Raw genomic sequence first — 288,358 nt, forward strand, 5'->3', positions numbered from 1 at the left:
AAATATTACAGCTATATTTAACTAGTTTGCTTCCACATTCCCAAGTAAATAGTGAAACTAGAAGATTTCTCCTAAGGGGTTGGATGAAATTCTATCAAAAATTTTATTTGTTTCTGACACTATGCACTTAAGTTAGTTGTACAAAAGAATATGAAAAATTTAACACTTTTCTACATTTTGTAGTCTTATGAATGACATCTTAATTCGATTTGTCTCTTGTTAATTAACAAAATGTCCTATCATTCATTCTAAAATTATAACAGGAATTTGATCATTTATTTCAACTAGTTATTAGTTACGTGGTAAAATTTATGTTAAAGATTAGTGGGTTGTGTGTGCTATCAATTGCATCTCGTGCTTGACCCGCCAGGTGATTATTCACCTTTATGTTTGTACTGCTAGGGCATTGTACAATTTTGTGATGGTAAAATAGTCACTTGAATAAAGTCTAAGCATTTGTACTATTTAAAATGTCCAACCCAAAAGAATGTATCTTTCTTTGGTTGAAGGGTTAGAAGTTATCTATTTATATAATGGTGATACCAATTTGTGAGAGGATTATGGTAGAATGTGACTAACACATTAAGGTACATGACAAGCAAGTCTAAAAGTAATTTGCATATTAAACTTCTGGCATGAAGTAGAACTAGGCTATATTCTATGTTATTATGGTGAAGAATGTAGCTTGTAGATATGACTGTGAGATTATAGAATCTCATTAAACTGATAGTACAAATTCTACTTCAAAATTGGTGGAGCCGGTGTACAGAATTATTTACAAACATTTAGGTGTGAATCACCAAAATGACAACTCTGAGATGTTTTTATTAATATATTGAGTATGTGGACAATATTGATAAAACCAATTGATCAAATATTGAACCAAAGGTGAGTTGTAAGCCTCTGGTAATGTTACTTACTTTTACTGCATTTCCTATCCTTTAATATTTCAACGTTAGAATCCAAACTTTGCCATTCTCAATAAACTGAATGCATTTCTTATAAATATCCCACTACGAGTTATTTATTTTCTCCAAGTATATCTAATTTGAATGAGTTGTTGAGATAGTAGTAATGTGTGGTTTTCAAGGCACATATGTTGATGATTATCTAACAAATATATGTAGATAGGCAAGGATTGATGAAAACAATAATTCATGTCTTTCAACAATTCATGTCATGACATTCACAATAGGGAAAAAAAAATCTCAATGTTACTTGCCTAGATGACTCTTAAATGAGATTGTCACTGAAATTTGGTGCTCATACAAAATACCTAATACATTGTTATGTATGGATTTTGGAAAAACCTACTGTAGTTAGCTGATAATCAATAGATGTTCAAAGTATGATTAACTGCATTATGTTGATATATCATTATCTTGTTGCTTTACCTTGTCCAAAATGTTTCAAATTTCAAACTCAATAACTCATTCTTCCTTCTACAATGTCAAGGATGTCATGAAGCCAAGGAAGACAATTTTATTATAATATAAATCAAAATCCTAAGTGGGAAAATAATATTTGATTTCATGCTATGAAATTGTCTAAAATCATCATCCATGGTCAATATGAATGTTTGGAAATTCTATGTGCGTGAATTCAATAAAACATTGCCTTGTGGGGCTGAATAAAAAGATAACCCTACTACTAGATTATATTAAAATGATTACACTTACTATAAAATGTAGTTAGATCCTCTTCTTGATGCAATGAGGATGTCCTAATTGTTGATTTGTGTAGCTTAGGAGGTACTCTAAGCCCTAGGTTTTAGGGTTTGGAGAAGCGCCATAAGGGAAACTTGTGGGCTTGGAACCCAAGTATGGGGTGTTGTCACCCATCGAGGTTTGGGACAAAACATTGATGGATTTATGACATGTGATGGATGAGGATGATAGTGCTTGTAAAGACGATTCTAATGCATCGAGAATCATCCAAATTCGAGTTGTCGTTAGAGAGAAATGAATTTTTGAAAATGACTAGGTAATTATTGGTTACCAAGTCATGTAGGCTTGGTGTAAAAGTGAGCCAATAGATTTGTCACTTTGAGAAAATTCATGGAGCCTTAATTTCTATAAATTAAGGTTGCATTGAGGTAATTTAAGCATCCATTTGTGAGCAATAAATCTCCAAGTAAGATCTGAAATTTTGGTGGAGAAAAGGATCCAAAAGGAGAGCATGGAAGAGCCTAGGAACAACGTGGAAGATTTCAGGTTGTTGTAGGTGACAACGTGGAATTCTAGGGTTGTTTGGGTGTGATTTGGTGCATTTGCAGGGGGAAAGCCGAAGTTTGAAGGAGCAAAGGTTATTGTTGTTTAAGGGTTGTGTGGTGGAGTTTTGAGGGGGTCGTAAGCTACAACAACTGTTGTGATAGGCCGCAGGCCTTAGCCAACAACTAGGGCTCTTTTAAGAGTTGTGTTTGGGGTCAAACAAAGCTAGAAGGAGCAACGTAGGAGTGGAGGATCCTCTCTAGAGAAAACCACAATCTTTTGAAGGGCTAGTTGCTGAGTTGTGTGGAGGAATAGGGTTGTAGGTGATGCCCTAACCAAAGAGCTGTAATTGAGCATGGTGCCAACAACAAGTTTGTGAGGTGTATTGGGTCAAGGTGTGACCGGTTTGGATCATGTTTTGAGCAGCTTGCTGAAGTAAAGTGTATGACCTTCCAAGGTGGCGAAGCATCATACTACGAGTATCTTCAGCAGTGGCGAGATTGGGTGTCATAGAGCTGGTTGGAGGGCAGCGAGTTGGCTACCCAAAGTAGCCTTAGAGTAGCTGACAAGAAGGACGTTGTTGATGCATGGTTGGGTAATGTATTATAGCCTTATGTACAACACTTTGACGGACGAAAGTGACTACTATATTGGCATATTGGAGCTCGGGAATTAGGCTAACCTAGATAGCAGTTTGATGAGCCCGTGTTCATTGTAGTAGATGTGACTTGCAACAGTGATAGGAGGCAGCCCTCTTGGAGTCTCGATGCATAGATTCCTTGATGGACTAAGGCACTAGTAGTGAGAAGAACAGGAGAAAAGGATTGACATGACAAGATACAGCATAAAAGCTGCAACGACATTTTTCATTGTATCTTGTATACCATAGACTGTTGTATTATTCAGATTTGGCTTAACACAACGAAGATTGGGATTGTACAATATTGTATAATTTTGTTTAAAACTGTGTATATTGTGCATGTGTGATTTACTGCATTATATTTCCGTTGTGCAAAGTAGTTTATGGTCGAAATTCTTGGTTTGGTAGTGTCGATGATTTTAAGACTCTAACCTAGACCTAAGGTTGTGGAAATCCAACACTAATAATAAATATTTTAAATTTATTAGTTACTATCAACAAATAACACCACTTGAGGAGGGGACTTCTCATTTTCTCAACTTTTATTGTTCAAAAATCAAGCTTTAGATGGCACGTGATGTATCGTGCAATTGCTTGCAATTAGAAGACATGTTACAACATTTTAAAAACCTTAAAATCATGTTATGATGAACTGTTAACTCTTAGCCCAAGGGCTCTACACCACAAAGAATTTAGAGTCCTAGTTTTACATTAGAAAATTCTCCTAGTCTCCTTCAACCAAGCAACATAAGGATTGCTGATGAAATATCTAGTAGAGATTGATAAACTTAAACTTATTGTACAATGTACAAGCATTTTATGGTTTATAGAGAACACACTCAATCTCGTATTTACCGGACCTTCAGAAGTAATTGAAATAGTGGCATCCATACTTCTTACTTGTAGACCACATATTTCTTGTTTAGATTTCAACACTAGGTAGATGGTGCAACTTGATTAGGTACCACAATCTAGACAGAAAGTCATTCAGTACCGGAGGGGTAAGAGTTCAAACCTTGTTCTGATGCGATTTCTTGCGCAACATCGCATCAACGTTATGTCAACATGGTTAATGCATTGCAAGGTTGATTGAAAACTAGAACATGAAAAATGAAATTGCACTTAGCCCCGTCTTAACGAAGCAACTCAAATAACCACTACCATGCCTCTCTCCTTGAAATATTAGGCTATCCTAAGTTGAATGGTGAGTGATTGGTTAACTATAATTTCACCAAGGAGGTCTAGGCAATTTTCTAAAGAATATACAAAAGCCCGCAACAATGGATATGGGACAACACAACTGAAGCATTAGAACATTGCATGGAAAATGTAGTGGCAAAGGACAAATGCTTGGCATTTGAGATCCAATGGTCCATTTGGTTAGCAAGAAACTCAAATATATTTTAAAGCAAGGATTTGAATGTTTACAAGATATTTTACAAGTCGAAGGTTAATAGAAACACTACAACTCCTTCCAAGGAATACAAACCTCCTTGTAGTCTTGTCCCTCCCATTTTTGACCCTTATATCACTAAAAATATTTCAATAGGGCATCACAAGGTAATTTAGGACTCAACAGAGTTGGAATATCATTCTTCATGCCCACAATAGCGAAACTAGCCTTCAAAATAGGAAATATAAGAGCAACTAACAATAATCAACAATAAGAAGGCTCTATCGACGACTCTGCTCTGCAATCTGAACTAGGGTTTTGGCGTTAGGGTTTTGTCACTGGTCACCATGGAAGGGCATGGAGGAGGGAGTTCAGTTCCCTCCTACAATCAAGTGGTTGCGGACAAAAGCAAGGGAGTTAGATCGCATCGCTTCAAGAAACCAACGGAGGTGGGAATAGAGGCTATGAACACAAAAAAATCGGAAACTATCAAACCTCAAGGACAGGAAGAGAATCATGAGGAAGCTAGTAAGGAGAAGAGGACACAGATTAGCAGTCAGAAAGTTGCTCCTATGAGTACAACAGGGGTCTGTAAACCCAAGTCGACCACTATTCCTCAGGTCGTTTTAAGTGACCCAGCGCTACAGGTGCACAGAGACCACATGGCAGAATATGCTATTATCTGTAAATTTATGGGGATTTGGCCGATGGAGAAAGCTTTGCAAGCATGGATAAGGAACCACTAGAAACCAAAGGGGGAAATTAACCTTCACCTTGGGTCCAATGGCTTCTTCACGGTGGTGTTCACAAGCTTAGAGGATAAAGACATAGTGTTCGAGGGATGACCCTATTTTTACGCTTCTGCAGGCCTTTATATGCGACCATGGGTAATGAACTTTGTCCAAGAACAAGAAACTTTTACATTGGTATCGGTATGGATAAGACTCTACTCCCTTCCTTTAGATTATTGGTTGCCGAAGTCTCTAAAGGCTATTGGCAACAAGCTAGGGCATTTTATAAAGATCTCAAATGCTACTCTAAGAGGCAAATACACTTCCTTCGCTCAGATATGTGTGGAAATGGACTTATCTAGGGCACTTCCAAATGTAATCATTTTAGAAGTGTATGACGAGGAATGGGTGAAGGCGGTGGACTATGAACATGTCCCATTTAGGTACCGTAAGTGCCATGAACACGGGCACCTATACAGGGACTGCCCATTGAATAAGCTGGAGAGCAATACAAAAGCCACTGCAGGCAAAGATCTTGAGGGTTTTACTAAGGTTGGGGATAAAGGGAAAGGAGGCAAGCGGTACCAAAAGAAAATTCATGAAGACGGACAACCGAGCCACATTAGTTTCAAGATCTTAGAAGAAGAATTCGAAAACAACAGGACAAACTAGGAATCAAAGAATATTCCCACTAAGAAGGAAAGGGATGATAATATGGAGCATATACCAAAAAACAACAAACAAAAGGATGATATGCCGAGCATTATGGAGCTCAGTAGGGACCATGAGATGACCCCAAGTGAGGCTGGAATGAAAGACCATGAACTGCAGGAGATTCTAGAGAGGGAGAATTTAGATCTAGAAAAGTTTATGGAGCAGGGTATCACCAAAGGGGTAGACTCTCTGCCAAGAGGAGTTTGATAGGGTTCAACAGCTCTTCTTATGGAGATCACAAATGAAGTGTTCTGGAGTCAAAAGAAACCATGATAGCTAGGAGAATAGAGGAGTGAAAATGATGGAGGATACATCGATGCATTCTTCCAAGAACCTAGGTAGGAAAAGAGGAAGAAAAAAACAGAATGAGCTACTGACCAAATGTGGGAAACTCATGATTAACTCAGGTAAGATGAGGGATCTTACCAGTTACTCCTTTACAAACCTTTCTTAATGAAGCTTACAACCTAAAACATTAGGGGCCTAGGAAGTAAAAGGAAACAAAGAAATCTTAGTAGTATAATAAAAGAAGAAAAACCAGATATGGTTTTTATTCAGGAAACAAAATGTTCGTTGGACAAGGTCATAGAGATACACAACAAATGGTTAATCAAGTATGAGTATCTAGAGGTTAAAGCAGATAACTCGACGGGGGGAATTCTTACTCTATGGGATCCTCAAAAGCTTGGAATCCTAGATGTTGAAGCCTCTAGGAACTATCTATCGTTGGTGATTCAACCTTTGGGTGATAAGGAGATCTACATGATCACTAACGTCTACGGTCCTCAAAAACTAGAAGACAAACTTAAGCTTCTCACCTCCCTTGAGGAGTTGAGAGAGAGATATCCTGATATGCCTTGGATTCTGGCAGGGGATTTCAATATGATCAGATCTCTTACAGAGAAAAAAGGCGGTACCAGAAAACTAGGCAAAGACTCCATTGCCTTCCAGAACTTCATGAATAACATGGGGCTAGTGGACACCGAAATAGTAAATGGAACTTTTACTTGGAATAATAAGAGGGGAGGGGCTTCTCAAGTCGCCTCTAAACTAGATAGATTCATAATCTCAGAGGACCTCCTTCTCACAGGCCTTGATATGTCAGCTTTAATCCTTCCCTTTGGAGGCTCAGACCACTGGCTTGTCCAACTTGAAGCTACTTTTATGGGTACACCGAGGAACAAACCTTTTAGGTTTGAAAATGTCTGGCTCTCTCACCCTGACTTCACTAGAAATATTGACAAATGTTGGACAAAAGATATGCCTATTCAAGGCACTAAAATGTTCATGTTGCAGTAGAGACTTAAACACATCAAATCTAGGCTTAAAGATTGGAACAAAAAAGAGTTTGGTAATATTTTTAAAGACAAAAAAGAAGTTGATTAGAAACTCTAGGGGATTAATCAGATCATCATCTCAGAAGGTTTTACCGAGGAACATAAAATTTAGGCTGACTCGCTTCAAAATGAATGGGATGATCGGTGCATACAAGAGGAGATTTTCTGGAGACAGAAATCAAGGGTGCTGTGGATTAGAGAAGGAGAAAGAAACACGAAGTTTTTTCATAGATCAACCTTGGATCACAGATCTCATAACAGAATTTAAAAACTTAAATATTCTCAAGGGAAAGAGCTCGTCTCTCACAAAAAAATGGAATCTGTCCTAGTTCAACTCTTCCTTAGCATAGCAGAGGAGCCTCTCGTCAACAGATCTCAGTTCATTAACAAATTCACAAAGTTCATTCCTAAGCTTGTAACCAGGGAAGACAACCACAATCTTAATAGGCCAGTGTATGAAGAGGAGGTTAGTGAAGTTATCAATGGGATGCAAAATGGGAAAGCTCCTGGCCCTGATGGTTTCAATGTGGAATTCTTCAAAGCTTGCTGGAAAACAATCAAACAAGATATCCTTGATGTTGTGGAAGACTCTAGAAGATCCAAAACTATTTTGAAGGCTCTTAATGCCTCTTTCATAGCTTTGATTCCAAAGCAGGAAAAAGCTATGACACCAGACAGATTCAGACCCATAGCCTTATGTAATGTGTTGTACAAAATTATTTCCAAAGTGATCGCTAACAGACTCAAGCCCCTTCTTCTTGCTCTCGTCTCAGAGGAGCAAACTGGATTTGTGGAAGGAAGACATACAAGCTCACGAGGTGGTACACTCTCTTAAGAGCAATAAGCAAGCTGGTATGATCATGCAACTTGACCTAGTGAAAGCTTATGATAAGCTAAGTTGTTCTTACATCAGGGTAGTGCTAATAGCTTATGGCTTTGACCACAACTGGATAAGATGGGTTATGGTCCTTGTATCGATGACTAGCTTCTCCATTCTGCTTAATGGCTCTCCCTCTAGAACCTTTATGCCTTCTAGGGGTCTCGGACAAGGGGATCCACTCTCCCCCTTCCTCTTTGTTCTCATGATGGAAGGGTTAGGCAGAGCGATCAAAATGGCAAATGCTGAAGGAAGAATCCAAGGTTTGAAACTTACCCCAGATGGTGCTGCTTCTACTCATCAACAATTTGTTGATGACACAATGCTGCATGGAATTCCTACGGTCAAGGAAGCCAGAGCTTTTAAACAAATCTTGAACGACTTTTCTTTGGCCGTTGGTACAGAGGTAAGCCTTGACAAATCAAAGGTGTTATTTTTTAACACTGACATTGCTATTCAGAGGAACCTCACCAGAATTCTCAGGGTTCAAAGGGATTAGTTACCTTCCAAGTACCTTAGAATGCCTCTTACTGACAAACCTCTGAGCAAGGGAGTGTGGGAGACGGTAGCTAATAAACTTCAGGACAAAGTTAGGAAATGGACCTGCAGGTCTTTGAATTTGGCAGGGCGTCTTGTGCTTACAAAGGCTGTCCTGCAGGCTATACCCATTTTCATGTTTTCAGCTCTTCCTACTCCTAAAGGAGTTATGCAACAAATCAAGAGTATTCAATGAGATTTTCTTTGGGGCAAAGAGGAAGAGAAAAAGAAGTGGGCTTTGGTAGCTTGGGACAAGCTCTGCAAACCTAAGGTCCATGGTGGTTTGGGACTTCATGACCCTGAAACCCTCAGCAGAGTTTCAGGAGCCAAACTTTGGTGGAGGTGGCTCAAGGAATCGGCAACCCCTTGGGCCAAGCTTTAGAAGTAGAAATATGCAAATAATTGGCAAGAGAGGGATCATATCTGAATATCTGGGCTCATCAAGGGCTCCCACATTTGGAACCTTGCTTGGGAGAATAGAGCCATTGTCCAGCAGCATAGTTTCTGGGAGGAGTGGGGAACCTTGCACAAATTTGGGAGGATAACTGGCAGCATGAAACAAATTTGTTTAGAGAAGAACTAACCGCTCTAAAAAATGACAGTAACAACAAAGGTTTACTTATGGTAAGTGACTTTTGGGATCAGGTAAGGGACAATGGTAACTGGAGAATGTGGAAGGATCTTAGTTATAGTGAAGAGAGTCCTGTGAAGGCTCAGGCAGATTCTCTTGCTCTTGACTTGGAACAAAGGAAGATTTTGGTGTCATCCTCATTTGACCAACTGAGATGGGGTCGAAACACCGAAGGCACCTTTAACCTCAAAGAAGCTAAATGAGTGGCCCTAGGTTTTGATTATCCAAACCCTGATCAGGTTTGGAATGACCTTTGGTAGAACTCGCAATGGATGAAATCAAGTTGTTTATGTGGTTGGTTCACCAAAAGAAAATTCTCACATGGGAGAATCTTCTGAAAAGGGGATTTTTTGGCCCATCCAAATGCCATCTATGTGGCTTACAGGAGGAGACGATGGAAAATTTACTAAACCTCTGCCCCTTCACCTCTACCTTGTGGGATTGGGCGGCCTCAGTCTTCAGGCAAACTGACAGGGACAAACTCAGCATCACCAACACTTTGAAGAATTGGAGGAAATACTTCTCAGATAATGAAATCATTAACAAGGCTTGGACTCTGGTTCCAGGGTTTATTATATGGGATGTCTGGAAAGAACGCAATGGCAAGATTTTCAAGAGCAAAATAGGTTTGACCCAGAACATCATTGTCCAAATTTTACGGCAGCTCAAAGATATAGTAGGAGCCCTTATGTGGAAAATTCTTGAGAACCCTCCTTCACCCCAGGATGCTCGCATACTACTGCAGTTGGGTCTCCATTTTATGGTTTCCCAAGGCACTGACAAGGTTGTGAGAAAAACAACTGCTGGTAAAGATATCTGGTAGCCTTCTCCTCATGGTTTTTTGAAAATCAATATAGACAGGGTCTCTAAGGGCAACCCAGGGATGGCTGGATTTGGCGGTGTCATAAGAGATGAGCAGGGGTGCATAAAGAATATCTTTCACAGTCATTTGGGGATTGCCACTAATAACATGGCGGAGGTCATGGCCTTAGAGTAGTGCCTGGAAATCCTGATCGAGTCAAATTTACACAACGCCATCATTGAAGCTGACTCTAAATTGGTCATTAATGCGGCCAAGAAAATGTGTAATGGAACAACACCTGGAAAGTGTCGAAACATTGGAGGCTATCATGGGTCTTTCAGCGTATTCATTGCCACTTGCAAACCCTAAGAACCGTTAGCTTCGTTCATGTGCGAAGAAAAGCCAATAAGTTATTTGATCGTCTGGCGAATGAAGGAGTGTTATGTAAGGAAAGCTATATTCGGTACAATTGGGATTTTATACCCTCTGGTAAACTACGTGATGATTGTTAACAATAGGCAGCCAAAGATATGGAGTACTTCTAGACCATGAATAATGAGCAGGAGGAAGACTAGCGGAAGTAGGAGAGAGCGGAAGAAGGAGAGTGCCACAGTAAATCCTAACCGTCGATCCCACAGTCAATGCTTAAGTCATAGGTACCTACGGGGGATGAGTATTTGGTAAACACCGTGCTAGTTGAAGGGATGCAGACCATAGGTTTTGATGGCCTTCGTTATCGAATGGTTATCGGGTTTGAAAATGGTTGGAGGTTAAGTATACGAGCGGACCCGAAGATTTATAGATCATTGGTTTACAATCTTTATCGGCTTTGTAAAGCAGGTAAATGTCGTGCAAGTTTCCGATCCGATATCATTGAGGACCATCGAATCAAAAGGCACTTGATCAAATGGATATCAGGTTTTAAAATGATCGGAGGTTAAGTCTAAGAGCGAACCCGAATTTTTATAGTCCAATGGCGTATACTCTTTATCGGATCCATGAAGCGGGTAAGTGTCGCGCAAGTTTCTAGTGCGATATCATTGAGGACCGTCGGATCATTTGAGTTCTTGATCGAAAGGATATCGGGTTTTTAGATGGTCGGAGGTTAAGTCCAAGAGCGGACTCGAAGTTTTATATACCATTGGTTTATTTTCTTTGTTGGCTCCATGAAGCGGGTAAGGGTCGTGCAAGTTTCTGATGTGATTTCTTTGAGGACCGTTGGATCATTGGGGTTCGTATCGAATGGCTATCGGGTTGTAAAATGGTTAGAGGTTTTATGTGTAAGGTTTTGGGTTTTGTTGACCCTGTTGACTGTTAATCATCAACGGGTTTGTCTTTTGTTGGTCTTTACACTTGTAAAGACATGTACCCTATGTAATCTTTTTATCGGTTAATTGAAGGCTCCACTCTTACTTGACCAAAAAAACAATAATCAACAATAACATATATTATAACATAATGGATCAAATTAACTCTTTATTAACACAAATGCTAAATACTTGGTTCTCCCAAAATAAAACCAAAAAAATAGATATGTTTGGGGATAGGTCATTCGACCCGTGTGCATAGAGGATGGTAGTTAGAAAGAAGGAAAAAGAACTAGTCAAGCCTTTGAGGTATCAATCTGTGGTTCTTGAAATTCTAAAATGTCGAACACTCAAGATTATGCAAAAAATAGAGTGTGTTATAGGTGGAGGGTTTGGTCTTATCCTATTCGATCATCAACCCTTGGAGTTTTCATGGTCCTTGAAAGTTAAATGTGATAAATGCTCAGGTTCCCAATAGAGAAATGGGCATGGTGGCAAGGTTCTCGGAATCAGTGAAACCCATTGTGTCATTGATGACCAATCTCATGTCTATGTTAATTCATCACTGGCCAAAGGGAGTGTCTTGCTAGGAAAGAGTGGCAGGTTCCATCTAGGTAGAACAGAGAAGGAGGGAGCAAGGTTTCCAGGTGATGTTGGAAGGTGGTGGATGCATAATCGAGATTCACTTGGCAGTTTATGAAGATAGGAAAGCTAACAATGATATTGGCCTATAGGTATACCTAGGGCCTTGCAATTTGAAGTGTATAATTTAAATATCCTCTAGAATAATAATCTAAGAGGCAAAAGCATAACCTTAAACGTTAATGAGAGAGATAGAGTTACAAAAGACATTTCACAAACATATATAAACTATCCAATTAAGAAAACATGATTTTTATCTATACAACAACATTTTACAAAGTCTCAAATTTGGCATGTATTGCCCTTAATAGTTTAATGCAAAGGGCAAGGAAATTACAATTTACACTCAAATACATGAAGCTAGCATGGGCATGGAGAGTAAGAAAATATTTTACATCAAGCAAAAAATACACACTAGTTTGTAAGAGATATTTTTCAAGATCTACGTACCTACGAAACAATAAACATATAGAAAACAATAATACATTCCCATAGCAGAAAAATCCCTTTAAGTAAAAATGATCTCTGGCATTGATTAAGAAATGTTCCAAAAACATTTTACAAAAACAATATTCATCAAGAATTAACATCATTTGGGCCATACATAAACTATGATTGATTGTATGCTACAAACCCTTTTTACTTGAGATGAATATTGCATCATCAAAATTCATCAAAGACATAAGAATAACTACTAATTGTAGCTCAAGATTGGTTAGCCAATGCCCCACAAGGGAAGAAAATAAAAGAGTACAAGCCATACATGGCCTGATTAGTTTGCCATCTTCTGCAAAATCAACTAGATAGCTAAACAAAAATAAATCACATAGATCATCATTTCCTGGTCAATATCAATCATTACTTTGTAGCACAAAATATCTTAGGTAACATAAAATACACAATAGAAAGGTTTAATATGTTTTAACATTTAACTTATAAATGAAAAACCCTATCAGATTATTGAAACTTTGGGAACATTAACAAGGAATTGATCAATGCCTTTGGATCCATGGGTTCTTCTCACAACTCGAGTTGATAATCCTCAAACAATAGGGAAAATTTGATAGCGTTAGACACTCTAATAGTCTTTGCATGGGAAGCAAGAAATAGAGAAATAGGCTCTCAAGTAGCTCTAAATTGGGTAAAGGGAGTCTCCTCAGAGGCTGACATTACACATCAAGCACAAAACAAGAATGTAAAAGATAACAACTTGAAGTTTCAAATTATCGCATGCATGCATATATACATGGATTTCAATATTGAATTAGATCAACTAGCAAAGAGAGTATGACTACCATGATAATGAAAATTTATGGAGAGCAAGAAATGTGAAAAATTATAGTAAGAACAAAAGTGAATCAGGGTTTTACCTGGTAAATGCACTTGAGATGTCTTCTCAAAATTCACAGAGCTCAGAACCTATGAAAGAGGAGATACTGAAGGTCATAAGTAGGGTTAGGGTTCACGTTAAATGTAATGGTTCCCCTAATGTAGAAGGAAGAGGGTCGAGCAAGTGAGTTGCGCCTGATGCAGGAGGAAGAGGGTTGACAAAGTGGGTTGCACAACAGGTAGAGAGTGGAGTAAGTGAGGATTTGATGAGGAACAATATTATTCAGGAAGAGCCCCAACCATAAGAGAGAGGGACGTGCATATCCATGGGGAGAAATGTAATGACTTCTTGGTATAGAAGGCAAAGATGATTGAGGAAGAAGTTGATGCTAGCCCTTGACACAAAAGGAAAAAGGTTGAGGAAGAGGGTCCAACTGATATGTGGTGAGCATGGATCTGTGAGGAAGGATGTAGGTCATGCTTCTTGACCTAGGTGAAACAATATCGACTCAATTGACAACATGCTCATGCGTCAACAATTCATTTGAAAAACAAATTTAAATTAATTACACAATTAATTCATGTAGATTCCACTTACATGAATTAATTGTGTAATTAATTTTAAATTGTTTTTCAAATGAATTGTTGACACATCAACACTTTGTTAGTTAAGTTGACATTGTTTCACCTAGGTCAAAGAGCATGACTTGCATATATATATATATATATTATATAGTTTAACTTATAAACAAAATAGTCTTTTTTCACGAGAATTTGACAATACAATTTCAAGCAATTTTGTGATTTCTTGTTGTTTAAAATACATTTTTGAATGCATACATGGATTCAACACCATGAAAAACCCATAGGGCCCTCAAATTCTATAGATTAAACAACTTAAAATCAAGCTTTTAAAAATCTTTGCCAGATATTCGTTAAAATTAACCCAAAAAATGCCCTTAAAATATCATTTCGTCTATAAGTTAAGACTACTCCTTTCCACACACGCACACACATGTGTGTGTGTGTATCTTGCTTGAAATTGTAGTGAAAAAGGTTATTTCGTCTATAAGTCAGGTTACGCTTACACACACAGATATATACATACATATGTGTGCATGTGTGTGTGTGTGTACACACACACACACATGTATGTATATATGTGTGTATGTGAGCATAACCTAACTTATAGATGAAATAACCTTTTTTCACCAGGATCAGACAATACAATTTCAAGCAAGATTGTGATTTTTTTGTTGTTTAAAATATATTTTTGAATGCATAAATGGATTCAACACCCTGAAAACCCCTGAAACACTCAAATTCTATAGATTAAACAACTTAACTAAAGTTTTTAAAAATATCTATGCGATTTTGGTTAGAATTAACTAGAAAAATGCCTTAAAAAATGTCATTTCCATATATATATATATATATATATATAGGATAATCAATAGACTTATCACGTTACTAAAGAAACTTGGGATTGAGTCAATGGCACTGCGATCATATTTATGAACTTAGTGCAACATCCCACAAACCTTAAACTAAATTTCAAATCTAATTAAGATCCTTATATTGATCGAGGAATACTTTTGAGACATCTACCATTCAACGTAACTTAGTGTACTTAAAAGATTATATAAATCAATAATTAAGTATTATTAAGAATAGACAATGGCTAGCAATGACTAATAATAATAACATCTATTGCTAACCACAACTAATTATAATATAACAATTTCCCTTCCCTTAACTTAGTTGAAGTCTGAATTTTCACTCCATAAGCCCATCACTCTATGAGAAAGAATCAGAGGTGGAGCCTCCCTCGAGGATCAAAACAACTACAAAGCTCTTCACGTTACATGAGGTGGAGATTGGAATTAAGAAGCTGAAAACAAGAAAGACAAAGGACTTTATTGAACTTCAAGTAGAGTATCTAAAATGGGGAATGAACACTTTTGCACCACACATCATGGAAATATTCAACAACATCATTCAGCAAGGATTCCCAAGAGATTAGACAACTAGCCTAACAATACCCCTTTTTAAAAGTGGAGACGTTAATAATCCTTTCAATTATATAATCATTATGATCAATCCTTTGTTTGCAAAGCTTTTTGGCAACATGGTAGAAAATAGAATCGGTGAGTGGGCAGAAGTAAAAGAAAAGAGAGCAAAAGGATAAGTGGGTTTTAGGTTGAAGCATTCTACAATTGATCATGGTATCACGTTGAGACTGTAACAACCTTGGTAAAAATCCATGTAAATATAAAAATAAGACCATAGTCATGGGACACGTATTCCCAACTGAATGTTGGGCAAGACATCCTAGTGTGGGTGTTCATTAGTTTATTATGGCTAAGGAAATTGGCAAAGGCAATGACAAAGGCTTTGGAAAGACAAAATTGCATTTTTGGCACATTTATTTATGAAAATAATGGAAATGAGGAGAAAAGGAAGGTGAAATGTCACAGGTTGCATGTGAGGAGGAAACTGAAGAAAAATAATGGAAATTGAAGAAAATAGAGACCTCATTGATAAAAAGGCTTCTAAGGATCAATTCATGGACTTTTGTCAGTTCGGTTTTGGAGCTCCCTCATTATTCTCTCTCTCTCACTCTTGGACAGTTAGAGTTTTCTTGGAGCACTTTGGTGTTAGATTAAGAAAGACAAAGAAGGCAAGAGGAAGGAAGGAGCAAGCAAGGAAGAGCAGGATCACGCAACTACAACATGATTCTTTGCAGGTATCGATTTGCATGTGTGTTTTCCTTGCTAGATTTGGCATGCATGTTATTGCATGTGGTTCTTTGTTGTCATGGCATGGGTTTTTCCAGGTGTGACAATGTTTTTAGCCTAGCTTTACCATTTTCGGATAACCATGGTGTGATGGGGTTCTCATATTTTGGTTGAGTTGGATTGCGAATGGATTCGAAGCAGAGCGAGGTGGATCTTCGAAAGAAAAAACACATGGCCCAGTGATCCCTGAACCAGACCGTGGATTGCTGTAAATCCATTGGCCTAGTGACCCCTGAACCAGAATGTGGGTTGCAGTAAAGGCAGGTATTGTGTGCCTTGGTGGGCCTAAGAATTCTCGACCGGTTAATGGTGGGATATACGGTAAAGCCTAGAGGTGGTTGCCCTTGATCAGGCATAGGAATCCTTGTTGGCGAATGGTGGGATATACGATAAAGCCTAGAGGGTGGAGTCTCAGTTTAGGGCCTTGTGATCCGGTGTCGATTGCGGTAAAGCCTGAGAGACTAGGGGGACAAGAAAATTCCTCACCGTGTAGGTGAAGAAATCCGGTGGCATCCATGCTTGTTTTGGCTTAATGCTCTGGTGGAGATCATGGTAAAGCCTGTTATCACATGTTTATTATGTTAGCCCAGTGATCCGATGGGGATTGTGGTAAAGCCCTATTTCTATTAACGAGTGTGAGGTGGTTTAGCCTCAGGATACCCTGGTTGGTTCTTTTGGTTTGAGTCCCACATTCATGCTTCGAATATGACATGGGGGTGATTGATTGAAGAGAGATTTGTCTCAGCCAAATGGTCAGATGGAACATCGTAGTCCCATACCGGGTTGGCTTTTGCATTCATTAATAAGAGGTTCTTTCCTTGGTATCTTATGTGTAAATGTATTGGTTTATATGTGGATTCTATGCTTGATGTACCCTTGATATTTATGTTGTTATTGTGCTAGTTGTAAACATGTATTATGGCAATGATGATATATGGCTCTTGTTAGCCTCACTCTCTTAAAAGCAATTATAAATCCAAATAAAATAATTAATTAAATTAAATCATGAGAGTTAGTTTCTCAAACTAAGGAGTTCAGTTAGGAGGAGAGATTCTCTCCAACTAGTTCTCCTAAATTAGTGTGTAAGTTGAGAAATTGTCTCAACCAAGTGAGTCTAATATAGATGCACTATCTTAAGACCACTTGCTCATGTATTTAACTGTATTATTAAATTATTTGAATAAGAGAGATTTACATGAGTATGAGAGACCACATGATGGCTCTCTGCCTTTTCCGTCAGTTTGTCTTTTGTGTGTTGCTAGTTTGATATTATTGTGTGTTAGTTTGTTGTGAGTGTTTAATATGGTGTGAGTTTCCTTCAACTCTCCTCATGTTTTGATTTGTAAATGAATGAACAATGTATCAATGACCTAATAGATGCTACTGTAGCTAATGATATAAGGGAACAATGCTTCTTATTGATTCTCAGAGTGTGAGACCCCTATCCTCAGATTTGTTGTTTAAACCTGTAGATTACATATTTGTAACATGTTTGACGAAATGCCTATCATGGTTAGTAGGGGTCCAGTCTAGTCCTAGTTGGTGTTTTTGCAAATGTATCGTTGTTTTGTTGTGTAAATTCATTAATGAGCCTGTCATTGAGTTCTGGCAGTGACCTAGGCTATGGGCCTGAAAAAGTGGCACAAATCCCAAAGTCGCAGGCACAGGTCTGAGGAGAAAAGTCCCTAGATGCATGCATACCCATGGTGTGGGAGCTTCTAGAGCCTCTTGGACGCATGCTTGTCCATATCAAGGGAGTGTCTGGGGGTTTAATGGTCTAAAAACTCAGTGGGACCCAAGGGCTAGTTACCTGAGAGGTTGGGATGACTCCTGAGAGTTTTGTTGTTGATGTGGAAGGTTTGTATGTTGTGTTTCCATCGGTTTCGCTTCTTTAACTAACACATAGGGAGTCGAATCATATCACAGTAACTTCTCGTCACATGTTTACCCCGGTTGGCTGGTTACTTGGGTAGATGTGGGAGGAGGGTGTTACAAAGACACATTATTGAAAAGGTTTGGGAGGACAAAGAAGAAGTATTTTGTTGCTTTGCTGACATCTAAAAGGCAGTTGACACAATCCCTGGAGATAAGTTGTGGTGTAGAATGGAAGAACTTGAAATTCCTTTGCATTATAGAGCCATTGTCCATAGACTTTATGAAGAGGTGAAAGTTAAAATTAGAACCTCAACGGGTATTTCAAAAAGCTTTAGAAGTGACATTGGAGTCAAGCAAAATTGCCCTCTATCCCCTACTCTTTTTGGTTTATATAATTATAAACTGGAAGAGTTGTTAAATCTACAAGGTGGAGATGGCGTTCGGTTGGAGGAGTTTGTGATAAAGCTTATTTTATATGTTGATGATCTTGTATTCATTTCTAAATCGGCCCTGGATTACAGATGCACCTATATGCCCTTGAGCATTTTTGTAGAATAGTGGGGATGCAAGTCAATACTAGCAAGAATAAAATAATGATTTTCTCTAATAAAAGGAAGCATATCCAACATACATTCTTCTTTGAAGGCGACATTCTTGAAGAATTAAATGAGTACAAGTACCTCAGAATTGATTTCAACAACAAACTTAATTGGGAGGACTACAGAAAGAAGATAATTTTAGGAGGGTGGAAAGCATTATATGCTCTTTAAAACAAATGTAAAGAGGCAATGTTATGGGATTGGAAAACGATTAAAGTGCTTTTTGGACTCCTAGTTTGTTCAATGATGCTATATGGGTGTGAATTGTGGGCTAGCAGTACCCCCGTCTCAAAATGGAAACAAATTGAGAAATCCCAAAAACACTTGATCATGAGCAAGTTCAAAAAAAAAATGTTCGGTACCTTATGAGATAACGTTGAGTGAAACAGGAGCAACTCCCATCAAAGCAATTGCTATGGTGTAGCTCAAAAGATATCTAAAAAGAATTGAGCAAATGGGAGTAGGTAGATGACTTAAAGTTATCTTCAATGAAGGCACAAGTGAAAGAAAGAAAACATGGACGAGACAAAACTACACATCGATGTAAAAATGAAATATCTACCTCAATGCCTGTCCCACAAATAGCAAGGAGCTAAAGGATTTTGTTATGGAGAAGTTTCGTAAACGAGTATGGGGCAAAGGGTTGGGTAGAAAGAAAAGTACTACATTGAGGTATTCAACCCGTACGTGTGATCTACAACAAAAAGAGTTCATTTGAGCTAGCATTCCGCGAAGGGCAAAGATTTTTATTGCTCAATTAAGAACCAACTCGCATCAACTTCAGTGTGAAATAGGACGGTGGAAAAGGCCTAATAAACTTGGGAAGAACGAGTGTGTACATTTTGCACGTTTGGGGCAGTGGAATCGAAAACTACATTTCATTTTCGAATGTGATGCGTTCAAAGACATTCATGAAAGTTATCGAAATATGTTAGCATTGATTTCTTGACATTGTCTTTTCAACGAGGAGATGGTTGGAAGGTTGAGCTAACTCATCATCAATTTAAATAAAAAAATGAATAAATTACAAAAAACGAAAAACTAATAATCCCATAAACTATTTTTAATCTTGTGAAAGTTAAAATATCATTTCATTTTAATTAATATCTTCCAAACCCATTATTCAATTTACTTCCAACACTGAGTTTTCCTATATATTTTCTCCGAGGCAAAATCCAATTTCAGAGGCCATCGCAGGGGCTACAAAATCATTTCATTTTATTTTAATTAATATCCTCAAAACCCATTGTCATTGTCATTTCATTTTAATTAATAGCGTCAAAACCCATTGTCATTGTCATTTCATTTTAATTAATTCGTCAAAACCCATTGGTCAATTTACTCCCAACACCAAGTTTTCCTATATACTCTCTCCCGGGCAAAATCCAATTTCACAGGTGATTGCGGGGGCTACTGATCATCAGCCAAAGCAAGCAGGGAAAAACAAAGAATCTCATTGAAATCCCACTATAAAATGGCGTAGGATTCTAGATCTCAGCAATCAGTCATGGCGAACTCAAAACACTGGGTGTTGTTGCTGGCTCTCGTAACAATATGCGCAGGAATAGGCAGGGTAAGCTCTTGGAAAAGTGAAGAATTTCGAAACTGTCACCATACTCCGTTCTGCAAGCAAGGACGAGCAAGAAAGCCCGGAACATCGAACCTCAGAGCTATTGATGTTGCTCTGCAAGATGGGCAGCTCACTGCAAAACTCGTTCCCAAAATCCTAAACCCTGAGACCGAGGCCGAAAATGCATTAATTCTCCGCATGTCAGTTTACCCAGATGGCATCCTGAGATTCAAGGTGGATGAGGACGAGGGGAAAGACGGGAAGAGAAAGAGGTTCGAGGTACCTGACGTCTTGGCCGAAGATCTGGACGACAGGCGCCTCTGGCTGCAGAGAATCGAGCATGAGCAGGATGGGGTCTCGTCCGTTTATCTCACCACTGGCTACGAGGCCGTGCTGCAGCACGATCCGCTGGAAATCTATGTTAGAAGAGGTAAGCATGAACGTCTTGTCTCGTTTAATAGCAAAGGGCTTTTTCATTTTGAGCAACTTAGAGATAAGGACGAGGAAGAGAATTGGGACGAGCATTTTCGCAGCCATACCGATTCCAGACCCCATGGTCCCCAATCTATTAGCCTGGATGTTTCTTTTCATGGGGCCAAACATGTGTATGGGATACCCGAACATGCCACTGGCCTTGCCCTCAAGCCAACTAGAGGTCCTGATGTCGATTCCGAGCCCTACCGCTTATTCAATCTTGACGTCTTTGAATACATTAGCGAATCGCCCTTTGGACTTTACGGTTCCATTCCTTTCATGCTGTCTCACAGCAAGGAATACACAACTGGTTTTTTCTGGCTAAATGCGGCTGAAATGCAAATAGATGTTCTGGCTCCCGGGTGGGATGGAAACTCTGCTTCTGACTCCGATGCCAATGCTGATGGAATCCATACCATGTGGATGGCCGAGAGTGGTATTGTGGATGGATTTTTTTTCATCGGTCCCGGCCCCAAGGATGTTATTAGGCAATACGCCAGTCTTACAGGAACTTCTGCCATGCCACAGCTTTTCGCTACTGCTTATCACCAGTGTCGCTGGAATTACAGAGACGAAGAAGATGTATCCAATGTGGATGCCAAGTTTGATGAGTTTGATATACCGTATGATGTTCTCTGGCTTGACATTGAACACACTGATGGGAAGAGATACTTTACATGGGACAATTTGCTCTTTCCGAATCCAGAAGAGATGCAGAATAAGCTCATGGCAAAAGGCCGGCATATGGTGACCATTGTTGATCCTCATATTAAGAGGGATGATGGTTTTCCGCTGCACAAGGAAGCGACTCAAAAGGGGTATTATGTTAAAAATGCCCATGGTAACGACTTCGATGGCTGGTGTTGGCCAGGTGCATCGTCTTATTTGGATATGCTGAATCCAGAAATCAGGTCATGGTGGGCTGACAAATTTTCTCTTAGCAGCTATAAGGGTTCAACACCATCGTTGTACATATGGAATGATATGAATGAACCTTCTGTATTCAATGGTCCAGAGGTACGTTATTGTTCTCACAGGCCCCCATATTATGTGGGCTTTGCAAAATTTTAGTTAAGACACACGCTCATGAGCTTTGAAATTTTTAGATGAAATTCATTGTAAGGATAGGGTGATCAATATTTGGAGTTTTGATTTGTTGTCTGTGTGATGCTTCCTTTTATGCTGCAGCTAACGATGCCCAGAGATGCTCTTCACTTTGGAGATGTTGAGCATCGCGAAGTTCATAATGCTTATGGATATTTCTTTCATATGGGCTCTGCTGATGGTCTCTTGAAACGAGGAGGTGGGAATGACAGGCCATTTGTTTTATCACGAGCATTTTTTGCTGGGAGCCAGAGGGTGGGCCCAGTTTGGACGGGAGACAATACAGCCGATTGGGACCAGCTGAGGGTTTCTGTTCCAATGCTGTTAACTCTTGGTCTCACTGGAATGGCATTTTCTGGTATATAATTGTTTTTATATATTGCTTTATCCAATCCCACAGCATTTTATAGAAGGAACCTGATATCTGCTACAATTTTCCTCCAGGTGCCGATGTTGGTGGTTTTTTTGGAAATCCTGAGCCTGAATTACTAGTTCGATGGTATCAGTTAGGTGCATATTACCCTTTTTTTAGAGGTCACGCACATCATGACACCAAGAGGAGAGAGCCCTGGCTATTTGGGTAAAATTTATTTACCTTACTCATTTTTGTTGTCTTTCTCACGACCTGCTACACACCATAATAATTTCTGCAGTTTTGGCTATCTTCTTATTAGGTGTTCTTTTTGTGGCACATTATATCTGTGATTCTATAGTAAGTTCTTCAATGGGTCATGCTTTGACTTCCGTTTTTAGAAGAAATGAAGGATTGGGACTGTTTTTCACATTTTCAATCTGCCCATCTTTGTATATTTTAGTTTCTTGTGTAAAATTTATCACAAAACAATACCTATTGATACTTACCCGGTGTTGATTTTTTTTCCTTATTAATGGTTCTTGCAACTGTTTGCTGTTCACTTGCAACCTCTTAGAAGTGAACGAACCTTTTTCCCAAAGCAATTGAATGAACTTGTTGCTACATCGTCCTGATTCTAACTAGTTTCCTAATTAATATGAAATTATCTGGTTTGTATCATGTAGTTGGATGTACTGATTGAAAAAAAATTGCATCCTTATCAATACCGATATTTTTTTCTAGGAAAAAATCATAAACTTATATTTCAGTATAAAACAATTATATTTAGAACGAGCATAGAGCTCGCTGATGTTCATCATGAGCAACAAGCTAGAGTAAAACCCAATTGTCAAAATATCAACAAAAATAAAAAGCCTATAATCATAAGCTGCTCTTATATACTGTTATCCACATATTTAAAAAAACAGGGCTTTGAGCCCATTGATCATCAAAGTCAAATTTTGAAAACATGTTATCCAATAAAGATGGATTGATCACAATTCACAATGGAAAGAGAGAAATGCAAGTATATCAGGTATACAGGGATCTCAAAGAAACTGGGAGAGATACCCCAGCTTCCTCTTCATTAATCTTCTATGTTCCCTCTATAATTTCCAAAACTTTTTTGGAATGCTTGTCTACTTCCATGTTAAGCTCTTTGTAGATGTGTGAAAATGAAGTGGCTGAGAAAGAAGCTTTTAGTGCCTTTACTTGGTTGAACAATGATCTCAGGATAAGGTCCTGCATCACAATGGACTACGCAATCAGTGACTAACTTGAGCCCTCCATTACCTGGATGTAGTAAATCTCAACTGTATCGCCAATGCCTTCCATTCTGCAATGTTATTTGTGCCTTGCCCTAGACCTTCTCGGAAAGCCACATTGTGTGAATCTGAAAGGTGGATCACTCGTTCAGCTCCACATAAACCATGCCTGTCTTGGCATGCACCATCAAAAAAGGCCGAGGGTCATGTCTTGTTTATCTCCAGTGCTCTTATTGTATAAAATCCTTGAAAATTCTGATCTGATGATAAGAACAATCTGAAAAACACTTTCTTTTCTTACAAATGCAGAATTTCTCTACTCGATTTGCAGCGGAATTAGGAACAAAAATAAAAGGACAATCACACAATTGAACAGCACAATTTTTATAGGGAACCTAACTGGGAAAACCCTCTCCTTGATTATTGAGAATTTATTGAATAAAATTGAGCATTAGATCTCTTACAATACAACTGTTTCAATCTGAAAGACACACTTGTCTTTCCTACTTAATCCAAGCTTGAAACCTATGCAAGGATTCTGATCGCTGCTTCCTTACCCAAGGAATTTGTCTTTCTCCAATTCCAACAAGCCTTTCCCAGGCTTGTTCACCTTCTCTCGCAAGCTCCACGCACAACCTTGTGCTTCCTATCCTTTGGTCTCACCAACTCGTGCTCACCAAAACAATGATTAAACTTGTGCCTTTGTTCCCTCTTTTAAAGGCAATTCAAATGGCTAAAATTAGTGAATTTCTAATCAAGGAATTGAATTGAACTGGAATTTTTCTAGTTAACAAAAGTCAACAAAACTTGTTAAGTGGATCCTCCTAAAATTTAGGAGGCTAACCCCACCCAAGCTTTCACTTCCCAATTTAATTCACACTAGAAAATCAAGAACTTGACTTTCAATTTCAAGTTTCAACACATCAGTTAATTGCCTCATGCACTCCTAATTTATAGGGAAGCTCCTAAATTTTAGGAACTTGACCATTGCACAAAAGAGGAACTCGACTTTGACTTCTCGAATTAAGGCACAAATCAAGGAATGATTTTTCTCTCTAATTTCAACACTTATCATTCTCAGTCTTTTGATTTTAGGGACCCTTTTGATTCCTTGAAAAACAAAATTGATTTGATGCTGCACTCGAATAGGAGGGGAATTCTTACCTTCAAAAATACTTGCATTTCTAGCTAATCATATGGCCCATGACACTAATTTTTTTTAACCACATGGTGAATCGATAACTGCCAGTCCTAATCTATGGGAGACCTAGGATCAATCCTCGTAGCTGCCACTATAACACCAAGAGTACATCCAACTACCTGCAAGTCGATATACTAAGATCCTATGGTTTTAGCAAAGCAAGACTCTCGTGCCGCCAAGGCAGGGGTGGGGAATTTGCTTCTCGAGCATCCACCACAGCAGGCCAGTGTACTCAATGAGATTTGAACTACGGTCTCCCAGGCTTCGCCCAAGTAGACTTACCGTCAAACCACACATCACTGTACATGGCCCATGACACTGTTAATGATACATTTCTGTACTTCTGGAGGGCTTTTTCATCAAACCATTTCTTCATGTATTGAAATAGTGAACCTTATGCCACTTGCCCTTTTCATTTGTCAAACCTAGGATAGATTCCATTAACTCATTGTGTACTCACAATGAACCAACAAGTGATATGTTGAGAAATGTAGCTTGAGTAGGAACTTCTTGCATAGGTTTAATGTGAACGTGAGAGGAGGGTGAATCAATATTATCAGATCAATAATTTAATTTTCAAAACTGATTTGTATACGCTATTTCAGTTCAGTGCATTGGTGTGTATACGCAATTGTACTTAATGAAACCAACGTATATGCAGAGATCTATTCATTTACCCAAAATATCATGTATTGAACCTTAATCAGTATATCTAGAATTCATAGTGCAGTAAAAGCAAAATAAAACATCACATATAAGCAACACACAGGAACACCAAGATATAAGGTGGAAACCCAATGTGGGTGAAAACCACCTGCTGCTGTCGTCTCTGTCTTCTTTTAATAATAAAAAAATTCTGTTTACAATTTTTGTATTGGTGCAGTGTTATACTAGTACCCATGCTTCTACTTCCAGAAGGCTACAACCTTCTCTCGTTCTCCAGCTTCTACTAGAAGGGAGCTACAACCCCCTAGATCTTGTACTAGCTGATATGTTTGCTAGTACGTAGGCGCGGACCTACAGAAGGCTACGACCTTCTTTCTTCCTTCAGGGACCTCGTTTCATAAATTTTCAGATTGGATCCATGAACAACATCATTTAATGATCAAATATATCTGCATCAACCAATCTCCTATGAACCAACCACAACCGAATCAATCAATTACTTTGACAACCCATCAATCTAATCATTTAGAACGCTGTCACTAGAATACACTAACCAGAACCCAAACCAGAAACCAGAACTCTGCAACAGTAAAGAGACACAATTGAAATATATTTTATAAGGTATACGCTACTTCCATGTGTCGAACCTGCGTGTACATGCGCTTTGCTCAAAGCCAACCAACGTATACATCTGCAAATATAAATTCAGAGTTCTGCAGCTATTCAAGAATTTAGTTATACCCAGATCATATCATTTACAGAATAATATATGCGTCAGTATTTAGATCTAGAATATACATGAGCAAAAACACATACTGAATCCTAATAGTTCATTTTACGCCTTAAGTTCCCGATCCTTCATTAGATCTGATCTCTCATCATCAACTAAGGTTCATCCTTGGTTCAAATCCTGTAATGCACCATAACCCAATAACCCGCATACTAGATCTCACACTTCATCAGATATTTGATACTTGCCTCCTTGGCCTAATGATCTTCTCCTCCTTTTATAGTTTTAGGCCTTTCTCAATACCATGGACCAAAACCACTTAGGACCAATACATTGGACCAAATACCTAGGGTCAATACCTCGGACCAGATACCTTGGACCAATACCATGGATCAAAATACCATGGACCAAATACTTCGAACCAAAAATTTAGTTTTCTAAGGTATACGCGCTTTTCCTTTTGTGAAAGTGCGTGTGTACGTATACACAACTTGTATACAGTGAACCTGCTTGTATACGCAGCTTGGTCAATGGTGAACCTGTGTATACCTCTCTTTCTTTATTCTGTGAATACTGATATGTAATTCTTTGCTGTTTACCTGCTATACTGTGATCTTTTATCTGAGTGATTTGCCTTCTGCACTGATTCCTTGAAGCTACCCTGCATTTCATCACATCTATAAACACTACTATCATGCATTCTGTCACATTTGATATCTCTTTTGTAGATTCATTTAGTTACCATATACAAGTGAGTTGTTTTGCTACAAGTGGGTTGCCATCAAGTACAACACATGCATCATAATGCCAACAACCCATTGGATGCAGAATCGAATTCCGTATCCAATGAGTGTACACACTTGAAATTTGAGTAAACCTACAAGAGTAGTTTTCTTTTTTTCTATCCAAAAATATCTCCCTCGGGGATGACATCATCATCTTGAATCCTATTGGTTCTTTTAAAGTTGATTTTGTTAGTACATTTTTCATTTTGAGGCCCATTTTTGACCTGAAAATTCCCTAAATGTTGTAACTCCAAACTTGGATGATATTCCATTAATGTGTATGCACATTTAGTACAATGAGATGACTCTTGGTTTCATCTTCCAAGATGTTCTCTAACCTCTCATATTCACCCATCTATTCATATTTCTCTTGTTATTTACAATGAGACATAAATCTCGAAGGATATGTTGTCAACATGACCTCCCTTAAGCCAAAGGCCAAGCATTTTTTTCTTTCTTTATATGTGTGGTTCACGTACACCAGAGATTGGTGACTGCTACATCCACGAAAACTATCTGGGTAGATCCACCCGAAGGGATCACTTCTCATTGGCTCATTAGCAAAGCCTAACCTTGAGGGCGTCGAGGAGAATTGACCCCGTGACCAATGTTGCACGAAGCGGGAGCGAAGCGGAAGCGTCATTTTCCAAAAATCTAGGAAGCGAAGCGTCTGCTATATATATATATTTTTTTATATTTTTTGCATTTATACTCAAAACAAACATCCCAAATACCAAATTAATTGTAGAAGACATGAAAACATGCATATTTTTGCATAAATCAAGATAGATATGGCATCCATGATTCCATTGTAGTTACTTACTAGTACAACAATCATCTATATTCTAGCTATTACAAACATACATCAAATTTTTAAGCATATTATAAAACATAAAACATTTAAGCATATTATAAAACATAAAACATAGAGCATATTATGATTTATCTAGCAAGTGAGCAACTGTCAACATTTGTCATGTCCAAAATTCAAATAATAATGTTTACAAAATATGTCACTTGGTCACCGCCAAGCCAAAAAGGTTCAAAATTCAAATTCACAAGTCTACAAGTCTAATGAGTAATCTATGACAAAAAGAAGTAGATTGTGAATATATCTACTAATCTCTCCTCCTTCCACCACGAATAGAACGTGATGGCGGGCCTCCACGTGGTGGCAATGAAGAAGATGGTCCCTGTGTAAGTCGTGGCACTGGAACTGATGAAGAAGAACCCCCTGCTGTTGGTGTTGAACCATGGAACCTAGGAACCAAGGGACCAGATGGGGGTGGGGGTGGTGGCATATCAACACGGTCATCATCATCCTAGAATCGCTCAAAAAATTCATGCAAAAAAAAAAAAAACACTAGTTAACAAAAAAATTAAAAACATGAATTAGAGAAATGCTTTATAAGGGAAAATTGGAAAATTCATACCACAATGGACATACCTGGATAAGAGCATCCTCTAATTGCTCTAGTCGCAACACTCCATCCTCCAAATTGGGCTCCTCTGGATTCTTGTCCCAAGTCAACAAGTCTTTATTAGACTTTGCATCTTCACAGTAATGGGACAACAATCGCAAGTTGTAATGAACATAAACCAAGCTCTCTGCCCGGTCTAAATTCAACCTGTTCCTTTTAACACTGTGGATGAAAGAATAAGAGCTCCAACACCTCTCTGCAGAAGAAGTGTTTACCACCTGTGATAGCACCCGCAATGCCAAACTCTGTAGAAGTGGAGTAGCCCCTCCATGCATGTTCCACCACTCAAGAGCAGAAAAATGCTCTCGATCTTGAATTGCATGCTTGCTCCCAAATGGACCAGTGTTGAGCGTATAGTTGCTCACCTGTCTCCGTACCAATGCAGCCTCCTCATTATCAGGGATTAATCTACTCAATGCAGCCATATATTTTTCGTGAACCTCTCTATCTTGGTGTGGTTTTTTCCTGCTTCCCCCCCCAGGTGCTGGTGTTGAAAGCCATGATGGATGATAGTATTTAGGTGTCAAAACATATGCTAATGCATGCAATGGAATATTTAGCATTTCCCATCGGTTTTGCACCTCTACACGAATATAATTGTACAAGGTGGTATCTCTAGGCTCAACAATGTCTTTAATCTGCACCAACATGCTATCCATTTGCTCATACACCTCCCCAATTACTGGTCGATCTGAATCTGCAAACTTGATCATGTAATAAATTGGTTTGGTGAATTGCAAAACATATTTAACCTGTGACCAAAAGTAACTGTCAAGAACAGTGTCCTTGACTACATTAGCGCCATCTGTGTCAGTGTTAATTTCATCCCATGTTTCAGCACACACCAGATTAGTTAAAGCTTGTCTCACCCTCACTAGCCGCCTAAAGGTGAGGTAATAACTAGCAAATCTTGTCTTTGCAATTTTAAGCAATTGCAACTTGGAGTAAGTGCCATAGAAGTAGTTTACCCTTGTATGCCCTGTGATGAATTTAATGAGCTGCTTCCCTTTCCTGTAAACCTCAGCAATCCACCCACAATATTTGTGTTTCACAATATCATGCATCAAAAGGTTCAATGTGTGAACCAGGCACCCAGACCAAAAGATGTGTGGATGAATACGCTCAATAATTTTTCCTGCTGCCTTACAATTTGCTGCATTATCTGTGATCACTTGAACCACATTATTCGGACCAACATCTTTGATTGATTTCAATAGGAGATCTGCAATGTTTTGTGCAGTTGCACTGATGGAGGAGGAGTCATGACATGCAATAAATACTGCACCACTAGAAGAAACACCAAGAACATTTATCAAATGTTGGTTTCTAATATTTGTCCACCCATCTGATACAATGGATACCCCAGAATCCACCCACTCATGTGTAAAACGTGTCAAAGCTCTTTGAACCTTAGCTTTTTCTCTTTCTAATAACATTGTTCTAGCTTTCTCATAGTTGGGGGCCTTGTATCCTTTTGGGGCTTCATTGATGGCCTTTACCATGTCATGCCAATAGGGAGAGCGAAGCACATTGAATGGTACACCGCAAGCACAAAGAAAACGGACTATCTTTCCATCCACATCATCCCTCCCAGAAACATTAAGGAAATCCCCTATTGTTTTTCTACCTCCAGAGGTTGCAGAAGTACCATGAGGAGATGGGCAACTACCAAATTTAGAGGTTGCACTTGATTTAGAATGAGTTTTTTGTTTCTTGTTTTTTCGTTGTGCAGCCATCTCTATTTGGATGTATTTTCTTCTTTCTTCAGTTGAAATGTTTGGGCAAATTTGTACCCCCACAGAACCCTTTTTTTCATCACTGTCCAGCACCCCACAAAGATGCCTCCTCAGACGGGTATATGAACCCGTATATGGTTTTCCTCCATGACAACCATGAGGGCACACAAATTTGTAAGATCCACCACCCTTTCCCCCATCAAGTTTGGTCACATAGTTCCACAAGGGATTTGATGTACCTTTCCCATCTTGTGCTTCAGTGTCCCCTTCAAGTTCATCCCCTTCCTCTTCAAACCCTTCCTCCTCATCATACATTGGGTCACTACTATTAGGACCAAGTTCATCCCCTTCCTCTTCCCCTCTATTCCTCACCCTTGCCATCATTAAAACCAAGAGTGGAATGATACATAGAAGCCAAAAGAACACCATCTTGGAATATGGATATAGGTGGTGGACAACCTGTAAATAAAGGAGCAAGTAGAAACAATGGGAAAGAGTAGGAGAGGGAGGAGAAAAATACAATTTTTTTTTCAAAAAAACAAGGGAGTTTGGGGTTTGAACTTACCTCTTTAGCTCTTGTAGATGAAGTCCTCCAAGCTCTTGCTCCAAGCTCCTCCTCCTTCTCCTAGCTCCTCCTTCTTCACTCCTCCAAGCTCTCCTCTCTTCTCCTCTCCTTTCCTCTCTTCTCTTCTCCTCTCCTCTCTTCTCTTCTCCAACTCTCATAAACTCAAAGTGAGAAAATGAGAAGAGAATGGGGGCTTTATTCTTTTCTAAACTCACCCTAACCCACCCCCTCATGCTAAGTTAAGTTAACTTTTAAAAGAAATTAAAAAAAATTTAAGTTAATTTTTGCTGCCCGCGGGTTGCGTCCGGGTTGCGTGCGCTTCCGGGCGGGTTGCGTGGCGCAACCGGATGCCCGAATCGCCCTCCGAAGCGCGGATCCGGGGCAATGCCACCTAAAAACCAGGAATCGTTTTTAAAAAACGGAATCGCGCAACCTAAAATTTGGAATCGCGCTTCGCCTGGAGATTCCGGAACGATTCCGTACGGGTCGCGATTCCGGCTTAGGATCCGGGGGGGGGGGGCGATTCCTGCAACTATGCCCGTGACCTCCCATTAGCAAGGTGCTTTTAGTGATGGGAACTCAACCAATTGAGCTAACCCTCGGGGCTTGCCGAAGGCCAAGCATTGTTTTGAACTTTTCAAACTTTTCTCTTTCAAGTGATTTAGTGAAGATGTCCTCAATTTTTTCATTTACGGAACAATGTCTTAAATGAATAATCTTGGCTTTTACATGATATTGAATCAAATGATATTTTGTGATGATGTGCTTTGTTCGATCGTGCAATATGGGACTCTTAGCTAACTTCATTGTAAAAATATTGTCAACTAGAAGAGGAGTAGAATATGCTAGTTTCTCTTGCAAATTTGCAAGTATTTTCCTGAGCCACACAATTTCCTTGGTTTCTTTTGTAGTTGTCATGTATTCTGCCTTTGTTGTGGAATTTGTTGGAATTGATTGTTTGTGTGACCTCAGAGAGAATTGTTGATATAAGACTTATGAAATAGCCTAAAGTCGATTCTACATTTTCTTTATCCCCATCAAAGTTTGAATTAGAATATCCAGTCAAGTTGAAGTCATCCACTTAGGAATATTTGAGTCCAAAGTCTAGAGTTCCCTTAAGTATTGTAGAACTCTTTTTGTAGAAGACCGATATCCTTACAAGGTTTTTGCATAAATCTAGAAAGGTTCCCAGCAATAAATGAAATATTTGGTCTAGTGGTGGTAAGGTACATAAGACTTCCTAGAAGTTGTCTGTACTTGGTTGCCTTGTCAAATTAATTCTCTTCTTTTGATGTGAGCTTCAAATTTTGTTCCATTGGAGTAGAAAGAGGGTTACATCCAGCCATGCCAAAATTGTTCAATAATTCTCCATTGTACTTATTTTGGGTGATGAATATGCACTTTTGATGTTGAATCATTTCAATGGCGAAGTAGTAGTGAAGATGTCCCAAATTTGTCATCTCAAAGCCCTTCTTTGTTATTTTTCAAGTGCTAGCCTCATATTTAGTGTCTCATGCAGTTATTTTACCCTCAAATTATTTTACCTAGTAAATGAATTTTTTCGTAGTAAATAAAATCTGAAAATTATAAACAAAAAATTCTCTGGCACTTTAACTTGACAAATAGTAGTAGAAAATATTTCAAAAAAATAACCCCAAAAAATAAGACAAGAACAACAATTATTTGAGCCCTTCAATCTCTCTTCATTAAATTTTCTTAGAGAAATTACGGCTCCTGAAAATGGCCCTTTGAAAATACACAGAAAAATACAACTAATGGAACTAGCAAAATCGGCCCCTAGAAATTCGTCTTGCACTTTGCTGGTTGTATTTCACAAGTTTGGCCCTCTTGAAGTTGCTCGACCCCTCCACTAGTGCAACCTCAATACTCCTGACGTCCCCACACGTGACACCACTTCACAAACTTGGCCTTGATGCTCTCAGCCTCCCCAAGCTTGTGACACACCCCAGCTTCATCTTCAAGCGATTCTTGGCCCTCCTCTTATGCTCTCCAGGTAAAAAATTGTGCTCACTTGAACTCCCATTTGCACATTTTTATGATTTCTTGAGCCTGTGAATATCTCTCTCACCAAATCTGCACTATGACTTACGCATTTTTTTATAGAAAATCTCTCATGTGTTGTGTCTTCATCCTCTACCTTAGGTTGCTTTCATACTTCTCCATAAGCCAATACCATAATCTCCAAAGTGATTGAGGGCTAGGATAAATCCTAACTTCTTTCATCAACGGTGGAGATTAGATCTAAGTCACTTAAATAATTAATTATTTATCTTTAGTTTAACCCAAAGTCTACATCAATCAAATAGTTAATCAATGTACTTTTCTTATGTTAAAACTTAGGAAGGAGACCATATTAGTTGCTCCTCTCAAACAACAACCTTCTTCTTTAACATGTAAGACACTAGCCTATCCAAAAGACCTTCCAAAGCTACAAAAATCAACACTCCCTCCTAGCAAGGAAGAGATTCTCCACCACCTCCAACTTGTCTCTGTAGAAAACAAACTTCCCCTTCACTAGGGGCTTGGTGAGAATATCTGCCACTTGCTCTTGCGTGGATAGGTACTGCAATCTCACAACACCTCTTTGGACCCTGTCTTTGATGAAGTGATAGTTGATCTCTATGTGCTTGGACTTGTCATGAAACATTGGATTCTCCAAAAGCTTGATGTAACTTTGATCGTCACAGGGAATCATCGTAGGCCCCATCTTAAGACCAAACAACTGTGAGGGCATCCTGTGAAGCCATACGGCCTCACAACTCACTAGACTTGTCGCCATTTACTGAGTCTCTGTTGAGGAAAGTGCCATCGAGTGCTTTTTCGTACTAAACCATGACATCACTTCTGATCCCAAGTTGAAACAACATCCTAAAGTACTTTTCTTATCCACTGCACTCCCAGCCCAACACAAATCTGTATAGCCCTGCAACTGCACTCCACCAACTTTGATATTCTCGAGTCCATACTCCATTGCACCTCGAGGATAACTAAGCACATGTTGCATTGCTACCCAATGAACCCTCCTCAAATCCACCATATACTGGATGAGTGTGCACTCAACAAAACAAATATTGGGCTTGGTATTGACTATATACATCAAGGATTCGATCAGCTACTTGCACAAAGTGGGATCCACCAACTAGCTCTTAGAAGCATTAAATTTAAGCTTCCTTAGTGATCATGGGTGTCGACATTGGCCTATAATCCTCCATCTTGAGTCTCTTCAAGATCTCAACTGCATACTTGTCTTGCCTAGGGAATATCTCTCTTGGTTGTTGCCACACTTCTAGTCCCAAAAAGTAGCGTATCAATCTAGTATGCTTCATCTCGAACTTCGAATGAAGGACCTCCTTACACATCCCTATGAGCCTCTTCGATCTCGTTAGGAAGAGATCATCAAAATAAAGTGTAGAATTTCCTTGAAATTCTACAACTGCTCTAATGAACAATATGAATATTAATTTCTTTTCATTAAGACACAAAATTTCTCTATTTATTTGCAGTGGAATAGGAACAGAAATAAACACAGTCACACAATAGCAAAAACACAATATTTTTCTAGGGAACCTAGCTGGGAAAACCCTTTGCTTTTGTAGAATTTTATTGATAGAAATTTGAGCAATAGATCTCTTACAATACAACTGTTTCAATTAGAAAACAATCTTGTTCTCCCTGCTTGTCCTAAGTTTGAAACACTTTGCAAGAATCCTGATCCTGCTTCCCTATTTCCTTGCGCACTTCTGGAGCCCCTATTTTCTAGCACATTCCTCCTAAATCCTTGTGCATAGGGAGCTCCTATTATTTAGGAATTAATTCCTAAATCCTAGAGCAAATCCCAAGGAAATTCCTTCTACCAATTTGCGCACAAGCTTCAACTTAGCATGCTCTTCCTCTCACAAGCTCCTTCACAAAAACTCGTGCTCAATAATAATGTGCAATGATGTGCCTTCGTTCTCCTAATAAGCAATTCGAATTAGCTAAATCTGGCAAGTTTTATTTTTGGAAGTTAAACTTGTGATTGATGAGTTAAGTAAGTCTAACTGACTCATGTAACTCATCTAGTCGCAATTTATAACTTGAGACTCTTCACTTGTCTTTTTCCCAATTATAACTTGCACTAGGAGGCAACAAACTAAGCCTCTCGCTCCTGTGCATAAGTCAAATTGCTTCATGAATTTGTCCTAATTTGTTGGGAATCTTGCGTGCGAAAGAACAACTCGTGGTCTTTCTTGACTAAAGCACAAGTCAAGAAGGATTTCACTCGCTACTTTTCAACACTCCCTCTTAGCGAGGAAGGGATTCTGTACAACTTCCAACTTATCTTTGAAATGAACAAAATTGCTTCTTGCCAATGCCTTGGTCAAGATATCATCTGTCTGCTTCTCTGTTGGAATGTGCATAGCTTCACTGTATCTTTCTGCACAATATTTGAGATGATGATACCTGATCTCGATATGCTTTGAGTGATCATGAAACATTGGGTTCTCAAAGAGCTTGATGCAACTTTGGTTATCACAGTGTATCATAATAGGCTTCATTCTCTGTCTAAAAGGTCCCACAAGTAACTTCCTCAAGGAAATAGCCTCACATGTTGCCAAACTGGCAACCATGTACTCAACCTTTGCTGAACCGAGTGCAGCCGATCTCTGCTTCTTGTTGTACTATGAAATAATTGCTAACCCAATGCTGAAGACACCACTTGAAGTGCTCTTCCTGTTTGTGGAGCTCCCTACCCAATTTGCGTTTGTGAAGCCTTGGAGCCTCACATCATCAACCTGCCTGTACCATAATCCATAATCCTCTATGCCTCTGAGATATGTCAACAAATGCTTTGCAACAACCAAGTTAACTTTAGCCGGTTCCATCATGAACTGACTCAGTTGGTTGATTGCAAAACAAATATCAGGTTGTGTGTTGACCGAGTAGCTGCTTATATACTATAACATCCACTCACTCTACTCTACTAGCATCCATCTTCCTCCAATTTGTGGCTAGAGGTGTGGCCATGGGTTTGCAATCTCCAGAGAATCTTTGTAGTGTGCTTCCCCTGTCCCACGAAGATCTCACCATCACCTTTCCAAACCTCTAGGCCAAGGAAATAGTGCATAAGCCCCATATCCTTCATCTCAAACTCCCTTGCAAGGTCCTCCTTGCAATCTTGGATCAAGCTGTCTGCTGTAGTCAATATAAGATCGTCAACGTAGAGCACTAGAATGAGTGGAAGCCCTCCAACCATGATGTAATACAGGTTGGCATCCCCCTCACTCTTGATGAAGCCCAATCCTCAATGTAGATGTCAATATGAGTGTACCATGCTCTCAGAGCCTGCTTGAGCCCATAAAGAGCTCCCTTGAGCCCATAAAGAGCTCTCTTGAGCCTGCACAGATGTGTGTCTCTGCTGAACTGCTTAAATTCATTTGGCTGCTCCATACAAATCTCCTCTTCAACCACTCCGTTGTGGAATGCTGTCTTCATGTCCATTTGGTGTATCTTCCACCCCATCTGTGTTGCAAGTGCCAGAATTGTCCTAATGTGAATATTGTGCTACCGAGGCAAAGGTGTCAACATAGTCTATGCCTTCGATATGTGAGAAGCCCTTGGCCACGAACTTGGCCTTGTACTTCTCCACACTTCCATCTGCTCCATGCTTCACCTTGTACACCTAACGTGAGCCAACTATTGATTTGCCCTGAGGTTGTGGCATAATCTCCCAAACATCGTTCTTCATGATGGAGGAATATTCCTCCACCATGGCATCCTGCCAAACCTGTTGAGAAGATGCCCCCTTATAACTAGAAGGCTCACTGTCCACCACCTTTGTCATTAGTGCCATATAACCTATGTACCTCTTTTGTTGCTTGCTCTGCCTGAACATGGTGCTAGGAGCTTCAACCTGCTCCCCGATCTCCTGTATCAACCTATTAGCTCACTTGGCTCTCTTTCTCCTTGTGCTAGGAGTCTTTAACTGAGTAGCTGCTTGCTCTCATCCTAGTTTCTCCTCCTCATCAACCTGCTTTGTATCCTGCTGTGCGGCCCTCTTGCCACCTGGCTGAGACTCTGTTTGTGATCCTGGCTGAGGCTCCTCCATCTCAGGTACTGCAATCTGCTCTCGTTCTAAGGACTGGCTCAGAGATCTGCCCCCCTGAAACCTCACATCTCACCTGAGAAACGTTTTCTTGAGTCCTGGTAGATACACCTTGTATGCCTGAGCTGTCTCACTGTATCCCATAAAAATACCCTTCTCTGTTGTGGGCTCCAACCTGCTATCTTTGGAAACATGGTAGTAAACTTTTCTGCCAAAGATACGGAAGTGTGAAACATCAGGGTTCTTGCCTGTGAAAGCCTCCTCTGGTGTATCCTGTAACTCATCCAAGAACTTTGTGTGGATTCATATTATGCAAAAATACTGTAGTGTTGCATGCTTCTACCCATATGAACATTGACAGTCTTTGATCATGCAACATGGCCTTGGCCACCCCAACAATACTGTGGTTCTTCCTCTCAGCCACCCCATTTTGCTGAGGATTGTGGGGTGCTATCAATTCTCTCCTAATGCCCTCCTTCGCACACAACTCCTTGAAGGCATTGGTGACATATTCTTCACCATTGTCACTCCTCACTGCCTTGATCTTCTTCCCGGTCTGGTTTTCTACCAAGGCCTTAAACTCCATGAATTTGGTTAAGACCTTATCTTTGTTCTTCATAAAATATATCCAAGTTTTCCAAGAACAATCGTAAATGAAAGTAACATAATATTTGTGTCTCATAAGAGATGGAGAAGAGGAGGGTCCACACACATCTGAATGCACCAGCTCCAAAATACCTTTGGCTTCGTTGTCTTGGCCCTGAAAAGAAATCTTGGCATACTTGCCAAACATGCATCCCTTGTACACTCCGTTCTTGTCAAAGCTGCATGTTGGTAATCCCGTGGATATCTGCTGAAGAATCTTTAGTGCCCCATGATGCAAGTGTCCCATGCGCCTGTGCTAAAGTTCTCCAATATCTCTCCTTTGCTCATCACTTGCCTTGTTGCTCAAGGTTGCACAAGTCTCAACCTGCAACTTGTAAAGGTTCTTCACCCTCACACCTATTTGCTTCACTGTTCCAGAAGCTAAGTGCTTGAGGTATGCCTTACCTTTGCTGAAGATGACATCATATCCCTTGTCCTCAAGGGTTGCTACTGAAACAAGGTTCTTCTTCAAGCCTGGAAAATAAAGAACATCATTGAGATGGAGAGGGTTCCTACACTCCCTCTCAAAGCTGACAATATCAACTACCTTATGTGCGTACTTGCCATCATCTCCTAGCTCAATCTGAAACTGCATGCTCTTCTCCTTCATCTGGGTGAAGTACTCCTTGATCTCGGTCATATGAAAGGATTCCCTAGAATCAATATAACACGTGCTGTTGCCTACTGAGCTTGCCATGCAAGCTATCAATGAGAAGCCTTTCTCAAGCTGAGAAGCAAACCCATCTACCTCAATTGATGCAGCAACATGATCCTTACCAAAACCTTTCTTTTGCTTGGGACATTGAGTAGCATAGTACCCAAACTCATGGAAATGTAAGCACTTGATCTTACTTAGATCCTTCTTCTTCTTCTCGCCCTTTTGACTAGACTCAACCTTCCCTTTGGTTTTCTTGCCCTTGGCTTTGCATGCAAGAGAAAAATTCTCCCTGTCCTCGGTCTTGGCTGATCTCCCTTCTCTGGTCCCTCTCTGGACCTCTTCCTGTATGCAGTTTGTCCATAACCTTTCCCAACAAGGTAAGTTTTCCCTCCCACTGACAGCATCTTGGAAGCCATACCAAGACTTGTGAAGTCTAAGTAAGGCAAAACTCTCAAGGTCATTGATCAAATACAGTGACAACCACAACACCTAGCTCACCTCGAACCTGAGTGAACCTCGTAAGTTATCTAGCGATGGCCTCTCCTTGCTTCATCCAGATACTCCTTAGCTTCTACTTAAGAGCAAGCTTCCTGACATCATTGGTACTTGGATATGATTATAAGATGGCTTGAAACATCTCATATGCTGTCATCTTCTCATGGATGTGAGGAACTATACGATCTTTGAGCCCTTCTAGAATAATCCTCCTTGCCTTGATATCATTCTTAATATGTCGGGCCAATTTTGGGGATGTTGAGGTGGTGCTATCACCTACATGATAAATTCTCCCACCCCATTATCTTCCAACACTATCGTGATCCTCCCTTTCCAAGAGATGAAGTTCGATGCTCCCTCTAAACAATGATCCACTCTTAGTCCTTTGCACACCATTCTCCTTGTCCAAGGAACTGCTCTTCACAATTCGAATCTCTGTTCTAAAAAAAAACTAATCTCCTTAGTGCTGGTATTTATTTTGTTCACAACTTTGAAACCATGTAGAATTTCCTTGAAATTTTGCAATTGCGCTAATGAACAATCTGAAAACTAGTTTCTTTTCATTAAGACACTGAATTTCTCTACTTATTTGCAGTGGAATAGGAACAAAAATAAACACAATTACACAATAGAAAAAACACAATATTTTTCTAGGGAACCCAATTGGGAAAACCCTTTGCTTTTGTAAAATTTTGTTGATATAAATTTGAGCAATAGATCTCTTACAATACCACTGTTTCAATTAGAAAACAATCTTGTTCTCCTTGCTTGTCTTAAACTTGAAACACTTTGCAAGAATCTCGATCCCACTTCCCTATTTCCTTGCGCACATCTGGAGCCCCTATTTTCTAGTGCATTCCTCCTAAATCCTTGCGCATAGGGAGCTCCTATTATCTAGGAATTAATTCCTAAATCCTAATGAAAATCCCAAGGAAATTCCTTCTACCAATCTGAGCGCAAGCTTCTCCTTAGCACGCTTTTCCTCTCACAAGCTCCTTCACACAAACTCGTGCTCAATAATAATGTGTAATGATATGCCTTCGTCCTCCTTATATGCAATTCAAATTAGTTAAATTTGGCAAGTTTTATTTTTGGAAGACGAACTTGTGATTAATGAGTTAACTAAGTCTAACTAACTCATGTAACTCATCTAGTCTCATTGTAGAACTTGAGGCTCTTCACTTGTCCTTTTCCCAATTATAGCTCGCACTTGGAAACAACAAACTGAGCCTCTCACTCTTGCGCATAAGTCAAATTGCTTTATGAACTCCTAATATATAAGGACTTGTGCATGCTAAAGAAGAACAACTCGTGGTCTTTCTTGACTAAGGCACATGTCAAGAAGACCTTCACTCGCTACTTTTCCAGATACCAAGATGAGTGGCTTACCATCAATAGTTACATAGTACAAGTTGGTGTCCGCTTCACTCTTTGGGAAGCCCAACCCAAGTAGGTATCCATCAATCTAGAGTACCATGCATGAGGTGCCTGCTTAAATCTGTACATGGATTTCTTCAATCTACATAGATGGGACTCCATTCCATGCACCTCAAATCCCTGAGGTTGCTCAATATACACCTCTTCCTCAATTACCCCATTGAGGAATGCAATCTTCACATTTTTTTGATGTATCCTCCACCCCATCTCCGAAGTAATAGATATGACTGCCTTGATAGATGCATATTTATTGACATGTGCAAAAGTCTCTTCGTAATCTACTCCCTCCTTTTGGGAGAACCCTCTTGCCACTAATTTTGCCTTATACTTCTCGACACTGCAAATGATTGCATGTTTGATTGATAAGTGACCACTGACTTCCCTTTAGGCCTCGGGGATTATCTCCTAAACATCGTTCTTCATGATGGAGCTGTACTCCACCATGGCATCCCTATAAACTTGGTGGTTTATTGCCTCCTTAGAGGCAGAAGGCTCAGACTCACTAATGTTGCTCATAAAGGCAAATAACTAGAAAATTTGGCAGGTGGTCTACTCTTCGTGGAAGTGCTACTAGGAGGCTCTACATTTTCCTCAACATCCCCCAAGGTCTGCTTGGCCCATAATGGTCTCCTCCTAGTAGAGCTCAAAAGAACATCTCGCTCGTCCTCTTGATCAGAAGGCTGTGTCCCTATTGTTGGTCGTTACTCAACCTTCAGAGCTCTCGCTCTCGATCCTTTGCCACTGCTGAATCTGACCCATGTGACCTTCTAAAGGTCCTACCCTCCTCAAATTTGACATCCCGATTGCTCACTAACTTCCTTCGCCATAGAATGTATACCTTGTAGGCCTTTGAGGTCTCATTGTTTCCAACAGAATGCCCTTCTCTAATGAGGGCTCCAGTGTAGTCCTCTTATCCGAAGGAATATAGATGTAAATTGGATTACAAAAGATATGAAGATGGCTCACCTTTGTTCTCACTTCTGTAAAAGCCTCCTCAGGAGTCTTGTCCTCCATTGCTTTGTGAGGATTCCTATTCTCAAATATACAATAGTGTTAGACGATTCCTCCCATAAGAACATAGGGAGATCTGTTGAAAAGTGTAACTAGGTTTGGTCTTCTTAATGACATGTAATATTGATTTTATGTGAAGAGATGTAAAGAAGAAAAATAAAATATTGTAATGCTTGCATCATGGGTTTCATGAGCAAGAGATTTTATTTTTGAGTCAAGGATTCCATTGAGAGCCTTTAGGAATTTTGTCATCTAGTCATAAAAGAATAAAAGAGTCATTGTCATGTAATGAAGTCATGTTACACATTGTAGAGTCAAACTTGTCTATGTAAAGTAATCCTCCAAGACCTTATCACTAGCCCTCTCTAAGTCGGCCTACAATGAATGAAGGAACCTAGAAGATGATGTCGGCTCTCCTCCTTATGATCATGTCGGCCTAAAGGACATGAGGCAATGTGTATATATGGCCACACTCGACCTCACTTGGAGAAAAGCAATTCGGTGAAGAAGAGCATACAAGCATAAGTGCGAAGAAAGGACTAGAAGAGAAGAGAGAAGAACAAAGAAAGGATAGCGAAGGAAGAGATTCTTCTGGGGTTTTTGATTTGGGGTCATATACTCTCCCACGTGCGAAGGAAGCAGGTCCGAAGGCATAGAGAGAAGGTCGAAGAATTTGCTACTGCATTGAGGTGACCTTGTTTGGGTATAAGATCTCGCAAGAAGCTGAGGAGAAATAGGTCTCTCTCTCTTGAAGACACTAATCAAGGAGCATAGATTATTCTAGGGTTTTTGAAGTAGGGTTAACCTAAGAGACTGAAATTCTTGAGGGAAGTCGAGAAGAGCAGTGTTGAAGAGTAGAGACCGAGATTCTCTAGAAGAAGCCGAGGAGAGCAGTTTGAGATCTAGAAGAAGCTGAGAAAGGGAAGAGGCAAAGCATCAAGGCTAGTGACAAGAGTCTTGGGAGGACACTAGAGTCAAGGGTCTTTGTCATGGTCTTGGTATTCGTCAATTGAAGATCTATAAGAAGAATTTCTGATTGGGTTTTCCTCTCAAAGAGTGAGAGGTTTTGGCCCTGGCTGACAAGCCTACATACTGTGTCTCTTGTCTTCTATTGTTTATTTGGTAATTGTCTTGATGAAAAGAACACATTAATAATATAACGAAGAGAAGATCATAATCCAAGAAGTAAAAGTATATCACAAGCAATTATCAAGAAGAGAAATCTCCTAATCATCGATGCCCTAGATTTCTCAACATGGGATCAAAGCTTAGGTGCTGAAGTCAAGAAGGGGCATTCAAGCAAGAAGACACACAAGAATCGAGCTTTAAAGAAGGATCAAAAGCAAGTCAAAGAACACAAAGCAAGAGATCAAGATCTATATCATGCCAAAACCCTAGAAGCATTTCCTAGATCATCAATGAAAGAAGCCCTCTCTCATCAATTCTTGAAGGAGTAATCTTCAAGCAATCTCAAGATTAAGGAGGAAGAAAGCAAGTAAGTTTATGACTTCATTCGATACTCTCAAAATGTCTTTTTGAAAAGAAAGCAACAAATTGGTTGGGGCTTCAAACTTCCTTGCATGGAAGAAAAGAAATGACCTAAATCTCATTGAGAATGAGGTCATGGATCACATCAAGGGGTCAATAACCCAACCTACCAAAGAAGATACTCAAGCACATGCTTGATTCATGAAGGGGGAAGTGAGGGCCCAGAGGATTCTCATAAAATCCATCAAAGACTCTCTTATTCCATATGTATCAAAATTAGACACTGCGAAAGCTATATATGACAAATTGGTAGAGTTGTTTTCCATAAGCACTGCAGGAGAAGTAATCTCATTAAGGCAAGAACTCTACAAGCTAAAGATGACAAAGAAAGATGGAATAGCCTCATACTTTATGAGGATTTTAGAGATAAGAGATCAATTGCAAGATCTGGGAGAAGTCATGTCTGATAGAGAAATGATAACAGTGGTATTAAATGCACTACCGGAAGAATGGGGTAACTTTACTTCAAGTATTTATGGAAAGAAAGAAGCTACTCCATTCCAAGATCTATGGTCTCTATGTAAGATCGAAGAAACTAGACTGAAAGCAAAAACTGATGTAGGATCAAATGAGCAGAATCAAGCATATGCTGCTATGTCAAGAAGAAAAGGAAAGTTTGGAAAATTTGGTCCTCAAAAGAAGAAGAAGAACATGGCTAAGGTACAATGCTATGAATGTCAAGAATATGGGCACTATCCCAGCTTAAAAGGGACAATAACAAGAGAAATAAGGAAGAAGCCCATATTACCGAAGAAGTAGAAGAGCTTGAGACAAAGAAACCTAAGAAGGAGGAAGTGAAAGATCTCTACTATGACTAAGAGAATCTCCTTCACTAAAAAGGTACTCTTCTGTTGTGTAAATTATAGATAGGAAGCATTGAAAACAAGATAGGATGCATTATAGTAGAGAATGCCATCATAAGTAAGAGCTCACGACATATGTAATATGATGGATGTCTGGAACAAAACCTATGGAAGTCAACTATGTAGGGTATAGCTCTTGGAAACCTCATTGAAAGCTAAAGTGATATTTATAGGAGTCATCTGGAGAAAGAGGTTATCATACATTTGTCAAAAGGGAAACATCTATAGGGTAGGATATGCAAGATCCTCAAAATTCTCTGTAGATTCTTCAATGTAAGATTCACTGATCACAAGGAAAAGTAAGTGTTTCTTCAAGAATTCCAATCTTGTGGAATTCATAGAATGATGATATGATAACATGACAGTGAAGTAGATCAAGGGAATGAAATTCCTTCATTCAAAGGAAGCTGCTGCAGGAAGTATGGATGGCCCAAAGGAAAGATGAGGTATGTATGCCACAAATTTAATATTGTGGAAGTCATGTCATATAGTTGCAGACACCATGGATCATTGCTCTTAACATACATGATCAAAGAAGGAATCTCCCCCCTCAAAAGGATGCTATAATGCATGAGACACATATTTATTAGATGAAATCAACATAATATGTCCTCATGTGAGGTGTTTGATTACAACTAAGGAATTGTGAAGCTCCTGGGAAGGAAATGTGTGAAGGAAGGAAGTAATCATGAAGCCATGCAACCATGGTAAAGGAAGTCAACATCTGAAGAACCAAGAAGGTTTGACTATGATATCCCCCTGAAAGATATGAAGACTCTAATGAAAGTCTGAAAAAAGATGGAGAGACCCTTGACAAGACATATCTTTAGGAGATGTGTCAACATATATGCAGGATCTTGATGCCTACAAGAAGATATCATGATGAAAGACCATCACAAAGGTAACTATGATTTAAGTATTCATTATTGATAAACTAGTATCTGGATGGGTTTATGCAGGGCTACCAAAAAGAAGAATTATGAATGTCTTCCATAAAGAACCATGTAGAAGGATGCAAGAACCTTTCGGAAAAGAAAGCATGATGAAGGTAGCATAACATGAAGCAATACTAGATGAAGACTGATGGATCACTTTTCGATGAAAAGAATGATGACTTGACTGATGGATGAAAGTGATGGATGATTTGTGCCCTATGAAGAAGTCCCAATAGATGAAGACTCCACAACAGAGAAGAAATTCATGACATCGAAGAAATGAGTTCTTCAAGCAACTGATTGCCCCATTATCTCCACTTGAGGAGCTGCTGAAGGTCCCTATTTTAAGAGGGAACTTGCAAATTTTCTAGATCTAAAAGAAGCCGAGAAAGGGAAGAGGTAGAGCATCAAGGCTAGTGACAAGAGTCTTGGGAGGACACTAGAGTGAAGGGTCTTTGTCATGGTCTTGGTATTCGTCAGTTGAAGATCTATAAGAAGAATTTCTGATTGGGTTTTCCTCTCAAAGAGTGAGGGGATTTGGCCCTCGTTGACGAGCCTACATACTGTCTCTTGTCTTCTATTGTTTATTTGGTAATTGCCTTGATGAAATGAACACATTAATAATATAACGAAGAGAAGATCATAATCCAAGAAGTAAAAGTATATCACAAACAATTATCAAGAAGAGAAATCTCCTAATCATTAATGCCCTAGATTTCTTAACAAGATCTTGATCATGGATCATGGCCTTGGTTGCTCTAACTATAGTTTTGCTCTTCCTCTTTTCCACTCCATTCTTTTGCGGATTGTATGGCACTATCAATTCTTTCTTGATTCTCACCTCCCTGTAAAAATTCTTGAACTCATTAGAGGTGTACTCACTCCCATTGTTTGATCTAAGGACCTTGATCTTCTTCCCAACCTATTTCTCCAAAAGCGCTGTGAGTGAGAATTCAACCGGTGGTTCACGTGCATCTGCGAAATTCGATTGATCTGACAAAGACTTAGTTTCACATTATTTTGTCCACGTATTGGTCAATTTTTTTTATATATATCCGCCATTTCGCAGCACTTCAAAAATGATCAAAAAGGACCCACAGTCTCTTGTTTCTTGGCCGAGTGGATTCAATTAAAACTGCTGCAAAATCAGACATCCGAGTTTCGATTCGACTGGAGAGTTAGTCTCAGGGATTCGTTACTACACGGAAATTTTGCTGTTCCAAAATATAGAATTCATGAAATTTTTTTTCTCGAATAAATTATCTTTGTCGCAAACAAACAATTTTTTTTGAATACTACTGAACGTCTGTGGAAGCTCTATATATTTTCTTGAACCTGCTTCGCAGAACGATTTCTGTTTATTTATTTTTGCACCAGCACTTGTCAGATTTTGTCCAGGATCAGCCGACATCTACATTGAAATTCGTGCCAGACTTCTTTATTGTCTTGGGAAACGCACAAATGGCCTCGCTAACCAATCTTATGTTAAGGCAGTGAACGCTTTAATGACACCAATTATAACATTTGGAAACAGAGAATGTTGAGCATTTTTGAATATAGGCGTCTTGACCAGCCTGTTTTGGCCAAAGAGCTCTGTCCTAGTACAGCTGGTACCGATCAAGATAAGTTTGATGATCGAAATCGAGAGGCTGTTATGCTTCTCAAACTTTCTGTGATTGATGATCAGTTACCGCAGATTCCTTCCGGAAAAAACAACTGTTGAAATTTGGCAACATCTGAAGGAATTGCACGAGACATCCGACAAGAGCAGAGTTTTCTTTCTCAAGAATCAGTGGTTCTCCATCATGATGGACGAACATATGTCTTTACAGGAACATCTTAACAAGATTAATGACATTCGAGATCAACTCGAAGCTATTGGTCGGACCATGGAGGAAGAAGATATGGTAGTCATCACTCTGCAAAGTCTACCAAAATCTTATGAACACTTCATAGAAACACTCAACATTACTACCACAAATGTTGATCTGAAGTTTCCAGAGTTATGCACCAAACCACTGTAGCAGGATCGTTGGAAACAACAGTTTGGTAGTGGTGCTTCATCAACTTCCTCAAAAAATGCTTTTGCTGCTAAATATCAGTCCTCTCAGCCTTTTGATCCTGCTAGGAAGAAAAGTGTGTAGTGTAATTACTGTCACAAGTTCGGCCACATAAAGAAAGATTGTCAACAGAGGATTGCTTCTGAACAGAAGAAACAGGGAGGGCCCTATCAGACAACGAATGTTGCAGAACATTTCGAGCAGACAGAATTTGCCTTTTACGCCGTTATGGCTAAAAGGTCTTCAGATCAGGTCCCGTCTTTTGCCTGGTACATTGACTCTGGTGCATCACGCTATTTCTCTCACAGGCGCGACTGGTTTATTGACTTCTCACCTTTCAGTGATTCTGTGGTATTTGGCGGAGGTGAAAAGTACACAATGGTTGGCAGAGGTACAGTTCAGATCCAGTCTGGTGGGTGCACACTCATCTTCCTGAATGTGTACTATGTTCATGGTATGGAAATTAATCTGCTGTCTATCAGCCAGATTATGAGGAACTCTCCTCAGCTTGATGTAGTGTTCAGTGCGAACAAGTGCTCCATTATCGATAGGGAGACTAGTCTTACAGTTGTTGTTGACCTAGAGGATCATGGTCTATACAGGCTTCTTGACACTGGTGATTCTCCAGAAGTGGCTCTAGTAGCTCGTGTTTCTCCCATCAACACTCTGTGGCATCAGCAATATGGGCATCTAAACATGCAGTATCTCTCTCAGCTCTCTTGGGAGGGACTTGTGTCAGGGTTACCTGATATTAATACTCAGCAGTTGGGAGTATGTGGCGCCTGTCAAGCTGGCAAGCAACATCGGTCTTCATTCAAGGATGGAGAATCTTGGCGTGCATCTAAGGTACTCCAGTTAATTCATGCTGATATTTGTGGTCCTATGAATACATCTTCTATTACTGGTTGCAAATATTTTTTGCTTATTGTAGATGATTTCTGTAGAAAGATGTGGGTGTATTTTCTAAAATATAAATCTGATGCATTTAGTACCTTTCAGAAGTTTAAAACCTTAGTTGAAAAAGAGTTTGGCTGTAATATCATGACTCTTAGGACAGATAATGGGGTATGCGGCGCCTGTCAAGCTGGCAATCAACATCGGTCTTCATTCAAGGATGGAGAATCTTGGCGCGCATCTAAGGTACTCCAGTTAATTCATGCTGATATTTGTGGTCCTATGAATACATCTTCTATTACTGGTTGCAAATATTTTTTGCTTATTGTAGATGATTTCAGTAGAAAGATGTGGGTGTATTTTCTAAAATATAAATCTGATGCATTTAGTACCTTTTAGAAGTTTAAAACCTTAGTTGAAAAAGAGTCTGGCTATAATATCGTGACTCTTAGGACAGATAACGGGGGGGAATTTTGTTCTTCTGCTTTTTCCAACTTTTGTGATACTCATGGCATTAAACACCAGTGAACTACACCCTACACTCCTCAGCAAAACAGCGTTGTCGAACGCGGCGATCGTACGGTTGTTGAAATGGCTCGTTCCATGTTACAACACATGAGTGTTCCGAACAAATTCTGGGCTGAAGCAATATTTACTGTTGTCTATCTTCTTAATCGATCACCTACTCAGGCTGTTAAGGGGAAGACTCCCGAAGAGGTTTGGTCTGGCTGTAAGCCCAAGATCAGTCACCTCAAAGTATTTGGCTCAGTTGCATATGTTTGGATTCTAGCTACTAAGCGCTCTAAGTTGGATTCCAAAAGCCATAAACTCATGATGACAGGTTACAGTGATCATCACAAGGCCTATAGGCTGATAGATATAGCCACTGGTCGTCTTAGCTTCAGTGGGGATGTAGTATTTGATGAAGACAGAGGATTCTTTCAGTCTTCTCCTTCTGAGCAGTGTTCTGAGGATCAGCCTCACAGTGTTCTTCTTCCGGTAGGTCCACCTGATGGGAGGGATGATGCAGCATCAGTGTTTGATAATACACTACCTGAGCTTCCTCCGGAAAATAACCCTCCTCTTGCTGCTCCTATTGTTCTTGAGCCTTCTCCACCTCCTCCTGATATTGGTTCCTCTACTCTTCGGCCTAAATGGTGGGCTAAAACCATTGGTGATCTCCGGGATAATGAGCTCCTTGAAGGTAGAACTTCCAGACATAAGAGCAAACAACAGTCTACAGTAAATTTTGCTCTTATGGCTAACCTACACAGTATTTTTGAGCCTCAAACCTATTCAGAGGCTAAGGGTACATCTGAGTGGGAACAGGCTATGCAAGCTGAATTCCAGAGTCTTCAGAAGAATCACACGTGGACCCTTTCTGATCTTCCTGCAGGGAAAAAGCCCATCAGCTGCAAATGGGTGTATAAAGTGAAATACAAAGCTGACGGAACCCTAGACAAGTATAAAGCTCGTCTTGTGGCTCGAGGGTTCTCACAGAAGGAAGGCATCGACTATGAGGAGACCTTTGCTCCTACAACCAAGATGAGTACCATACGGCTTGTCCTTGCAAGTATAAAGCTCGTCTTGTGGCTCGAGGGTTCTCACAGAAGGAAGGCATCGACTATGAGGAGACCTTTGCTCCTACAGCCAAGATGAGTACCATACGGCTTGTCCTTGCCCTAGCAGCTCAGTTCAATTGGAAAGTTCATTAGATGGATGTAAAGAGTGCTTTCTTAAATGGTGACTTACAAGAAGAAGTATACATGACGTAGCCTCCAGGATTCAAGGTTGCCGGTCAAGAACATAAAGTGTGTAGATTAGTTAAAGCTCCTCGGGCTTGGTACATGAAAATTGATCAGTACCTGACAGATCATGGCTTTCAGCAGAGCCCATCTGATGCAAACCTGTATATCAAGCATGCTGGTGATGATATTTTGTTTGTGGTTGTCTATGTGGATGACCTTATCATTACTGGCAGCTCTGCACATTTGATCCATGGGATCAAACAAGACTTATGCAACACCTTTGATATGACAGACTTGGGACTTCTTCATTACTGTCTGGGGGTTGAATTCTGGCAGACTGAGAACCAATGTTACCAGACTCGGAATTGGCAATAAATCGGCGAGGCAAAAGAGCGAAGAGTTTTAATCGGATCGGGAAAAATCGGGAAAAAATCGGCAAATTCATTAAATAAAAATATACACATATATTGAATTAAAAAAACCATTTTTCATTAATATTGGGTAAAGGTATGTCCAAACAATGCATAATATCAATAGATGTCCAAAATATCATGAATAAATAAGTATCTCATATATGTTATGAGTCCACACATGATCCAAAGCACTGAGTCTTGAGTCCTTAGAAGCATATGCTTCTAAAAGTTTACAAAAAAGATAAAAACTGCATACTAATCAGAAAAAAATCAGCAACTAAGAGTCTAAGACTCTTAAGAGTGAGAACTAGAAGTGATTCCTTCCACTCCTTCGCTTGCTTGACGCTCAAAGTTCTCCAAGTCATGAAGGCTGAAAAGAGGAGGCTCATCTAATTGAACCCATTCTGCCGCATTTGTAGCTTGCAAATCTATCTCTTCAAGGTCGATTGGTGAATGATCCATACTTGTCATTATCATGAGACATTGAAATGTGAATTAAAATTTCACTTTGAAGTTTGAACTTTAAACTTTTAAAGTACGAACTAGATTATGAAACCTTCAAATTCAAGCTCTCGAATCTCACCTTGTATTTGTTTGTTGCGAAGTCGTAGATTGTAATGGACAAATACAAGGTCATTCAAGCGTTTTTGTGTCAATCGGTTGCGCTTCTTAGAATGTATTTTCTCAAACATGCTGCAGTTGCGTTCACAACCTGAAGCACTGCATGCTTGGTTTAAGATTCGAATGGCAAATCTCTTCAAATCTGGCGTATCACTACCAAAGTTTTGCCACCAAAGACCTAGCAATTGGTAAGGGTTTGTGAGTAGAAGACTAGAAGTACCAAATTAGTAAATAGTAAAAACTTAAAAAGAAAAGAAAATTTAATAAAACATTTAACATACAAAATAAAGTTTAAACAAATTTAATGAATTGATGAAGCCTTCAAGCTGGGTACTTGGCAACATCTTTGACCTTTGTCTTATAGCACTGGTATAGGCAAACAATTTAGATGGTGCCCTATAATCTTGTAGTTGGGAAAAGACACGACTTTGTTGTTCTGGATCAGGGAAGCACCTTTCCATGCATGTCATAAGTCCTCTGCCAACCTCCCCATCCTCATTAAATTTGCTCTTATCATAAAAATATTGTGGGTTTAAGAAGTACCCAGCAACATGTAAGGGGGAATGCAATTGCCTATCCCAACGTGCATCTATAATGTCCTAAAGAGGCATATACTTTGTCTCATCATCCCCATATCTTCTTTTGATGGCCTCCTTTGCGAGATCCATCGACTCATAAATGTAACCCATAGCGGGTTTGTCACCATCAACCATCCTGAAAGTTCAAGCATTCAAATTTAAAGAAATATGAAACATTGTAAATAAAAAGAAGCTTGAAATGAAATTTAAAAAATGAAAAAGTTAAAAGACTAAAAGTACCTGAGAACTCTAACAAGGGACTCCGTCACAGCAATAATCTCTTTGGCATCTTTCCAGAAGCCATCATTAAACACAAGTGCAGCAATTTCGATGCCTTCAGGGGTCTTGGAATATTTAGATCCCATCCACTCAGGTCCCAAGAACATCCTCTTCAGATTTATCTTTTGCTCAACCACAGTTTGCAAAGATATGAAATTTGTTGCAAATCTAGTCACTGCAGGTCGAACAATTTCTTTACCTTCAGTGTATATTCTCATAGTGTTTAGGACAATAGTGTGGTTGTATAGGTATTTGGTTATGGATTTTGCCTTCTCCACAACCTCATGTATCCAATGAAGCTTACCAATGTCCTCAAGCATTAAATCTATGCAATGAGCAGCACAAGAGGTCCAAAAAATAGTGGGGTGCCTCATCTCAAAAAGTCTACCAGCAGCCATATAATTCGCTGCATTATCGGTGACAATTTGTACAACATTTTCTTCTCCCACTTCTTGAACGACTTCCTCCATCATTTCACAGATAAGTTGGGCAGTCTTAACCTTATTTGAAGCATCCACTGACTTGAGAAACATTGTGCCTGCGGGACAAGATACAAGGAAATTTATTAAAGTTTTATTCCTCTGATCTGTCCATCCATCACTCATGATGGTGCACCCTGTTTCTACCCATGATGAACGAAACTCAGCTAGCACAAGCATGACATCTTCAACACTCTCTAACAACATATCTGTCCTAAGGCTCTCTGATGTAGGGGCTTTGAACCTTGGACCTGCAGCAGCAATTGCATCAATCATAGCTTGCCAATAAGGACTTCTGGCACAGTGGAAAGGTATGTCAGAATAGTACCAAAAGTTAGCAATGGCCTTCCTTGCCTGACTATAGATATTTTTTTCCAACCAGTGCCATCCAAGGTAGGTTGGGAACCGGGTTTTGTGCGGGGAGCAAAAAAGGTGTTTATGTTTCCACCTCCAGTGTTGAAGGAAGGAGTTGAAGGACTGGCATGGCTTTGAGTTTGACTTGGCCTTGGAGGCATGTGTGGAAAACTTGGGAACGACATTGAGGATTCAACGGATTGAGGTGACATGGGGCTAGTGGCAGAAAAAGTATCAACTCCAACATTTCCTATTTCAGCATTTTGCTTTGCTTTCTTGGCATTATGCTGCTCTAACATATCAAGGGCCAAGGCTGCTTGGTATTGGACATTGTCGTCAACCTTGCCGCAAATACCTATATCATGGCCAGGTATTTTTGCAAGGTGGAACTTGAATCTATAAATGTCTCCACTGCATTCCTTTTTGCAAAATTTACAAAGGAGCAAGGATTTTCTGGGAATCTTGTCACAATAAGCCCAAGCAAAGTCATGCTCTCTCGGCATTGTTGTTGCTTTGAACTTGTGTTTAATTTGTGGCTTCTGTTAAGATTTGGAGTCTGGCTTCTATTTAATTTGTGGCTCCTGTGAAAGACAACAAAAAATCAAATTTAAAAATGATCCAAAAATTTAAAATATACTAGAAATTTAAAAAATTAAATGAACAGTCAAGACAGATGTCAGTGAACATATAGAAATGTTGAGAGACCTCTTTCCTCCTTCCTGGAGAGCTGAAAACCTTCAGATCTGAAGCAATATTTTTAAAGGTTTTTCTTTTTTTTTTAGTTTAATTTTGTGACTGATCTAATGAATTTTTGGCTGTAGCCTGTGATACCGAATTTTTTTGAGGAAGGTTCTATAAATGTCCTTGCCATTGTTTTGGCCCTCGGGACAGATTCAAGACCTAAGCCTTAATTAAAGTTTCCTCACAAATCTAAATAAAACTTAATTAAAATTTTAATTGATTTTAAAGGTTGGTCATGACTCATAAGCTTTCAAAAGGGCCTAACACCCCAGATCTGAAACTATTATTCTAAGGATTATCACATCTGAAATTTAATAACAAAGGGCCTGAAATAAATATTTTTTCTTGTCTGGTCGTGGGCTTTAAAAGATTGATGATGATCTATCTTGGCAGTGAGGGTTTTTAAAGTCTGGTGCAAGTCTTAAAGGATACCCTTCAGCTCAGGTACCTAATCCTCCAGCTGCATCCACATGTGCTTCTTGGACCAACTTCCAATTAGTCAATCACTTTTATTTTCTTATTTTTAATGGCACTCCCTTCTACTAGGGGCATTAGGAGGCATTGGGATAGATATACTATTTCCAACCCTATATTAGTGTAAACTTGGAGGACCACCTCCACTTCTCCACCACCCCAATAGCATTGGTTGTCTTGGTTCCATACTAGCAGTCAGATGATATCATACCAATCAGAGTCACAGCGACACATTATTTTGTCTAAGTCTTCTAGTTCTTCCTTTATAGAGTTCTATTTTGAGTTTCTTCCAGTTGGCTTCAAATGTTAGGAGAGATGGTGGTGGACTATGACAATACTACATTATGATTCAATAATACAGTCTTGGTCTCTGCAGATTTCATTTTTCATCTCTTGATCTAGCTGGTCCAGTACGTTCCCCTGGGAACCTATTAAATACTTGTAATCAGACATTGAGGACAAAACAGGTGAGTGGACCATCTTTTCTAATTGAAGTGGTGGGAAGAAAATGTATCAAGGGTTCTATATGTGCCCAGTGCATACTCACACGATCCCTTGTCACCTTGTCAGCACTGGGAGAATGAAGAAATGGTTCATGAACGTATGGGTTCTGTTCCAACATTTCAGTCGTTGAAGATCAGTGCCAAGGATATAGAGGCTGAGAGAATGAGGCTTAAACATCATGCAAACTGAGCAAAAATCTGTATTAGTTAATGGAGAAAAGAAAAGAGAAGTCGAAGATGATTTGAATCAGGTAGATGATATAGGAACTAGGCTTATCCCATGTGTATTACAAATCCATTTTGGAATTCGTTAGTGATTGGCTATTACCATTTTTGTGATTCCGTCTTTTCATTGGTTTGAAACTAAATGTATCTTGATTCGCTGAACAAAAGATAAGTGCTACCTCTTTGTTACGTCAAGGCTGGCCGCTGAAGGCTCACGCAGGCTCTGCGGCGTCGAATGCAGCTCTGCGGCTCTACAGCGGTGTCCACTGTCAACTGAGGACTCTGCGGCGGTGTCCACTGTCGACTGAAGACTCTGCGGACTCGGGACTATGAATCACTGCTACGGTGCTACCAGAATATCCTTGCCGCTATCTGCTCTGGTCTTCCGCTGCCAATCTTTGATCTTCACGTTGAAATGCTTCACCACTTACACAAGCTCACTGAAACAGCGCTATCACCGTTCACTCTGCCTCCTTTCAATGAAACAGCGCTATCACCGTTCACGACGCACGTTATAAACGCGTCACTGTCACAAACCGGAACCCAAAACCCGACGCAAAATTGGCGGGACTCGCCAAAAAAACGCAGAGTCGCGTAAATCGCCAGAATCGCGAGTCAAACTCGCGTTGACCACGAGTCAAACTCGGTCAACGCGAGTTGCCTTTTTTCCGCCGAGCCGAGTCATACTCGCGATTAATCGCCAGAATCGGCGATTCCTGTTTCATTGCTGAGAACAACATCTTTCTCTCTCAGCCCAAGTATGCCAAAAATCTTGTGGATAGGTTCAGAATGCAGGATTGCAAACCAGCCACGACTCCTATGGAACCAGGGCTCAAACTTTCAGCTCAATCATCCTCCCCCCTTGTGGATGAAACTTTATTCAGGCAATTAGTGGGCAACCTCATCTACCTTACTGCCACTAGACCTGACATCAGTTTTGCAGTGAGCTACATTTCCCACTTCATGTCAGCTCCTAAGGCTGATCATTGGATAGCAGCAAAGCGTGTGCTACGATATGTGCGTAGCACTCCTGATTATGGACTCCTATACACTCGAAGTTCCGATCTTATACTCAGTGGTTACACAGATTCTGACTGGGCCGGTTCAGTTGATGATCGTAAATCTACAACTGGGTATGTGTTTAGTCTAGGATCTGGTGCTGTCACCTGGACTAGTAAGAAGCAACAGGGAGTGGCTCTCTCCTCAATAGAAGCAGAGTATTAGGGAGCAATTAAGGCATCTTGTGAGGCAGTTTGGCTTCGACGTATGCTTGCGGATATGCATGTTTCCCAGACAGGTCCCACTCCCTTGTTTTGTGATAATCAGGGAGTGCTCAAACTTGCCAAGAATCCAGTCTTTCATGAACGAACAAAGCATGTGGAAACCCATTGCCACTACATTTGCCAACTTGTTGAAGACGGATCCATTCAGTTGCGATATGTTCCCACAACAGAGCAGCCCGTAGACATCTTCACCAAGCCTCTTGGTCTTGATAAGTTTGTAAAATTCAGAGGGTCTATTGGTGTTGTAAATAGATTGAGCATTAAGGGAGGGTATTAGAATAATACTATTTAGTGTTTAATGCTCATTCTTATTAGCTGTTGCTATTTTTATCTTTTTAGTAGTTTCTTAGATGAAACTGGTTGTTTCTATTTCTTAATAGAAACTTGATGTTTCTATTACTGTAAATATCTCTGTATTACTTATTGAGCTTCATTTTGCTCATGTAAATTAATTCATTCATTGATTATAAGTTACTTTCTTTGCTGCCTATAACTCGCCTCACTCTAGAATTAGCTCCTTTCGGCATGACAAGTACTTGTCCTCTTGTGAAATTGACCTCAAGTCCCTTGCCCTCTATAGTCGAAACAAAGACTAAGTTCTTCTCCAACCCATGTACATATAGAATTTCCTTCATCTTCATATGACTTTGAGCCCAGCTAGAACTCTATGCTAACAACACCCTCCACTACATACCTGACATTATCACCAAGCTCCTCATGAAGATTGCGATTCTCTTTGGCCATACTGGTGAAGAGGTCATGAGATCTCGTCATATGACGAGAAGCTCCGTTGCCCACAAACCATACGCCACGTGTCATGGTGCCTGAAAGATAAGACACCAATGCAAATTCCTTCCCGGCTAGCTCATCCATCCGTGCCGATGTAGCCGTTGATGTCTTCGCCTTGCCTTTCTTCTTGTTTGAGCAATGTTTTGCATAATGACCATACTTATGACATGCAAAGCACTTAACTTTTGTCATTTCCTTCTTTTTCTCTCTTGGTGAAGATGCTTTTCCATCCTAGTTTTGCTTGGCTTTACCCATGCCCTTCTTTGCTTGCCCAACAAGAGCAAGATCCTCTTCATCTCCACCTCTACATTATCCACTAGATACTGAATTCTCCTAAATCTACTTTTGGGTGAAGTCAACTCACCACCTAGCCTAATCAAGAAGCTTGTCTCTAGCAAGGATACCTGTTACAAGGTAGCCCATTGCTTGGTACAACAACTCAGGGTTATCTTAACAAGTTCCATCTCATTCGTCGCGTCCAGATCAGCTGATAGTTCATCACAAACTTGCTGAATTCTTGTGAAGTATGAGGCTATAGTTTCGAATTTGTTCATTCTAATATTCCTTATCTTTTCTCTTAGCACCATCTTTATGTTTTGGTTGTCACTTTGGTACAACTTTATAAGGTTGTCCACATTTGATATGCTGTTTACTTCCTTGTCATGTGAGGGATTATGTGATCTTTCACAATGCCCCCCTAGATTTCACTTCTTTTAGATTGTGTTCAGCTGCTTGTGTAGGATCTGAAGGGACTTGGATCTTTTTTTCAACAAATTCCCACAGGCTAATGCCCATCAAAACTAGTCTGATCCCATCCTTCCATGGGCTTAAGTTTGTAGCCCCTTCCAACTTTTCTTCAAATCTCAGACTTGATGATACCATCTTTACTAGATTGATTCAGGCACAAAACCTTTGATAAAAAATCTGCTGTAAAAAATGTTGTTGTTTGAAACGCTTGTCCCTTGATCTCTCTCATAGAGCTTGCTCTTGCTCTCATACCATCTTATTTTGAAGTGACAGTTTTAGATTTAATGTCTCATGCAATTATTTTACCCTCCTAAATTATTTTACCTACTCAATGAATTTTTCTGCAGTAAATAAAATCTGAAAACTACCAACAAAAGTCTCTCAGGTGCTTTAACTTAGCAAATAGCAGTGGGAAATATTTCAGAAAAATAAACCAGAAAAATCAGACAAACAACAATTATTTTGCCATTCTCTCTTTATTATTGTTTTTAGAGAAATTATGGTCTCCCTTATCAGGGAAAATGGCCCTCTGAAAATACACATAAAATGCCGCTAATGGAACCTGGCAAAATCGACCCCCAGAAATTTGTCCTGCATTTTGTTGGATGTCTTTTTGTAATGTCCTCTATGGATTAATTGCCAAGGGAGGACATAATAGCCTATCCAACCCTGATAAAGGGAGAAACCCATTATCCACTGTTTTGGGGCAACATTGGGTAAATCTTGGGGTAGCTGGGCAAAAAGCCCAAATTGGGGGTTGCACATAAACTCATCACATTTCATTAATGAAGAGAAATCCCCATGAGGAAATCTATAAATAAAGGAGATTTGAAACTAATTTATCATTATCGATTTGGATTGAATATCTCTGTTTTCTTGTGTTGAGGCTCTGAGGGTTTTAAGACCCCTTCTTGATTAGTTTTGGCAGAGGTGATCCCACCCTAGCTAGACACCCCTTTTTCTCTGTCTTCTACAACTTAATATTCTTGGACAACTCTGGTCTGATCTGGCACATAGGGACATGGTTCGTTGCATGGTAATTCGTTTGGTTAAGACAGGCTCCGACTAAGCACAATGAAGGTCACTCCTACGGTTCATTTGGCCCTAAAGATTCAACTAAAGAAGTGAGGATTTGCGGAGGAATCTCCTGAGGCACCACAATGATTCTAGGGCAGCGAGATAGTAATTGTGGCAGTAGATCCTTGAGGCTATGTCTGGTCAGAAGGTAGATGGGAGCATATAAAGCTGGGCCAAACTTGGCGGGGAAGGTTTGTTTGGACAGAGGCATCTATTGTAGCGAAATTGAGGCAACATCTTCCCTGCCTGCGGCAGATTGTAAGAGTTATTTACGGCTAAGCGAAAGGCATAATTTGCAGTGCCCTAACCCATATTCGCAACAATAAAGGTGAACACCTGTCATACCATGCGAGGGTCTTCACAGGTGGAAATTCGGGGCAAGGGTAATAGAACAGATAGACAGTAGTTAGACATTAGTCTAGTAACCGCAATATTAAGCTAGTTACAGTTAGAAGATTGGATTATTGAATCTTGACATTGCACTCAAAGACTAAAGTATACTGGTGGTTTTGTGAGGGGAATCGATTTACTGTTTTGTGGGCAGTCAACTGTAACTTCTGTGGATTTGCTGTAGAATCATCTTACTGTCAACAATATAGAACATGACTGTTAAAACTACTCTGTGCCTCATTGGTTGAATCTATTGCACATTGGGTGCCCTAGTTTATTGATGATTGGTTGGAGAACTATATTACTGTTGAAGGTCTTTATATTTGTGCATTACATAGATGGATGCCCACTGTTACATGAATGAATAAACGTGTTCTGTTGTTGAATTATTAGAAACCCTAGGGCAAAAAATCCCCTTGGGATATTACACTTTCACAAGTTTGGCCCTCCTCAAGCTGCTCGTCCCCTCTACTCGTGTGGCCTCAATCCTCTTGGCTTCCCCACACTTTGTGGCACCACTTCACAAACTCAGCCTTGACTCCTGGCATCTCCAAGCTCGTGGCGCACCTCAACCTCACCCTTAAGCAAATCTCAACCCTCTTGTGCGCTCCACCTGCAAAATTGTGCTCACTTGAACTCCCAACTGCACACATTTATGATTTCTTGAGCTTGTGAATCTCTCTCACCAAATTTGCACTATGACTTATACGAATTCTTTAGAAAATATCTCTCTAAATCTCTCTGGTGTGTTGTCTTCATTCTCTCACTTAGGTTGGTTTTATAATTCTCCATAGGCCGAATCCCTAATCTTTAAAGTGATTGAGGGCTAGGATTAAATCCTAGCTTAACGATGGAGATTAGATCTAAGTCACTTAAATAATTAATTATTTATCTTTAGAAAAATTTTAACCCAAATCCTGCATTAATCGAATAATTAATCTTAAGTTAAAACTTAGGAAGAGACCATATTAATTGTCCTCTCGATCAAGCATCTAAAGACCACTTCTTTTCCTGCATGCAAGACACTAGCCTATGCAAAATGACCTTCCGAAGCTACAAAAGTCAACATTCTTCAACTCTTTCTTTATATATCCATTACAACTTTCATTGTTCCATATTATCAACAAATCATCTAGACACACTACAAGATATACAACAATTTTGTCTACTTTCTTGACAAAATGTGCTGCATCATCAAGATTAAAGTGTTTGAAATCCAATTTCAGAAGATGCTTAGTTAACTTTTCATACCATTCTCACAGTGCTTGCTTCAAGCCATATAAGGATTTGATGAGTTTACGTACATTATGTTCTTGTACTTTCACAACAAAACTTTCTAGTTGAGACATGAAGACATTCTCTTTCAAGTCTCCATTCAAGAAAGCAGTCCTTATCCGTTTGATGGAATTTCCATCCATTTTGTGTTGCCAAGGCAAAGAGAGTGTGGATGGTAGCCCATTTTGCTGTGAGGGCAAAAGTCTTCTCGTAATTAATTCCCTTTTTTAACATTTAAATCTATTTTATAAGAAATGTCATGATAGGGGCTGTCTTGATACTTGAAACAGGCCAAAACTCTTGTTGTCGCCTAAGATGTACACCTAAGTGCGGGTAAAGTTTCTAACCGCGCAAGGTATAATTTTTAAGGCACAACTCTCAGAGTAGGGGCTGTCACCTAATCCCCACTGACTTCGTTTAAGCACTCTCCTAGATAAGCTAAGAGGGTTAGTCCCTAAAGATAGTTAGAAAGGGAAAACTTGTTGCAACAACAAGTCTAGGAGACTAAGGGCAAGACAATTATTTATCTAAGCAACATGATTAAAATTATTTATCAAGCTTGATTACTAAAAGAACAATGTAAATAATTAAGAGGACACTCTCAACAAGATAAATAAGACATTGGTTAGATTAACAATGATAAACCAATGTCTTATAACAATGCTTAATAGAGATTCAACACTTGCAAAATATAATAATATTTCAAATCACAAGATAAATAATGTTGTAAGACAGGTATTAGTATAGGAAATGGCACAATATTAAAAGATGAGCAGAAAATATAACTTGCAAGAATGAAATAAACTTGTACTTTGCTTTTAAAGAGATGCTCAAATAAATATGACAATATCAATGGACAATGAGCAAGGAAATTAAATGACAATACAAGAACAGTGATATAGTATTGCAACTAAAGATAGAGTGCTCACATAATAACAATATGCCAAGTTAGAGACAGCCATATAGATGAATGCAAACTAAGCTAGGTGAAATGCAAAATCTTGGTTGATTTTAATTAAAATGCCTAATCTAAATGAATCCCTTGATCTTTATCTATATTGAGCCTAAACTCTACAGTAAGTGGCAGAGAGAAGTCAAGGTGAAGCACACGAAAGTGTGATTAACGATCCCTCTCCTTGAAATCTAACGCACCCGGTGCCTTCGGCGCTACAGAGATTGTGGCTTTGACAACTGCAAGGTCACTGTTTTAAATACTAGTAAGGCTAGACTTCTCAAGCAAAGATGAAAGGGTTTTCCTCTCTCTCTCTATCAACCAAGCTAGGCTTGGAGGTAAATTTTAAGATGCAAATGCAAGATTATGACCAAGTAAGATAGCTTCAATGACAATATGCTTCTATGTAAAGTTGCAAACCACTTATAACCAAGCTTATTGAGATACCAACTTAGATCACAAGGCTACAAGATTTCCAATAGCAACTCAATGAAGCAAACTTAAGATCTCCTATTGATAACAATTTCAAAAGTCTTTAGTTATTAGAGTGTTCTTCACTTATGAGATATAGAGAATAGGAGCAAGTGAAACTTAATAATATCAACACAATTAACTAAAAGACAAAGAGATTGCTAACAATGTTTTCAAAATGATACAACAAAGAGATAAACTATGCAATGCAAATGAAATTCGAAGGTAAATGCAAGTTAGTGTGCAGAAATGAGTTAGTATGTTAGTTCTCCTTTTAAAATGAGGAGATGGTGGATGCCAAGGGATCTAAGTCCCAAGATCCTCGAGAAAAAATTATCTTTTATTAATGAGAGTTACAAAGATGAAGAAGCCTTTTAACAGAGAAAGAGCTCTTTTTCAAGGAATCTTACAACAAGAATGAGCTTTAATAACCCAAAGACTTATAGACAAAAATCTTCCTGAGATCTCCTCAGAAACTTCCTTAATGATTAGGCCTCAAAGCTTTGGCTCTCCAATGACAATGATAATAGTGAGAAAGGTTCTCTGCCCAAGTAGATGATGAAGGGTTATTCTTTGATGATATGGCTCACAAGAAGATAAATTTTAGACTTTTATGAAGACCTGATCACTGCTCCTCTCAGACAAATTGTTAGACCCAAAGCCTTATAACCAGAGATTTTCAAATAAAAAGATGCAACAGTCTACAAGATACCACAATCAATGAAAGATCAAACCACTGTAAAGACTTTTCAGAGCAATTACCAAATTTAAGGAACATGACCAGACTTTGATGCTAAAACAATGCACCAGACTTCAAAAATATCACTGTTCAGTCAAAATATCAGTCCACTGTAGCTCAAAAAACAGTGAGCTGAATATGCAAGGAATGCGAGCTAAAAACTTATGATTATTCTTGAAAATCATTATGTCTTATTTTAGAATGCCTTTAGGCTTATTGTGTTGTTCTTTAAATGTGATTAGGTTCTGTACGTAGATGCTTCAGGTCTGGTCACTTTGACAGTCCACAATAAGGTGAGAGAAGAGGAGAAATTAGGTTCCAAAGGCCCTGTGGCTTTGCTTCAAACACTGATATGCCAAGTGTGGTGAAAAAATAACAGTGCTTTGCCTCAAACAAGAAGTTACAACCCTCTCAAAGGACAATGCTGCTCCTACAATAAAAAATATTAGCTCTAAAAATGACAAGAAACACAAATCAGACTTCAAAGATGTCACTGGTAAGAAATATTAGTGCAAGGAACACTACCAATGCTGAATAAACCAGTCTAGTGCTAGAGATAACGTAAAAATGTCAGTGCAATCACAAGTGGACCCAATTTGAAATCTAAAATGAGGAAGATTAGTCACCAAGATTGCAAGGAAATATGCCAAATTTAATTGAACAAACCTTGTCACTTTTTATGTAAATTCTCTGCAAAATAAATCACTGAATACTCAAGCAACAAATGTACTCTTATGAAGAGAGAGAGAGGAGCCTTTCTTGCTCTTGACCTAACATGAATGAGGCCCAAAATTTATTTATGATAAATTCCCTTGAAAATGAAGGCCCTAAATTCACACTAGAATATCAAATTGCCTCTCAGATCTGAAATTTAAGAACAGAGATGATGTTTCCTTCCAATCTTTCTTTGATACCCTTATGTAAAATGACTTCAAAACTCCAGCTGAAATTTTCTCAACTTCAAGCTCCAAATAGCATTAAAATCCCTTCCCAAGTTGATAAAAACGCTGCAACACAAATGTCAATCCAATGATCCAATAGTTCATATATTAAAATGATGACAGACCCTAAAACATTTTGCTCAAACCTCAAAAATTATTCAAACCACACATTAGATTCTCAAAAGACTCAATTGTGAAGTAAAGAGGAGTTTCAATACTCCTGCGACTAAAGAAAATAAGCCCAGAAAGGTAACCAAATATGTGCGGCTCACTTAAAAATATTACCTCAAATAAATTTTATATGAATGGGTAATTGGGTTTGAAAGATTGAAAAGGCTTGCAGTCTTTTCAGAATAAGCTTCCCCCCAAAAAATAAAAATTTGGGTCACAAATAGTGTTCATATAGGGGTTTAAAATTAAAAATAAATTAAAAAAATTAAAATTAAAAATTAGAAAATTAATAAAATTATGCACAAATCGAGATCTAAGCACAAGGATTTACTTACAAAATATACAATAGCTACTTCATGGAATATGAGTACAACTTGGTTACATGACTAGCAAATAATAACTCTAATTTAGCAAATTTATTCTATTAAGCACAATAATTTAAAGAAATTTTAAGGTAAATGAAAATTTTCTCTCTAGCTAAAGTCCAAAACCCTGCAACAAATTCGATAGATAAAGCCTTCAAGTAAAATAAAATGGACTCTCCTACTTAATCTCTCAAGAGTTGGTTAACTTAAGCAAAACCATCCCCTCACACTTGAGATCTGTGTCAGTTAAATGTTTTGTACACAACTCAATTTTTTTTTGTTAGTTTCAGATGAGACAAAAAAATATAATGGAAGGAAATTCTAGCAACTTAAACAAAAGCACACTAGCCACTTCCAATCCTAAAATATTTTCCACATCAAATTATTGGTGTAAGATAGCTATACACTAATAATTCTATGTAAGCAAATGAAGTAACAAATAAAATCACCAATAGAAAATTAAGCTCAAGAATTCATTACCATATCCATAAGAGAAGAGCCACAATATTTCGCCCCAAAGACTTGTGTATTATTATTTCAAAGTAGAGAAAGCTTCGTGACCAAAAATCCAGGGCACAACATCAAAAGATGTTACAATGATGAGCATACGCTGCCTTATATAGAAAAAATGAGAGCTCTAGAGGCCCTTCCAAGTGAAAGCGGTTAGTTCCATGAAGGTGCACAAATTTGACTTGATCTTGGCTAATCAAATGCTTGATCCATGTCAAAATAATTGCCACCATTGATTGCTCGAGAAAAAATTCAAATTCCTTGATGATGCCCTTTTTCTTGGTCCAAGAAATATTTTTTTTCCGACTTTTTCTCTTCGAAAAATCCCCATTTACTTAACTAACTTGGACAATAAATTCAATTTTCATTGAAAATTGATTTTTTGGGGAATTAATTCCTTTTTCTAGGGCAAAAATATTTTCTTGCTTGATTTGTGGAGATTCACTTCTTGGAAAGTGCACATTCCCTTTTTTAATATTTTTCACTTAGAGAATTTATTTTTATTTTCTGACCAAATTCTGGCTAATTATTTAACCACTTTTTTGTCGAAAAACGAAAATTAAAAATTAATTAATTTTTTGTCTTAAGATTTTAATTTATTTTGGCTAGAAAAATTAATTAATTGATACTAAAGGGTATTAATAATTTTTTCCACCCTTAAATATTTAGGCCATGGTGTCTAAATATGAAGGACCATGCACCAAAATATTTTTACACCGAGATATTATAATTAATTCAACCCTTGTGAGGGGAAAACACCTTTAGACATAGACCCTTAATAATTTACCCAATTCAACGACCAATATGATCTAGTAGACCAAGTAACTTGTAATAAAATAATTTAGCCAATTAGCTTAAATTATTCCCAAATCACTTTTACAAGAGACTCTACTAAGAACACTAGGACTCAGCTAATACCTTGATGATAAATCCTACCCTAGCGTTGGGGTGAGGCTGGAGGAAAAAATCTCCCGATCATCCGTGTTTAGAAACACAAATAATCTTTGAGATGAAAAAACCTCTTAGGATGAAATTTGTCACCAAAATAATAGGTTTACCTAGGTTGTTACCTAATTAAATGGTCATGCTAGTCATTTACAATAAACTTGCAGAATTTGGGTTTACAATTCTAATGAACTGACGAATGATGATGAGGAATCCTGGATATTTGATTGCTCAAACATGATGGAATTCCTTTGCAAAAATGTGTACTGCTATAGGGTAGTTGACATGATGTGGTCAACAACTCTGAAATGACCCTAAATCACCGCCGAACATCCTAGACGACATTTCGTGATTTCAAACGCTATCTGGGACGACCGACGATGTTTCAGGGCTATTCCGACCGCTACAGGCCATGTTTTCAGGCAATTTTTTTTTAATAATTTTCTAGCTATCTCAAGGGGCTAACCCAAGTTGGCTTGGAGTGTCTTAGGTCTCTGAATCCCATGCTTTGGTCCTTTGAACTTTTTGGGAATTGTTCTCAGGTTTAATATCGTTGGTTGTGAGCTAAGTCACATGACACGAGACACAGAGGATACGTAAATACGAGTATTCAATACGAAACGCAGCGACTTGGAAACAGGACACGAGGGACACGTTTTATATATATATATATATATATATATATACCGAAATATAGTTTTTTATCCATATTAAATTGCAGGCTGCAGCTTATCTAATCAAATTAAAATATAATTACTTCAAAGTTCATAGTTCATTTTAAAAAAATAAATAGAATCAGAATTTACTATTTAGAAATTAGAATGTGATATTGAATGATTGTTGCCCGAATTCTTTGCATCCTTATTTTATTTTATTGTTATTGTTATTTTATTGCATGGTAGTTTACGAATGGAGAGAAAAATGCCAAATGTAATAATAATTACACAGTTAAGTTTTGTTAAGAGTAAAATATGGTTTAGATAGTCAAAATGACAAGTAACGTCCAACTGAAGCACGGGATGTGTTTTTAGATTCCATTTACATGTGTTTCTAGATTCCAAATATGATAGAAAGTTGTGTGATAAAACATAAAACCAATTAGAAAATCGGAAGACCGAGAAATAGGAGATAAGCCATAAGCTAAATACAAAATCTATAGTATCAGTATGACGAAATATATTTAGATTAAAAATGAAAAGTCAATAACATCAAGTAAAAAGTAAATAAGATTGAGTCTCGTCTAATTTTGGTTTTTTGGCGATAATAGTTTGATAGTGTAGTTTTATGAAATTAAAAATAACGCTAAGCTAAATCATTTTCCATCCAACATTAAGATTAACGCCGAAAAAACCAATGCGAAGAGCCACAACGTGAGTGATTTAGGGCGTAATTAATAGCAACTAAAACAGAAAACAGAAGTTGCGTTGAAAACCATAACACGTAAGCTGCAAACACATCTTCCAGTGTTCAAAACCATAAAAGAGTATTTAGATATTTTTAATTTTAAATCATTTGAATAAAATATATGTCATGAACTGCAAATGAAACGTTAAAAGAGGTCAAAACATTTGAATAAAATATATGTCATGAACTGCAAATGAAACGTGAAAAAGTTGCGGAAAGTGCCAAGTTTCCAAACATCACATGCTGCACACAACGACTCCACAGGACAAAGATACAGCGACGGCGAAGGAAAACGGCGAAGGAAAATAGGAAAAGAACCCTGAAAAAATAATTGCGTGGGCTTTAAACTAGTGATTTCATGGGGTACGTATTCAACCGGAGGAAAAAACGTTAGGGCAACGTTTTCTATAAACCGAATACTCGTTTTCCAGGAGCAGGACACGACTAAAACGCCCAAATACGTTTTACGTTTTAGAGGACACGACAAAAAACGTTTTCGACATGTTTTAGGGCCGTTTTCGTGTCTGACACGTTAAATACAGGACATGGGACCTTGGAGGACGTGTCTTGTGACTTAGGTTGTGAGGTTATAAAAGCCATGGATAGTGGAGATAATAGAGAAATTCAATGGCTTGGCCACTGAAATGAGGAAAATGTACAAGCTAACAACATTGCTCTGTTAGTAATTTCTTCCAAATTTTTGGATCTGGAGTGGGCTTATACCACCCATAACACCAATGTTATGAGTATCTTGTTGCTTTAGAAGCAGAGATTGGATGCTCTGAAAATGGAATGCAATAAACTTCACGATTTGTTTCTTTCTCAGGGAGTTGGAAATCTTTTAATGACCTCTAGCAATTAGGGAACTAGAAAATTCATTTCAAACAACTCTAAAGGAAGATGCACCAACTCCGTGATCCTAAGGAATTGAAAGTCTCAACTCCTCTCAATCCATTGGGGGAAAGAAGACAAAAGAAGTGTTCAATGTCATCTTTAGCTTGTATTATTGGGTTGTATGTGTTTCGGTTGCATATGCTAGAGTGGCCACCTGTAGGCCAACATGGAACCCCTATTTAGTTAAGATTTATAATTTCAAATGCCTATTCTATAAAGGCTAATTTTGGATTTTTGCATCATGTAATCATCTATGAGAGTTAATATATTCTTGGTTTTCCTTCTAAAACGTAATGTATGTGTCTCATTCTTTCTTTTTTGCAAGATAGTGTGTTGACATTTCCATTTTCTAGGGGTATATATATATATATATATATATATATGGCGTTTCCGCCAATGTTTCCATTTTCTAGGGGTATATATATGGCGTTTCCGTTGACGTTTCCATTTTCTAGGGGTATATATATGTATATGGCGTTTTGGCTGACGTTTCCATTTTCCAGGAGTCGTGTTTCAATATGTACCCTTGCCACGAACCTTGCTTTGTGCTTGTCAAGTGAGCCATGTGATTTGTACTTGTTCTTGTAGACCCACTTGAGGCCAGTTGGTTTGGTTCAGAATGGAGGGTCCACCAACTTTCATGTCCCATTCTTGTTGAGAGCATCATACTCTTGCATTGCTTCTCTCCACTCATCACGAGGAGAAACTTCTTGAAAGTAAGTTGGTTTAAAATTAGTAATTAATTTCAATTCACAATCATATGAAATATCTATATCATCTACATCACTTGTACTAGAATTGTCTGCGTCACATTCGTCTTGTCTGGTGGAACCTCTGGTTCTTGTTTTTTCAACCTCATAAGGATGAACACTTTCAAGTGTTTTGATGGTCCACTTTGGTGGACCTTTTTGGATGGTCCAATTCGCTCCACTGTTTGAGATGTTGCTGCATCAAGGTTTAGTCATTCATCCTCTCAATCACATCATTTAAAATATCTTTCTGATCTGATGAAGTGGTTGGAACTTCATGACGAGGAGATGGTGCCCCAAAAGGACATTCTAGAGATTGATCCAAGATAAGGACCCCCCTTGAAGATTGTGGAATCTTGTCACCAAATTCATGACATGTCTTTACATGAGTGAATCTATCTAGATGATTAAGTTGTCACTGAACAAGTTATTCATTCTTGGAAGATTAAAGAAAAAAATACATTTTTGGAAAGAATAAACTTCTTGTCCCATCATCGTAAAAACGATATGCCTTGGTGGTATTGAATACCCCAATAAGATGCAGTTGCGAGTCCTTGCATCAAGTTTGTTTCTTTGCTCTTTAGGAATTAGGGCATAACAAGTGAAGTCAAAGACCCTGGGATGCCTCACCGAAGGACTGCAACCATATGATATTTCATTAGGAGTCTTATTTCTAAGAGCATGACACATACACTTGTTTTTCGCATATATTGCAGATAGAACTGCATCGACGCAACAGTTCAACTTTACAATTTTGAAAAACATCATGGAATGAACCATATTCAAGATAGTTCTGTTCATTACTTCAACACATCATTTGGTTGAGGATTGTATGGAATTGTGGTTTGACGTTGAATTTCGTGTTGGCAATGATAGTTTTCAAATTCATTAGATGCATATTTTGCCTCAATATAAATATAAAGAGAGCTAATGTTTGATTGTGCTTCATTTTGAATTCATACACGGAAATTTTTAAAAGTTTTAAAAGCTTGATATTTACCCTTCAACAAGAACACTTGACACATCTTGTTGTAAGCGTTAGTAAACACGTCACATTTTTATTGTCTTTAGCAGATGGAACACACATAGGGTGGCGGGCCACACAAATTATAATGTATCAGTCTACTTGCTTTGGAAGTGGAATCATGCAAGGGTTGTTTATATGTTTTCCAAGGATACAAGCATCACATAGCTTCAATTTCCTAGGAATAGTAGGCAAACCTGAAACACCATTCTTTTGTAGTAAATGAAGGCTGTCATAATTAATATGCCCAAATATAGCATGACATAGAAGACTAGATGACAATGTACCTTCATTGTGATGAGAGAGGTATGCAGAAGTTTGCAGATGTCCCTTTTAGCTTTTGATAGTCTTTCATCCTCCATTCTAGTCATGTCAACTATGCTGTTGGAAGCCTTCCTTATTTCTACTTTTCCATTAAAGATATGAATGAAGTGGCCTTGTTCTTGAATGTGCACAAGGTGAAATGAGTTCCTTGGTAGCTCTGGAAGATAGAGCACATTATTTAGAAGAATCCAGACAATTTATTCTTGATGGTGCTAGTTCTTGAAGGTTTGAGACTTGATCTATTTGCAAAATTCACTATGCCATCTACATTGTCATTAAAATCTTTAAAGTCTCTCTAGAAGGTCATGTGGCATGTTGCAACTGTGTTGTATAACCAATCGTCTCTTCAAGGAGCAAATGAAATATGAAACAAATCTTCAGTTACTCCATCATTTCAATGGGTAATGTAATGAGTAGATTCAGGTGCTTTACGTTTCGCTGGATTTGATGTTTTACCTCTGTCTTCTTTTTGATTTTGTTTGTTTTTGATCTTCTCCTTGGAAATTTTGCATGTTGTTGCATTACTTGATTGTGTCTAACACCAATTCCCTTGGAATTCTTTCTTCTACATTCCTCTTCCACTGCCACTTCCTCTCGAAGAATTGTGTGATTGATTTTTCCATTTTAGAGCAAGGCACATGGTCTCTCCTGTTGGTTGGGTTGCTGTCTTCCTCTTTCCAAAGGCTTTCTCACGTTCTGCAACTTTTCTCCACCAAAGAGTCAAATGTAATAGACTTCAGTTGGTCACCAGCTTGCAGGGATTCAAGATAATGAGAGTATGTAGGGTAGTGGGCCTGGATGAAGGTTATAAGAGGAAGATCCTGTCTTCACTCCATTGGCATTTATGTTGTGCATGATATCTTTGATCTCAGAAGCTCTGCCCATGGGATCATGATCCTTCAACTCGAGCTTGGAAAAGCTTGACCAATAGTTGTACAACTAGTTCTGAGTGTGAGACATACAAGTCCCTTAACTTTCTTAAAGCACCATAAGCATTTGTAATGGAAACAATACGATGGCTCCCCTCTCCACTTACCAATGCAACAATTGGGGCATAAGCTTTATTATCTTTGTTCTTCCATATGGCTAGCTCCTTATCCGATGTAGGCTTCTTTGTTCACCGCGCTTCTCTCCTAAATAGATCCATCCTAGAAACCATTGAAAATGAGTGTGTGTTTGATCTTTTTGAACCACTCACGGTACTTCTCCTTTCCAGTCAACACTATGTCGACAATGGCGATGAGGGAATGCATTTTCATTAGAGATATGCTATTATCCTTCAATCCGTGATAGTTGTGTCTCCAATAGATGCAAATCCAAATCCCCTACATACTGCCAAGAAGAATAACTAGACTCCACCAAACATTGTGGCCTTGTACTTAGCAGGCGCTTTTTGCTCACTCTCCAAAATCTTTAGGGATAGCTCCAATGCCCTCCCTCCCCTAGCCCCAAGTTAGCAAATGACACCTCTTTTCTCTTTGACCTATCCCTCAAACCTTCCCTCAAGATGACTATGATAGGAAATGCATCCATGGCAATAAACTCAGGATATCAAAGCATATTTACATTGCATAAGATGCCATGATATTTACCACCACAATATGTATTACCATGACCTAGTAAAATCAATGGTGTATTAAAGGACCCTCTAAATGATATCCTCAAATGTCTGTTTGCATAATACAAAATCGACCTACACCCATAAGACAATTAATAGTACATTTTCCAAAATTCAAGTCCCAGAAGGGTGAATTGTAGCAATAAAGGACCATAGACAAGGAGTAAGAAAGGACATGGGAATCATAACATCGCGGGAGGTGGAGAATCCCCAAATATGTTGGAAGAATGGGTAGGTCTCTTCTTCTTCAAAAAAACATCATTCTCTGCATATCAATATTTTACCAGAAGAGTGATAGATCATCGTTTAGGGTTGTTCAACAACCCGCGACTTTAGGAAGTGGAGATTTGTCGACTTAATCCAACTGAAAAGGCCTCAAAACTGAAAGGAGAGGTGAGTATGAATAAAACATTGGAGGAGTGATTTAGACAAGCGATTACAATAGATGGGTTGGCACACCAAGAGAATTCTTTACTCTTCAAGCTTGAATCTCCACCTCGACTAGTTCCGTGAAGCTCGAATGCTGTAGGAATCTTATGCATTATTACAAGCTAAATAAGTGTTGAGTAGAGAGGGTTGACAGATACCAAAGAATGATCTTTGTGTGGAGTTACAACACAATAGAATAGATGGGCAAAGAATGGTAGATTGGTAGATATAAAGTGGGAATCATGGAATTATCAGAACCATCAGAGCTTTACAATACCATGTTAGACAGAGTTGTAACTTCAAACTTTGATGATATTCCATTAATGTGAATTCACATCTCTAATATAAATAGATGACTCTTGGTTTCATCTTTCAAGAGGTTCGCTAATATTTGATATTCACCTTTGCTAGATTTTTTGAACCCAGATAAGATTTTATGCCCAATAAAATTATACTCGAAGCAAAAATAAAAATTTACTTTGAGATTTGAATTTTGTGACACATACACTGGGTTCCTAACGTAGCATGCATAACAGAAATAAAATAACCACAAAACCAAGCACATAAAAATATTTTGACACAATTTTATTCTGGAAACACCAATGTGGGGAAAACTAGCAAAGTCTTGGCTTCTATTCAGCTTGGAAATTTTGATTACAACAAGTGTACATTTAAGAAAATTACAACAGCAAAAATACTTAGCAATTTCCCTATCATGGCCTGCCCTGTGCGGCCTATTCGACCCAGAAAATATTATTGTATGACTTCAGGAGATACGACCTGTATGACCCAATTATTTCAACTTGTACGACCTTGAGAATTTCAGCCTGTCTGACCTTAAGAATTTCAGCCTGTCCGACCTAGATAAACTCAGTCTGCTTGTTGTCCAAACTTGGCCTGTTTGTTACCCTTGAAACTTGACCTGTTTGCTATGTTCTCTTGCTGTCAGTTCGACCTCCTGTTTCTCAGCTGAAAGCCCAGTCACTTGTGCCAAATTGATCTGCTTCTCAAACAACATATTTCCCTCTTTATAATTTCTGACCTAATCTCCAAAGTGATAGATGGCTGAGATTTTATATCCACACTTGTGATCTACGGTCACGATATGGTATTATAATCTTTTGTTGAACCTTTTGAACGTTATAAAAGTTGGCCAATAAAATCAACAACTTAATTAGTGACTTTATGCCGAGGGTCCAAACTTAGGAAATAATTAAATAATTTTGCTGTGAGAGAATTTCGGTGATTCATTATGTCACGGCGCTTGACCAATGCAGAATCATCTACCAAGCTATAGTTTCAACACTCCCTCTTAGTGAGGAAGGTGGTTTGCACGACCCGCAACTTGTCTTTGAAGTACACAAGTTTGCCCTTCAGCAAAGCCTTGGTCAGGATGTCTGCTACCTGCTCATCTGTAGGTACATGCAACTTTTTTGCCCCCTTTTGCACACATTCTCGAATGAAGTGGTCCCTAATATGAATGTGTTTTGATTTGTCATGAAACACCAGATTCTTCGAGAGCTTGATACAACTTTGATTATCATCTATGTTGCCAGGAAACGTGGGTTTGGGCACGGGGACAGGGACGGGCACGGGGACAAGTGCGTCATTTTTTGAAATAGGGTGCGTGGGTTCGTCTGGGGTATATTATAATTTATATATATAACATATAAATATTATATTTTATAAATGATAATATATATGAATTTGTATATTTTTCAACTTTAAACAATAAAACTAAAATATTTGTGATTTAAACTTTAAATATTTAAACATGCACATCATTGAACATTCAACGTTCACAATGAAATTTCAAAATTTCTAGCTTGATATCAAGTGTAAATTGGAGTTTACATATTAATAAGAATCATGATATATTTCCATTGTCATCTTGAGGCTCCTGCTCATCCATAGCAACTTGAGGTAGCTCAATAAGGCCATATGGTTGTATCTCCTCGTCTAGACATATATCATCATTTGTGTATTGGTCCCATCTCTTGAAAGGACCCTCCTTGTACCCAGGGTCTTTTCGAGATATGAGACGAAGTGTGCTATGAATGTACACTAAGTTCTATGCCTTCTTTGAGCCCAACCTATATCTCTTTTCTGAATGGATAAAGGCATAAATACTCTAAATCCTCTCGCAAGATGAAGAACTAGCTACCTGGAATATTAGGGGAAGCCCATTAAATTAATTAAAAATTAAAAAATAGAAACTAAAATGAACCCCAAAAAACTCGATTTTAGGGTTCCAAGTACCCATCATCAGGGTTCTCCGTACCTGTCAAGACAAAAGAACCCATTTTTTTAATGGAGAACCCAGTTCTTCATAGAAGAACCCAGTTCTTAAGGGTTCTTCTTAGAAGAACCCGTACCCGAATCCAGTACTTGGGGACAAGAATCCGGGATGGGTTTAAGAACCCCACCCCCAGGTTCGCAAACCCGTGCAACATATTGAATGATAGTTGGCTCCATCCTCTGATCAAATAGTCCCATGAGAAGCTTTTGAAGCCAAATTGCCTCACAAGTTGCCAAGCTGGTAATCGTGCACTCGGCCTCAGGAAAACTCAAAGCAACTAACTTTTGCTTCCTTGCTAAACCAAGAAACTGCTCCTGATCCCAAGTTGAAACAACACATAGAAGTGCTTTTTTTGTCAGCTGTACTGCCTGCCCAATCAACATCGATGTACCCCTCCAACTTCATTGCATCCATCAAAGTATATCTCAATCCATACTCAACTGTGTCTTGAAGGTATCTCAGCACATGTTTTGTAGCCACCTAGTGAACTTGTTTTGTCTCTACCATGAACTAATTATTTGTTAACTGCAAAACAAATATTTGGTCTGGTGTTGACCAAACACATGAGAGAGCCAATCAACTGTCTATATAATGTAGGGTCCATTGTTTTTGACTTGGAAGCATCAATATTCTTCCAGTTGGTCACTAGAGGTGTAGACATGGGTCTGCAGTCCAACATTCTAAATCACTCAAGATCTCAACAATGTACTTACCTTGTCTTAGGAAGATATCTCCATCTCTCTCCCACATCTCCAAACCCAAAAAATTAGTGCATCAACCCCAAATATTTCATCTCGAACTCTGCTGCTAGGTCCCTTTTGCATTATATTATGAGATTCTCACAACCCGTGATAAACAGGTCACCCACATAAAGCACCAAAATGAGAGGCTCTCCCTTGACCCGAATGTAGTACAGGTTTGAGTTTGCTTCACTTTTGGCGAAGCCTATGCTTATAAGTAATTGTCAATCTTGGCATACCATGCCTTGGGAGCTTGCTTGAGTTCAAACAATGTTCTCTTCAATCTACACACATGGGAATCCCTCCCATGCATCTCAAAGCCCTCCGATTCCTCAATGTAAATCTCTTCCTCAACCACACCATTGAGGAAGGTTGTCTTCTTGTCCATTTGATGAATCCTCCAACCCATCTGTCTGCAATAGAAATCACTGCCCTGATGGATGAGTATCTGGCTATTGTGGTGAAGGTCTCATCCTAGTCAATCCCCTCCTTATGAGAAAACCTCTTAGCCCCAAATTTGGCTTTAAAATTATCCACACTACGATCAGTAATGTGCTTAATCTTGTAAATCCATCTAGAGCCAACCACAGATTTTCCCTCTGGTTGTGGTGCAACCTCCTAGACACTCTTCTTCACGATGGAAGAGTACACTTCCACCATAGCATCCCATCCACACCTGATGCTCGGATGCTTCCTGAAAGTTGGAAGGCTCAACCTCAATCAACTCACTTATCAATGCCATATAGCTGGAATATTGCTGTGGGGTCATGCTTTGTCTGACTAAATATCTAGGAGTACTTGCGTACTACTAAGCATCTGCCAATGTCTGCTTTGACCACTTGGCCCTACTCCTCCTTGTGCTGGGAGTCTGAGCTTGAATGAGAGGAGCCCTCTGCCCTTCATCTTGTTCCTTTTGATTGGCTTGCTCATGAGGTGTTTGAACTGCTTCTATCTTTGGTGTTTCCCGCTCTTGAACCTCCACATATTTAAGTATATGTGCTACAAGACCTCCTAAGAGCCCTCTACTCCTCAAATCTCACATCCTTGCATATCATTGTTTTTTGAGTGCAAGAATGTAAATTTTTTAGGTTTTTGAGGTCTCACTATACCCCACAAGCATACCCTTCTCCGTAATAGGTTCTAGCTTTGTCTTCTTTTTTGATGGAACATGGCAGTATGCCAAACACCCAAAGATGCAAATGTGTGCCAAATCTAGTTTCTTTCTCATGTAAACTTCCTCAAGTGTTAATCTACACGACACATTATGTGGACGTCTATTATGCAAATAAACAACAATGTTGAAAGCCTCTACCCATAAAAACATAGGCAACTCCTGGTCGTGTAGCATAGCCTTGGCCGCTCCAATAATGGCCCTGTTCTTTCGTTCGATAACACCATTCCGTTGAGGGTTGTTAGGAATCGTCAACTCTTTTCTGATACCCTCACTTGCACAAAAGTCCTTGAAGGCATTCAAGGTGTACTCGCCTCTATTGTCGGACTTAAGTCTCTTGATCTTTCTCCTAGTCTAGTTTTCTACGGGGGCTTTGAGATCCTTATATCAACAAAAAACCTCATTCTTATTCTTCATGAAGCATATCTAGGTCTTCTTGGAGAATTCATATATGAAGGTCACATAATAATGGTATCCAGTTAAGAACACTGCTAATATGGGCCCACCCACATTTGAATGAATTATGTCCAAAATGTCCTTGGCCCTAGTATCACTACTTAGAAAGGTGGTCTTGATATACTTGCCTAGTGCGCAACCCTTGCACATGTCATGCTGCTTGACCTTGAACTTTGGCAGTCCCGTCACATAGCTCCCCCAACTCTTGGCTGCAACTCACCGGTGCTTGCGCTTGCTCAAACTGAAATCTGAATAAATTACCGTTTTTGATTCATATCACCTTGGCTGCCGAGGAATCTTTAGGCTGAATGTACACCTTGCATCCTCGAAGGTCGCAATGTAACCCTTGTCTTCCAAGTTTGCAAGAAAAAATAGATTTTTGGTCATTCCAGGAACATACAACACAACTTGCATTAGCAAGGGTTTACAAGTGACACTGCTTGGTAAAGTGTCCTAGCTGGTGACAAGCAAAAGATTTTATTTTGCTACGATCTTTCTTTTTCATTCCTTTAGAAGTCGATCCATCACTTTTCACGTTCTTTGCTGTCAGTGTGCCCTTTTTGGCTAGGGCAAGATATCATTCCCCCACAAAATTTTTCTTCTTGTCACCACGCTGAGCCCGTTCTCTAATCTCTTCTTGTATGAATTCCTCCCACATTCTTTCCCATGTGGTAAGGTACTCTTGATCCATGGTGCATTTCACAAATACATCCCATTGTTTCGTATAGCCATTCAAGGCTGTACACAACAATTTTGGTTTAGGAATTATCTCCCCTACAACCGCCATCTCATCCCATAGCTGAGTGATCTTGGTCATGTAGGAAGTTATGCCCTCACCCCTGGACATTCTTATGCTATGTAGCTGGTCCCTTAATACCATTTTTCAACTCTGGTAGTCGTTTAAATACAACTTGGTGTTAATTTGGCAGCCCAGGGACAAATTCCCTCATTTGGACAACCTTCCTCAACAAGAAAGCCCCTCCTAGCCCTTGGAAGAATTTAATCTGGTCAAAGTAAAATTTAATTTTTAAGGTGAAACCCACATGCACAAAGGTCAAGTCGGCCTGGGTAAGTTAATTCAAATTCCTAAGACTCATATAAGTAGACCTCGTGTAACATCACTTTCGAGCAGTGAAACATGAATCTCCGATCACTCACGATTAATCGCGAGTCAAACTCTACTCTTCCCTCAAACAATTTGATTCAACTCTGGGTGAGTCAAACTTGCGTTGACCGAGTTTGACTTGTGGTCAACATAATTTTGACTTGCAACTCATTGATTAATTGTGATTTAAGCGACTGAGGCGATTTTCAGCCCTCAACTCGACGAGCAAGGGTTTTAACTTTTAGGGTTCCCGCATTTTTAGTTGCATGGTTTAGTTAGGTTAAAAATTAAACGTCAGTCCATAACTCTCTTCTCACTGCTTAGGCCCGCAACTCATACACTGAGAAGGTAATAGAGGCATGGTTTTAGTTTCAGTTTACGCTGCGTAATATAGTCGTAGTGTAATAGAGGCGTAGTGTGCAATGTGCTCCAGTGTTAGCTTCAGCATGTGCTTTGTCAGATATTTCAATACCAAACCATTATCGTATCATTTCAGCAGCAATCAAGAGATTTTAGTTACTGCTTTTTAACTGATTAGTATGCAGTATTTTATAAACTTTTAGAGGCAGATGCTTCTGGTTCTATGTAGTCATTGGTTAGGAGTCAGGACTCAGTGCTTTGGATCATGTTTGGACTCATAACATATATGAGATACTTATTCATTCATGATATTTTGGACATCTATTGATATTATGCATTGTTTGGAGTCTTGGACATGACTTTATTGAATATCAATGAAAAATGATTTTTTTAATTCGATATATGTGCATATCTTTATTTATTGAATTCACCGATTTTTTCCCGATGTGATTAAAACTCTTCCCTCTTTTGCCTCGCCGATTTATTGCCGATTCCGAGTCTGGTAACATTGCTTTCGAGCATCATCACATCGTCCCACCTCTCTCTTCTCTTGTTTGGTTCGTACAGGTCTGCAATCGGAGGTCCGAGCCCACATGTGCAAAGGGAAGGAGGCTATTTCTGATTTCTGCATTGACTTTTCTGTTTGGGACAGTTTGACCAGCTGTTGACCAGATTTGACTTGTGGTTTTGACTTGGTTTGACTTGGAAAATTTCGATTTTGGGAGGCCGAATTCTTTGGGCAAAGGACCAAACTTTTCTGGGCAGTTTGGCTTGGGTTGACTGCAGCCCTTGACTGAAGTTGACCACAGATTTTGACCGCAGATTTTCTCTCCTTTGACTGAACTTTTGAGGACTGTTTTGCTGTGGTTTGACCAGCAAAGAAGGCAGAGATGTTTGACTACTGACCGAGCTCAATTGGACGACTGTTGACCATTGACTTGTGGACTGTTTAGGGCATCATTTGCTGCTGTTGACTTTGATGGAATTTTCAGATTTGACTTGTTGACCAGATTTGACTTTGGGGCTTATCTTTTTTACATTGGTTGGTTGGTCTTTGGGATATTATCTCTCTTTTGTTGAAGAATTGGAACATTGTATTTCTTTGTTGAACATTGTTTGAGAATCTAATAGAAGAAGAATTTGAAAGGGTTTTATCAGCGATCAAATCGCGATTTTTATACGAAAAAATCACCTACTTTTTTTTGGCCGATTTTTATTGAAAAAATCGTGCGGGGTCGGGGCAGCACGATTTTATAAACTTTTTTTTGGTTTTTCAGTTGCTCATTTGGACAGTGGTGCGCGCGGAGGGAAGAGGAGCTCTTGGAGAAGATGGTTTTTACTATTTAGCCAAATCTAAGTGCTTAGAGGAGAAAATCCATGGTCTACGTCTACTACAATCTTCGATTGTGGGTGAGGCAACTTGAGAGGACACCTGATGTGGATGCCATCTCATTGGATGGGATTGACACCACTGCTGCATGGAGGGTTGAGGCTGAGAGGCCTCTCATGGATTCTACTGATGATTGGTTAGTGCAGGATGTAGTGGATGGGGAGGAGGAGGAGGAGCAGGGGGAGGAGGAGGAGGAGGAGGAACAGGAGGAGGAGGTGACACCGCCTGCCCGGGCTACCGCTACCACCAATAGAGGACGTGGTCTACCTCCTATAGCTCCTACTTCTAGTTCTTCAGCTTCTAGAGCACATCAGACTCCACTGCCATTTCCACCAGCACGGGCACTAGCATCTACATCTAGAGGGAAAGGGAAAGCTGTGGCATTTTCTCGCAAGAGGGGCAGAGGAAATCAATAGGATTAGACTTTCATTTTATTGTATATGACATTATGACATGATGAGATACATTATCATACTTTTTGTTGATATTTTGAGGCTGAGTTGGGACTCAGGAGTCAGGACTTACTATTCAGGACATGATTCAATGTTATGTGTGATTTTAGCGCTAGAAATGATATTAAACATCTTATATATATATTTTTTTATCATATTTATGTGTCAATGTATTTATTTTATGTTGTAGATGGTTTAGATATTAAAAAAATTGAAAAAAAATGAAAAAAATGAATATTTTTGTACCAAACAATTTTTTCCCGATTTTTTCCCGATTTTCCGATTTTTTTCCGATTCGTTCCCTGCACCGATTTAATCCCGATCGCGCTTTTCACAACACTGGGTTTTACCCTTTGTGGGTTTTTCCTTGGACTTTGACCAAATCTTGTGTATCTTGTTATTGCTCTTCGCTGTCTTCTCTTGTGCATTGAATTTACTCTTCTATCTACAATTGCTTATTGTTATTGGAAGATTGAATTGATTGGATGATTGCTAACTGAAGAAGAATTGGAATAACTGATTGTGTTAAGCATAGAACACTGGAAAATTAACAGTTAGTGAGTGCATCCCACATTTCTTTAGCTGTCTACTTCTCGGACAAATGTGGAATCAAGTGGTCTTGAACCCCATCCAAAATAATCCTCTCTGCACTTGCTTCTTTTACCTCATGAAGGTTTAAGGCAATTGGATCAAAATTGGTGGAACTATTATGGTGTTGACGAAGATTCACAGTTTGTACTCCTTGAGAACGACTGTGATTCAAGCCCTCCACTGAAGATAGTTCGAGAGCCTTCCAGTCTGTGTTCATATCGAACGTTGGTAGCTATGGTAGATTAAAATGTTGAATCACATGTTTGCGGAAAGCTTGAACTCCTTTACTTGTGTCAAACACATTTAGTTTCTTACTCATTGACTACTGCTCTGATACCATGTTAGATTTCTTGAACCCAGAATAAATCTATACTAAGAACATAAATAAAAATTAACTTTCAGATTTGAATTTTATGATACCAAATAAACTGGGTTCCTAACTCAGTATGCACAACATAAATAAAATAATTAGAAAACCAAGCACATAAAAATATTTTGACACAGTTTTTCCCTGGAAACCCCAATGTGGGGAAATCCAGCAAGTTTGGGCTTCTATTTAGTTTGGAAATTTTGATTACAGCAAGTGTACAGTTCAGAAATTACAGCAGCAAAAATACTTAGCAATTTCCCAGTCACGGCTTGCTCTGTGCGGCTTATTCAAGCCAGATACTGCTGTAGCTTAAGGAAATACGGCCTGTACGGACCAGCTATTTCAGCTTGTACGGCCCTGGTAATTTCATCGTGTATGTCCCTGAGAATTTCAGCGTGTATGGCCTAGATGAACTCAGGCTGCTTGCTGTCCGAACTAGGCTTGTTTGCTGACCCTAAACCTGTTTGCTGTGTTCTCTTGCTGTCAGTTCGATCTCCTGTTTCTCAGCTGAAAGCCCAGCCACTTGTGCCAAATTGATTTGCCTCTCCAACAACCTATTTCCCTCTTTATAATTTCTGACCTAATCTCCAAAGTGATGGAGGGCTGAGATTGCATCTTCACACTTGAGATCTATGCTCTTGGTATAATCTTTTGTTGACTTTTTTAATTTTATAAAAGTTGGCCAATAAAGTTAAAAATTTAATTTGTAACTTTATGCCTATGGTCCAAATTTAGAAAATAATCAAATAATTTTGCTGCGAGAGAATTCTGGTGATTCACTGCATGTCATGGCACTTGACCAGTGCAGAATCACCTACCAAGCTAGAGTTTCAACAAGCTTTCTATTCATATTTCTCCTATTATTTACAATTGACAAGAAAATCCTGAAGGATTGTGTCCAACACTAGAACATTAGTGACTTTGATTAAGATTTAATCTTAATTGTACATCCCATGATGTAGATAGGTGGTAGCTAGGATTGAGGATATTAGTTGCTAAGATTGAGGAGATAAATTATCTTCCCTTGAAGCATAAATATGTTCCTAGAGACATTTTCAAGAACAATGTTAAAATCAGCAGTAAATTCTATGAAAGATGAAAGATACTTTGAATCCTTACAAGAGCGCTCGAAAATTATGGTACTCGTTCTCTCCAAATTTCAAAATGGTGTTTATGTGAATATCTAGGAATGGATGAAAAATCCAAAGGACTAAGCAATTTGTCGGAAAACCCGCCACATGGATTTGAACTAGTTGTGCCATACTTCTTGTTTGAAATTTGAAATATAAATAGCTGATATAAAATCTAAAATAAAACACAACCTTCATACTTCATACGGATTATGTGGGGTTGCCAAGGTGAGCCTTCAAATGCCTTCAGATCCTCACCTTTATAAACAACATCTTCAATGATCTTTAAGGAACAAGGGCTTCATTCCTTCATGGAGTCGCTAGGTGAGAAAGAGATCTTCAAATATGATTCACCATATCAAATGTAGTATCACGATTGGATCTGCTGGAAATGGACTTTATCCATGGCAAAGTCACCAAAATTTTACCTCCCCACCTAAAACGCAGTATCCTAGGGGTACTTAAAAAGGTTGCCCACTGTTGCCACTGCAGCTCTTCCCCTCACTTTAAGTTGGCTCTTCTCTAGCATAAAGGAGACTGCCTAAATTATGATTACAGAGTCTATGACACAAAGGCTCAAGGTGAAGATGAAGAGTTATCTTTAGCAAAAGAATACATTGTAACGTAGTAAAATAAAATGAGGTGATGGTGGACTAGGACCAGTGCCAGTCCAATATTGGGCCAATGGAGAAGAGATAAAATGAAGAGAGCAGTTTTATAGATGGTTAAGACATATAGGTCTGTTATACATGCCATTACAAGCATTAACATCTTGTGAAATAATGCATAAATGTATTTGGAGGACTCAAAATGTCTCACCTGTGTCCTACATTGATGTGTTGAACAAACAACAACTTTTTGTTAGAAGCAAGCTAATACATTCAACCATAAAACAAAAAAGGGAAGAAGAGGGAAAATTCCTCACATAAATCCCTTCCAACGTGGTAAAGATAGCCCTTATGGCCTCTCAAGCATGATCTTTGCAAGTACTTCCTAGCATACATCAACAACATTTAGAATCAAGAATATGAGCTTCAAATATAGTTTAAATAACCTAAGGCACTTCATAAAACCATGTGCAACTTCATATAACCTTGTGCATACCATAACCAAGTGGCCAAAACCATGGGTGCACGAGTGGAGCAACCTAGAAAACTGTGCTAAAGTTCTCCATGCCTTCAAAGATGTTCAAAAGATGCCCAATAAATGGAGCGCTTTACTACTTCAAACAACCAACCATCGAAAGGATGGCATATAACCACTAGATAGCCAATATCTTCAAGGACATTCACACCATTAGGAGATATATGCTAAGATTATCATAAAATATGCGCCAGAGAGAAATACTCCATGATAATATGCATGAACCATAGTGAATATGCCAATATTTAAATGACCACATCCAGGAGCAATAATTAACCAATAATACTCAGGGAAACCCTTAGTTGATGGGTATCTCTCTCCACAATTGTGCTAATGTTCGATCAAATGTGTGAGCAATGTTATGCAAGACCAGCAAAGTTCAAACACCCCTCAAGCATCACACATGCTATAGATGAAAACCTCCATACAACACAGACGATGATGCTAACCAGGAAGACAATGCACATCATCTAAACATGATATAACAGTACATAAATCATTCAAAATAGTCCGACCATGGTGATGTGCTCTACAGGGCTCAACATGACAACCAAATACCATGGTAGATAATAAAAAAATGAAAACAATGCATATCGTCATCTAACATACCTCCATATAAACCACTGAAATTCATGATATGCACTAGGGGCACAAACATAATAAGCGTTCAAAAAGCAGCTCTCCTCTATACACTGCGTACCCACTGTTGGCAGTGCTCAGACATGCCATTGGGGAAGTGTTGAGGAGTGCATCTATATTTGTGAAGTTATCCATCTGTGCCATCCTGTAAGTTTCTGACACGTGTGATGAAAATCACACGTCAGGTTTCATACAGTATGTATGGGGCAACCAGGGGCTAATGACAAGGTAAAGCTTTGTCCCATTGAAAGTTAATGTAGTCCATTGTTAGACATCAGTCAAGGAACTTTGATAACTATACACATAGTTACCATAAATGGTGGGTCAACTTGGTGAAGAAAAGTGGGCGATTATCTTTAATGAATGCCTCTTTACCTGAATCTCTTTACTGATGACACTGAACTAAAAAGCTTTAGAAAAGTTAATTGAAATATCTGTGTTGATTTCAGTAGGGCCTCTACCACTCATGGTTCATGAGAGTTTTTCTTCTTCTTTTAGTGTTGCATAAAAGCAAAACTTTTAGTGCTGCATTTTGAATCATCAAAGGACATTTTCATCTAAATCGAGGTCCAGTTGCTCATTATGAAGTGTTCATTATTATTTATTTATTGAGTGATTATTATTATTATTTTGCTGCAAGTTCCATTTTTCTTCATTATTATTGCAAAATTCCCAGTTGACTTTCTCGGACTTGGGACTGAAGTTTCTAGCTTCTGTAGTGGTTCTTTGCATCTCTATTATAATATTAATGCCAAGATTTGCCCACAAAATATATTGTTGACATATAAGAAATCTGTAATGGATTTCAAGTCTGGCTGGCTGCATTGATGAAAATAAAGTAGTTACAACCTCAGTTTGTGTAGGGATTACATTATAAGGTCATTGTTGTTTGTGCTGCTATGGGGTAGCTAGGATTGAGGATATTACTGTTATTGGGTGATTGAAAATAAATTGGAAAAGTGAATGCTATTGAAAGAAGAAATTGTTTAAGGGATTGTTACAGCATAGAACATTGTGAAAATTAACAATGGGGACAATCTAAAACAAGGTTATTTATTTTAGCATCTGTTAACCCTGCAACCAGTGGATTTGAACACTGAGACCTTGATCTAGAAGAAATCAAAAGTTAGCCAACATCCCATAACAGGGATGCCCTCACACTCGGTACATCCAAATAGGATGGGAGATCTCTAGCTGCTAGCATGCCTTATGGTGTCCACAGATATCTTGCAATGTACCATCACCAAAAACAATTTAGAATTTCATTAAGAAAAGAAAGAAACAAAAGAGTGAAAACCAAGGGGAACTTATCACGATAATCTCAGCTGATAATATCGCCTTCAGAAATTTAGTACGATGTATCACAACAATGCTGTTCAATAGCCAATAAGTGTAACAGTGGTTCATCTGGATTTCTATCATAATTCAGTAATTGCTTGCAGTTTAAAAGATAAGAAAGCCCTTTCCTTGATAAGAATATCAATATTCAATTTCTCATAAGAGGATGTTTGTACCTTTTCAAAAATTTGCAATGGTGTTCACCTTATCTTCTTCTACTTTTCTGTTACATTACAAAAGGCAATTGTAGATAGAACAATAAACAATATGCAGAATGGAAGACAGCCAAGATCAATGAGACATGCAGATTTAGGTCAGAGACCAGGGAAAATCCCAAGGGGGAAAACCCAACCGGATTCTTCTTTTATTAGATCAAATGTTCAGCAGAGATACATAGTCCAAGTACATCCATCAAAGCCTTGACTATCCAAGTCAACAATCCAATAACCAATCATTGATGAGACATACAATCAAATATGGTCAAAGTATCAGTCCTGTAATTTTCGGCCATGTCAAAGTGCAGCCAATAGCAGTCAATGGCAGCCCTAACCAGTCAAACTCAATGGTCAAAATAGCTCAGAAAAGTTTGGTCTAATCAGTAGTGAATTTGGCCTTGCTTCGTTTGTCAAAATCAGTCAAAACAGTCCACAAATCTGCCAGCAGTTTGGTCAAACTTCAGGGTCAACCTGTGGTCAAACCCTAGCTTCAGACCTGTGGTCAAAGATGATCAACGTGCCCAGAAGAGTTCGGTCAACCCCTCAGTCAATGTGGCTTTCCAAAACAGATCAGAATTTGGTCAAACCAAGTCCATGTTAAGCGAAATCAAAGCTGGTCAAAGATGCCCAAAACAGAAAGTAAATGGTAGTCAAACAAAAGTCCTACTCCTTTCGCACGTGTGAAGTCAACCAGCAATTTTCAGAAGTGTACGAACCACATGATGAAGAAAAGATGTGTGATGTGATGCCTCCAAGTGAAGTCAATGATAGTCAATTTATATGTGATGGAGGAGGGTCAATTTCTCTCTCTAGGCTGACTTGTACTTTTCATGCTAACTTGGACCAGCATAAAAAAAATAATATTTTTCGATGTGCAAATTTGATTTTTCCCAAGTGGAAGAGGGGTCTCTCTAGGGTTTTCTGGGCTTCCCCAATGGGAAAATTGTTCCCCCAGTTCCCAATTTTCAACACTCCCACTCAATTAGGGAGGAATTTCCATATGTAAAATAAGTCTCATCTCGGACGTACATGTCTCATCATCGCTACATCTTATCTCATCTCGTCTCTGCTCATCTCGGCTCATTATAATGATGTCTGGATCTTGAGAAGAAGAATCATCATAGGGGAGATCAATTTACCACTAGGGTAAAGATCCTCCAAACCCTATGTCCACTGGTTGATCCTCATCGACCATAGGGGAGATCAATTTACCACAAGTGGTAAAGATCCTCCAAACCCTATGTCATATCCAACATGATCCTTAGTGATCAAGTGGTTGAACACCATGCATCTTGGACTTAGGGAGATCAATTTACTAGACGTGTTTGCCATAGGTAAAGATCCTCCAAACCTAAGTCTCCTCACTCATTGGCCAGATGAGTGGCAATCCAACAAGCTCAACTTGTGGGTAGGATGCATGTTGGGGTATGTACTCCATCAAGTCTCAGACTTGACTAGGGGAGATCAACTTATCAAAATGACAAGGATCCTATAGCCCTATAGCTCCATCCCAGGGCTCGATGGTCGTGATCACTCGTGACCCTTGCCCAGAAGGGTCACATCCACTAGTCCAAGCTGCTCTTTGAAGACCAAGGGCTTCCCTTTCGGCAAAGGCTTGGTAAGAATATCAACTATCTGCTCCTCAGTCGAAATGTGATGAAGCGCTCAGTGTTCGTGATCGGCCATGACCCCTTCCTAGAAGGGTGACATCCACCAGTCCAAGCTGCTCTTTGAAAACCAAGAGCTTCCCTTTCGGCAAAGCCTTGCTAAGAATATCAACTATCTGCTCATCAGTCGAATGTGATGGAGTCTTACTGCTCCTCTCTGTACTACATCTCAAATATAGTGATATTTAATCTCAATGTGCTTGGACCTATCATGGAACACAAGATTCTCTGAAAGTCGGATCCCACTCTTATTGTCGCAATATATCACAATCGTGTTCAGTACCTGCTCAAACAACTCTCCAAAGAGCTTTCTCGGGCTTCAACCACATTGCCTCTCAGCTAGCCATGTTAGCAGCAATGTACTCAGCCTCAACCATACTAATGGTAACAAACTTCTACTTCCTCGTCATCCAAGATATCACGACAGACCCCAAGCTAAAGCAACACCCAAATGTGCTATTTTTGTCAACAACATTTCCAGCGCAATCAACATCGGTGTATGAAGTTCAAATCTTTGACAATGTATCTCAGTCCATGATTAATAGTCCCATGCAGGTATGTTAGCACATGCTTAGCAATAAGCCAACGTGCATGCAATGGCTCCACCATAAATTGACTCAAGGTGTTGACAACAAAACATATGTTTGGCCTAGTGTTCACTAAGAACATCAATGGCCCAATCAGCTGCTAGTACTCATAAGGATTTTCCAAGTCAGGTAACTTCACTACATAACTTCTTGAAATTCATTTCCATTGGTGTGGACATGGACTTACATTCCACCATTCCAATCTTTCCAACAACTTGGCAACATATTTTCCTTGAGAAAGGAAAATCTTACTAGGTCTTTGCCACACCTCTAGTCCCAGGAAGTAGTGCATTAAACCAAGGTCTTTCATCTCAAATTCAGAGGCCAACTTCCTCTTACATTGGAGAATAAGAGGCTCTCCACCTGTCAAGAATAAATCATCAACATATAATACCAGAATCAAAGGCATACCTTGGTCAAATTTGTAATATAGGTTCATATCAACATTGCTTTTAGTAAATCCAAGCTTCATCAGATAGCTATCAATGTGGGCATACCAAGCCCTAGGGGCTTGATTCAATCCATAAAGAGATTTCTTCAGCCTGCACACATGAGTCTCCCCCTTATGCTTCTCAAAGCCTTGTGGTTGCTCCAAGTATACCTCTTCCTTGAGAATGCCATGAAGAAAGGTAATCTTCACATCCATCTGGTGAAGTGTCCATCCTTGGTTAGCAACAAGAGCAATGATAGATTAGATGGTAGTATATTGGGCAACTGGTGCAAAAATCTCATCATAGTCCTCTCCCTCTTTCTGGGAGAATCCTCTAGCTATGAACCTCACCTTATACTTTTCAACACTTCCATCAACACCATGCTTAATTTTGTAGATCCACTTTGAAGTCACAACAGATTTACCTTCCGGTCTCAGAACCACTTCCCATACATCATTCTTCATGATGGACTCATATTCTTCAGCCATAACATCCTTCCAAACTTGTTCTTTCACAACTTCTTCAAAAGTGCATGGTTCAGCCTGTATAATGTTGCTCATAGCTACAACATATCCCTAGTATCGACATGGCTTCTTACTTTCTCTGAAGGTTCCTCTTGTGGCAGCATGTCTCTCAGCATCTTGTAAAGTGTCATGAAGCCATAATGGTCTCTTTCTAGTAGAGGGAGGATCACATGGAGGGGGATCCAAAGGATCCATGGGTGCCATGGGATCATCAATAAGATCAGGCTCGGGTTCAAGCATATACTCTTCTTGTACATCCATGGCATCATCCCTTCTTTCAACATTGGTGGGGGGAGGAGTGTCCCTTGCTTTCCCAATAGAAACATCTTCATCAAATGGCACATTCCTACTAAAATCTATGTTCCTTTGACGAGGTACGTATATTCTACAGGCTTTAGAATTTTCACAATACCCAACAAAGGTACCTTTCTTTCTTGAAGCTTCTAGCTTGGTCCTCTTCTCCTTTGGCACATGAAAGTAAACGGGGCAACCAAAGATCCTCAAGTGTCCAACCTCGGGCTTCGTACCTGTGAAGGCTTCTTCGAGAGTCTTGTCACCTAAGGCTTGGCATGGAGTTCTATTTTGAACACAAACAACAGTGTTAGTAGCTTCTCCCCATAGAAAAATTTTGGCAGCTTTTGATCGTGCAACATAGCTCTGGCTGCTTCAATGACAATCCTGTTCTTCTTTTCAGCGACACCATTTGTTTAGGATTATAAGGTACGATAGTGTCCTTCATTCCAACTTCCTTGCAAAAGTCAATGAATTTAGTTGAAGTGAATTCTCCTCCATTGTCAGTCCTCAAAATTTTGATCTTTTTGGTTTGATTTTCCACCAGTGCCTTGAAGTCTCTGAACATGTCAAATGCTTGGTCCTTGTTTTTTAAGAAGAAAATCCATGTCTTGCAGGAAAAGTCATCCACAAAGATTATATAGTACAAATAGCCACCAAGAGAGGTCACAGGCATGGGTCCACAAAGATCAGAATGTATAAGTTGAAGTATTCCATTAGTCCTGCTCTTACTAGAAGGGAATGGTCCCTTCACATGTTTTCCACTGGCACATCCTTGACAAACTCCATCATGATCTAGTCGTATATCAGGCATCCCAGAAACCATCTTTCTCACATTAGGCAAAGCTCTGTAGTGAAGGTGGGCGAATCTTTGATGCCACAACTCACATTGATGATTACTATCATGGACCAATGCTTGGATTGGTCTTCCATTGACTTTGTAAAGGCCTTCAATTCTAGACCCCAAAGTGAAGGCATCCTTCAAGCTAGACCTTCTTGGCCAAGCATGAAATTTTCCATCTATGAAAGCAACTTTGAATCCTTTGTCCTCTAGGGCAGATATAGATACAAGATTCTTTTTCAATCCTAGCACATATAGAACCTCTTGTAGATGTATAGTTTGACCAAAATCCAAATGAAAAGAAACAAACCTGGCCCCCCTTATAGATGTATAGTTTGACCAAAATCCAAATGAAAGGAAACAAACCCGGTCCCCCTTATAGGATATGTAGCATTATCTCCTAGAATAATCTCCAAATTGGACTCTCTCTCAACCAGGTTTGAGAGGACTTCATGATAACTAGTGAAGTGTCTAGAGGCCCCACTATCTACTAACCAGCTATCAAAAGAATTCGGAGGAGAGGAACTAGAAAGAGAAGAAATAAAAAAGTATTCAGATTGAGTTTCAGCTGCATTATTATCATACCTTGAATTCCTTGATCTCTTGGGAGGATGACGAGTCTCTTCTCGAGCAGTGGTTCCTCCTCTCTTCCTTCTATGATTAGAGTTTTTCTTGGGAGCACTTCTTCCATCCGGACAATCTCGGGCATAGTGACCATGCTTGTGACAATTGTAGCATTGGATCTTGGACATGTCCTTCTTGAATCCTCTATTGTTGTTCTTGAATCCTTGATTGTCGTTCATGAATCCTTGACTTGGCTTTCTTGACTTCCAATTTGAGGGCCTTCCTTTCTCTTTCTTCTTTTGGGCTTGGGAAAAAATGTAGTAGGTTCTCCTGCAGGGTTTTTAATTCTTCCTGTAGATATCATCCTGGACTCCTCCTCTTGAGTGGACTTGCTTAACAGCTCATCAAATGTGGGGAGCTTGTCATTGTTGCTAATGGTTGTGATAAATGTTTCCCAATACATAGGGAGGCCTCCAAGTGTAACCAACACCAACTCTCTATCAAGTATAATTTCACCAATAGACAAAAGTTGATCTTTGACTTTAGATATCCTCATGAAGTATGCTTGAATGGTCTCACCTTTGTTCATCTTGATGTCCTTGAGTTGATTCTTCAAAGTGATGATATGGCTCAAGTTGTTGACTTCATGCATCCCAATCAGCTTATCATACATTTCCTTGGAATTCTTCATCTTGGATACATATGTGATCAAATGATCTTTCAAAGAGTCAATAATGATTTTCTTAGCTTTGATCTCACCTTTCTTGTACTTGGACTTGACAGCAACAGTAGCATTTTCCAGAGGCTCAGGTACCTTGCCTTCAACATATTCCATAACATCATTCTCTTCCAAAGTCAAACTAACCGAGCCCTCCAAGCAACAAAGTTGGAGTCATTCAGGTTCTCCTCAATCTTGAAGTATGAGGTAGACATCTTGATTTAATCAAAATGACCTTCCACAGCAAATCATATATCTTCAAGGGGTGATAGCTTTGTGGTCTCCTTGGGCTTGTCTTCACCTTGGCTCTGATACCATGTTAATTTTCACAATGTTCTATGCTGTAACAATCACTTAAACAATCTCTTCTTTCAATAGCATTCATTTTTCCAATTTATTTTCAATCACCCAATAACAGTAAGCAATTGTAGATCGAACAGTAAACAATATACACAATGGAATACAACCAAGATCAACGAAACACTGAGATTTAGGTCAAAGACCAGGAAAAAATCCCCAAGGGGGAAATCTCACCCAGATTCTTCTTCTATTAGGTCAAATGTTCAGCAGAGATACATAGTCAAAGTGCATCCATCAACAAGTCAAAGGTCAAAGCCTTGATTATCCAAGTCAACAATCCAATAATGAATCAATGATGAGACATACTGTCAAATCTGGTCAAAGTACCAGTCCTGCAATTTTTGGCCCTGTCAAAGTGCTGTCAACGGCATCTCTAACCAGTAAAAGTCAACAGTAAAAATAGTGCAGCAAAGTTTGGTCTGATCAGCAGTGAATTCGTCCTTGCTTCCTTAGTCAAACCTGGTCAAAACAGTCCACAAATCTGCCAGCAGTTCGGTCAAACTTCAGGGTCAACCTGTGGTCAAACCCTAGCTTCAGACCTGCAGTCAAAGATGGTCAAAGTGCCCAGAAGAGTTTGGTCAACCCCTCAGTCAATGCTGCTTTCCAAAACAGATCAGAATTTGGTCAAACCAATCCCAAGTCAAGCGAAGTCAAAGCTGGTAAAAATGCCCAAAACAGATAGTCAACGGTAGTCAAGCAGAAGTCCTACTTTCGCACTTGTGAAGTCACCCAACAATTTTCAGAAGTGTACGAACCAAATGATGAAGAAGAGGTGTGATGTGATGCCTCCATGTGAAGCCAATGATAGTCAATTTATATGTGATGGAGGGTCAATTTCTCTTTCTAGGCTCACTTGCACTTTTCATGTTGACTTGGACCAGCATAAAAAATATTATTTTTCCATGTGAAAATTTGATTTTTCCCAAGTGGAAGAGGGGCCTCTTTAGGGTTTTGTTAGATGATCCAAAAATACTTTTTTATCATAGGTTATAAAATTAGAATAAAATAATTATTAATTTAAGATATTAAATTAATAATTATTATTCTAGAATGTTTAATTATTTAATGGAGACTTTTAGAATTAGCATATTGTTGTAACTAGATATGACTCTCCAAATGTGTCGTATCTTAGGCTCTATTATAGGATATTAGTTAGCTAGTTGGTTCGAATAGCATTTATTGTAAATGGACACTTGTTATTTAATAAGTGATCCATAATTAGAGGTAGTTAGGACATGGAGCTTATAAATAGCTCATTGCAAGAGTGTTTGTGTTGTTCGGGTGTAAGCTCTTGCAAATCAATTATGTAATTGTTTTTTTTCTGATTAATAAAATTATGTGTCTGAGGACACTTCTGCCATTAGGTTTGCTGGGCTTCCCAAATGGGGAAATTGCTCCTTCAGCTGCCAACTTTCAACACCCATTTGGTTCCGGGGTCAGAGGCCACAAGATCAGATGTTAGATATGCTTTGTTTAGATATGGTCATGTATGTATGTATAGTGAGTTAGCAAATATAGGGCTGTCGATAATGGGTAATAATTTTTAGGGACCGAGCTAATTCTATAAAGCAAAATTCAATTATAGACTATATAGATTAGAGCATCACCGAAGGTGGTTAATATGAACCATGGAATTCAAACCACTACTGATGATGAAATAAATTAATAATTAATCACTGATAGAAATTCATAACATTATTGTTGATTTTTTGCAACTTCAGAGACTGTTCAATTCCTAGAATTGGACCTGAAATTACAGAAACTAATTTCTAGCTATGTTGTCATTTTGAATCACTTTCAAAGTTTACACAGGCAATATAGTAATGCATAAAACATCTCATCATTACTCTCAGGGAGCGGAACACTGCCTTGATTCGGGAGGCCATCCATATTCGTTATGCACTGCTTCCATACTATTACACTTTATTTAGAGAGGCTAATGTCAGAGGAGTTCCAGTCATGCGTCCACTGTGGATGGAATTCCCTGGTGACGAATCAGTATTTTCCAATGATGAGGCATTCATGGTTGGAGGCAGTTTGTTGGTCCATGGTATTTACAGTGAGGTAATGCAATTTTTTTTTAAAACTGGTTTGACATTGTTTATAATTGAAAATTTTGTTATTTGGGTTGGAAACTAGGAGTTCCTTCCCTAACAAAAGTCTGTTATATTCTGGTATTTCAGGGCGCTACTTCAGTGTCTGTCTACTTGCCAGGATCCCAATATTGGTATGACATCAGAACTGGAGCTGTTTATACTGGAGGTAACCACTATAAGTTGGATGTCTCAGATGAAAGCATACCTGCTTTTCAGCAAGGTGGCACAATTATTCCTCGTAAGGATAGGTTTCGCCGCAGCTCCACTCAGATGGCTAGTGACCCATACACCCTAGTATGTGCTTTAAACTATTCTTATATTTTTTGGTTTGTCGAACAACTGTTAACCTGCATTTAGTTCTACATTATTACAATAGTGGAAACATTTTCTGGTTCAGTTTCTTTGAGAGCATGTTCTGTAGCAAAGGATTGTGATAATTATTCAGGTACTTAATATGCTAAAAAAGCCTGCGTGGCTCCTAACTGTATATCAAATGTTTTCTTCACAATTTTTGAAGCATTATTTGAAAATTGTCACTCTTTATGATAACTGCTAGTTATTAAAATATGAAAATTATGCCCAAATTAAAAATAATGATTTCAGAGTCTTTCGGGAGGTTGGGCTTTACCTCTCACCTTACTTTTTATAGGAAACATAAATCTATATGATGACTTGAATATAAAATGAATTTCCCACTATTAACCTACTCTGCAAGTTGAAACCTGTCTAGGTCCTTTGTTTTGATCTTATACCCTACTTTCAGGGATGGTATTATTTTTTGGATCATCCACATTTTGTATGAGTAGCCTATATGTTTATGCAGTGTGTTCAGAAATGTTTGGATTTATGAGTTGTCACGTTCTTATGTTCTGTAGCAAAGGATTGTGATAATTATTCAGGTACTTAATATGCTAAAAAAGCCTGCGTGGCTCCTAACTGTATATCAAATGTTTTCTTCACAATTTTTGAAGCATTATTTGAAAATTGTCACTCTTTATGATAACTGCTAGTTATTAAAATATGAAAATTATGCCCAAATTAAAAATAATGATTTCAGAGTCTTTCGGGAGGTTGGGCTTTACTCTCACCTTACTTTTTATAGGAAACATAAATCTATATGATGACTTGAATATAAAATGAATTTCCCACTATTAACCTACTCTGCAAGTTGAAACCTGTCTAGGTCCTTTGTTTTGATCTTATACCCTACTTTCAGGGATGGTATTATTTTTTGGATCATCCACATTTTGTATGAGTAGCCTATATGTTTATGCAGTGTGTTCAGAAATGTTTGGATTTATGAGTTGTCACGTTCTTATGTTCTGTAATATATTGGAGGGCATGCTATCTTGGACCCAATATAGTTTATTGGAGAAGGTAGTGGTGGTCTCAAGTCTGTCCCATTATAATGGTCTGAGGGTTTAGGCTTTAGATATGCATGTAATACTTCATCTACATGCTTTAGATATGCATGCTATCTTGGACCTAACATGGTTTGTGGGTGACGGTAGTGGTTGTCTTAAGCATCTTACATTTATTTTAAGCATCTTAACTTTGATTGGAAAATACCTTAAATACTTTTGTGTGCCAAGGAATCTGTCTAACATTTTACCATTTTTCCTTAAATGAGGTTTTCTACTATATTTTGTAACTAATACAAGTACTTATCAATTATGCCAACATGCAATTTCTTATATACTTTGCAAGTTTGTTAATATTACAAGATCAACAGACTAGGAAGAATTGAAAACTTATGTGATATTAATCAATGTTGCTGATATCATGTTGGCAGAAATATTGCCAAGGATCCGGAAAAGCAAAATATTGTAAATATCCGGAAAATATTGCCAAATATCAGTTAAATTAAAAAAAAATGAACCACCCCCCTCCCCCCAAAAAAAACAACTTAAAGAGCCACAATCTGCCAGCAGGCGATATTTTCAATCGCCGCGGGATATTATTGTGATATTTATGATATTATCGTGATAATATTGCCATCTGAAAATGTCACGACATTTACCAGCTATAGTATTGGCTAGTGAAAAAATCTAGAATTTCATGATATTATCACAACACTGATGTTAATAACCTGGAGGTTCTTGCATCTCCAAAAGCTGAACTACTGAAAAATATTTTTGCTTTGCCCTAATACGTAGAAAGCCTCTAAAGGAACTGGATATATAAATAATTAATGTTAATACAACTAGCTTCTATGCTTCTTGGTATTTCTTTATGGACAAGAAAAACAGTGCACACTATGAACTTGTTTTAATAAGAATCATATTGTACTGGTTGATTTCTTCAAGTAAATTTATCTAAAATTTTATAGAATAAATTGTGGGCTTAACCCTTAAAATAGGCTTTCATGTGCTTTAAGAAGTCCAAAATTTCAAATAAATTATTTTTCTAGTTAACTTTATCCTTAATAGACTAGGGCACATCCATTTATGATGCTGATATAGTAAGAGCTTGGCTGTTATATCTAGCCCCTGCTCCTTTTATTTCTTCCTTCTAACATTAGATGCTCATGCTCATTCATACTCTTCATGTATCAGTATAGTTTACTTATGCTTTCAGAGTAGCCCTAGGGGCTCCTGCATGTTTTTGTTGTTCGTTGTACTTTCATCAGTCCCATTTACCTACCTTTTTGGTCATACATAGGACATAAACATATTTTATATTTACCTTTATCTTATCCTAGCAGATCCTGTGCGTAATGAAAACAGGTGCATTCAAAGCTTTTGCAGATCATGTCCAAAGTGACTCTAATGCAAGTGGTAGTGTTCAGGAAGAGCACATTCTTCCTCGTGGGTTTCTTGTGTGTGTGAGCTTGATACTTTATTTGAGGTTGGGGTTTCTTCACAAAATGTCTTTTCAACCCAACTATTTGCTCTATTTGCATTTTATTGCGTTGGGTCTTGAAGAATTATGATGCTGATATAGTAAGAGCTTGGCTGTTATATCTAGCCCCTGCTCCTTTTATTTCTTCCTTCTAACATTAGATGCTCATGCTCATTCATACTCTTCATGTATCAGTATAGTTTACTTATGCTTTCAGAGTAGCCCTAGGGACTCCTGCATGTTTTTGTTGTTGGTTGTACTTTCATCAGTCCCATTTACCTACCTTTTTGGTCATACATAGGACAAACATATTTTATATTTACCTTTATCTTATCCTAGCAGATCCTGTGCGTAATGAAAACAGGTGCATTCAAAGCTTTTGCAGATCATGTCCAAAGTGACTCTAATGCAAGTGGTAGTGTTCAGGAAGAGCACATTCTTCCTCGTGGGTTTCTTGTGTGTGTGAGCTTGATACTTTATTTGAGGTTGGGGTTTCTTCACAAAATGTCTTTTCAACCCAACTATTTGCTCTATTTGCATTTTATTGCGTTGGGTCTTGAAGAAGGGGGTTTGATTCCTTGCATTTTAATGCTTTCTGAGAGAATCCATCCGGTTGAAGATATGCCATCTCCACTTATAAGTAATTTCGTTTTTCTCGATGCTTTTCAGCTTTTGCTTTTGATTTATTCGAGGATATCTCTTCTGCTGTATGTTTGATCTATTTGGTTGACAATCAGATCTGGACCACAACATTCAGTTTAGCCTATAGGTATGATATTGGATGTGCCATTTCCATGCTGTATATCAGGAATGGATTACATTGATGATGGTTTTAGATTTGGAAACCATTGCTTAATCATATATTCAGCTATTTAGTATTGATAAATCATATCTGAAAATCCAGTAAGGTCACACTTTGTTATAAATTTTGTAATCATCTATTTGGCTCTCATAACATCCTCTACCCCCATGATATATGTATGCTGTCATAGCATTCAGTCTGAAATGCTTTTAACCGCTGGGGGTTTCTGGCTTCTTTTCAGAAGTACATGTCTATTTTCTGATATTCATAAAACATTTAACCCATGAGTGGTTCTCATATATGGTAGGGATGTTCAATTTATAATATGTACCTAATGATAGGAATTGTAACTGCTCCTTTTTTACGATGAATGCTTCCCTGTCAATGCTGTAGCAGATTGTCAATTGACATTCTTGGCTGAGAACTGTCTTCAACCCATATAGCCTCTATTGATGTGGCTCACAAGGGACAAACATATCTCTCGGGGGAAACTGAATCCTGGTGGGGGAAATATCACCACCCCTGCATTACCAATCAGCCATGTCCCTGCTTACATATGTACCTAGAAGTCTGTATTTTGGTACTCCTATAACATTTAATCCCATGTTGGTTCTTGTATAGGGCAGGTAATGTATAGTATGTACCTAATAATAGTAATTATAACAATTACTTTTTACCATGAATGCTGCCCTGTCAACACTGTAGCAGACCATCAATTGGCATTCTTGGCTGAGAACTGTCTTCCACCTGTATAGCCTCTGTTTGGTGTGGCCAACAAGGGGCAAGCAAGTCTCTTGGGGGAATTGAACCTGCTGATTTTGGGTAGCATCGAATGTGCTCTAGCTCCGAAATTTGGTGGAGGGGCTAGAACACATAAGATCTCAAGAACCCAGAAATCGTTTGGAGAAAACCCACCCAGATGAGGAGTTATTAAAATAATTAATATTTTTAACGGGTTCCTAAGTCTAAACTTAGGAAAATAAAAAATATGAATGTGTATTAATAAAAATATGGGTGAGAAGGTTCTAAGTGACAAGGATCAAGCCTGTTTTAATCTTAGCCGTTGATTAGAGATTAGATCACGACCGTTGATTCATCAACAAGAAAAGTATAAGAGGAGGCTTGAGGGTCAGTTGGAGATACACCGAATTGATCAAAGAGTTCGATTTTTCTAGGGCGAGGTTTGCTGAGAAAATTGAGCTAGTGATCTGAGTTGCAGTGAGGGGCAGTTCGGGAAGGGAACTTTAGTCCGAGGCTGAAGAATACATATCAGAGTGGCAGAGCAACACTGAGGGAGACAACATAGTCCCAGAGAGGGTGACGCAGAGGCCCTAGGGGTTGACACAGGTGACACAAAAGCCGTAGGGGTTGACACTGGTGCTTAGAGGTAGTGTTGGGGAGATTCTTGGGGTAGAGAGGGAGCAGTTCAACAAATCGACATTCTGAGCAAGGGAGGCTCATTGTGGTGGTGACACTGCTCCTAGAGGAGGTGACGCAGTTCTAGCGCAGAGCTTGGAGCAGCCATCGTTGCCCAGCACTGGGAACAACCGAGTCATCTGTGGGGTTTGATCATCCAGTTGTTGAATTTATTGGAATATCTATCTTCGGATAGAGATTCAAAATTTCCCACATGGTATTAGAGGATTGCAGATCATAAGAGATTGAAGACACCAACCAAGAAATTCGGAGAATTTACTGCGGAGAAGCAACTGTCCTGAGTGACAACGCTGTTCCAGAGCCAGAGACGCAGAAGGAGTGACGCAGTGCAGAAAAGGTGACACAGAGGCTCACACAGTGCCTATGTTAGCACTCTATGCTAGGTTAGAGTGACGCAGTAGTTGGGAGAAGCCAACATAGTAGCTGCGCTAGTTGTCTAGGTCGGTGCAAAAGCAGAGGGGGGCAGATCAGGGTCACGCAGTGCCATGTCATCTTTTTTGGGCCAGAAAGGATTGACACAGTGGCCAGGAGTAGCTGATCTAGCTCACGCAGTGATTGCGCAGAGCCAGAAGGGCTCAAATTCTTCAGTTGCTAGGGCTAAGGGAGTAGAGCAAATTTCGATTGAGGAGCTGGTGGGACACTGCTTTTGTTGGTGCAAAACAATGTCTAAGGAGACTGAACCAAGGTAGAGGGAATCACTGCCTTGACAAATTTCTAGCCAAGAAATCTAGATCTGCGTTATAGCAGCAAAGGAGGATTGGAGAGGAGCGATTCGACAGTTGGCCGGAGGATTTATGTGAGGGAAATCAGGACTTAGAGGGGGTCGAGAAGAGCTTGTTCCTTAGAGGGTTCCTTACACCTAAGGAATCTAGATCCAAGTCTTGCCAGATTGATGGCAGGAGAGGGAGAATAGAACCAGTCGTATTTTTTGAGCAGAGAGGGCAATGAATGGGTTGCAGGATCAGGACAGATTGGATGGAGCATCCAATTTTTTCATTTGGAAGGCCAGGATCCTTGGAATCCTGGACAAACATCGCATCAAGGACTATGCCTTAAAGGTAGTTGTTGTGCTGGTCGATGCTGATCCGATGAAGAAGTACGAGGAAGCCCAAGCTAAGGCCAAGTGTATGATCCTAGACAGGGTCAAAGATCACGTAGTATCGCACATTGCTGAGAAGGACACAACAAGGGAGATGTGGGAGGCGCTAACCACCTTATATCAGGGCTCTTCCGTCCAATTGAAGATGCTATTAGAAAATCAACTAAGACTGTACCAGATGCAGAAGGGAGAAGAGATCGATCCCTTCTTTCTCAGGTTGCAAGGGATTCATGACCAGTTGACTTTCGTGGGGTCTACACTAGATCCTGAGTTCATCGTTAGGACTGCCTTGAATGCAGTCACTGAGGACTGAGAGAATTTTGTCCAAAGTATCTTGGGCAGAGCGACTCTCCCTAGTTTGGAGGAGATGTGGGCAGCTCTTCGACAAGAAGAGCTCAGGAGGTTGACCAAGGTAGGGAGTAGCGACAAGGGAATCCGGGTCAAGAAGTAGGAGGAGGATGCAACTCTTGCATCAGTGGGACGACATGGGCAGCATAAGAGGACGAAGAAGGACATTACCAAGGTCAAATGCTTCAATTGTGGGGAATTGGGACATTATGCCACTCAGTGCCCCAGGAAGAAAGGCAAGGGGAGTCTTCTGACTCAAAGGCTACTCCAGCAAAGGTAGACAAGGATGCCGAGGATGAAGATTGTGCCATGAGTGCTCATGTGCCTCTTGGACTTGGAGTTGTAGTTGAGAGGACTACAGGAGGGGCAGAGTCCTTGAGGTGCCTAAACTCTTGGATCACATACGACTATGGGAGTCCTTAACGACAATAGCAAAATGACGGGTGTCGGTTGGAGCGAGGTGTGATGGAGCGATAGTGGCAGAGCTAGAGTGCCAAAGTCTAAGGCAACGCAGTGGATGTTGTAGTAGTGCGAGAGGCACAAAGCAGTTTGCAACAACGCAGTGGCAGCAGAGGGTTAGCACAGATTAGCAACAGAGGTAGCTTCAGGATCACAAGGCATCCATACTGACCAGGATGTCAGTTTTTGGGTGAAGTTTCAGTTACTTACTTCTCAGTAACTGAGTTGCAGTGCAACAGTTAGCAGTGGTAGTGCTATGGGCAGCATGATGCAACATTTTGAGAGGGAGCTGCAATACAAATGTAGCAGTGGCAGTGGCGGAGTCATGGGCAACAATACAGGAAGCAACGATGCAGTGGATGAAGGGCAACAGGCCAAGCATCAACAACATAGAGGACCGATGCAATGGATTAGTGTAATGCTTCTATGGGGAAGTATTGCTAGAGCACATTCCTTGCTAAGAGGGAGTGTTGATTTTGGGTAGCATCGGATGTGCTCTAGCTCCGAAATTTGGTGGAGGGGCTAGAACACATAAGATCTCCAGAACTCAGAAATCATTTGGAAAAATTCCACCCGGATGAGGAGTTATTAAAATAATTAATATTTTTAATGGGTTCCTAAGTCTAAACTTAGGAAAATAAAAATATTAATGTGTATTAATAAAAATATGGGTGAGAAGGTTCTAAGTGATGAGGATCAAGCCTGTTTTAATCTTCGCCGTTGATTAGAGGTTAGATCACGACTGTTGATTCATCAATCGGAAAAGTATAAGAGGAGGCTTGAGGGTCAGTTGGAGCTACAACAAATTAATCAGAGAGTTCGATTTTTCTGGGGTGAGGTTTGCTGAGAAAATCGAGTTAGTGATCTGAGTTGCAGTGAGGGGCAGTTCGGGAAGGGAACTTTAGTCCGAGGCTGATGAATACATATCAAAGAGGCAGAGCAACACCGGGAGAGACAACGCAGTCCTAGAGAGGGTGACACAGAGGCCATAAGGGCTGACGTAGAAGCCGTAGGGGCTGACGCAAGCCCTTAGAGGCAGCGCTGGGGAGACTTTGTGGGGCAGAGAGGGAGCAGTTCAGTAAATCGACTTTTTGAGCAAGGGAGGCTCACTGTGGGGGTGACACAGCTCCTGGAGGAGGTGACGCAGTTTCAGCGCAGAGCTTGGAGCAGCCATCACTGTCCAACACTGGGAACAGCCGGGTCATCTGTGGGGTTTGATCATCTAGTTGCTGAATTTGCCGGAATATCTGTCTACAGATACAGATTCAGAAATTTTCATAGAACCCTGGTGGGGGTTATCACCATCCCTGCTTTACCAACCATACAAGTCCCTGCTCACATATATACCTAGTGGGGCCTTAGTGCAGTTTCTGCTGTTATTGTATCTGTTATCTCAAAATGTTTGCCTATGCACTGAACCTCTTTGGCGTGTTGAGAGGATATGAGGTTTCTGAGTTCTTAATCCTTTGCCATGTGTGAAGTTACTAACTTTGCAGTAACAAGAAAATCTGGAACTGGAGAGTACAAGAATGAAAAATTTGGATCTCATAATTTGTCTTCCAATTTTTGTTGCATTCCTCAACCACTACCTCTTCATTGAATTATGATGTTTTTCATGTGTGAATCTGTTTATGATGTCAAATTCTTTGTGCAAATACAGCTATCACATCCGCATCCATTTCCATGGAGGGACGGAAACTGACAGGTTGGAGAAAGAGTGCTTATTGTTTTGAATCCCTGAGATTTTTATGGTGTGGTATTCATGCGAAATAAATCCTTGGAAAGGAAGCCAAAAATAACTCACTAGAGTTAATGCTTACATTTTTCGATTATCTGCTGCTTGCGGATTTCTCCTTTAATGTGTACAGTGTCCTATTGAGTTTCTTTAGTGCTTCTAAGGAATTGTCTGAGAAATAAAAGAAATAAAATTCAACCCACCAAAGGCTTATTGGGCAAAGACTTCAAAAATGCATAAAGCACTGGTGTTTCCTCTGTTGTGTTTTTTTTTTTCGTTTTTTCTTTGTTGAGTGCCTGTTTTGGCTTAGAACACACAAGTATCAGATGAGCAGTGTGCAGTTGGGGGAAAGATTTACCGGAGGATTTTTCTTGTATTGGTTGGGGTTTGCTAGTTGAGTGCTTTGAATTAGCTGGGTCATGATTTTCTATGTTTTTTTTTTAACTCAAGCTTGAAGATGGTCGAGGATTATAGTTTGGGCAAGAAATTCTTCATATATTAGTGCAAACAAGCGAGGAGTTGATCAAGATATTTTGGAAAACTAATTCTATTTTTGGAAATATTTTGTAATTCACTTTAGTAAAAAAGGTGAAAGTATCATATTTGGCAGTTGACCCTAAAATTATATTGCATACATGACTTAGACTAGGAGAAATCTTAAAAATAGATTCCTTGCTAATAGTATAAACACAGGGCAAGGTAGAGGCTTTCAATGCACATGACCAGCTGAGTAGTTGAACAGAGAGAGAGAGAGAGAGAGAGAGAGAGAGAGAGAGGATTCAGGCAGAGGTGAATCTGGGCAGCAGGCAACAGTTAGTACAGGCACCACCAAACAGTTCTGTACATTCGTTTGAAACAGTTCCATACAGCCGTATGGATAGGCTGTACAATAGTTTTATGTTGTTCCTTGTTTTTCCTAGCAAGCTGTACTTTCTCAGTCAAGGTGTAGAAGCTTAGTTCAGGGTGCTTTTTGGGAATTTGTATAGAGCCGTTTTTTTGGGCGGTGTGTGGATGTTTCCTAATGAGCTATTTAAAGGAATGAAAAGTTGATTTGAAGGAGTGATTAGATGTCCATATGTATGTGAAGCTAATTTTGATGCTTCTGCTCTTTAATTTCTAGCTATTGTGTGATTGATGTTATGGTCTGACATTTAATTTCTGCTTTAATTAAATTCCGCTGCCTACTTGTTTGATTGAGATCATAAGAACATTTGTCACCCAGGGATTGAAATTTTCACATGGTATTAGAGTTTGATCTCTCATTGAAATTCTGAGGGATTTTCAGCAATAAATCTATTGCAGGGAAGAAGGATCAATGGTAAGAGACTGCTCTGTAAACTGCCGTGGATATTCCATTGGACAGTTTGTCACAACAGATCTGTTAAAACTATATTTAAAAAATCCGAAATCTACACTATTAGGGTTTTTTTTTCTCTTTAGATTTCTGGCTTTTGCCCAAGTTTTAGTTTCTTCATATTATGTAGCATCAGCTGTTTCACACTACACAGTGTCACAATTTACCAGGTGATTTCATTGAAGATATATTGGCATGGCTGCTAGCAAAATATCTATATAGATTTGCTACTGTGTGCAAACAATGGAACGCACTCTTTTCGTCAAGCAGTTTTTTCAGGAGACAATGGGCAGAGGCGCCTCCAAACAAAAATCCATGGCTTGTTGTGGGAGTTGTGGAGGAGAACAATCGAGATTGTTGGACATACTGCTCCTTCGCACCCAATTGGACGAACTCTTGTTTATCCCTTGGCTCTTTAGTTCCAAAAAGCCGCCTAAGATGGTGGGAGGAACCTACACCTTTTAAATATCAGGGATCAGGCGCAGGCCTCTTCTTGATGCAACCCAACTATTCTGCCTCCATCTATGTCTGCAATCCTCTCATAGTCAAGTGGTTCATACTCCCACCAGTGGCAAGCACGAGAATTTTTTGGATAGGGGAGATGGGCATCGTTGAAAAAGGGGAATACTGGTACAAATTGTTGGCGCTGTCTTCGCTCAGGGAAACGATGCGCGCTTTCGTTGAGCTGGACAACAACGACAGGGATTTCACCTTAGCGTTGCTGTCACCCTATCCTCAAGTACAACTTTCTGTTCTTAAACTTATTAGGGTTTTGGCATCACGGGTTGAGGATTACAGGGATAGGATTGGCAACGATGCCCTCGTTTGTCAACTCACGACCCTGCTCTCTTCAGAGCATATCAAAATCCAGAGAGGAAGCTGCTGATGCCATCCTGGGCATGTTCAGAATGTTCGGAAGCGGGGAGAGTGATGTGCTGAGAACCGCCATACTGCACAATGGGTGTATAAAGGTGGCATGTAATCTGCTCTACCAGATTGGCGGGGCACTACAATATATCCACATATGTGGAATAATCCAAATGGTTGTGGTGCCTCATAAAAGTTACGGATTACGTGCATTACAAGTTTTTTGGTGTTTCTGTCATGTTATATGCAGGGATATCCCTGTCGATCAAAATGACACAACTGTTTCTGCTGTCGACCCCTCCACCAAGCTCGTCGGCCTGCGAGAACATAGTAGGTCACACGCCATACGTCGGCATTGCTCAACGCCATTGAATCTTGTCGACGTAGTCACGGGCTGTTTAAGCGGGCCTTCACAAGTTTTTCAAAGCCGGTCAAATGACGATTCAATTCAACGCAACGCTATAATCACTTTGTTATAAATTAATTATATAATTAAATCAATTTAATTATTATATATATAAAATTAATTTAATTATCATTTAAAAAAATTAATAATAATAATATTATTATTATTAAAAAAAATTAGTGTTATTTAAAATAAAAATAAAAAATACAGTTATAAAAAAAATTGAAAAAAATTTAGACTTATTAAAAAATATTATTATTATTAGATATATATATATATATAACATAATAAAAATAAAAATAAAAATAAAAAAATAATAAGGGAATATTATTGATGAGCTATAAGACGAGAGGATGGCCAGATTAGATACATCGAGATAGATGACAGACACTAAGCAAAGAAAATCGACAGTATTAAAGCTTTGAGGACAAAGCTTCCGAAGGAAAGGGCTATGTTATGAATATAATTCATAACAAGTGACATAAATAAAATAAATGTAAATATTAAATAATCAAATATTAATTCGGTTAAATAGTCATTAAGTTAAGTGAAAAGGCATGTCTAAAAGACATGCCCATTCACGAAAGGACACCTGCTTAGGTATATAAATGCGGGTCCTCATTGTAACATTTATCACATATACATTATATATATATTAATAAATTATTATTTACAAATACTTGTGTGTATTTTTACATTCAAGTTTCCAAGCTATTAGTTTCTTGCTTCAGCCATAGTTTTTATGCTTCAAGGAAGAGCATTGAGAAGGACCTCATCTAGATCTATTTGCTTGTCTATGACTATGGGTAACTATATGAAGGCAAAAATCAAATTGGAAGGAGCTATAAACTTCAGGGCTTGGAAAACAAGGTTTGATCTCCTACTTGCAAAGAATGATATTTTAGGCATTGTGAAAGGAAAGGTTACTAAACCCGAAAAGGATGACGAAAGATTAAAATTTGAGAAATATAATATTATAGCTAGAATTATCATTATAGATTTTGTCAGAGATCATTTGATCCCATATATTGCAAATCTTGACCCTTAATGTATGATGCCCTAATTGGATTGTACACTATCAACAATATTGGTCAAGCAATAAGTTTGAAGAATGAGCTTTGTGAAGTTAGAATGACAAGGAATGATACTATATCCTCATACTTTATGAGGATTTCTCAATTGAGAGATCAACTTCAAGCGATTGATGAAATCATTCTTGAAAAGGAATTAATGACTACAACACTTAATGGTTTACCTGAATCACGAGACTCATTTGCAACATGAATATGTGCCAGAAAAGAAGCTCCAAAGTTTGATGAACTATTTACTACATGTACTCAAGAAGAATTTAGGCTCATGTCAAGAGGGAAGACTCAAAGATCCGAAGAAGGTGACTCTCAAGCTTATGCAACACGTTTCAAAGAGGGTGGAGGAAAAGATGGAGGAAGAAGAAATGAATGATGAAGACCTGAGAAATAAGATTTCCTCCTCAAGGAAAGAGAGCTATGCCAAAGGTTCAATGCTATCATTGTCGCAAATTTGGTCACTATAGAATCGATTGCCCGGAAAGATCAAATGATAAAAAGAGAAAGCGAAACCAACATGCTACCACGACAGACTTGGATGAACTTCCAAAGAAGTCTAAGAATGAAAATCTAGGTAATAAAGAGTTCTTCTATTTTTCTACTCTTATTTGTTCTACTATTAAACAGTGGTGCCTTAAGGCACGTGACGGGAGATCGAGACACCCTCACAAGTCTAATGGAAAGGAGACTTTCACAACATGTGGTACTTGGAGACAACGACAATCATGTAGTCAAAGGCATTGGGAAAACATCCATTGAGCTAGAATTAGGTGATAATTTTCATCTTAGCAACATATTATATGTTCCAGGTTTGAAAAAGAATTTGGTTTCTATTTCATGCTTGGAAGATAAAGGAGATAGAGTAGCATTTGTTGATGGCAAAGTTCTTGTTTGGCCCAAAGGCTCTAGTATAGATTTTGCTAGAATAATTGGAGTTCGTGAAGGAAGGTTGTATAGACTTTTGAAACAACCTACTCAAGCACTTGTACATAATGACATTAATCCATGTGAGCTTTGGCATAGGAGATATGCACATCTCCACTATAGAGCTTTGCTTGCCTTAAATAAATGGTTTCAGTTGTTCTAGATTTGCAGGAAGAACATGAAGGAGTATGTAAAGGATGAACAGTTGGGAAGAACAATAAGAAGCCTTTCTAAGCAACGAAAGTAGATCCAGGGAAATCCTATATCTAGTCCATTTTGATGTATGTGGTCCAATGCCAGTAAAGTCTCTTGGAGGATCTTTATACTATGTAACCTTTATTGATGATTTCTCTCGCAAGACGTGGATTTACTTCATGAAGACAAAAGATGAATTCTTTGACAAGTTCTAGGAATTCAAGGCTGAAGTAGAAAATTTGAAGGGAAAGAAGATAACGACCTTGAGATTTGATAATGGAGGAGAATATACCTCCAAGGAGCTCATTGCATTTCGTAAAGAAGTTGGGATTAAGAGGGAGTTGATAGTTCCCTACAATTCACAACAAAATGGAGTTGCAGAAAGAAGGAACAAAACTATTGAAGAATTTGTTAAGCCAATGATGCACGATCGAGACTTGCCTATATTTCTTTGGGGCGAAGCATCTATGACAACCATCTACATTCAAAATAGAATTCCTCATAGAATTTTGGAAGACAAGACTCCTAAAGAAGTGTTCATTGGACATAAACCTCAGGTTGGTCATTTGAGAATATTTGGTTGTCTTGTTTATATTCATGTACCTAAAGATAAGAGAAGGAAGTTAGAGCCTTCAGGAAAGAAAGGAATATTCGTTGGATATAGTGAGTCATCAAAGGCCTATAGAATATATGTTCCAAGACAAAAACAAGTTGAAGTTAGTAGGGATGTGACCTTTGATGAGAATGTGGCCTATTGGAAATCTAAAGAAGTCCTTATGGACTCTGATGAGGATGAAGAACATGAAGCTCCCAAGAAAGAAGGTTTTAATCTATCAAATCCTTCAAAACATTGTGGTGATCATCAAGAAGAGCCAATAGGGCTTAGCAATCCAGTGGATCTAATTATTGTTCTTGAAATTAGGAAGAGACCAACATGGCTTAGATCCACTTTGCAAGAAGTAGAAGGACATGCGACTCCACGCGGCTCCTTCAGGGAAAGTAAGAGACGAAAGAGGTATTCTAGTTATGCAACTTTGATGACTAATCTGATTGATTCTTAACCTTTCACCTATGAAGAAGTAGTCAGGTAGCAAGTTTGGAAGGATGCAATGTTGGAGGAATACAAATCGATTACGAAGAATGATGTTTGGGAGATTGTGCCTAGACCTAAAGGAAAATCAATGGTGACCTCCAAATGGGTATAGAAGATCAAGCATGCAGTGGGTGGTAGTGTTGACAAATACAAGGCAAGATTTTTGGCTAGAGGGTTCTCCTTGAAAGAGGGAGAGGACTACGATGAGACCGTTGCTTCAGTTGCCAGGTACACTACCATTAGATATATTATTTCTATTGCTTCTTCTATGGGTTGGAATTTACATCAGATGGATGTAAAGACAACGGAGGGCAAAGGGACTCAGAATGTTTTGATTGTTTTGGGCAGCTTGTACCCTGTACCTTCCAGCCCCAGGCGCATATTTTCAACAATCTCATGAGCCCACTGGAATCAGCCATCATTCCTTAGAATCCTTGTGCTGCATGCTTTTCTGAATGGCGTAGTTGAGGAAGAAGTTTACATTGAACAACTTCAAGGTTTTGAGTTCATGGAAGAGAGTCTCACATCTGTAGATTGAAGAAAGCCTTGTATGGACTTAAGCAAGCACTTAGAGCTTGGTACACTATAATTGACAATTATCTGACAAGACTTGGCTTCTCCAAAAGTGATGCTGATCCAAACTTGTACTTCAAGGTTGAGAAGAATGAACCTGTGATTCTACTATTATATGTTGATGACTTATTTTTGACAGGTGTGGAGCATCTAATTATTTAGTGTAAGAGGGAGCTGGCTTTTGACTTTATCTAGATGTTGTAAGTGCTCCTTCCAAGTTTTACTGTAAATTAAAATATCATCAAAGAATACTAATACAAACTTCCTAAGATATGGACGGAATAACTTGTTCATAGTGGCTTGGAATGTTGCTGGTGCATTGGTTAACCCAAATGGCATTACTTTAAATTCATAGTGACCTTCGTGTGTTCGGAATGCCGTTTTGGGTATGTCTTCCAACCTGATTTTGATTTGGTAATACCCTGACCTTCAGTCCAATTTTGAGAAGTATTTTGCGCCATGTAGTTCATCCAACATTTCATCGATAAAGGGAATTGGGAATTTGTTTTTAATCGTTATTTTGTTTAATCCTCTATAATCAAATGCATAGTCTGAATGATCCATCCTTCTTCCTTACCAATACCAATGGGGCAGCATACAAAGTCTTACTTTTTGAGATGATCCCACATTTTAAAAGGTTTTGGATTAATCTCTCAATTTCGGTCTTTTGGTGATGTGGATATTGATACGGCTTGATGTTGACGGGGTCTGATCCTGCTTTGACTTCTATTGTATGCTCGATTTCCTTGTTAGGAGGCATTTTCATGAGCGGGTCTTGGAATACCTTTTCATGCTTCTGAATTAGCTCTTGGACTTCTGGTGACTCTTCGCTGATCATGTTTGTAGATAACATTTCTAATTGTTGACATTGTACTACATAAGCTGGTGCTCCTTTTCGAATCATCTTCATCATTTGGGATGATGACATGATTTGATTTTCTAGTGCTTGGAATCCGTATAATTTGTACCTATGCCCTTCCTAGTTAAAGCTTATGAACTGCTCTTGATGGTTGGCGGAGTACGTGCCTAAGTTTCGTAGCCATTGGATACCTAAGACCACATCTACTCCTAATGGTACAGTGATGAATGGGGATTCTAAATTAAAGTCTTGAATCTGCAATTTGACCTTATGACATTTCCCTACCTTTTCAATCTTCTTACCGTCGGCTACCATCACCTTCATATTGGGCAAGTGGAATGAGAAAATGTTGAGTCTCTTTGCCATGGTTACATCTAAAAAATTGTGGGTGCTACCAGAGTCGATGAGAACCACTAAGTTGTTCTTCTTTATATATCCCTTCAACTTTAGAGTCTAGGGTTGTGATATACCTGTCGTAGCTGATAGTGACACTTGCGGAATACTTTCATCATCTAATTTTGGAGTGAATTTTGGGGCATCTTCTATTCCTTCTATATCTGATTCATCACTGTTTGAATCATTAGTTGCTTTGTAGTTATATAGGTTCTTTGATTTTTTTCCTTTAGCACACCTATGTTTAGGGTCCCACTTCTTGCCACATCGTTTGCATTTGCCTTCTTTTATCCTTTGCATTTCCACGTTAGATTTTTCGCCTTCACGAAGATGTGATGGAACATATATTGTTTTATCCTTATTCATAGACCAGGGCATTTTTTGTCTCGAATATACTTTTTCCAGTTTTGACCACAGTATCTATTCAAGTTTCTTTTCAACAACTTTTGCTTTTTGTTTTGCTGCTTCTATTGATGTAATGTCATGAAGCTCAAGTTCTACTCGTAGATGAGTTTTAAGTCCGAAGATGTATGATTGAATTAGACGAGATTTTGATAACCCAGGTACTCGTGTTGCTAAGGTCTCCCATTCTCGAGTGTACTTATCCACATTTTCTTTTTGTTGCAATCTGATGAGTGCTGCAAATAACTCTTCTTCCTTTACACCTTGGAATCTTTTAAAGAATGCATCCTTAAAGTTTCTCCAACTAATGGGGATTGTCGTCTTCTTCCACCACATATACTAATTATATTCTTCGTCTTCCATTTTCATGGAAGCATGTCTAATCTTTTCATCATCATTGTCAATATCGTAAATCTCGAAATATTTTTTTGCTTTATTCAGCGATGCAACGCTGCATTTTTTGTTACCATCGAATTTGGGTAGGTCGATTTTTGATCTTTGTTGATACGTCACTAATGGTGGAGCGAAAAGAGGGTATTGATTGGTGAATGTATTCCAGAGCTGCTTATTTGAAAAAGTCGCATTACTATTTCCTTGATGGTGCGTGGATGATTTTTTTGGAGACTCCGCTTTTTCATGAGAATCTGCTGAATTTGTTGAATCTGATGAATTGTGCTGTTGATTACCTCCATCATCTTGGAGTAGTTGTTCGGGTGTAACCTTCATCCTGTCACACAAAGTGTTCAACAATGACATTGTCTGATTATGATTTATTTCAGATTTGATATAGTTCTGCCCGAGCTATTGTTCTATTCGATTTGTCGTATCCTGTAGCTTCTTGATATCGTCAGAATGTCCGATAACCTTACTCTCGAGATCGACTAATTTTTGGTTGAAATCATCGGAGTGGCTAGTAATCCTATTCTCCAAATCAATCAATTTTTTGCTGAAATCGGTCATTGTCATCGATGACATTGAATGGGTTTGTGGGGGTGTATTTTTGTTCGCCAACTTAACTTTCTTCCTTAATTTTACTGATTTTTATTTATTATTTATTATTATTATTTTTTAAGTTATTTTTTTAAAATAAAATAATACCTTTTTTAAAAATAATTATAATTATAATTATATATTTTAGTTTTATAAATATATAATAATTTATTTAAATATCACTTTTTATAGCTATATAATATAGTTATAGAGTGACTCGTGTAAATAGTAAAAAGGCCGATGGTGGATGGAAGATGGCGATGGTGGACGGAAGATGATGGACGACGTGGAGAAGGAAGAGGGAGGACGACGGAGAAGACAAGGACAGTGGAAGAAATCGGGGATGACAGAGAAGGCAAAGGCAGCCAGTGGTCATAATAGTTGTTGACAAGATGCGGCTCAAACCCACAGCACGATGAAACGACAGAAGGAAAAAACAAGTGAATGGTCCGGAGGGGTCGACGGACAGAGAGCACAGAAGAGGACGATCCTATGGCAAAGGTTGTTGGGGATGATGGCCAGATGGTGTGAATGTTGGGAAGTGACCAGTGGAACGGACGACGGACAGTGATAGGACGGCGGACGGGGGCTACGGTTGGTTGGGGGCGGCAATGATTTATGACGTGCAGAAGAATTGGTGGTGATGACACAGTCAGACGACGGAATAGAACGCAGGTGTGGGCGGCTGTGTGTTCACTGTGGAGCAGCGACGAACAGGCACAACAATAGTACCTGATGGCCCAATAACAACATCCTGGGGGCAACTGCATTGATACCAAATGGCACAAACACATTCAAATACTCAACACATTCATATTTATTATTATTAAAAGATAGAAGATGATCATAATTTGTGGGAGGCCCCTGGCTTTATACTGCCCTGGGTGCCTCTTGGTGAATGGGCATGATCTTTGATCACACCTTTTGCCTAGTAACTACTTTAACTAACTAATTTTTATATAACAGATGCATTACTTATTGGGTTTGGAGGTTTGATATAGACTAGGGGAGATTTTCCTTAGGGTTGGAGGTTTGGTAAATATGTAATTTAGTTCCAAAAAGGTTTCAGATGGAGGACTGCAAACCCATGGCCACACCCATGATCATAAAGTGGAAGAAGGTGACAACTTCAGATTCAAATTTGGTGGATCCCACAATGTACAAGCAATTGATAGGTTCCTTGATGTATTTGGTCAACACTAGGCCAGATATATGTTTTGAAGTGAACACCTTGAGCCAATTCATGGTGGAGTCAAGGTAGGAGAACATCGGGTAGCAACAAAACATGTTCCTAGGTATTTGAGGGGCACAATGGAGTATGGTTTGAGATATGTTAGAGATGTCAATGAGAAGTTGTAGAGTGATTCAAACTTAGATTGGTCTAGTAGTGTAGTATTCAGGAAGAGCACCTTAGGGTTCTGCTTTAGCTTGGGATCAATAATGATATTGTGGTTTAGCAAAAAGTAGACTTCCATGGCAATTAGGTTAGCAGAGATAGAATACATGGTAGCTAGTACTGCTAGTTTTGAGGTCACTTGGCTTTGCAAGTTACTTGTAGGACTGCTTGATTAGGGATTGGAGCCCACAATAATTTTATGTGATAATCAAAGTTGTATCAAGATCTTTGAGAGATCAAATATCACATCATCTGAGATAGGGTTTGGAAGGGAGTAGTGAAACTCCAACATGTTCCCATGGATCAATGGGTAGCTGACATTCTAAGCAAGCCCTTCGGAAAACAGAAGTTTGAGGCATTCAAAGGCAAAGTTGGATTGGCGCAAAATTCCTTCCTCGCTAAGAGGGAGTGTTGAGAATTATATCTTAGATAGGAACTTCTCCACATTTTTAGTGTGAATATGTGAGAAGTAGTTTGAGATATTTTCAAAAACTGATTCCATTTTAAAAAAAATAATTTTATTTTGTAATTCAATTCAATAAAAAGAATTGAAAGTCTTATATTTAGTGGTTGAATTTAAGTTGTATCTCATTCATGACTTAGACTAGGATGAATGCTAAAAATAGATTATTCGCTAAAAGTATAAAGACAAGGCGACATAGAGGCTTTCAACACAATGAGCAATTGAGTAACTGAGAGAGAGAGAGAGAGAGTGAGTGAGAGAGTACAGGGATTTATTCAAAGGTGAAACCTGCTAAATTCTTTTAAAGCAGATCTGATTTTCTTTATTTCAACAATTTATTAAAAACCCAGAAAATATTTATTATCTCAAATTTCTGAAATTGCTGATAAAGTAAATCCAGTGGTATATTAACTCAGAAAATAAAATGCATCGGAAATAAAATAAGGAAGTCAATCACGCTACAACAGAAACTTTCTTCCCAACACAATCTTCGTTCATATTAAATTTCTTAGTAAAATTTGGGCCTAGACCCACAAAGAATACACAGGAAAAATACAATTGCTGAGAACCTGGAACTTGGCCCCATTGGGAAAAATTGGCCTCGATGAAATCGACCTCGGAAACTGGCACTAATAAAGCAACTCAACTTTTGGAAATTTAGCCTCCCTCACCAGCAATTTGGCTTCCCTCTTTTCCCTTGTACGACCCTTGAGCACTTGAGAGATTCAGCCTCTAGATATTTTGGCCCTCGTTTTCAGCTGACTCAGCCTCTCTCTTTACTAGCGGGCTTCTCTGAAATTTCTATGGAAATTCTCTGTTGCAATTTTCCTCACTTCTCTTAGTCTACTCGAGCCTCTCACTCTTGAGAAAATTGTTTTCTCAACAATAGTGTGTCTTCACCTCTTCCTTAGGCTTATTTTGTAATTTCATTAAGCCAAAATCCCTAACTTTAATCTACTAAATGATCAATGGCTAGGATTAAATCCTAAGCCTCACTTGAGATCAACGGTTGAGATTATATTCAAGTTAACCTCTGTGCAGAACTTGCACCAAGTCTGCTTTGCAACTGCTTCTGGAAAACTCTGAAATCCTTAGCTCTGTCTTTGTTTGGCTCTGGAACTAACTCCCTGGCTCATCTGACCAAAATCCTGACCTCCAATTGTTCAATCACTAGCTCCTCTAGCTAGATTGCACTGGTCTGCTTCTATGCCTGCGTAGTCCTTGTGCAGACCCTCTGGGAATTTCGCACTTCCTCTCACTGCCTCTTTTGGAACTGGAAGACTTCCTCTGGAAATGCCATTGACTTCCTTTGCCACTTGCTACTCACCCTCTAGAGCAATCTTCTTTGCTGGATCTCTGCTACTGAGAAAATCGAACTGCCTGGGTAACTGAGTATCTACATTGGTGTGTTCTCCACTACCCATCGACTTCTTATAATCTTTTGTTGGACCTCCAACAACCAAGATTAAAACTTAATAAAGAGCTAAAGATTATTTCTCAGTCGATCCATGTGAGTTTCTAGATGATTCACACCTTTCTCAATTAATACTTGATTAATTAACCCTTTTTCCTAAGTTAGACTTCGGTAAAATAGGCTAATAATCTAATTGAGACGCTTCTAGGTGGAATTTCCAGAAACGATTTATGGGTTATGGAAAACCCTGTGTTTTAGCCTCTCTACAAAGTTTTGAGACTAGAACACTTCCTATGCTACAAAAACTAACACTCCCTCTGAGCGAGGAAGGTGTTCTAGCGCTGCACTGTTGCTACAACACCCTTTCTCTGTATCACCCTCAGTCACGCTGTTAATGTCTAGCCACTGTGATTCACTGCCACTGTTCACCAACCACTGCGCAACTTTGATGTTGCATCTGTGCTGCTTCTGACAACTATACTGCTGCGAATTTTACATCTGCATTGCAACTCCCTCTCATATGTTGCTGCTGTAATTGCAACTACTGCAACTGAGAAACATCCAAAATATTGTCCTTGCTATTGAAATGAGTTCTCCACCATACCCATATGTTCTCTGAAATAGACGAACTTAGCTCTCCCTAGAGCTTTTGTGAGTATATCTGCAACATGCTCATCTGTGGGAACATACTGTATGAGGAACGTTCCACGCTGCACACAATCTCTGATGAAATGACATCAAATATGTATATGTTTCAACTTGTCATGAAACACTGGATTCTCAAAGAGCTTGATGCAACTTTGATTATCACAGTAAACACTAGTCGCCTCCATCCTTTGCCTGAACAAGTTTACTAGTAACTTCCAAAGCCATATAGCTTCGCATGTCGCTGTGCTTGCTGCCATGTACTTTGCTTCTCTAGAGCTCAATGCTACTGACTTTTGTTTCCTACTACACCAAGAAACCATCCCTGATCCAACGTTGAAGCAGTACCTAAAGATACTTTTCCTATCTACTGAACTACTTGCCCAATCAACATTTGTGAACCCACATAGTCTGACGTCATCCCCTCGGGTATATCTCAACCCATACTCGATTATGCCACACACATACTTCAAAATGTGCCTCGCTGCAGTCCAATGTACCCTCTTTGGTTCCACCGTAAACCGATTGAGGGTACTAACTGCGAAACAAATATCTGGCCTGGTGTTGACCAGATACATGAGAGAACCGATGAGCTATCTATACGAGGTGAGAGAATCGATGACCTTGTCAGGAAGAGATCATCCACATACAATACTAGGATGACTGGCTCCCCCTCTACCATCAAATAGGAAAAGTTGGGGTCTGCGTCACTCATGACGAATCCCATCCGTTGCAACTTGCAAGTAGTTGTCAATCCAACTATACCATGCCTTGGGAGGTTGTTTGAGCTTGTATAAAGCATTCTTCAATCTGAACACATGAGTGCACCTCTCATGAGTCTCGAAGCCCTCTCGCTGTTCTATGTACACTTCTTCTTTTATCACCCCGTTTAAGAATGTTGTCTTGACGTCCACCTGGTGAATTTTCCACCCCATCTGAGTTGCTGGGGATATTATTGATTGGATAGAAGTGTATCTGGCAACTGGGTCGAAGGTCTCCTCATAATGATTCCCTTATTCCTGTGCATACCCCTTTTCCACGAATCTCGCCTTGTACTTCTCCACACTATTGTTTGTAGCATACTTGATGTTGTAGATCCAACGAGAACCTACAACTGACCTATCCTTAGGTCTCGGTACTACCTCCCAAACATCATCCGTCATGATAGAGCTATACTCCTCTACCATGGCATCTACCCACACTTGATGCTATGCGACCTCCTGAAAGCTGGAAGGTTCTGCAACCCAAGCCACCAATTCTTGGTATCTGTCAGGGTGTCTGTGATGTCTCTTGTTCATCCTAGGAGCTCCAATAAACTCCTCTGCATCTTTCAATGTTAGGAAACCCACTCACAAAAAGATAGAAAAGATAGATCAACGCCTTAGAATTCAACCTCTTTGAGGGGGCAACCTCATTTACATTACACAAATGAACAATTCTTAGATGATACAAATGACTAAACCTCCCTTCTATATATAGGAGTCTAAGGGGTCACAATATAATAAGCCGACATAACAGCAATAACATAAGGGCACAAAAATAACAATAGTGGGTTTCTATGGGGCATATTAATAACAATATGGGGACAATAAGGGCACAATAATAACAATAAGGGATACAATGACAATAGTAATGGGGGAATCACTAGTATTATAGGGGCCTAACATGCCCCTCTTCTTTCGAAAAGCGTTGTCCTCAACACTTGAGTAGTTCTGGATGTTTCTGTATAAAATTCTCATCCTCCCATGTGGAATCTTCAGCGGATAAGTTCTTCCACTTGATGAGATACTCCGAAATTGATCGATTTCTTCGCTGTCGAGTTCTTGTTTCTGTGACTGCTTTCGGTTCCAATATGATTTTTCTTTCCTTGTCAAGTTCTGGCAATATTGTTTGAACTGGGAGCTTGTCACCTACAACCTTCTTTAAACATGAAACATCGAAAACTGGGTGCACTCGGCAAGCTGCAGGAAGCTCCAATTTGTATGCCATAGTACCAATATTTTGCAACACCTTGTACGAACCATAATACTTTGGTGATAGTTTATTATCCTTCTTAGCTTGCTTGAGGGACATTTGTTTATATGGTTGTAGCCGTAGGAATACCCAGTCACCTACATCAAAACTTCTTTCGCTGCGATGTTGATCTGCTTGTTGTTTCATTCTATTTTGCACCAATGTGAGTTTATCCTTTAAGAGTTGGAGGACTTGTTGTTGATGCTCAATGTGATGTTCCACTGCTTGAACCTTAGAATTTTCTCTTAAATATGATGTGATGGATGGTGGATGATATCCATAAAGTGCCATAAATGGGGTCATTTTTGCTACAATATGGAAGGAAGTGTTATACCACCATTCAACCAAAGGCAACCATTTGACCCATTGTGTTTGTTTATCAGATACAAAGCAATGAAGATATCCTTCCAAACATTTGTTTACTATCTCAGTTTGCCCATTAGATTGAGGATGATAAGATGAGCTATGAGCTAACTGAGTACCGAGACAAGAAAATAATTCTGTCCAAAAATTTCCAGTGAAAATGGGATCTCTGTTGCTTACAATAATATTTGGGTTTCCATGTAGCTTTTGAATTGTTTCCATAAATGCAGTAGAAACTGTATTGGCTTTAAATGGATGTGATAATGCACAAAAGTGTGCATACTTGGTATGTCTGTCAACTACCACCATGATGACACTCTTTCCTTCGGACTTGGGTAAACCTGTGATAAAACTATAGGTCGTCATCTTTTTGAAACTTCTTACGAAATTTCAATCTAATGCTCAAAACAAATGTTATGACGATTTTCCCCAGGTCACCTGTTTGGAATGTAATTCGGGAGGCTGCAAAAACCCTAACTTCCTCAGATCATATCTCCGCAAATATAGCGAGACAAGCTCTAAAATTTGGACCCGAAGTTCAGAACGATTTCGGCTCAAATGGTTTTTTTTTGTATATTTGAAACATCGCAGAATAAAGTTAAAGCGAAAATGCCACGATGCCCTGTTTGGAGTAGCGAAACCCTAGAATCCAAGGCTCTGATACCAAATGTTAGGAAACTAGCTCACAAAAAGATAGAAAAGATAGATCAACACCTTAGAATTCCGCCTCTTCGAGGGGGTAACCTCCTTTACATTACACAAATGAACAATTCTTGGATGATACAAATGACTAAACCTCCCTTCTATAGATAAGAGACTAAGGGGTCACATATAATCAAGCCGACATAACAGTGATAACATAAGGGCACAAAAATAACAATAGTGGGTTTCTATGGGGCATACTAATAACAATATGGGGACAATAGGGGCACAATAATAACAATAAGGGATACAATGACAATAGATAGGGGCCTAACACGCAATGTATGATGAACCTCTCTGCTGGCTCAACCACTAATGGTGGGAGGTTCAACCAGCTCCTCTGACTAAAATCCTGACCTCCAATTGCTGAATCACTAGCTCCTCTAGCTAGATCGAACTGGTCTGTTGCTATGCCTGCGCAGTCTTTGCCCAGATCGTCTGGGAATTTTGCACACCCTCTCACTGCCTCTTTTGGAACTGGAAGACCTCATTTGGAAATGTTGTTGACCTCCTTTGCCACCTGCTACTCACCCTCTGGCGCAATCTTCTCTATTGGATCTCTGCTACTGAGAAAATCGAACTGCTTGGGTAACTGAGTATCTGCACTGGTGTGCTCTCCATCTACCCATCGACTTCTTATAATCTTCTTTTGGACCTCCAACAACCAAGTTTAAAACTTAATCAAGGGCTAAGATTATTTCCGAGTCGATCCGTGTGAGTTTCTAGATGATTCACATCTTTCTCAATTAATACTGATTAATTAACCCCTTTTCCTGAGTTTAGACTGCGGAAATATTTAAAATAAGCTAATAATTTAATTGAGAATACAAGAATGCACAATATACGGGTGAGTTGTTAATCAAAGTTATTGAAGATGTAGGTGTTGATTGTTGTGTGCAAATCATTACAGATAATGCACCTATTTGCAAGGCTGCTGGCATGGTTGTGGAAGCTTTTGGACACCTTGCATTGTCCATTCATTGAACTTAGCACTGAAATCCATTGCTTCTGATGTGCTTTGGATTGGTAACATTATTGAGGATGCACGACATATCCTTAACTTTGTACAAAACCATACAAATGCCCTCACTATCTACAAGGAGTTCAACAATCTATCATTGTTGAAGATTGCGGATACATGGTTTGCCTCTTCATTCATTGTGTTGAAGAGGTTGAGGGAGGTCAAGACCGCTCTTGGGACCATGGTTATTTTAGAGTTTTGGTCTTTTTGGAGAAAGACAGATCAAGTAGCCTCTAAAAGAGTGAAGGACACAGTGTTAGATGATGCTTGGTGGGAGAGGGTAGATCTAATTATTTAGATCATGGACCCTATCATTTCTTTGCTTTGATTTGCAGATACAAACAAACCCATCCTAGGAGAGGTTTATGAGGGATGGGATTCCATGATTGAGTCTGTGAGGAGCATTATTCTACAGAGTGAGTGCCTCTTGAGTATGAGACATCACCATAGGCCTTCTGTGGTATTATACAGGATATTCTTGTTAGCAGATGGAACAAGAATTGCACACCTTTACATTGTTTGGCTCACTCATTGAACCCAAAATACTACAACCATGAGTGGCTGAATGGTGGACCTTCCCACAGATTCCCTCCTCACATGGATGGTGAAATCTCACAGGGGAGGAAATATGCATTCAAGCGGGTTTTTCAGGATAGAACATTGCTTGATGAGGTAGAGGATGCCTTTGTAGAGTTTTCCATTGGCACTGGTTGATTTGCAGGATATGATGTGATTAGAGATAGGGGGCTAAGAAGCCCTATTCTTGGTGGACAAATCATGGGGCAACAATCCCTCCTCTACAACAGTTAGCCATGAGGCTCCTCTCTCAGGTGACTTCATCCTCTTGTTGTGAGAGGAATTGGAGCACATATGGGAATTTGTAGTGTTAAGAAGAGCAGGCTCGAGCAGTGCAGGGCAGAGACAATGGTGTATGTGCACACTAACCTTCGTCTTATTTACAGGCAGAGGGAAAAATGGTTGAAGGGAAAGACAAAGATGTGGGATATCTTTCCTGATGATATGGGTCCGGACAACAGTGTTGAGTTGGCATTGGCCAACATGGATCTCAATGATCTAGTGCTAGAGCTTGTTAGATTTGATGATGGTGATACTGTAGAGGGGTCATCCTCGACACCAATAGATGCAGAGGCAACTTTGGATACATGGGAGGGGGATGCAGTAGAGGAGAGCAGTGGTGACCATGATGATGAGGACAATGATGCTGATTTTGATGATGACTATGAGGATTGATGACTCATGAGTCGTGAGCTACCTACTGCCTTGAGGCTTGTATACTTGTAGTTTTGTATTTTTTATTTCTATTCGCCATTGGCATTGCACTATCTATGTAACACATTTTGATTTTGATGACTTAATGAGAAAACTACAACTGTCAATGTCTTTATCTTACTATCTTGTCTTTCTCCTATTGGATCATTGATGAATTGAATATGTATTATGATTTATCATTTATGAATTTAGAATTTATGATTCATTGATTTATCATTTATGTGACATGTATTTGAATTTTGTATGTACTATGCATGCTATAATGTTACTAACTTTCTTTGTAAACAGTAAAACTTACATCTAGATGAAGATCTATGTTTGAAATCAATGAATTTGTATCATTAATGAGAATTTGTGTAAGAAATATCTAATTTTTATATATATATATATATATATATATATATATATAACGTATCCGAACGTGTCCTGTTCCGGGGGGTCAACGTGTCTGAATGTGACACTTGAATCCCCGTATCCGACAAATCCCGAATCCATGTGTTAGGTTACTTAGCTATTTTCCTTTGTATCCAAAAGGCCAACAACCTCCCAAACTATTTCTAGAACAATTCCCCAAGAATCATTTAACATTTCAATTTTTTTTTTTTTTTTTTTTTTTTTTTTTTTTTTCAGAACTGGAGTAGGTCATCTTCATGGCGGACATGTGGTACCCTATGATGTGCCCTTTAGTGGACTTTAGTCTTCTACCAAAGACTTTGTTCATAGGTCGATTTCTATTGTGTGCAGAGGGTAGAGCTTAAGTAACCGAGCCTCGAGCTTTTTATTGCCTCTGCACTTTGCATTAGTTGAAACATGGATTGTGGACCTCTCTAAGTCCCTTGCTTCTTGCTTTGTATTTTGAGCTGCTTCCTAGCTCTGCATTAACACTTGCTTTTTCTTGGATTTTGTGCCTTAACCTTTGCCTTTAATACAAAATATGGAGTGAGGAGGTAAGAGCTCCCCTTGCCTTGTCGAAGTCCTCTGCATGGCCGAAGATCTACATTCCTTCATTTTCTTAACATTCCAAGTTTGTTTTCCTTATCCTTATGTGGAGCACAGAGGTAATATCTCTCTCTAACTCGTTCCACGAACGCTTTGATCATCCATGTGACAAGCTCCACGCATGCTTTACCTTAGTCTATTAAAGTCTTCCACGGGGATGCGTCACCCAGGGTGGTGTGCACACACCCTACACTTCCCACGCACTTGGGACGGGGGGAGACACAAAGGGAAACATTTCCCCATTGTAGGGAACATGTCTCCCCAAAAGGGGTGCTTCTGGGCGCACCCCCCCAAAGGGGGGGACACCTAGAAGCACCCCTTTTGAGTTTCAAATTTTTTTGTGGGGAAGCCTAATATTCAAGCCTATGACGCTATTATTGCTATGCAATTCATGGTAATGTTAAATTCCTTTATTTTTCATTTTCATCCTTTTACTTAAATTTTTAACATTACTATGTAATGGCTCAGGATGTTTGAGAGTGGTTCCAACCTCATTGGATTTCATATGGAGAAAGTAGAATTTTAGATCTCACTCAAAATCCAGCAGATCTAACATTTTTTCAAGATTTCAGGATTGGGGGGATTGCAATGTTTCCATTGGATTTTTTCATGTACGAGGGTATGGAACTAGTATTTAATTGAGAGCACAAAACCCTCTATGTACCATGATGTTAATGGTATTGTTTGTCGAACTCCTCTATCATGACCCTACTAAAATTGTGCCCATCATTCAAACAAAATCTTGACTTGAAATGCTATGTTTTTTTATATCTTATTTTAATGCTTAGAGGGTTGATGATGAAGATCTGAATATAGGTAATGATTTGGATGATATGTAGGTATTTTTTGTTGCATGATTTCTTTTGGATGCGAGAGGCCATCTAGAGCATGTTGATGTATTTTTGGTTCACATTTGGATTGCACTCGGTGCTATTTTAGTTATGTGCACCCTAACATGCTATATAAATGAGAACTTTTTCTTATTTGTGTATAAATGGTTTGGATTCATCAATGTTGTGAACATCGACATCGAGATAAAATTGGCAACGGTTTGGAAAACCAAAAAATCTAAAAAATCAGAAAATATCGGTAAAAATCTTCAAAACATCAGCGAAATCAAGATACCATCAAAATAATGGTAAAAATAGGCAAACATCGGCTAGGCCAAAAAAGCGTGATTTGGAGATAAAATCGGGATGTTCACAACACTGGGATTCATATGGATGCACATGAATATATTTGTTTTTCTTTAACTTTTCAATATTTTAAGTGTTTTCGGTCAACTGGTTTTTTGGTCCAGTTTTTTACCGGTTCCGGTCCAATTCCAACTGGTTCTCGGTTCAGAGGGTTTTCTGATTTGATCACCGGTTCGGTTCCGATAGAATTGATATCTACTATTGTCTATTTTGCTTAGTACTAGTAAAGATTCTAGAATGATGAATGATAAATTTAAATTTTAAATCAATTTACATTCTAGAATGATGAATGATACATTTAATTTCCAAATTAATGGAGATTCTAGAATGATGGATATGGATCAATGTATTTCATTATTTAATCTCATGGTGTATGGATGAGTGATGCGTATGAATGATGTATGTACCAGTATGAACCATGAATATGGATAATTCAGTTATGTATGTATCAATATATTTATGCTTTCATTATTGAATTTGATATATATATATATATATATACCCTGACGTCTCTCCAGCCCCCCTAAATTTCCCTAAAATTTGAGGGTACTCCCACATGTCCCCCCGTCTCGTATTCTTGGTGGAACGTTGACGCAAAGCATGGGCAAAAGGTTTGAAATAGAGTCTTGTGCGTCTCCCTGCACCCGTGCCTCCCCAACCCGAAGTCTTGGTGGAACGTTGACACAAAGCATGGGCAAAAGGATTGAAATAGAGTCTATATTAAGTCTTTTGCCCATGCTTTGCATGGTTTGTGGAGCTAAGACCTTTGCTTTGATGATTCCATTCCTCTGCATAATGAAAACTACACATTCTCTTTGCCTTGGTCATTTCGAAGGCATTGCCAGACTTCTGCAGGTATTGACTTTAGGCTGGCTTCTGCCAAGGTTTGGTGCTGGAACAAGCAGAAAAGCAGGCTCAAATTTAAAAAATGGCTTCAACCATGGAAATTAACAAGTGTTCTTAAGTGCAAGCATATAGCCAGAAAAATAACTTAGTTATTTTGATTCTTAAATGATCCATTTGGATCATCTATATTCCTAGATTTCGTTGTAAACAATATTATGTTTTAATTTCATTTTAGCGGTATATTACTATTTTTTTAGCATCCGTCTTTGGATGTCATTGTTCCTTCTATGTTCATACAGATTATTGTAATTCTTGGATTCAATTGGACACGATATGTAGCCGTGCATCTAAAGTTTCAGTCTAGTTACAATTATGACAGTTTTTGACATTGTTATTTGGGGTCCCTTGCATGTTTAGTTAACGGGTTGTTATGAAAATATAAGCAAATGAAGTTTATTAGATTAAATGCACTGATAAATTAAGGGTTACTTCAAGTCAATACTACTATAAAAATTCTCTTATAGTTGAAATTTTCTCATATGCCTATGCAAATCTCAACATGTTTTAGGATGGTTTCAAGAAATATTTTGAGAAAGTTTATTGGGCAGTCAAGCTGAACATTGAACTTGCAGGTTGTCTATTACAAAGTCTAGAAATGTTTGCTAAAAATACAGATGACGTTAAAACTATGTGCATATTTTTTATTCTGCTGAAAAAAATATAGGAGCTCAAGTTCGTGGGTCTCAATGTAGAAAGTATAATACAAATGCATGATTTCTGCTGGCAGTATGCATGTGGGATATAGCAACCAGTCTGGGTCTTTTAAACTAATCTCTGCCTTTTGTTTCATGTTCTTCAGGTCATAGCATTAAATCATACACTGGAGGCTGAAGGCGAGCTCTATGTGGATGATGGGAGAAGTTATGATTATAAAAAAGGGGCTTACATCCATCGGCGATTTGTGTTCTCAAATGGTAGACTTACATCAGTGAACCTTGCGCCTGATAAGTCAGACAAGAAACTGTTCCCTTCCAACTGTGTCATAGAGAGAATTATACTATTGGGATTAAAGTCACAAATCTCAAAGGGAGGAAAAACTGCTATTGTCGAACCGTCAAATCAGAGAGTTGACATAGAATCTGGCCCACTAATGCTGCGAAAAGGATCATATCCTAGTGCTGTGAATGTCCGGAAACCAAATGTACGGATTGATGAGGATTGGTCGATAAAAATTTTCTAGAGCATTTTCACAGGCATTTAAATGATTTCAATTATTTTGAGATCAACTAAATTAGTGCTGTTTTCCAATGATGGGAGTGCCAGCAAGTTCTTTTTATGCCAAAATTGTTTCCTTAACTTTTTGACATGCTACCTTTCTTCTGGTTAAGGAGAGCAGTGCAGGTCTGTTTATGTTATTCATGTGTTCAAAATGCACCTGCCATGCATGGGCAGGGTCAGAACTCCAACCTTCTCATTTTCATCTCTCTATAATTGTAGTGTTGGTAGGTATTTGAAACTTAGCACTACAAATAGGATCCAATCCCAAATATGAAATCAGCCTCAATGTGAAATAATTAACATGATCTGATCTGGTAATTCAAGATCTGATACACTTCCATAACTTGAATTAGATACGGAAATTAAGATGACAGTAAATGTGATGTGTACCTTTTAATTAAAAATTGTAGATTTACAGAGTTGCTCCTGCTTTTTTGTATGATTTTCAGGAAAAACTGCACGTAATTTCAAAGTTCTGATGCAGACTTGTTAATTTATTGAAGTGGTTGATGCTTAATTACTTGATTGGTTCTTTCTTCTGACTCTTGCGAGTCTAATTGTAAACCAAATTCAGAATAAACTACCTTGCATATTAGACCGTTTGAACACTTATTTTTCATTCTTACAGGCTTCGCCTTAGGGCACCTTGCACCCACTCCCATTTCTATGAATCTTGGGATTTTGGATCTGTATTGGATTCTTTGATATTTTCATTTTTATTTATTCTAAAATGTAGTTTGGATCAGATCTGTTCTGGTAAAGTGTCTGGATCCCATTGCGAGAATTGTGGCAGATTTATCCCCTAGCTGCATATTTTGAACAATTTTTAATATCATCATCTCCAGGAACAGTGAGCACACCATTTACATAATTATTCGTTAACTTGCTCAAGATTTGAGCGATTTGTTTCCAAGTGCCCCAGCTGAGCATTTTAAAGTTAGCATTAGATTAGTTGTGATCATCATGTTTATATCAATATTGCATTTTCGTAGTTTTATCCAGTGAGTTATATTTAGTGTAATCTGTGTTGTAGAGAACTATAGCTCTCATCATAAAGGTTAAAGTTCACATGGAATGTCTTTCTGTATCTAATGGGTCTCTATATGTATTTAGTCATCTCCACTTATGTATTATCGTAGTTTGGTAATCTGAAGTTAAAGTGCTCGCACAGCACAGTTTTTTTCTGGTAAGTTTTGTCGCTCGTCTTGAAATCTTCTCACAGCTCTCTATCATGGCCAATATTATTTTGGTGTTATGCCCTAAATATTTGATGATGCAGTCTGCAAGCAATTGCAATGATTAATTCTTCAACTAACTTGGTGGTTTTGTGTCATTCTGCAATTGGCAATATGAGTGAGCTAAGTAGTTGATATCTTTTATTTCAGGTTTCTTTCACTTTTCTTTTCAATATAGAATTGTTCTAAATACATATTTATATAAAAAAAACATTAGGGTTAGCATCCTGATTCTCTGATTCTTAATCTAGGGATGAGTGTGGAATCCAAAATGGATTCCTCTGACAGATCACGTAAACTTGCATATATATATATATATATATACTTTTTTTTTTCTTTTTCTTTTTCTTGTCCATATATATATTATATATTATTGACAGCATTTTGGTATCTAATTTCAGTGACTGGGCTGACAAACGAAACTGGCACTAAAGTGTTATGGGTGACTTGTTGCTCTCTTTGCCATATTCTGGACATTTGGCAAAAGTGTCCAGCATAAAAACAGTTAGCAATTTTGTTAAAATTTGAAAAGAGTTTAAATTTCTCTGCGGAACTGATCGGATATTAACTGGATGCACTACAGAGCAACTTATTTTCTTTACGCAGGAATATTGCAATATAAGAAGTTGCTGCTTCTGTGGTCATTTTTGGGATCTGTCGGGCATAGAGAGTGTGAATCTGCATATGGTTGTAATTGAAAATTCAAAATGCACAGGGAAACTGACAGTTTGTCTAGCTAATTCACTTTCTTGGCCATTTAGCCCCTCATTCAAGAAATGAGTATACTATTTTCCTAGATTTATCATGATGTTTGTAATGGATGTGACGACATTGTTTTCATTTCTAGTTTTTATTCGATTTCACTTGTATGCATATATCGAGGAGTCACTACCAAGCTTGTTTCTGTTTATTGTGGCCAAGAGGAACAAAGGCCCGGTGAAACAGTAGCTCAGCATTGTATCTGGACCTTGATATGCAATGCATTTGGGACTAATCTGGAATTAATATCACCGTTTGGTTTTTCTTGTAAGGCTCAAAGTATTCCATTTAATGTTGCAAATACCATTTCACAGAATATATTGCAAAAAATATTACTGGAAACTATTGGCCTGAAAAACTTGGAAGAATCAGCAAACATGAAAAGCTTGGAAAAAACAAGAGATTTCAGCACTGCTGTCTTATTTTGTTTTCTATCTTTCCTTTAGGGGAAAATAAATTTAGTTTTGGTGAAATTGAGGTATTCTTTTCATGCTTACATAGGAAAATGGAAAATACTGGGTGCCTAAACCTTCAGAGATAATTTTTGTTAATATTGGTGTTCTAGGTGTACGATTGCAGTGATGTTTTATGAATGGTAGTGCTGATAGGCTCCATATATGCAGTTTGGATACTTGCCCAAAACAGAGAATGGCCGTATCCTTGTGCAAAATTACCAATTGTTTCTTTATGGTACATATCCTAAAAAACATTTAAATCAGTGTTGAGCATGGCGATTAACAACATCCTCCAAACATGTACTAGTTTTTTTGTGTCCCTAGCGCAGGTTCCATTTCCTCATCGAATTGATGCATTGTTCCTCTCTTAGCCTTGCTCTATATGAATTCCTTGAGGTTCTTGTGAAAATTCTTTGAAATGCAGCAACTGGAATTTATTATTCCCGTATCCTTGTGCAAAATTACCCATTGTTTCTTTATGGTACATATCCTAAAAAACATTTAAATCAGTGTTGAGCATGGCGATTAACAACATCCTCCAAACATGTACTAGTTTTTTTGTGTCCCTAGCGCAGGTTCCATTTCCTCATCGAATTGATGCATTCTTCCTCTCTTAGCCTTGCTCTATATGAATTCCTTAAGGTTCTTGTGAAAATTCCTTGAAATGCAGCAACTGGAATTTATTATTCTAATTGATTAATTATGCAGTTTATTTGTTACGGAAAATAACGAATAAATCACATTGCAAGTTTTCACAATAAAATTATGCTGCGGAAAATAAAGTGCACACAAAAAAATGACACCAATGTTTTGGACAAGCATCTTCAGAAAAACCCAACTGGGAAAATTGGTGCAACAAATGAGGATTTATTTTATTATATGCAACAACAAAATCTAAGTACAATATTTGGATGCCCAAATTGGAAATCTTCAACAAAATAATCTAGCCAAAATATTAGTGAAACAATTTGTCTCACCCGACAATTGATCTCAGCGTCGAAATTGACTCTTAATTGCGTTGCTCGAACCCCTGCATCAGCGTTTGTGCAGAGTCTACTTGCATTCATTGTGGCGCTGCTTTGTTTCTGTTCTTCTGTCTAACTCAACCTCAGAAGATGACTTGCTTGGCCTCGTGGAACTTCTTTCAGCGACTAGCACTTGAATCAACCTCCTCTCCAGCTAAATCGAACTATCCTTTGAAGGTGCTTGTGCAGGCTGGTGGATTTCTAGTGCCGAAGAGTCAATAGTAGGGGGGATGAGTTATTCCTCAGTGAGTCTGTGCAATTGAGGAATAACTCGACCGTCCTGTTGTTGACTCTCCGACATTGGAAATCCACCAGAGCTTGTTGCCTTTGCGTCCCTTCTGGCTTGAACTCTTCTTTCCTGCTCGACTTTTGCCGCTGGATAGCTCGATTTGCCAAGGAACTCACTCTCTTGATGTGTCTATCTCCCAACTCCATCGACTTGCTCTTATAATCTCTTGTTGGTGAACCAATGATCATGATTAGATCTCCATCAAAGACTTGAGAGCATCTCAAACTCAATTTGTGTGAGTTTTTAGAGCATTTTTAACATTCCTTAATTAATTCCTATTAATTAACTAGTGTTTCTGAGTTAGACTAAGGACAAATTTAAATGATGGTTAATTAATTTAATTAAGATGTTTTGCAAGCTTATCTCATGATTTTTTATTTTTTATTTTGGGTTTTGAAGATCTCGTGTTCTTAGCCTCTCTGACACAAATCGAGACTAGAACACCTGTCCAATGTTATAAAAACTAACACTTCCTCCAAGGGAAAGGTGTTCTTCTGTCTTTCTCCCATAACATTTTCCCTCACACTATTGATGTCTGACATCTGTAACAATTTGTTACTATCCATCAAGCAATTGTGGATATTCTAATTCATCTGCTAGCCCTATAGTTGAGCTGTCTCGCGTCGATGCTGTTGTTGACGTTGCATTGTGCTATCCTGCACTGTTACCAACGCTGCAATGTGCCATCCTGCACTGTTGTCAATGCTGCTATGCGTTGCAATTGATCTCATGCTTCTGTTGCTGCAACTATTGCAATTGAGAACTAAATCCCAACAACTAACTCTGCAATTGTCCATTGAGTCTCTGCTTGTAACTAACACTGTTTTTTCTACTGAATAACTGTCTGCGTTGCGCTATCATTGCGCCCCACGGTAACCAACTGCTATTAAGTTTGCAACTGTCCCTCTGAATTTGATTGTGCTTGCTGAATAATACGATCCAACTGCTACCGAAAATTGTGGGCCTTTGTAGCAGGTCCTTGTAGCAAGGGTACTGATCCATGAGGAAACACATGTTCGATTCTATCCTCCTTGGACCCTCCCCAAATCTCTGCAACACTAGGGACTAGAGTTCAAGGTCTCTCCACCTCCCTTGGAGGTCTTGCTACATATATGGCAAATTTGTCCTCCAATTTAGTGACAAATCATCTATGTCTGCCCAAGCTGTTGTTCGCTGCTCCCCCTTCTTATCCTTATTCTTTGGACACTAGATACTCTAGTGACCAAACTCACCACACTTGAAGTATTTGATTTTTGGCAGATATTTCTTCTTCTTTTCTCCTCCCTTGAGCCTTGTCCCTGATTGAGACTTTTCTTCGCCTTCCCTTTAAATGCAAGGTGTACATTCTCCTCATCTTTCACACTCTTTAGTCATTTGCTACTGTTGTCATTGATATTACTCTCGACAAGAGCAAGCCTTATCTTTGCCTTTCCTTTAAATGCAAGGTGTACATTCTCCTCATCTTTCACACTCTTTAGTCATTTGCTACTGTTGTCATTGATATTACTCTTGACAAGAGCAAGCCTTATCTCCTCCCAAGTGAAATCACTCCACAATCGATTCCAACCAGGTAGCTAATCTCGTCTAATAATACCTTGAATGAACATTGTCCACTTGATGAAACCGTTGAGAGTTGTACGCACTAGCTCATTATTGGGTGATGTCTCTCCAATTGTTGCAAGCTCATATCGAAGATTATGAATTGTGGTGAGATAAGGAGTCACTCCCTCACCCTTTTGCATCCTAGTAGTCCTCAACTTCTCCTTCAAAAACATCTTCCGGTTCTCGGAAGGATTCTGGAAAAGCTTTGCAATGACATCCCACATCTCTTTGGCAGTTTTCTTGCTAGATAGATGTAGAACTATATGATCTCGAACTCCATTGAGGATCATCCTTTTCGCCTTAGCCATCTCTTTATTGCAGTCCTCTAGCTGCTACTAATCTGTAGGTACGGCTAGAACATTCTTTGCATACCTCTTCAGATGATACTAACCTAGAAGGAAAACCATTATGGCTTTCTAGATGTTAGCACTTAGAAAGTTTCTCTTGGCGATTGGAGAAATTTCCCAAGGTAACATTTTCATTCAAACTTGTAGATTGAAGGCTAGCCCCTTCCATCCAGAGAGGGCTCTCTCTGACCTTTAGACTATGGCTAGATATTTAGATAGGTTGTGTTGATGTAGGGTTTGGTTGGGCCTGAAATCAATAGCTCATTGGGTGGATTTATATAGCTAGGGTTTAGATAGGTTTACCAAGATAATTTGTTGTCTAATCAACATTGATAAAGGCAAGGTAGATAATAGATCCTAGACCTTTTCCATTTGCTGTAGATGGATGAAGAAAAATAAGAACATTCTTCCACTATAGGCATGCACAATAAATCCTATGGTGGCTTTAGAAGATCAGGTTGAGAACCTTGAAAATTTAATTCAGAGCATCAAAACAAAATGAATTTTGAATCAATTTATCTTTTCCAAACGTTCAGAAGGAATGCATTCATGGGATTATTAAAGGAGAAAATGAAAAAACACAAAGATAGATACTAAAGGCAACTATCCGATGGAACTTTATATCTCTGGTTAGAATCTATTGACCTTGGCAAATGAAATCATTAAAGCATTCAAACACACACAGACAATGACTACAATAATTACAAAATATTTACAAAATCTTTTGAGAGTTTAGTTGACAAAAATCACCTAAACCCTATCATCTTAGCTACTCGGATCCATAATTCGATACATAATCCCTGGTCAAAACATAGCACAAGGTTGCCATACACTCCTGTTGCTAGTATCTTGGAACAATAACGAAGTGTACGCTGCAAAATAGGATATGGAACGGTCTGCTGCTTTACAAGCTTGATCTCTGAAGCTAAACTCGTATTCCCTCCTTGTAGCCAACTGATGCATGAACTTGGAAATGATGCCAAAACTGTGTAATTGTCTGCCTTCTTTGTTGCTTGCTTTCCTCATGTTGACTCGTACTCCTTAGGCCACAAAAATATCTGATATCTTACCATAATATACTCAAAATAATTACTACTTGATGATTAACCATGGGTAAACCAAAATGTTAAATATATATTAGGGTTTTGGTGCAACAAAATTAGGGTTTATTGTAACAAAAATTAGGATTTATACTCTCCTTTGCTTATGGAGTCAACTGATCACTTCCCTATGTCCTCTGCAACTTGAGCAAGGATGTCCAACTTATCTTGAATCCTGGGCACCCTTCTAGTAAGTTTTTGTGGGCTTTTATTAGCTTTTAGGTTTTCGCCTTTGCCCTTCTCAACATACTCTCTTTTTCTCTATTTCTTTCTACTCTTTGTAGTCTACTCTATTTTTTCTTCTTCGTTAAGGATGACAGTGGTTTCTTTAAACTTAGGATTCATTCTAGCTTTGAAGTTCAACCTCAATTTGTTAGTAGGACGAGTGTGAGGTCTTTTACCTTGAACCCTAACCTCTGTCTAAGCTTCCTCATCCTCTATTTCAACTTCTGTTTACCCTTTTTGCTTTTTGATATTTTCCATTTTGTTTCTTCCTTCTCTACCATACTTCTCTGTTGGTGTCTTTGGCTTCTAGTCCTCCCTTCATAAACTTCAACCTATGGCATCTTCACAGGGACCTCATGTTTTTCAACCCGGGGTTCACTAGATTCTCCTTTGGTCTCATGAGCTAAAGTTTGAGAAGGAACTTTGTTTTGGCATCTTTTTGATCTTCTAGGTACATGTGGGTTTGGGTTCCTTTGCCTCATTTGCCTTAACTGTTCTACTTGCTTATTCAACTCGTGGGTATATAAAATCTTAATGAGACTGTGATGACAAATATCATGAGCTTGTTATTCATTTCTCTTCCTCGCCTTAGTGCACATTTTCAATAAATTATGATGTAGGAAATATGGAAAATTCATTTTCCTAAAACCTGCTAAGTGACAAAGAAACCTCATGTGGTATAGGTAAGCTTTGGAATACCTACCTTCACAAGTGAAGAAAAGCTGGACAATTCTAAGTGTAGTAGCCCATTGAGGTTTTAGTTTTCTTTGGAAGACCTCTGCATCCCAATCTTGATTTTGGCAGTCTTCTTTCAGGAAGAAATTTAAATCCACATTCAACAACCTTTGCTTCTTGAACCACCTTTCACCTTCTGCTGGAAAACCTGTTGCTTCAACAATCGACTCTTCTGTGACCAAGAACTGTAATGTCCTGATTCTAGCTGTATTACCATCGAAAGAGATTACAAAATCATGGCATCAGTCGAGGTTGGACCCATTAAAATGTTGAAAGATCGTCCCTACCCGCACTTCTGAAAAGATCAAGCATTTCAAGGTACACTTCGAAGTACATGCCATCACGTTTGAACTTCTTCACATGGCCATACTGACCCATTTTTCCAATCTCCAACACTTGCAACACGACCTTGAAAAACCCTAATAGAGCACTGCAAGAAACTAGCACTCTTTCTTCACTAGAAAACAACAAAACTAGGTTCGCTGGAAAAATCGTTTTTGAGCAAAACATGACAAACTAGGGTTTCATTGAAAAAGACTCAAATGGGCTAAAAAATGCTGACATATGTCACATCATGCAGGAGGAGGACCATTATTTCACAAACCACCACTTGAGCACTAAAAAAAGATGACTTATAGGGTCAAAAATCAAGTTTTGATTTTTTTCTTCGAAAAGCTACGAAAACATTATGTAGCACCACTCGATTTTTTTCTTTAGGTCAAATAACTAGCAGGAAATTTGCATAGAATTAAGGTTAGGTAAAAGAGTTTTAATGACACATTTTCCTAGGCTTAGCAAACTTATAATGAATACAACACGCTCCTTTACATGATTTATGAATTAAAAGAAGATGGACTGACATGATTGACTTGAAATGAAGGTGTAAACCTGATGCTAACACCAGACACAATAACTAGAGCCCCCTTCAAGCCTATCTTGATCATGGAATCCTGCTGAGGCCATCTCTGTGAATATATTAAAGAACTAGGAAATAAATAGGAATCTCCTCCCTTTCTTGCTAGGCCTCTCTTTGCTACTCACACTCCCTCCTGGAAATGCACAAACTACTACTGATTGCCTCTAGATATCCCTTCTCCGATATTCACTCTGCCAACTGCCTCAACTAGGTAACTCGTTCAGCATTTTGTAAGTCCTGAATCTAAAACACGATCCACTGCTCTCGAAGCTCGCACTGGCTGACTGACAAAACTACGATGGCCTACTGCAACTAGAATTCATAGATCTCCTGAAAATTGGATCTGGAAACCTTCTGAGAAATTATGGAAATTCCTCTACTATGTGCTTTTCTCTTCCACCCAACGCTGATCTGCCATTGCAAAACCTGCTGCAAAACCAACTACGCTCATATCCTCTCAATGAACTCACTGATATGCTCATTGGAACTACTTCCTAGCAAATCCACTGCCTGCAAATCTTTGCTTCTGAGGCTGATTGAATTTTATGATGGCTGCAATTGAAAATCGAACCCTTGCCTCTGCAATTCACACTCTTGGATGGCCTCTGCGCAGATTAGAGAAATTTTTCCCAGAAACTCCCTTTGAAGATGCAAAATTTCTCCTTCGCTTTTGAGTTTCTGATCTGTCTTCAAATTTGCTTTGATACCATGTGAAAATTCCTTGAAATGAAACCATTGAAATTTATTCTTCTAACTGATTAATTATGTAGTTTATTTGTTATGGCAAATAACAAATAAATCACACTGCAATTCTTCACAATAAAATTATGCTGCGGAAAATAAATTGGAATTGAGAAAATAAAGCACACAAAAAAATTACACCAATGTTTTGGACAAATGCCCCCGGAAAAAACAAATTGGGAAAACCAGTGCAGGAATAGATGAGGGTTTATTTTATTATATGCAACAACAAAATTTGAGTATAATATTTGGATGCCAAAACTGACAATCCCTAGCAAAATAATCTGGCCATAATATTAGTGAGACATTTTGTCTCACTTAACAACTGATCTCAACTCTGGAACTGGCTCTAACTGGATTGCTCGAATTCCTGTGGCCTACTCGTAATGCCTGTGGAGCTGCTCTGATCCTTTCATTCTCCCTGACTCAACCTTTGAAGATGGCTCGCTTAACCTCCTGGAACCTCTTCTGGCCACTAGCACTTGAATTGACCTCCTCTCCATGTAAATCAAATTTCCCTTTGAAGCTACCTATGCAGGCCATGTGCAACCTCATTAAGGAATAATTCAACCCTCCTCCTGCTGATTCTTCGGCGCTGGAAATCCACAATAACTTTCTACCTTTGCTCCCTCTTGCCTCTGCATCCCTTCTGGCTGGAACTCTTCTTCCTTGCTCGACTTCTACAACTGGATAACTTGATTTACTAAGGAACTCACTATCTTAATGTGTCTATCTCCAATCCCATCGACTTGCTCTTGTAATCTCTCAATGGTGAACCAACGACTATGATTAGATCTCCATCAACGACTAAGATCTTCTCAAACTCAAGCTATGTGATTTTCTGTTAATTTTAGGTATGTTCTATGATAGAGCAATTTATTTAAATTTTCATAGTTAGCAATCACATCAGCATTAAAGTAAACTGCAGATAGAACATAAATATAAATCGCAGAAGACAAGAGGACACAAGATGTGGCGCCAGCCAGGGACAAACCCCAATTTGGGGAAACCCTTGATCAATTCTTCTTTTATGTTCTTCAAAGTTCAGCAGAGAAAGTGAAAGAGATAGTACATTTACAATAGAAGTCAATATTTTGAATTTTGATATCACATGAGATTAGTTGAAGACATATTGCTTCAACTGATTCCCTAAGGTGACTCCTTCACCTATCATAGTGCTACCTTATGTCCATTTGCTGCACATAACCATGTGACACCACGCTGTACTGTCACATGTGTTGAACCTTGATGACTGAGCTGCTCCTGCTCTCATCATCATGCTACTCATGTCCATTGTGCTACATCATACATCATCATGCTATCTCATCCATCAACATGTAGTCTCATCGCTGATCATGCTCATATATATATATAATTAATGTGATCCTTGTCACTGTTCTTTGAAACATGTTGAGACTGTCCTATGCCAAGGATTTATCTCATCATTGAGTCATAGCTAGACTGTAATTTATATAGAGGAGATAATCATTGATCTGAGAGAATAGGTATTTCTCTGTTATCCGATGATTAGTCTGCGAGAGGACTGCCACCAATATCAAGATTGTTCCTTGTTATACCAAGATTTCCTATGCCGAGGATAGGCTTTAGTTTTGCGGTATATGCCTTGACTGCGGCTCCACTATGCTATGGCTTCCCTTAACAATGGCTCTCTGCGTCCTTAACTGCGACTCACTATGCTTGACTGCAGCGTCATACCTTGGTTGTGTCCATTGCCTGCGTATATGTCTCTCCACTATGTTGTGGCTTCACTTAATTGCGGCGCTCTGCGTCCTTCACTGTGGTTATGACTGTGGTTCTCCCATCCTTGACTGCGTGAACAGGTGTCTTCATTAACTACGTTAGAGGACTACGTTTAGATGTCTTCATGACAGCGTATAAGGTCTCCATGCTGTGCGTATATGTATTGTTGCATATGAAGTGTTTCCATGAACGACTTTGTTACAACGTGTCTCCCATTACAACATATGAATGTCTTCCCTTACTGCGGCTAGGTGTCTCCATTACATTGTATGAATTCCTTCTCTTATTGCGGCTAGGTGTTTCCACTACAATGTATAAGCTAGGGCATCATCTGCGTATAAGCTAGGTCATCATACGCTTGGCCCAAAGTATCTTCTTGTGTGCCTCTCCTTCACCAAAAACCCAAGACGTGGAGAGGAGATCACATGAAGAATGTGTGTTCAAATGACTTCAAATTCTCTTCTATTTATACTAAAACGTAAATGATGAATAGACATGTCTATTAGGCTTCTGAGCCTTCTCAAGTTGCTGGTTGACTTGACAATTTGTTTTATAACCTAAATAAATTCATAACTTCATAAATACTTATCGGAATCGGATGATCTTTAGATTAATCCTACACCTCTCGATGAGAGGGATCCAATAAAAATATCAGCGTCCATAAATAAGATGACCCACATGGAGTTTGGCCCTAGTTGCTAAATTTAACACTCCCTCTCAACTAGGGAGAACTCCATTTGCTGATACATATGTCCGACTGTACTATCTTGCCATCAGTGCCCTGCACTGCTCAGCTCAGCTCTGCACAACTCTTCTCTGCTCAGCTCAACTCTGTTCAGCTCAGCTCTACTTAGCTCAGCTCAGCTTTGCTGAACCATGAAGAAAAAGAATTGATCGAGAATATCTCATACCATTCTCCACTGACTCGAAGTCAGTCTCAGAGTGTGTACCACTGGTCCTAGACGAGTCCTCAACCGACCCAAAGTTAGTGTCATAGTAGGTACAACTCCTACCACTGGTCCCAAACCAGTATTCTACTGACTCGAAGTCAGTCTCAGAGTATGTACCACTGGTCCCAGACCAGTCCTTTACTGACCTGAAGTCACTGTCATAATAGGTACAACTCCTACCATTGGTCCCAGACTAGTGCTCTACTGACTCGAAGTCAGTCTCAGAGTATGTACCACTGGTCCCATACCAGTGCTCTATTGACCCGAAGTCAGTGTCATAGTGGGTACAACTCCTACAACTGGTCCCAGACTAGTATCATTGATCCCAGATCAATGAAGGTCATCCTAGCATAGGGAGTACGGTAGACACAACAGTGCGTCCATCAGTACTACTATGGTCCCTATCCTCATTTCCCTGCTCATTGAACAGATGAGAGGTACTTCCCATGAGTCCCAGACTGCATGGGTAGGATGCCTCGACAGGAGAACTAATCAATCCTGTCCACAAGAGAGAAAATCATCCTGTCCACAAGAGAGCGAATCATCTTGTCCACAGGAGAGCGAATCATCCTGTCCACAGGAGAGTGAATCATCTTGTCCACAGGAGAGCGAATCATCTTGTCCTATAAGAGAGCGAATCATCTTGTCCACACACGTCGCCAGGGGAGGGTGAGTCACCCTATGGTCGTATGTTGCTTCAGTAAGAACCGCAAGCCCCCAGAGCTCCCAAAACTCAATGTCTGCAACATGCAGGACCCTTTTACAAGGGTCTCTCGACGACTCCAAGTTGTTCGGGAAAATCACAAATTTTGATCTTTCCCCAGGGCTTTGGCAAAATGACGGTGACCTGTACATCAGTCTCAATGCAATGGAGCCTCCTTGCTCATCGACTCACCATATACCAGATAAGGTAGCATCTGATGTCTATCTGCTGGAGCAATCATCGAATACGAGATTCCTCTATAATCGAATCCCACCTCTAGTTGTCACAGAGAATCACAATGGTATTCATCATGTGTACAATCAGCTCACTTAAGAGCTTCTGCGACCATGCAGCTTCACACGAGATCATACTCGTAGCTATGTATTCGATCTCAGCGGTACTTATAGCAACCGACTTTTGCTGCCTGCTCATCCATGATATCGAAGCAGAATCCAAAAGAACCAACACTGAGAAGTGCTCTCCACACCGCCTGCTCACTCAGCGTTCGAATGATCATGCAGTTTCATATTTCCGACAGTGTATCTCAATCCATGAGAGATTGTGCCCTGAAGATATCTCAGAAGATTCTTCGCACCAATCCAGTGAGGCTCAACCAAATATGAGCTCACCATGCTAACTGCAAAACATATGTTCAGACGGAAGTTCACTAAGAACATCAACGTGAATGAGTTTATGAAACTCTGGTCCGACATCACTACCATATGACTTCTAAAAGTTAATATCCTTGAGGTAGTCACAGGATTGCAGTTTACCATTCCACATTAGGAATCCAACTCCCTCTTACTTCTGCAAATGAGAGGGTCTGCACCTGTCAGAAATAGGTCGTCCTTATAAGGTGCCGGTGTGAGAGGTCTATCATCCAAAACCTTTGAGTAATGGGTTGGATCGGTTTCACTCCTAGTGAATCTCAGCTTCATCTGACAGCTATCAATCCTCTCATACTATGCCTGGGGGATTTTGCTTCAAGCCATAGAGGGCTTTCTTCCACCTGTATGAGATTCCCGATCATGAATCTCAAACTCCTCGGGTTGTTCCAAACCTGTGGACCTACTACATGAGGGGAATGGTCCCCTTGTAAGATTTTCCTTCGGTACATCTCAGACATGTACTTTCATGCTCTTTTTGAATTCAGGCATCCCTGCCACCATCTGACTCATAGACCTCCGGTGCTATGTGTTAATGGACATGGTCCCCAGTGGACTTCCTGCAACTTGATACAACCCTGAACTCAAAAACATCTTTGAAAATTCTATTTTCAAACACGTACCTTTCCATCGATGAGTGCCACCCTGAAACCTTTGACTTTCATTGCTGAAATGGACACTAGGTTCTTCTTGCGATCAGGTACATAAAAGAGGTTTTGTAAATGAATCGAGTTACCTTCATTCAATTGAGGGATAACATTCCCTGCACCCTTTCCGGGATAGGTGGCATCGGTTCCAAGTATAATCCCACGATTGTTTCCATCTCTACCAAATTAGAGAGTGCACCCTTCTATCTGATGAAGTGCCTTGAAGTACTACAATCAATAAGCCAGATTCCCAAAGAATTTGAAGGAGAGGGCCAATACAAGATAACGCTTCTTTATCTTATCAGAAACAACATTTGATTCTTCATACTTGGGGTTCCTTGCTTTCATTGAAGAGTTGACCATTTTCTTGATGACTTGCATTACCTGTCATTCCTTCGATCATTGAAGATGACCCTGGAATGATTGTTATCATCATCAAGTGATGTTTCCTTTCCATTCGGACACTCCTTCGCATAATGGCCAAACTAGTTATTTGCCTTTCCTTCCACCCTGAGATCCGGTTTTCCCAATGAAGTGATCTTAAGGTAGGCCATCAGAAACTTCCGCTGCGCCAGTCTGATAATATTCTCTGATTCGACTTCACCCTTAGTAAATTATAATAGGGATGAGGAACCCATTGATCCTTTTGTCCTGTCCCAACTATGTTCGGTGATTGCTCTTTTACTCTTGCTTGGGCATTGTCTTCACCTCAGCTCTGATACCATGTTAATTTTAGGTATGTTCTATGCTAGAGCAATTTATTTAAATTTTCACAGTTAGCAATCACATCAACCTTAAAGTAAACTGCATATAGAACATAAATATAAATCGCAGAAGACAAGCCAAGACAACAGGACACAAGATGTGGCGCCAACCAGGGACAAACCCAAATGTGGGGAAACCTTGATCAATTCTTATTTTATGTTCTTCAAAGTTCAACCGAGAAAGTGAGGGAGATAGTACATTCACAATAGAAGTCAATATTTTGACTTTCGATATCGCATGAGATCAGTTGAAGACATATTTCTTAAACTGATTCTCTAAGGTGACTCCTTCACCTATCATAGTGCTGCCTTTCGTCCATTTGCTGCACATAACCGTGTGACACCATGATGTACTATCACATGTGTTGAACCTTGATGACTGAGCTACTCCTGCTCTCATCATCATGTTACTCATGTCCATTGTGCTGCATCATAGATCATCATGCTGTCTCATCCATCAACATGCAGTCTCATTGCTGATCATGCTCATATATATATATATATATATATATATATATATATATATATATAAAATTAATGTGATCCTTGTCACTGTTCTTTGAAACATGTTGAGACTGCTGTATGCCAAGGATTTATCTCATCATCAAGTCATAGCTAGACTGTAATTTATATAGAGGAGGTAATCATTGATCTGAGAGAATAGGTATTTCTCTGTGATCCGATGATTAGTCTGCTATAGCACTGCCACCGATATCAAGACTGTTCCTTGTTATACCAAGATTGCCTATGCCAACGATAGGCTTTAGTTCTATGGTATATGCCTTGACTGCGGCTTCATATCTTGGTTGCGTCCATTGCCTGCGTATGTCTCTCCACTATGTTGTGGCTTCACTTAATTGCGGCTCTCTGCGTCCTTGACTGCGGTTATGACTGTGGTTCTCCCATCCTTGACTGCGTGAACAGGTGTCTTCTTTAACTGCATTAGTGGACTGTGTTTAGATGTCTTCATGACACTGTATAAGGTCTCCATGTTGTGCATATATGTATTGTTGCGTATGAAGTGTTTCCATGAACGACTTTGTTAGAGAGTGTCTCCCATTATAGCGTATGAATGTCTTCCCTTACTGTGGCTAGGTGTCTCCATTACATCGTATGAATTCCTTCCCTTATTGCGGCTAGGTGTTTCCACTACAGCGTATAAGCTAGGGCATTATCTGCGTATAAGCTAGGGCATCATACGCTTGGCCCAATGTATCTTCTTGTGTGTCTCTCCTTCACCAAAAACCCAAGACGTGGAGAGGAGATCAAATGAAGAATGTGTGTTCAAATGACTTCAAATCCTCTTCTATTTATACTAAAACGTAGATGATGAATAGACATGTCTATTGGGCTTCTGAGCCTACTCAAGTTGCTGGCCGACTTGATAATTTGTTTTATAACATAAATAAATTCATAACTTCATAAATACTTATCAGAATCAGATGATCTTTAGATCAATCCTACACCTCTTGATGAGAGGGATCCAATAAAAATATCAGCGGCCATAAATAAGATGACCCACATGGAGTTTGGCCCTAGTTGCCAAATTTAACATTTTCTAGAACATTCTTAACTTTTCTTAATTAATGTAGGAATTTACAGGGTAAGTTCCTTAGATAGAACACCAAAGGACACCACTCACAAATTTTAATGGTTTCATTTCAAGGAATTTTCACATGGTATCAAAGCAAGTTTGAAGACAGATGAGAGAATGAACCGTCGGATCACTTCATGTCTAGAACATATTGTCACCGTCAGATTGTAAGTTACAAAAAATACATACTAAATAAACACACTTTAGCTAACTATACACTAGACCAAGTTATACTTAATTATTTCCTGTGTTAGAATATCCTAACACCCCCCCTAAGAACAACTTGGGGTAGGATTGAAGGATGTACAAAGATGACACAATAGGAGAAGGAAGGAGGCATTAGAACCTATCCACCCTTAGTGAAAACTTCCTAAACTCCAACCATAAATTGATGTTTAGTAAACTTTGCCTTTGTGAGAGCCTTTGTAAAGATGTTTGCAACTTGATCATTGTTTGAACAATATTGCACTTCAAGAACATGGTCATGAATGAGCTTTCTGATGAAGTGCATGTGTAGTTCAAAGTGTTTACTGCGATGATTTTGGACATGATCTTTGCATAGTTGAATGGCACTTTGATTATCACACCAAAGTATAGTCGGATGCTCCTGTTGAAAACCAAACTCTGATAGAATCTGATGAAGCCATAGGGCTTCCTTACTAGCTTCAATGACGCCACGATACTATGCTTCTGCTGAAGAAAGAGAAATAACACTTTGTTTCTTGCAAGCCCATGTAATAGGTCCAGAATCAAGAGTGAGGACATAACCTACAGTAGACTTCTGATCATCAGGGTCACTAGCCCAATCAGAATCAATGAAACCAACCAATAGAAGAGGTGCTTCTGCAATGTAATGAATCCCAAACTAAAATATACATCGAACATAACGAAGTATTCTTTTAGCTACTTTCCAATGACTTTCATGTGGTTTTTGCATAAACCAAGCAACAAGGCCAACAACAAAGGAAAGGTCAGGATGGGTATGGGTCAGATATAATTTTTTTCCAACAAGTCGCTGGTATAAGGTAGCATCAACTTCAGGGGAACTACAAGTGACTGAAAGTTTGACACCAGACTGAAAGAGAGAAGGGGTTGGCTTACAGTCTTCCATGTGAAAGTGGTGTAGAAAATGATAGGCATACTTGGACTGAGAAATGGAAATACATTCTTTGGATTGCAAGAATTGGAGACCAAGAAAATAATGCAAGTGTTCTAAGTCTGTCATTTCAAAATGATTTTTAAGGCTAGACTTCACATGGTTATAACATTTGGGTCACTACTAGTGAGGATAAGATCATCAACATAAAGAACAAGAATGATAAGAGATTTACCCACTTTCTTGGTGTAGACAATATTGTTAGAATGACACCTAGAAAAGCTAGTATATAAAAGAAAGCTATCCATTTTGGCATACCAAGCCCGAGGGGCTTGCTTGAGACTATAAAGAGATTCTTAAGCTGACATACAAGGCTAGAGTCTTTTTGTATCAAGCCAGGAGGTTGTTCCATATAGATTTCTTCATACAAGTCCCCATGCAAGAAGGCAGATTTAACATCCATCTGATGGACTTCCCATTTGAAAGAGGCAACAAGGGAAAGAACCAGGCAGATAGAGTTCATTTTGGCAACAAGGGAGAAGGATTTAGTATAGTCAATGCCTTCAACTTGTGAAAAACCCTTAGCAACAAGACAAGCTTTATGTTTATCAAATTTTCCATCTGGTCCAAACTTGGTTTTGTAAACCCATTTACATCTAAGAAGTTTTCATCCCTTTGGAAGAGGAACAAGGTCCCATGTATCATTTGCCAATAGTGAATGATATTCTTCATTCATAGCTGCATCCCAATCTGGATGGCTTGAAGCTTCTGCAAAGGTGGCAAGATCATAATTCGCTGAAGCTTAAGCCAATAAAGAAGAGGCTCTATCAAATTGAGAACGTTTACGACGCTGATCTGCAGGATCACGTGTAAGAGCACCTGCTGCATCCCGAGTAGCACGGACCCATTTTGGAAGCTGAGGACTTGAAGGAGGATCCTGGGAAGGTGGGGAGGATTTCCATTCTTGTTGTCATCATCTAAAGAAGGAATATTTTCAGAAGTAGAAGGAATAGAGAGAGGTGGCACATCTGCCAAACTTGGCTCGTAGGCTGATATATTTTCAGCAAAATTTACATCACTTCTAATGATAACTTTTTTTGGATTTAGGTTGAAGAAGTCTATATCCTTTGACATCTTCAGAATATCCAACAAAAATCCATTTTTCACTCTTAGGTTCTAAGGCTTTATGCTTCTCATATGGAATATGGGCCTATGCTTCACTTCCAAAAACACGAAAGTGGCTTACATATGGTTTAATTGAGATCCAAGATTCTTTTGGAGTGATATTCTTTAAAACCTTAGTAGGAGTGCGATTTACTATGTAATTTGCACAATTATTTTCTTCTGCCCAAAAATTAAGACTAAGTCCTTTAGATTGAAGCATACAATTAGCCATTTCCTTTAAAGCGCGATTCTTCCTTTCAGCTACACCATTTTGCTGTAGAGTATATGGAACAATATGTTGCAATTGAATTCCATGCTCAATGCAAAAGTAAATGAATTTGTTGTTAACATATTCTATGCCATTATCAGATCTTAGCTTAAGAATTTTATGTCCATATATGTTTCTAAACAAAGGCCTTAAGGGCCAAGAACATGTTAAAGACTTCACTCTTGAGTTTTAAGAAGTACACCCAAGTGCGTTTGGAGAAATCATCAATGAAAGTTAAGAAATACTTGTAGGCAGAGAATGAAACATCTAGAAGTGGACCACATAAATCACTATGCACACGCTGTAAAGGGGCTGAGGCATGCCAAGAGGCATGTTTTTCAAAACTATCCCGGTGATGTTTTCCAAGTACACATCCGGAACAAATACCATCTCTGCAAGATACCATGGGAAGATCTATCGCCATATTTCCTTTACATAGATTTTCAAGGGAGGGATAGTTTAAGTGGCTAAATCGCTCATGCCAAAGTTTGCTCACTTCATCATTATGAGAAACAAATACCAAGGGAAGAGTTGATGACCTAAAGTTTTTAAACTTATACAACCTTGTAGAATCATCAACAATGTCAGTAGCTAAAATCTGTCTAGGATCTCTTAGGTCCTTAATTACAACATCATGAGGTGAAAATTCAATGGTTTGACCTTCACCTGAATGAATTATCTGATATACAGATAGAAGGTTGCAAGATAAGGTAGGAACACATAATACATCATTAAATTGACCATTTTCTAGATGAATAGTTCCAGTCCCTACAACATTACGAGATCTATCATCACCAACATATATATTTTTGGTGTTACAATCATTTAAAGAAGAAAACATGGTTTTGTTTTTAACCATTTGATAAGAAGCTCCAGAATCAATGAGCCACTCATGAGAATGAGAAGAAGAAGATACATTTAGTGTTGAGAATGCAACAAGATGATGGAGCTTAGTGGAAAGAAGTCGCCTTCACTAAGTGGGCCCACAGGCTATTTTTTGGCGCAAAGTCTATTTTTAGACATATGGATCATGGTCTATGAGTTGCAGGATGCTATTTGTGGATGATTGGTAATGTTGGTAAAAATAAATGGACTTCTATTTTTAGACATAGGGGCGGTTTCTATTTTTAAATTGTCAGGCTAAAAATAGAACAGTCGAATATTATTGTCTCATAATAATATTTGGACTATAAACATTATATTATCCTCTTGGAGCACTTCAGATTGAGCTACAGATGTGGCACATGCAACTGTCAGAAGGAAATACGCTTTTCTTGTGGGTCAGGTTAGATATTGCATGCAGGACTTCAGTTAGAACTCATGTGGTTGAGTTTGGTGGAGTTGATGGAGTTGTGTTCAGTTTGACTTGGTTAAACTAGTTTTATTTAGTCTAACTACAAAATACACTAGTGATGAGTTGTGTGAATTAATTATTAATTAATTCACTAATTATTAACTCATAAAGCAACTAAAGAATACATTAGTTAACTCAGTGCATGTACAGTTTAGTGGAGACAAGTGTTAGAGGTTGAGATTGCTATCAGTTGTGACTATAGTTGTGCATGAGATTTGCACATGCAGGGATGGAGATTGCCTATGAGGCTTGCGTAGTATAACCAAGGGAATTCGAATTCACAGAGTGATTGATTCTCTTGCAGGATTGCGCAGTGGAGGCAGGCAAACAGTGGAGGAGATTTGAGGCATAAGATTTGAGCTAGTTTGTGTGTAACAGGTGGAGATAGTATTGAGTACTTGTGAGTAGTATTGTACTATGTATTGTTACATGTTCTCTATCATTATAATATACAGATAGTGTGGGGTTTTCAGCTGTATGCTTTCCCCGGGTTACAGATTGTGTTAATGTGCGCATGTGGTTGATGTTTCATTGTTTTTAATGCTGCTAAATTGATGATCAACGTAGAGGAGGTTATGTATTATGCATGTATTCCGCAATAGTGTATAATCATGATAATCTCTGTGAATAAGTGTCATATTATTCAAAATTTCTACATGGTATCAGAGCTGTTGATCATTAGATCTATTATTCAGAAAGTGTTTACATTTTATTTCTTTAGGCAGAGTCTGTAATCGGGCCAAGTAGCCTCTCGATTCATCCTTCCTTTGGAAGGTGAGATATTCGGTAAAAGCCCATACAGTCAATCTTTGTACGAGAAATACCTTGTTCTCATGAATCTTAGATCAGAAGCGGTTGAGTTTTGAGCTGGTGGAATTCGAATTTGCAGCAGTGTTTTCTTGGTGTCAATGTTGCAATGTATTTCAACGGATTGCGATTGGAGTATGCTCTTGAGGGCAGCTCGAACTATATTGCATGGAAGGACATGATGGAGGTGGTGTTAGATGATAATGGGCTGAAGGAGTTCACAGAGGCTGAGGTCCGAAAGCTTACTGATACTGCGCAAGTTGATGCTTGGCAAAAGAAGACAACAAAGTGTCGAAGGATTCTGTTGGAGGGCGTGAAGGATCACATTGTGTCCAGCCTGCATGGAAAGGCTTCTCCATACTTGATGTGGAAAGCGTTGACAGATCTATTCCAAAGCAAGAGCGATCAGAGGAAGCTGGCGCTCAAAGATAAACTCAGAAACATTAAATGCGAGAAGGGAGACAGTATGCCTAAGTATCTCACGAAGTTCACTTCGTGCAGGGATGAGCTGGGAAGTGTGGGGGTAACTGTCGATGATGAGGACTTGGTGAGCTTGGCTCTCCTTGGTCTTCCAAAGAGTTGGAATTCCTATCAGGACTCTGTCAATGGTCGAGAGAAATTGCCAGGATGGGAGAGACTTTGGTCAGATCTTGTGCAGGAGGAGATTAGGGGGAATATCAGGGACAGATCTTCATCAAAGGCAACTGATGAAGAAAATTGCACTTTGGCTGCCAAAGCAAAGAAGGGGAAGAACAAGAAAGCTTCTCATTCCGGTGCGAAAGGCAAGAAGTAGGACATGTCCAAGGTGAAGTTCTTTCACTGTCACCAGCACGGACACTATGCCACAAATTGTTCGCATAAGAAGAAGAATAAGCAAGCTGCTAGATCTGCAGCGGGAGAGGCCTTAGCCTCGCAGTTTGAGCTTGATTTTTCATTGATCGCATGCTTGGTATCAAGTGTGATGGGATCGATATGGTTCTTGGAAAATGGTGCGTCTTTTCACATGACAGGAGATCGAGATTTGTTTTCTGATCTGGAGGAGAAAGATCTTGGAGTGCACATCGAGATGGGCGATGATGGTAGATACAGTGCGACCGGTATCGGTACCATTTCCTGTGAGAGGGAGTCTGGTAAACCCTTCGTATTGAAGGAAGTGATGCATGTTCTAGGATTGAAGAATAATCTTATCTCTGTGGCGATGTTAGAAGACAAGGGATATGATGTTGTTTTGAGCGAGGGAAAGGCCTTCCTGCACAGTAAGACAATTGGAGAAACCCGGAAGATAGGGGTTCGAGTCAGGAACCTTTATCAGTTGCATGTAGATGGCTGCGCAGTAATGGCATGCAAGGCAAAAGGATTGGTGAGCTGGGATGATGGCGAGCTGTGGCATAGGAGATTGGGTCACCTTCACCATGGAGCCTTGAAGATACTGCAGCAGATCACTACTGGGTTTCCTAAAGGCACTCTTGCGTAGTCAGATCAGTGCAAGGGGTGTACTTTGGGAAATTTTGTGAAAGCCACCTTTCACGAGAAGGATAGTCGTGCCACGAAGATCCTTGAGAGAATTCACACAAATGTGTGTGGACCTTTCTCAGTAGCTTCGACAACAAAGCAAAGGTATTATGTGATCTTTGTTGGTGATTTCTCTCGAAAGTGCTGGATCTTCTTCATGCAGAAGAAGAACGAGACATACTCAAAGTTCTGTGAGTTCAAAGCACTGGTCGAGAAGGAGTCAGGGAAGAAGGTGAAGGCTCTTAGGAGTGATAATGGTGGTGAATACATCTCTGGCGAGTTCAAGGACTTCTGCAGTGCAGAAGGGATTCGAAGAGAGCTCATTGCTCCCCATAACCCATAGCAGAACGGGGTTGCTGAGCGGAAGAACAGAACGATTGTGGGTGTTGCACAGGCGATGTTGCATGATCAGGGCCTACCCCTTCACTTGTGGGCGGAAGCATGCAACACTGCAGTATATGTGCAGAACCGTTGTCCTCACAGGATACTTGGCATGAGTACACCTGAGGAGGCTTATTCTGGTAAGAACCCTGATATTTCTCATTTTAGGATTTTTGGTACTAATGTTTACATGCATGTGACAAAGGATGCCAGGAAGAAGTTGGAGCCGACCGCAGAGGTTGGGATATTTGGGGGGTACACTGATACGCCCCACAACTATCGTGTGTATTTGCCAGACAGTGGCAAGACTGTTGTGCGACGAGATATAAAATTTCAGGAGGAGAAAGCCATGAAGTGTTCGGTTGAGAGGGAGCCACACTTGCATGTAGATGAGGAGCTATTAGTTCCTAAGGATGAGCTTCAGGACATGGATCAACCACAGGACGAAGTTCATGGAGTGGAAGATACCACTCATGCAGCTCTACCCATCAGAGGGTGAAAGCGCTTGACAGAAGCTGAGTGACTCGCTCAAGATGCAGAGAATGTTGTAGGACCACCTACAGCTCAACGCAGGCAGAGACAGTCCCCTGATCGGTACACTGGATACATGGCTCTTGTGAGCAAATGTGTTGTGACTGAACCATCCTCTTTCGAGGAAGTTGTGGAGGATCCCGCATGGGTAGATGCCATGGTGGAAGAGTATGATTCGATTATCAGAAACAGTGCATGGGAGATTGTCCCAAGACTGGAAGGGAAATCGGTGGTGGGTTCGAGATGGATCTACAAAGTTAAGCAGGCAGCTGACGGGAGTGTGGAGAAGTACAAGGCAAGATTTGTTGCCCGAGGCTTTTCACAGATAGAGGGGATCAATTATGAGGAGACCTTTGCACCTGTCGCAAGGTATTCTTCCATACAGACGATTCTTGCTCTCTCAACGTAGATGGGGTGGCACATTCATCAGATGGATGTGAAGACTGCGTTCCTCAATGGAGTCATTGAGGAGGAGGTGTACATAGAGCAGCCTGAAGGTTTCGAGATCTTCAGCAGCGAGTCTCATGTGTGCAGGCTCAAGACAGCGCTGTATGGGTTGAAACAAGCACCACGTGCTTGGTACACACGAATAGACAGTTATTTCACCGGACTTGGATTCTCCAAGAGTGAGGCAGATTCTAACCTATACCAGATTGTGGTGGAGGGTAAGTTGCTTATCATTGTACTTTATGTAGATTATTTGATTCTAACGGGTGATGAGTTGTTGATACTTTCATGCAAGGATGATCTTGCTAAGGAGTTTGAGATGAAGGACTTGGGCCTCCTTCATTATTTCCTGGGATTGGAAATCTGGCAGCGCAGTGATGGACTATTTGTTTCTCAGGGTAAGTATGCAAGGGAGATACTGGAGAAGTTCAACATGCATGGCTGCAAGCCTGTTGATACTCCTCTTCCTGGAGGATGGAGGAAGGAGGATGCTACTTCGAGAGAAGTAGTGGATGCCACTGTTTATTGCCAGTTGGTGGGGTCGCTTATGTATCTAGTCAATACACGACCCAATATATGTTATGCTGTTAACCAGCTTTCACAAGCTATGGTTAAGCCAACCAAGCTCTTTGGAAGGCATGCAAGCATGTATTGCATTATCTCAGAGGCACATCGGGATATGGATTGTGGTACAGACAGGAGGATGAAGTGAAGCTATGTGGCTTCATGGATGCAGATTGGGCAGGGAGCCCAACGGACAAAAAGAGCACATCTGGAGGGGTCTTCAGTATTGGGTCGACAACAGTTTCTTGGTACAGCAGGAAGCAGAGATCTATGGCACCCAGTTCAGCAGAGGCCAAGTATATGGCAGCAAGTTTGGCGGCATGCGAGGCTATATGGATGAGGAAGATCCTAGTCGGGTTGTTCGGTTCTCACTTGGAGCCTACAGTGATTTATTGTGATAACCAGAGTTGCATTAAACTCTCGGCTAATCCAGTGTTTCATGATAGATCCAAGCACATTGACATCTGGTACCATCATATCAAATATTGTGTGCAGTGGAGAGTCATGTTACTTTCATACATTCCAACGAAGGATTAAGATGCTGATATCTTGACGAAGGCGCTCACCAGGAGCAAATTCGAATAACACCAAGGCAGGATAGGGGTTGCTGACAATCCATATCTTTTTGAGAGGGAGTGTTGAGAATGCAACAAGATGATGGAGCTTAGTGGAAAGAAGTCGCCTTCACTAAGTGGGCCCGCAGGCTATTTTTGGCGCAAAGTCTATTTTTAGACATATGGATCATGGTCTATGAGTTGCAGGATGCTATTTGTGGATGATTGGTAATGTTGGTAAAAATAGATGGACTTCTATTTTTAGACATATGGGCGGTTTCTATTTTTAGACTGCCAGGCTAAAAATAGAACAGTTGAATATTATTGTCTCATAATAATATTTGGACTATAAACATTATCTTATCCTCTTGGAGCACTTTAGTTTGAGCTACAGATGTGGCACATGCAGCTGTCTGAAGGAAATACGCTTTTCTTGTGGGTCAGTTGAGCTATTGCATGCAGGACTTCAGTTAGAACTCATGTGGTTGAGTTTGGTGGAGTTGATTGTGGAGTTGATGGAGTTGTGTTCAGTTTGACTTGGTTAAACTAGTTGTATTTAGTCTAACTGCAGAATACACTAGTGATGAGTTGTGTGAATTAATTATTAATTAATTAACTAATTATTAACTCATAAAGCAACTAAAAAATACATCAGTTAACTCAGTGCATGTACAATTCAGTGGAGACAAGTGTTAGAGGTTGAGATTGCTATCAGTTGTGACTATAGTTGTGCATGAGATTTTCACATGCATGGATGGAGATTTCCCATGAGGCTTGCGTAGTATAACCAAGGGAATTCAAATTCATAGAGTGATTGATTCTCTTGCAGGATTGCGCAGTGGAGGCAGACAAACAGTGGAGGAGTTTTGAGGCATCAAATCTGAGCTAGTTTGTGTGTAACAGGTGGAGATAGTATTGAGTAATTGTGAGGAGTATTGTACTATGTATTTTTACATGTTCTCTATCATTATAATATACAGATAGTGTGGGGTTTTCAGTTGTATGCTTTCCCCAGGTTACATACTGTGTTAATGTGCGCATACGATTGATGTTTCATTGTTTTTAATGCTGCCAAATTGATGATCAACGTAGAGGAGGTTATGTATTATGCATGTATTCCGCAATAGTGTATAATCATGATAATCTCTGTGAATAAGTGTCATATTATTCAAAATTTCTACATTTAGTGCATAACCAGACTAAGATTCTTGACAACCACATGTAGAAAGTGTTATCCCTGAAGACGAAGTTAAAGTTGAAGAGTGCTCCAAATGGATGTTATGCTTTTTCATTGCTTCTTCCAAGGCTTCCATATTTTTAAAACATTTGGATTCTAAGTGGCCATCACGATTACAAAAGTTGCAATGTATATCAGTCTTCTTCACTTTGTTTTTAGTTGCCTTATCATTTTGTTGAGTTGATTTTTCATTGCGAGACTGAAAAGACTTAGAACCCTTGTTTGGTTTATGACCATTCTTTTTATGATGCTGCTTCTTAGGATTCTTCGAATTTGGTTGCTGCTGGGCTGTTAAGGCTTTCTTAGAAGAGTTTCCAATATTAAGAAGACCAAGATGTAAGTTTTTCTTGCTCTCTTATTAAATAATTACAAAAGACATCAAAAGAGGGGGACTTGTAAGATTGTCCTTCAGGAATAAAGGCTTCTCTAGTACAATGGAAGGTAGAAACAAACTTAGAGTAGATTAATCCCAACTTAGTAAGAATGGAATAGATAAGACTACCATCTTCTTTCTTAATTTTAACAACTTCCAAGGGAAGTTTAAGGGTCTTGAACTTGGAAAAAAAATCTTCAATGGAAGAAAAATTATTGGGGACTAACGTAACCACCTCTTTTTCAAGTTGATGAACTCTAATTTCATTTTTTATTCCAAAAACATTATTGAGCTTTTTCATTGCTTCATCAAGGGTACCAATTCCTGCGATATGGAATCTAAGGTCTGGAAAAATAGACATCCCTATCAATCCACGTGCTTGATCTTTCTTATTTTTCCATTTGGTTTTCTTATCTTCATCTTGACGTTTAAACTCTTGGTCTAAGACTATTCTATAAAGACTTTTGCTTCTAAGTAAATCCTGTTAGGATATTCCGACACATAGGATATAGTTAAGATCAACTTGGTCTAGTATAGAGTTAGGTTAGAGTTAGGTAAAGTGTGTTTCTTTACCGTTGTACATTTTGTAACTTACAATCCGACGGTCACGATATGTAGTGATCCGACGGTTCACTCTCACCTCGGTATTACCGACACTTGATCCGTGGCTTGACACCCGATTGGTCCATGAGTTCTATTTAAAGCGCATGGAGGGTCATTGTTCGGGTAATCCGTGCATGAGAGAAGCTTATGTAAATTTTCATTCTTTGATTAATAAATTGCCTGTAGTACCCACGTTGGGACATGCCGTGGACTGTTTCCCTCCTTGCACTCTGAGGGTTTTAACCACGTCAAAAATACTGGTGTATTGATTTGAGATCTGGTTGTGAGCGGTGTCCTTTTGGTATTCTTTCTGTGGAACTTACCCTGTAAATTCCTACATGGTATCAGAGCTATTTGAGGGCCGCGTCCTTTGGTGATCCAAATCTGAAGCCGGTAGAACTGCATGCGGCTGTCGTTTCCTAGATCTGCTGTTTCTGACTGCTTTCGGGCCGAGAGGACTGCTCTGTTGCGTTCGGAGCATCTGTTCCAGTGAGGAACCCCTTTCGTTTCACGCGAAAAGGTTTCCGGTAGCCCTAGCTGCGTCATTTTTCAGATCGGGAGGTATACAGTGTTTTTTTTGCAGTTTACTGTTATTTTCTCTCTGCGTATTTCGGTCTCAGTTTATTTAGCCTTTTTTTTTAACCGGATCTATACCTTTCATTTCTGCGTATGCTCTTTGCCCTGCGACTCTGTGCGATCTGGGCAAATCAGAAACAGAAAGGAAGGATTTTTCTCATGCGTATGCTCTTTTCCCTGCACCTTAGTGTGATCTCGAAAAATCAGAAACATTGAGAAAAATATTTAGTTTTTCGGCTAAAGCTAACTTTGAGATTTTTTTTTTAAAATTTCTAGTTTTTTTGGCTAAAGCTAACTTCGAGCCGCAAGGTTCGTTTTTCTTTGCATATTCGTGTTGGGTTTTGTTTTTTGTGTTTTGTAGGGAAAAAGAGCTTTCTCAAGGCAAGCACGCAAACCGAGGCCCCCCCCCCCCCCCTCTCTCTCTCTCTCTCTCTCAAATTTTTTGTATAGATCAATTGGTTCAAAGCTATTTTAAGAGAGTAGAGGTCTTGGGTTCAAGTCTCCATTTTGTGGGGGCGGATTTTTTCATTCCCGCACATTCGCGCACTTTGCCGGCAACTTCAACAATTATTTTTCAAAAAGCCATAACTTCTTCATCTGGAAGCCTTTTTCAGAGCCGTTTTTTTTAAAACCGCCTATTTTTTCGAGATCTATCCATTGGAACACTTACTTTCAGCATCTTCAGCTTCAGTTTTTTAAAAAAAAATGGAAAGCCCATGCCAAGTCATTCTTGACAGCACTAACTACTTCCAATGGGTAGCCTACATCGAAGATTTACTTAGAAGTAAAGGTCTCTTCAGAATAGCCACAGACCAAGAGAAGAAACCAAAAGATGAAGACAAGGCGGCAAAATGGGAAAATAGACAAGATCAAGCACGTGGTTTGATAGGGATGTCTATTTCTCCTGATCTTAGATTCCACATTGCAGAACTTGAGACTCCTCATGAAGCATTAGAAAAACTTGCTAAAGTTTTTGGGATTAAAAATGAAATTAGAGCCCATCAACTTGAAAATGAGCTGCTTACTTTGGATCCTAATAATTTTTCTTGCATTGAAGATTTCTTGTCCAAATTCAAGAACCTTAGATATCTCCTGGAAGGTGTTAAAGTTAAGAAAGACGATGGTAACCTTATTTATTCCATCCTTACTAAGTTGGGACCAGCCTACTCTGTATTTGTTTCCACTTTCCATTCTACAAGAGAAGCTTTCATTTGTCAAGGACAAGACTACAAGCCCCCTTCTTTTGACTCCTTTTGTGATTCCTTAATAAGAGAACAAGCAAAACTCTTACACCTTGGTCTTCTTAATCTTGGAAACTCTTCCACGAAAGCGTTAGCCGCCCAGCAGCAACCAAATTCAAAGAATCCTAAGAAGTCATATCCTCAAAAGAATGGTCCTAAACCATTTCAGCCTCAAAATGAAAGATTATTTCAGCAAAATGATAAGACCAATAAAAACAAATGGAAGAAGACTGATAGACATTGTAACTTTTGTAATCGAGATGGCCACCTAGAATCTAAATGCTTTAAGAAGATGGAAGCCTTGGAAGCGACAATGAAGAAACATAACATCCATGTGGAGCCTCCTTCAACTTCAACTTCCGGAACGACACTTTCTGCATGTCATTATCAATCATCTCAGTCTGGTTATGCATTAAATGTATCTTCTTCTTCTTCGCATTCTCATGAGTGGCTCATTGATTCTGGAGCCTCTTGTCACATGGCCAAAAACCAAGCCATGTTTTCTTCTTTAAATGATTGTAACACCAAAAATATATATGTTGGTGATGATAGATCTCTTAATGTTGTAGGGACTGGAACTGTTCATCTAGACAATGGTCAGTTTAATGATGTATTATGTGTTCCAACCTTATCCTGCAACCTTCTATCTGTCTATCAGATAACTCATTCAGGTGAAGGTAAAATTGTTGAATTTTCACCTCATGATGTTGTAATCAAGGATCTAAAAGATCCTAAACAGATTCTAGCTACTGGTCTTGCTGATGATTCCAAAAGGTTGTATAAGTTTCACAACTTTGGGTCATCAAATCTTCCCTCAGTATTTATTGCTCATAATGATGAAGTGAGCAAACTTTGGCATGAGCGATTTGGTCACTTAAACTATCGCTCCCTTCAGCATCTATGTAAAGAAAATATGGTGACAGGTCTTCCTATGGTATCTTGCAGAGATGGTGTTTGTTCCGGATGTGTACTCGGAAAACATCATCGGGATAGTTTTGACAAACGTGCCTCTTGGCACGCCTCAGCCCCTTTACAGCTTGTGCACAGTGATTTATGTGGTCCTCTTCCTGTTGCTTCATTCTCTGGCTGCAAGTACTTCTTAACTTTCATTGATGATTTCTCCAGACGCACTTGGGTATACTTCTTAAAACTCAAGAGCGAAGTATTTAACACCTTTTTGGCCTTCAAAGCCTTTGTTGAAAAACAATCTGGACATCAAATTCTTAAGCTAAGAACTGATAATGGTGGAGAATATGTTAAAAACACATTCATCAACTTTTGCACTGAAAATGGAATTCAAATGCAACATACTGTTCCATACACTCCACAACAAAATGGTGTAGCTGAAAGGAAAAATCGCACCTTAAAGGAAATGGCTAATTGTATGCTGCAATCTAAAGGACTCAGTCTTAGTTTTTGGGCCGAAGCAATTAACTGTGCAAATTATATAATCAATCGCACTCCTACTAAGGTTCTAGAGAATATCACTCCAGAAGAAGCTTGGAGTTCCATTAAACCAGATGTAAGTCACTTTCGTGTGTTTGGAAGTGAAGCATGGGCCCATATTCCAGATGAAAAGCATAAAGCTTTAGAACCTAAAAGTGAGAAATGTACTTTTGTTGGATATTCTGAAGATGTAAAAGGATATAGACTTATTCCATTTAAGTCCAAAAGTGTTATCATTAGAAGAGATGTAAAGTTTGATGAAAATAAATCGGCCTGCGAGCCTAGTCCGGCGGATGTGCCCCCTCTTCCTATCTCTTCTATCTTTGAAAACATTTCTTCTTCAGATGATGAAAGCGAGGATGATAATCCTCCCCCTCCTTCTCAGGATCCTCAACTTCCACGATGGGTCCGTGCTACTGGGGATGCAGCAGGTGATCTTGCCGGTGATCCCACAGATCAGCGACGTACACGTTCTCAGTTTGAAAGAGCCTCTTCTTTACTGGCTCAAGCTCCAGTAAATCATGATCCTGACACTTTTGCAGAAGCTTCAGGCCATCCACATTGGGAAGCAGCTATGAATGAAGAATATCATTCATTGATGACAAATGATTCATGGGATCTTGTTCCTCTACCAAAGGGACGCAAACTTGTTAGATGTAAATGGGTTTACAGAACCAAGTATGGTCCAGATGGGAAAGTTGATAAACATAAAGCTCGTCTCGTTGCTAAGGGCTTTTCATAGGTTGAAGGCATTGACTACACTAAAACCTTCTCCCCTGTTGCCAAAATGAACTCTATCCGCCTTGTTCTTTCCCTTGCTGCCTCTTTAAAATGGGAAGTCCATCAGATGGATGTTAAATCTGCCTTCTTACATGGGGACTTGCAGGAAGAAATCTACATGGAACAACCCATTGGCTTCATACAAACAGACTCCAGCCTTGTTTGTCGACTTAAGAAATCCCTTTATGGCCTCAAGCAAGCTCCTCGGGCTTGGTATGCCAAAATGGATAGCTTTCTTTTAGAATCTGGCTTTTCTAGGTGTCATTCTGACAATACTGTCTACACCAAGAAAGTGGGCAACTCTCTTATCATCCTTGTTCTTTATGTTGATGATCTTATTCTTACTGGTAGTGATCCCAACCTTATAAACCATGTGAAGTCCAGCCTTAAAAAGAAATTTGAAATGACAGACTTAGGACACTTACACTATTTTCTCGGTCTTCAAGTCTTGCAATCCCAAGAGGGTATTTTCCTTTCCCAGTCCAAGTATGCTTGTGATATTCTTCGTCATTTTCACATGGAAGACTGTAAGCCAGCCCCTTCTCCCTTTCAGTCTGGAGTCAAACTTTCAGTCTCTTGTACTTCTCCTGAAGTTGATGCTACCTTATACCGTCAACTTGTCGGAAAACTCTTGTATTTAACCCATACTCGTCCTGATCTTACCTTTGCTGTTGGCCTTGTTGCTCGTTTTATGCAAAACCCCCGTGAAAGTCATTGGAAAGCAGCTAAAAGAATACTTCGTTATGTTCGAGGTACAGTACAGTTTGGGATTCATTACAGTGCCAAAGCAGCTCCTCTGTTAGTTGGTTTCACTGATTCTGATTGGGCTGGTGACCCTGATGATCGGAAGTCTACTGCCGGCTATGTCTTCACTCTTGGTTCAGGACCTATTACATGGGCTTGTAAGAAACAAGCTGCCATTTCTCTTTCATCAGCAGAAGCAGAGTATCGTGGTGCCGTGGAAGCTAGTAAGGAAGCCTTGTGGCTTCGTCAGATCCTATCAGAGTTCGGCTTTGAGCAGCAGCATTCAACCACACTTTGGTGTGATAATCAAAGTGCCATTCAGCTATGCAAAGATCCAGTTCAACATCAGCGCAGCAAACACATTGAACTACACATGCACTTCATCAGAAAGCTCATTCATGACCATGTTCTTGAAGTGCAATATTGTCCAACAGATGATCAGGTTGCAGACATCTTCACAAAGGCTCTCACAGAGGCGAAGTTCACTAAACTTCGATATATGCTTGGAGTTCAGGAAGTTGTCACTAAGGGGGGATAGGCTCTAGTGCCTCCTTCCTTCTCCTATTGTGTCATATTTGTAAATCCTTCAATCCTATCCCAAGTTGTTCTTAAGGGGGGATGTTAGGATATTCCGACACATAGGATATAGTTAAGATCAACTTGGTCTAGTATGGAGTTAGGTTAGAGTTAGGTAAAGTGTGTTTCTTTACCGTTGTACATTTTGTAACTTACAATCCGACGGTCACGATATGTAGTGATCCGACGGTTCACTCTCACCTCGGTATTACCGACACTTGATCCGTGGCTTGACACCCGATTGGTCCATGAGTTCTATTTAAAGCGCATGGAGGGTCATTGTTCGGGTAATCCGTGCATGAGAGAAGCTTATGTAAATTTTCATTCTTTGATTAATAAATTGCCTGTAGTACCCACGTTGGGACAGGCCGTGGACTGTTTCCCTCCTTGCACTCTGAGGGTTTTAACCACGTCAAAAATACTGGTGTATTGATTTGAGATCTGGTTGTGAGCGGTGTCCTTTTGGTATTCTTTCTGTGGAACTTACCCTGTAAATTCCTACAAATCCATCATGTAGGATAGCCGTTGGAAGTAGTTGGTGCTATCAAGAATAACTAGGCATGGAATTTCTATTTTAAAAGAAACTGAAGCTGTATATGCTGAAATTAAGTGTTCTAATGAAATATCTCAAAAAATTAAGTCGATTAAAAAAAAGCTCTGAAAATGGCTTCGAGAAGAAGAAGTTATGGCTTTTTGAAGAAAAGTTGCTGAAGATGCCAACGAACCATGTGAATGTTGAGAAGTTGATGATAATGCTATATTTAAAAAAAATCCTCCCATTTTCAAACTTAATCTAATTAGATCCCTTTTAAAAATATATTACTTTATGTGACTCACTTTTATAAATAAGTGGAAGTCACTTTTACAATGGTACTTTATGACTATCCACTAGATTGTAACTTAAATGAAAGATAAAGTGACTTTAGAATTATAAGTGATTCACTTTTTATAACGAGTGAAAACACTTTTACATAAAGTAACTTTGAAACATAAGTTACATGTGCTTTTTGAAAAAGTAACTCAACAAAAAAAAAGACTTGAACCCAATACTTCTATTCTCATAAAGTAACTTTAGACCAAGTGAGTTAGTTTAAAAGGTTTGTAATTGTTGGAAATGAGAAATAATTTTTTTTTTGCTGACTGAAGCTTTGGGTTGCGTGTTTACTTGAAAAACCCCTTTTTGCCTACAAAACAAAAAACAACCACACAAACCAAATGAAGAAACAAAAGTATCCAAGCCTTTACGACTCAAAGTTGGATTTGGCTAGAAACTAGATATTTTCCTCAATGTTTCTGATTTTCGGAGATCACACTAAGGCACGATAGAAAAGTGCATACACATGAGATTTTTTTTTTTTTTTTTTCTAGTTTGCCCAGGTCGCACGATGGCATGGGGCAAAGAACATATGCAGAGATGAAAGGTATATATCCAGTAATAATTCTTTTTTATAGAGGAATATAAATCAAAATAAATAGAGAGATAAATAAATATAATAACAAATAAAGACTGTATACCTCAAGATCTTAGAAATGACGTAGCCAGGGCTACTGGAAATTTTTTTCTCATGAAACGAAAGAGGTTCCTCACTGGAACAGATGCTCGTAACATAATAGATTAGTCCTTTCGGCTCGAAAGCGGTTAGAAATAATAGATCTAGGAAACGATAGTCAAATGCAATTGTACCGAATTCAGATTTGGATCACCAATGAATGCGACCCTCGAATAACTCTAATACTATGTAGGAATTTATAGGGTAATTTTCTTAGATAGAACACCAAAGGACACCGCTCACAAATAGATCACAAATTAGTACACCAGTATTCTTGACGTGGTTAAAACCCTCAAAGGAGGAAATAGTCCATGGCCTGAGCCAATGAGGTCACTTCAGACAATTTATTAATGTAAAAGAAAGAAAATTTACATAAGCTTCTCTCATGAACAGTCGCCTAACAAATGACCCTCCATGCTCTTTAAATAGAGATCATGGACCAATCAGGTGTTAAGCCATGGTTTAAGTGTTGGTAATACCGAGTAGAGAATGAATCATCATATCACTTCATGTCTAGAACATATCGTGACCGTCAGATTGTAAGTTACAAAAAGTACATACTAAAGAAACACACTTTACCTAACTATACACTAGACCAAGTTATAATTAATTATTTGTTATGTGTCAAAATATCCTAACAATTAATTCCTATTAATTAACCAATTTTCCTAAGTTAGGAAAACTTTGAATGATGGTTAATTAATTTAATTAAGGTGTTTCACAAGCTTATCTCGCAAAACCTTTTTTGGGTTTTGAATATCTCATGTTCTTAGCCTCTACGACACAAATCGAGACTAGAACACCTGTATGAAGCTACAAAAACTAACAATTCTCAGATTCAAGGCCATTGCCTAATCATCTCTGCAAAGATTTAATTAAATTGTAGAGAAGACTGTAGTTAGCTTTACTACCGGAAACTATTGCTTTAATACCATTGGAGATTCTTCATTATTTTCTACTTGTCCCCCAAATTGATTCTCAATTTTATGTAGTTTAGCAACAATATTGAAGAGAGAGGCCAATTGCAATGGATGTGCTCTTCTTACATAAAAATACCATTGGAAAAAGCATAGATTTTCAAAACTTGGAGCCCAAAAACCACCAATTGTAGATTGACTATTTTACCGCTTTTGTTTTTGTTGTTGCTATTGTAACCTAAAGGATGTAGCATACTTAGGGGGGGTAATATAGGGTACAGAGGGAGGTACCCAAGGGAATAATGTAATAATGAGATGGACCATAGTAATAAATAAAGTGGTTAACCCGTATCATGTAAGGGACCACAAGTAGTTAGCAATAATGTAATAAGCCCATTGTATTAGATAGATGGTATTGAGGGAACCATGGTAATGACCCATGATATTGTATGTATGAAGCCTATATAGAGGCTAGAGACTCTGCATTGAGAGATTCCAAGGAATATTGTATGAACAAGCATATGGCTTGTGGAGTGTTCTCTTTCCTTAAGGAGTGATTGTATGGTGTTGCCCTACCTTAAGGGTTTGATCAATAAAGAAACCTTTTTATCTATATTCAGTTCTGGTTATTTTTGGTGATTATTTACAGTTATTGGGTATATTGGTATCATTTCATATATTTGCAGGTCAGATCTATAACAAGTGGTATCAGAGCACTTTCTTGGGCAAAGCAGAGAATTTTTTATTTTTGCGGAACGTTTTGGGGCGACGAGTTTGCAGATAAGATCTATTTATTTTGGTGCAAAATTTGCAGAATCTCATTACATATTTGGGTTATTTTTAGAAAAATACCGAATTTGAAAAAAAAATCCGCTGAATTGGAGTCCGGATGAGAGAGATATCGTTGATTTAAAAATCAGTTGTGTTGCAGAATTTTTTTGGGGCGGCGAGTTTGTAGATCATATCTGTACGTTCTAGTGAAAAATTTGTAGAATATAATTATAGATATGGGTTCTTTGTGAAAAATAACCAATTTAAAAAAAAAAATTGGTTGAATCGAAGTCCGAATGAGGGAGATATCACTGATTTAAAATCAACTATTTTTTCAGAAATTTTTGTGATGGCGGGACAGTTGCAGTGCGAATATGAAATTCCAGTGCCTAGATCGGAATTTCTATCACATAAGAAGATGCAGAATGGTTGTTCCATTTCCGAAAATAGGTCATAATAGGGATTCTGAGCAATATTGACCGAACTGTGGCCACTTTAAATTTTCGCCAAGTGAGTGATTTCCTTTTCAAAACCCTCTTCATGGTTTCTAGCAAACAATTTTTTACAGGGAAAAATAATGCTCCTACTATTGAGTAATTCATAAAAGATCTTAAGTAAAACCATCCAAAATCTTGGAAAAGTTTCCTATGGATTAATTTGAAAGAAGAGGCTGCCATATGGTGGAACTCATTTGGCATCCAACAATTTAAATTTTTAGATGAAGAATTTGAAAAACTCCTTGTGGACAAATGGTCTCATGCTAGAAAATAGGGGAATGAGACATGTAAGGGATTATTTTCTACTGGTATCTCCTTATTACAGGTTCATGGATGTATTCAGAAGGAGAAGATCATTGTGTATATAAATCTTAGTTGCAAGCAAAATTTTATAAATGTTAATTTGGTAAAAAGATCGCAAATTCCAACTAAACAAATGAAGCACACACAAGTTAATAATGAGCAAGTGCAAGTTTTTAAGGATCTGAAGATTTTTATGGATATGTATTTCATTTTGATTTTTATGCTTTAGATATGGCTAATGTGGATGTTGTTTTGGGATACCCTTGGATGGAATCTGTTGGTATTATCAATATTAATGTACAAAAGAAATTCCTGAAGCTCTGATATAAAAAGAAGAAAATTACATTACAAGATATTTCCATCAATAAACATGTTGAGTCCAAACAAGTTGAAGTAGAAGATGTTCCAGGGACTGACACATTAGATGAGGAATCCGTGGTTGAAGTAATACTGGAAGATAAGAAACAACAACAAGCACCACAACATGTACCAGCTACCAATCAGACTCAATTAGGTGGTGAATTAAAGCAATATACACCATTGGTTAAAACTTCAACATATCACCACCCACATCACCCAGCAAGAAAACAACCAACATGATGGCAACGAATCAACAACAAGAATAACAAGCCCTGCATGACAGATAAAGAAGTGTGACAATCCACTCACAGCACATCAACACAAAGGAACCACCAGGATCAACTCCTATCTCAAGCAAGCGAGGCACCGGCTAGATCAAGTAATCACCTGTCTCTAGGATGGCTAGATGCACGTGCATGGTATCAGTGGACTACTATTTTGAGTAGATCTTATTATTTGTGTCCTTCTTATGTTTCGGGAGTGAATGTAGCATACCTAGGGGGGATAATATGGGGTACAGAGGGAGGTACCCAAGGGAATAATGTAATAATGGGATGGGCCATAATAATAAATAAAGTGGTTAACCCGTATCATGTAAGGGACCACAAGTAGTTAGCAATCATGTAATAAGCCCATTGTATTAGATAAATGTATCGAGGGAACCATGCTAATGACCCATGTTATTATATGTATGAGGCCTATATAGAGGCTAGAGACTCCCCGTTGAGAGATGTCAAGGAATGTTGTATGAACAAGCATATGGCTTGTGGAGTGTTCTCCTTCCTTAAGGAGTGATTATATGGTGTTGCCCTACCTTAAGGGTTTGATCAATAAAGAAGACATATTTGTAGGTCAGATTTATAACAAATGAATTGACAACTGGGTCAGTCTTGTACTTGTGTGAGATGGGTTCGATTCCAGCTGCTACCACTATACCTTTGGGGGCCTATGACTTGTCCTCCTCTCCGTACATTGGGTCACGACTGGGGGATTGAACCTTGGATCTCTTAGTTTGCACAATTTCACATCACTTTGATCACTAATTGAGCTACCCCCTATGATTATTTTACTTTAATCATTTATTTATTTAATTTAATTTAATTTTAATTGTAATTTTTATGTAATTTGGCTGAGTCAAAATGTTTACACAATGGGAGAGGATAGGAAAGGACATTACAACATCTCATCCATATGGGGCTGGAGGGCGTCTCTCAGTGCAATCATAAAACATTTCTCAATGATTCAATTCAGTAAATAACCAGTGCCAAAATCCACAAATTGAGCTTGCTTATAGCATTCATGTGCAACAATGCCCTGAAATTGATTGGTGCTCTTCTATGGAGGTGGTTTCTTTGACAGGGCTCTATCAACCTGTAACAAACTAAAGAATAAACATAGAGCGGAGGAAATGATAACTTTCTTGAGAAATTTTTGAAGCCCTTGCCATCTATCCAACCTTAGTGTCATTATCCCATAAGAACCCCGAGAGATAAGGAATAGTAGAACCAAAACATGTGAGAAAAGAGTTGGTAGCATGCAAGCATAAGGTTCCTATCTCATTGCACATTAGTTCAAATGTTTGAAGGATTGAACGTGATTACAAGCTATGTGAAGGATGATGTTTCTATTGGTACTCACCAGATGATAATACACCAATGTTATATGTGTTGATGTGCAAGTCATTAATTAAGGAATTGTTTGGTGGGTCAATACACCATTACCAATAGGCCTCTACTTTTGGTTTACTCCCGTGTTCACCCACCTATTTTCTTTATTATCATGTTCTCTAAGGACATTATAGTGTTGTATATAAGGGAAGAAACATTCCATTTGTCTACTTCGGTTCAAAACTAAGGTGAGAAGGTTGTATCTATGTAAACTATTTTTAACCATATGATTGATAATCATCATTTATTCTTTGTTTAGCTTTCCCCTCCAAGGTTAATGATAAACTACCCCTGCTTTCATGCCATGTGAAGGATGAAGTTTCTATTGGTACTCACCAGATGATAATAAACCAACAATGTATGTGTTGATGTGAAAACCATTAATTAAGGAATTGTTTGGTGGGTCAATACAAAATTACCTATAGGCTCCCTCTCCTTATGGCTTGCTCTTGCGTTTTCCCACCTATCTGTGTTATTGTCATGTTCTCTAAGGACATGGTAGTGTTGTATATAAGAGAAGAAATATTCCATTTGTCCACTTCAGTTCAAGACTAAGATGAGAAGGTTGTTTTTGAGTTAAATTTTTTTAACCATATGATTGATAATCATCATTTATAATTCATTTAGCATGTCCCTCATAGGTGAATGATAAAACCCACCAAATTTGCAATTGCCACCCCAAGGTTCCCCTTTAAGGAATCATCAAGGAAGTAAGATTATTGAGCCATCTTCCATTTTTCAAATTTAGAGGTGTCATGTTGAAGCTCCCAATAGCGTTTATTTGTTTGGAAAATTTTGTTTTGTCTATGAGAGTTATCTGAAATTGTTCAAATCATCCTTATTTTGTGTAATCTAATTGTTCTACTTTTAAACCTTAATTGGGCACATTTTTAGATTAGTTTTGTCAAAATTTTGTTTAAAAATTTAGAAATATTGCTTGAATTTCAATCTTTAGTTGTTGATATTGCACAATCTAAGTGCTCTAGAGGTCTTTTAGGATGCTTAATCAATTTATACATTCAAAAATGCAGTTAAGCAATTGAAAATTTCCATTTCACCAACAATCATAGTTAGATTTCGGTGACAGTTGCTAGAAAATGTAAAAAATATAGAATGTTTAGGTTGTCCTCCTCATTCATCCAAATTTAAACACCGAGGGATATTGAGATCTTTACCTTTGGTGATGATTTTTTCTTCGAACATATTGTTGGCCATTCTTGTCATTGAGAGGACTATCTTAACTATTGGTTAAAAACTGCTTGATGCCTTGCTAGCCAAAATTTCCAACATAGAAATTTGGGTAGCATTGACCAAAGCCTTCAGAATAATGGCTTGTCAAGAGTACCTATGCATGATCTATTCCATGTGAACATTAATTTCCAATAATTAGGCATGCTCATTCAATTGTGTAAGCCTTTATAATGTTGTTTGCCAGTTTTTGGTGGAAAAATCGCACTCAAATGATGTGATGAATCAATTATAAATCTATTTGACACAATGTACATCTAGATGGACCTTGGATGCTAAGATTTTGGGGATTTTCGGACATTAGTATTTTTTCATGGACTAAACTCCAACAAAATATGTTGACCTTTGGTTAACTATCAATATGCTAGATTGTCTTCCAAATTTTTGACTTTGAGGGAGCACTAGGTTTTGTAGCTAATGAACGTATTTGTGATTGACACTATAATCATTGGGTCTTGAAGCTCCTCAATCTAGAATGGATTTTTCTCTAGGCACACAACCTTACGTTGGCTGTTTAAATTTTACATATTTTGTGTGGGCTACACTATGTTCTAGGTTTTCCATTGTCTTGTTTCTTCATCCCAAGTGGAGATATTAGCTAAAGTTATATAATTATGCTTGTCCATTCATGATTTTAAAGGAAAAAATCCTTGGTCACTTCCCAACGCTTCATTTTCCATTACTCTGTTTGTTCATATGCTAACATTTTGTCCATTTCATAGAAATCAAGACAAATTTGATTGCATAAGAGGAATCATCGGCTCTATAATTTTCTGAATTCATGAACCATTCTTGATCTATTGCAGAGAATATACACACCTTTTCCCTTTTCCAATAAATTATTTCTTTCACATAATTTTTTCCACCAAAAGTTTTTAGTAGAGATGAGTCTTCACAATGGTTTTTCACCAAGGGAAAGGTTCATTAGCAAAGGGTTCTTGACGTCGAACTCCCCATGTTTTTTGGAGATCCTTACAATGGCCTAATTCACTAAATGAAATTTGTTAACATCATGCCCCCTTTCCATAGGAATTTCCTTAACTATTGAGCCAGTGCATGCATAACATTCACTAGGGATAAAAATACAAAAATTGAAGTATTGGTAGTGTTATGATAACATATTTTATTAGTACCACTCTTCTTGTCAAGTTCAACTAGTGCACCCACCATTGTTGGAACTTGGAGTTGAATTTGGGGAGCACAATTTCCCATGATTGTGTTGAGGGATTCGAAAGGTTGATGGCCATCCATATATATATGAAAGAAGACCAATATTCTTGGTGAGGAAACATAAAAATTATGGGATTAACTTTTCCAGCCAAATTTGGCCCTCATTGTGGGTTGCCTTGCCTCCAAATGTTGAAATGAAGGGATCAATAACATTTTTAAACCTTGATGCAATAATGGTTGAAGCTTTAGCCATTCAGATAGCGTCATCAATGAATTGAGTGGTTAATTCTTTTGACATCCCTTTACCACTTTGATCCTGGGATGTTGTTCGATCGCCTTTCAAATTCCAGTTTTATACTCAAAGATTCTATCATTATTTTGTAAAAAGTAGCAGATGAAGGGCAACTTTGATAAAGACCTCTACATTTTTTGGAGGTAGATCGCCGATCACTAAGTGGGAGATCTATGGATTTCAAATGGAAGTAGAAATCATTCATATGAAGACATTACTAAAACCAAATTGATAAAGTATAATCAAAAGAAAAGAGTGACACTTTTTAGTAAAAGCATTACATGTATCTATTTTGATAATCATATATTTGTCCTTGTTGACTTAATTGGATTGCAAAACTTCTTATATTGTTATAATTTTGTTTACGATTTTTTTTTTCCATGAAACCACCTTGGCTCTTAGAAATGATTTTTGTCTGATCCACAACAGGGAACACACACACACACACGTATCATACTAGAGGTATCAACAATTGCATTGGGCTTGTACTAGTGTGACACAAGGTTGATTTTCACTACTACCACTATAACCGCTAGGTGTAACTGCCTTGCCTATAATTGACATACAAGCTAGTTAGTTGGGGGAATTAAACATGGGTCTTTCATCACTCACTTAAATTTATATAACACAAGCTTGCCAAGTGATCTATATATATATATATATATATATATATATATATATATATATATATATATATATATCTGCGTTGGTCTTGTACTTGTGTGACATGGGGTTGATTATGACTACTACCACTATAACATTTAGGTGTAACTAGCCTGACTGTAAATGAGATACATGCTATTTAGTCAAGGGAATTAAACATGGGCCTTTCATCACTCACATAACTTGACATAACACAAGGGTTAAATATAAGTTGTCATTGATGGCAAAGGCATAAGTGGTTGCAATAAGAATGGTCAAGGTGTAGAGACTTTGGAGTCAATTTAAGTATAAAAAAATAATCTCAGTAGCTCTTATAAAATGCTTAGATGGATAGAGATCGGAAAGAGTTTTCCAATGGTATATTGAAGTCTGAAAAACACCTACTGGATCAAAAGTTACTGACAGTCAAAGTCATGAAGGCAAAAGTAAAAAATTTGGGCCCCATAGCGTAGCCAATGTACATGTGGTAGCCATGTAAGCACATGCAGACCACATGGACTAATAAAATCTCAGGAGGGACAACTCACCCAAGCTTACATTCCCCAAAAGTTACAAAGACAGGTGCATGGTGAAATTCCTAGGATGACGAAGCACCTAGAGTATGTGGCCAAGTGATGCACCAGGACAACACAACAATGGAGAGAGTGATGATTGGTTTGTAATACAGGGAGGTACCCACAGGCACATCACCCTAGAAGGAACGACCTTGAAAGAGCCAAAGACAATGGAATTTTGAAGCTCCAGGGTGATATGGCACTGGGCAAACATGGAAGAGGATGTAAATAGTGGGACGAGTTATGATTGGCACACAGAGGCCCCACTAGATAACTCACCTCGGAAGCTATGACCCCAAACTATATAGGGGTATGCATAAGGTGAAGTCCTAGGGTGGCATGGTGCAGGGAGGACATGGCAAAGGACGCAACAAAGTGATTTAGCCCGTGACCCTTAATATTTTATTAAAGAAACTCCTCACAAAACCAAGGCTTGAAGACCCCTTCCTCTACCATATTGGTGACATGGAATTGACAGCATGGAATAATTGACAGAAGATACATGGTGCAATGTTATTGGCTGACAGAGGTAATGAGAGGAACACAATGGCATGATGATGTTAGTGTGACATGGAACCAATGAGAGGGTGACATGTGGCATACAAATTCATCATTTTCAGGTACCTAGGTGGGATGAAGATGAGTGACACATGGCACCACTCAACGAGTGATATGACACCCTTGCAGAGGTGGAAGACACATCACCTCAAAGGCATAACCCTAGAATATTTCGAATGTGCACATGCATAAAACATCCCAGGAAGTAGTTTTGGGACATGAAGGGTGTTAAGGTGGAAAGACAACTCACCTCGACTGTTTGGTGATTGTTCCAAGTGTTCGGAACATGTCCCACTCAGACATGTAATCCTGGATGCCGGAAGACCTTGTATGGTCTTAAGCAAGCCCCAAGGGCTTAGTATTTCGAGATGGATAGTTACTTGCTCAAGTGTGGTTTTAAAAGAGGTGCAACTGATAGTAATTTATACATGAAATCTAATGATGACAAATTTTTAGTGGTGGTTGTCTATGTTGATGATATTATTTTTTCCAGTGATTCAGATTCACTAACTTCCCAGTTTGCAGCTGATATGAAGGCCGAGTTTTAGATGTCTATGCTTGGAGAACTTTTTATTTCCTTGGCTTGCAAATTGCGCAATCTTCAAAAGGAATTTGTATCTCACAAAACAAGTATCTCAAGGAAGTTCTGAAGAAATTTGGCATGGATAAATGTTATTTGGTAAACACTCCAATGGTTAAAGGATGCAAGCTCAAAAAGACTAATGAATCACCATATATGGATCAAACTTTATACAAATCTATTGTTGGAAGCCTCTTATATCTGACAACCTCAAGACTAGATATCATGCATACAATTGGTATAGTTGAATTATTTCAAGCGACCCCCAAACAGAGTCATCTTCTAGCAACAAAGAGGATTCTCATATATCTTAGAGCCACAATGGACTATGGACTTTGGTACCCCCGAGGTAAATATTTTTCACTAACTATTTTTACTGATGCTGATTGGGCAGGTGATGTGGATGATCAAAAGAGAACTAGTGGTGGTGCTTTCTTTCTTGGTGAATGTATTATTTCATGGTTGAGCAAGAAGCAAGCCTCAATTTCTCTCTTTACTATTAAAGCAGAATATATAGAAACAAATTCTTGTTGTACACAACTCTTATGGATGATCTTGAATTTGCAAGATGTACAAGTATTATATGACAAACCTATCCCTATCATCTGTGATAATACAAGTGCAATAAACATGTCTAAGAACCCTATTTTCCATTCAAAGACAAAGCATATTCCAATCAAGTACCATTTCCTAAGAGAGCAAGTTGCAAATCATATTTTCAAGTTGGAGTATGTACCTACAAAAGAGAAAGTCACTGATATATTCACCAAACCTCTCCCAAGAGATAAATTTGGGTATTTAAGGAACTGATTGAGAGTATTTACTCTTAACTCCCTCCACTAGATCTTCCTCAAGAGGAAGAAAGGAAACCATCAAGCACTCAACATATTAAAACGTAGATGCTAGGTCCATAGGATCAACAGGACAGGGGGAGATCGTTTTCATGGGAGCACATTAGTTTATTTTCCATTGATTTCAAAGGGGGAGAGGTACAGCAAAGGAACACTACCAAAATGGGGAGAAATATAAGAAGTAAGATAAGACACTTTGCTTTTATGCTTGCAATTTTTGTGTTGCCATTAATGCCAAAGGAGGAGAATGTTAAATATAAGTTGTCATTGATGGAAAAGGCACATGTGGTTGCAAGAAGAATGGTCAAGGTGCAAAGAATTTGGAGTCAATTCCAGTACATAATATCATCTTAGTAGCGCTTGGAAACTTCCAAGATGGATTGAGATTGGAAAGAGCTTTCAAATAATATATTGAAGTCCGAAAACACCTCCTAGATAAAAAAATTATTGACAATCAAAGTCATGAAGGAAAAATTCAAAATTTCAGGCCCCATATAGAAGTCATCGTACATGAGGTAGCCATGTAAGTGCGTGTAGACCACATGGACCAATAAAATATCAAGAGGGATAGCTCACCCTGGTGGATGTTCCCCCGAAGTTATAAACACTGGTGCATGGTGAAACTCCTGGGATGACGAAGCGCTGAGAGTACGTGGCTAGGTGACATAGTAGGACAACATATCAACAGAGAGAGCAATGATTGTTTTGTAATCCAGGGAGGTCCCCATAACCACATCACCCCAAAAGGACCGATTGCAAAAGAGTTAAAGGCAGTGGAATTTTTAAGCTCTAGGGTGACAGGGCGCTGGTTGAACATGGAAAAGGACATAAACAATGTGACAAGTGATGATTGGCGTGTAGAGGCCCCACTAGATATCTCACCCCCGAAGATATAGAGGTAGGTCCAAGGTGATGTATCGAGGTGGCATGGTGCGAGGAGGACATGGCGGGGGATGCAACAATGTGATTTAGCTCGAGGCCCTTAAAATTTTATTAAAGAAATTCCTTGCAAAATAAAGACCCAAAGACCCCTTCCTTTGCTATACTAGTGACATGGACTTAGCAACATGGACTAATTGATAGAAGATACATGACACAATGTTATTGGTTGAAAAAGGTAACGAGGGAAACAAAGTGGCATGATGACGTCAACATGACATCAAAATGACATGGAACCAATGAGAGGGTGACACATGGCATGCATATTCAACATTTTTAGGTACCTAAGTGGGATGAAGATGAGTAGACAACTGGTAGACACGTCACCTTGAAGGCATAACCCCAAAATATTTCGAAGGTGCGTAGGATTAAAACATCTGGGGAAGTATTTTCGGGACACAAAGGATGTTAAGGTGGAAAGAAAGCTCACCCTAGATGTTTGGTGATTGGTCTAGGTGTGTGCCATAGGTCCCACTAGGACACGTAATACCAAGCCTCGGAAGGCTAGGGACCCTATAAGTTTTCAAAAGGAGTACAATGAGTTCTCTTTGGCATGATGAGGCTTCGAGACACAATGGATCACAAATGGCATATGCGGTTGGAGTAGAAGACCAATGATGAGGGCACAAGTGGCATGTGGGTCCTCATGGGACACGTAACTGGAGGATTGACCCTAGAAGAATATGTGGTGCATAGGGATAAAGAGTTGGGGGCTAGTGCTTGGGACTAGGACTCAATTCTATTTGGGCATAAATACCACATGTGTGGAATTTTTGTGAACAATGGTTAAGCCCTTATGGTTACAACACCAAGGGACCTAACAGAGGTAATGTGTATGGTTTTATCTTTGAAGCGCTCGGGCCCAAAGTAGTTCTATAGTATTGATTTAAGTGCTTTGGGCCTTTTGAGGCACATGCACAATTGACAGATTGGAGAACTTGGCATTATGTGCCATATTTGGTGGCTTATAACCAAAACAACAATGCATTAAAATTGGTAAACCAGGCATGAACGAGATGGTAGCTTTGATGGTGGAATATATAGTTTAGAGGAAAATTTAGCAATATGGAAAAATTTGTAGTCAAACAAATTTAAAAAGTCACAGATAAACTCATTTTTTTCCAAAATTGCAAAATTTGGACAATTAAGCTCAATTTTTCTTACAGAGACAGAAGATCAGAGTTTTAAGACTTCAAAACCACATTAAGAAGACTTGATAGAAGCATGACATAAACAAAAATAAGAGTTTATGCATGATATAGAGCTAAACTTAACTAAATGTTCTAAATCTAAAAATATCAACTCAATTTCTACATAAGTAGAATTGAATTTGCAAAATGTGAAGTTGAAAAAGTTGTTCATGGATTGATGCTGCTGGTGTGTATGGTGGTTTGGTAAGTGATTAGAGATTTATGAAGGTGATGTTATGGCGTTTGGGGTGAATAATTGAGGTGATAAATTTATTTGTTTTATGTAAGGAAGTGGCGTTCAAGATTTGAGTTTGAAATTTGTATGAAATAAGAATGAAGGAGGTCACGCAAGTGGAAACTTGCAGATTAGGGGATGTATCTCCTAGCAGTAGTGGTTGGTAAACAATTAGGGGATGGAGCTCCTTTTAGTAGCAACTAATAAATCATGGATTGTAACTCCTTTTAGTGGTAGTTGTTAAATCAAGGGTTGTAGCTAATTAGGGAGTAGTAGCTTCCTTCTTGTTGTAGTTAGAGAAATTTGTAAAAAATAGAAGCCTTCCTTTGTGAGATAATTGAAGAGAAGTTTGGAGAATTTATGTGTTCTATTTGTGCTTCTTGTGTTGATCCTTGTGATGCTCATATAAATTATTGCTAAAGTGCTTATTTATGTCATAGATTCTTTACTAGTGAAAGTTTTAAAATTCCTGCATAATCGGTTCACCCCTCCTCTCAGTATTGTACCATTAAAAAAAACTTACTAAGTGAGCTACCCCTAGGGTTTCCATGATGATAAAATTTGAAAATACATGGAAAAAGATGTTTCTTGAAAGAAACATTTTTTTTATTAATATATATTTTCAATTTTTCTCTGTCTAGATCTACTCAAAAGTATGTAGTGTAGAAATTAATAGTAATTCACTATTATTATTGAATTCAAAATGAAAACAAGATATTACAAATTTCCTCTACTATTGTGCGGAAATGAAATCACAATTTAGAAACACATGCAATGATATGCAACCATCAAAACCACAAGAATAATAAAGATATATAGGGGAACCCAGTTAGGAAAAACCCCTCCACTTCTTTTCATTAATCAGATGAGAATGAGAAACTATTACAATGACTTGCTTCGAATTTGAAGCACACCCTGCATTGTAAACCTGTTCTCCTATCGACTGTCTTGATCTAGCCAACACTTAGCCAATTCAAGGCCCAAACTTGCTCCTATTTCCTTGCATAATCATGGAGGAAATTAGTTCCTAAATTATAGGAATTTTCTCCTATTTTCTTGTGCAATTCTCAAGTAATGATTCACTTGCTTAACTTCCAAGTCTGTACACATAACTAGTATATAATTGATAATTACAATGTGTCTTTTCCTCCACTCCAGTTAAGCAATTCAAATTCGCTGCATGTCTCGGCTATTTTTAGCTAATTGACTAATTTAAGAGATCACTGGGTTAACAATAGTTCTACTACTAAATTGACCTTCAACTGGCTCAACTAAGTACATGAGCTTAGTTAACTAAGTCAAACTGAAAATAACTGAACTAGATTGCTAAATTTTAGCAATCACTACATGCAAAACTCTAGTTCTAGCATATAACTTGAATTTACTAAGTAAACTAGTAGAGAAGGCCATGTCACACAAGTTAACTACAATCCAAGTCATCCTGTTGATGTAGAAAATCGAATTACTAAATTTGGCTAAGGCACAACTCAAATTTAGCCTTTCTTGCTACAATTTCTAACACTCCCTCTTAGCAATAAAGGGATTTTGCACCACCCCTTGAAAATGCCTTTGTCAAGATATATGCATTCCGCTCCTTAGTTGGAATGTACCGTAGCATCATAATTCTCCTCTACACACAATCTCGCAAGTGATGGTACCTAATATCAATTTGCTGGACTTGTCATGAAATATTGGATTCTCAGAGAGTTTGATACAAATATGATTATCTCAATAAATCACTGTCAGATCCACCTCCTGACTGAAAAGACCAACAAGTATTTTCCTCATCCATATGGCCTCACACGCTGCTTGAATTTCCATGTATTCAAACTTTGTTGAGCTAGGTGCCATAGACCTCTGTTTCCTACTATACCAGGAAATAACTATAGACTCAACATTGAAGATAGCACCTAAAGTAATTTTTTTGTCTGATAGACTCCCTGCCTAATCTGCATCAATGAAGCCTTGGAGCTTCACCCCCTCTATCCTCCTGTACCATAACACATACTCGGTTGTTCCTATGAGGTACCTCAAAACATGCTTTGCTGCCTTCCAATACAACTTGGTAGGCTTCACCTTGTAGGCTTCACCATGGCTTGATTCAATTGATTACTTGCATAACATATATCGAGCGTTGTGTTCACTGGATACATCAAGGATACCATGAGTAGTCTATAGATGGTAACATCTACTACCTCTACTGAAGAAGCACTCTCCTTCCTCCAGTTTGTAGCCATAAGTGTGTCCATAGGCTTGCAGTTCTCCAGTTGAAATATTTGAATTATTTCAGAGGCGTACTTCCCCTGACCCACAAACAACTCACCATCATCCTGCCATACTTCCAACCCAAGGAAGTAATGCATCAAACCCATGTCTTTCATCTCGAATTCTCTTGCAAGTTCCTCCTTGCAAGAGTGGATCAACTGCTCATCCCCTGTAAATAACAAGTCATCAACATACAAAACCAAGATAAGAAACTTGTCATCTTCCACAATGTGATAGATGTTGGCATATGCTTCACTTTTGTGAATCCCAATCCACTAAGATATGTGTCAATCCACGTGTACCATGCTCTCGGGGTGCCTATTTGATACCATACAAAGATTTCTTTAGTCTACACACGTGTCTCCATGTCATACGTCTCAAATCCAGCTCGCTGCTCTATACAAATTTCCTCCTCAACAACACCATTGAGAAAGGAGGTCTTCATATCCATTTGATGGATCTTCCACCCCATCTGCATAGCCAATGCTAGAATGGCCCTGATTGAGGAATATATTGTCACAGGGGAAAAAGTTTCCTCCTAGTCAACTCGCTCTACATGAGAGAAGCCTTTAGCCACAAATCTAGCCTTATTCTTCTCGATGCTCCCATTAGTTGCATGCTTCATTTTGTATATCCATCTAGAACCAACCACTGGCCTGTTCTCTGGTCTCGACACCTCCTCCCTTACATTGCTCTTCATGATGGATTCATACTCCTACACCATGACATCAACCCACATTGGTTGAGAAAATACTTCCTCAAAGGAAGAAGGCTTAGAATCAATGAGTTATGTCATGAGAACCATATACCTAGTGTCATTGTCTGGTGACCTACACTGCCTACACTGAGATGTAGGAGCTGCCACATGCTCTCATGGATCATGTACCAATATGTCAGTTTCCTTGGTTATCTTCTTCCCCTCTTTGGAATATTCTAGTTGAGTGGGTGCCTCCACTTGGCCTCTTGTATGCTCCTCTGCATGTGGATGCTCCACAACCCGAAGCTCTATTTGAGGCTCCTCCTTTGGAGCTAGAATCTCCTCCTCCAGTGGATGCTCAGCTCTTGCTCTAGAGAGCATCTCATAGACTTATCCTCATAAAATTTGACATCTCGCCTCACTAATATCACCCAAAGTGAGGAAAAATGGACTCGGTAATTATGTGGTCTGTGTGTATCCTACAAAGAATCCCATCTCAGTTGTAGGCTCAAGTTTCTTCCTGCTATTATTGGAGACATGACAATACACAATAGCTCTAAAAATTGAGAAATGAGATACATCTGACTTCCTCCCATAGAAAGATTCTTCGGGTGTGATCATGCCAAGTATTCTACGATGGCTCCTGTTCTGCAAATAAATTGTTCTGTTGCATTCTTCTTCCCATAGATGTAATGACAAACCTTGATTATGAAACATGGCTCTCGTTGCTCCCACTATGGTTCTATTCTTCCTTTTAGCCACCCCATTTTGTTGTGGGTTATGGGGTATTATCAGTTCTCTTCTAATACCCTCTTTGGTACAAAACTCCTTGAAGGTGTTAGAAACAAATTATCCTCCATTATCACTTCTCAAGGCTTTCAATTTTTGACCAGTATCATTTTCAACCAATGATTTGAATTCAACAAATTTTGAGAAAATTTCATCCTTCTTCCACATGAAGAAGATCTAACATTTTCTAGAAAAGTCATAAACAAAAATTACATAATACATGTGTTTTGCTGTAGAGGCTGTAGAAAATGGTACACATACATTAGAGTGGAATCACTCCAATATTTCTATAGCTCTGCTATCTCGTCCCTAAAAGGTGGATTTGACATATTTCACCAATGTGCATCCCTTGCAAACATCTTGATGGTCAAGGATGCATTTCAAGAGACCGGTGGTAATCCACTACATGATTTTTATGGTCCCATGGTGTAAGTTTCGCATGTGCATGTGCCAAAGTTCTCCAACATATCGACTCTGCACATTTTCTTCCTTTCTACTCAGTGCAATGCAAGTGTCCACCTCAAGTTTGTAGAGATTTTTCACTCTAACTCCAATTTGTTTCATTTGCCTAGTAGCTAAATGTCTAAGAAAGGATTTCCCCTTATTGAAAACAACATCATAGCCTCTATCCTCCAATACAGCTAAATAGATAAAGTTCTTCTTTAGCCTAGGTACATACATGACATCTTTCAGATGAAGATGGGAGCCCAAATCACTCTTAAAGGTTATAGTTCCAATTCCTTTGGTACTATACCGCCCATCATCCCCAAGTTCTATGTGCATCTAGAGATCTTTCTCCTCCAGGCTATTGAAGAACTCTTTGCATCCTATCATACGGAACGAGGCACATGAATCTAGATACCACACACTCCCCATTATAGTTCTTTACATGCATGAAATCAAGGTGAAGTATAATTTGATTTGTGAGTCAACTGATTCACCTCTTGCTCCTCTGAAGGCTTCTTGTTAGACTTCTTGTGCAGACACTTTGTTGCATAGTGCCTGAATTCATGGCAGTGAAAATGTTTTATCTTGGTTAATTCATTCTTCTTTCCATTGTTCTGGATGGTATTTGGTTTTCTTTAGGCCTTCTTTCCCTTGCCAACCAAGGAAAAATTATCTTCCTCCTCAGATTTGGATGTTCCTCCATCTCTAGTGTTCTTCCAAATTTATTCCTACACCTAATCGAACCACAATCTCTCCCAATTTGGTAATTTTTCCCTTCCATTTACAGAGTCTTGGTATCTGTGCTAGGATTTTGGAAGGCTTAAGAGAGCTAGTCTCACTAGTTCTGAAGAGGGAATATTTTCTCTAACTCCTCCAAGATCTTCTCGACACTAGGTGAAGTTAGAGAGGTAATGTGGAATGGTCTCATTTTTCTGCATGCAGATGTTTTTGAGCTTGTCACTCAATGCCAATTTCCTGGAATGACTGCTATTTTCAAATAGCTCTGTGATGGTCTTACACATAGGAAAAGGAGTCTCCTTTCCATGTTGTTAAAATTGGAAAATAGGGCCACTTCCACCTTATGAAAACTCATATGATGGAGATGATTATTGCATTAGATTCCTCTTTCAGAGAGGTACAATTTTGATATAAATATCATCTCATTCTGAGAGGCAGAAATGGAATAATGAATTTTTCTTCTTATGGAAAAAATTGTCAAGGTTGACTTCAATCAAATGTAGGCTCATGAAGCCCAATAGATGGGTCTCCTCACCCTCAACGAATTGTATAAATAGGAGTGACCCTTCCCTCATTTGGAAATTCATTCATCACACATCACATCATCTCTCTCTTCTCTTATTTGATTCGTACAACTATTTGAGGCAGTTCCTCTTCTTAGCATGTGTGGCAGGAGGCTAAGTTTTTCTGGGGAAAAATAGGTCGAAGTTTCAGGGCATTGACCAAGGGGGATTTGACTAGCACTAACCTCGATTTTTGGGCTAGAATTATTATTTCTCTAGGCCACATTTATTGGCACAAAATCAAGGAGTTTGGGACAGGTTAACCAATGTTGACTTCAGGTTTGAATGTAGAAAATTACAACAATGTTTCTCTCTCCTTTGACTGGATTTGACCGAATTACATTGGGCTGATTCTCTTGGAAGACCAAATTGGATTACTATTTGGAGGACACTTTAGGTCAATTTTGACCACCATTGAATTTTTGGTTAGGGCTGCATTGACTGTTGATTTGGAAGATATGTTTTGGGCTTGTACTTATGATATTTGTACTCTCTCTCGCTGTTGAACTATTGAAGAATAATAAGAAGATTTGATCAAAGGGTTTCCCCACATTTGGGTTTGTCCTTGGTATCCGCCACATCTTGTGTCCTCTTGTCTTGGCTTGTTTTATGCATATGATTTTATGTTCTATTTTCATTGACCAACAATGTTTAGAATTTAAGGTGATTGCTACTGGATATAATTGGAGATTGTCATTGGGCCACTAAAGGAACATTGAAGTAAATTGTGCTTAAGAATAGAACATACCATTTTTATCTAAAATTAACATGGTTTCAAAGCTGAGGTGACGACAAAGCCTAAGCAAGAGTGAAGAAAATCAATCACTAAGAGAAGCTATTGAAGAAGGACTTGGAACTAGTCCCAATGACGACTACATCTTTCTTCAAATCCGAGGACAAGCTTAAGGACAAGTCCGACTATCATGCATGGAAGATGACTTTGGATTTGACTTTGGAAGAGAATGATGCCTTGGAATATGCCAAAGGGAGAATAATCGAGGCTCCTTCAAATGCATCCACTGCTGCACAAACCAAGTACAAGAAAGGTGAGGTAAAAGATAAGAAGATTATTGTTGATTCCATTCATAAGCCTTTGGTTGCATATATTTATGATTTGGAAACATCTAAGGAGATGTCTGAAAATATGGTTGGGATGTTCAAAGTAAACAATGAAAATCAAATTCTCTTTCTCAAGAACAAGCTGAAAGATATCAAGATGGATAGAGGAGAATCCATTCAATCCTATTTCATGATGATTACCGAGATCAAGAATGATCTCCTATCTATTGGTGAAGTCACCGGTGACTGGGAACTCTCTCTCATTGCTCTTGGGGGCCTTACAAAAGATTGGGATGTGTTCAACACTACCATTCTCAACAATGACATGATTTTGGGATTTGATGAACTATTGGCCAGATGCACACAAGAAGAAATGAGGATGATGGAATGAGACAAGCCCTCAAATGGAAACAATCCTACTACCTTCTCCGTTCATTCTAAGAGAAAGAACAATGTTGGTCCAAGAAATCAAGGATAAGGGTTCAATCTGGGATTCAAAGAAGGAAGAAAAGGAAGGTGCTTCAATTGTAATAGGTTTGGCCACTTCTATAGAGAGTGTCCTCACAAAAAGGATACTCCAAGAGATGATGACAAAAATAAAAACAACAACTTCAAAGGAAATGGAATCAAAGGAGCAATAGGTTCAATAATAAAGGAAAGAGGAATGCTCCTACTACTCGAAATGGAGGTGGTCGTCCTCCCAAGAAGTCGAGAAAATCAAGGTATGATGAATTTAATGTTGTAAAGCAAAAATAATTTTATCTTATTTCTTCCCTCTCCACAACCTCTCCTCTAAATGCATTGGACCATTGGTTGATTAATAGTGGTGCTTCAAGGCACTTCAATGGGCATAAATAAGATCTCTCTAACTTGGTTGAAAATAAGAAAAACATGGAGATTATACTTGGGGATAATGCCACTTATCCCGTGAAAGGATTTGGGGCCATTACTCTTCACTTAAATCAACTTCAAACCCTTCACCTACAAGAAGTTCTATGTGTACCTGACTTGAAAAAGAACTTGGTTTCTATTTCTGTGATGGAAGACAAAGGTTTTAATGTGTCATTCATTGATGGGAAGGTTTGTATTTGGTAAAGGAATCCAAGAGATGCATTCACTCTAGGATTCAAGGTTGAAGGTCTTGATCAGGTTGGAGGAAGTCTGTTGGGAGCAATGATTTGTGACACCTCTCTTCAATCCGAATTATGGCACTTATGATTTGCTCACCTTGATTTCAAATCCTTACCCGATGTAAGGAAGATGGTCACAGGGATGCTCGAGTTCAACTTTAATCATGAAGGTGTTTGTCAGGGATGTGAAGATGGAAAACATATAAGGGGATCACTCCCCTCAAGTGGGACTCAACTCACTGATATTCTTCATTTGGTCCATTTTGATCTATCAGGTATGTTTCCCGTGATAGCTTTGGGTGGATATTTGTATTATGATATTTTTGTGGATGACTTCTCCCGCAAGACATGGATCTATTTTTTAAAGAAGAAGAATGAAGTATTCAAATGGTTCCTCTCCTTAAAAGCCTTGGTCGAGAATCAAATAGGGAAGAAGATCAAAATTCTGAGGATCGATAATGGGACCGAATATGAGTCTAATGAATTTAAAGACTATTGTAGAGAAGTTGGCATTAAGAGGGAGACTACAACCTCTTATACCCTTGAACAAAATGGTGTTGCTGAAAGGAAGAATCATACTATCATTGAAGCCACCCGGGCTATGCTTCATGATCAAGGTCTTCTGAAGTTCTTATGGGGAGAAGCTTCCAACACCACTGTGTATGTCCAAAACCGATGCCCACATCAAGATTTGGACTTCAAGACATTCGAAGAAGTATTCACCGGTAAGAAACCTGATGTTTCTCACTTTAGAATTTTTAGTTGTCTCATATACTTCCATGCGCCGAAAGAGAAAATAAACAAAATCAATGCATGTGGGAAGAAAGGAACATTTGTGGGCTAAAGTGAAACTTCAAAAGTATATAAAATCTATGTGCCTAGTCAAAGGGAAGTGGAATTAAGTCATGATGTCACTTTCGATGAAGATTTTTCTCTTAGAAAGATTCGAGATCTTCCTATTCCAAGGAAGGACGATAATGATGCTGATGTAGAAAAGGATCAACCTATTTCCGAAACCGATGCCCAATGTTTAAGGTTCGATGGATCCCATTGATCCATATCCTAGTGAGACCTCTACTACAAGGAATAGGTCTTTGTGGCTCAAAGGTACTCTTGAAGATGTCGACAAACACAGTGCACTAAGAGGGACATTTCGTGAAAGCAAGAAGCCGAATAGGTACCAAGGGTACTTAGCTTCCATGAGTAACATTGCACAATCTGAGCCTTGTACATTTGAAGAAGCCGTGAAGCAATATGTTTGGAAGGATGCGATGAATGAAGAGTATGAGTCGATCATGAAGAATGATGTCTAGGACGTGGTTTGTAGACCCAAGGATAAGTATGTGGTCACTTCGAAATGGCTTTACAAGATCAAACATGGCGCTGATGGGAGTGCTGAGAAATTCAAGGCCATATTTTTAGCTCGATGCTTCTCTAAAAAAGGAGTAGACTACGATGAGATATTTTCTCTAGTTGCCTGATATACCACCATCCATTCGATCATAGCCCTAGTTTCCTCACAAAGATGGAACCTTCATCAGATGGATGTCAAAACTGCCTTATTGCATGGTTCGCTTAAGGAGGAATTATATGTGGAAAAACCTGAGGGGTTCAAGGTTCAAGGTCGTGAAACACATGTATGCAGGTTGAATAAAGCCCTCTATGGGTTGAAGAAAGACCCTAAGGCTTGGTATGAGAGGACCAATAGCTATCTTATGAAGCTGGGATTTACAAGAAGCGATGCTGACCCAAACCTATACTTCAAGGTTGAAAAGGACATGCCTCTCATTCTGGACCTTTATGTGGATGACCTCTTTTTGATAGGTGATGACCCTCTCATTCATCAATGCAAGATGGAGTTGGATTCCGAGTTTGAGATGAAGGACCTAGGGCTGATGCATTATTTCCAAGGGTTGGAGGTATGGAAAAATCCATGTGAGATTTTACTTTCTCAAGGAAAATATATTGTGAAGCTACTTGAGAGATGTGGGATGGTGGATTGCAAGTTGATGACTACTCCGTTGGAACTACACTTCAAGAAGCTATGTGGAAGTGATGGTGGGACCAGATTGGCGAACCCTACCGAGTATCATCAACATGTGGGAGAAATGATGTTCTTGGTCAACTCCCGTCCTGACATATGCTTCACTGTGAACAATTGAGTCAATATATGGTCGAGCCTCATCACATTCATTGGATTTCTGCCAAGAATCTCTTGAGATATCTCCGAGGCACAATTCACTATGGACTAAGATACACTGTGGGGGATTTGAGACTACATGGATATATAGATGCTAACTGGGCTGAAAGTGTGGTGGATCGTAAGAGCACATTTGGATGCTGCTTCTCTTGGGGGTCTTCTTCTATATCTTGGATGAGTAGGAAGCAAAAATCGGTTGCACTAAGCACCGCCGAGGCCGAATACATTGCTGCGAGTATGGCTTGCTGTGAAGCAGTTTGGTTGAGGAAGATCTTTAGTGAGATATTTGAGCACGTGCTAGATACCATTGTGACCTTTTTCGATAACCATAGTGGGATTCATCTATCAGAGAATTCCTTATTCCACGACCACTCCAAGCACAATGATATCATGTACCACTTTATCTGGGATATGGTACAATTGGGAGCATTTAGGCTCCAACACATCAGGATAGATGAGCAAGCTGTTGACATTCTCACGAAGCCTCTTGGGAACGTAAAATTATTAACCTTTCGAGAGAGACTTGTATTCGTGGAATGACCTTGTTATGAGGGTCCCGTATGAGTTGGACATAGAGCTCTGGGAGATCCTGGGTGTTTGGGGTATTTCTTAGAGCTATCTATGAGTGACCATAGGGTGAGTTGCTCACCTTCCCCTAGTGGTGCACTGGATATAGGGTGAATGGTTCACCTTCCCCTATGATACCCCATTATAGTTGACATGTGTGTAGGGTGAGTGGTTCACCTTCCCCTACCTAGACACATGCATGTAGGGTGAGTGGTTCACCTTCCCCTATGATTGACATATGCATAGGATGAGTGGTTCACCTTCTCCTATGGAATATGAGCATGATGAGTGGTTCACCTTCTCCTGCTAATGTCCCAACACACACCCTACTCATAGAGTTTGGGAATCATGGGAAGTACCTCTCATCTGGTCAATGAGTTGGGAAAATATGGTTAGGGACGATAACACTACTGATGGACGCATCGTGTACTACTGTACTCCCTATGACTAGGATGCATGGTGTTCAAAAATTTGACCTAGGATCAAGGACTAACTTTAGTCAGTGGAGAGTGGTATGATACACTCTCGACCACTTCTTCTTCATTATTAATTGATGGTTCAACATAGCAGTGATGGCATGATGGTTCATGATGACAGGTTGGCATGATGATGGATTGGCAGGTGGAATTATCCCTAGTTGAGAGGGACTATTAAAATTGGCAACTAAGGCCAACTTCCACCTTAGGACATCTCATATGATGGAGATTATTAGTGCATTGGATTCCTCTTTCAAAGAGGTACAATTTTGATATAAAAGTTATCTCATTATCACAAGCATAAATAGAATTATGAATTTATTCTTCTTATGGACAAAATTATCAAGGTCGACTTCAGTGAAATATAGGCTCATGAAGCCCAATAGATGGGTCTCCTCACCCTCAATGAATTGTATAAATAGGAGTGACCCTTCCCCCATTTGGACATTTAATCATAACACATCACATCATCTCTCTCTTCTCTTATTTGGTTTGTACAACTATTAGAGGTAGCTTCTCTTCTTTGCATGTGTGGCAGGAGGCCAAGTTTTTCTGGGGAAAATTAGGTCGAAGTTTCAGGGCGTTGACCAAGGGGGATTTGACCAGCGTTGACCTTGGTTTTTGGGCCAAAATTATGATTTCTCTAGGCCGTATTTATTGGCACATAAATCAAGTAGTTTGGGATAGGTTGACCAACGTTGACTTCAGGTTGACTATATAAAATTACAAAAATGTTTCTCTCTCCTTTGACTGGGTTTGACCGAATTGTTTTGGGCTGATTTTGACTCTCCTCGAAGACTGAATTGGACTACTGTTTGGAGGACATTTTGGGACAAATTTGACCACCGTTGATTTTTTGGTTAGGGATGCATTGACTGCTATTTGGTAGATCTGTTTTGGGCTTGTACTTATGATATTTGTAATCCCTCTCTCTACTGAACTATTGAATAATAATAAGAAGATTTTATCAAAGGGTTTCCCCACATTGGGGTTTTTACCAGGCATCCACCACATCTTGTGTCCTTTCGTCTTGGCTTGTTTTATGAATATGATTTTATGTTATATCTGCATTTACTGTCAATGTTTATAAGTTAATGTGATTGCTACTAGATATAATTGGAAATTTTCATTGGGCTGCTAAAGGAACATTGAAGTAAATTGTGCTTAAGCATAGAACATAGTAAAGGGAGTCTCCTTGCCATGTAAATTTGAGACTATGTGGTATCTCACACCCTCTAGGATGATCCTCTTGGATTTTGCAGTATCCTTCTTCCAATGTGCAAGTGTTTATGCAATAGATGTTCCTGGTTGTGGAATATCAGTTTTGGTATACTCCAACACACCATTATCATCGAGCACTGCTTCTATCATATCATTCCAAGCTATGAAATTCAAGGTTCCCTCAAGGGTATACTCCAATATCAACCTGTTGAAAGACATTTTCCTGCACGAAAGAAAACTACTTCACTGAATCTGCAAATCAAAATATCTGAAGGAGAAGATCTATTGACTGGTTTCTAGTGTGATTTCTGCTCTGATACCATGTAGAAATTAATAGAATTTTGCTTCTACTGATGAATTCAAATTGAAAACATGAAATTACAAATTTCCTCTACTATTCTACGAAAAGGAAATCACAATTTAGAAACACATGCAATGACATTCAACCATCAAAACCAAAAGAACAATAATGATTTACAAGGGAACCCAACTGGTAAAAACCCCTCCGCTACTTTTCATTAATCAAATGAGAATGAGAAACCATTACACTGACTTGCTTCGAATCTAAAGCACACCCTGCACTGTAAACTTGTTCTCTTGTTGATTGTCTTGCTCTGGCCAACACTTAGCCAATTCAAGGCCCCAACTTGGTCCTATATCCTTGTGTAATAATGGGGGAAATTAACTCCTAAAATATAGGAATTTTATCCTATTTTATTGCGCAATTCCCAAGGAATGATTCACTTGCTTAACTGCCAAGTTTGTACACTCAACAAGTACACAATTGATAATTACAATGTATCTTTTGTTGGAAACTATATGACTATTAAGAGGAGGTGGGGTGGGGGTGAATCAATAGTGAATGCACTTAATTTTTTTTTGTCCAAATTACTATTATTTAATCATGCATAAAATGAAACACACAGACAGAGATCAAAGCATCAAATATAAACATGAAACCGTAAAATCATTCAACACAAAGGACACAAATATTTCTGGTGGAAAATCCTCTCCAGGGAGAAAAACCACCCGCTACTGCTTCTCTGCTCAAATATTCATTATGCTAAGAAAAATATTTACATAGAGTTACAACTAGCTACTATCAAATCGAGATCTCTTTCTCATGCAGATCTACAAACTACCATATGCTAGAATCCACCACGACCAATGATCCTCGCTCTATTACCCCTGAACTATAAAAAAAACTCTACAAACTCCTATTTACTAGAAGCCACCATGACCAACGAGCCTCACCCAATTTCTTTCTAACTATCCAACTACCATTAGATTGAGAAAAATGCTCACTTATATTGAATTCTCCGGAGTCCTCCAACTCCACTCCTCTATGTGGTTCTCATTTCATACATTTTCAGACTGGAATGAAGAACTAATTAACATGAGCACTACAACAATGTATCATCAAGGCACACAATCAAAATCCAAATCCACACCATAAAATACAACACAATCTCACCAACATTTCATAAAATAATATGATCAAATCATCAACTAAAACCCTCTTCGCGACAAGTAAAACTGCTCACAATTGAATGCTGCACTCAAACAATAAACCAAAGAACATGTTAGGAGAAAACATTCTCCAAATACTCCTGCAATCAAACACTATTTCACCTCCTCGCTTGCTGCACAAAATGTTGGCTGAAACATACTTCAACTAACTATTGCAACAATTGCAAATTGCTTTAGAAAATCTGCATCTCACAACTCTCACAACTTGCACACAATCCTCCAGTCTCACACTCACTCCACACATCAAGAGAATTAACCATACTAGCATTGATCTTCCTCCAATATATGGATAAATTGAGGTGCTCAACTAAATAATTACCAAGAACCACTGAGCTCCACAAACTCTATTCATACGCTTGATTTGATCTAGATTCAACTGACTGACTAGACCATACCGCTAACTCCACTTCACGAAGGATATATTCAATGTTAATCACATTCTAGAATCTCATTAACCTTTTTCTGACCTTTACATGATGAGTCCCAAACAAGACAAGCTGGAAAAACAAATAAACACTCAATGTGAACAAGGAATGCGGAGAAAAACATGCTTTAGGCCTCAACCACACCCACAAAACTGCCAAATTTAGGTTGTAACTGCATTGAAAATCCTTGTTTGAAGCAGTTGGGACTTCTCAACTGCATGCATGAACTTAACTCCATGCAGTTGTGGCAAAGGATGGTCAAAACCCAATCAAATCCCCTCAGAACCTGATCAAACTTGTTCCACTGCTAAACAACCTTCTAAACACACCTCCAAACCTTTGTGACTAGTATGCAACTGATAACATAGGCCAAAAAACTCTACAACAAGTCTGTGACATGCAAGCCTTAGTCTTCCAAACTCCTCATCATGACCAACACCTCCAACTCCTCAAGCAACAATAACATCCTGCCCAAAACAATAACAACCTATCCAAACACCTCTAACACATGTAGCAACAACTCTAGCATCTATAGCAGTAACAACCAACCTTAAAATAGTCTCCAACACACTTAGAAACATCTCCAACACATGCAACATCATCTCAACACATGTAACTTAAACTCCAATGCTTCCATCACATGTAGACGCATATCCAAAGCCTGTAGCAACAATTCCAACACCTGCAACAACAACATAAAGTCATCCAACTACCTTCAACATATGTAGAGGCACCTCCAACAAAAGTAGTAATAACATCACCTGTAACAAACCAACACAACAAGTCTTGAAGCCATCTCTACTCAACCTCCCATTCCTGCACTAGGTCATGTCATAACTATGTTGAAATCAATGCCAACCAACAAGACCAAAAAAGAAAACACTCATCACACATCAAGAGAACTACTAATATCATCAAGTAGACATAAGGCATATGATGAACAACACCAAGACCCTATTGACAATAATGCCAACAATACAATGCCAACAAGCTCCCCCTTTGGCATTGATGTCAACCTCAATTTGATCTCCACTATCTAAGGCTGCAATACTGAAGCTGATCTCTACCAATCCAAATTGTCTCTCCCTTTGACATCAATGGCAAAGGGCCATACCGACATTGAATAACAATGCCAAAAATGTGTCGGATGAGAGAAATACTCCCCTTATCATACTTAATACCGCTCTGATACAAAACTTATGTAGACCAAGAATGTGCATACAAAACAAGGAGCTCAACTGCCAACAAATCTCAAATTGAAACCATACAACCTCTCCAATTTAACATGCCCCCCCTAAGCATGTAATGGAACTACAATCACAACCTCTTTGCTTTTGTAGCAACACATCCACATGTTGCAATAAGTCTCCTTGCCAAGTGCAAGAGTCTACTCCTCATGGACCATGACTCCAACTGACTTTGGACAAGATATACAATGAAGTACTATACATATACAATGTTTCATGGAGCAAATACATGGTTGTGACAAGTACATAGGACTAACACATGAATTCATTATAACAAACCTATCACCAACCAATGACTCTAATGAACCAAGATTACATCATCCACCCAATAGGGATACATCAATGACATACAAAATAGGACATGACTTAGACTTCCATTAGCCCATACATGGCTGGTCTAACAAAACATACTAGACACCATGGGGCTCTCCATGAATAATATACCAATAAGATAGAACAATAAATGTACACAGATTTTACATTTGGACATAAGTGTGCTCTCATCTATGCATGCCCAATACAATGATATAACATGAGCACATGACATCAAGTACAAGGCCCCCATGAGAAATGACATAAGCTCTCCATATGAAGTAGCAACAATAGAGGTACTATACATTGAAAAATGTGTTACATGGATACTATCAACATCTCATCCTCTCACAAACAACATGTGTAACAACAACAATGAAATTTGTAACAAAAACATAATAACCACCACCATGTTCCACATCAACATATATAGTACAATCATTTGATAACATCAATGATATATCACAGAAGCAACATTAAATATATTCTCATCATCACAAAGCATCCATGAGGTTCATAAATCAACAATATAGTATATCATCAACTCAAATTATGAGTAACAAATCAATAAGTAACACTAATATCACTAGCATCATATGAACCAATACGTGCAATCTCTCCAACAACATCAAGGTGTGTCCAATATGCAGTGCATCCAAGAAGCACAATCAAAGAAATAATCTATCAACAACAACATTAACTCATCATATCCTCAACTGCAAGCCATCAACTCACTCTCTCTCCCCATGAGAGCAAAAGCCAAGCATGAACAACATAAAATCATCACAATATCAGAAATAACATACATACTCCATGCAACACCAACATCATTTTTTAATCATATATATGCATTATATCACATCAGCAACAAACATCATACCAAAACATCATGAGAAACAACATTCTCTCCATATATGAGCAACAATATAAATCATCATGACTCAACCATTTGAATGCATAATATCTCATCAACAACATGCATCATCTAATACATCATATGCAATAGCATATTCTCTCTCCATGCAACAACATGACAACTCGACCATCCAAATACATTTAAACAACAACATGATACTTCTAGAATAAAAGACATGAGTAATAAAGTTCATACTCTAGATGAACCAACTCCAACACATCATATGGTCTCAATGGAAGCTACATATACATGGAAATACATGACATAAATCTGATTTAGCAATACAATATACCAATTAAGTCATGTAAGCATATCACCTCATTCTACTAGAAAATACATGGCTGCAACATCAAAAACTAGCCTAAAATATTTTGTGCAACAAACTTATGTCAAATGAGCACAATAATCTCCTCCATCGAGACCATAATTCCAACTATATGCAAAACCATTAAGAGCCACAAATGCTCCCCCTGAATGTGTGATCCTCCATCACACTTAGACAATGCACATAAGAATAACTATATGGTTGGCATATCCTCAAAAGTATCAATGAAAACTTAAACATGTAGCTGCTCTAAAAACCATTAGTAACAATATGGACGATCCAACTGATATTCAAACAAGAAAGAAATAGATCAGAAATAAAAATACACTTCAAGCCTCATGAACTCCCCCTAAATTCATGCATCTCCTACAATATGCAAATTTGTCTTCATGTACTCTTTAATATATGGCTGCACATCCAAGAATATACATGCAACTCATGATGCAACCATATGGTCCCATTGAGACCATGCAGGCCTCAGTTTTTGATGAGAGTTCCTTGCTACTCTTTTCTCCTCCGAACTTTCATACCCTAACCCTCCTTCTTATGCAGTCGACCTTGTAAATTATTCTCTTCTTGATTGGATCACCTGTAACACATGGGAAACTTGGAATCCTCAAGCTTATGGCCAATAATGTCACACATACAAAATCTTATGTGACCAAGGAATTAAGGAATAACTTGATATATTCTATTGATCTGTTTTTTATTCCTTGCATGTGCCTTGCAGTTAATAGATCTATGGACAAAATCATTGCATGAGAAACAATAACCGGAAAAAGGATTATTATACCTGACATATGGATATCTTCTTTGCATGCATGATTGAGATTACATCTCCTTTTGCTTCTCCTTTTGGTGAGAAGGTTTGAACTCTTCACTACTGCAAATTGATGCTATATGTCCACATATTCCACTATTATAACATCTTCCAATTATATTTTTATTCTTTGGCATTATTTTCTTGTTGTTTTACTTCTTGCATGGCTATTGATTTACCTGTTCCTCACTGCTACTAGCTACTCCAATAATTTCTGGTTTGCTTGTAGATACTTGAGCATAAGGTCTGAACCTCTCTAACTCTTTCCTTGCAGAAATTGCTTCAACCTTCAACTTTTGGCACTTCTGCCATCTCCTTATATTGCTTACTCATCCCATTTTTATTTTTTTTCCTTCTTCCAACCAAGTTTCTGTATATGAATTTCTTCTTTGAAAGCACACTCTTTTTCATAAAAAATTTGCATCAATATTCGTTGATTTTTATTTTCAGCTGTGAGTCTTTTGATCTCCACTTCTAGGGCAATTATCTTGGGCTACTCATCATCTTTACTACTGATATCTTCTTGTTTTTCCTCTTTATTGATGCTTGATCCATCATTTCTATCACTAGGGCTTTCATCTCCGTCTTGTAAGCGATTGGCACTTCCATCTTCTTCTTGTGAGGAGGTTTGATTTGTCACTGCAATAAGAGTAAAAATCCTTTGCATGGTTTTCTATCTCTAAAATCAACAATTTTCTTCCACAAAACAGATTGTGCAACCTGTCCAACATATCTTTTGCAGTCTCACAATGCTTCACATAAAAATTATTAGATCTTGAAATCCCATGCAAGATAATATTTTTAGCCAAATCATTAAATTCATCTTTAACTCCATACTCTACTGATAGAAAAATATTTTCATCAAGAGATAGAAAATATGAATCCAATTTCATCCTCCAAGTTGCAAATTTACATTCATGAAGTAATGGAATTCCTTGCTGATCCATTTCAATTTTTTTTCAAAATTCTTCCAAAACTCCTCAGATCCACTCTCCAATGATCAAGTTGCAATCAAGAGCCCCAACTCCGATACCAATTGTTAGAAACTAGATCACTACTTGGGGGGGGGGGGGGGGGGTTGAATCCATAGTGAATCCACTTAAATTTTTTCTCTCCAAATTATTATTATTTAATCATGCATAAAATGAAACACAAATACAAAGATTAGAGCATCAAATATAAACATGAAACCATGAAAGCATTCAACACAAGGGACACAAATATTTCTGGTGGAAAACCCTTTCTAGGGAAAAAAAACCACCTGCTGCTGCTGCACTGCTCAAATATTCATTATGCTAAGAAAATTCTTTACATAGAGTTACAACTAACTATTATCAAATGGAAATCTCTTTCTCATGCGGATCTACGAACTACCATCCGATGGAAGCCACCACGATCAATGATCCTTGCTTGGTTACTCCTAAACTATCAAACGACTATATAGGCTCCTATCTGTTGGAAGCCACCACGACCAACGAGACCCACCTAGTTTCTTCTAAATTATCCAACTACCATTGGATTGAGAAAAATACTCACTTATATTGAATTCACTGGAGTCCTCCAACTCCGCTCCTCTATGTGGTTCTTGTTTCATACATTTTCAGACTCGAACCGAGAACTACTCAACATGAGCACTACAACAACATGTCATCAAGACACATAATCAAAAATCAAATCCACAACACAAACTGCAACAAAATATCACCAACACGACATAAAATAATATGATCAACTCATTAACTAAAACCCTTTGTGCAACAAGAAAAACTACTCACAACTGAATTTGTCCTCACAATAAATTGTAGAACATGTTAGGAGAAAACATTCTCCAAATACTCCTTCAATCAAACTCTATTTCACCTCCTCGCTTGTTGCAGAAAACACTGGCCGAACCATACTTCAACTAACTGCTACAACACTTGCAAACTGCTTTAGAAAATTTGCATCCCATAACTCTCACAACTTAAACTCAATCCTCCAATCTCACACTCACTCCACATCAAGAGAATCAACCATACTATCATTGAGCTTCCTCCAATATATGGATGAATTGAGGTGATCAACTCAATAGTTACCAAGAACTAATGAGCTCAACAAACTCTATTCATACACTTGATTTGATCCAAATTCAACTCATTGACTAGATCATACCACTAACTCCACTTCATGAAGGATATTGTCAATTTTAATCACATTCTAGAAGCTCATTAGCCTTTTTCCGACCATTAGAGGAAATTTCGGCATAAAAGTGGTTTCCCAAGGAAAAATAAAAAAATTAACAAAAAATGCCATGTGGATAATTTTTTAATATTACCTTTTTTTTAATCCATATGTTCCACAATATTTATTAGCAAGACATTTAATAAAAAAATTAATATATTATTTCTAATTTTTCATTTTTATCGAAATCTCTCAATATATGGAACGTTTATTGCTATATATATATATTCAACTGTCTATGTTTATATTTTATATTTTATATTTAACTATCTTTATGTATTTTATATTTAACTATTTTTTTTGGTGTTTGTCTAACGACATTGTCTACTAAAGCCACATTTTCCTCTATAATATATTTTTTAGCTGGAATTCAAAAATTTTTCCGTTATGGAATTCGGTAATTATCTGATTCTCCATCTTGCCCCGATGATAAACCACACTAGATAGTTCGAAACTTGTCGAAAAAATGTTTTTGATGTGATTATTATTGAAATATTTCCCAACATTCATAATATGGATCATAGAAGTCTAAATTCAAATATTTAACCATTTTATATTTAACTATTTTTTAACTATTTAACTATTTTATATTTACTTATATTTAACTATATATTCTATATTTTTCGTTCGAATATGTAATTTGTCCTTTTCGGAATACGTTTTTTAACTATTTAACTTTATTATATTTAACTATATATATATATATATATATATATATATATATATATATATATATATTTGTTTTTCTCCAGAATTCTATAATTTGTTTTTATTGAAATACTGTTTTTTAACTATTTAACTATTTTATATTTAATTCTAACTATATTTTATTTTAACTATTTTATCTTTTATTTTTCACTGTTTAACTATTTTATATTTAACTTTAATGGTTTATATTTATATTTTATATTTAACTCTCTCTATATATTTTATATTTAACTTCAACTTTATCTGTTTATGTTTATATTTTATATTTAACTGCCTATATATATTTTATTTTTAATTATTTTTTGGGTGTTTTTTTGAGGTATGGTTATTAATGTCAAATGGGCCCACATTTTTAATTTATATATTTTTCATTAATATCAATATTTACATTGTGTTAATAACTTTTTTGATATTCTAATTCATATGGGTAAGGTAGGTAAATAACAATAATAAAATATTTCACGAATATCCAAATTAATAATAAAATATTTCACGAATACCCAAATTAAACAATTTAAAATTATTTAGGACATGTACCTCTTTTTAATTTTAAAGGATTTTGATTGGTTTACATATTATGACATGGAAATTACGTGAAATTTCATGGGCATTTTTAGGTTAAAATTTCCTCTAATGCTTTACACAATGAGTCCCAAACAGATAAGATAGAAAAACAAATAAACACCTTATGTGCATGATGAATGTGGAGAAAAACACGCTTTAGGTCTCAACCGCACCCACATAACTATTAAATTTAGGTTGTAACCGCATAAATAAGCCTTGTTCCTAGCGAATGGGACCTCTCAATTGCATGCATGAGCTTAAATCCACGCGGTTGGGGAATAGGGTGGTCAAAACCCAATCAAATCCCCTTAGAACCTGCTCAAACTTATTCCACTGCTAAACAACCTTCTAAACACACCTCCAAACCTCTGTGACTAGTATGCAACTATAACATAGGAAAAAAAACTCAGCAACAAGTCAATGACATGCAAGCCATAGTGTGACAAACTCCTCATCATGACCAACACCTCCAACTCCTCAAGCAATAATAACAACCTGTCTACAACAATAACATGTCAAAACACCTCCAACACTTGTTGCAACATCTCTAGCATTTATAGTAGTAGCAACTAACCATCAAACAATATCTAACACATGTAGATACATCTCCAACATATGAAACAAAATCTTAACACATGTATCAATAACTCCAATGCTTCCGTCACATGTAGATGCATATCCAACACCTGTAGTAGCAATTGCAACACATATAGAAACAACATCAAGTCATCCAACTACATCCAACATCTGTAGAGGCACCTACAACACAAGTGGTAGCAACATCACCTGTAACAAACCAACACAACATGTCCTAAAGCCATATCTACTCAACCTCCAATTCCTGCACTAGGTCATGTCATAACTATGTTGACATCAATGCCAACCAACAAGACCAACACGAAAAACACTCATCACACATCAAGAGGACTACTAACATCATCAGGTAGACATAAGGCATATTATGAACAACACCAAGACCCTGTTGACATCAATGCCAACACTACAATGCCAACACTCCAGCTAGGCAATTCGAATTCCATGCATGTCTGGGCTATTTTTAACTAATTGACTAGTTTAACTGAGAGATCACTGAGTTAACAACAATTCTACTACTCAGCTGACCTTTAACTGACTCAACTAATTACTTGAGCTCAGTTAAATGAGTAAAACTAAAAATAACTGAACTAGATTGCTAAATTTTAGCAATCACTACATGCACAACTCTACTTCTAGCATATAACTTGAATTTACTGAGCAAACTAGTAAACAAAGCCATGTCACACAAGTTAACTACAATCTGAGTCATCCTGTTGATGTGGAAAATCGAATTACTAAATTTGACTAAGGCACAAGTCAAATTTAGCCTTTCCTGCTACAATTTTTAACATGTAAAATGAGTACTTGTTGGATGTGGAATTTAAGAAACATGTGTTTTTTTATGTATGTTCAATTTTTGTCTTTATAGGTCTACTCAAAAGTATGCAGAGTGTGTACTCATTGGATGTGGAATTTAATATTGCATTCAATGAGTGCATATAGTTAACATTTGAAGAAATATATAAGGAAATAAACTAAAATTACAATTAAAAAAAGTAGTTTTACTTTTTTTCTCTCTAAAAATTTACCTCAGGGGACGATATCATCATTTTGAATCCTATTGGATATTTTTTGATAAGACAATTTTTGTTTTGAGGCATATTTTTGACCTAAAAACTCCCTTATTGTATCACGTGCTTGAGATTTGTTTTAATAGTGTTCCAACATTCTTAAAAGAAGTGTATTATAAAACCATTAGATTTGTCCAAAACAAGAAATGAAACTGTTAATTGAATTTTATTAGTTATATCCTTCATTAACTTTGTATTCTCATTTGGAGAGATAATCATTGGGATGTTTTCTAATATTGCTGTTGTATATTTTGGATTTGAACCTTCACTTTTAGTGTATAATACCTCAAAACAAGACAATGCAGACTTTTTGATCTCTCTACAAATTTATTTAGGGTCCTACTCTCTTCCATGGTTATCTCTTTGACAAGATTATTTAGGGACCAAATTTAGTGGCATCCTAAATTACCAAGACAATGTGCCTATGATTTGATGTCACCCAAGGAAGGATCCTAGAGAAGCTGATGCTATTTGTAAAAAGTAAATAATTTTGGATGATCCGAGCGAGCTACTATATGTCCGTTGGCCTATTCTTGTTCCACTAGTTGTACCTACATTTGGAGGGTCTTATATATACTATCTCCCACTCAAAAATCAAATCTTCTATTTGCTTTGTAAAGGGGTCATGAACCACATTATCACCCCTCTTCTCTTTTTCCTTTAAAGTGACATTGAAATCTCGTCATATTATTTTGTTATGATAGTGTTATATATGTTTCATTTCAATCAAACAATCCCAAAAACCAACTATTTCTAAGTACAAGATTGGAATGCACACATTAAACAGATTTTCCTTAAAAACTATTTGTCTATGAGACCAAGTTGGTAATATCCAACATTAGGACTAAAAAGTGAATTCTAAATGTCATACCTAACTATTACAAATAGTGAAAAGGCCACTTGAAGGCCATCTTGAATTCATTTTTTGTCCTTAACTCACGTCCCATTGATATTTGCATATTCTAACACTTTCTTTAGCCTCTAGCTTCAATTTTAATCAAATCCCTTAATGATTATACTTTGAACCTACTACCCATCACATTGCTATACCATGAGAGGTTCATTTTTTACATGAGGGTTTTGATATCCTATTGGTTGGTAGGTTCATTGAGTGATCCAAATTTGATCATTATATTGTGTGCCATCTGTATTGATGCTTTTAGGGTGGAAAATCATAGAAATCATCTCATAGGAGTAGTTTTAGCAGTGGGACACGATTTGGACAATTAGGCTTAGAAACCTTTCGGGTTAAATTAAGGCCTTAAATGACGTTATTTGGGCTAAAACTTTATCGCTTAAGAATTTCACCGATAATACTATTCTACATTTGAAAACCTTTCAAGTGATGCAAAATTATATCAATCAGAGTTTGGATGCAAAAGTTATGCTTCCCGAAATTTGATCCATTGTGTTTGATCACCATAATTCACGAGGATGCCACGTAAACCTCCATTACTCATGGAAAAGGGAGCAACCATATGGGAACTATGAAGAATGCTCTATAAAAGTGTATTTATAACTCATGTTGAGGGTTGAATGGGTCAAATTTAGCCCCTAGTTTGTCATTGGGCTTTGTTATAACCAAGACACTAGGAGGAAAAGGGGTTCCATTCTATTTGCTTGTGTTTTCTTCCATAATCGAGTGAGTAGATAAATATAAATAGAGGGGGTTTGTATTTTGTAGTAGTGCACGGACTGTAGGTCTTAGGAAACTTAATAAAGAGTGTCTTCTACTTTGTACTTGCATAATTTCCATTTCAAATAAAAGAGTGCAAAGTAGCGTCACCTTCCAAAGAGGTTTTCTTGCGAAAGGGTTTCTTAGAGCATATCTTGATGTTCATTGTTTTTTTTTGAGTGATTTTATATACATTTTCTCTATTTTCCTGATATTATCCATTGCCTACATAAACAAAAAAATACTAATAATAAATTTGGATTCTAAAATGAGTCAACCCTTCATTGTCTAGATTTTGGTTTGTTTTTATAGATTTTTGTGATGAGTTTCTCAGTGGAATATCCATGGTAGTTAACAAACCATATTAATATTAAATCCGGTTTCTTTGGGCATTTTGTGGGAAGTTGCAGGGGATCGGATTGGTTTAAGTAGAAAGTCATAAAGCCCCAACCATGGCCATCAAATCAATTTATGATAACTCTCAAGATTCACTAGAGGAGAGGATTGCATGGGTGGAAGCACAAGTAATAAATATAAATGATAATGTGAATATACTCATGGAAACCCTAGCCAATAATATTGGGTTGTTCTAAGAAGTTGGAGGTTCCAATGTAGAGTTTGATCGAAGGGAAAATCAATATAGGAGTACGAAAAACCTAAAAAAGAGCAGGCAAGTCCTAATTTCTTGAACTATTCATAGTATCTCTTCCAGATGGAAGTGAGTGGATATTAAGCTTTATCAAGGTGAGATGAACTCTTTGAAATTAAACCTTTGGTTATGGAAATGAGATGTTTATTTTAGTGCTCACTATATAGAGGAGAAACATCAAATTTCATTTGCTCATTTAAAATTAAGGGGCATGAGACCTGACGGGTAGCCCAGTTGGTCAAAGCCCCCCTTTCCAAGTCAAATTATCTCTGTCATGAGGCATGGGTTAAATTCTCCTTGGGTTCATAAGGGTCAAGCCCAAACAGTTGGGTTGACTAGGCATGAGGCCCATTCAAATGAGCCTGCTTAGGGGTGTTGTGAGGAAAAAAAGAAAAGAAATTTAAGGGCCATTCTTGAACTGGTGAGAAATCCACATATAGGCCCCTAGGATGGAGGGGGGATCCTCTAGTAACTAGTTGAGAGAATTTTAAAACTCTTATAAAGTCCCAATTCTACCTAATCAAGTATGTAGAGGACCAGTGGATCTAGTGGCTATACTTCAAGTAGAGACAAGGGCAGAGTGTACATGAGTACACATAATTTAGGAACATGGTGATAATTCTAGGTATCTCTCCCAAGACCTTATATGTACTAAAATATTTGGATGGTATACACAACTATCTGCAAAAGAAAGTGATATTGTTTAAACTCAAAATGGTGGATGAGGCTTGTTTACAAGCACACTACTTGGAAAACATAGGCCAAAAGAAAGGGAAATTAAGTGGTTGAAAACAAAAGGAGCATAGATATTGTTTTAAGGGGAAGAATAATTGAAAATAAATGGAAGGAAAATAAGACAACAAACACATCACACTGGTGCAAAGATCCTAAAAACCACTATAATCACTATAACATTGATGGTCACACAAAGAAGTGCTAGAAATTGGATTCAGAGCTTTCCCAAAGAACCATAAGAAGGAATGAAGAAGAAAAAATTTCATAGACATAGACTTGAATAATCAGGTTGAAAGTAGCTTGGATGTGGATGCGAAGATTGTCTGCACATTAGTGTAGAAGGGTTTAAATCTAATTAGCGTTCAAAAATGGGAAGAGAAGGAGATGACCAAAATCTTTCATATGAAGACATTGATCAACAAGACAAAAATTGATGCTATGTTCCATTTAGGATCACATGCAAATCTCATTGTAAAATAGTTGGTCAACAAACTTGGATTGGAGGTTAGATATTATCTTAACCAATATCCATTGTGATGGGTAAATAAGATGCATAAATCAAGGTAACAAAATAGTGTAAAATGAAAATTTCTATTAGTGTTGACTTTATTGATGAAGTAGAATTGGATGTAGTTCCACTTGATGTATGTGAAGTTGTATTTGAGAGTCTGTATATGTACATGTGGGATGTAATTTTCATGTGGAGAGCCAACCATTACTACCTCATCAAGGACATAAAATCCTTCATCATCAATGCACACAAGAACAAATCTAAGGCTTCACTAATAAGTGCCAACCAAGCGAAAAAACTAAGTAGTTTTAACAAGAAGTATGTTCTACTATTTTAAGATAAAATCAATCTGTAGAAGAGTCGACGAGAGAAAATACATCCTTTGAGGGGTGTAATAATGAACATAGACAACAACTAGAACATACAAGGGAGTTTCTAGGAGCTTATGGGGTTACCATTGAAGAGTGAAGTGGAATATATCATCCAAATATTGCCAAACTCAACATTACCAAACGCCGGGTTGTATAGTGTTCATTCTAGAAGCAAACAAGGTGAAGAAGCAGTTGCAACATTTGTTGGAGAAAAGTGTTATTCAACCAAGTACCTCACTATGTGGGTTACCTATCATAATTGTGCCAAATAAGTATGAGACTTGGAAGATGAACATTGATTATAAACCATCAAACAAAATTATGCCAAAGAATTAGTACCCCCTGCCCAAGATTAATGACTCTAGACTAGTTGGATTGACGCAAAATATTTTACCATGTTGGATTTTAAATCAAGGTATCACCAGGTTTAAGTCAAAGAAGAAGATACCAGGAAGACCTCCTTCAAAACTAGACAAGGTTTGTATGAGTGGATAGTCATGCCTTTTGGTGTATGTAATCAACTAGTTATGTTCATGAGGTTAATGAATGATATATTGCATACATATATAGATTCATTTGTTATTATTTATTTAGATATATACTGATATAAAATGCTACCTGGAGGAGCACATATCACAAAGCATTAGTTGGAAAATTTGAATAAGTGTGAGTTTGCATAAAAGTATTTGGTGTATTTAGGTTATGTGATTGGTGGAGGGGATCTTAATATATATCCTACGAATATAGAGACTGTCATGAAGTGGCCAGTGTATACAGATGTTTCATATGTTAGTAGATTTGTTGGGGAACATGATACTTGAGAAAATTCATAGCTTAATTTTCAGTAGTAGCTGTACCACTCCAAACCATTAGTGGAAAAAGTTTGTAGTTGGGTAAGGATAAATATAAGGCCTTTGAAGAGCTAAAAAAGAAAAAAATTCAAGCACCAATTCTTGTGTTACCAAACTTGTAACAACTCTTTGGAGTGGAGACATATGCGAGTGGGTATGCCATGGGGATGGTTTTGATGCAAGGAGGAATGGTTATATGCTACCATTATGAAGTATTTCATGGAGGGGTTCTAAATTACCCTACCTATGATAAGAAGTTATGCCCAAGTGCAATATGTCAAAAAGTTGAAATACTATTTGAAGGGAAAGGAGACAATCATCCAAAACAATCACCAAGTGCTATAGTACTTATAGGGCTAGATTAAGTTACAACATACCAAAAATTACAAATGAATGGGGTTTTTACAAAGACTACATTTAGTAATCAATTATTAGAAGGGAAACACCAACAATTTGGCAAACATGCTTTCAAGCCCACCCACATCAAAAATCACAGCTTTGGGAACTCTGAAGCACATGGATCCTTTCATCCATGATGCATACAAAGAGGCATATATAAAGGATGACGACCTCAATGAAGTGTATTGATAGCTATAGGGCCAAAGTCATGTGGATGATAGTGACATCACAATTGACTACCATCTTTAGAATGTGTTACTCTATAGGTTGGGCAAGATATGTGTTACTCTATTAGAGAGGATCACACCTTCAAGGTTGTAGGTCATTTTGGTGTTGGGAAGATAATTTCCATTTTTCAGAGATATATGTACTTTCCTAGGATGCAAGAATATGTATCTAGGATCATCATAGAATGTATGCTTTGTTGTACCAACAAGCCTAGTAACATGAAACATAGTCTATATCATACCTTACTTGTATGAGTAATGGATATTCCATTGGATAGTTGATCACAACATATTTGATAAAGAATATCTACATAACTATGTACTGTGGTCTATTCCGTCATAATATGGATTACAAAGTTATGTAAATATCCTTTATCATATATGTTGTGATGAAATATCCAACGAAATATTCATGATTATCTAGACATCATATTGATATTAGAGTAGGTGTCTTTGGATATTTTTTGGGAATTCGTAGGGGATGTAGATTGGTTTAAGCAAAAATCATAAAACCCCACCATGGTTGAAGAATCTATTAATAACTGTCGAGATGCGGAAAAAGAGAGGTTGTCAAGGTGGGAAGAATAGGTCATAGATATTGGTTGTAATATGAATCTCCTTACGGAGGCTCTAATGAATAGGTTGGGAATTAAATAATATGGAGGTTCCAACTTAGAGGTTAAATCATAGTGGAAATTTTGGGACCAAGAAGAACCAGAGAGGGAGTCAAAGAAAGAACTCGAAAAGGAATAACCCAGTTTGAGTGCCATGAACCATTTACAGTCTGATGCTATTGGTGATGGTGCTGGATCAAGGATCACATCAACTACTGCATCATATCTCAAAGCTGGCTCTACTACAACTGCTAGTGGAACACCTGCTTATTAAGCTACTTATGCTGGTTCTTAGTCAATGACTTAATCTTCTGAGTCTCCTTATTCAAGATGGAAGCGAAGGTCAACATCAAGCCATATCAAGGTGAGATTGATGATTTGAAGTTAAGTCACTGGTTGTAGTAGTATATGTTTATTTTGGTGTTCACCACAAAGAGGAATATTTTTTTTTCGTTTGCTTGTCTGAAATGAGAGGGTCATGCCCTGGCCTAATGGGAATACCGCTTGCAAACTGTTGGCCCTCAATTTTGGTTATTTTTGCATATCCTAAATCCATTCATTTACCAACATATTCCATATTATTTAACCTATATATTCCTCATTTTAGTCCTATTTTATATATTCAAGTAACTAAATTAATTTTTTCAATTTTTACAAATTTTTGTAAAAATTGGGTTTTAAGAGTAAATTTGGACCGCATTACAAATTCTCGTAATAGCTCCATTAAAGTCATATGTGTAGGAGAATTGCGCAATTTCTAAGCACATATTTAGAAAGCTTGGGAACCACGGATGAAGAAAAAAAACCTATTGGTTTAGTCAAATTGAGCAAAAACATGCCCAATCAACGCTAGTCAAACTTGACCTGTCATTCAGGAATCCCTAGTAAAAAGGGGCAGATTTCTTATTTTGTGGGATTTTTCCTGATTTTGTGAACTAGACTTGATGAGTTTGACTTGTATGGATGGATTATGATTGATAAGGCTGTTAGAGCCATTATAGAAAAGTTTGTTTATGATATTCCTATTTAAACATAGTTTATGGACCATTCAAAAGGGTGTAAGTGTGTAAATTTGTATTGAGACTATTGGAGACTTTTGGAGATGATTTGAAGAATCATTTCTACTGTTCTATTTTATGTTCATGATATGGATGCTTTATTAAGTTAGATGTAGCTAAAGATTTCTTCAGGTGTACAAGGCAAGGTTGGAGGGCCCCCATACGAAGCTAAGTATACTTTGGTTAAATTTTGTATAAATTAGCATAGTTTTGATTCAGTATTTCTTGATTAGTTTTATGATTCAGTTACTTAGATGTGTGTTAGGATATTCTGACACATAGGAAATAGTTAAGTATAACTTGGTCTAGTGTAGAGTTAGGTAAAATATGTTTCTTTACTATGTACTTTTGTAATTTACAATCCGACGGTCACAATATGTTCTAGACATGAAGTGATCCGACGGTTCATTCTCTCCTTGGTATTACCGACACTTGATCCATGGCTTAACACCCAATTGGTCCATGATATATATTTAAAGAGCATGGAGGGTCATTTGTAGGGTGACCATTCATGAGAGAAGCTTATGTAAATTTTCTTTCTTTTATTAATAAATTGCCTGAAGTGGCTGCGTTGGCTCAGGCCATGGACTGTTTCCCTATTTGATGGTTTTAACCATGTCAAGAATACTGGTGTATTGATTTGTGATCTGTTTGTGAGTGGTGTCCTTTGGTGTTCTATCTGAGGAACTTACCCTATAAATTCCTACATGGTCTTAGAGCTATTTGAGGGCCGCATCCGTTGTTGATCCAAATCCGAAGCTGGTACAACTGCATCTGACTATCATTTCCTAGATCTATTGTTTCTGACTTCTTTCGGGCTGAGAGGACTGCTCTATTGTGTTAGGATATTCCGACACATAGGAAATAGTTAAGTATAACTTGGTCTAGTGTAGAGTTAGGTAAGTGTGTTTATTTACTATTTTCTTTTGTAACTTACAATCCGACGGTCACGATATGTTCTATACATGAAGTGATTCGATGGTTCATTCTCTCCTCGGTATTAACGACACTTGATTCATGGCTTAATACCTGATTGGTCCATGATCTCTATTTAAAGAGCATGGAGGGTCATTTGTAGGGTGACCATTCATGAGATAAGCTTATGTGAATTTTCTTTCTTTTATTAATAAATTGCCTGAAGTGGCCGCGTTGGCTCAGGTCGTGGACTATTTCCGTCTTCGAGGTTTTTAACCATGTCAATAATACTGGTGTATTGATTTTTGATCTGTTTGTGAGCGGTGTCCTTTGATGTTCTATCTGAGGAACATACCCTGTAAATTACTACAATGTGTTTTGATTTTTGTATGATTTTTGGATGAATTTGGTTTAAAATCTAATTTGCATACGAAAGGACAACCAAGGATTTAAGTTAAATTCTCTTTCTATCAAATTATGAATCACAACTAAAAATCATCTTTTTGCATTTCCTGAATTGTTTCATGAATTCCAACTTATGATTTGATGTAATGGTAATGTTGTTGGAGTAGAATTGTGAGGAAGGACAACCAAGACCTCCTAAGTTAGGAGCCTCTTCTTTTTTTTCTACACATCACAAATTGTTGCTCTTTAGTTTTTCTTCTTGAGGACATCACTGTGGGAAAGGACAACCAGGACCTCCTAAGTTAGGAGCCTCTTCCTTTGCTTACTGCATCTTGAATAAAATTTTTTTTAGTTTCTTTAAACTTAGAGCTTATTTGTAATATGCATTTCCTTTAACCTTTAAACCTTTCCTTCTGAAATTGAGTTTACCTGAAATCCATATACTTTGGACATGCTTCCAAGTCTACAAACCCAAATTAACAAGTAAAACACCTGTGTTAGTTTACCTAGTAAATTGACCTGAAATTTTTGGTGCCATTTTCAGGGAAACATATTTGGATATAACTAATTAGGAAGGTCATTTAGAAAACATAAAAATAAAACATAAAATCATAAACATAAAAAAAATAGGATTTTTCATTATGGTCATTTATGCCTAGGCAAAGAGACGAAAATGGTAGATACACAAAACAAGACCCCCCAACTACTAAACCATTGGTAGAAGCAGGACTACCTCCATTTGAATTAACTACACCAATTGTTGGAAAACCAACCTTGGAAGAGTTAGAGGAAAAAAAACGTTCAGGACAAAGGTTAACACTTGTTGAAAGACAAACTTTATTAGCTTAAAAAGTAAAGAGAAAACAAAAACAAACATGAACATCTTCTACAGGAAAATAACGAGAGACACGAAAACCAATTGATCAGCCTATTCTTGAACAGTTAGATCAACCTATCCTTGAACAACTAAATCAACCTATCTTTGAAACTAGTTCTGAACAAACAAAACAAGTTGAAAATACACAATTTATCACTGAAACATTTGAAACTGCTGAAAAAGATATGGTAGAAGAAGGGAAAGGATCTAACATCCCAATACTCACTCCAGAACAAAGGTTATAATATGAAAAACAACAAAAAGAATGTAAAATAAAAAGGTAGGAAGAGACAAGAGGAGAAGCAAAAAGGAAAAGAGAAGAAGATGCCAAAAGAGAATATGATCATAAGAAAAGACAAGATGCAGAAATAGAAAAGTATGAAGAAGCTACTTTTGGATTCCCAATTTTAGATACTAGGGCAATTCTTGGAGAAGAGGTAAAAATGAAGAATATTCCACCTTTGGTTTTACCAAATTTCTATGGAATGTCTTCTGAAGATCCTGATTCATTCATGTTTGAATTTGATATCTTATGTCATACTTATGGTTATATTGATGATACACATAAAATTCATCTTTTTCCTGCTACTCTTAAAGAAACTGCATTAAAATGGTTTATGGGACGAGGAGAACACACTATTAATTCTTGGGAAGACATGAGAATTTTTTTTCTTAAGAAGTATCAAACCTATTGTAGGCCTAGAGATTCAAAAGAAGATATTTTTAGGATGTCTCAACAAGAAGATGAGAGTTTGGAAGAATACTTAGAACAATTTATTTACAACTTACAAAAATCCAAACAACATTCTCTAAATCCTGATACCATTAGAACAATTTTTCTCAAAGGAATACGAGATGAGTATCTTGATATTCTCAATGTGATGGGTAAAAGAGATATTTCATACTTAACATTTGATGAAATCGTTGAATTATGTCAGAAGTATTCTAGAGGTAGAGCCAAAACAGGAAAAAGAGATATAATTTAAAGAGCTTCTAAATCAACAACATGAGGAGTAACAAGAGCAGAAATAGGGAGTTTGTTAGAAAACTTTAAAATTGAACTTTTGAGCACCTTAGGAACATAGGTTGATGTATTGAAAGCAAAGAAGAAACAACAAGAAGAAGAAAAAATACTACCAATCTTTTGTCCTAAGTGTAGGAAGAAGCATCCTTTACGAGAATGTCCTTTTGATAATATACAAGTTTGTGTAATTTGTACAAAAAATCATGTCATGGATGAATGTCCAACATTAAAAGAGTTGCAAGCAGGCCAACTAGAATAAACTCAAGGATTTTATTATATGGCACCATGAAGAGCTTGGAAACCATGTTTTGCAGGTACATCTCAACGGTTTCATCAACAAATTCCCTAGAAATTTTAGTATCAAAATTCATGGAATGATCCTATGCCATGGCAGGTCTAGCCTCCTCAACAAAACCAAAACCAACCTTCACAAAGTTGGTGAGGATATGCTTATGGAGTCCAACCTCCCCAAAAATGTTACCCTCAATAACCATATCAACAACAATATCAATATTATCCTCAATAATCATATCAACAACCATTTCCATATCAGCAATTCCAACAATCCCCTCAATCAAATCCATTCACACAACAATCAATGCATGCACTAAGTCAACCTCAGCAGCTTCAGCTGGCTTCTAACCAACCACCACCCAGACCAACTCAATTACCAGCTCATCCAGTAGAAAATCTGAGTAATAGAGTGGAAAGACCAACATGCAATGTGGAAGAAACAACATTATTTCCTACATATTCTATTCTTCCTATTTAAGACATCCAATTGAGGTTTGGAAAAGTTCTACAAGAATATTCTCCACCAATCATAGAAGAACAAGTTGAAGAAGGAGAAAAATTTGAAAAATCTAATCCAAAGAATCAAATTCAAAAAAGTAAAACTATTATGACTCAAACACCACCTTTCCCAAAAAGGTTAGTTGAGCAGAAAACTTCCATTTCTCTTTATGAATTTCATATCTTAGATGAATTAAATAATTCTTATGTCAAAATTCCTTTGTTGCAAGTTATCAAAGATATTCCAATCTATACAAAAACAATAAAGGAATTATGTATTAAAAAAACTGGCAGAAAGAAAAGAAATCCACCCACAATCCAAGTCATTGGAAAATTAGCTAGTCTCATGTCTACAAAAACAACAATTGAAAAGTATATTGATCCTGAGATACCTATGGTTACCATTTCAATCAATCAATTTTCAGTTCCTAACACTTTAACTGATCTAGAAGTTGATATAAATGTCATGACAACAAAAACTATAAAGTATTTAAAATTGCCAAATATCCGACCTACTACTACAATTTTAGAAGCAGATAGATCTAAAGTTGTACCTGAAGGAATACTTGAGGACATAATTGTTTCTTTGGATTCATGGGAATACCCTGTAGACTTTCTGATTTTGCAACCAATTTTTTTTTAGGAGGACATCCTTTAATTCTTGGTAGACCATGGTTAGCCACAACATATGCCTTCATTGGACGCAGATCAGGAAACATGATCATAGCACATGGAGATGAAAGGAAACATATTACACTCTATCCTCTTGCTCAATATCCTCCTTTACTATCATGGCCTGATGACCAACAAGAAGAAACTCAACCTGTTTTAAGCATTAATCAAGACTTTAATTTTAGATAAGAAGAAGAAAATAAGGATTTAATAGACCTTTTTATCTCAGAACCTGATATTTCTAAGCAACTATGAATAACACAATATGAAGCTGAAAATAATCTTTTAAATCAATGTTTTCAGGAAAATTGTACCATTCAATCATTGCATAATTCATTTGAAAGAATTTTTCCTGTCAATTCAATTACCAATTCTCAAAGAAAAATCATTGAAATCAATCCTGGAAAGAATCTAAATATTGGTAATAATCTACAATCATCACAAGAACAACATGTAATTGCATTGTTAAAAAAATATTCAAAAGATTTTGCCTGGGACTATAAAGACATGTAAGGAATCCATCCAAAAACATGTATCCATCACATTTACATAGATGAAACAATCAAACTAGTAAGACAACCACAAAGAAGAATGAATCCAATGATGAAGGAGATAGTGAAAGAAAAATTGCAAAAACTATTACAAGTAAGATTTATCTACCCCATCTCTGATAGTCAATGGGTTTCTCCCTTAGTTGTGGTTCCTAAGAAAAATGTAAAATGGAGAATTTGTGTAGACTATAGGGAACTGAATAAGGCAACACTTAAGGATCATTACTACCCTTCATTGATCAAGTACTAGACTCATTGGCAGGGAAAAAGTTCTTTTCCTTATGGATTTAGTGGATACAATCAGATCAAGATAGCATTAAAGGATCAGGATAAAACTACATTTACTTGTCCATAGGTACACATGCTTACAATGTTTTACCTTTGGATTACGTAATGCACCTGCTACATTTCAATGAACATTCCTATCTATCTTTGTAGATATTATACATGAATGTGTTGAAGTCTACATGGATGGTTTTACTGTCTATGGACGTACATTTGATGATTTCTTAAACAACCTTGAAAAAATTCTAAAAAGATGGATAGAGACAAACTTATCCCTTAGCAATGAGAAATGTTTTATGATGATAACTGAAGGGATAGTGTTGGGACACCACACTTCTTCTTTTGGAATAAAGGTAGACCCAACAAAGATACACGTCATTGTAAACTTAATGGCACTAACAACACATAAAGAAGTAAGAAGTTTCTTAGGATATGCAAGCTATTACTAAAGATTCATTGAAAACTTCAACAAAATAGCTTTACCCTTGTTCAAATTACTTGCAAAAGACATTGAGTTTCAATGGACTACAGATTGTCAAAATGCATTTGAAAAAATGAAAGAAAAATTGTCTGTAGCACCCATTCTCAGAGGACAAAATTGGTCATTTCCATTCCATATATCTATTGATGCATTGATACAACTATAAGAGCATCTCTAGGACAAAAAGAAAATCAGTTTAACTATGCCATTTATTTCATAAGAAAAAATCTAACTCCAACAGAATTAAACTATATAGTAACTAAAAAAGAAATGCTAGCTGTTGTGCATGTAGTCAATAAATTTAGGCATTATATAACATGCTATCAAGTGTTTATTCATACATATCATTCAACCATTAAATATTTAATGAACAAAACAATTACTAATGGTAGAATTACTAGATGGCTGTTACTAATGCAAGAATTCAATATCATTGTTCTAGATCGACCAGGAAAAGATAATCAAGTGGCAGATTTCTTGTCAAGACTTCATTCTCCTGGTGATCTTATTCTTGTTTCAGAAAATTTTCCTGATGAGCATTTATTTTCTATAATAGCTAAAACCCCATGGTTTGCAGATGTAGCTAATTATTTATCATCTGGAATATTACCATCTCATTTCACTAGTAAGCAGAAAAGAAAAATAATCAGAGAGAGTGCTAGATATAGTTGGGTCAATGGTGACCTCTTCTACACTAGCCCTGATATTTTGATAAGAAAATGTGTAAAAGAAGATGAAATTATTGATATTATAAAAACATGTCATGATGAACCATGTGGTGGCAATTTTTCATATAAACGAACAACATACAAGGTGCTCAAGATTGACTACTACTGGCCAACAATTTTCAAGGAATCAAAGGCCTATGTCAAAAGATGTGATAGCTGTCAAAGAATTGGAAGACCTGTAGTATCAGATGAGATGCCATTGAAACCACAAGTACTTATAGAACCATTTGAACAATGAGCTCTTGACTCTGTGGGACCTGTTAACCTGCCTTCAAATGAAAAGAAGTGCATCTTAGTGTGTATAGACTATGTTACAAAATGGGTAGAAGCAAAAGCAGTGGCACGAGAAAAAGAAGAAACAGTGGTTTCATTCCTCTTTGAAGAAATATTTGTAAGATTTGGAGTTCCAAGACAGATTGTTACAGACCAAGGATCACAATTCACTTCTAAACTTGTTCGAGATATTACAGAAAAATACAAAATCAAGCATAGAAAGTCTACTCCTTATCATCCACAAGAAAATTGACAAGTGAAATGTACTAATAAGGTTCTGGAAAACATCATGACAAAGACAATGCAAATGAACAGAAATATTGGTCAAACAAATTAAAAGATGCATTATGGGCATACAAAATTACAGGGATAAATACTATTGGATTCAACCCATATCAATTGGTATATGGTAAAGAAGTTTTATTGCCAATCAAATTTCAAATTCATACATTTAAACTTGCAGCAGAATTAGGATTGGACCTTTCGGAAGCCCAACAACAGAGAATTATGTAGCTGAATGAACTAGATGAGATCAGGCAACAAGTAGTTGAGCATACATCACTAGTACAACAACAGAGAATCAAATGGCATGAAAGATTTATCAATTTATTTATTTATTTATTTTTTCATAAGGGAGACTGGGCACTTCTTTTCGACTCCAAGTACAAACATTTCAAAGCTAAGTTTACTACGCATTGGCTTGGGCCATATGAGATAGAAGAAATATTTGACAATGGAGGAGTCAAGATCAGGACAATTGATGAAGTTGCAATTTCATTTCTAGTTAATGGTCACAGACTCAAAGTTTATAATAAACCTATCAATAAAGAAGACTTTCTAAATAGATTCTCAACAGAAAATAATATGGAAGTATTGGAACAACATAGTGATATGCCTTCCCTACTTCCAGAATAAAAAATAAAAATAAAAAGTTAAAAAATAATAAAAGAGTTTGGTGTGAAAATCTAGGATACTCGCATAATACAAACTCGAATACATATTGGAAAACCTACTTGTTTGGCCAATATGAATTCTCTTTTATGTTTTTTTTTTTAATTTCATTTTGCAGAATCATCTTCCAAAATTCAAATATTTGAGGACAAGTCTCAAGATCAGCAAAGGGGGAAGATTCATAATAAACCAACAAACTATGCAACTGGTTTAATGTCAAGAAACTGTATTGCAAAAGGGACCCGAGACATTATAATCAATATTTATCAGTAAGGGACTTGAATAAGATCAATATCATATGTTATTGCAGAAGGGACCTAAGACACCATAATCAATATTTATTAGTAAAGGACTTGAACAAGATTAATGTCATATGTTATTGTAGAAGGGACCTGGTTATTCATCTTAAAATCAACATCAAAGGGACCTGAGAAGAAAATACAAGCATCTATAATCCAAAAAGAGCATTCAACAGAATTCATTTTGAGGTCAAAGTATCGTCATGATTAGCAAAATGTCAAGTGTTGACAAAATCGCTAAGGTCATCAGCAACAGAGGAAAAGAAATGACAATAAGCTATCAAGTGAAAGGAAAGTAGTGTAAGTTTAAAGTATTCTAAATGCCTTCGATTTTGAATTTTTTTTCTAATATTGATAAACTAGTTTAAACTTGAATATGAAATACCCCTATCCATGTATATATCATCCTACATAATCCTACATTACTTTTTATCCTACATCACCCTATATTATATGCATTTACCTCTTACATTATTCATTCATCCTATTACATTCATTAACCTTATTATAACCTTACATTTATCAATTCATCATTCACTCAACCACATTCATTTGCATTTTTGACCAAAATTTTTAGCCACATCTCCTTTTTGGGATTTTTTTTTTGCCTCATGGAAAAATTGCCTACAAAACAAGAAGGATTAGTCTCATATGCCTACAAAACATGAACAAAGAGAGTTAGTATCATTACAGATATACTTAACATATTATTTCAAAATGAATTTGGTTTGAAATGACCCAAGATTATGGTCATTTCAAAACAAATCAATACATAAGTATATGTAAATGATGGAAAAAAAGTGCAAGTATGTAATGATAAAGGCATAATAATGGATATGAAACATGCAATTCAAGTGTAATGGATTTAAAAATGCATAATGAACAAGCATAATGCATAATCAAGAAAGCATGAAATGAAAAAGTCATAGACTAGTCCTAATAGTGATGAGTATTGAAAGCTCTAAACTACAAGCAGTTATGAGCTATGATGCAACATTAATAAGAAGCAAAACAAATGTCAAAGACATGTACAATGGACAACACTTGTATTACAAAGCAGTGATAAGAATGAAAAATCATGATGCAAGTGTATACGTTTAAACAAGTGGTAAGCTATGTACAAAGGGAATAGAGTTATATCATGCACATAAAACCACGATGCATCAAATAAAACAAGTGGCAGCCAAAGGTACAAGTGATCGAAAGCTAGTCAAATCGAAAAACGCAACATCAAACGGTCAAAAGTTGTTTCAAAGGGTTGCACGCATAGTTGAACAATGTCTGTGCGTTTTTCTTCATCATCACAACTAAGTTTGATCATAACCCAACTCAGAATCACAGGACACTATGTATTCATTGTTTCTCCATAGCCTAAAGAAAATACAAAACCCTGCTTGACTGAGAAATACGCAGAGATTGCAAAGAGGAACTGTGTGCAAAGAGGAACTGGGTGCAAAGAGGATAACCCTGTGCAGTAGAGATAATATGAGAAATTGTGTGGAGAAATAAGGAGGAGCATTGTGTTTAAAAGGAGAAGAGATAGGATAGCACCAAACCAAGATTTCCTCTGCACTAAGCGGACATATTCTCCATCAAATCCCATAAATCGCGCAATGATCAGGTAAGAGTAAATCTCGGGGTCTTTTCAACAGTTAAATGATTTCTAAAGATTGTGGTATTCTCTCGAAAAGGGTTCAACTTGAGTTGTAGCTTACTGTTTCATACTATGAGAGAAAGGCAGCTTTAGTAATGCTCTGTCACCCTAAAAAGGCTTTGCCACTTGTAGACCAATGATCTTTGAATTGCTGGAGACAGAGAGTTTAACTACGACTATTTGTTTACACAGGAGCAAACAAAACTTAACAACCTAATCTTTGCAAGGTTTCAACAATCAATTGCAGCTCAGGTATCGTTCCAAAAACGATTTCTTCATACATTTTCAAAACACAGTTTGCCAAAATTTTGCATATAAAAAAACACAATTCTCATCCTTTTGTATACAAAGTGATTAATTTTGTATGAGATTTTGCAAACAAAGAAGGTTTTTCATGGATTTTTATGTGAAATTTTGCAAACGAAGAAGATTTTTAAACATAATTTTGCAAATAGTGAGAGATGTTTGCAATGGAGATGTTTTTCTTTACGTGGTTTTTCACATAGTGAAAAGTTTTTTACCTAGTTTTACAAATAGAGGATTTTTTTTTTTTTTACCATTTGCAGTAGAAGACAGAAAATTGAAGACCTAAAGGCAGAAAAAGTAATATCATTCTCTTTCTCAAAGCTACAGTGGTCCAGTAAGTATATTTACCATGATTTTTATCTAAAGATTGCATGAATGAGAAGGTCAAATATGTATATTTTGCTTGTTATATTCATGATGAGGTTATTTATTGGACAAGGCCATATTAATTGGTGCACAAAGCAGATGCAGATGGCAACCAAAATTGAACCTAAAGACTTCAAGATATAAAACTGGAGTAAGGATACAGTAGAGAAACTATACCAGGCAAGGCTACTGTAGTTTCTTAAAAATTTCAATGGTCACAATGATAAAATCACGCAAGAGTTCATAGAACAATTTGAACATGAACAAACCAGAGTTGGTGAATTTTTTATACCATTGAACCCAACCTTTCTTTCTCAAGAATTCAACCTTCCTTTGATAGGAGAAGAGTATCACAAGGGTTTGCATTTTAAGGAGAAACGATGAACCTTTTTCTTGGAGAAACAAAGGAAGTGGTCATTTGACAGGACAAGAGGGATTCCAAGAGATTGGCTCAGAGAACCATGGTCAGAGTTGGTTTTGATTATCTAGAAGTACTTCAGTTGTGATAATTGGTACGGTGTGGTATACCTCTATCATATCAAGTTGATTCAACATGTAAAGGGAGATTTTAAAATCAGCTTACCCTACTTTTCAAAAAGCCTAACCAAAATGATAGAGCATGTCAAAAACAAAACATAACCCAAAGAAGCCAATATCTATCATCATGGGCTAATCAAGATACTTGTTGAGTATAAAGTAAGAAATAAGGGGTTGCTTTGGAAGGAGTTTTTGGCTAAACATCATTTTGAAGAACAAACAACAGGGAATGAGGAGAAGTTTGAGCAGTTGCATATAACAAGAAGTATCATGCATTCTCCTTTGTATCCTAATACAAGATCGAATAAGAAACAAGATAATATTCTGATTGAAAAAGAGAAATCATTTTTGTCCATTCCTAGGAAGCCTAGAAGAAAATCACAAGAGGAACCAAGCAACAAAGAAAAAGATCCAGAAATTGAAATTATTGAAACTCAGCCTCCACAAACATAAAAGTAGATTGATGAGATTATACAGAGATTGGAGAAGGAATTCCAAGAAGAAACCATAGAGGAAAGAATCCTATTTGAGGATGTTTGGATAAGAGCCACCTCATATCACCCATATGCCAAAGGGACTAGGGAAGAATCTAAAGAGCTGCACAATGAAGAATATATTAAGAAAATAACAGAGATGACAAGTGAGCTGGAAGACAACAAGATCATGGAGAGACATTTGAAAAATAAGAACACAATGTATAAAGAAAATAACAACAACATAATAAATAAGAACAAGAAATTGAGAAAGCAGATTAAAAATCTTGAGACTTAGAATATCCTCATCTCCAAACAAGCATTCAGATGGCTAAAGGAGAAAAAGTTATGGCAATACAAGTATGAGAAACAAAAAAGGAACACTACCATATAAAAAGAAGGGAAACATGAGGGTATTGACATTATCCTTCAGGCTGCATAAGAAGAAGCTACAGGATGAGGAACAACAAAGGCATCATCACCTAGGATATCCAAACGGAGGAAGCAAGCATGAGGACATGCTTGAACATTAGCAAGGGGGAGATGTTGGCCCTCAATTTTGGTCATTTTTTTCTATCCTATATCCATTAATTTACCACCATCTTCCATCTTATTTCACCTATATATGCCTCATTTTAGTCCTATTTTTCATATTAAGGTAACTAAATTAAGTTTTTCAATTTTTAGAATTTTTTGTAAAAATTGGGTTTTAAGAGTAAATTTGGAATGCATTAAAAATTCCCATAATAGCTCCATTAAAGTCATATGTGCAGGACACCTGGGAGATATATGAGTGCATATTTTGAAAAATTGAGAACCACAGATGAAGAAACACCTATTGGTTCAGTCAAACTGAGCAAAGACAGGCATGATCAACACTGGTCAAATTTGACCTGTCATTCAGGAATCCCTAGTAAAAAGGGGCAAATTTATTATTTTGTGGGATGGATTATGATTGATAAGGCTATTAGATCCATTATAGCAAAGTTTGTTTATGATTTTCCTATTTAAACATAGTTTATGGACCATTGAAAAGCTGGTGTAATTTGAAGAATCATTTCTACTATTCTATTTGTTGTTCATGCTATGGATTCTTTATTAATTCAGCTATATCTGAAGAGTTCTTTAGGTGTACAAGGCAAGGTTGGAGGGCCCCCATACCAAGCTAAGTACACTTTGGTTAATTTTTGTATAAATTAGCATAGTTTTGATTCAGTATTTCTTAATCATTTTTATGATTCAGTTACTTAGATGTGTTTTGATTTCTGTATGATTTTTGAATGAATTTGGTTTAAAAATCTAATTTTCATATGAAAGGACAACAAAGGATTTAAGGTAAATTCTCTTTCTATCAAATTATGAATCACAACTAAAAATCATCCTTTTGCATTTCTTGAATTCTTTCTTAAAATTCCAGTTTATGATTTGATGCAATGGTAATGTTGTTGGAGTAGAAATGTGAAGAATGAGAACTAGAACCTCTTAAGTTAGAAGCCTCTTCTCTTTCTTTCTACACATCACAAACTACTACTCTTTAGTTTCTCTTCTTGAGTACAATACTATGGGGAATGATAACCAGGACCTTCTAAGTTACGAGCCTCTTCCTTTGCTTATTGCATCTTGAATCAGAGAATTTTTAGTTTCTTTAAACTTAGAACTTATTTGTAATATGCATTTCCTTTCACCTTTGAGTCTTGCCTTCCGAAGTTGACTTTACCTGAAATCCATATACTTTGGACATGCTTCCAAGTCTACAAACCTAGATTGACAAGTAAAACACCTGCATAAATTTACCTAGTAAATTGACCCGACACAAACCCTGAGACTGGAGGAAGATCCTCCAATGAAAAAGTGGTAGATTTTAAAAAACTATCATAAATCCATGGTTCTACCCTATAGGGTATGTAGAGGAATAGTGTATCTGATGAAATTACTTCAGGCTGAGACAAGGGTAGAGTGTACATGAGTACACCATTAAATTTAGGAAGATGGAAATAATGTTAGGTATTTGTCCAAGGAACCTAGACACAGCCATATTTGGGGGGTTCACATAGCCATTTGCAGAAACAAGTGATGTTATTCAAACCGAAAATGGTGGATGAGGCTTGTCTACAGTCACAATACTTGGAGAACATAGGCTAGAAGAAAGGGAAATTAAGTGGGTCAAAGCAAAAGGAGTGCTAAGAAGCTTCTATGGATGGGAATACGTGGTTAGGCGAAAAGAAAAAAATATAACAACAACAACACACCAATGCAAATATTCCGACAACCACTGCAACCACTGTAACAATGATTTTCATATAGAGGAGAAGCGCTGGAAGTTGCATCTAGAACTCAACTCGAAGAACTGAAAGAAAGATGTTAAGAAGAAAAATGTCATGGCCATTTATTCAAGTAATTAGGTGGAAATAAACTTAGACCTGGATGAGAATGTTTCCTGGAAATTAATGCAAGAGGTAAATCTAAGTAGCCTTCAACAACAGGAAGAGAAGGAAATGACTAGTCTCTTCCATATAAAGACACATGTCAAGAAGATGAAAATTGGTGCTTTGTTTGATTTAAGATCATAGGAAAATCTCATAGCAACATATTTGTTCAAGAAATTGGGATTGGAGACTCATGACCATTTTGTCCCATATCCATTGGGATGGGTCAACAAGGAGAGAAAGATGGAAATAAATAGACAATGTCGAATCAAATTTGCTATTAGTGCTGATTTTATTGATGAAGTAGATTTAGATGTAGTTCCACTTGATGTATGTTGAGTTGTATTTGGGAGTCCCTATATGTAGATGTAAGATGTGATATTCATCCAAATATCCAACTAGTACCACCTCAAGCATGGAAAATCCTTCACCATCAACACACATAAGGGAAAGTCAAAAATCTCGATGGCAAGCACCAACAAGGCCAAAGATTTGATCAATTCTAGTGAGAATTACATTTTTTTATTTTTAGGAGAAAATTAGTTTGTAGAAGAGTCCATGAGAGTTAAGTCATCCATAGAGGGGTGTACTAAGGAACAAACAAATAATTTGGAATAATTTTTTCAGGCATACCGGTGTCTTTTTCAGGATCCTAAAGGGCTACCAGCCCTTAGGAAAGTGGAGGACAAGATACAAGTGTTTCTAGACTCTCTATTGCCAAAAACCAGGTTATATAGGTAGTATGTTGTAGAGGAAAATGAGGTGAAGAAGTAATTGCAACAACCAATGGAACATAGTTTTATTCGACTAGGTACCTCACCATGTGGGTCACCCATTATAATTGTGTCTAAGAAGGATGGGACTTGGAAATTGTGCATTAAACAAAATTATGCTCAAGAATAGGTACCCCCTACCTAGGATAAATGATTTGTTGGATCAATTATAGAAAGACAAATAATTCACAAATATGGACTTAAATTCAAGGTGTCACTGGGTTTGAGTTAGAGAAGAGGATATCTGGAAGACTTTCTTTAAAACTAGACAAGATTTATATGAGTGGTTAGTTATGTTGTTTGGCTTATGCAATGCACCAACTACGTTCAAAAGGTTAATGAATAATATATTGCCTCTTTTATAGATTCATTTTTTATTTTTTATTTGGATTATATACTGGTATACAATGCTACCTGGGAGGAGCACATTTCACATTTTATGCAAGCAATAGAGACATTGAAGAAGCACCCATTGCTAGAAAATATGGAGAAGTGTGATTTTGCACAACAATATTTTGTGTATTTGAGATATGAGATTGGTGGAGGAGAGATGAAGATATATTCTTCCAAGATGGAGGCCATCATGAAGGGGATAATTCTTACTAATATTTTTTAGGTTAGGAGTTTCATTGAGGTTGTTTAGAAATCTAGGGCAGCTAGACTAGGTGATTTATCTTACTTTGATATTGCTTGTGATGTATTTTTACTTGATTAACTTCTTATTTCCTTTATTATTATTAGTGTTATTTATAATCAAATAACTACCAAACCATAAAGAATAATGAGACAATAGGACACAAGATGTAGGCGATCAACCATACCCAAAACCTCTCCAAATAAGAGGAAAACCCATAATAATTCTTCTCTTCTTATAGAACTTCAATTGACAAATTACAAGACCTATAAACCTTGAACAAGACCCTCCAATACCAAGTCAACATTTTCCTTCTTGAATGACTTCCAACAACAAACTTTGTTCTTTCAGCAACTTCGACCTTGATGTAGCTTCAATAGCTACGACCTAGCAGCTTCACAACTTTGAACTAGAAGCAACTTCATAGCTTCTATGCAACTTCACAACTTCTACCTTGCAGCTTTACAACTTTGATACAGCTTCCCAGCTTCGATACAACTTCAAAACTTCGATGTAGCTTCACAACTTCGATGCAGCTTCAGAATTTCGTCTTGCCTAGTAACTGTAGGAACCCTAACAAAAGAGAGAGAGAGAGAGGAAAAAAAAAATGAACTTGTTCTTCTTCTCCTTCTTCGTCTTTTTCCAACTTCTATCTTATGGAGATCTAACTTTCTTGAGTGAATGTCCAAATGAGATCGAATTCCTTCTTATTTATAAGCTTGTGAGGGGAACGAATTGCTATCTCGAGGCTGACTTGTCCCTTCATGTAGGCCAACTTTATATTTGTGCCATGACAAGGTATTGGAGGGTATTTTGACTAAATTTTTTTTTACAATATGTAACATGCCCAAATGGGTCTTCAATACATGACAATGAATCAATTGAATTTATGACAAACCTAGAAGCACTCAATGTGTACTTGGCCTAAAAATAAATTTCCCTTAAGCATGGAAACCATGCCTCAAGAACAAAAATAATAAATTTATTTTTCTATTTTAATTAAATACATAAAATCATGGTCACATATGTAATTATGAATACCGAACCTAGTTACATATTTCAATAGAGGTAGCACAATACCTGAGGAAATTCATAGCCTCGTTTTTAGAAGTATGAACACCACTCAATGCAATAACAATGAGTGGTAATAGTTTCCAATGGGGAAAGGGTTAGAATAGGGACTTTGAGGAGTTATAAAAGAAGAATAGTCAAACACCAGTTATGGCATTACCGAACTTGCAACAACCCTTCAAGGTGGAGATAGTTGAAAGTGGGTATGCTATGTGAGTAATGTTGATGTAGTGAGGATGACCTATATGATACCATTCCAAATTATTTCATGGGGTGGTTCTTAACTACCCTACCTATGACAAGGAGCTCTATGTTTCGGTGCAAGTTGTGAAAAAGTGGAAATCCTATTTGATTGGGAAGGAGACAATAATCTACATAGATCACCAACCATTACTGTACGTGTAGGCCTAGAATAATTTATAGTGGACTAGACATTACAAGTGGATAGGGTTTTTATAACAATTTCATTTGGTGATAAAATACAAGAAGAGAAACACAAACACGTTGGATGAGATGATTTCAAAGCCACCCATATCAAATATTAGTCTTTTACCCATAATGCATATAAAGAGGCATATACAAAGGAAAAGGTTTTCAAGGAGGTGTTTTAGAAATTGCAAAGCCAAATTCATGTGAATAATGGTGACAATACAATTGAATACCATCTCTAGAATGAGTCACCCTACAGGTCGGATAAGCTATGTGTTCCTAAATGTGAGTGACTATAATTAATCAAAGAGGTTCACACTTCCAAGGTTGCAGGGAAATTTTGTGTAGCAAAGATAGTGACCAACTTGTAGAGGTACATGTATTGACCTAGGATGCAACAAGAAGTAACTAGGTTCATAAGAGGATACATTTTTTTTCTGTACCAACAAGCTTAGTAACAAGAAACACGGTTTATAGTATCCCTTGCCTATACACACTCCTCCGTAGAAAGCATTTCCATGGACTTTGTGAGATATTTAGCAGAAACCAAGAAGGACATGACTACTTGTTTGTGGTAGTTGAGAGGTTCAACAAGATGTGTGTTCTAGTACTGTGTAGAAAGACCATACATGGGAAAGAAGTAGCAAACTTGTTTTTTTGGAAAGGTTTGGGTGAAATTTGGGACACCAAGGAGCATCGTTTTAGATAGGGACATAATATTTCTCATGCATTTTAAACTAAATTGTGGGAGAGGATGGACATGAAGTTGAAGAAGTCTACATTGTTTCATCCATAGACAAATTATTTTGTCCACAGACAAATGGACAAATAGAAGTAGTGAACAAGACTTTGGTGAAAATTTTGGAGGGTTACAATAAGAAGCATATAAATACTTGGGATGAAAATATGGTATATATACAACACTCTTATAATAGAGCCATCCACAATTCTATTGGTAAGTCCCCATTTGAAACTTGTTTTGGATATTTTCCACCTTCACCCTTGGATATTTCATATAGAAAACAAGGAGGAGTGAGGGAGGATCTTACAGGGGATGCCTTGAGGGATGAAAATATTTTTTAGAAGATCAGAGAGATTCATCTACAGGTACAGGAGACACTGTAGAGGTCACAAGAAATACAAATCCAGGAATGATTAACACAAAACATAGAAGTCATTCAGAGTGGGAGACAGAGTATGGTTACAATTGATCAAGGAGAGGCTATAGGGTCTTGGTAAAAAAATTAAGGCTCTATGATATGGTTCCTTTGAGATATTGGAAAAGGTGGAGCATAATACATATAGAATCAATATACCCTAGACACACATTTACTCAGTGGTGAATATAGAGAATCTAGAACTTTGAGCCTTCCATGTTAGATTAAGAATAAGAGAAAGTATTACCTTTTATAGATGATTTAGTGCTAGATTCCCATGTTAAACAAAGGATACAATTGTATAGAATATGTTTAGAACTAAAAGGAAGTGGTATCATGACCTTTGGCATATTGGGCTGAAAGAATAAATTCTAGACAAGGCTAAATGGTACTCCAGGGAGATGGAAAATTTTTCTCACCTCATATAGTAAAATATTTTGGGGACCAAAATCATATAAAAATGGGGAGGTATGATTCATATTGGATCAATATATTATTTTTCATCCATCCCAATAATTTAAGAGTGAAATATTTGGAGGAATTAGCTTGTAGAGTCATTTTTACTAGTGGTCCCTGTTCAATTTTTTTGGGGAAAAAAACTAGGAGCCATTTTCAGGCCTTAAATGACCACTTATTTTGGTTCCAACCTCATTATTCACCTATATTACATAATATACACACTAATACCTTTACAACGATGCAAGAATCACCTCAATAAAATATGATGTCAAAAAGTTATGCCTCCCAAAAATTGACCTATTGATATTGACCACCATCATTTAAGGGGATGTCACGCCAGTCCTCATTACTCACCTCAATTGAATCTCATATCAAAAATTTATGCCTCCCAAAAATTTACCTATCGATATTTACCACCATAATTTAAGTGGATGTCACGTTAGTCCTTATTACTCATGGAAAAGTGGCTAGACACGTGGTCACGATGTAGAAGACTCTATAAGCGTTGAATTGTAACTCATATTGAGGGTTGAGTGGTTCCAATTCAACCCTTAGTTGACTATCGAGATGTGTTATAACTCAACCATTACGAGGAAAATGGGCTCCATTCTATTCTAGTGCATTTTGATCCATAGTTTAGATGAATAGTTGAGAGTGGATAGAGAGAGAGAGAAAAAATAGAGGGTTCATGTTCTGTGGTACCCCATGGGCCACAAGTATCACTCCTTTTCACTTGCATCCATTTTAAATTCAGAGAAAGAGAGAGCACAACCTCACCTTCTAGATGGGTTTTCTCCTAAAAGTGTTTCCTAGGTCATATCTTGTGTTATTGTGGTTTTGTGAGAGATTTTTCCATTTGTTATCTATTTTATAAATACTTATATTTTACATGCATACATAATAAAAAATAACTTAATAATTCCATAACTCTAAGAAAAAATTATCCCTCATAGTATAGATTTCAGAGTTTTGTAAATCTTCTTTATGAAATCTATTATGATGAATTACGCATTGGAATATCCACAAAATTTTACAGATTAGGAATTAGTTGATAGGAATTTGCACAAATTTTGATGGGTTATTCTAATAAGTGTCCTAGGACTGACCTAGGATGAAAAAATGGTCTACATACAACACTCCTACAATAGAGCAGTCCAAAATTCAACTAGTAAGTCACCATTTGAGACTTGTTTTGGAAAAAATTCACCTTTACCTTTAGATGTTGTATATGGGAAACAAGGAGTAAGGATGTTGGAAGCATGGTGTTGGAATTGATGTCAACCATGGGGAGTCAGCCAATTGACTTGGACATTGATGTCAATAGGCTTAATGGAAGCGTGATGATGATAAGAGGTATGTTGAAGTGTTCCTGAGTGTTGCAGAGGTGTCTAGAGGTTGTACAAGTGTTGGGAAAGATGTTGAAGAAGTTGGCAATAGTTATGAGTAAAGGAGTTTGAATTTGATAAAGTCTAATGCTTGCAAATTTGGCATTTGCAAACTTGGCATTCGAAAAATTGGCTTTTGCAAATTTGGCGTTCGGAAATTTGGCATTCACAAATTTGGCATTCGAAAATTTGGCATTGGGAAATTTGGGGTCCACAAATTTGAATTGGTCATGATTAATTTTTTGATTTGGACACAAAGATGAAGTGGAAGATACTTTTTTTTTTCACAAAAATGAGTACTTATTTTATTAAATCCACGCCCAGTCGTAGCAAATACCTAGGAGAGTTACATTGCATGCTGATAAAAAACTCTAGGGTTTTCCATATATCACTACTAGCCCAAAACTTGAATACATCAAAAATCCCATTTCCTAATAGAAGTACTAGATGCCAGTTGTATTATATTTGAAAAAATTAAGACAAACCAAAAAACAATAGAGGTAATGGATGCCAGGTTTAGTATATTTGACAAAATTGAGACAAAAACCAAAAACATTTAAAACCTGTCATTCAAAAACATACTCATTCATCAGGTGAAGTCGGGCGATTGAGATAAATGTCCCTGATTTGATTCGCTTCTGGGTTACTTGCTTCAGAATTGTCTGGTATGGCATCTTTCATTTGTAGTTCAGAAAGGATGCTCCTCAGGGCATCAAATTCATCTTCAAGGTGCGAAATTACCTGCTAAATGGCCACAATGAATTCCCTAACATTGCCTTCATGAGTCCGTTGTTGAAGCATCATGACCTTCATATCATATATTTCTGCATATAAGATTGAATGGGCTTCTTTTCAGCGTTCACAAATGGTTGAAGATGAGGAATCAAATTCAATGGTGCCGTTGTCCATATTGGCCACTCGCAGTGAACAAGATCTCTAGAGGAACCCGAGGCCAGGTGAGAAAAATTGTATCTTGTGGAGCTGAGCAAAGTTTCCAAACCTTCTCAGAATTTGGGAAAGTGCTGTATTGACTCCTTGATCTGTCATACCTTCAAAATTAACCCCTATAACTGATAAAGACAAAAATCCAGAACGAAACTCTAAAAATATTACCCATAGGTCCTTCCAAGAAGGCGAGGCAGGGTATAGGTCATAGGTTTTAAAGGAACAAGACATAGACTTCTGTAAGGGCTGATTTTGCAAGAGAATATTAGACAAAGGGGAGAGAACCAAGTCAACCTCAGGGGAGTGTAAACCCAAGTTTGAGAATTTCGCAAAATTATCAATACACAGAAGCCCAGAATTAGAGAAATCTACAAGGTTACCGATAAACACATGCGAACCACATAGACACAGAAAGATGGGATGAAAAGGAATTACTTGGTAAAAAGATGCATCTACCAGAATATTTGAAGGAAGCCTTGCATAATTCAACGCTCCAAAACCAGAAGGCTCATGCCTACCATGAATCCACCTGAGACTATGCTTGACTTTCAAATAATACCATCGACAATATGGAATTTTCAGAGATCCTCTACCCCGGTATCAGGCCACCAGACTCCAAATTTCCCACGACGAACCAGGAATACCCTCATGAATTTAATCGCAATTCTCACATTAATTCCCACCTGAGTAATTAATTTTGCATGACGGAATTTAGAGTCCCAACGACTGATAATCATCTCCCATCCCCCTGAGTGGAATTTTACCTCGGTGATCATTGTAGTGGAAAGTCTAATCTTCTACAGAACAAGTGATTGTAGCATGCTCGCATAACCAAATTCTGGAATTTCCATTAAATCCTGAAACTTGATTTCCCCGCGTTGCCTGAGGGAGAAAGTATCTTTTATTGCTGCATGATACAAATAATTTGGAATTTCAACAATAGCCTTCCGAGAAGCCGTAAGAGGAAGCTTGAAAAAGTGATGTCCACTCGGATCCAAGTCAGAAGATAATCACGTGTAATTATGGAGAGCTAGAATTGGGGATAAAACATATTCAGAACTGAAGGCTTCGTGATCGTGGGGAGGTGAAGCAAATTGAGAGAGTGGTTACTGCTGTGGAAAGAGACAAACATAACTATGGGAACTAAAGAAAAATGTAGGCCAAAAAAGACAAGGAAAGGACGATATCCATCATAACACAAATGAGAGAATATAACATTGATCCTTAATTCCATTTATTTCTAATTGGCCTTCTCCCAATAGGCAGGTTTTGTTCGCTAGCATGTCATCATCATAGTTGAGGATACAAAGAATGTGAAATGATGTAGCCTTAGAGAAGGAGGCTAGAGTTTCTCTGATTTGGCAAAATAAAAGGAAGATCATATTATCCTTTGGAGGGTTATCCGATCTCACAAGGTGAATTACCAAGAAAGAATCCCCATAATAGTAATCTTATTGATCCATCTTTTTAAAGCTAATATTAACCCCATACACAACCTGTATAATTTTGCTTGATTATTTGACTTGGAACCTAGAACCCATGAAAATTTATCCATGATTATTCCTTCGGGATTGAGAAAAATCCCTCTCGCTCCTTCCACCCTGGGATTTCGCTTGGATGCACCATCAAATTTCAAGATCTAGTATTTATAATCTACTTTCCATTTCCAAAATTCTTGAGTGATACAAAGAACCCAATTAAATTTGTTTTGCTTATGGGACGAAGGAGAGGATAATGGAAGGTGTGAGGAAGAGATCCACGGGGAATCCATTGTTGTTCAAGGTTGTCAAGCGATGAAAGTTAGGAGGGAGGAGAGTACTCAAAACATATAGATAAAGATTTAAGTGCTATAATTCTAGCACAAACTTTGACCATTTTGAACATAGCATTGTTCCTGGAGAGCCATATTTTCCAACACAAATATTTATGAATGGCTATCAGAAGGCTCTTGAGGGTGGGTTTGGTCTAAAGGGAGCTCGAGTACAAATTTGGCCATGATGTAAAAAGAAATTACAAATCCATTGGCCAACAAAATCTAAGAAAGATAGGTCCCAAGGCTATGGACCAAACTGATTTCGAGAAGGAACAAGATAGAAAGAGTTGCGAGATAGACTTCTTTGCATTCTCACAGAGGGGGCATCAAGAGGGGCCTAAAATGCCTCTCTTTTTGAATTTTTTTGCAGTTATGATTTTCTTATGGACTAATAACCAATACAAGAAGTTCACTTTAGGAATGGTGTTAGTACTCCAAATCTTGTTCTATATTGATGATTTTGCTGGCACCTATTCTTGAAAGAGGAGCGGAAGGTATCCTTCTTTTACATAGTATGAGGAGGACTTCCAACCAGGTTTATCACTTACTTCTTGGCTAAGAGGAGTGCAACCTAAGAGTTTACTTCATAGGATTAATTCCACCATCTTTAAATGATCTAGAACTGAATCTATTCACCAATTCTCCCAATAACCTGTTGAATTCCACTTAGTCAGATGACTAAGGGTTGATATTCTAGCTTGCTGGAGATGATCACATAATGTTTGAAGAGACTCAACTGATATTAACAAAGGATGACCCAAAATCGAGTCCTTCCATACATTAATGTTAGTTCCATTTCCAGAGATCCAACAAATATGCTTATTGAATAAATTGGAGGAGGAGATGATCAACTTCCATATGGGAGATCGAGGGATCGCTGCTTTATCTTGACATTCCAGGGTAGATGGGAACAAATAATTAGCTTGTAGAACCTAAACCCACCAGAGGTCAGGTCGAGTTTTGAACTTCCAAAATAGTTTTTCTCCCATATCCATATTTACCAAAGAAGGGTCTTGGATTCCCAATCTGCCATGTGGCTTTGAGGCTCTTATTGTATTCCAATTGATTTAGTGGAACTTTTTAATTTTTGACTTACGTCCCTCCCATAAAAATTTCCCGAGATAAGCACCCATTTGATTCAATACATATTTTGGCGCCATAAGAGTAGAGAATGGAAAATAGGAATGGATGAGAGCATTGCTTTAACCAAAACCGTTCTTCGAGCCGCATTAAGCCAGTTGGCCCCCATTTTTTTCAATTTAAACTTTATCTTCTCTAGGATAATTTTCGAGGCTTTGGGAGTTGTCTTTTTGAGATAAATTGGAACCCCTAGATACTTAAACTCTTTCCATTCTCTCGTTACTTTGTAACCTAAAAACTCCCCGATCCTCCTTTGTTTTTAAGCCGAGATGTTCCATCTGTAGGTCTAACTTTTGTTTTCATTTACAAGCCCACTAGAAGAAATGAGGAATTTATCCATGTTTTCTTTGAATCTTTTAGCTATGATTACTAAAGCCCTTCCAAGAAAAATTGTATCATCTGCAAACTATCCATGGTTTATGTTTGTTGTTTCAACTGTAAACTTGATATCAGGGAGTTTGTTAGATACTCTTTCATATTCCAATCTCTTGCTTAATGAGTCTACCATAAGGATGTATAAGAAATGTGAGAGAGGGAAGCCGTGCCTCAATCCTTGAGAAGGCTTGAAGAAATATGCAGCTCTTCTATTTACTGGGGGAGCAATCTAGAAAGAGGAGATACAAAGCGCCACCCACTAAATAAATTTTGGATCAAAACCCATTTTCCTCATGACTTTAAAAAGAAATACGTGACAGACCCTATCAAATGCATTTTCCATGTCTAACTTTATTATCATGCCTTGATCTCCTCTTTTCCAACATGAGTCCACTTCTTCTTGAATCAGGACAATATTATAAAAAATATGCCTACCTAGAACGAAGCCTCCTTGATTGATCGAGATTAGGTCAGGGAGAATGGATTTAATTCGAGATGCAAGAATTTTGGAGATGATTTTGTTTGAGGTATTACAAAGAGAGATTGGTATGAATCAAGAAAAAAAAGATGGATTATTCCCTTTAGGGGTTAAATCAAGAAAACATTACTTGATTCCACCACCAATACAAAGGCACTTTAGAGAGTATCCAAACATACGATATAGATCCTTGTAAATTATTCCCCAATATTTTTTAAGAAAACTTGCCAAAAAACCATCTGGCCCTAAAGCCTTATTCGGGTTAAAAGAGAACAAATTTTCTTATTTTCTTCAACTAAGGGCGGAGCTGTTAGTTGAGTATTCATCTCCTCAGTAACCAAAGGAGGAAAATGTTATAACATACAATCTTCAGCGCTGGAATCCCTTTGACTATTTTCCTAATATAGATTGTTGTAATGGGACGTGGAAACATTCTTAATGGATTGAAAATATGAAAATTTCTACCCCTGATCTCCGAGATGTTATTTTTGCCTTCCCTATATTTTTCCTAATTATGAAAATATTTGGTGTTTATGTCTTGTTATTTCAGCCAGAAACTATGATATTTTTGTCTCCAGTAAGCTTCTTGCTTATGTAGAAGGGAATGATAGGATTTGAAGGCTCCCGCTTCTTCCTATAAGACTTGGCTCGTAATTGGACCGGTCTCTATATTTTCCTGAATCAAGGCCATCTGATGTTCTCCTTATGCTAGAGAGTGATGGCCTGCGTTTCCTTCTTTAATCCATTTTTAATGAAATTCTTTAATATTTTTATCTTTGTCTCCCATATAACCATAGGGCTCCCCTCCACCCATTCAAAGTAGGAAGAATTTACCAAAGTATTGAAATCGGGGCACAAAGACCATAGAGGGGAAAATATAGAAGTGATTGGGCCACAATTTAGAGGAGGGGGATTATTGAGATGAAATGGTTAGTGATCCGAACCATTCCAAGGGAGGATAAAGGAATGAAGGGAGAGATTAATATCCAAAAAGTTATTTGAAGCGAGAAAACGGTCCAAGTGGGCTGCAATGTGGCCAAGGCTAGGGCACTTTTTATTCCAAGTATATTGGAAGTGTAGGGGTTTGACATCGAAGAGATTGAGTGCTTGTATAAAAACTTCCATATCTTCTTGGAAGGGATCATAGATTACCAATCCCCCTCTTTTTGAATTTTTTCTCATCGTTGTGTTGAAGCCCCATGAATGATACAATAATGGCCCAATTTTTTATTTCTTAGCTCTAGAAGTTATTTCCAACACTTAATTTTTTCACGAAAGCGATTTGCCATGTATATGTTAATTACAATACATATCTAGGGTATACCCACTATTCGGAAGGATGTCACTAGCCAATGAGTCATTTTCTTTATTTGTAGGAGTTATAATTGACTTGGGTCCCATAGGGTACAAATTCCTCCAGACGCTCCTCTAAAATACACTACAACCATGTTGCTTCTATTCCAAAGGTGATTTTTCTTGAAAGTGAGATCATTTTCACTCATTTTTGTCTCCTAGAAGAGGGCCATAGATGGTTTTTCCTTATGAATAAAATATTTAGCTTCCTCTATTCTTTTTTCAAATCCAAGGCCTATATAATTCTAGGAGACTAAATTCATTATTTACTTATCGAGGAGGGAGTTCGTTTGATCAAGCCTGTTGATGCTCCTTTTTTCCCTCCTTTGGATCCATGATCAACTAGTTGACAAGGGATGGTGTGTTGAAAACCTAGTTCTTTGTTCTTTTATGTTCTCTCAATGTAAATCTCTTTATTGGATTTTGGACCTAATATACATGATATCCTTGAAACTTCCTTCTCATTTTCCCTTTATAACTTTTGATTCACAGAGATTGTATTGATTTCTTGACCTGTAATTTATTTTGATGATAGAAACTCATAATCTTCCTCAGATTGTTCCTCAGGGCTATTAATCGAGCCTTCGCCTTGATTAGGAATTCCTTTTGTTTGCAGAACAAGAATTCATGAAGGGCCTGTCCCCTTTGAAGGGGGAGGCTCTTGGAATTCCAGTTGGGATGACTGTCCTTCCTCCAGGATACTTTCTAGAGCTGCAAATATGTTTCCTACATTTTCAGAGATCCCTTCTTGATTGGTCTCAACCAGAGCTAGGCCCGAGGAACTCGACCCTTAATATTCTTTAGGGGGAGCTTTGTCTGAAGTCATTTTTTGTTGGGGTTGTTGGCGATTCCCCCCCTACGACCTTGTGCTTATTGCCACTAATCATTTGGCTCACCCTGATGTTCCTGACTTACTTGTTTTTTTGGGAATCCTTTTGCGAAGTGCCTGTATTTGTGGAAGACCTTACATTTAAAGGGAAATTGGTCATAATCAACCTATTGTACATGAGTCCAGTTATCCATAAACATATTGATAGCGATAGGTAATAATTTATCCATATCCACTTCCATAAAATGTGAGCACATGCAAATAATCCATATTTCGACTCTGCATAGTCAATATGTTTTCCTAGAGAGTTGGCAATCCGTCTAAAAGTGGCATCATTCCAACAGTGAAGAGGAAAATAAGTGAGCTTAACCCAAACTAGACTGCAGTGGGGATGTCGCAGTTTGATTTGAAGTTAGTGTTCCAATAGTCTAGGTATAGATATTATGCCCCCACAAAATATGGACCACTTATGAAAACAAGAACCTGATCTTCTTTGTTCTCAAAATAAAATGTAAAAAAACCCTTACCACAAAAGGAGGATACCACTTCACCTTTGACGAGAGGATTCCATTTCTTTTCAATCCATGCTTGCAGGGAGGGATAGATCCCCATAAATTGACTTATGAGGCCTCGATCTACCAATTGCAGAGCACAAATCCGAGCTTGAGGGGCATTAATCTCAATTTTCGGGATTTCCTCAAGCTTTTTCACACATTTGGACCAAACTTTTGGAACTTAGGGATGAAGGATACAAATGAGTTAAACACTTATATCTCCCTTTCTATGGAATCATCTGTGGCTAGCCCAGCCATTGCAGGCCATCCAACCAATGAGGACTCGCAGAGACTAAAAATATAAGGAAGAAAGTGTGAAAAAATGGAATGGAAAAGCGAACAAAAGTTTTCTTGCAACCAATCAAAGTACCTACAAGATTCAGAAATTCAGGCCCTCAAGTACGCACTGAAGAGACATGATAATGAATAATTGTTATCACTTTTCCACAATGAATAATAATTATTTATCTCTGATGAATTGGAAGATAATTAATTCATTGATGTGGTCCAATTTGTGACATGGGTAAATTGTTTTAAAATGGGTCACCGTGGATAAATCATAGAGTTTTAGATGCCATGCATTTGGAGCATAATGAATACACTTGAAGCATAATGTAGGAAATGATCAGATTGTATGGATGAGATTTAGAAAGAAGGAGCATTATAATGGCCATATTTTTTATTTGTATTACAGATCCAGTTGTGGAATTATGCCAAAATATTGACAATGCTGGTTATATTGTTGCTGGGGTTTGTTAACATTGTTGTTGATGTAGGGAATTATGTTTTTGGAGTTGTAGCATTATATTGTTGCAGAAATTTTATATGCTACTATTAGTATTTTGATGTAGCTTCCATGTAATTGTATTGCCAAAGTATTAGCTTGATTCTTGTATATGTTGTTGTTGGGGTTTGTTAGTTTGATATATTGTTGCTATATCTTGGGAGTATGTTGCTAGTGTTATATGGATGAGTTTGTATGTGTAGTGAGTTTATATTGATGCCATGTAATTTATATTGATTTTTTTCAGAATATTTGAATGTATGTTATTGTGAGGGTTTGACAGTGAGATGTATTGTTGATGAGAAGACAATACTAAGTGGGTCCAGTTTGAAAATTATGAAATGAGACTCACATTTGTTGTATGTAGAGAATAGTGGATCCTATTTTGAAAATGGATGAAAAGTGGTCCAAAAGATCTTGAAGGTTGGGGCCTTTAGTGAGGCAAGTGGTGGCTTGTAGATTTAGGGTGTAGTTGAATCCTTTAGGTAGTGGCCTAAGAACTTGGGAGTAGTGACTTCAATCCAGTGGTGGATGGATAGTCTATTTGGTGTTGGGGCATCCAACAAGCGATGGCCTACAAATTCAAGGGAGTAGTGGCTTCCAACAGATGGTGGTATACAAAGTTCAGGAAGTGGTGGCTTCCATCAAGTAGTGGCCTGGAGCGAGTGTTTCTCGTATGATTGGCAAGTTTTGTCTTACACATTAGTGGTGGCTAGTGATTAGGTCAAAAGAAAATTTTGATAATAATAATAAGAGGAAGTAGAGCATAAACAAATGATGGTTTTTTTCTCAGAAGGGTTTCCACCTTACACCTTGTGTCTTCATGTCTGATTGTTGCTTTCATATGTTGTTTATCTCATATTATATGTGTTGATATGCTATTTACATGGTCGTGACTATGTTATGTTACTTGCTGCTTATACATGGTGTTGTGCCAATGAGTTGATGATTCAATTATTGTGTAAGAAAAGGTAAAAATTGGTTTAAGTTGACTGATAGTGCACAATACTAATTCACCCCACGCTCAGTATTGTGAATTTTCCAATAGAGGAAGAATCTCACAAGGCATGCTTTAAGAGCAAAAATAATTAATTATAAGATTAAGGAGATCCATTTACAAGTACAAGAGGCATTGGAGAAGTCAGAAGAAAGATACAAGGCCAAGAATGACCATAGAAGAACAAAGAAGTTATTCAAAGTGGGAGGCAGAGTATGATTACAGTTGAATAAGGGATACATGGCCCTGGTTAGAAAATCAAGGGTTTGCAATATTCTATTTTTAAGATACTTGAAAATATGGGAGATAATTCCTACTGACTCAGTCTACCCCCATACATGTGCATTTACCCAATACTGAATGTAGAGAATCTCAAACTCTACAAGCCTTCCATGTTGGATTAGGAAGAGGAGTAGGTCCTACCTTTTATAGAGATTTAACACTAGATTCATAGGTAGAGTTGACGTAGGATACAATTTTTCAAAATAAGTCTAAAACCACAAGACATGGGTAGCATAATCTTTGGAAGATTGGATTGAAAGGAAAACTTCCAAGCAAGGCTAAATGGTACTGTAGGGAGAAGGTAGAGGAAAATTTCACCTTATTCAATAAAAAAATTTGGGGACGAAAATCCTCCCAAAATGGGGAGGTCTGATCCAAATTGGATAATGATATTGTTTGTCATCCATATTGATGCTTTCAGGGTGGAAAAATAAGAGAAATCAACTTATAGGGGTAGTTTTAGCAATGAGACCCAGTTTGGAGAATTGGGGTTAAAAATCCTCTCGGGATAGATTGGGGCTTTAAATAAATTTTTTTGGGGGTACAAATTTGCCTCTTAAGCATTGCACTAGTGACACTATTATACACTTAAATACCTTTCCAACAGTGCAAGAATTACGTCAATAGGAGTTTGGATGCAAAATTTATGGCTTCTACCTATCGTGATCAACCACCATAATTAAAGAGGATGCCATCTTATCCCTTGTTACTCATGGAAAATGGGACAACCACATGGTAAGTATGAAGAATAATCTAGAAGGGTTGACTTGTAACTCATGTTGAGGCTAGAATGAGCCAAATTTAACCCCTACTGGATATTGAGTTGTATTATAACCAATTTACTAGAAGGAAAATGGGTTCCACTCTATTTGCTTGCACTTTGTTCTATAGTAGTGCATAGTAGCTAAGTGTGGATAAAGGGAGAGAATAACAAAGGGGTTTGTGTTTTGTAGTATCCCATAGGCTACATGTCTAAGGAAACTCTATATAGAGTTTCCTCCCCATTGTACTTGTATCAATTCCATTCTAGACAAAAGAGAGTGGAGCAACCTCATATTCCAGCTACATTTTCTCCATAATGGGTTTCTCGGGGCATATCTTGGTGTTCATTGTGGTTTATGAGTGATTGTATTTACCTTTTTTATATTTTCTACATATTATTTATTACATGCATAGGCAACAAAATAATAATAACAAATTTGGAATCTGAAAGGAATTAACTTTTGATAGTATATATTTTGGTTTATTTCATAGATTTGTTTTGACGAACTGTTCAATGGAATATCAACAACAATTTATAGATCAATGATCTTAGCTTTATAACATTGATAAATTTTTTGCTCATAGTTTGGTATGGAGTGGTTTGGGTTCCTTATTGTTTCTTCTTATTCACATTTGGTTCCCTTCTTTTTTTCATTGGATTTAAACCTACTTTCTTTCTTGTTTTTAATTCTATTTATTCCATGTTTTTTTTCTTCCTCCTTTTCTTGTTATTGAGATTTTTTGCATGCAGTCATTCCTTAGGTTAAACTCTTCTTCTTCGAGTTTTGATACATTCCTCCCCAGTGCTCCACAATGCTACTTTTTGCATCTAGAGAAGGATTGTCTCTAAATTTTCTTCCAACATGGAGCTAGAAATATGGAGCTTTGATCTCGTTAGTTGTTTTCCTAACATTTTTATGCAAGGGAAATCCTTAGATAGAGTCTCATACCTATTTTATCCAAGGGATAAACCCCTCTACTTTGTATGAACTAGAGATTAATAGATATTGCTTGAGAATATGGTTTACCATGACATATCTTGATAGTTTTATTGTTGGATTATTTTGGTACTTAGGTTTTCGATGGCATCACCTTTGTCGATGGAGCTTTAGGTGGTCCCCAAGTTCCTAGCTAATTTATAACTTTGTTTTTTCTTCTTTACTTGTTTCCATTGCTCCTCTTTTTCATGAGTAGGTTGTTCTCCCTTGGTTTTTTTAATTGCAATCCCTTGCAAGGTGGTCATATTTGTGGCATGACTTGCATTTAAAGGGTAATTTATCATAATCTATTGGTTGTATATGCTTCAAGTTGTCCAATGGTAGTTGGATTTCCTTAGGAAACACTTTCACCAAGTCTAATTGTTATATCATATTTTCCCATATTTGCATGAAGATGCTCATGTTGGCCCAATCTAATGATCCCTATCCCTATTGTAGATATTTTCCCCAAAATAATTCTTTAAAAAAATTTATTTGAGTTCACATACACACTTATTCTGGAATATAATTTATGCATATGACCCTTACAAACACAAAATGTGTATATATGACAGTCTCCTCAAAGAAACTATTGTATATTTTTAAAACGCACCAAGTTTTTTTTTTATAAATGTGCACATTATTGTGCATTTTGGGGATGTTTTACGCATTTAATCAATATCCACCTCTTATAGCCCATACCCAAATTAACCTAACCACTTTCTAAGAGTATTTATTCATTCCATGGGTGGAAGAAAACACAATTTTTGATCAAGTATGCTTATGTTGGAAATTTCTCCATAGACCCTTGTTTGCAATTCCCTTAGATTTGAACCTATTTTCCCAATCATGAGTCACCACTTATATTGTGGTATTCAACCCTAAACATAAGAAATAATTTCCCATCAACACTAATTCCACACAAATATAGGCACATGCAAACATTCCACCCCATGGTTCTTTTGTCTTTGTACATGCCTATAATGTTTTTGATACATCTAATTATATCTTCATTCCAGTGATGTAGTGGAATATGTGACAAATGGGTCCAAATAAGAACTGCTGACAATACAACATTTTCTAGGTTTGTTATACGGAATTTATACCTACGGATAAGTATATCTTCCCTAAGTGGGTAGTTACACTTAGAACAACTGAAGTAAATATGTTTAACATTTTCCTACAATAAACAGGTAAGATAAAATAGCCTACTTGTGATCCTTCTCTTCTTTTGATCTCCTTTGAGTTGCTCCCATTGCTCCCGCTCAAACTGAATTCACTCAATTGGTACCTGCCAACGTAAAAAAAAGATGACAACAATCAAAGCATATGATCTATTTATTGTAAACAAATGGAATTGACAACATTTGAACATACTTTCATCATAGATATAGACAAAAGTATTGGGAAAGGAACAAACAACTTTATTGATTGATAGAAGGAGAAGTTACACCCAATGTGGTTCGATCTTGTGTCACTCATCCAGCTTAGTCCAAGCCCTCATCACACCAATAGCAACATCAATCCAGCAGCATAACATTACTTGAAAATGATTTCAAGTCTCTAAACCAACAATATTTCTCTATAATATCCAAGCTCCTTTGGCTCTATGATGGGAGGCCAATTTATAGATGAATGCAAGTGGTTTTGTCATTAATATTGCATTGAATGGTTTTCCATAATTGGCTGATTAGTTTCCATGTTCAAAGGGATGAAAGGATAGAAGATTAGATGATCCAAGGCTATCCTAAGTTGAGCTCATCTTGATAGGATAGGAGCTGGGTTCCTTCTAGAAGGCTTTAGGAAGGAGGAATATACTCAGGATCCAATGAACATTTCGAGGATTCTCACCTAGCGCAGGCTTGAGTGGGATTAGGTGCTCTGTAACACAACCTTGAATGGGGCTACCTTCTTTGTAGAGAACTTACCCCTAACTAGGGGTGCGCTAGTGACCCAAGGAAGCACTTCAGCAGGGTTTGAAGTCAGGAAATTCTCATGGATGAAAGAACTCAATGAGGTGGCATGTCTAGGGCATGTAGCAACTGAATTAGGGTTTGATAAACCTTGTTTACACTGATCTGATTTTCGGGAGTGATGTGGAGAAATAGACCTATAACAACTGCCCCCTAAAGCATGAAGTCAAAAATTATAATGTTGAGTGATATGATTTATGATGTGATGAGGAGGATTTGAAGCAGACGGTGACCTACATCAATTAAAATACATAATACCATGATATCTTTGAATTTTTTCATGAATCGCTGAGGGAAGGCATACCCATACTCAACATATAAACTTTTCATTACATGTACATAAATCATATAGTCGTCTACAGATATAGACCCATGATAAGATGATCATCTGTTTAAATCCATCTTACAGATGATTTAGTACTCTCTTGAAATCACAGCCTGGATGGATGAAACTAGATACGGGGTCTTCTATCTCATCCAATTGTTTTCTCAAGTACGAGTCTAACCATGTGAAAATGTGATCTGAATTCAAACATGGGAAGAAATCATCTGATTACTAGCCAATTATGTAAACTGTTAACAGACGCAAGAGAAATCACCAATAATGCTAATGATTCTCAAGGTACTACAGTACATTCTGCATGGTGTGAATAGATGTTTTGATGTCGAACACCATACAAAGTCTTTCGGTCGAAGGCCTTTGATGTTAACCTGTCACCAAAAGCGAGAACTTGCCATTGATGTATGCAAGCCTCAAGGTACTGGAAGGGTGTTTCTAAGTCAACTTCCTGGATAATGTGCTGATGTTGACAAGAAGTGACTCGTCGCAGGAGGGCCTTGATGTATCCCCCATCAACGACACGAAACGAGTGTAATGATTTTGAAGATAGAATGTGACTGATGACACAATGTTCAGGAACGGTGGTCATGAAAATGAAGGTTTAAGAGTATTACAAAGGATGAAGTTTACTAAGTGACTTCTCTTGAACATGTTGGTGACATTGAATGAATTGGCAACATTGACCCAAAACCAAAGTGATGGATGGTGTGATAGACCATAGGTATGATAACCATCAAGCAAATAACCCAACCCAAATAGTCACAGAGATGAAGTGAAAGTGTCATGTTCAAGAGCGACTTGTTACCATAAAGTGATTTATCCCTTTTCCCATTTTCCCCAGTCATTGTTGACCATTACCTCTTTATTTTCTAACAAGCATGAGGAGGATAACATATGCTTGATGTGATGTTTTAACGAGTCCAACGAAGGTGAAACTCAGTCTTGTCATGATGGACAAGTTTGTTTCTATTTGATGCTTTAACGAGTTTAATGACAATGAGAGCTCGGTCCTTTTCATGTTTAGAGAGTTTGAAAAGGGACAAAAAAAAAACTCCACAAGTTCGTTTTCGTAAATTTGTCTCTCAAGTTTGAAAAAGCGTAAAATAATACAAGAGAGAATCTATTGACCATGTTCGATCAACGTATTCCTTTTTCGTAAGTAACCTATCTTAGTTCGGAAAAGGGTTAAAATTATACTGATTAGATGTCATTTCCAATCCGTTTATGAGCTGAAAAGAACAAATGCTCGACAATCTATTCATATTTTGAGAGTCTGAAAAGAGCTGAAAGAGGACTTTATGGGGGTTCCTTTTTCGATGTTTAACAAAGCTCGAAAAAGAGATAAAAGTATGCTCTGTGGTCAAAAGTACATTTTACCATCATGCATGCCAAATTCACTATGTTAGCTGTAAACCTGCTCAAAGAACCACCAAACGGATTAAACATACCTGTTTCATTGGTAAAAATAGATAAAACTATAGTTTTTCACTTAATCAACATGAAATAACCATAAAAAAAGAATTTACCAAGTCATTTTACAATTTGACATTTACCATTTAGTTTTGTGCTCTGAACTAGTTTTTTACTTCAAACTTCAGCTGTTGATTGCAGGAGATTCTATGGATCATTCTTCGTGCCGTCAGGACTAGGTAGGATATATACCTCTTCTATTTCATTTAAGGTCATTCTTTTTCAATTTCAGGCAAATTTTTTAGGGTTTTGGGGTCCCTAGGGTAAATATATCACACCCTAGGACCAACGCACCCTTATGCATTGAAAACTGCGCTACAAAGTATTCAAACAGAAGGGGAACTGCTCTACATCACACTGTCTACATATCAAGGGTGCGTTAGGCACAATTTAGAAATTTGATTCATCATTCCTACCCAAAATATCTTCAGTTTTTTGCATGAAATGGATCCTAACTAAGCCTATGGTGTGATTTCAGACTTTGATCAGATCAGAATGGCTATCACATGGCATGAAAGAGAACATGAAGAACAAGATATGGTTGCCCTAAATGATCCTAGTACTGTTGAGGCCCTCAGAGATTGTGGGTTACTCAAATATTTCAGGTTATCCGGGATGAGGCAACAATTAGAACTATTGCAGTTCTTGGTTCATTCATGGGATCCAGCGGAACATGTTTTTCACATAGGGGACAAAGTGCTCCTTATATTGATCGATGATATTTACTTTCTCACAGGATTGTCGAGACGTGGTGCCCCCATTTCTCTTTCAGGTTCTACCCATGGGGGTGAATCAGTGAGGGACTACATTTGACAATTCTGCCAGCCAGGTACACAACCTAGCAAAGATGGAAAGATAAACATCAGGGATGTTCGTGATTTTCCCTTGCGAACAATCCTCTTTACTATTGGAAAGTTGGCAGGTAGCGTGACACTTAATGTCACGAATAGATCATACATGTAGTATGCACTCGAGTGTCTCAAGCCAACTATGTTCAACTAGTGTGAGGGAGTACTCTCTTTGATGAAAGAGCAGCTGACTAAAGTAAAAAGCGGTAAGACGAAAAATTTCAGCTATGGATCGATCTTGATCGTTTATACTTTTGAGAGAATTTCATTGATGCAACCTCAGCATGTGACACTGAGTTTAGTTGGTCCTAGAGAGCCACGAATGCAGGGATGGGTAGAGTTGATGGATAGACATGCTGGTCAGTCATCAATATCATTTTCTACCGCATTCTTCAGTTGGCTCCTTCGACAACATATTTTCATAGAGGAGAATCCATATGTAGGGATGGATTTTCGTGGAGATCCAGATTTGAGATTACCAGTGGGTTCTCAATGGGTGCTATAGGTAAATTGTTTTGACCATGTATTTTTGATTTTTTGAGTTTTTACATGTTTTTGTGTTTTTTGATGTTTCTAATACTAAACTAAAAATGTTCTCATGTATATAGATGTTGGCACTATTTGACCAATGGGTCATCAAAAGGAGGCGGATGAACCAGCGGGGAGAAATGTCAAAAGATCAGTTCTTCAAGATTTAGATCTGATCGAGACACTGGTGGAGTTGCAGCATCATATAGAGGGGTTAACCCTCGGTATACTGGATGTTTGGATCGAGGAGTTACTGATGAGACTACAACGCCATACTATTGGTGTACCTAGCCATTGGATGAGGTTATTGCGCATGATAGCCGAGGCAGTGACCTGTTATCATGAGCATCATTATATCTACTTAGGATGATTTATTGTATGCATTTTGAGGTTTTGAGGTCAGATGGCCAATATGTCTTGGACACAAATTTTTGTAAAAACTTTGAAAATCTATCTATTTTACTTTCATTGTTTTTGTATGGTTATGTGTAATCCTATTCAATTGTTGATGTGAATTGAAAATTTACTCTTTACATATGTCGTAAATGTCTGTTTAACATGTAATTCGCTAAAGAATCAGTCAATGTGTTAAATTTTATGGAAACGTGTTGATATTGAATGTAATCAAAATGTCTTTCCAAGAGACAAACTCTAAGGAATATACGATGAATAGTTGGATTTCAGATGGTATAAACATTCGTAAGTTGTAGTATGAAAAGTTGTGAGTCTACCCTAATGATGATTCAACAAATGGTAAGTGAAATGGCATCAGAGAGGAGTTCGATCAATGTGCTATACTTAGCAATATTGTTCGTAGAACGATCGATACAAATCTCTTGAAAAATCAGTAACTCAGTACTTAGAGTGAATATGGCCCATGCTGTAGAGGATAGGTTCTGCATACTACGACTAGCACCATCGACATAACCAACAAATGGTTCCAAAGATTTCGACATCTGCAACAAATGCAAAGCGGATTACTAACCACATAAAAACTCTAAAAGTCACACTGTGACACACACACACAATCAAAGCATATATACAATGTTTTTACTATGCACAATCAAGCATAGTAACATTTAAGATATAGCCCATTTCGGGGCTGCGATAATGGAATTCCATCATAATCAACCAACTCGTAAGCACCTTTTGCCAAAACATGCTTGAAAATGTAGGGGCCCATCCATAGTGGTTCAAATTTTCCTGTTCCTAATTTATCAGCTTCCTGATCATAAAGCAAGACCAGGTCTCCTTCTGAGAATATGCGAGGCTTGACATTGCAGTCATATTGCGCCTTAATTCGTTTCTTATGTGCTTCATTGGCCAATGTGGCTTCACGACGTGTTTCATCTAGATGGATGAGTTCTAAGAAATGTGCTTCCTCATCAGAAGTGTCAGGTAACAAGTCAATTGCGAGTTTTAGTGATGAAATCTCACATTGTATTGGCAAGATTTCCTCAAGACCATACACCAATTGGAAAGGTGTGAATCTAGTTGCGTTTCTTACCGAGGTTCGGTAAGCCCACAAATTTGAGTACAGGATCAAATGTCAGTTTCGTTTGTGAACTCCTATCATTCGTTGAAGCATTCGCTTAAGGAATTTGTTGATGGCTTCAACTTGTTCATTAGCCTGTGGATGATAAGGAATAGAACTATCATTTGAGAGTCCTAACTTGGCAGTTAATTCACTCATCATGTGATTGCGAAAATGCTAACCATTATCTGTAACTACAGCTTGTGATACACCAAACTGTGCAACCACATGGTTGAAGAAAAAAAGTGCAGTTGTCTCACCACTATTGTTTAATGTAGGCATCACCTTGGCCCATTTCGTAAAATAATCAACGACGAAAATAATATACCCATGCCCTCTGGCCGAGTGAGGGTTACATGTCATGAAATCAATGACCCATTTTGCAAATGGTCCAACAACGACGACAGGATGCAGTGGTGCAGGTGGTAATCAAGTGTTACGGTCAAAAATCTGGCATGCATGAGAACTTCTGACAATAGTGATGCAATCGTTAAATATGGTAGGCCAAAAGTAACCAACACGAAGAATTTTATGTGTGATAACATAACCAGATAAATTTCCACCACAAGCACTAGAATGGAAATCATTTAGAACTTTCTTGGCCTCCTCATGTGTGAGGAACCTATGAAAAATCGTATCGATACCGCGAGGGTAAAGGGTGTTGCCAATGATCAGATAATCGTTGGCTTGATATCGAATGTGTCGTTGTTGCAAGCGAGAGGTATCAAATTGGAAAGTTTGGGTTTGGAGATAGATCAATATATCTCCATACCAAGGGTCATATGAGGAGATCAGAAATAGAGACTCATCCAGAATTGATTGTTCCATTGTTAAGTTGATGGCAGTAGAGGGAAGGTCGCAAAGAAGCTTGGCAAAAAATAGAGATTTCTTTGACTTCGATTTGATGAATTCCACATCAAATTCCTGAAAAATGATAATCCATTTTGAATATTTTCCCCCCAAAAATTGACGTGACAAGATGTATGTCATAGGGTTGCAATCCGAAATGACAATGATCTTGTTGGCTTGATGGGCCCTAATCTTCGCGCAACCATAACCCGAGGTCCAGGCACTTACGTGCCTCTGTAGCTACGCTACTGTATAAGTTCCCAAGTTATCTTAAGTGTTACCTAATCTACCATGCATTTATAGTTATCTTCACGTAACCATATATTCTTGTTCGTGTTCAATTAACAGATATAATCGAATACATTCGTGCATTAAGTAAGCATTATAATGTAAACCTAGATCGTATCATAATATATTCAGATGCATTAAACAAAGAAAAAATACACAATGATTTGAGGAATACTTCTCTTTATTGATATCTCAATTTCAGTACATACTCTATCCACCCTGCGCACACAGCTGCAGGGGTCCGCGCACTCAGCTGCGGACTTCCACCCTATGCCTTTGCGCACTCAGTTGCAGAGCCTCTACCTACACTAAGACTCGAGAACACTTAGAACTTCTTACCCAAAACTATTCTTACTATTATTACTCTCTGCTTTAGACTCTTCTAAGACTCCCATTTTATACAATCCCATGGTCCGCAGACCATGGTTAGATATTTACAGACGACATGAGACTTTACAAAACAAGGGCAGATAACCCTTTGTGATCTTTGTGCTCCATGACCACAAAATGTAGAGACTTTACATCTTTATTACAAAATTTGGGCTTTCTCCCCCAAAACATGGGCCTTTAGCCCCAAAACTACCTCTTGGGGGAACCCTTTCCCAACAGTCCCGCAACACAAACATGGTGACTCGCCCTTGAGTCACTTTGCGGGCGCAAAGACCCCCCAGCTCGACTTGTACGACTGCTACCTTGGCGGTGCACCGCACGACCGCCTGCTTTATTTCCTCAACCAACTGCTTTGTCACTAACCCTGCATTGTCATCCTGAAGCTTTTTCTGATTCTCCTGTAGACTAGCCAGCTTGCCTTCAATGGAGGTCGTATTCAAGTAGGCCTCGTCCAACCAAGGCTTCAAGCATGCCTTCAGCACCACCTCTTTGTGCTGAGTTGCATATACCTGCTCCTTCAATGCCTTAGCCTCTCGCATCTTCACGAGTCTCTGTGTGAGGGAAACATTACCCGCTGTCCCTTTTACCTCATCGTAGCGTTGCTGCAACTCTCGCACCTCTTTTTCCAGCCTCTGCGTAGTGGGGTCTTCTTGTAGACTAGTTAATACTTCGAACGACTATTAAAAAATCGTTGTGCAGTCTTCCATTCCACTTTCTACTGCTGCTATTGCCTCTATTATAGCAGTCACGCGCTGCTCCTTGACTTCTGGTGGTGTCGAAGGCTAGGCCCTCAACTGCAATTTTTCAATTTGGAGGTTCAGCTCCAGCTAAACCTTTGCCAATTCTGTGCGGGCGTCGCGCACCCCCGTAGCGAGTTTGCGAATGCGCACATCTACCAGCTCATCCTCAGGAATGGCCAACTCTGGGACCATTCGGCATGCTTCCTCCATGGCCTTAATCATGCATTGATTCGTGTTAGTGAGTTTCATCATGGAGGTGATGGCGGAGTCTCGCTGCACACCCATCTGAGTATTGTTGATCTTCTGCTCGCTGATCACCTGCAAAGTGCACTATTCACAGGCCCTCAGTTCCACGATCACCCCACCCCGCAGCAGGTGGAGCACCTTTCTAGGAAGCGCTACCAAGTTCAGCCCTACTCCCTTGAGTGTGCTAAAATCGGGCCTGTCAGCTTCGGTCTCTATCGTAAGTTCTCCATCTGGCAGCACTATGGCTGAGGATTACCTCGCATGCAGCATCCCGACGAATTCTGAAGTACCAATGGAAAAACTAGTGGATGTTGTGCCAGTCTGTGATGCCCGAATCTGCAGCTCTCGTAGATTCTCCTAAATGGCCCCTAAGGCTTGCTACTACTGCAACAGTTCTGCAGTGGTATCCCACACTGTATCTCCAATGTTGTTTAGATCCCCCTCTATTAGGGTGATCAAGTCCATGGACATCTTGTTGGCCTTGGACTTCTTCCGCAGCCCTACTTTTTCTTACCCCTTGGACGCTTGATACAGAATGGAGGCACCTGTGGGTCCACTCCTCCCTACTTTATCTAATCATCCTCTTCTTCCTCTTCTTTTGGGGAGGACGACTTCTCTTTGTTAGAGCCATGCTACTCTCCTCCGGTCTGTTTGCTTGTCTCCTATGTGGCAGTGCAGTCTGACTTAGCCTTATCCTGAGACTCCTTTCTCATTTTCTCAACTAGCTGCTCCATCTTGAGCTTGGCTTCATCCTTCTTCCGCTGTGTGGCTGTCTTGCTAGATCCCACCATCAAGTCTAAGGCAGTGTGCCATTTTTCCGGCTAGCTGTCAATAACCGCTTGAATCACATCATCCATCGCCAAGTAGGGTAAGTCATGCCACTTCTGCTTGGGGTCCTTTCGCGCCCTTATAGATAGATGGTGGAAATCAACCTTAAATTCCACATATGACTGCAATTTATCAAAGATAGTAAGCGACAACCGCGACTTGTGGTTGATGGCCATGTGCATGTTCATCTCCATCAAGATCCAAAATATATTGCTGTCCTTGATCCACTGAAGAGCCTTAGTGGAAGGTCTTGATGAGATCTTGCGCCTCGCAGTAGTTCGTAAGGAACTCACTGTAGAGTTAGTGTGCCTAATTAAACTCAACCCCCTCAGCACATTGAGCCGCTAGAGCCATGACGGGCGTTGGTACTTCATCGGAGTGACACTTCAGCATGACCTTCCTTGCCAAAATCTGTGTGGCCACTTTGACCACAGGGTCGAAAATACTTGTAATAACATAGCCACACAAATTCTTTACTAATATGAGCTTCTTCTTCATGGCCTCCACGAGAGCCAGCTCGCCCACCTTTCCACCAAACATCATAGCCGGATTATCCCCTGAATATGGCAGCGTCATGATCCTATGGACTAGTCTATTAGTGATGGGTATCGATTCCTCCAGCCATAGACACCCATCATGTACCAAGAACAATAGCTACTTGATTACCAGCAAGGTAATGGGTGTGCGATTGTAGTGTGGCACCCATAGCAGGTTGAGCAGGCCTGCGTTATCCATGCCTTTGAGCCACTTCTGTGGTTCCAAAGCAGTCATCCTGGTGGTCTTATGGAGGACGCAGTGCATCAGTTGGTTTGTCGCCAAGTGAGGTAATCATTCGGTGTCAGCTAAGTCCCAATCCTCCAATTTCAACATTGGAATCCGCCCCAAGTGTGGTCCTTCAAAAATAATCTTGTCTAGTAGCAGAGGTGTGTACAAGGTGACCTTGCTCTCATCAATGTCCTTAGGCACCTTGGCCTTGCCCCTGCATGGAGGGACGTACTTAGGTAATTTAGTAATGGGGTCAGACCCCTCAACTTCAATGCCCTTCGTCTCTATCCCAAGATCCTCATCGTCCATTTGGATATCCTCATTTTCTTCCTCCTCTGGTTCTAGGTTAATTATTTTGCCATTTTCTTGTGTGATGGGCTTGTCCTTCGGCGGGTTTCTCCTCGGTGACGTGCCCACCGGTTGCGGTGTTGCAACCTGCTTTCCTTTCTTGCTTTTCGCACCTTCCTGGGTCTGGGTAGGCCTTGATCTAGGCGATCGTGGTGACTTATGGACTTCAGCCAGTATCTCTGCAACCTTTGAAGCAGGTCCCTCTGCTTCCATAGCAACCTCTGGCACAGCCCCTTCGGTTGTCACTGCTTCCCCAATATCTACGGTTTCTACCAGTGTCGACATGATGCTATTCAACAGTTCTTGTGTCTCCTTTGGCAATTGCTCAAATGCCGAACTCGCTATCAGAGCTTCAAAGAATTCATGGTTCATACGCATCTGAGAGCTCAACAACTCAATGCTCAAAATGCCAAGTGTTCTTCATTGGGAAACCACATGTAATTTATAGGCCATTTTGAATTCAAATCAGACTGTTTGCCCCAAAATCGTTTCGTTAATGCTAGATTGGTGACATATTTTCAGGGATCTTGCCCATAAATTTCGTCTTAAATTCCACCCCCGCTCCATTTGGCCATTTTTTCGTCATCAAATCATGAACAATGATTTTAATGGTCACTTTTCGACTAACCTGTGCACTTTTTCCTGGGTAGCGCAACCTTCTGCGCTCTTGTGTGGTCTCTGTGACATCTCCTTGTTCCACACAGTTTCTTCACCGTGCAGTTCCCCAACTTGGGTAGTGTAGTTTATAGTCCCGTGCCTCCTTTCAGCTGCCTAGAGTGATAAGACCGTGCTACCTTCATATAATCACCTAAACGGATCACCAATGTATGGCCTCAATCAGCTACCATTCACCTTTCCTGGGAAGGGCTCCCCATTTAACTTAACCGTCGGTAATCTCTTTGATGACATAGGGCCCCAACCATTGCATCTTAAATTTCCCTAGAAATTTATCAAACTTCTTGTCATATAGAAAAACTATATCATTTACCTTGCATGTGCGTAGTTTAATGTGTGGATCATGCCATGCCTTTTCGCGCTCCTTTTGAACTTGCTGATGAAATCCAGCTAGAAATCAATCCTCCTCAAGCTCTATTAGCTGCGAGCCTCTCTTCCAAGGCTCTGCGGTCCGTCATTCCTGTGAGTTCCACTATGCGTAGACTAGGTACAATGTATTCCATTGACATCACAACTTCTATGCCATACACAAGTCTGAAAGGAATTTTCCCAGTCAACTTCTTGCAAGTCGTTTTATAGGCCCATAGCACCACTGGTACGCGCACATCCCAGTCACTTCTCTGAGCATTGCAGACCTTTGTCAGTGCATTCTCCAATATCTTATTGAATGCTTCCACCATCCCATTGGCCTGCGGGTGAGAAGGTGTGCTCTTCTGATGATACACTTCAAATTCTTTTGTCAACACGCTGATTGTTTTATTAAGAAAGTGACTACTACGATTGCTCATTAATATCTTTGGACAACCAAATATCGTCAATACATATTCAAAGAGAAACTTCTTTGTTGTCACGTCAGTATAGTCCTTCACAGGTTGCACCTCTGCCCACTTTTTCAAGTAGTCCATCACGGTGATGATGTACTGCGCACCTGTTTTCTTTCCCATAGGCTGAATTGGTCCCACAAAGTCAATCGCCCATTTCTCGAACGGTTGTAACGTCACCTGCGGTATCAACGATAGTACATCCCTCCGCGATGGCCTGCCAGTCCTTTGACACGCGTCACAGGCCCTACAATATCCTTTCGTGTCCTTATGCAAAGTTGGCCACCACAATCCAGCACGTAAAACCTTCTGCGCTGTCGCTTTTCCTACATAATGTCCTCCTGCAGCTCCTCCATGAGCCTCCGTGAGGATGTTGCTTCGCTCAAAGTCAGGTACATAACATCACAATATTTTGTCTGACCCCATTTTGTACAAGTGTCCTGCAATGACGAGAATTTTACTGTGCGCACTACTAACTCCTTCTTCTGCTGGCTTGTATACCCTTCTGGAGCAGTCCCTGTTGTCAGGAATTGTATGATATCTTCAAGGTGACTGTCCATGACACACACTACAAAGAGTTTTGCGTTAGGTAGTCCTTCCTCCAAATTAGTGGGTTCCTCTCCCATTTTGATGCGCGACAGATGATCTGGTCTCGCGTTCAATTGTCCAGGCTTCACAATAACTTCAAAATCATACTCCTGGAATAATAACAACCACCTACAGATCTCCCCCCCAACACAAGCTTATTAACTAGGTATTTCAATGCAGAATGATCCGTATACATCTTGAAATATCCACCTAGAAAATAGTGCCTGAACTTTTGGAGCACGTATACCATGGCTAGTCCTTCGCGCTTTGTAGTGGAATAGTTCTTCTCAGCTTTGGACAACTTACTGCTCAAGAATTCTATAGGATGGTCCAATTCCCCCTTTCCCGCCTATGTCAGCACGACTCCCAGTGCGATACATGAGGTGTCCACGTGCACATGAAATTCCTTCTTCCAGTCCAGGAAGACTAGGATTGGCGCGATGAGCATATCCAAGTTCTTCTGGAATTCATCACTCCAACAGAATGTAGCATCCTTTTTCAACAAATTTTCCATGGGCACAGTGATCTGGGCATAGCTCTTGATGAACTTCCTATAGTACCCGGTATGCCCTAGAGTTTCACGTAGTTGTTTCACATTCCTTGGCGCCTCCAAGTTGATTATCACTGTGATCTTCGCGGGGTCTACCATCAATCCTTGTCTGCATACCACATGCCCTAGCAGGATCCCAAAAGGGACACAAAACAGACACTTCTTTAGATTGAGCGCGATCTGATATCTCCGACATGTATCTAACATTAAGCGCAGACTTGCCACATGACACTTGACCAATCCAAACACTGTCCAATCATCAAAGTACACCTCCAGGAACTTATGAATGAAGTCTTTGAATGCCGCAATGACTATGCGCGAAAATATTGCTAGCACATTCTTCAGCCCAAAAGGCATTACAATATACTAAAATCATCTCCATTCCATCATGAATGTCATCTTGCTTCTATCCTCAGGCACAATCTTGATCTAATGATACCTAAAGAACCCATCAGTGAAAGAGTATGCTTCTTGGCCATCTACATTATCCAAGACCTTGTCAATGAATAGGGTCGGGAAGGGTTCATGCATGCAAGCATCATTCAGCTTCCAGAGGTCCATGCATATCCTTATTTATTCTTTCACTTTCTTTTCTTGAACCACTATCGGGCTTACCCAATCAGATTATTCTATTGGTTCAATAATTCCTGCCGCGAGCATCTTATCTAACTCAACGTGAACCCTTTCCTTATACTTAAGATTAAGGCAGTAAGGTATTTGTTTTACAGGCTTCGCGTCTAGTTTCAAGGTGATCTTCATGACACCCGGGTCTCCAATCATCCCTTTTAGATTAGAAAAATTTGTGGGGAACAAATCCTGATATTCACAGAGGAGCTCAACGACCTTGTCTACTGCCAGATCATCCCAATAGTCCCTAATATTTACAAATTTTGGTTCCTCCTCTGTGCCAATGTTGACCTGCCTAGTTTTCAGGGATGCGGTTATGTCGAGATCCTCTATTTGCGAACCTTCAACCTCACGGTGACCTTCATTTTTTGGAATATTAACTTTTTGGGGATCCTCGTCTTCTTCTTCAATGATCACGTTATAGCATTCCAGTGCATGGCTCAGCTGGGTAGTCCAATCAGGTTGGATCAAGTCCAAAGGATCTTGTGGTATCCTAAAGATCGCTGCTTTAACCTCCTGTAGCACCATGTCAATACATTCAAACTCATCCCCAAAGCTGAACATCATTAAAAATCCCTGGGACAGGATGTCCCATTCTTTAGTGCCATGGTGGAGCTTGGTTTCCAAGTACCAATTCATTGGTATGACGCCCAGGGTATGACAAAACAGATGCACCCATTCAGGCTGAGGCTCCGCTCCATAAGCCTTAGTCCATTTGGCCAGGTGATCACGCGGGTCATCCCTTCCATCATACTTATCTGTCATCTGCACTTTTGGCTGCCCAAAACGTATTCTCATCATCCTCCTATAGTCGCGCCAATCACTGAAACTATCCTTGTGTGTACCCCACCATCTTGCAGGCATAGCACGCAGTACCCAGTCCAAGGCCTAGAAGCGATGTTTCTCCAACACTTCTCTTTCAAATGCATCCAAAAAGAAATCAACATCAGTTAGCCCATCATAATGAGGCAGATCCCTGACTTCGGATGACACACAGCGCAACGACTTGGTCATCATATTACAACGCAGTGTCGATACTTCATGCAACCGGTTCTACCAATGCTCCAATTCTTCATCTGAATCTAACGTGCAAGAGCTTTCATGATCCCATGCAATATGTTTGTCTGCTTTCGGATTCACCCAATCCTGGTCTCGCACCGTTATCTTATAAATCTGGTCCAATCATCATCGCTTTCATAATCTCGGATTGGTTTTGTATAGCGCGATCCCTCTACGGGATCCAATGGCAAAACTATACGAAGCGACTTGTTTTCAAATATCATCTTCAACTTCTTCATGTTGATTACTCCATTCATGCCAGTGGCCCAATCGATTCCAAGGAGCATAGGGTAGGGATTTCTATCATCCACAATCTCTATTACCTCAAAATCCGCTAGTGTGCTTGTGCCCTCGATGTCAACTATGACCCCTTACAGCCTCCCCATTGGGATAATTTTATGTTGATTCGCCATTCTTAACTGTATTAGAGACCACTGGAGCGTAGGTCTCCCCATTCTTTCCCAAGTTTGTTTTGGTAAAACATTCGCGTTGGACCCTAGATCTAGGATAACTTGGTCCATCTCGTATTCCCCTATTTGTGCGGTGAGTCTCATTTCCCGCCCAGTCCTTGCCTTATGCTTTCCAAGCTTCCTGACCACACATGGTTCACCAGTAGTGCCATCCTTACCAGCGCACCGATTGATCAGTTCCTGCAGGCCCTTCATAGCCTTACTGTCACGGAGCAGCTTCATGCAGGTCTCCAAGAATGTGGTAATCATGGATGGGTCCACTTCTTCAACTGGTTTCTCCCAACTTCCTGAGGTAGAAGCCTCAGCGAAGCTTTTCGTTTCTTCCATAAATGTTTCTTTTGCACGCTCCAAATCAAACCCAATCTCCTTTTCTGGTGCTTTGTGGACCCATTCACCTTCTGCAGGCTTCTTCCCTTTATCCTCCCCAGTCGTGGTTCTGCTTCGTAGCATAATTTTACCTTAGGGTCTTCCTCACAACGCTCAACCCTCATCATCTGGAGGTTTTGTGGAGGCTACGCCCCCTTTTCGCAAATCTTAGCCAACAATATAGGGCAATCCTCAGTTGCATGATCAAACAGAGTACAATAGCGGCATGACAATCACATCGGATTCACACAGTCCCTCATGTAGTGTCTTGGGCCTCTGCAATTGTAACAAATCAGTTGCCCTCGGCCTCTCATAGGCCCTCCTCCACCTCGGCCTCGACCGCGCCCCTGATACTCACCCCGCGTTCCCCTAATTCCTTGGTCTGGAGGCCGCGTTTCTGTCTGCACTCTATCTGTAGGTGTCCTATCCATTATCAATTCATAATTTTGACAATTGCGCTCGTCATGGCCTACTGATTGAAAGAAATTGCAGAACAGTTGTTGCGGTGTTTGTACAAATTTCTGCAACAAATGGCAATTATCAGTCATATGTTTCCCTGCTACCTGACATATAGCACACTATAGTGCAGGCCCTACACTTGGCTCTACCGTGGCCTCCGATCATAGAGGCATTGGTCCTCCTGTTGCAACATAGTTCCCGAATACTAGGTAGTGATCCTTGTCATGCCCCCGACCCTTTCATTTTATGCACCAAACTTCTTCGCATGCCTCTGGCCAAGCAGTTCTATCCTGCTTCAAACTTTGCATTTTGAGACAAAAGTTTTCAACTGTGCATGAATCTATTGAACCCCCAGATTCAGATCTTGCATCGACGTTTCATGCAGCCTCATTGCAATCTCCAAGGCTTCTACCTGAGTCGTAATCTTCTGTTGTGACAATGCAACCCTTAGGTGAGGCAGGAATGAAGCCACAAACCATTTGTGGTGCTGCCCATCTGTTAAAGTCATATTAGCTTTGTGGATTTTACACTTCAATCTCTGATCCAAATCCCAAGGGGTCTCGCCTGGTTTCATTGCGATTTCCTTGAATCCCACAATTGACTACGCTTCAGACTTATGCCTACTGAATTCTTTATTTAGCGCGGTTTGGATCTCTTCTTTACTAAGTTGGATCTCTATTCAGGATATCATCAAATTAGAATGAGGTAAGAAGAAATTCCCAAAACAACCTTTGGACAACATGAAGGTCATTATAATATTTTGTTTATGACATTTGGAATTACTAGTGAACCTTCAACATCTCAAAGCTTGGTGCATTCTACTTTCAAACCTATCCTTTGAAAAATTGTGGAGTGTTATTTTATGACATACTAATGTATATAAAATCTTGGGAATAACATGTGTGACATGTTGTCAAAGTCTTACAACTATTGGAGGAGAAACAACTATATGAAAATCCTTCCAAGTGTTCGTTTGGGACCGTTTAAGAAATGGAATATTTGGTTCATATTTTATCTCATGAAGGTTTCAAAGTGGAAACTAACAAAAATAAAGTTGTGATGGAATGGAAAATCCCCAAAATATTGAAGAAACTTAGAGGATTCTTAGGATTGATAGGCTATTACTGCATGTTTATAAAGAATTATGGTGAAATAACAACACCTCTAACACTATTATTAAATAATGAAGCATTTTCTTGGACTCAAGAAAAAACCAAATCATTTGGAAAACTTAAGGAGGCCATGTGTATGACTCTTTTCCTAGCCAAACTTGACTTTAGAAAATCTTTATTATGGAGTGTGAGGCTTTAGGCCATGGCATTAGTGTAGTTTTAATGCAATAAGGAATCCCTTTCCTTTGAAATAAAAAAAAATAAAGAAGGAACTTATGCAAACCATTTTATGAAAAACAAATCTTGGCCATACTACATGCAGCGAACAAATGACGTCGTTAAGGAATAAGAAGAAACTTCAAAATAACAACATACTATGATAGTTTGAAGTAATTCTTGGAGAAATATATATCATCAAAGGATAAGAAAAAATGGTTTATAAATATATTAGGTTATGAACATGAAATTATCTACAAAAAAAGGAAAAAATAATATGGTGGTAGATGCACTTTCAAGGAAAGAAGAATAAACCACGGGTTAAATATGTAATATATCTATTCTGCAATCTAATTGGGGTACAAAGAAAGGGCAAAATATAACCAAGATGATAAGTTATGAAAGATCATTCAACAACTATAAGAAGACCAAAGTGCACTAGATAAACTTGTGTGTAAGAATTATTTGTTGTGATATCAAGATCACTTGTATTTATGTAATAATCCTCCAATTAAAACAAATAGTACTTTTGAAATTTCACACTCTCATATAGGAGCACATTCAAGGTTCTTGAAAATGTACCACATGATCAAGAAGGATTTTTTCTAGGAAGGCCTTAAAGTTGATGTTCAAAAGTTTGTGGCTGGATGTGTTGTTTGCCAACAAAACAAGGGAGATATAATCAATACTCCAAGTCTCATACAACCATTAGCTATACCAATTAAATGTTGGGAAGAAGTTAAAATAATTTTATTAAAATTTTACCCAAATCTACAAAAAAAAAAATTAACATGGGGTAGTGGATCAACTAACAAACTATGTTTAATCTTTGTCTCTTTCTTATCCTTTCAAATCAACTACAATAGTAGCAACATTCATGGAAACAATTCAAATGCTACATGGAATCCCAAATATTATTATAAGTGACAGAGATCCAATTTTTAGTGGAAATTTTTTGATTAAATTATTTTCTTGTTTGTCTACTTGATTGGCTTAGAGATCATCTTATCATCCTCAATCCAATGGAAAAATTGATATTGTGATAAATGTTTAGAAGGAAATGTTTATTTCTTTCCATATGATAAACAAACATAATGGTTCTGGTGGTCTCCCTTGGTAAAATGCTGGTATAACACATCCTTCCATGCATTTTATGGATATCATCCTCCATCCATCACATCACCCTTGAAAGGGACTACAAAGGTTCAAGCATTGGAGGACCCCATAGGGAACCAACAAGAAGTTTTCAAACTATTGAAGAAAAATTTGGTTATAACACAAAATAGGATGAAAGAACAAGTGGATCACATTGCAATGAAAGGGAATTTCAAGAGGGGGATTGGGTACTGTTGAGGCTAGAACCATATAAACAGATTTCCCTCAATCAAAAAAAGAAGGACAATAAATTAGCACCCAAGTTTTATTGCCCCTATAATGTGTTTCATAGGATTGGAAATATGGCTTATAAATTGGAGTTCCCTCCATCTTCATGTATATGCCCAATCTTCCATGTTTCTTTCTTAAAGAAATTAATTGGTGATTAGATCCTAGTACAAACTATTTTAATAAAGACTTATGAAGAAAGGAAAATTAGACTAGAACCAAAAACAATCCTTGAAACAAGGATTAAGTGCTATGAAATTGAGCACTTACTGGATACCTCATCAAATGGAAGAACCCTATGGAAGAGGTAACATGGGAAGATGAGTTACATGCATAAACACTCGTAATTAGTTAATTCTTGAGGACAACACTTATTTGAAGGAGAGGGGCATGTTAATCGCTAGATAAAGCTCCATATTAAGCATAAAGCCCCATGTAAATCCATATATAATGATTCATATTTCTATTTTTATATTAGTGTTGTTGGGAAGACCCTTTAATTGTAATTTCACACTTGTGTCATATATATATGTTAAGGATACCTAGTTTTAGATCATATAACCTTGTCATGTGCATTGGTTCATTGTAAGAGGAGATTTCCCCCTTGAGGTGGATTGTTATTCATTGAATTTTTATCATTTTTGAGGCATTTGTTTCATGAAAATTTCCAAGCATTGAAACTCTTCTATTTGTAAACTAATGAAAAATGGAAAAAAATAACATCTTTTCTCTAACGTAGCAAGGGGTGATATTGTTTTCCCATTTCCAAATGCCCATGATCTAAGCAATATTTCCTAGTCGTTGATGTGTTAATTCTTCATCTCTATATGCCTTTTCACTGTAGTGACACTAGTTTGAATATTGATCTTGTAAATATTTAAATAAAAGTATATGATTTAAATAAATTGAAGCTAGAGTTCAATGGAAAACACAATAAATGTAGTGTAAGATGGGATGCTTACCAAAAATCATCATGGAAAGACTATCTACAAAGACATAGTCATTCATCATGATGGAACCATATATGTAATTAATTATATATTTTGAAGGAATAATTGTTTGCAAGTATAGTAGGATTACTGGGTGCCTTTTCTAATTTTCTTCTACAAAAAATTTACTATTTAATTCTAGTTGAAATTTACCATCAATTTATTTTCAGAAACTATTATTGTTTTAAGATTTGTAAATTTGGGTGGAAGCAAGGTGTTGTATACATAGATTAGAATATATATATATATATATATATATATATATATATATATATATATATATATATATATATATATATAGATATAGATATAAATCCAAAATAACATTTTTCTCTATAGATTATGAATAAGATTAAAGTTTAAAGGAGGGCTCTGATGGCAGCTTCCCTGGCACGACCACATCCTGACACGAGGTAGGGCCTCTGCAGTATAGCTGGTACACACCTCTGCTAGACTAGGCCCATTCCCAGTAGGCGCTTAACTCCACACTATTACGCTCCTCCCGTTCGACGCTCCCCTACCTTACTCCCCGCAACCATGACTAAAACCCTACCGTTCATCGGATTTTCGCTGTTGTTTGGTCCCCTCCTATGATGGTTACTCCAGAAAATGGTGGCAGCTGGCGTAACCCCCGGGGAAACAATGGAGACCGACCTAATAGACTACTTTGAGGACCCCCTCGAAGGCATATCCATTTTCAGCAGGCAGTCCAGCTCCGAGGTTTACTTCTCATTTAGTAGAGAATTAAGAGAGGTTATCGCTCCACTTCTATCGCTCACAGGCTAACCAGTGCAGTCATCAATCTGCTAGAAGTGTCGTCCTCTTGGCCACCCTCTGATGTTCCTCCCTTGGTGCTAATCTCCCATTATTTTGCATCCAGGATCTCTAGCCCTGATTTGGCGGCTGGTTCTTCCGGCCTCTCTTCACTCCAACCCTCTGTTGCCTCACATTATCCCTCATAGTCTCTACAGGGAGTGACTCCGCCCCTTCTTACTCCCATTATCCTAAACTTAGCTCCTGCTCCCCCCTCCGGCTGCTACTCGAACATTCCTCCCCTCTCAGGTGCCTTCCCTGTTGGCCGTGACCCAACACCCCCAAACCATAACCATAACCCTGCAAACCCTAATTTCGATGAAGCTCAAGGGTGTGCAGAGGCCACGGAGCCAAGACCTAGAAAGAGGTTGAGGTGTGTTAAGCCCAAGGCACAAGAGGTTTATATCGACTAAGAGGAGGACTTCCAGTGGCAAGATACCATGGCCATTGCAGCGACAGTCCTAGTGGGTAGAGTTAGGGGATGAAATTACTCTGTGGCAAGACTAAAGCAATGGGTCACGGAAATCTGGGGCCATCATCTCGCTGATCTTCCTTTCATATAGACCTTTGTCCGTGGCTGGTTTTCTCTACGTTTTACATGAGCAGAACATACAAATTGGGTATTGTCCTCCTTCTGGCATATTGATCAGGCCCCGGTAATGCTAAGGAGGTGGAGTCCGCTATTTGACCCAAACAGAGAACAGCTTGGGGTTGGGCCAATTTGGGTTCATCTCCCCAGTCTGCCACTCCATTTCTGGACTGAGGACATCTTCAAGAGAATTGGGAACTCTCTGGGCACCTATCTCAATTATGATAGATCATACCTCTCCACTGGGGTTATGGCCTATGCTCGAATTCTGGTACACTTGGACATCAGAGGAGGGTTGCAGGAGCAAGTTACCCTGCGTTGGAGGAATTACAATCATACCCAGATCCTTGACTATGAGGGGGTCCCCTTCCGGTGCAGATGATGCCACAAAGTTGGACACCTCTACAAAGATTGCCCTCTTCTAGCGAAATCGAAGGCTAGGAACAAGGGGAAGTCATCTCCCTCATTGAAAGCTCAGACACAAGCGGATCACTCGGATGAGGCAGAGCAAATTGACACTGATGTAGCTAGATCTAGGCTGGTCTCAACAACACCAAAGAAGCATGGGAAAACACCTCTCCAGCCTCCTTCACCTCCATTGACCAGGTCTAAGGCGGCCGCTGGAGTCGCGCTATCTTCGGGTATGTCAATTCTTGTCCCTTGCTCTGCATCAATTACTAGTTCTTCTGCATATAATGATATAGCTATGGGACCTCAGCAGAGCCCTATTACCTCACAATCTAGCCTCAATCACCTTGAATGTCCCCTGATTCCCCCTCTGCCTTCTATATCCTGTACCCCCCCTTCCTTTCCAGAGGAAGTGCCATCGGATTTGAAACCTGGAACTGATCCCATCCCCCATCGATACCACCTCCACTCACTTTCTCGATTCCGGGCTCTAGATGCTATAGGAATTGGACTAGTCCCTTCCCCCACCTCTCTGAAGCTCCCCCGAGGTAGACCATCCTCCCTATCAAAAGCTAAACAACAAGCAGGGAAGGAGGTTACCATGGGCAAAAAACGTACTCTTGACAAGGTCCTTAGAGCACAGAACCCCCTAGTGTCGTCTCCGCCATGAAGGTCCTCTCCTTCAATTGCAGAGGGATTGATATTCCTGAGAAAAAAAACTAGCACTGCGAAGGCTTCTCCAGAAGGTGCCAATAGATTTTTTCTTCCTACAAGAAACCTTGGGTGCCTCTGATGCCATTTCCCCTCTCCTGGAATCTATGCTTCCAGGATGGCATTTCCAAGCCATTGATGTAAATGGTCGCTCTAGTGGCATTTCCCTAGGTTATAATCCTCACTCGATAAAGCTGATAAGCACCTGGGGTGGCATTGGATTCATAGGGGTGGATACCTTCTCTACCGAACTGGGAACTGAAATCAGACTGTTGAATGTCTACAGGCCCTGCCACCACCGAGAGGTTTTTTGGGAGCAACTTCTGTCATCGAATATCTTGCAACCAGACAATATCATTTTGGGAGGAGACCTTAACTTCTCTTAGATTCTCTGAGTCATGGGGGCACCATCCCCAAGTCGATCCTTTATCAGCCTTCTTCAAGAAACTCCTAAAATCACACAGTCTCATTGACATCCCATCTGCAAAGCTAGTCTCGACTTGGAGGAATAGAATAGGTAGAAAGGTTTGTCTTTCCAGGAGGCTCGATCGCTTCCTCATCAAGAAGCGATTCCTAGAGTGAGGATATGCTTACTGCCAGTGGGTTGGCTTGGGTAGCTTATTAGACCACTTTCCGATATACCTTGATATCTGGGGAGATATAAGTAAGCCACGAGCCCCCTTCAAATTCAACTCCTCCTGGTTGAAGGATAATTCCTATATCCGCCTTGTCTCAGACTTTTGGAAGGCCCACCCTCCTTCTATCAGAAGGAACATCACTGTTGGGTTCGTCGATAACCTAAAGGAACTGAAGAAGCTATCAAAGATTTGGTCTCATAACAAGAGGACACAAGAAGAACAAAAATTAAGAGACATTGAATTAGAAATTGCTGATATGGAGGAAGAAAGTGGAGGTCTCTTCCTATCAAATGATCACAAGGATAAGCTTACAGCCTTAACAACCAAGGCGGGGAAAATCCTTAAGGAAAGGGAGGCAACTTGGCGACTAAGAAGCAGAGCGATATGGCTGAAGGAAGGAGATGACAACTCTAACTTCTTCCATAAATTTGCAAATGGAAGAAAGGCAATCAACACTATCTAAAAACTGAAAAATGAGCAGGGAATTGAGGTCGACACCTTCCCTCACTTGGCCACTCTCGCCACCTCTCGGTTCAAGCAGGTCTACCAGGCTCTTCCCATTGCCACCCTAGTAGAGGTTATAAGGGTAGCACAACTTTTCCCTTGGTTTATCGAGCATGAGGATGCTATGGATTTGAATAGAGAATTCACTCTTGGGGAATTTGGATTTGGCACCATACTCAAGAGTGATGTTCACTTTGATTTGGTTATGCTTGTATTTGGAGCCTCTCAACTTTCCATCCCCCATGATTTTGGATTGGCCACCTATAATGTGTGAGATTTATTGTTTTTCATAGATTAAGATTTATTGCTTTCATAGATTAAGATTTATTTCTTTCACATCTTTTCATGTGTGAGAGGTTAAGAGTGGTTGTTTTTATTTGCTTTCATATCTAGAGGTTAAGAATGATTGATTTTGCTTTCATTTCATATCATGTGGTTTTGATTATTCATTTCATAGGATCTTGATTTCATAATGCACACATGATCCCTTAGAGTAGATTTCATTTCATGCAATTTCATTTTTGAAAGAGTGGTGTACTTTTCAATTCCTACAAGTGTGGTAGATCAAGATTTCAATTTCTCCAAGTGTGGTAGATCAAGATTTCAATTCTTGCAAGTGTGATAGATTAAGATTTCAATTCCATGCATTGTAATATAATTCCTTTTGAATTGATTGTTGAAATAGAATAGATGAATTTGGTTTGTCATTATTTGGTTTCGTAGTTAGATTGATCTAAATTGAAAGTTAATTTCTAGCATATATAGTGCATGCATGCTTCGCAAGTTTTATGAAACCCCCGAGTTGACAATTAAATGATAGGTAATTAATTTGCCTCAACATTTTGGCACTGTTGTCGGGGAAGTGTGCATAGGAACTAGCTTTCAGTCTAGAGTTCATTTTTCAGTTTTTTTCTAGATGCATGATTAAAGCATGTAGATGCATAAATCATTTAGTTGCATATCATTTTTATAAAAAAAAAAAAAAACCTTCAATCACCTACCACCCCCACTATATCACGTGGTGCAATAAGAGCCACACATCCACATCATGAATTCTTATTTTTGCAGGTAGAAGAGATGACAAAGGAGGATGAAGAAATGGATGGAGATCCTTTTGGATTTCCCATTCAAGAAACTGATGTCAATGTTCAAATGAAGAACATCTCTCCATCCATACTTCCGTACTTCAAAGGTATGAGATCAGGAGACCCAGAAACTTTTCTTTTTTGAATTTGAAATCATTTGTAGATCTTATGTCTACTCATTACACGTTCAGAAATTGAATTTGTTTCCAACAACATTGAAGGATAAAGCTCTTAGATGGCTCATGACTTTAGGAACAAATTCTATAAGGACATGGGATGATATGAAAAGAGTATTTTTGGAAAAATATAAAAATCATTACAAACACCATGACCTTAGAAATGAAGTCTTTAAGATGAATCAAAAAGAAGATGGAAATCTAGAAGACCTAGTGGAGAGATTTACTTATAATATCAAAAGATCTGAAATGCATAATTTAGGATCAGACATATTAAAACCTCTCCTACTAAATGCTATAAAAGATTAATGGATTGATCTTCTTAACCTAGTGGGAAAATGAGATGTTTATCAATTGTCATTTCAAGAGATTTGTGAACTATGCAAGAACATATCAAGAGAAAAAGAAAAGTATGGAAGATCTCCTCAAGATCTGGTTACAGCAAGGGAAAGTAAGTTGACAATGGGATTGGTAAGTTAAACTAAACTTAACAACTTGCTAAAAATTATTGGTAATTTAAATGAACAAATTGAGATGCTAAGAATGCAAAACATGAAAAAATTTGAAAATGTAGCTTTGAATGAATGTCCACTTGATAACATTAAAATTTGTAAAAATTGTGCAGGATCACATACTACTAAAGATGGCCCATCATTACCAAGGTTAAAGGAAGTTTACTAAAAGGATAATGGAGTGAATCAAGCTCCAAGAGGACCATGGCAACCTCATCAACCCAATATGATGCAATATCCTTGTGCACGATTTCAGGGTTATGCACAACATAATTGGCAAACACCTTTGCTTTAGAAACCTTGGCTATCTCAATCCCAATCTCAAAACCAATCTTGGAAACAGGTTTGGGAAGAGCCTTACAGAGGAAATCCACCATATCCTCAATCTTTCCCTCACTATCCTCAATACCAATATCAATGTTATCCATACCATTCACCTCCACCACAACATCAGTTTCACCCTCAATTAATCTCAATTCAACCTTTCCCATTACCACATACACAAACACCCCAAAGATCCATTCCCACACCACTACCTACACAACCATTTCAAATCCCCAACAATAAAACACCTCAATCCACTTACAATGTTGAGGTATTGCAAAATGATTCACCAACTGTCATTGACGAACAACAACCAAAAGAGGAAGATTTAGATAAGGTCCAAGAGTCATGGATGCACGTCGATAAAGAGCAGTTGCTGGAACTTAAGATTGAAGAGTTTCATGCATGCCTATCACTAGATTCTATGAAAGGATATCACATATGTGAGGACTTGCATGACATGATAGAAGAAATACATGGAAGACAAGATTATATTGAATCTTGGTTCAAGGCAGTCATTGGATCCCAGTATTCCATTCTTCAGTATCTTCTAGCATCATCTCAATCAAGACAATTGGTCTCTCATACATGGGTACGTATCAAGGAATATATTTCAAACCTACATATGAGTATATCTATCATTTTGTTACATACATGGCTCCATTGGAAACATTCATATACTTAAAAATAAAATAAAAATCAAGTAGATAAATTAGGAAAAATAAAATCAAGCTTGATTGCATTTTTTTTAGAACTTTAAATATTTAGATTTTTATTTATTTTCTTGCATTTTTTCATTAACATCATAAATATTTTCAATAAATTGATGTTTTGATAATAAAAAAAAATCATGTTTTTTAATAAGGGAAATGCAAATTTTTAAATAAAAATTATCAATTCTTTCTTAAGAGAATTGAGAAATTGACTATTTAGGCTCTCATGCGACTTGTAAAAAAATTTGTGTTAGCTCAGTATCCATCATAATACAAATTTTCATATATAAATCTTGCTTCAAATTGCTGCATATTTATTCCTTTTTGGAGGAGCTGCAGAAACAACTCATTTCTGCAGCCAAGCCTGATTTGATTCTGCATCCATCATCAAAAACTCTGTGTTGAAGGGCTTGACATAGACTGATTTTTAATTAAGCCCTATCCACAATCCAGGTATCACAAGTCTCTGATCCAAATGATCCATATTAGTCCCTCGAGAGTGGGCTACCTGTCCATGTAATTCTTGCACAACATTCCGATGCACTGTCTGATTTGAGGATCGATGTAGTATTTCTTATTTTTTCCATTTTCCCTACGATTCAACCTTTTTCCTGTGGTCTGGTTGACGAAAATATTTCAAGTAGCTTTGGGACAATTGAGCCACCTCATAGCAAATGGATGAAACATTTCTTAGCTATAGCTCAGGGGGACACATAACACAATTGGTATGGACTTTACAGTAGCTACGTGGGTCATATATGTCTGGATGTGAGAAGCTTTTAACCGCTTCTTCAACTTCAGATTCAGCTAATTCATAGAGTACACATTCAAATTGAGTGAGTAGAAACCTAGCATTGAACCTTAGCGAGGCAAGAACATGGAAAAGTGAAACGTATATAAGGCCTCATGATTTTCTTATTCCTACTCTGCCCCTTGTTCATTGCTTCGGTGGCTCCATTATTTCTTCCATGTTGTGTTTGACGAACCAGCAACCAGCAAGTGATTTTTGTTACTTGAGAATTTGCCAGAAATGTGTAGCAACTTGAAAACATCATTTTTAAAACACGATTTCTAGCCAACTGAAAACTAATTTCAAAAAACTAAAACATGGTTTTCTTCAGAACAGGGTCAATTATGTTATGAAACCAGCTCAAGAAAAGATAGAAAAGATAGATCAACGCCTTAGAATTCAGCCTCTTCGGGGGGCAACCTCCTTTACATTACATAAATGAACAATTCTTGGATGATACAAATGACAAAACCTCCTTTCTATATATACGAGTCTAAGGAGTCACAATATAATCCAACCGACCTAACAATAATAATATAAAGCCACAAAAATAACAATAGAGGGATTCTATGGGGCACAGAAATAACAACATGGGGGTAATAGGGGCACAACAATATAAATAAGGGGTATAACTACAATAGTAATGGGGTAATCACTAGTATTATAGGGACCCAACATGTCCCTCTCCTTCAAAAAAGTGTTGTCCTCAATGCTTGAGTAGTTCTAGATACTTCTGCATAAAATTATCATCCTCCCATGTGGAATCTTCAGCGGATAAGTTCTTCCATTTGATAAGATACTCTGAAATTGATCGATTTCATAGCTGTCGAGTTCTTGTTTCTGTGACTGCTTCTAGTTCCAATATAATTTTTCCTTCCTCGTCAAGTTCTGGAAATATTGTTTGAACTGGGAGCTTGTCGCCTATAACCTTCTTTAAACATGAAACATGGAAAACTGGGTGCAATCGAGAAGCTGCAAGAAGCTCCAATTTGTATGTCATAGTACCAATCTTTTGCAACACCTTGTACAGACCATAATACTTTGGTGATAATTATTATCCTTCTTAGCTTGCTTTTAGGGACATTTGCTTATATGGTTGTAGCCGTAGGAATACCCAATCACCTACATCAAAACTTCTTTCACTGCGATGTTGATCTGCCTGTTGTTTCATTCTATTTTGTGCCAACACGAGGTTATCCTTTAAGAGTTGGAGGACTTCTTGTTGATGTTCGATGTGATGTTCCACTGCCTGAACCTTAGAATTTTCTCTTAAATATGATGTGATGGATGGTGGTTGATACCCATAAAGTGCCATAAATGGGGTCATTTTTGTTGCTGTATGGAAGGAAGTGTTATACCACCATTCAGCCAGAGGCAACCATTTGACCCATTGTGTCTGTTTATCAGAAACAAAGCAACGAAGATATCCTTCCAAACATTTGTTTACTATCTCAGTTTTCCCATCAGATTGAGGATGATAAGATGAGCTATGAGCTAATTGAGTACCAAGACAAGAAAATAATTGTGTCCAAAAATTTCCAGTGAAAATGGGATCTCTGTCACTTACAATAATCTTTGGGTTTCCATGTAGCTTTTGAATTGTTTCCATAAATGCAATAGAAACTGTACTTTGGTATCAGAGCTTTGGATTCTAGGGTTTCCCTGCTCCAAACAGGTCATCGTGGCATTTTCGCTATAACTTTTTTTCTGTGACGTTTTAGAAGTCGAAAAAAAACCCATTTGAGAAGAAATCGCGCTGAACCTTGGGTCCAAATTTCAGATCTTTTCGCACGATATTTGCAGAGATATGATCTGAGGAAGTTGGTCTTTTTGCAGACTCCTGAATTACATTCAAAACAGGTGACCTGGGGAAAATCGTCATAACTTTCTCTCTAGGGATCGGATTGAAATTTCGTAAGAAGGTATAGAAAGAGGACGGACTTTAGTTTCTTGTATGCATTTTTCAGATCCATAGGTCGAAACAGTGACTCGTGGCACGTTGTACAAGTTCGCTCTACTAAACTAGTCTATAATCAAGTCACTATGGGAGATTTCGCATAACTCTTCCTTGGAGAATCCAAATTTGGTCAGACTTGTGGCATTGGAAAGAGGACACATAAGGCTAATACAAGTCACAATTTCAGAATTGGAGGATCTAGAATTACAGAGATACATCAGATTCAATATCAGGCTTCTACAAAGTGAAAAAAGGTGTGTAGTTTTTATTTTTTATTTTTGTGTAAGTTGGGTTTGAAGGAATTCAAAGGGCATAGTAAAGAATTATTATCGGTAATTGATGCCCCGAGGAAAGAAAATGAAAACACCTAGTAAGGAACCTGAAAGCTCTGATACCAAATGTTATGAAACCAGCTCAAGAAAAGATAGAAAAGATAGATCAACGCCTTAGAATTCAGCCTCTTCGAGGGGGCAACCTCCTTTACATTACATAAATGAACAATTCTTGGATGATACAAATGACAAAACCTCCTTTCTATATATAGGAGTCTAAGGAGTCATAATATAATCCAGCCGACCTAACAATAATAATATAAAGCCACAAAAATAACAATAGAGGGATTCTATGGGGCACAGAAATAACAACATGGGGGTAATAGGGGCACAACAATATAAATAAGGGGTATAACTACAATAGTAATGGGGTAATCACTAGTATTATAGGGACCCAACAAATTATAATACCCCGAGCTATTTTTTGAGATTCGTAACATATTGGGAGATATTTGGGGTTCTTTGGAGCCTCGTTTTCCAGATTTCGTGAAAAAAAACGGGTTTTTAGCTAATGCACAGAGGCAGTTGCAGCCCTGATCTGATCTCCCTAATCTACAGGAGGTAGATCCGCCATGGAGATGCTGAGCAGTACCATATTAATTATCGACTTGGTGAGCTTGAGAAGGATTGATGTGTATGCTATCTGGGATGCAATGCTGCCCAGTTATATAAATCGAACGATGGGATGCAATGCTGCCCAGTCATATAAATCGAATGAAAACCTTACGTAGAAGGCAGTTAGTTATGCTGCTCTTTGGATTTCTTTTGCAGAACAACAAAGCGCTGGAGTCAGTACCATTTGCAATTTTTGTTTCTCACAAGCCATCATTTTGAAGCAAAGCGAGTTTTTGCTAGGAAGGATTGTAGTTGTGCTTGTGACAATGACATTAGGTACACCAATGGCCACTAGGCAGGGTCCTATTTTCATGGTTGGCCATCAGATTTGCTTGCAAGTTTGGCTGGCAGTATCTCTTCTTACTGATGCTTTAGCACTTGCTGGACAGTCACTCATTGCTAGTGCATTTACAAAAGGGACTATATCCGGGTCAAAAAGGTTGCTCTTAATGTTCTTCAGATAGGAGCAGGATCTGGTATTGCCTTAGCTGTGATTCTATTTATAGGATTTGGATCCTTTGCTAAGTTATTCACAAAATATCCAGTGGTCTTGGAAGTTGTAAGATATGGAGTTCTGTTTGTTGTTGGTTCTCAACCAATCAATGCCCTCACATTTGTATTTGATGGCCTTCACTATGGCATATTATACATGGCAAATTTCATTTTTTTATTACATTGTTTTTTTGTTATATTTTATCTTTTTGTTATGTTTTGTTTTTGAAAGTGTATATATATGTTTTGTATAATATTTGTTTTTTTCATTTTTCATTTTTATTTTTTTTAATGAAGTGTTTTTATAACATTTGTACATTTGTAGGTTTTGTTATGTTTGTTTGTATGTATATTTTAGTTTGTATATATGTTTTTCTTGTTACGTTTTTATTTTATGTACATCTATTTTATTTTTATTTTTTTTTCAGTTTTGTAAATATTTCATTAATTTTTAGATTGTGTGTTTTATTATTTTATTTTTTTTTAAGAAAATTGCCATGGAAAATTGTCATAATTTTCTTTTTTGATTTGAAATTCATTTAGTGACTGGAGAAAATTGAAAAAAAAAATTATTGTGATGGTCCACTCAAACACACATGTTGAAGCAAGAAATAAAAAATATATAAAAAAATTAAATAATAAAAATAAAAAATTATATTTGCTAATTTTTCTAGAAGAGGCATTGATCAATTTGAATATTGGACTAGTTATTTGTTCATAACAAAAATGCATAGCTGTGTGTACTTAACTATTTGTTCAAAATTTTAGTTGCAGAAACTGCACAATTCTGCAGCTGAACCACAATTCTGCAGCTGAAAAACAATTCTGCATCTATGTATTTAACTTAATGATCTACTTGTCAACAATTCATTCTAATAAAAAAATCATGATCAAAATTTATTGGTTTTGTCTAATGATTATGTTTTCAAGCATGATGCAGGAAAGAAGAAGAACTATGAAGGCACTTTATCTACAAGATCGATTGATGAATTTTTTATTGAGGATTCTTTTGCAGGAATCATTAAGCATTCACAAATAATATTTCTTTATCTTTATGAAATGCTATTATTCAAACATAAATTGAGGAAATTGTTTTCACAATTGTGAAATTGGACTAACTATTTGAAATAAAAACACATCATGAACCTGTCAATTATGCAAATTTTTCGTATGTACCTAGATAAATTGATCACTTCTCTTTGAACACACTTACGTTTGTTGCAATGTTAGTGCCATGTTTGTTTTCAGGTTCTAGGGCAATCGAAGAATTAAAGGAAGCCAATTTATGCATGGTTGGTTTTCTATGGCCAATTTCAAGAAACATAAACCAATTGAACCCATTTCTATCATCCATGAATGCCATTATTTTTCCTCTCCAAACTCACAAGCTATCCAAGCATTTTCGCTAAGCATCGTCATCACCATTTTCCTTGCAAAGAGTCACATGTTTCCTTCACATTTTCCATTTACATTTTCCATTCACATTTTCCATAATTTCCATTCATTAACCCATTAATAGAGACATTCAACTTGCTTACATGCTGATTTGTCATTTTTCTTTCCATTCACTTGTTTACCCTCTTGTCATTTTCCTTTCCATTAAATAAACCTTGATCCACAGCAAAAATTTTCATTCATAGTCCTTCCAAAATCATCATTTCATACTCGCGTTACATGATGGAGGATTCATTCAGGCCTACCTTCTAACAAGTCTTGGCCTTTCGACATCAACACATTATCTAGGTTCAAGGCCAAAGTCCTTATTAATACCTTGAAGCTTGTATACATCAATGAAAAGTTCTCTTGCCGACAATCATGGGAATACATCAATGTCCCTTGATCATTGGATCTTGCAAATGGCTCGACATCAACTCATCTATTCACACTTTGCAAGATGTACTTAGGTACCTTGGCACTCGTTGACATTAATGGCGAGTTTGCCTCACATTGGTTAACAACATTCATTAATGGTTGGTAATCCAATGAATTCTCTTCATGCTCGACAACAACACATTAATTCGCACGACTAGAATTGTACCATCGGGTTTTGTAGCAGGTGTAGACTATCATTTCAGCATTTTGCAGCAGATACAACAGATTTAGCAGCATAAATAAAGAATCCACTTTCACCACCTCATCCACCATTTATGCATATGAAATTCTACATTCTATTCCATGATCCAACAACAATTACAAGTTTCTACATATGCATAGTTTTTCCACTTCCTAGGTAAGTAAAGGTATGTTCTTTTCTACCTTTTAATCATAGAATTCCTTGAATACTAAAATTATAATTTTTGGAAAATAATTCACCATATTTCCTTTCTCATTTGAAAAAAACCAAAACACCTTTAGTTGGGGGGAAGGAACAGCCATTTGTTATCACTTCATTCCATTTTACTTTATTTCATCCTAACCTACCTGTCCTAATCATCATGATTGCATTATGATTCAAAAGTTATGTTGTTTGCAAATAAATGCTAAAATGATGAGCATATTATATGGCTGATTTAAAGATGCATTCTTAAATATGTTCAATGAATCTTGCAGCAACAAAAATAAACAAGGTATTGAAACACAAGCACCAATACCAATTAAAATTTGGTTGAAACACAAGAACCAACCAAACATGTTGCAATTCCATGTATGACAAGGAGTACTTTGCGAAAAGAAATGAATTGTCAAATGCAAAGTTTAAGGACAATTGATATAAGCCAAGCTCATTCAAAAGCAAATCATGATTAAGCAATGTAGTAGATTGCATGAGGACATGCAATAACGTCATTGGGGGGGTATGTAGAGTCTCCAAAATGTATTCAAAATATCATCCACTTTCACCTTTATCGCCACCATTTCACTCACATGTCACAACTCCATATCCATATAATCTTTCATTAGCCTCCATTTTCATAATTATATCGGTTCCGTTTGTGTTTTCCAAAAGCTAATGATTTCTAGTATTATAAGTGAATTAAATGGTTAAAACTTAGAACAAAGACATATACTTGCTAATACTTAAAAGTGGCTTGAGTTTCATGACATGTGTAGGTCATTTGGAAGCTTCCAAGGCACCCTTATGTGGCCTCCAATACTCAAAATTCGAATTATCTTCAAGATATGGAAGAATATTTGGATAAAGGTCAAAGAGGATGTGTCTCATCATTACCTATTTGAGTTGTAACTCTATGAGATTTTCTAGGGATCTACGGAGAGAATAATGGATCTCCATTAATTAGGTATCTTCTTATGTTTTTGTATAAATAGGAGAGCCTTCTCCTTTGAAAGGCATGTAAAAAGTTGGGGAAATGATCTTCTTTTGAATATAGAATTTCGATTTGGCACCATACTCATGAGTGATGTTCACTTTGATTTGGTTATGCTTGTATTTGGAGCCTCTCAACTTTCCATCCCTCATGCTTTTGGATTGGCTATTGTTTTTCATAGATTAAGATTTATTGCTTTCATAAATTAAGATTTATTTCTTTCATATATTTTCATGTGTGAGAGGTTAAGAGTGATTGTTTTTATTTGCTTTCATATCTAGAGGTTAAGAATGATTGTTTTTGCTTTCATTTCATATCATGTGGTTTTGATTATTCATTTCATAGGATCCTGATTTGATAATGCACACATGATCCCTTAGAGTAGATTTCATTTCATGAAATCTCATTTTTGAAATAGTGGTGTACTTTTCCATTCTTGCAAGTGTGGTAGATCAAGATTTCAATTCCAGAAAGTGTGATAGATTAAGATTTCAATTCCACGCATTGTACTAAAATTTCTTTGGATTGATTGTTGAAATAGAATAGGAGAATTTGGTTTTCATTATTTGGTTTCGTAGTTAGATTGATCTAAATTGAAATTTAATGTCTAGCATATATAGTGCACGCATGCTTCGCAAGTTTTACGAAACCCCCGGGTTGGCAATTAAATGATAGGTAATTAATTTGCCTCAACATGATTCTTAAGGTTGATCTATCTAAGGCTTTTGACCAGGTAAGCTGGTTATATATCAAAATGATTCTAACACATTTAGGATTTCCTATGGGAGTTATAAAATGGATAATGTGCTGCATTACTAATATATCCTTTAGTGTCCTAATAAATGGTGATGCTTCTCCTTTCTTCCACTCTGAAAGAGGACTCAGGCAAGGATGTCCATTATCACCCTACTCTTCCTACTAGTTATGGAAGGGTTCAACAGACTATTTAAGGATATGCACCTCAGAGGCAGGCTCTCGGGCATCAGGATCATGGACAGATGCACGATAACACACCTTCTCTTTGTGGATGATGTGCTAATTTTCTTTAATGGGGGATTAGGAGATCTGACTACTATACATCATTCTATCAACCTATTCAAAATTGCAACTACCATGACTATTAATAACTCAAATCCCACCATTACCGTATTTGACTGCTCCCCACATGAGATCCAGTTCGCACTTCAAAGGTTTCCATTCACCCTGTTGTAGCTGGAAGAAGGCCTCTGGTATCTAGGATATAGGCTGAAGCCGCTCGGTTACAAAATAGCTGAATAGACATGGTTGATCTCTAAGCTAGAAAGGAGACTTAATATATGGTATCACAAGTATCTCTCCAGAGTCGAAAGACTAGTTCTTATCAAACTTGTTCTCGAGGCCACCCCAGTATATTGGATGTCACTTGCTTGGATCCCAAGGGGCATCCTTTCAAGAATACAAAACCTCTACTGCAGATTCCTGTGGAAAGGAAAACAAACAAGGAGGATTTTTGCATGGGAAAAATGGGATCTGTTGTCCATTCCTAAGAAATGGGGAGGCTGGGGCATTAAAAAACTGGAAGATTTCTCCACTGCACTAGCGGCCAAACTAGGTTGGCAATTAATCACCTCTAACAGTCTCTGGACCAAAGTAGCCTCCTAAAAATACATTGATCCATTAAGGCAGATGGATTGGCTGAGATAAACAAGCTGGAACAAATCAAGGATCTCAAACATTTGGAAAGAAATATTAAAATCATTATCACTAATCCGTGACAAAATTACGTGGAGAATTTATGATGGGACATCTACCCGTATCGACCTTGACCCATGGATAGGATGCGGGAATGCACACTTATTACCAGAAGGACTAATCCATCACCTCAAAGAGATTGGCATCACCCACATTTGTCACATTACTAACCAAGAGAGATCTACCTTCCTACACCAAGCTTGGAATCTACCCACAACCTACACTTACCTCATCATTGGCACCAACTCTGGAGGGCATACACAACGACTCTTACTGAGTCTCACATTCATATATTGGAAGGGGAGGATGAGATAATATGGGCAATAACAAAAAATGGTCAGTACTCTCCCAAAGAGGCATATCTACATCTTGCCAATATACATAGACCACAACATATTGATATATGGTGGAAAGGAATGTGGAAGCTCAAAGCCCCCCCTAGAACAAGATTGTTCATGTGGTCAATCCTGAAAAACAAAGCCCCGACCAGAGACAACCTGATCAAAAGGGGTCAACATGGGCCCTTTTGGTGTTGCCTATGTAAAGACAACTCAAAAATAGTGGATCACCTATTTCTCTCTTGCCCCATCACCACTAACCTCTGGAACTCTATGCTCTCACACACCCCTACAGCCAACTCATGGAGTGGTCAAACTATCAGGGAGGTTTGGGCCAATTGGTGGACAACAACATCCCCGCAGAAAGCAAGGAACCTCCCCCTCCTCATTAGCTGGGAAATTTGGATTGCCAGGAACTGCATCATCTTTCTGGACACCACCCCCCATTGGCCCTCCATCATCACCTGAATCCTTGCCGACTATAGTAATATACATGATGATGATGATAACACTCCACCCAGACATATCATCCCTGAAACCATTGATCACTCCCAACCTTGGGCTTATTTTGACGGATCAGTGCAAGAGGCAGGATGTGGGGGGGTGTCATACTATACTTAACTAACTCCCATTACTATCACATTCAAATGGGACTTGGAGGAGGCACAAACAACTATGCAGAACTCATCACAGCCAAACATCTCATTCAATTTGCTATTGAAAAAAACTGCAGGAATCTACAAGTGTTTGGTGACTCAAAAATTGTTTGCAATTGGATAAACAAAACAACAACATGTCATGCTTACACTTTGCGACACATATTGGATGAGGTACATAGATATATATCATTTTTTGACAGTTTTGCATGTCATCATATCTATAGGGAACAAAACTCACTCGTTGAAAAACTTTCCAAAGAGGCAGTGATCCGGCCATGTGACATCTGGATGATACAGGAACAAAGAGAAGGGGAGCACTACCAGTACTACCAAAGCCCCTACATGGACCATGCTTCATAGGATCACCAAGAGCCTGATATCATCTTATATGCAACATGTTCTTTCTGTTTATATTTATTTGTCTTATACACATATAGCTTCATGTTATATGAAATACTCCCTGCGTGGAGAACATATTTATATATGATTTTAATTTTTGACAGGCTTACAACCTATAAAAACTGCATATGCACTCAACATCTACAACATATAATTTTCCTTAATATTAATGAAATTTACCATTTTTCCAAGGGGAAAAAAACATTTTTCTCTATATAAATAAAAAGTTATCTACAAATAATAACGTGGTGATGAAACAATGTTCTCCAACGCTCAAAGATAAAATCAAATACACCCATAAACGATAAATAATTTGGTGGAAAAAATATAACCAACCAAGCAAAATTTGGAATGTAATATTGTGTGTTTGATTAACGAGCAATAGGAAGGGTTAAACCCAAGACCAAGATCTAAGCTAGCAATGTCATTCTATACTTTCCAGCCAATAAATCTTTCTCGTTGGAAAGCTAGCCAGCAAGATTTCATTTTCTAACACAACAGATAAAGATATAACCTAACAAAAACCTTGAAGGAATGTGGAATTACAACTAATATCATGGAATCATTATTATTTCCTTATAGGTCCACCCACTCCCCTGTGGCATAACATGGCTTACAAGTTTCAATTATTGCATGTCTTCAATGCACAATTCACAGTTTCCACATTTTAGTTAGTGCATGAGTTATATTTATTTCATTGGACACATTTGATTTGTAACACCATCATGTAAATTTTGGCTAGGCCAGTCCTTACCTTGTTCCTTTGCTTGAGATACAAGTAGTGAACCAATGAGAACAATGCTAAAAAAAGGAGGAACATGACATTTCTGCTCATTTCATTTGTAAGTGAACATCTCAAATAAACCAACCTAGGGTTAGTTTCCTTTCTTTATTTCATTTGTCCCAATCAAAAGGAGTTCTCTAGATACATTTTTGCCTTTATCTTTACATTTTCCAAGCTGTCCTATTCCTGTACCATATCATTGTTGAATAAGACTGTGGAATCAAAAACTTCTTTATCTAATTTAAAAAGTCGACTACTTAACCTAGAATTGGAAATGCTCATGTGACATAATCTAAATTTATAAATGCACTTGATACTTCTTTTGTTACCTATGCATTTTCGTATGGTGGTTATTGCTACATAAGGAGTTAGGGTGCTTCCACTACTACTTTTGATAGTGTTTCTCTTGCTTCTAGATTTTAACATGGTGTAAGGTATGTTATATATCACTCTATAGAATATATGTAATGCACATACTTGTAAACCAAACGAATCTACCTTTTCCTTAGAGGACGATCCTTATAGGTTACTAGTAACTAGTTCAAGATAAACAACTTAACCAAGTATGTTTTCTTCTAATGCTTTTACCTCAACTTTTGTGACCTTTTCTTCTATCCATGGTGCTTCATCTATCATTAGGAACTACATCACAAAATTAATAGTATTGATTATGAACATGAACATCAAACTTTAGCTATAAATTTGAATTATTTGAATTTGGATATGGGTCCTAGCAAAGGGAAGTTGGTTTTGAATTGGATCGACAAGTTTAATAATTTGAAATAGAAATAATAAAATGGATGTGGGATCTACCCCATTCAAATTATTTATTTGTGCCAATATTGGTGGATTAAAGGAATTTATGGGAATCCTTGTGTTAGCTTTGAGGGGAGTGCATTATTTTCTTAGAGATGTAGTCTAGAAGCTTTACAATGCACATAACAAAGGTATCCTTTAATCACATTTTAAATGGCATAAACAACCAAGAATACTCCATAACCAAGTCTAATCCACACTAGGATCAATCTTGACTTAGATCTTCTCAGAATTGGAATTGAAATAGACCTAACCACATTAGCTATGTTCTAATTATTTATGTGGAATTCTTAACAGAAAGAAAGAAGTGTTGGCTTAAGGGGCTTGGTCCCAGGTTGAGAGAGTATTGCACACCAACAAAAACCTCAACCACTAGCCCTTTCAGTAACATCCTGCAAGCAGATCACAGTCTCACCAAAGCGGCTATGCGAAGTTGTAGAACTAGGTTTTTTCCGTAAGAGGGATATTGCGCTAAGGCACTCGAGTGTTTTCTTATATTTTATACTGATCTACAACTTCGCATACATAAAATACTTCGCGTTGATGCTTTAATTCATAGATTTGAACTTAATACATAAACATATCAAAGAACAATATAACATGTATTCTTTCGCATAAATAAGTAAAAAGCATGCATAACAGTACATATGAACATAGATTATGAATATAGATACACAAGACTTTGCCAAAACTTCTTCTTCTTTATTGAGATAGATCTTTCAGTACATACAACTTCTCAACCTATGCACCCAGCCGCAAGTGGTCTGTGCACTCAGCTACAGACTCTTTCAAGGCCTCCATGCACTCAGCTGTGGAGCCTTCCCTTTAAGGCCCAAAATACAGACTAAAGACTAAAAGTGTGACCAATTCATTAACATATCACTCTCTTGAAAAAGCATTACATATATATATATATATATATATAGATATATTTCATTACTCCAAAACCATGGTCCACATACTATGTGTTTGACAAAACAATGAGCTAAAACCCTGATACCCATTACAAAATGAGGGACTTTGAACCACCCCAAAGCCCCTAGATATTTTGCAGTGAATAAAAATCCACAGACTTCACGCACTCCACTCCTCACAATGCAGAGTCTTTGAACAAAACTAGACCAAGTTGGGCCATGCCCAACAAGCCCCCAACACTCACATGTGACTCGTTCAGAGTCACTTAGCTGTTGTGCCCCGAATATTTGCTGCGATGCTCATGTAGGTAGCATTATATTGTTGAATTATTTCTTCTACCTGCTTCTCCTCTCGACGCACTTCTTCCAACAATGCCTTTGTGGTTGGTCTGACAGTCCTTTGTAGCACTTCTTTCTCCCTCTTTCGTAGCTCCATGAGCTGACTGTCAACTGCCTGCAAAAGCTGGAAGGCCTTATCCTGCCACAGTTGATTCCTTTCTGTCAAAATATGATCCTTTCGCCGAAGGTATTCAATCTGCTTTTGAAGAGTCTTTCCTTTAGTGATCCTTGCAAGCCTCTATGAGACTAGTAAGGTCTTCGTAGTTGCCCAAATTTTGTCCAACTACTTCTGCTTCATCTAGAGCTCCTCATCAATCCTTTGAATGTTTGGAACCTCCTACAGTGAGGTCAAATCCACATGGTTTCATCTAGTAGCTTGGCACAGTCGGCCACTATGGCAACGATGCCTTTCAGTGCATATTTCAAATCATTTTCCCTCTGCTCACATACTTCTGGTGGCATGAATGGTTGCAGCCTCATTTGCAGCTCAATAATCTTGAATTCATACTCAAATTTCATCTCTGTGAGCTTATTCTTTGAGTCTCTTATTGTGAGGGAAAGCTTCACGACCTTTTCTGCTGGTGACTCCTCTTCGCAGACCTTCACATTCAGAACTATGCTACAAGTATATGCAATGAATTTTTCTAGTTGTTGTTGTTGCTAGCGTGCTCCATCCCTTTCCTTGATCAATTGATCGAGATCCTTCTTCAGCGAAGCTCTGTCCTTTTCCACCTGAATGCTTAACAGTGAAGTGTGTTGTTCTCGCTCCTTCAGTTCATTGACAATACTTTCATGGAGCTCATGTTACACCTGAATTGGCAGTGTGACAATGTTCATATTGACGTTGTCGCTGGATTTTTCTCATTCTCTATCCTTTGGTAATTCGAACTGCAACACTCCAGCTGGTACCTACAAAATCCTTACTCTGAACGTTGTTTCTATTTGTCGCTCTATCTGCGGTAGCTAACCTATCCTTGTTAGTTGTCTAGTTGTATGTGCCATTACCTTTAACTCTGTGATGCCTTGTTGCACCTTTGTAAATATCATTTTGTAGCGATCATCGAACTTGTACCAGGTCTCAGCCATTACTCCCTAAACATTCTCCCTAATCTTATCGATGTCCCCATGAGTGAGGACAAGCGGTATCACGCCCTTAGGTTTGCTCACCTTCTATTTCTTCCTTGGGCCTGACATAGTTACTATAGGTACCCTCTTTTTTATGATGAATGGTGATTCCTCTATTGGATCTACGTCACTAAGAGGGTCTTGGATATCTTTTTCTATCTCTGGCTCTATTCCTCTGCTTGTTCCTCTACTTCTTTTCCTTTGTCTGTCCCACTTGGACCTGCATGCTGCGTAGTGCCCCCTGCTACTTCAATGTCATCTATGGTTGGGGTCATCCATTCAGCTGACCATTGTTGTATTATTGCGAGCAAGTTATCTTCAGTGACCAAATATGGCATAGCGTTCCATGTCTCCCTTGAATCCTTTTGTGCCTTCGATGTAGACTCTGTGGAAATCCACCTTGAATGTTGTGATGTTGCAATATTGCTCATACAAACTAGGTGATAACCTAGGATAATGGTTCACCACCATGTGCAAATCCATGTTCAATAGCACAAAGAAAATTATGTTCTCCTGTGCACGCAACGACTTCTTAGTATGGCCCAGCGAGGCAAATGCGTGGTTTCACATACATCTGTTTCAATGGGAGGAAACTGTGAGTCCTTCAACTCCTCCCATGCGATTAGCATGATGATCAAGATCAACCACGCGTAATGAAATGTTTTTCCTTCCTCTTGCACTTCTCGGTAATCCTCTAAAAACTCCCTGCATAAGTACCTAACCCAGTTGAACAGAACCCCATCATTTCACTGTGTAGCCAAAGAAACCACAGTTGTAAGGAAATCATTTTCTATGCATTTCCTTATTATTTTCCCTACTAAAATGTGTGGTGAAACACACCCCTTGGTCACTGATAGAGTTGATATCGTAATCACGCAACTTCTTGATAATCCTGAACTTCTCTTTCATGGTATGTGCCATTGCTTTGTCTTGGTTATTACCAACGAATTCTTTAGCAGGGTCCTTTCCTTGGTGAGGCAGTCCTATAATCCTTCTTATCATCATTTCATCGATTGGGATCATTGTCCCCAACCAGAGGCATCCATCATGCACCAATTCTAGTAACTGTCACACATAGGCTGTGTTGGATGTGATTCTACCGAAGTCTGGCATATGTAGTTGTTTAACAAGCTTGATCTCTACAATCCCACAAGCCACCGGTGCATCTCCAACCTCATAAATATACTCTCTCGATAATAGACCAAGTGTAGGTACTTTCTTGGTTCAAACTGTAGATATTTACTTATGTCATTAAAGTCCCAATCCTCCATTTTCAGCTGCGGGAATTTTGCCAACACTTCGCCTTTAAATGGAACTTTATCCGGCAACAACGGTGTGAATGTATTTAAATTCGCATCGTTCAGATCTTTAACTGTCTTTGTGCTTGGTTTTCTCGGTGGAAAATATGGTGGCAGTACAAAGGGAATTTATGCACCCTTTGTCTCTATCTGAGGCATCTCATCTCCCTCCTCACTATCATGGATTTCCTTTGGTTATTCCTGGTTTACTTACTTCTTTGCCTTCTCCTTAGGTTTCTTATCTTGTCTGGGCTTCGTCTGCTTCACTTTTGTTGACTTCTTCCTTTGGGAAGTTATGAGCTCTACTCCTTCGTTGGCCTCTTTTTAGGTATTTTCTTGGGTTGTTCTCCTGCAACTACTTGTTTCTACGGCGACCTCGCGCGCCTTGGGGACACGGATATATTCACTGCTCCGGATTGACCAGCCTAGGCTTCCATGACTCCTACTATCCCTTTCTTTGCAAATGCTATAGAAATTTCCTCAAAGATTCTATTAGACATAGAACAGCTCACTTCTCTCACACTTAGTTGCAAATTCTCAAACTGAATTCTCCATACAACAAAGTGTAAAATGTGACACGTGACATGGCTTTTATAGTGAATTTGAATTTTGAACCCCATGATTGGCTTAGATTTTTCTCATTTAATGCAAGTATGGCTCTAGATTTAGCCAATTGTGCTTCATAAATGCATTTATCCTGCGCCTTTTAACAACAAATTTCTTTTAATAATATCTTTTTCCTTCCAATGATCATATTTTTCTAGCTATCTTTGACAATCGCACAGTAATCTACCTTCCATAGTTCTTCCAAACTTCGACATACTTCTGAATATCACACAGTAATCCTCCTTTGGCGCGATTCTTTTAGCCTTCGACATACTCCTAAATATTGTGCAGTAGCCTTCTTTGACGAAGTCCCCTTCTGCAGAGTAGTTTATAGTCCAGTGCCCACCTCCAACTAGAGGGGGACACTAAGACTCTTCTCCTTTTGTCTTTCAGTGCAAAGTTCTAGGGACAGAGTCATCCCTGTATCCCTTCAATATGCTACCATTCACTCGTCCAGGAATCAGCTGACCATTTAACTTCGCGAGCTAGACTGCACCACCATCAAAGACATGTTTGATGATATATGGTCCTAGCCAATGTGTCTTAAATTTTCATGGGAACTTCGCGAATTTTCTATCATATAAGAGTACAATATCTCCTTCCCATAATATGTTTTTCTTGATGTTCCTGTCATGCCATGGTTTCTCCCTTGCTTTTTGGATTTGTTGATGAAAACCTAATATAAACATGTCCTCTTCCAAAGCAAGAAATTGCGCCATCCTTTCCTCCATAATGTTGGAATCTTCCATATTTGTGACAGTTGCAATTCTCAAACTTGGCACAATGTACTCCATAGGCATGATTTCTTATTGTCCATATACCAACCTAAAATTTGTTTGGCCTGTCAATTTCTTGCATGTTAACCTATATGCCCACAACACCGTTGGAATTCTTACATCCCAATCATTCTTGTTCACATTACACACCTTTGTGAGTGCATTCTTCAGAATTTTGTTGAAAGCTTCGACTGTTCCATTCGCTTGAGAGTGATATGGGATACTTTTCTGACGGTGTACTTGAAACTCTTCAGTCAACACCTCAATAGTCTAATTCAAGTATTTGTGAGCCTTGGTCACTCATTAATATATTCAAACACCCAAATCAGGAAAAAATGTATTCAAAATTGAACCTTGCGGCGGTATACGCGTTGTAATCATTCATTGGTTGTGCCTCGAGGCACATATCTACGCATAGCCAGTGTGTCCAAGCGTCATGTGCAATTGTCTCATTTTTTTCGGTGCTGGAAAGTTTACAATGATTGCTATCTTCGCGGGGTCCACCAACAAACCCTATTTGCCCACAATATGCCCTAATAGTATGCCACAGGAACACAAAATATACACTTTTTCAATTTAAGTTAAATCTGATGTTGCCTATATGTATCTAGAATAAGCCTTAAGCTCGCAATATGCTTCTTTAATAGCCAAAATATTGTCCAATCATCGAAGTAAACTTCCAAGAATTTGTGTATGTACTCCTTTAATGTTGCGACTACGACTCTAGAAAATATGGCAGGCTCATTCTTCAAGCCAAAAGGTATCACCATGTACTGAAATGAGCCCCACTCTATTGCAAAATTTGTATTATGTATTCTAGCCAATCCTGATATAATGGTAACCCAAAAAGCCATCTGTGAATGAATAGACCTCGTGACCTCCTACATTGTCCAATACTTTGTTTGTAAATGGTGTAGGGAAAGGGTCATGCACACATGCATCATTTAGTCTCCTCAAGTCAACACAAATTATGATCTCTCCTTTAGTCTTCTTTTCATGAACTATCATGGGACTTACTGATTCAGACTCTTCGATAGGTTTGATGATCCCTGTTGCTAGCATTTTTTCTAGTTCTTCCTTCACTTTTTCTTTGTATTTCAGATTCAACCTATAGGGCCTTTGCTTCACAGGCTTCGCATCATGTTGCAGAGGGCTCCTCGTAACTCTTAGGTCCCCTAATATTCCCTTCATTTCTGAAAACTTCTTAGGGAATATCTCCTAGTATTTATGTAGAAGCTTTGTGATTTTACTAACTGTATCTGCGTCCCAATAGTCTCTAGTCATTGCAAACTTCAGGTCTTCCTCTTTCCCAATATTCACTTTCTATGTTCTTACTATCTACATTATATCCGGTATTTCGGGTTTTGGTCCAACAACTTCACGATGTCCTCCTGATTCTAGTATATCAATATTGTGTGGACCTTCATCTTCTTTGGAAATGATATTATAACATTCCAATGCATTTTGTAACTGTGCAACCCAATCGTGCTGCCATGTTAATGGAGTTTCATTCTTCAAAATATTTACTCTGATTTCTTGAAGAGCCAATCTATACACGGGCAATCATCATCAAAAATGAATGTTAGTACAAACCCTTTAACCAAATCTGTCTAGTTTGCAATTCCATTTCGCAATTATGTTTCAAGATACCAATTCATAGGAATCGTTTCTAGTGTGTGGATAAATCCATGTACCCACTCTTGGTTTGGAATTTCTTTCCAAAGAGAAGTGCAATAATGAATATCCTCCTAAGGATCAACCTTACCATCATACTTTACTTCAGATTCTGTGTCGATTGAGCTAATCCTAATCCACATTAATCTTCGACACTGCTGCCAATCTGTTATATTTCTTTTATGAGTACCCCACCATCTAGCAAGTGTAGACCTCAGGGCTACATCCAAATCGTGAAACCTCTATTCTTTTGGTATTTCTCTTTCATATTCTTAAAGAAACATGCTTACTTCTTTGATCCCGTCATAATAAGGTATATTACATACCTCAAAAGTTATGCAGCGAAGTGATTTTGTGGTAGAGACTTCATATAACCTATTTTGCCAATTTTCCAGTTCTTCCTTAGAATCTGAAGTATAAGAATTGTCTTGATCGCAACCCAATTTTCCATTTGCAGTAGGATTAATCCAATATTCCTCCTTATTTGTTATATGATAAAAAATTTCGACATCTGCATCGTAGTACTCATCCCGGACAGGCTCTGTATAGCACACTCATTCTGATGGTTCTAGAGGGACAATGACCCTCATATCATCTCTTTCGAATGCCATTTTTCTCTTCTTCAAATTTATTATTTCCAAATTACCGAAAGCCTAATCCAATCCAAGCAGTGCCAGATAAGGGTTGCTATCCTCTACAATTTCAATCACTTCAAAGTATGCAATGGTTTGAACTCCTTTGATGTACTGTGATGCCAGGTAACCTTCCCATAGGAATGATCTTCTGTTGGTTAGCCATCCTCAACTGTATTGGAAACCATTGCAACTTCAGTCTTCCCATTGACTCCCAAGTTTTCTTAGATAACACGTTGGCATCAGATCCTAAATTCAGGATTACCTGATCCATATCATATTCCTCGGTCTGCCTAGTTAACCTGATTTCCTTCCCTGTTCTCTTCTTGTGTCTATGTAAATTATTCACTCCACACAGATCGCTTCATGGTACCTCTTTATCAGCACAAGGATCTATCAATTCCTAGGGTCCTTCGACAACCTTATGATTCCTCAATAACTTCATTCAAGTATGTAGAAACACCTTCAAAATACTTGGATCTAATCCTTGCATCGAAGTATACACTTTGTCACAGTCCTTCTTTGGCATTAACTTCAGCTGCATACTAGATGTTGAAGCCCCAACATCCATGAATCTTTTCTTCACCCCAATGAAAGTTTCTTTTTCCTTTTGGATACTAAACCCAGGGACCTTTTCTACGGTCTTTATTACCCATGTCTCTTCTACTTATTTTCTTACCTTTATCGTCTCCCATCACAGCTCCACTCCTTGTTACGATGTTGATGCATGGTTCATCTTCCCTTGGCTTAGTGGTCATCATTTGAATATTTGTTGTGGGCTGATGGTTCCTTTTTTCCTACATCTTTGCGATAAGGACTAGACATTCTTCTATTACGTGATCAAAATATTTGTAGTAGCTGCAAGTTGTAGTATGGTTCTGACAATCTCTTGTGAAGTGTTCTGCATGTGCATAGTTATAACAGATAATCTGGCTGCATCCTCGACCAACTCCTCATCTTCATCCTCATCCCTGGAATCCTCCTCGACTATCATGATGGCCTGGCTCCTCTCATTTATTTCCTTTAGCATGCAGTCTATAAGCATCAATAGTGTGCTCCATCATCAAGTCATAACTTTGACAATTTCTCTCATGATCGTGTCCCACTGAATTACAAAAGTTTCAAAACAAATGCTTTGGGGTATGCACATACTTTTTTAATAAATATAAATCTTCATAGTGATGTTGGCCTCTCGTTCTAAAAACATTGCACCACAAACTTGATCCTGGTTTTACTATATTAGGTGTTCCACTTGCCAAGTAATCTATGAACACTGGGCATTGATCCTTATAGTGACCCTTTGCTTTGCATTTTGTACACCATACTTCTGATATGGTTTCTTTAACTTTCTTGAGATCTTGCAATTCCAAGGTCAAATTTCTAGCTGACTCTCAATTTGTTGTACTCCTGCATGAGTATCTCCAATCGGCGAGGCTTCTAGCTTCATTTCAATCTCCAATGCTTCAGCTTGAGTCACAATCTTCTGTTGCATCAAGGGTAACCTAATATGTGGTAGCAGCGCAGTTATAAACCATTATTTATGCTATTCTGGGGGTATGTTAAAGCTTACTTGTCCCATTAACACCTTGAATCATTGATCCATCTTCCACACAGACTCAGTAGCTATCTGTTTGATTTCCTTCAGCTCTATAATGCACTGTTATTCTAATTTCGGTTTCTTGAATTATGATACCAGGGATTTCTTAATATCATCCAACAAAGCAACTTGATTAGTTGCAGAATAATTCATGTAACATGTCAATGCTCTTTCTCACGGCATCATGATGACCTATGCCTTCTTGAGATCTTCATCAATGATCTATCTTTCTTTCCGTATTGCTTCAGCTACAAACTGAACTGGTTAGGATCCTCTGATCCAAGGCCTCTGAAGATAGGCATCTTAATGTCATCGCCCATTTTTCTTCTTGGGGGGTTAGGGGGAGGGGGATGGGGGTGCTTAGGGGGAGGGGAAGGGGGCGTAGGGGAATTATGGGGAGGGGGATGGGGGCGATTAGGGAGAGGGGGAGGGGGTGTAGGGGAATTATGGGGAGGGGGATGGGGGGTAAGGGGAGTAGATGGATGGGGAATCCCAAAGATGCCCTGATTTTTCTCAACTCCTAACTTTGACACACCTTCAGGATGGGAGGGGGAATACCGCAGGGTTGCAGGGTTACTTCCTTCTTCTTCACTCTCAGACCCACCTAACAAGGGACTATAGTCAGTCTCAATAAAGTTCTTTGGTCTATGATCTACTCTATATCGCTTCCCACTTCGCGTAGACCCCAGTCTTGGTTCAAACTTATTCCCTCTTCATCCAAACATTAATCTGACTACATTCGTAGTACACCCTTTTCACACAAAAGAATTTTAATCCACAACTTTAAAGAATTTAGCTACTTACCTCGCGGACCCTTGAAAAGTCTTCACTCAGCTTCATTGTAAGATACAATCATGTTTATTGCGAAATTAGTAATAAATCCTCCCAGGATAATGTCAATCCAAAAATCAACCACTCTTGAGATATTGGTTCTAGTATTCTTGATTTGTTGTATTAAATCAAGGCTCCACGTCGTGGGCTCGTCATTTTTGAAACAAGTCTTATGCTCGGTCAACATTGATACCCATTCATATAGTTGATTAGCAAATGTCACGAAGAATATCTCATGTTTTTCTGTAAAGAGATACTTCTGCAACCAGGCTTCAGTCGATGATCCATATTTAAACAGGAATGCAACAAATTACAGAGATAACGATAAATATAGAGATGCAACAGAATAATACTTCATTTCATTAATGTAAAATACTGAAATATGCTTACAAACAGAAATGGAAATAAACTAGCTCAGACGATGGTAGCTTATCTCTGAGGAGAGATGTGGTGGCTACATGCCTCTGAACTTTCTTACAATGAGGCTCAGAGGCCTATTTATAGTTGAAAAATAATGGAAAACCCTAAACATCCAAAAAACTAACCCTAGGAGATGAAGCGCCAAACTATGTGCCTCGTTTTGGGTAAATTGGTACATCAACTTCCTGGGTCGTAACTTTGGCATACGATCTTTGTTTGATGCACACAATACCTTGTTAGAAAGATCTATCCAAGGACTACAACTTTGGCATAGGAGAAATTAATCCAACATTGGTCCATAGACCAATTTTGCTCCCAGTTTTCACAAAAAATGTCGTTTAGGGCCTCAAAACGGCTTCGAAAGTCCAGGACCCGAAAAACTACTAAAAATAATAAACTATACTACAATTAAGGAAACTGAAAAACTGAAAGAAACAATGGTTGGGGTCCAAGTGGAATTGGTGGGTGGCCACCAATATCCACCTAGATCATTCCTCCCCCCTTAGGAAGAAATGGTCCCCATTGTGTTGAGTTCCTCCATGAGATGAGGAAACTTCTGCTGAACTTGGTCCCTGGTGAGCCACTTGCCCTGGTGAAGGAGTTGGATTGCTTCGAAAAATCGATACAGTTGGATCTTTTGCTGGCAAGTGTGCTTGATCTATGTGTCCATGATACGATCAGTTACAGCTTGTTCCATGCAATTTGGATTTAACTCTGTTGGTGTGAGTTGTTCTGCAATGTCGGGTGTGTTTAGTAATGGTGGAAAGTATGGCCAAAAGCGGTCCACATTGAACACTGAGTGCAAGCCAAGGAATGGGGGAATGTTGAGCTCAAATGCATTATCTCCCACAACCTTGGTAATGGTGTAAGGACCATATCAGAGTGGTCTGAGTTTCCAATAGGCTTCAGTAAGGAGTTCCTTTTGCAAATGCAACCAGACTTTGTCGCCCACCTGAAACTTATGTGGCACCCGATGTTGATCATGTCGTTGTTTGTACTTGGCATTTAATTTCGCTAGAATGTCGTGGACCCACTGGTGGATATGTTGGATGTGCTCAAAGAAGTTGTTTGTCTTATCTGTTTTGGACTGGACATGAGCCGAATCTACTTGAGTAGCTGCAAATGGCATGGCCACATCAATGGGACATAGTGGTTGGAATCCCAAGCCCACCTAAAAAGGGTTGTGGCCAGTCAAGCTGTGGAGAGCCTGGTTATAGCTGTGTTGAACATAGGGGAGGTTATCATCCCATGTGCATGTATTCTTTGAGATTTACATGTGCAGAATGTGTACGATCATCCTGTTGACAACCTTTGTCTGGCCATCAGTTTGAAGATGAAAGGTTGTGGACTTAGTGAGTTTGGTGTTCAGCATCAACTAGAGATTGGACCAAAATGTACTGAGGAACTTGCTATCCCAATCTGAGATGATATATTGTGGGATCCCAAAGTGTACTCACACTCGTTCAAAGAAGAGTTTAGCAGTGGCTTTTGTTGTGATATTCTTCTTGCAGGTTGCCATAATGGCCATCTTCGAAAACCTGTCGACGACCAATAAAACACAGTTGTTTCCATGCTTAGCTAAAGGAAGGCCCGATATGTAATCCATGGAGATGGATTCCCAAGGTTGACTAGGGGTAGGCAGCGGAGTATAGAGATCTTGCTTCTTGATGGTCAGTTTGGCAATGGCGCAGACAGTACAGGATCTAATGTACTTCCCGACATCCTGTCAAAGTTTCAGCCAATAGAAATACTTTTGTAGTACTACCACAATTTTCTCGACCCTGAAATGCCCAACAACCCAACTGTAGTGTGCTTCCCAAATCATCTTGGCACGTTCGATTAAAGGAACACAAAGGTGGCCCAGGTGGCATAACAAGGCATCCTAGAGGTGAAAATCTAGAACATGCTGACCCTCCAAGGGTGTTTGGTATGTGTGGCCGAATTCTAGGTCGCTTCTGTAGAGAAGTGGCCAATCAGAAGTCTCGTGCCCACAAAAGTTGAGCATGGTGGTTATTTCCATGATCGGTGGTCCACTAAGCCAATCTGCAACATTATTGGTGTTGCCCTTCTTATACTTGATATTCAAATGGAACTGTTGTAGGTATGTGGACCACTTCTGATGGCTATCATTCTGCAACTTCCCTTGGGTTTGTATGAACTGCAGGGTTTGGTGGTTTGTGTGGATGACTATTTCCTTCCCAGAAATGTAATGCTTCCATTTTCAGCAGGCATGCACAATGGAATACATCTCTTTGTCATAAGTGGGATACTTCCAGACTGTGTCTGAAAGTGTCTCACTGTGATATGCCACTGGATGCCCGTGTTGAGTAAGGACTGCCCCAATAGCATAGTCAGAGGCATCTGTCTCGATCTCAAATGGTTGTTGCAAGTCTGGTAATGCAATCACTGATGCCGAGCAAGGGCGATGTTTCAACTCTGTGAATGCCTTCTGTTAAGATTCAGACCAAAAGAATTTTTCTTTCGCTCCTCCTTGGTGACTTGAATCAAGGGCCAAGTGATATGAGAAAATCCCAACAGGAACCTGCAGTAGAAGTTGGAAAGACCCAGAAAGCTATGGAGCTATGTCAAAGTGGTTGGAGATGACCAATCTCGAATGACTTGGATCTTGGTTGGATCCACATGCACCCCCCATTCATCAATAATGTATCCCAAATACTGAACTTGGGTCATTCCAAAAGTGCATTTCTCCAAATTGGCACATAACTTGTGTTGCCACAGTGTTTGGAGAACCTATCAAATGTGGTGAAGATGCTATTCCCAACTTTGGCTAAAGAGCAGGATGTCATCCAAGTATACCACTATAAATGAGTTGGTGAATGGCCACAAGATGTCATCCATTAGCCTCATGAAGGTTGTAGGAGCATTCATCAACCCAAAAGGCATAACCAACCATTCAAAAAGGCCCTCCTTAGCTTTGAAGGTAGTCTTCCACACATCGAAGGGTTCGATTAGTACCTGGTGATATCCTGACTTAAAATCGATCTTGCTAAAATATTTTCCCCCCTTCAGTTGGTCAAAAAGGTCATCAATCTATGGGATTGGGTACCTATTTTAGGCAGTGATCTTGTTCAGTGCCTGATAGTCAATACAAAATCTCCAAGTCCCATCCTTCTTATGTACCAACATGATCGGGCTCCCACAGGGCGATGAACTCGGTTCGATGTGACCTTTCTACAACAACTCCTGGATCTGCCTCTTGATTTCATCGTTCTCCAGAACAGAGCACTGATAGATTGGTCCATTGGGCAATGGTGCACCTGGGGTCATATCGATGGAGTGCTTGACCTAACAGTGCAGAGGAACCCCTGCAGGGGAGGTGAAGATGTCCTCATACTCCTCCACGACCTTGTCCATCTGTAGTTGTCATGTAGAGGAGCCTTGTCTGGAGGTCATGGCCACCGTATTCTTCTTTCCTTGAGGGCATATCACCAGGAAATCAAATTTCCCAGTTTTGGAAATGAGCTTACTGCATTGTTTTGCAATAACCAAAGAGATGGGGGTAGGCGGTGCTACCTCCGATATCCTGTACAACTTATTTCCCAAAGTAATAATAACAGCACAAGGCCTTGACTCACACACAACATGTCACTTCCACAAGTATGGTTGGCCTAATAATACATCACAAACATCAAGGGGAGAAACGTCACACAATACCTCATCTGTGAAGGGCTTGATGTTGTATGGAAGGCGACACTGTTGGCTCACGTGAAGATCCCATCCTTGGTGAAGCCACCTGATGGTGTACAATTGTGGATTTGTTGTGGTCAGTAAGCCCAACCACTTCATGACCTCTACTGAAATGAGGTTCTTTTGGCTCCCTCTATCGACAATGAACTATAGCAGGGAGCCCTTTAGCCACATATGGGAGTGGAATAGGTGCTCCTCTTCCTCTGGATCTTTGGTTTCCTCCTTCTGGATCTTCGTGTTGGAAATGTTGGTGTTGGGCTCCACATCGATAATTTGCTTCCCTTTGTCATTCCCCTTATCAGGTTCTGACTTAGAGTCGGAACATGCATCTGATTCCGAAGAATTTAGCTTGGCCACCAATGGATGCTTGGACCGACACTCACTTGTGTTGTGAGTGGAGCTCTTATGGAACTCATACCACTTTCTTATGTCCTTCTTCAGCTTCGTAGTGTTGCTCTTTGCTTGCGGCTTTGGTGGGTTGTCCTGGGCCACCCTACCTTAGCATTGTCCTTTGTTTAACGGTTTGGGGGTGCCTTTCCCTTACTTCAGATTTGTAGATCCAAAGTCTCGCTTCTTCTGTTTAAACTTCTACTCGATCTTGACAGCGTATCGGTACGCCGTGCCGAGCGAGGAGATGTCCAAGAACTCCATCTTGTCCTGGATGTACCTATGTAGGTATCTGTGGTATTTGAGTACCAAATGCAACTCAGAATCCTTGATACCCTACTTTGTGCGAAGGGTATGAAAAATATTGGTAAACTTCGACACGCCTTGGTCCCTTCCCTGCTGCAACATGGTCCACTTTATGTAGTTATCTTCATAGCTTCTGACAGGTTAATACTGCTCCTTGATGGCATTTTGAAATGAATTCCAAGTGGGTGCGACTGAAAACAGTGAGGTCGTACTTTCATCCTTATGCTCACAGTAGGTTTCCCACTAGTCCTTGACATGTGGGGCGGCTTCAAGAAGAGCAAAAGTAAACTTTTCCCAACCGGAAAAATCAAGAATAGAAAAATAACTTTCTAGTAGATTTAACCATTTATCTATAGCATTTTCATCTATCTAACCATCAAATATGGGAATGTCAAATCTAACTTGTACCTTAAAGGTTGTGGCACTTCCAGAGTAGCCGCTGGAAGTAGATGTGTTGCCCCTAGGCAGTCGCTGAAGGATCTGGGCAAAGTTTTCCATCATCGCATTCCTTTGTCACTCGAGGGCCTCTTCAAGCAATATTTTGATAGGATCTCCTGCCCCTCGTCTTTCTTTTCATCCGCCATGGGAGGCCATTGGGATTTGTGATGCAAGATCATCCAGCTCAACAATTTCATTATATTCTAGTTAACTTAGGGGGTCTTGTGTTTTCAAGGAAGTTTGATTCCTATGTATCAAATTAATGTAATTATTATTGTTTTGAGTGATTGGAATGGGAATTAATTAGATATTGTGAGGATATTTGTAAATTCTCTCGAATGTAGGAGAACATGAGTGATGATGAGTGATTAGTGAGGATTGAGAGATTTGGAAATCAAATATAAATATTAGATTAGAAATTGGTTTCATGATTTGTGGAACTAGAGAGGATTCTTAGGGATTAGTGGAGTCAAAAGTGGACTTAGAGGATATTCAAGATTTAGTTCAGCAGATTAAGGATCTGAACCAGAATTGGTTAACAGAACCTTTTGTATAAATGTAAGCCTAAAAGGCATAGAGAGAGTTAGTTAGTTAGAGTGAGAATTAGAGTTCAGAGATTAGATAGGGTTTGACTATAAGCCTACGGGCAAGAAAGGAAAGGCCACTGATATAGAAGATCAGGTCGAGAAGGAATTCATTGTGTAAATATTTATTTATTAATATAGAAGTGCAATTTCTGAGTTTGTGTGGTGTGTATTGAGTAATTGAATTATAAACTGTGTGTGGATTAGAGTAATTTTGCATAACATAAGTGTGCAGGGAATTCAAAAAGAATCTGAGAGAGAGGACAGTGCTCAGAGGAGTATTACAATCATCGGACAGTGTTGAAGTCTGATTGAATAACCAAATCAAAGCTCAGGAGTGGTAGTGTTTAAATAATACGTAGAACAAATTTAAGGAAGGAGTCAAGTGGAAGAGCAATCGAAGATCAAAATCAGTGAAAGGAAGAAGTAATGAAGCAAAAGTGCACAGGAACCATTGGATTAATCGTATCAACGAACAAGATTAACGGAAGATGAGTAGCAGAGATCTTATCGTTGGAGATTAAGTTAATAGATGGATGGATCACATCAAGGCACGTGTTGACAGAAGGGTGGAAAATGTGCAGAATGATGGAGCGGTCATCATAGGTGGTAAGCAGTATCTCGCATGCCCTAAAAGCTGTAAGGTGTTATTCTAAAATTTCACGTGATTACCCTAGCAGCTGACACGTAACATGAGAAAACTACTTTTCTCGCGCACTCTGAATCTGATATCGGTCATGCACGATTTCATGCGAGATTGCGCGATAGCCATTGGATCAAGCAGGATTGATCAACGGTGGAGATTGGCCAAGCTAGTTGGTGAGCGAGTGACGCGATAGCCGTTGGATTACGCGGGATTGATCAACAGTGGAGATTGGCCAAGCTAGTTGGCGAGCAGGTGATGCGAAAGCCATTGGATCAAGTGAGACAGATCAACGATGGAGATTTAGAGCGCATAAAATCAAACGTTGAAATGAATACGTCAGCTATGCGACACGCGGTTGACGGTGATTGGTCAGGTTTGTTGTGGATCGGACGGTAAGGAAATCCACGGGCGTAATTTGATTAATATATGATTAAATAGCTTCTGCTTAAGAATTTAATTAGAGAGAGCTAAACCTTGGGTTATGGAAGGTTTCCCTAAGTATGGAATTTTGGAATTCCTGGGACATAGTGTGACATGCAATTTTATTTGCATACTGTGGGTATGTGTGGCTTAGGCTACATCATTTGGTATCAGAGCAGAACAAGGAAATTCTACATGTAAGAATTCTTTGAGAAAAACTAGAATAGAATTATGTTTTGAAGGTGTGTATGCAAGTAAGAGGAGATCAGATTTTACATCTGACAAACAGTAGGCACATAGAGATAAAATGTAGCAGAATTTGCAGATGCAAAGGAAACAAAGGATAATCCATTCAAAGTGCAGATGAATGGTAGAATAAGATCATGCAGAGGTCTTGAAGGTAGCGGCATATGAAGGTGAGAAAATTGCAGCAACCTAGAGCAAGGAGTGTTCAATTGGTTCTAGAGGAGAGAACTAGAGAGATTCCAAAAGACTAAGCTTAAAGGAGAGAAGCTTAGTGAGGTATCATGTAGCAAGGGAGACTTGTTACTACAAAGGTTTTGTTGCAGCTCACAGAAATATCATAAAGGCAATTCCACAGAGGATGTGGGTAGAATTGCTAAGGGATGAAGAAAGCTGGTAAGAACTCTGAGTGAAAGAAGAGGTGGCCAGAACCTAGTATTTCATTGTGATTGAAATACAAAAGGACAATTGTGTTCTTAAAAGGTGCAGATGAGTTGAAGCCTAGAAGGAGAAGAGAGAAGT

General features: G+C 38.4%; 1 protein-coding gene across 1 annotated transcript; it reads left to right on the forward strand.

Annotated features, from left to right (window-relative positions):
- Positions 1-19,762: 19,762 nt before the first annotated feature.
- Positions 19,763-123,983, forward strand: RSW3 (Glycosyl hydrolases family 31 protein). Its single transcript, XM_089394742.1, has 6 exons — positions 19,763-21,483; positions 21,655-21,928; positions 22,015-22,150; positions 91,751-91,961; positions 92,081-92,287; positions 123,063-123,983. The coding sequence occupies exons 1-6, from the start codon at positions 19,930-19,932 to the stop codon at positions 123,441-123,443; spliced, it is 2,763 nt and encodes a 920-aa protein (XP_089250868.1). The 5' UTR covers positions 19,763-19,929; the 3' UTR covers positions 123,444-123,983.
- The last annotated feature ends 164,375 nt before the right edge of the window (positions 123,984-288,358 follow it).

The sequence above is a fragment of the Pinus tabuliformis genome, chromosome 1_2 (genome assembly GCF_031772625.1).
Source record: "Pinus tabuliformis cultivar Carrire ecotype Pingquan chromosome 1_2, CPIR1, whole genome shotgun sequence".
NCBI lineage: Eukaryota > Viridiplantae > Streptophyta > Pinopsida > Pinales > Pinaceae > Pinus > Pinus tabuliformis.

What these genes read in the sequence shown, in the direction of transcription:
- RSW3 (XM_089394742.1), top strand. Translation starts at nt 19,930, where the DNA reads ATGGCGAACTCAAAACACTGGGTGTTGTTGCTGGCTCTCGTAACAATA. An exon ending in CTGTATTCAATGGTCCAGAG is followed by an intron (nt 21,484 to 21,654) that starts GTACGTTATTGT and finishes TTTATGCTGCAG; the next exon opens with CTAACGATGCCCAGAGATGC. An exon ending in CACTGGAATGGCATTTTCTG is followed by an intron (nt 21,929 to 22,014) that starts GTATATAATTGT and finishes ATTTTCCTCCAG; the next exon opens with GTGCCGATGTTGGTGGTTTT.